We start from the raw sequence: 268,230 nt of genomic DNA on the forward strand, positions 1-268,230 counted from the left end.
CCGTTCGCTTACGCGTTGTCTGTGACGGCTTTCAGTACACTGGCAGAGCACCTGAGTAGTTGTGACTTAGACCACAAACCCTTAAACCTCGAATATTTACTATCTGGGCCCTTTAACAAAAAGTTTGCACACTCCTGCTCTGAGGAATTGTCCCAAGCTGCTGCCCGCACTTCCTCAACTCCCATCTCTTCAATCGTCTTGAAGCCCCTGGAACTGCCTCCACTGTGCCAAATTGGACCTGCCTCTCAGTAGTGTCAGAAGACCCCGACTCCCCTTCTTGAAGCCATTCTTGGCTTCAGAGATGCCTCACTCCTGTGGCTTTCCTCCTACCTCAGGGGCGGGCTGCTGCTTCTCCGACTCCCCTGCCGGAGCCCCTGCCTCTACTCTGCCCCACATGGTGGGCACCCTGCGGTTCACTGCTCCAGCTCCATTCCCTCCCTAGGTGGGAGGTGCAGGGTTAAAAGCGTGGACTCTGGAGTCAAGCTGTTTGAGTCCCAGCTCTGCCATTTATCAGACACGTAACCTTGGGCAACGTGCCTAATACCTCTGTGCCTCAGTTTCCTCATCTGTAAAATGGAGATAACAGAGCCTTCCTCATAGGTGTTGCTGGGAGGATTAAGTGAATCAACACACAAAGCACGTCAGCAGCACCGGGCACACCTGAGTGCCCCACGTGGGGCAGCGACAACCCCAGTGACCTCTCCACTGCAGCTCACACCACCATGCCCTCACTCCGCTCCAGCCTACCCAGTCCTCAAGCATTCTAAGGTCATTTCCCCAAAGGACATCTGCTGTCCCCACAGCCGCCACTCTCCTCAGTCCGTCCGCCCCACCCCCAGCTCTCTGCAAGGCTGGCTCCTTTGTTATTTAAGTCTCAGCACGAAAGTCACCCCCTGAAAGGTCGGCCCTGAACACCCAGTCTGGGACACAACCCTCCACTTACTCTCTCGTCATTCTGGTCTGTCTGCCCAGCTCTAATCACCATCCGAAATTACCCTGTTTGCTCGCGTGTTCACAGTTCACTGCTGTTCCCCGCCCCTCCTCCAGAAAGGCAGCTCCACAAGCACAGGGCCGCTTGGCTGACCTATTCACAGTGACCCCCTAGCCCTAGGATAATGCCATATTCACAGGAGGCAGGCGACAGACATACACAGAAAGGAAGAAAGGAGAGAGCCAGCTTACATGAAAACACTGCAGAAATCTAGAAATCTACTAAGAACGTGGTATTAAGCAAAAGAGAAAATCCAAATCGGAACGCAGGTGCTGCATCCAATGGCACACTGACACACGTGCTCATAAGGACAGGTCCCCACAGACACCCCTGTCACCGAAGGCCCCAGCCCTGCGGAGGCCAGCGCCCACCTGTGCCCAGCCTCCAGAGCGCTCACCTTCTCCCCGCTGTCTCGCAGCTGCTGTAGCTGCTGCAGCTGCCGCAGCCGGCGCCCCTTCTCCAGCTGCTTCTGCAGCTCCAGCTCCGCCTCATCCTCCTCCAGCACCTCTGGGGACCCAGATCGCGGTGCTCCGGCCTCCTCTGCGGGAAACACACAGGATGCCTGCTCAGGTCATCTCCTTGGACCCTGGGCACTTTCCCTGCCTTTTCTGCCCACTCCCAGGGGCCGGGCCCCTCACCCTCATCACTGATGTCCATGTTCTCCACTCGGGTGTCATCTGACTGCGGGGGCTGAGGCACAGGCTCCTTCTCCTCCTCCTCCGGGGCCTCCTCGTCTGCCTCGGGCACTCGGCGCCGACCCCGGCCCCGCAGTCTGCAGGAAGAGGCCTCGCCAGTGAGCATCAGCCGCTCGGCCAGCCCAGCCCCCACATCCCACGGGTGTCCAAGCCCACCTGGAACCAAAGTCCCCATCTTGACTCTGGTCCCCAAGAGGCAGCAAGTCATCAGCCCGCACAACCACCTCCTTCTCCTTCTTGCGGATCTTCTTCACCCTCCGCTTGGTCTTTTTAAAGGTCACCTGAAGACAGGAGAGGAGAGAAGGGATCAGGAGGGCAGGAGGGGAAGGACAGCCAGAAGCCCATGAGAATGAACGACTCTCTAGCGTTATTCTGTGCCAGCCACTGTCCTGAGCACGTCACATACACAAACAAGACGTGAGGCACATCGATTGTCATCCCACCTGTGAGATGAGGAAAACTGAGGCACAGAGAGGTTAAGTACCTTGTCCAAGGTCACTCAGCTCCTAAGTGGGAGAGCGGGGATTGTGAATCTTGCTCGCCTGGCTCCAGAGTCCTGCTCTTAGCCACTTAGCCAACCAATCCACTGAGCCAGCTGTCTACCTCTGCGTTGACACAGTCATCTCAAATACAAGATCCACATCGAGCTATAAAATAACCACTCACCCACATTATTGCTAATCCTCGTAAGAGCCCTCAAGAGGCTGCCATCCCCATTTCAGATGGGGTGCCTCAGGCTCATAGTTGAATGACTCACCCAAGGTACAAGCTGGCTACGTGGCAGAGGCATTTTCAGGACCATCTGGCTCACAGTCCCTGTTCTGTCTACACCCACTGCCTCCCCATAGCACCTCCCAGGATTGCCGTTTACTGCTCATCAACACGGGCCAAGCACCACAGGAACACTCAATCTCTCTCCATAGCTCATTCCGACAGTACGAGACCCGAGGGGAAGGACTCACTACCCCAGATACAAGCACAGGTGGAGGCCAGGGGGCTCACCATCTCCTCGGGCGTGAGGTACTCGGAGGCAAGTCGGGGTCCCACCGTGCTCAGGGACTGGGCCTGCAGCCGCAGCTTGGCCCGGATCTCCTCCAGCTCCCGTTCCCGGAGGCCATCGGCCGTGCCACCCTGGTCCAGACGGAAGGACTGTGGCCGCTCGCCCTCGAGCTCCTCGTCGTACTTGGACAATATAGAGCGGGGTTTTTGCTACAAGGCAAAAAGTACAGATTGGGACCCAGCCTGGCTCCTGAAAAGCCAGAGCCAGCATCTCGTGAGAGCCCCGCTGCTGCCCGCCTGCCTGTGCCAAGTCGTCCACGCTCTCGTCCTCTGCGTAGGGCAGGTAGTCGGGCTTCTTCTTCCGCAGCTCCACGTTTTTCTCTGCCCGCTCCTTATCCACCAGGCTCACATTCACCAGCACATCCTCCTCCTCCTGCAGCACGCCTGCGGACAGGGCAGGGGTGGCGGCCATTCGCGCTTGCCCTCAACTCAGCAGGGCCCGTGCCCCAACGAGAGCACCCCAGCTCCACTCACCTTTGTCCTTGAGGGTGAGGATCACAGTCTCTCCTTCTCGGAAGGAATCGATGGCGTGCTCCACGGTGAGGCCCTGCAGGTCCCGGGCGCTGTACAGGTCCTAGAAGGGAGGGGAAGGTCCAGCTGAGTCCGGAGCCCCCACCCCCCAGCACGGACGACAGCAGTGCCCCGCCAGCCGCCACAGCAGCCTCACCTGTCGCCTCTGCCCGAACTCCTCCTCCACCAGAGTGCTCACGCCGAACTCTTGGTCCATCTCCTCCAGCAGCTTGGCCTACAGGATGGGCACAGGGGAGGTGACCTATGACCTCAGGCCATTCAGGATCACCAGAAGACACGCAGACCTTTACCAAGCAGGAGTGCAAAAAGAGCAGGCTTTGCAGGCAAGCCACTGAGAGTCCACAGCAGACGCCGCCGACCACGGGTCTCCTGCCTCTGCACCCAGCCTCACCTCCCAAGGGCCAGTCTCCTGCCTCAGCAGCCGCTCAGACCACCGGAGGCACAGAGCAACCACCCCAGCCACCCAGGTCCTCACTCTCTTCTCTGCCAAGTCCTTCTCCTTCTGAAGCTGCCGGCTCCTCTCGATCCAGGCTGCAGTGTCATCCAGCCAGGGGTCATCCTCGCCCAGTGTCTTTATCTTCCTGAAGAGGGGAGAAAGTGACCCTCTGGGAGCCCAGCTTCTGCTCCCCCACCCTAACTCAAGAGCTCCCTGGTGGCCTCCTCAGGCCCTTCCCCTGCCCGCCCTGGCTGGGACCCCCTCACCCCAGCTTTTGGTTCAGGAGGCGCTTTTCTTTGGCAGCCGCCAGCTTCTCTCGTAGCTCCTCTCGCTGTCGCAAAGCCATAGGGTTGATGACCTCGGCTGCCACGGGCTCCTCCTTGGTGCCCGCCTCTGGAAGGGGGGCCCAGACGTGAGGCTATGCCTGCCCATGGCTGGTGGGGAGAGGAGGGAGGCACTCACCCTGCCCCCTTCCAGCTCAGGGGGCCAGAAGGGGCCAGGAGATGGGGGAGGAACCCTGCACCTCCCTACTCCCACTTCATCCCCACACCCTACACGGTGATTCCTGTGTCACCCCACACGGCATGACAAGACCCTCCATATCTTCCAAAGCCCCTCATATCATGTGTAAAATGTGTAAAAGAAATCCTCAGCTACACAGCCCAGATCAGTTCACAGCAACTGCGCACATCCCTTAGTCCACCTAATGCTGCCTCACAGCCAGAGTGAGGATGCTGCGTCAACTATTCAAACTCACAGGATAAGCTGAGCCCCAGATCCCCATTACAACAGCAAAGAGGGGCCTCACGCCTGTCAGCAAGTACACACGCACACCCCCATGACCACTAACTGGGGCTGAACCTGTACTCTAACCCCACTTTCTTCAAAGACCCCTTCGGATGGCCTTTTTCTGCCCCCGCCAATGCCCTCCCTTACTCCCATCCTCAGCCCCACACTCACCCTTCTTGACAGCATTGACCTCCAATGGCTTCAACCCCAACTTGGCCCGGAGTTTACTGAAAACGAGAGTACAAGTGTTAGAAGCTTTCAAAGAAATGGGGGCACCCAACGCATTTCTGGACAGACAGGGTGAAAACAGGATGGAAGTAGGTGGTCCTAAGGGTCCCACACACAGGGCCTGACCTAGGCAGCCTAGGGCCAGCGGCCTCCAAATCAGGGAATGTGGGCACTAGGCCTGGCCTGCCCCTAACCAGTAGAATGCCATCATTCCTCTTGGGATTAGTGTCCTCTTCCATAACTCAAATGGTCAGCTAAGATGATTTCTATGGCACCTCCAATTCCAACCAGAATGATTAGTGTGTGAGAGCTTCCCCGAGCAGCTGCCCCTGGAGCCACTTGTCTCGGAAGAAAAGAGCAGAAACATACAGGAGACAGTGCTTACTTGGTCTCCTCGATGCTGAGAGACGAGGCATCTCCTGAGCTAGTTTTGGAGCTGGCAGCTGGAACGACAAGAAGCACGGCTCAGGAGCTGAAGACAGGGCCCAGAAGCCACATCCTCGGCTCCGGCTGCAGGGCCAAAGCTGAAGGCCCCTCACCAGCACGTGAGCCTTGCTGAGACTCCAGAAAACAGCAGCCTTTTTCCACCCCAGGAAGTCCTTCCGGCTCCCAGTTTCTGAGAACCCTGCCTTTTCTACATACCTTCCTTTGCTGACCCCAAAGATCCAACTTTCTGCATCTCTCACTTTGCCACCTCTCCACTTTCGTATATTCTGTGTCCACCCTGCACTGTCCTCCCTGGCCTCACTCTGGCTGACAAACCCTATCCAAACGCAAAGATCGAATGCCCCCTCCTTCATAAGGTCCTGCTGAACTACTGATCAGAATGAACTGCTCTCCCCTGAACTCCACAGCATATCAGTGGCTTATGGGCCTGTTTCTCTCCACGGCGCAGGGACCAGGCTGGCAGCATGACTGTGTCCTCCGTGCAATTCACACAGTCAAGAAACACTTGCTGGTGCCTGCTCTGTGCTGGATGCTGGGGACACAGAGATAAAAAAACATTTTGGAGCTTCTCCACCCCCCTCACAAACAGCAAGAAACTTCACTTAACACCACAGACAGAAGCTAGACACCCACAGAGGAGCTCCCCAACCAACTGCCACCACATGCTCATCCTTCCTGCATCCCCTCCTGACAACCCACCTCCTCCCCTTCTATCCCACCTGGACCCTGGATCCCAAGCCCTCCAGGCTCTCTCCAAGGTCATCAGCCTCCTAATTTCTAAATCCAATGGATTCTTTTCAGCTCTGGTTTTGCTTCATCTCCTGCAGTGTCTGACACTGCTCATCACTCACTTCTAACAATGCTCCGTTCCCATAGATCTCGTGACACCAGATCCTATGGCTTTCCCACCTTTTTGGTTATCCTACCTCCCTATTTTGTAGTACCTTGCTCCACCTACTGCTAAAACATGGCATTTCACAGGTTCTACTTCTGACCTGGCTTCTCGTTCCTCACTCTCTAAGGCAACTTCATTTGCCGGCTAAATACTCGTGACTCCCAAATTGCTCTATCCAGCCCAAACCCTGGGTTTCTCCATGCACATCAAACACAACACTCTCCAAAACTGAATTCATTACCTTCCCCCAAAAAGTCTGCTTCTCTCCCAAACCCAATTTTAGTAAATGACACCACCACCCACTTAGTTGCTCACGCCAAAATGCAAGGAGCTATCCTTGACTCCTTCTCCTTGCCACGCTCATCCAAGTATGTTAATTCCTCCTCCAAAACACATCTTCAATCTGTCTGCGTCTCTCCCTCCCACTGCAGCTGCCTTGGTGCAGGCCACCATCAGCCCTCACCCGGCCTCCAGTCTTGTCTACCCTTGATCCAGATCTCAATGCAGTGATCTTTGAAAAATATGATTAACTCACTCTTCAACTCAAATCCATGGCTCTCTACTACCCTCAGGACAAAGTTCAAATTTCTGAACAGGGCTTCCAGGGCCCTTCGTGTTCCGACCCCAGCCGATGTTACAGCCTCCTGTCTCTATTGTGAACTCTACACGATTTGCCCAATACCAGGTTTTCTCTTGCCTATGCACAGGCTGGTACCACTTCATTCATTCAATCAACACATTTATTGAGGGCCTGTGATGTGCCAACTGAGGAAAACAGAAAATCTCTGTCCCCACAAAGCTTAGTAGAGGAAGACAATCTTTAATCCCAAACAACCATAAGAAGACCCTTCAATAAGCGCTGACGAAGAGAGCCTGGGGTGGCTGGGCCAGCCCACCCGCGCCCCTCGCCCCCCCGCCCCCCCCCCCCCCGCAGGCCCCGCCCCCCACCGGCCTCGTAGCCGTCATCGCGCTTCTCCCGCTTCACGCGCCTCTCGGAGGGCTCGGCCTGGCTGCGCTCCCGCCCGTGCGCGCCGCTGCGGGCCTCGGCTTCGGCCCCGCGCCGCCCGCCCCCGCGCTCGCCCCCACGCTCCCGGCTCCGCTTCCGTCGCTCGCCGCCGCTGCTGCTGCCGCCGCCGCCGCCGCTCCGGTGCTTGTGTTTTTTGTGCTCCCGGTGCCGCGGCGGCTGCTCGGTGGCGCCCCCGGTGCTGGCCGCCGCCGTCGTCCCGGTCGCCTCCTTCTCCCCGCGGTGCTTCTTTGACGACCCCATGGTGGTACGTCCGCCCCGAGCCCGGCCGCCGCCGAGCCCCGACGACGCAAAATGGGAACACTTCCGGGTCGCCCGGCGGCCGCTGTCGTGTTGCCGGAAACCAAGAGCGGCTGCTTCCGTTGTTCGCCTTGGGGTCCGCCCCAAAGGCTCATGGGATGGCCGGGATCGGAACCTACTGCGCATTCGCGGCTGGCTTGGGCTGGGGGGCGGTCCTAGAGCTAGTGGTCTGACGGCGCATGCGTTCTTAAAGGTTCGCGGACGCGGTCTGGGGGAGACTGGATCCCAAACATGTAAGGACCTAGAGGCCGTCTCAGCCAGCGTCCCCGGAACTGGAAGCCCCTCCCTGGCCTCCCTCAGAGACTTTCCGTGGACAGAGTCTGCCGCTCCAGGAGGCGTCCTCCTAGTGGATTCCCTGGGGTCGTGGCTCCATCCTTTGTTGGACGACGTAGCCTGTTCTCCTGAGACCCGCAGCTCCACAGCCCGGTCTCCGAGCCCCTACAACCAGTATTGTCAGCAGACGCCTGCCTTCCCACGTTCCCTCGACTGGGTCTTACCTGTGCCCTGTGAACTGCTGAGGAGCTGCATATGAGCTTGTGTGTCTGTGAACCCCTTGAAATTGAGTGCAAAATTTGGCACATCTGTGTGTGTGTGTTTGTTTCTTGAGAGGGACTCTAACTTGAAGTTACTTAACATTAAAAGCCCAGTTCACACAATCCCTCCTGACACCACCACCCCACAGTTGCTAGATCTGGCGGCCCCTGTGCAGTCCATCTGTTATGGTGTGATGTCTGTGCCCCTTTAAAGGTCTGCCTCCCACCCCCACCAGATTGGAAGTCGTCAAAGGCAGAGGCCATTCTGTCCTACTCGTTCTCGAATTTCTGGGACCCAGCATATGTGCTGGGGACTAGGGGTGGAGGCGTCCCAGCTGTTGCTCTCTGAGATGCCCCACCCCTCAGGAGCAGAGGCGGGGCTGTGTCTGCTGGGTGGGGGCAGCCAGAACAGCCGGAGCTCCTGGGGGATGTGGGAACAAGCTAAGTGAGCTGCCTGCCCACCTGCCACCTCCTCCTCCCAACGCGCAGCCTCTTCTCACCACGACCAGAAATCCCACACTATATTTTCCATAAAACATTTAATTTTTATCTCAGGGACTGGACTCCTGGTCTGGGCTTGGGATGGAGTGCCTGTCAGGCTGGCTCCCCGTGGGTTCTGTCCTTGGGGAGCTCTGAGAAGAGTGCTCCATTCTCATCCCTGTTGACCTGTGGCTCCTTAAAGACGAAGACACAGATAGAGGCCACTGGGCCCTGCAGCTCCCCACCCTCATGCCCAAGGTGACCTGGGCTGTAGGAGGGGAAAGGCTGTTGTCACTGATGATGTGGGTTCAAATCTGGCTCCTCTGCTGTGTGGCCCTGAGCCAGTGACTTCCCCTCCTTGAGCCTCAGTTTGCTTATTGTGATTGGGCTTCATAATCCCTGCTCTGCCCCCAGGTTGTTCTAAAGAATAAGGGACAGTATACCTGAGGTGACTGGCGTGGGTACCAGCCCATAATGGGGGCTTGGTGTGTGGCCACTCGGATGGCCACGGATTCCCAGACTGGCTCTGTTGCTTATTTGCTTCTGTAACCCTGGGCAAGACCCTGCCCCTTAGGCCCCTAGCTTCCTCATTGGGAAGTAGGGGAAATAACCCTGGCCCTGCCTTCCTCAGGTGACATGCAGAACAGGGCCTGGGGAAGGCCCTGCTGACAGCTAGAGCTAGTCCCCCACGCCCGGGGGGTGGCGGGGGCAGGACCGAAGTGTAGATGGAGGGTGGATCAATGTGGCTGCCCACGGAGTCCCGCCTCCTTTGCCCAGGGCAGGGACACAGTTGGGGGAGACTGCAGAGCTCGGAGGGCTGATGATGTGCCCCTTCTCCCTGCAGCTGGGCAGGGCCGGTTCCTTGGTCTGCTAGACGGCCTCACCTGGGCTTCCTGGAGGTGCCCTCCATGTCCCCCTTTCCTGCCTCCGCCAGCAGCTGCTCCTCATCCACTCCCAGTGCCGACAGCACCTGGGAGAAGCGCCGGGTCACGCTGAGCCGGGCGTTGACCTGAGAAGAGAGAGGAGGGGTTCCCGCTCTGCACCAGGGCTGCCGGGGACACCGTGGGGCTCTGATTACTGAGGGGGTCCCAGGGTTTCCAGATGGGCAGCAGCCAGGGGTCCCATCTAAGAGGGCCCACTCCCACCTCGCTTCCCTACCCACTCGGCCAGGGTGGAACCCTGTTCTCAGGGAGGCCACCTGCCTGCCCAGGTGCCGGCCCTCACCTGCATGGCCTGCTGGAACAGGTAGGGCCGGGCCTGCACCCTGTGCTGGATGTCCTGCAACTCGGCCTGGTACTCAACAAAGCGCTGTCGCTGCTGGCGCCTGTGGGGAGACGGGCCTCTGGGCAGCGAACTGTGGACACAGCCATCCCCACTCCTGAGCCCACTCGGCCTCACTAAGGATTTGATGTTTCTGTCTTTCTGCCCTGGCTTATGCAAAGCCATTTCATTCCCATCCTCGCCCTGGATTCCTCCTGAGGTCAGTGGGGTGGGAATTATTTGCCCCATTTTACCCAGGATGTGCCTGAGGCTCAGAAGAGTTGAGGGACCTGTCCAAGGTTGCACAGCTGGGAAGTGAAGGACTAAGCTCTGAGCCCAGTCTGTAGGCCGTGCAGCCAGGGCTCCCCCAGCTTCCTGGCCATCCCCAAGGGAGAGGGGCCAGCACTGGTTTCTGAGCAACTGGGCATCTGCTTGCAAGTCTCCCCTCTCCTGGCGTCCACACCCCTGCACCCTCTCACAGTGCACCTGTGAGGGGGAAGCTGAGGCCATGGGCAAGGCCCCACTCTGGGCTCTGGGCTCAGTTTTCTTCTCTGTGCCACAGCACGGATTGGGCAAGCTTGTCAGCATCCTCTATGGTTCTGGTAAACAGATAGCTTAGAAAATGGGACAGAAGAACCAAAGAAATGTGTTGCAAATGAAAGAACACATCCCAAAAAGATCAGGGGTCCACTGAGGAAGCACAAATCCATTTACAAAAGCCCAATTTGTTTGGCTGGCCCCGTGGCCAAGTGGTTAAGTTCGCATGCTCTGCTTCCACGGCCCAGGGTTTTGCCGATTCGGATCCTGGGTGCGGACATGGCACCGCTCATCAAGCCACGCTGAGGTGGCATCCCACACAGCACAACCAGAAGGACCTACAACTAGAATATGCAACTATTACTGGGGGGCTTTGGGGAGAAGAAAAAGGGGGGAAGAAAAGAAGATTGGCAACAGATGTTAGCTCAGGTGCCAATCTTTAAAAAAAAAACCCAAAAACAAAAAAACAAAACCAGTTTGTGAAAGTGTCTGCTCAAGAATGTGAGCATCCTGGCAGCAAGAGGGGCTCTCTGGCCAGACCACACACAGGACCAGGCATCCTTTGTAAAGCACGTAAGAGAAGCCACATGGCTGGTGGCAGCAGCCACACTTAGGACAGGAGGGGAGAAGCAGGCAAGATTCTGAGACCTGTGCTGGGACCTCCGGCAAGTGTGCTGGGCTCTGTGGAGAAACACTGCCTTGCCGGGCTTGTGGGCCAGGACCCTTGGCTATGTGCCAGGAAGGAACATTCTTCCATTTGAGAAAAAGGGATGGGTTTGAAAACCATGGTCAGGAACAGAAGTTGCTGCACCAAGAGATCTTCACCATTGGAGAGGGAATTCACAGCAGTTACAAGGGGTGAGGGCTGGGGGACACGTGAGCTGCCATTCAGTTTCTGTCTTGCCCGTGATGTCATAGGCATTTTTCCTGCTTGGTTCTTGATGCTATTTCTGCTAGAACTGAGAGGAAGCCCATGTCTTGGAGCCCCAAGCAAGAAGGGAAGTGGTTTCAGTGGACGCCAGTCCTGTCTGTCATCTCCGAATAAAAGGAAGTCACTTTGCCTGCCTACCACAGGGCGACCTCTTTTGTGCCTGCCCTTCTGGGCAGGACAGGAGACTCCAGAGCAGTTCAGACAGAGCAAAGTCCCCAGGCTGTAAGGGCTGAGAGACCCCATGGAAAACATCTGTTCACAAGGAGAAAATAAAAGGGGTGTGTTTACGACATTCCTCTCACTGACGTCCGTCCCTCAGAATTCTGAACCTTACGCTTCCTGCCTTATTAAAAAAAACAATGAACTTGAAGTCTGGCAAGAAGGCATCTCCCCGATCATTGGCCAAGAATTCCCTTAACACACACTTGATCTCTCAAGGGCTCTGCTTTCCTCATCTGAGAAGTTGGCGGTGATAAGGCTGAGCCTCAAAGAGCAGGTGGTCAGGGCCCCACTGAGTCCTTGGTAGCCCCCCGCAGGGCAGGAACGCTCCTGTCTCTCTGCAGCAGCCCACTTGCCATGACCTCATGCTTCTCCCAGGGCGAAAGGAGATGAGGTGTGGAAAGGGCTGCCCCGGTGCCAGCTGCACCCAGTAGGTGCTCAAGGTCAATGGCATTGATGATCATTTTTATTTGTGTTACCTGTTCTGCTAGGTTGGACTTTAGGGGAAGATCCTGGGGCACATTATTTAAAGTTGGGGTATTCGGCGCTCCGAGGCAGTGTAGCTGGTGGCTAAATGGCTGCGTGCCTTGGAATCCCAGCCTCGCTGCTCACTTGGGACCTTTGGCAAATTATGGAAGGTCTCAGAGCCTCGGTTTCCTCCTCTGCAGAATTATGGGAGTGGTGATAACACCTACTTCATGGGCCTGTTACGAATCTAAAAAACATTTGCTTTTAAGGATGCATTCGCCTTTTTTTTAACGGTCGAACTATAGGAAGAGAAGAACACTGATGACTCTTCGCCTGACCATGAACAGAGGTTGTCTCCAGCAGTGGGATCATAGGCGCTCTTCCAGTTCTACAAGAATGATTTTGGTAATATTTGATTTTTTATAGTAAGCATGCCTGGCACTTGAAATTGGAAAACCAAGATTTGAAAGTGTAATAATGCAGGTAGAACATTTTAACCTGAGCGTTCCACAGCTGTAGGGCTTATTATTAACTGGGTGACCGTGGCCCAGCCCCTTGTCCTCCCATGGCTTAGTGTCAAGTGCTGCCAGCCTGCTGGGGCGGGAGGATGGCCAGGGAGTTTCAGCCCTGAGGGCAGGCGAGCGCTGGCTCTCCTTGGTCCCTGTCTGACACCTCGCATTGCCTCCCTGGCTCTCCCCACCAGGCCCTCCGCAGCCCCGGCCTCCTACCTCAGCTCCTCCAGCTTGCGCTGGGAAGCCCCTGGCCCCCGGCTCCCTCTGGGTGCGTAGGCCGCCAGGCAGCGAGACACCTGCTGCTGCACCCGCTGCTCCCGGGCCCTCCGCCGCTCAGCCAGCTGCCGCTCCTCCTGCTGCTGTTGCTCCCAGGCCTGGAGCAGGCTTCTGGGGAGAGGGAAAGAAGAGGCGTGGGAGAAGTCTGAGGGAGCAGGAACCTCATGGAGGGTCGGGCGGGGAGGGGAGGACGGGGCCTGGAGGGAGGGATGGCAGGAGCCCAGAGAGCCAAGGGCCTGGGGGATGCGCTTTGTCGTGGAAGTGCTCGGCCCTCAGGCCCAGCTCAAGGCCGTTCTCCACTCTTCCTGGAAGCCTCCTACCCACTCCAGCCAGCGGTGTGTCCCAACTCTGAACGTCCTGCGCCCTGTGGAGCTCAATGCCCACACCTGTGACCTCACCTGTATTACTAACTTTCACTTGCAAAGCAGCTCTTCTGGAGGGCGGGGGCCAGATCTCGTTCTTCCCTCTCACCCCCATATCTGGTAGGAACTAGGTGAATGCCTTTTGGTTTGAGGGACAGACCAATGGATGAATGGATGAGAAAGAGAAACAAAATGGTGATGGGATCAATGGGCGGATGAAGGGATGAATGAATGGTGTGGATGGTGGAACAGACAGCACCTAGCTGGACCTGGGACATTCTCCTCCCAGATCTCATTGCCAGTTCCTTCTTGTCAACCAGGTCTTTGCTGAAATGTCAAGTAAAGCGAGAATTCCTGACCACCCCATCTACCTCCCAGGGATTTTCAGTCTCTAGCTATACATTTTGGTCATTTCTTTACTAATTATCCTTCTTCCCAAGTAGAAGGTAAGCCTCATGAGAGGAGGGTTCCTTGTCTGTCCTGTTCACCACCAATGTATCTCCAGCACCTAGGACAGTGCCTATCACAGCCAGAAACTCAACATTGGCGAATCCATGCATAATTGAATTGTGGTCCCATAGGAAGATGGACTGACAGGCAAATAAAGGCATAGATGCAGTCATTCAGTCAGCACATATTTATTGAGCACCAACTATGTGCCAGGTCCTGTGTAGGGCACCAGAGAGGCCATGATCAATAAGATCTGGCATCTGCCCTCAGGGAGCCCTCAACCCATAGAAGGGATGGACGGACAGCCCGGCACTCCAGTGCAATGCAGGGTGGCAAAAGCCACGATGGAGGCGAGCACAGAGGAGGGCTTCCTGGAGGGGCACCTGACTTGGGAGTTGAAAGATGCACCTGAGTTAGCCGGGTGAATGAGGGAGAGGGGCAGTCCCAGGACAAGAGGGAGGGAGAGCATGGGGCACAGCCGCTCTGACCAGCTGTCATGGGAGACAGGAGCCTCCTTGCTAAGGTATCTGGGCTTTGTCCCAAGGGCACTAGGAAGCATGGGAGGGTTTCAAGCAGGGAATGATGGGGTAAGAACCGAGGGTCCCACTGAGCCAGCCTCCAAATATCTCTTAAATGGATCCCCCTCTTTCCTTTCACACGGCCACCTGGTTCAGGCCCTTACCATCCCTCAGTGTCTGTTGCATTAATCACTTAGTTCACAGATTAATGCATGGATAGAAGATGAGAATTGCATGAAAAGCGGCTGTGTCAATAGACAGCTGGCCAAGCAGACAGACAGGTGGACGGGTGGCTGGCTGGCTGGCTAAATAGATGATTGGGTGATCAGAAAGACTGGGTGAACGGGTAAGTGGAGGAATGGATGAGAGGATGAATGACAGTGTCTCTTGGAGAACTGGCCCCTTCTCTGCTCCCTGCTCGTGGATTCCCCCCTCTTTCTTCTTCCACTTACCTGGTGGCCTCCTGTCGTTTGTGGAAGGTGCGGTTAGGGAAGTTGGCAAACAGGAAAGTCTCGTCATTTCCCAAGGCACGGGTCTTCCCACTCAGGTGGGAAGCCTGGACGGCAGCCTGCAGCACCTTCCAGGGCTGCTTTGCGGGGCCTATCCACAGGAGAGAGGTCAAGGACTACCCTCTCTCCCAGCCCACTGGGCAATCCCACCCAGCCCTGTCTGAGCTTCTGGTCCAGGCCACCGGCTCCCCGACCTCTCTGCCCACACTCTGAAGCTTCCTAGGGAGCTTAGGCGCTGAGCCCCACACTCACCACTGTCAAAGTCTGGCTGTAACGGCTTCTGTAGCTTCTCCAGGTCCCACGGCCCCTCCAGCTCCTTGGCCCTTGACCTCCTCCTCCGCGGCCTTCGGAGGATGTTGGAGCTGGCGCTGCTGCTCCACTGGCCTTGCGGTTCACCCTCATCTGAGGCCTCCTTGCCAGAATTCCGCCCCTTTCTCTGAGAACTGGCCCTCCTTCTGTGGGGGGTGCTCTGTTCCCCCTCCTCAGCCTCCTCTATGGCCTCTGCAAACTGCTCCTCCAAGATCAAGCCCCTGCTGGCAAGCTGGGGCAGCTCCCTAGGGCTCAGACCCCTCTCAGCCTCCTCAGCACCAGGGGCTTCCAGCTCAGCGGCCTCCTCAGATTCTGATCCTGATCCTGGCCTCTTCTCGGGAAGCTGGAGGCCACATTCGCTGGGCGGCTCCAGCTCTTGGCTCTCTCCTTTGCCAGGCGGGATGGAGATGCAGCCCCCGGACCTCAGTTGCTGTCTCTTCTCCAGGTTTAGAACCTCCGTCTTCCAGCAGAAACCAGGGGCCTCTAGGAGGTTGGCTGTGGCCTTGCACTTGGATTTGTGCTGGGGGACCACTGGGGGCAAGGGCAGGTCTTGGTGGCCAGGAGCCGAGGAGGAGCCAGACTGAAGCAGAGCCCGGCCATCTGCACTGAAGCTCTCCCAGGCCCACTGGAAGGGGAAGGAGGGTTTCCGAGGAGGAGAGGGGAAGAGACTGAGGAGGGAGAGGGCAGGGGGCAGAGTCAGGGCGCCGGCCCCCAGCAGGGCCTGACACTCAGCATCCCTCCCAGCCCCTCCCGCAGTTGCTTACTCCTCAGCCTCAGCACAGCCATGCCCTTTCTTGTTCTGGCCCCTAGGCCTCCGGTCCTTCTGGTCCTTCTTTGAGGTCTGCTCTGCGCTCTGAGACCTCTGCTGCTGGCCCTGAATTACACCATCACTGCTCCCAAGACTCCCCTGGGGGAAGACAGGAGAGGAGGTCCAGCTCCGAGAAGCCTCCTGGACCACCTCACACCTCCCCCAGGGACCCTCTTCTTCTATGCACCCTGGCTGGCCCCTCTGCCCTCATTACCCCTGAAACTGATCACGACCTCAATTCTTCATACTAAAATAGCTATTTACTCAGCACCTGCTGGGTGCTCAGGACTTTCACGCATTAACGCATTAACTCAAGGACCCTATGACCCCATCATGGGGATGAGAACCCTGAGGCTCAGAGAGGTGAAATCACTTGACTAAGGTCACACAGCCGGTAAGTAGAGCCAGGACCTGAACACGTTGTGTCTGTCCCCAGGGCCTGGATTAGTTACCAGTGCATTGCGCTGCCTCTGGGCCCTGGATGGCTCTTCTGAATGCCCCACAGGGCCCTGGACTTACTAAGCCAAGGTGGAAGGAACTCATTATCTTTCCCGAAACCCTGCTCCTCTGCAGTGTTCCCTAAATTGCTCCACCGGAAGTCTGGGAGTCATCCCCGGGCATCATCCTTGTCTTCGCCCCACACCCTTTAGGCCTCCCCAAGGTTCCTGCCCCCCTTGGGCCCCCCTAACTCTTACCTGGGCCTCAGCTCCAGTCTCATGGCTTCTCAAGGGCCTGCCTCAGCCCTGGCCTCCCCTAACCCAGAGAGCCAGCCTGCCTCTAGGCAGTTGGAAGTCCCCCCACGGAGCCTCCCTCACCTGCTCAGTCTGGGAGATGCCGGCCAGAAGCTTGAGCAGCCCTGTGGGTGTCCCTGGATCCTGGAGCCGTGTGTCCTGCCCTGGTCTCCCCAGTGTGGTCCTGACCGACTGTTGGTGGGTGTATAGCATACTGACATCCTGCCCCATCCCCCACCCCCATATGCCAGCCTTGGAACTGCCCTCCCTACCATCTCTATGGCGACCAGTCCTCAGCCAGGCTCCAGGGCTCTGGCAAAAAGCTGGCCAGGAAGCGTCAGCCAAGGTATATGAAGCCAAATTCCTCAGAGGGAAGAGAGTTCAGCAGAATACTGAGGAATAGTCTAGGCCTAGGAGTCCAGAGACCCAGGGCCAAGTCCTGCCTCTGCTCTTGACTCTGCAGGACTCCCCGTTGACCTGGTGTAAGATCCTTGACCTCGCTTGGCCTGTGTCCCCCATCTATCTATAAATGGGAGCTCAGGACTCAGCCATCTGGAAGGGTCCTCACACCCTATGAACTGGGCCAGATGCCCCTGAGGCGGGCCCTCTCCCTCCACCCGCCCCTGGGCTGCCCCCCAGCCCCGGCTGAGGCCCCATGGGAGCCACACTGAACTCTCACAAGACACTGTTCAAACCACGTGCCCTCCCAGGCCCTGACAGGGTGGGAAAGGCCAGGAAGTTGAATGCCATGCCCAGGAAAAAGGCAGCTGGCAAACCAGAGCCTGGAGGAGGCTCTGGAGGGAGTCAGAGCCTTTCAATCTTACTCTGAACCTCTAAGCATCTTGAAAAATGCTTGACTTGGTAAATCCCCGCGGGACGCCCAGCACTGACCACTACTGTTACCAACACTACGACCAGCAGCATAGGGACATGGTGCTGAGCTGAAGCCCTGCAGATGGAACGGCCGGCCAGGGCTGGAGGCCCAGCTTGGGCTCTCACCGTCTCTGTGACCTTGGGCAAGTCATTTCTCCCTCTGCAAACCTGGAATCACGGGCGCATCCTGTAGGTTTGTTGCCAGGTTTAAATGAAATCACAAAGACAACGCACTCGGTAAACGTTTGTTATTATTACTGCTAATAATAACTGCTCATTATCGGGAGGCAACAGAGCGTGATGGTCAGAGCACAGAGGGAGCGCTGGGGCCTGCATCCCAGCTCCTCCACTCATCACGTACCTTCTCGGGGCCTCTGTTTCCTCACGGGCAACGTGGGGCTGGTGACAGTCGTGTCTACCTCCCAGGGCCGCGGTGAGGGCTAAATCAGTTAATATATACAGATGCACACAGAACATTCCACGGCTCGTAACGGCTATGTAAGAGTTGTTATTAATTAGCCAATGGTGCGGCCCCAGCGAGGCAGGTCACGGAAGTAAATCCCAGAAAAAAAAAAAGATGTCCGACAGGCATGATTTTCTCAGAGCTTTGTTCCTGTGGACACTCGTCTGCCCTCAGACTCCCTCCCAGGGACACCTCTGCAGGGAGCGCATCCCATTTAACTGTCTAAATAACGCTCCAGGTGAAGCTCTCTCGCCACTCAAAATAGGGCAACTCTGTTCTTTCTGGTGGACTGCCATCCCTACCCATCCGAACCTCACCCCCAGGGCCCCAGGTGAAAGGTACATGTGTAGGCTGGTCCATTTTCAGAGAGCAAGCCCCTCCAGGTCCCGGACCAGTTGATTTCCTGGACAAACTCTGGGCCACTTCCTTCCTTCCTCGGGCCGCTATTTTCACGAGGCGCATGCGGCCCTCTTTCCTTCTCCAGCCACGCTCACTTCTCAAGCAAGCTCATCCTGTCTGACAGCCTTGAGGGACATCTGCTGCCTTCCAACTACCCCGGGTTTACGTATCTCAGCCCCGACTTCCCCCACAAAGTCCAGGCTCATATCCGACGGCCACTGGACATCTCCACTGGGATGATGAGTAAACCTTTGAATTCGACCTGTTGAAAGTCAGCCTCTCTGTGTGCCCTGCCTCAGTCAAGGCCACATCCATCCTTCCTGTTGCTCAGACCAAAACCCTGGCGTCACCCTGGACTCCTCTCTCTCATCCTCCGCACCCCGTGCGCTAGCACACCCTGCTGGCGCCACCTGCAGAATTCAGGCAGAATCCGGCCACTTCTCCCCACCTCCACCATGAACAGGCTTCCCCAAACCACCACCGTCTCTTGTCAGGATCACTGCAGTAGCCCCTTCACCTGGCTTCTGCTCTTGCCCTGATTTTGTTCTCTACTTAGCAGCTGGAGAGGTCCTGTTAAGACCAGAGCCTGTCATGCTTTTGTTCAAAACTCTCAAGTGTATCCCATATCTCATAGAGTAAAAGGCCATCTTACCATGGCCCACTAGGTCTTGCCTGACCGTCTGCCCTATCTACTGCAGGTCCCATCACTAACGCCGTCACTAACTCTGATCCAACCACACTGTTCCTTCTGTATACCAGTCAGTCCTGCCTCAGGGCCTTTGCACTTGCTGCTGCTGCTTCCTGAAACGTTCTCTCCCTGGAATCCATATGGCTCACTCTCTCACTTCCTTCAGGTTTCTGCTAAAACGTCACCTGTCAAAGACTACCTAAGTAGCACTGTGCCCTCACTCTACTTTACTTCTCAACACTTTATATATATTCATTTGTTTATTGCCTGCTCAAGGATGTGGCTCCAGCAATTGGCCCCTCTCTCCTCAGCAACTTGTTATGCTCTTTGGAATCATTTCCACCAGCACAAATGTGCTGTCATTTCTCTCTTGATCCCACTTCTCCATCCTCAATACTGCCCCATTTTGCTGTTCCCCTTTGCAGCAAAACCTCCTGAGAGTTTACTTTATTTGCCAACGTCAATTCCCCCCTCCCATTTTCTCTTGGATCCGCTCCCATCGCCCCTGCTGCCCCAGCTGCCCAGTGAGACTGCTCCTGCCTTGATCACCAATGGCCCCCCCATTACTCACCCCAAGGTGCCGTGGGCCCTCCCCCACCAGCTGTTCCTTCCCAGGAGAAACTTCGGCCCACAGTCCTCTCTGCCTATGCTCACCTCCTGGTGGCCTCCTCTAGGCTCATGTTTAAGGGCTATTTGCAAATGAGTCTCAAATTTGTCAGTAGTCCAGACATCTCTCTCAAACTGGGAACTCAATTCCTCTCTCCCAAACTCTGCCTGCCTTCTCCGCTGCTCCTTCTGGATGTCCCATAGGCATCTCAAATGTAACGCATCCAAGACTGACCTCTTGATCGTCCCCACAGCCCCCATCATCTTGGCCTAATGGCTAGTCTATGCTTCCAGTTTCTTGAGCCAACACCCGGACTCCTCATTCTCTTCCTTGCCGCATCGTCTCCAGCAGTCGATCCTCATGTCGAAGTGTATTCCGAGCCTGAACACCTCCTACCACCCCAGTTCAGACCACACTCCACTCTCCCCTGAATCTCCATAGTCTCCTGTATCCTGCTCTGTACAGCCAGCTCTCAAACCGGCAACCTGAACCATTCTTTCAAAAGCTCTGCTTAAAACCCTGCAATGGTGTTTTTATTTTAATTGTGGTAAAATAGACATAACATGAAAATTTACCATTTTAACCATTTTTAAGATTACAATTCAGTAGCATTAAGTAAGTGCACAAAATGCTGTGCAACCATCACCACTATCAATCTCCAGAGCTTTTTATCACCCCAAATGGAAACTCTCCACTCATTAAACACTAACCCCCGTTTCCCCAGCCCCTGGTAACTACCCATCTCCTTCCCATCTCTCTGAATTTGACTATTCTAGGAACCTCCTGTAAGTGGGACCACACAATAGTTGTCCTTTTGTGTCTGCCTTATTTCACTTAGCGTAACGTCTTTAAGCTTCATCCATGTTGTAGCGTGTGTCAGAATCTCCTTCCTTTTGAAGAATGAAGACTATCCCATTGTATGTCTATCCCACATTCTGTTTACCCATCCATCCGTTGATGGGCATTTGGAGTGTTTCCAGCTTTTGGCTACTGTGAATGATGCTGCCGTGAACATGGGTGTACAGATGTCTGTTCAAGTCCCTGCTTTCCATTCTCTTGGGTACATACCCAGAAGTGGAATTGCTGGCTTATATGGTAAATTCTATGTTTAATTTTTTGAGGAATCATCATATTGTTTTCCACAGTGGTTGTATCATTTTACATTCCCACCAGCAATGCACTATTTTATATTCCCCCCAGCAATGCACAAAGGTTCCCATTTTTTGACATCCTTGCCAACACTTGTTCTGTTCTGTTTTTTTGATAGCAGCCTCCTTGGGGATGTGACCTGCAGTGGTTTTGAAAACGCAAACCCAAAGTCCTACGGTGACCTGCAGGGCCCATGTAATCTGGCTCCCCACCCCACCGCCTCTCCGACTTCATCCTCTGCTGCCCGCCGGCCCTGCCCCCAGCCGTCCTTTGGGATCCATCAGGCCAGGTCTCCCCTCTTCCTGGCCGTTCCCTCTGCCCGGAATGCTCTTCCTGCAGAGATCTGTGTGGCTCAGTCCTTCAGCTGCTTCAAGCTTGTGCTCAAATGTTGACTTTTCAGAGACCCCACGCTGACCACCCTACTTAGAACTGCAACCTGCCCCAAAGACACACACACTCGACCCCTCTCTCTCTGCTCTTTTCTCTTTTCTTCCATTGGACTTGTCACTTTCTACCCTTCGCCTTCTGGTATGGGCTGAATTCCTCCTCCCCCAAATTCATATGTTGAAGTTCCAACCCCAGGACATCAGAATGTGACTGTACTTGGAGACAGTCTTTAAAGAGATGATTAAGTTAAAATGAGGTCATGTGGGTGGGCCCTAACCCACTGCGTCCTATGTCCAGGGTCTTTGCAAGAAGAGGAGATCAGGACTCAGACACACACGGCGGAAGCCCGTGGAACACCCTGGAGGAAGACGGCCATCTGCCAGCCAAGAAGAGAGGCCTTAGAAGAAACCAGCTCTGCTGACATCTTCGCCTGTGGACTTCTGGCCTCCAGATTCCGTTGGTTAAATTTCTATTGCCCGTGGTACTTTGTTATGGCAGCCCTAGCAGACGAATACATCTTCTGTTAAATTCATGTATTTGTTATGATCACTGTTTGTCCTTCCCGGCTAGCTCTAAGTTCCGTGAGAGCAGAGTCTGAATTTTTGTTCACAGCTGTACCCCTAGCACCTAGCACAGAGCCTGCCCATAATGGACCCTCAGTAACGATGTTTTGAGTGAATGAATGGACAAAAATACACAGCAGAGTCCTAGCATCTCATGGAGAAACCTGTTGGGAATAACTTACGGACGTTTGCAGTTGCTGCCTCTCAGGACCTTTTCTTTGGCTTCCAGATTAGGACCCAACAGTGTGTTACTAAAGTGATGTGGACTCAACACGACCTTGCAATAAGTGCTGGACACACACACCAGCATCGTTTGAAATATGTAAACACACACATGGGTATAAAATATATGTCCTCTGAGGCAGGGAAAGGGAGGAGTAGCCGAGGGGCAGGAAGGCACCCTGGGGACCGGCAGGACCCATGCTGAGGCTTTCTCTTTGGGGTACCTTATGGGTGCCCCAGAGACCCCTCTGGGAACTTTCAACCAAAGCTCCTCTGGCAGGAAGGGGGCAAGCCTCTCCTGGGGTGGGCCTCCAGCTTCCAGCTTCAGCCGCAGCCCCTGGCACCGGGAGCTGCCCTGCACCCACAACACGCCTTACCCTGCGTGGCCCCCATCACACCCGCCATCACCAGGGGCTCGCTTGGACAAACTTCCTGTTAAGCTGGCCCTGGCCTGGCTCGCTACCCCTCAGCTCTTCTGGCCCTGGCGTCACCAGGAGGACAGTGGCTGCCCAAGTCTGTCACCTTTCCATTTCCCTGGGTCCAATCTGACTCCAGCCATTGGGTCCTTCCAAATTTCCAAGAACAAAGAAATTTCTAACTTCTGAGCCCCTCTCAAAGCCTGAGGAGAGAGGGAAGCACAGCTCCCCACCACAGACTCCTCTCCTTTGGCCCTCTACCCTACTTTCTTTTACGTCTTCCGGGTAGGGTGGGTGCCGGGGCTGGCAGTGCCCTCTCTCAGTTCCCCCCTGTTCTGCCTACAAGGGGGTCTGGACGTGGGGGCCCTTGACTATTGCTTTATGCTTAGCCTTTGATGCAAAAACTGAGACCTGAGACAGTGGACTATTTTAATATCTTGTGATTTTATACGTGTGTGTGTGTATATATATATACACAATTTCTCAACAAAAATGAGATCATACTTTTTTGCTTATCGTGCTTACTAGTATGTTGCGCTCATCTTTCCATGTCAGTACATGCAGAGCCACCTCAGTCTTTACCATCTTCACTGGGTGTCACACTATGACCGAAATAATTACTAAACCCGTCTCCTCCTGTCAAACACGCCCGTGACTTCCGCTAGCTTCCCTGCTCACAGACACGGCAGCAGCGGACGTCCTTGTAAATGCGCCATTGCATGTTGGGTATTTCTGCAAGGTAAGTTCCTGTAAGCAAACTTGCTGGCTCTGAGCAGTTTACATTTTGATAGTGCCCAATTACTGCCCCCAAATGCTCAGTCAATGTAGATTTCCATCAACAGTGTTTACACCCTCACCAGCAAAGCATCTTAGAATTTTTTTAAATCATTGTTAATCTGATAGATGAAAAAATATCTCATTTGTTGCTATAACTTGCATTCCCTTCGTTATGTGTGAGATTTGTGTCTTTTCATATGTTGATGGGCCATTCGTGCTCCTCTGTGAATTGCCCATTTGTGTCCTGTGCATGAGTCTCTTCTTCTGGTCCTCTGGAGCAGAGAGCTGAGTTCACTGGAACCCTTATTTTGCAGTGTATGAGAATCATCAATGGATAAGGGCCACTCTCTTGTTTTGGTTTAGTTTTTTTCTCCTTTATCTTCGATCCCCACTCTCACCCCACTTAAATATGACTGGATCCTTGTGAAACAGCTAGTATCATCTTTGTGCATTTGTGGTTTTAGTTCACATAAATGGTAGCAGGCTATCGATCTCATTTTTATTCATTCTTTTCTTCGAACACAATGTTTTTAAAAGCTGTTGATGCTGTCACTTGGCGTTCCACAGGTGGCCTCTATTACACGTTACTCAGCCATTCTCCTGAAGACGGATGCCAAGGTCACTCCCAACTTCTGTTTCTGCAAAGGACACTACAGTGAACACATGTGAACTTATTTACCAAGGATTGAGAGTGTGGGGTCTTGGAACAAACGTATACCTCATTTCAGATTGTTCCGGAGGGAGAGGCTGTACCAGTTTATATGGCTACAGAAAAGACCAAGGATTTCTATCGGCCCACACCCTCACCGGACATTGGTTTTATTCACCCTACGAATTTTTACTAACCGCTGGTTATAAAATGGTATCTCGTAATTTTAATTGAAGTGCCTTCATTACTTCTGTGACCCCATCCTCGTTCATTTTCTGCCATTTGGGCCAAACTTTCTGTGAGTTGGTTGTTGATGTTTGTTGCCCGTTTCTCTGTTGTGTATCTTGTCTTTTCCTTATTGACTTTCAGGACTTCTTTATTCACTAGATCGCAACCAGCTGTCTGTTAACATTCTCTGTGACCGGAGATCCTTAATATTGATAAAGCCAGATCCATAAGTGTTCCGAATCAGAGTCTGTATTTTGAATGTCTTAAGCAGTCCTTTCCCCGTCCCAAGAGGGGACATTCTCCTATCTATTATTCTGCTAGATTATAGTTTAACATCTGTGCTACGAGCGAAGTGCGCTATACTTTCCTTTTCTGATGCTGTCCTTTTCGGCTTGGGAGTCACGTGAGGAAACAGGCAGCGATCTCTCATTCTCTGTCTTCTGGAACAACTCGTAGAAGATAAGGACCATCTGTTCCTCGAAAGGCTGGTGGAACTTCCCTGTAAAAGTGTCCCCTTCAGGGCTCTTTCACATTAGAGTCTTGGATAATTATTTTCTTTACTTGTTATTGATCTATTGAAGTTTTCGATATTTTTGTGCCAGTTTTGGCATTTCATATTTTTCTAGAAAGACATTTGCTTTGTTACATTTACTGACATACAATTATTTGTAATATTCTTCGATCTTTCAAACTTCTGTGGGGACTGAGGGGTCAGAGCATGTGGGGCCTGGTGGCCACGGGAAAGACTCTGGATTCGTCCTAAACATGATGGACAGGATATTGGAGGTTGTGACTGAGGCTCCAGGATAGAAAGGATACGAAACTCTAAAGTGAGCTGCTCCTGGGTAAGAGCTAGGTTTTAAAGAACAGAGAAAGAACTTATTTTGCCACTCTTGAAACTGCTGGACCACCTCAAGAGTATAAAGGGATGGAGAGTGGATTCTGAAAGGAGAATTTCATGATGAGATGGATTTAGAAAGAGCTGCTGTCACGCTGGGTTCCAACACCTCCCTCAGAGGATGGGGCTGGGGCCTGCCTTCCAATCCTGAATCTGGGGAGAAGTGGTTCAAGGAGGCACCTGGAGAGCTCGAGATGGGCTCCCTGACGTCACGGCAGTCCAGGGGTTGGGGGCGGGGGTGGGCAGCGGTACATGAGACCTCCAGACAGGCTGCGGAGCTGCAGTGGGAACTGGCCAGTGGCAAGGTAGCAGGTGGGCCTGCCCAGGGGCTCTCTGTTATCTGGCACAGGGCATCCAACATCATGGGTCTGTGTGTGCCAGTCAAAAGGCTACCAGAGCCAGCTCTAAGGGAGGTCCTTCCCGCTTCCCAGGAATTGCGGTCAAGGGGGTGGCCCATAAAGGAGCCATAAAAGCCCCACAGGGGCCCACTTTCATCAAGGCCAATCAAGGAAGAACTTTCTGCACCCACTTCCCTTCCTTCCTCGCTGCACTCCAAGAGCAGGGGGCTCCCGAGCTGGGGGAGCAGGAGGGGAGGGGGAAGGCGCAGACCTGACTTCGCTCCCCATCAGCCGGGGCCAAAATGCCTGGGGCAGTGGAGACTGCTTCATCCAGTTTAGAGATTTGTCTACACCACAAAACTGGGCATTCTAATAGAACCTGTTTCATGACGTCAGATGACCATAGCGCTGTGAGAAAGCAGGACTGGAAAGTCAGGACTTCACATGGGGGCAGAGAGAGAAGTTCCATGTGAATCTTAGAGGGACGTTGGGAGACAAAAATAATCTTTCACTATACCTCCTGAGTCTTCTTTGGTCAAAGCAGCCCTCACAGTAGAGGGTTTTAAGAGGGGGAGTGATGTGAGCTGATTTACGTTTTTTTGTTTGTTGAGGAAGATCAGCCCTGAGCTAACATCTGTTGCTAATCTTCCTCTTTTTGCTAGAGAAAGATTGTCGCTGAGCTAACATCTGTGCCAGTCTTCCTCTATTTTGTATGTGGGACACCTCCAAAGTGTGGCTTGATGAGCAGTATGTAGGTCTGTGCCCGGGATCGGAAACCACGAAGCCCGGCCTCTGAAGCGGAATGTGTGAACTCAACCACCACGCCACTGGGCTAGCCCCTGATTTATGTTTTTCGAAGATCCCTCTGGCTGCTGTGTAGAGATTAGACTGGAGGGCCAGGGTGGGAAGAGGGACTGTCATCCAGGGAAGGGTGGACCGGAGGACTTGGGCCAGGGAGGCAGAGAGAGGAAAGAAGAGGAGAGGTCTGGAGATCGAGCCTGCCACCATGTAGAGGTAAGGAGAGGTCAGGGAGACATGGCCATGGAGACTAGACAAGAGAGGCCAGTGGGGAAGACGTGAGCCAAGAGCACGAGGCTCCCACCCAAGTGAAGAGTGTGTTTCAAAGAGGAGGGAGTGGCCAACTGTGACAAGAGCCACTAAGAGGTCAAGGCAAGGCCAGCAGAGTTAACCAAGTTTGACAACCTCACTTGTTTCCTAGGCTCAGACCCCAAGGACCAGATGTAGAAGGCTCATTACAGACTTTGTCTTTTGGGATGTGGCTGGGGTCGGCTTCCACCACATCAGTCAGCACCTCTTCACAGAGCCCCATCTGAAACTCTTCCTTTGGAGCTAAAGTCTAGGTAAAATTTTCTTTCCCTTGAGGAACTTGCAGGCTCTGTCTTCTTTTGGGGCAAGGCCAGGTGGGAGGAGCTAAGTTACTACATCTCCCTTTTCGCTTTGGCTGCCAGGATGCTCAGAGCCAAATTTGACGTTCAATCAACAGAGTGCTTTATGGACTGCGTATTTATATATTTATGTTCTTGCTCCTGATCGTCATGTTCTTGTTTTCATTAATATTTTCACATTCTTGAGTCTCCATTCCTATTTATCTTCCTTGTTCTTGTTGGAAGCTACCTCAGGTGCATTGCAAATGAGGCAGGTATGCAAATTAATTCCATCATTCAGCAAATATACACAGATGCCTTATACTAGTTAGGTCTCTTTGGTTTGCAACTGAAGGAACTAAATTAAACCAAAAAAGATAAAATAAGTGATTGGCTTATTTTACTAAATCATAAAAAGGGCCTGACCTCAATTTATCCCTCCCTGGATAGAGGCACTTGAGTCCCTTTGCCTGTGTGTGTGTGTCTTCCTTTCTTCCTCCTTTGCTCTCCATTTCTCTCTCTCTGTTGGATTCATTCTCTCTGACAGGGATGTTGGCTGCAGGCAGCCCCAGGTTGCTGTCCTTGTACCTTTAGTACCAGAGTAGAGGCCTCTTCTCACAAACACAGACTTTGTCTGTGACAGGTAGAAAAAGCCCAGGGAAGGCCTCCAACATGTCCTGCCTTGAGCCTCACGGCCATCCCTGGATCAATCACAGGGACCCAGCGGGGAGGGGACTTTGCCCAGCATTTCTGATGGTACCACCTCATTGGAGTGGGGGCAGCAGTTCTCTAAAGATGGGGATGTGATTTTCAGTGGCCTGAAGAACTAAGGGCAGGGCAGAGCAAAGCACAAAACGAGCCCGCCATACGCCTACCACGTGCCAGGCCCTGTGAGACACACTGGAGATGCAGACGTGAATAGACAAGCCCCCCGCCCTTGAGAGGGTCACAGTCCAGTGGGGGAAGTCAAACACGCACACATCACTATAATCCACATCAGAGAATGGGAAGATCCTTGGAAGAGGGACAGGCAAAGGACTTGGGGAGCTCAAAGGAGTGAGAAAGACTTCTCCTTCTGGTCATGAGGAATTAAGAAACAACTACTCTCAGATGTTAGAAAACTGATAGCACAGGCCTGTCATCCCTGAGGAAAGGGAAGCAAACGAGGTGGGCTCAGCCATCGTCCAGGCATCTACGCCTGCCATCTGTCTAGAGGAAACTCACGTACTGCGGTGCAGGGAGGGAACCAAGTAGGGTCTATCAGCCTCACTGAGTTAAGGAGACAGAGACTAGAGTTTGGAGGGGCAAAGGGCAGCTAGAATTTGTGGGGCAGAATATCTAAGAGGAGGGATGGACATAGAGAAAGAGCTTCAAACCCTATAGAGGGGCCCCCTGCAGCTTTGGGAGGCATACTAACCTGTGCATGGCAGAGGGTGGAACCCCACAGGCTGGACAAGAACACCCTTCAAGAGAAGAACATTTACTGCAGAGCTGTAAAACAAGTAACTTCCAGAGCTCAACTCACGCAGCACTAGAAATCTGTGGAAGAAGATCCTCTCCAGTCAGAGTAGAGACATCTCACTGAATACACAGAAAAGTCAGTAGAGGACCCCAAAGGGCCGTGTCTTAGAAGTTGGCCTAATTCAGCCCTTAGTGAAGGCTCCTCTCGACCCACCTTAAAAGAGCTTGAAACAAATCTTCAAATAGTCACACTAACCCACAAGTAACAACCAAATTGCCAGGAAAAGTTCAACACTCTTTAAAGGACTTCAATAAAATTCAGATCAATAATGCAAAATTCACAATGTTTGGCATTTGATAAAAAATTACTATATAGTCATGTGCTACATAACAACATGCTGGTCAACAATGGACTGCATATATAACGGTGGTCCCATAAGGTTAGTACCATGTAGCCTAGGTGTGTTGTAGGCCATACCATCTAGGTTTGTGCAAGCGCACTCTGTGATGTTCGCACAACAACGAAATCGCCTAACGACTCATTTCTCAGAACGCATCCCCATCGTTAAGCGACACGTGACTGTACACGCAAAGAAGAAGGAAAATGTGATTCATAACCAGGAGAAAATATCTGTCAATAAAAACAAACTGAGAAGATGGCAATATTCTCCAAATTGACTCAACTCAATCCCTATCAAAATCTCAGCTGCCTCTTGCAGGAATTGACAAGCTGATCCTAAAATTTATATGGAAAGTCAAGGGACCCAGAATAGCCAAACAATCTTGAAAAAGAAGAACCAAGTTGGAAGACTCATATCTCCCAATTTCAAAACTCAGTACGAGGCTACTATAATCAAGACAGTGTGTTACTAGCATTAGGATAGACATAGAGATCAGTAGAATAGAACTGAGAATCCAGAAATAAAAGCTCTTACATTTATGGCCAATTGATTTTAGACAAGGGCGCCAAGACCATTCAGTGGGAAAAGAATAGTCTTTTCAACAGATGATGCTGGAACAGCTGTATTTGCTCACACAAACGAATGAATTTGGACCCTTACCTCACACCATACACCAAAATTGACTCAAAATGAATCGCAGACTTAAATATGAGTTAAAACTATAAAACTCTTAGGTAAACAGCATAACAGTGACCTTGGATTAGGCAATGGTTCATTAGATACAACATCAAAAACACAAGTAACATGGGGCTGGCCCCATAGTCGAGTGGTTAAGTTGGCGCGCTCTGCTTCGGTGGCCCAGGGTTTCACCAGTTCAGATCCTGAGCACAGACACGGCACCACTCATCAGGCCATGCTGAGGCAGCGTCCCACATAGCACAGCCAGAGGGACCTACAACTAGAATAAACGACTATGTACTGGGGCGTTTTAGGGGGAAGAAGAAGAAAAAAAAAAAAGATTGGCAACAGATGTTAGATCAGGCACCAATCTTCAAAAAAACTCCACAACTAACAAAAAGAAAAAAACCATAAATTAGATTTCATCAAAATTAAAAACTCTTGTGTTTCAAAGGACCGGATCAGGAAAGTGAAAAGACAACCCACAAAATGGGAGAAAATATTTGCAAATTATATATCTGATAAAGGACTTATATCCAAAATATATAAAGAACTCTTACAATTCAACAATAAAAAGGCAAATAACCCAATTTATAATTTAATAAATTATTATTTATAAATGGGCAAAGGATTTGAATTGATATTTCTCCAAAGAATATATACAAGTAGCCAATAAGCACATGAAAAGATGCTCAGGATCATTAGCTTTCAGGGAAATGCAAAAAACAAAAACAAAAATCATGAGTGTTGATGAGGATTTGAAGAAATTGGCACCCTCGTGTATCACTGGTGGGAACGTAAATGGTGTGGCTGCCATGGAAGACACTACGCTGGTTCCTCAAAATCTTAAACACAGAATTACCATACGATCCAGCAATTCCACTTCTGTGTTTATACCCAAAAGAATTAAAAGGACTGGGGCGCCGGCTCCGTGGCCGAGTTCACGCGCTCTGCTATGGCAGCCCAGGTTTCGGATCCTGGGCGCGGACATGGCACCGCTCGTCAGGCCACGTTGAGGCGGCGTCCCACATCCCACAACTAGAAGGACCTGCAACTAAGATATACAACTGTGTACGGGGTGGGAGGGGCGGTTGGGGAGATAAAGCAGAAAAAAAAAAAGATTGGCAACAGTTGTTAGCCCAGGTGCCAATCCTTAAAAAAAAAAAAAGAATTAAAAGGACTGGAATAGATATTTGTACACCCATGTTCATAGCAGCATTATTCACAGGAGCCAAAAGCTGGAAACAACCTAAGTGTTTCTTGACAGATGAATGGATAAAGAAAATGTGGTATATATATTGATGAAATATTATTCAGCCTTAAAAAGAAAGGAAATTCTGACACATGCTACAACATGGATGAACCTTGAAGACATTATGCTTAAGTGAAATAAGCTAAACACATAAGGATAAATAGTGTATGATTCCACTCACTCAAGGCTCCTAGAATAGTCAAAGACACAGACACAGAAAGTAGAATAATGGGCAACAGGGGCTGGGGGAACGGCAGGAACGGATGGGGAGGTAGTGTCTGATGGGGACAGAGTTTCAATTTAGGATGATGCAAAAGTTCTGGAGGTGGATGGTGGTGATGGTTGCAAAACAACGTGAAAGAACATAATGCCACTGAACTGGACACTTAAAAATAGCAAAAGTGGTAAATTTTATGTGTATTTTGCTAGAATAAAGAAAAAATGTAAATGGCGTAAACACACCAATTATTGGAAGAGATTGTCAGATTGCGTTAAAAAAGCAAGAGCCAATCATATTCTGGCCACAAGAACCCCACTCTAAGTGTAAAGACACAGATGGGTTTAAATGTAAAAGGATGGGAAAGGGTATACGATGCCAACACGCCCCAAGATTGAAAGGAAGGAGAGAACACTTTCAGCCAGACCTCCAGAAAGCCTTCCTGGAGGAGGTGACATTTGAGCTGAGCTTTAAAGGCTGTGTAGTATTTGGGACTATGAAGACCGGGAAAGCGCGCAGTGGGCAAAGACATTGAGTCAGAACGGGTGTGTGTGTGTGTGGTGAGTGCATTCAAGGAGTTAATTATCACCCTGGCGGTGGGGTATAAGTGGGGTTTGGCAGTAGTTGTGGTTAGATAACTACTTTGGGGTGAGATGAGGAGTTTTCTGTCATGAGAGCAACGGAATTCCAACTCAAGGAGACAGGGGCAGACCCAAGATTAAATGGGATCAAATCTGAGCTTACAAAGAGGATCTGGCCCCGCAGTGGAGAAAGACCCAGCAGTGGGGACCCTGACGGCAGGGCAGCTGGTGAGGAGTCTGTTGGGGTAATTCAGGCAAGAGATGATGGTGGTACGGGAAACAGAACAGCCTCGTCTCCTGAAGGCTTAGGAGCAACGTACCGCTCGCTCCAAGTGGCTTTGTGAATTATCTCAGCCTGGTGGTCCTCAACCCTGGCTGCACAGTAGAAGCACCCGGGGAGCTTCCAGAACCTACCAAGGCCCGGGCCTCCCAGCCGGTTAGATCAGAATCTCTGGAGACGGGTCCTGGGCATCAGTCACCTTCAAGGCTCTCCAGTGACTCCAGTGCGCGGTCGGGTTGAGAACTCCCGCCCTCCCCAAAGGTCAGGTATGTGGGGCCAGGGGCGGGGTTTGTTCACAGCCGAATGCCAGTGCCTAGAACTGAGCCTGGCACGAAATAGGTGGTCAGCAGATCTCTGTAAACAGCAGTTAATCCTTACAACAACGCTATGAAGTAGGGAAAACCATGATGCCCATTTTATAATAAGGAAGCTGAGGAACAGAGAGGTCAAGTTATCTGCTGAAAGTCACAAGGCTGATAAGGGGTGGTGCTAGAACTAAAATACAACGAGTAGCACCCCAAACTCTTCCCGGGGTGCTCTCCCCTCTCAAGTGTGGTAGGGAGGTGGATCCCGAGGGGAGACTGGACCAGACGAGCGAGGAAGCAGGGCCTTCTGAGGAGGAACAGAGGGCTCAGGCCCCTACCCCATCCTCGGCCCCCCCTAGCCTGAAACTGCCTGCCTTCCCTGTGACGTTCGAGGTGACTCCAGACAAAGGTGGTGGCGGGGGCAGGGAACCCACAGGCAGAAACAAAACTCAAAGACTCAGGGGAAGAGGAAAGTGAAACCTCCCCTGGGCACCAGGGCAGGGGATGGGTCAGAGTCTGCGGCTGGAAACAGAGGCAGCCCTCCATCCGGAACAAGGAAGAGGGCGGAACTCAAGAAATATTTGTTGAGTGAGCAAAGAAAACACATACGACCCCATGAACGCTGTGGCGCCACTGTTTACCTGACACTGTCTAGGAGGATAAATTGGTTTAGCCCATTCTGGAAGAAGACAGTTGGCAATATCTTTTGTCTTTTCTTTTAACATGGGGTGCACAGACGAGCAGTCCATGTTCCTTGGGTTGGGGCACTCCATGCATCACCAGGGTCACCAAAATCCTCCCTTTAAATGGACTTTCCCCTTCAATTCGTCCCCAATCCTATTCCCCATGGCCCCCCAATCTTACATGTTTAACACATGTCCTTCCAATCTGCTTTCCAGGCATTTGTTTCCACGCACGTCAGTAACAGGAGGCACCACCTACTGTGTGCGAGGCAATGTGCTAAGTACTTTATGTGTCATTATCTCATCTAATCGTTACATGTCCCTGAAGGACGAGCTGTTGTTGTCCCCACTTTACAGATCAGGAAACCAAAGCACAGAGAGTCTAAGTCACTTGCCAAGGTCTCAGAGTAGATGGCAGAGACAACGGGACTGTTGTGCTTGTCTGTTTTTCGTTTCTGTAAACACCGCTGTGCTGTAGATCTTGTTCTGTTTTTCTGTTTTTCACTCAACACTATGGGTTTAAGCTTTGTCCACATGGCTATCTGCCATGCAGTTCCCCAGTGACAGACACCCAGGCAGCCTCTGCCTCTCTGCCACCTCAAAGCACCCCTGGGACACGTCTTTCTATTTGTGAGAGGGTTTACCCAGGAGTGGAACTGCCAGGGGGCACTTAGCTGCCAAACTGCCCTTTCAAACATCCCACCGAAAGCACCAGACTTCATTTACCCGCCGCCCCTGCAGCGAGCGGTCTCATCTGTCTTCCTATTCTCTCTGAGTAATCTGATGGGTGTCGTGCGGGATCTTGTGTTTTGCTCTGGAGCTCTCTGATTACTGGGGTGGGTGCAGAAATCTTAGCCCTTATTCTATTCTTTCACATGACATGTGAATACACACACACACACACACACATACACACACACACACAAAATAAGAAGGACAAGATTTCAGAATAAGGCAGCTCACTCCAACGACAGGAAGGGAGGCTCACATGGCCCCTGCCCCACCCCCAGCTATGAGGAGCCTCCAGAGTCCAGAGCCTCCAGCCACTCTCACCAAAGGTCCTGTCCTGTGAAGGAGGGACCAAACCCAAAGCACCTGGGTCATGGGTGCCACTCCCCTGCTGCGGTGCCCAGAGCCCAGAAGAATGAGAACGTGGTCCCGTCTATGTCCTAGCTTATGCCACCTGAGAGGGACGGGGGACCTCAGGTGGAAGGAGGTTGTTAACAGGTCTGTGTACAAGCCCCGGCCCGCCTACCTCTGTGCCAATGTGCAAACTCAGGCCACTCATCTTACTTCCTGAGCCTCAGTCTCCTCATCTGCAAAATGGGGGTGATGAGGACAGCTCTCCTAGAGGGCTCAGGATGCAGGGGACCCTAATATGGACTCAGCTGTAACAGCACAGGGCAATGAGCTGCTGCAACATGTTGGGGCCCCTCTCAAGCTCGAGGGGCAGTATCAACAGCCCCATTTGGCGGAAGTGGAAGGCGAGGCCTGGAGAGGTGAAGTCACGTGGGTCCAACAGCATGTCAGACCTCCAGGCCAGTGGGTAATGGGCAAGGTCATTCCCACGCCTCAACTCTCTTTCCCCTCCCCAACTCTCCCAGCCCCTGGGGCCACCAGGTCAAGCGGCATCTGGGGCAGGTGTGAGGGAGGAGTGCCTCCTGTGCCCACACGCTACCTTCTCCCCCTCCACGAAGCTTCTGGGGCCCTGAGGGGCTGCCAGTGTCACAAGGACACTGCTCAGCCAAGGAAGGCCAAGCACAGATAGCTCCCGAGTCTGGCCCCTGGGGTGGCTGAGGAAGTGGGAGCCAGGCAAGACTACAGGGAAACCTGGCAGACTCAAATCCAACCCTCCTGGCCTTTGCCCTCATGTCCCCTCTGCCTGGAGCCCTCTCCCAACAGAGAGCTGTGTGGCCCCCAACTCCTCGCTTAATGCGGTTTTCTACTCAAATCTCCCCTTATCAGAGCCTCCCCTGAACCCCATATAGAATGTCTGGGGCCGCCCTCTGCCCTGGGACTCCCCACTCCTCCCTAATCGTCCTTTCTTCTCCCCGAGCACGCATCACCATCCAACATACCATTTATCTTCTTTATTGTCTGTCTCTCCGCGTTAGAAACAAACTCCAGGAACATTTTGTTCATGTAATCACCACTACCTGGAATAGTGTTTGGTGTGCAATAGGTTCTCAATAGATAGATGGATAAAATAAATACAATTTTTATGAGGCTATCATAACAGTGCATGCATCTTAAGTGCACAGCTTAATATATTTTTATATAGAACCCCCACCCAGTTCAAGCTGTGGAACACTTCCAGAAGACAGCCCTCACCCCCTGAGGGAACCACTAGAAAGACTTCCAGCACTATCAATCAGTTTCACCTATCCCTGAACTTGATTTAGATGAATTACGTCATAGTGCGCACTCTGTGTTTGGTTTCTTTTGCTCAACACAATGTCTACAAGATTCACCCGTGATGCTGCACGTAACCGTGGTTTGTGCTTTTTTATTCTTCTATTTTACGATATCTTACCATTTATTCGTGCTCTCGTTGATAGGAGTTCGGAGGGTTTCCCATTGGAGGCTGTGGACATTCTTGGACGTGTCTTCTGGTGGACGGACGCCTAGGAGGCGCACTGCTGGGTCACAGGGCAGTACGTGTTCACAGACTCAGTGAGAAACGGCCACGCTGCTTTCTAGGGTGGTGCACCAACCGACATTCCCCCAGCACTGAGCGAGGTCTGGCGTTGCCACCTCCTCCCCAGCACTTGACAGTACCAGACTTTTTTGTTTCAGGCTTCTGGAGGATGACTGCAACTCATTTCCCTGGTGAGCGGCAATGCCGGCTGCTCAAGAAGAGTTTGCTGAAGGAATCCTTAGGTGGGCTGTGGAGGGACACTCTTCACTTGGCAGGGATGGGTGGGCCCATACCCTTCACCCGAGGGTCTCGGTCTCTGGCTGCTATGCTGGTTTCAGAAGCTGCTTCCCATTCCACCCACTGGTCACACTAACACCCCAGGGTACAACTGAGGCATTCAGATAGGACCTGGCCCAAGGCTCAAGGCTCCCCAATGGATAGAGAAGAAAGAAAACCATCTGGTGCCCAGGTAGAGCTCTGAAGATGGGGTGCCCGCAGGCAGGGCAGAGCCATCTTTCCTGACTCCTAGGAGGCACCCAGTGGCCTGGCCCAGCAAGGAGCACTGTCTCCCCAGGGCCCCTGCCCTCTGACTCAGGAGGCTGCACCCTTACCACTCATCAGATGCTGCATCAGGCCCTTCCTAACAGGCTGTGAGGTCCCATGGCTGAAACTGGCTGGTCGGTCCTCCAGGTTGGCTAGGCCACCTTCCCCAGCATCCCTCAGGGGGAACCTGTGACGGTTCCAGTAGGAGGTGAACAAAGACAATGGGGCCACTTGCAGTCCTGGCCCAGAAAAACCTCCACATGCTCTGAGCTTTCCCCCTCCTCAGTGACCTTGAAAGTCATGGGCTGAGGATAGTGGGGCCACAAGATGCAAGGAGCCTGGCGCCTGAGGTCCCTCTTGTAGAAGCGCCACCCACTGATCAGATGAGTCCCATTATAAACTTTTTGTGAGCAAGAAAGAAACTTCCATTGTACTTGAGCCTACACAATTTGAGTTTTACATCAGCCCTTTGCCCTAAGGTACAACTAGTACATACAGCGTAGCATGTATAACTAACACGAGTAATAACTAGCCCTATTTACAGATGAAGAAACTGAGACACAGAGAAGCTACAGAACTTGTCTGAGGTCCATACGTGCAGAAGCTAGGATTTGAACCCGGGGTCTGGCTCCAGAGGTTCCACTTGTAAGCACTCTGCCGAGGCTGAACCAGTGGGCCAAGAGTGCAGAGGCTCCGGCCAGGGCCTCCAGGGCATGTCCCACCCCCACCTCTGCCTCGCGAGCCTCTGCCTAGCTGAAGGGGACTGCTCCCTGCACCCCAGCCTCCTGGCCTTCCCCAGTCGTCACCCAGCTTTGTCTCTCTGAACCCTCCCAGTTCAGGATGTCACCCTTTGGACAGACCCCAGCCACTGGCTCCCAGGGCCTCTCCCTCTCCCACTCCTCACCCCCACTCAGCACACCCTCAGCTCCGTGGAGCCAGGTGGCCCCCTTCCCTGGGACTGTGCCCAACTTGCTGCTAAAGAAAACCGCTCTCACTCCTGGGCCGACAGGAAGCCCTCCCATTCACGGTCCCTGTCAGCCAGAGCTCCTCAGTGACCAGTGACAGAAACCCAACTGGCTTCTTGGGGAAAGGTGTTTATTGGCTCACATGACCAAGAAGTCCAAGGCGTACAGGCTTCTGGTAAGACCAGGTCCAGGTGTTCCGATGTCACCAGAAATCTGGGCCTCTGAGGCCCCCGGCTCTGCTGTGCTGGCTTTGTTCGCCATCAGGATCACGCCTCGGGGCGGGATGTGGCCTCCACTGCACCTGGCCAAGATCCCGCCAGCTTTGCTACCCCAGCGTGGCCACCATCATCCTCACTTGGACTCCTGAGAGGTCCTCTGCTGCTGCCCAGGCCACGGGAAAGCCAGGGATCTTGTCAAAACCCCTCCCCAGAGATCGCACCTGAAGTCCCAGGGCTCAGCCGGGTTGGCCCATTGGTCAGCTAGGGTGACCACAGCGGGCAGTGCTGTGACTGGCCAGGCTGATACCATGTTCTGGCCCATCAACCCCAGGGAGTGGGGTCAGCTGCCCACGCCACAGGTTGAGCAGAGGAGACATGATTCCCCAAAAGGCAGGGGCACCACAGCCAGAGGGGGCATGGAGGGGAGGCAGATAGGACCCACGTGCTCCAGGCTCCAGGGCCCACCCATGCCTGCCAGCCCACCTCCTAGTTCACAGAGAAGCCAGACCCCATCAAAGGAAAACTGAGTACCTGAATCTCCCCCAGGAAAACCCACTCGCGGCCCTCAGGGTGGGGCTGGCTTCAGGCAACCTCACCTCACTCCATCAGTTGCCCACTTCTGTCCCTCCTTCGTTACAAGCTTTGATTCCTGCCATCTTAAAAAACAAACACGAAGCCTTCCTTCATCCTCACTCTGAGCCACTCTGAGCCGCTGCTCCCTCGCCTCCACTTCGCGGCTCTGAGCGCACTTCCGCTCACCTCAGGGTTTCTCACCTCCGCCCTCCCCGCCTGTCAATAGCCACCACCTGAAGCTGTTCTGGCGAAGGCTGCCCTAAAGCCCACGAGGTGCCACACGTTCCACAGCTGAACTCTCTCGTCCCAGACACCCCGGGGGGCACCACCAGTGGCCCTGGGGCCCTGGGTCTGGCCGTTCTTCAGTCTCCTTTATGGTCCACGGCAGTCCCCTGCTCTCTCCCCTGGGCAAGGTCACCTACTCTCAAGGTTCACACATCTGTCTCTACACGCAAGTGCCCACTCCACACCTCTCCTGAAATTCACCACAGCCAGACCTGTGACCTTCTCAGTCCTGCCCTTCCGCCTGTGTCCCCCCAGCCGGAAAAGGGCCCCCACCTCTGCCCAAGGAGCTGCAGAAAGAAACCCGGGAGTCCTTGAGGATTCCCTCCCTCTCGGCCCCGCATCCCGTCAGTCAGCAGCACTCTTGAGCCTACTGCCAACAGACTCAAGTCTGGCCCCTGCTGTCCGTGTTGCCTGCCCAGCCTCACCGCCACTGCTCCCTGAAGACACGTCTGCCTTGTGGACACCGCAGCTCTGGGGTCTGCTCAGAAATGGGTGTGGAGTGACCAGCTGTGTCACTGCCCTCTCACAAGCTGGCTTTTGAGGCCCTCTACAATCCCGCCTACCTCTGCTTCCAATGCCCCTTCGCACATGCCCTTCATGGCACCTGGCCCGAGTTCTAGTCTTCAAGATCTGTTCCTGTTACCTGTCCCATCTGTCCCTTTGCATCAGCCCAACGTGGGCAGAATGGTCTTCATCAGAAAGACAAGAGGAGGCTGCTCAGAGAAGGCTAGGAACCTGCCCACGGTCACAGAACACAATGACACAGGTTGTCTCCCAGCATAACCGGGACCTGCTGGCTCAGGCCCTCCACCACTCTGCCCACCTTCCTTCTATCAGCACCCCTGGTCCTGCCCTGGCAGAACTGTGGCCTCCAGCCCCTCCCTTCACTCAGTGGCTGCTTGGCCCACCACCACTCCTGGCCCCAGCTCAGTGTGGGGAAGGCAGGTAGATACATGGCAAGGTGGCCACAAAGCCCTGGACAGAGGCTGGGACAGACACTGGCATTCCCTTTTATTATTATTTTTTTAATAAATTTAAGAACAATTCTATTTTCTCTCCTCCCCCCAGAGCAACTAAAACCAACTAAAAGGGGGTGTGGCCTGGGGGGCAGAGGGCGCTAGGAGTCATAATCTTCTTCATCCTCTGCATCAGGTGCTGAGGGGCCCGGGGGCGCTGGGGGCAGAGGCAGAGTTGAGGCAAAGGGAATGAAGGGTGTCGGGGGGCTGCAGGGCAGAAGGCAGGAGAGGAAGGTCAGGCCACTGCCCATTCCTGCCCACTGAGCCACCCCCCCCACCCCCATAGGCAGCATGGAGCCCACAGCCCTCGGTACCAACAGGAAGCCAAGCCCAGAGAATGGAAGGGCCCAGAGCAGGTCACACAGCCCCTGCCCAGGCCGCATCCATTGCCCCACCCAGGGGTAGAAGGGACCTTCTGAGAACACAGTCTTCTGTCTTTAAGCCCTCCCCAGTTTCTCCCATCCCATGCCCCAAATCCGCCACAACCAACAGAACCCAGAGGCCATGGAGGCCGGGAGGGACAAGTCAGCCTTGGGGAGTCTGCTGGCCCTTTCCTGGCACCACCAAGCTGCTTACCTCTGAAAGTGGGCAGGGGGGTGGCTGGCCTGGGGTGCAGCCTGCGGTGTCTCCTCTTCCCCGTCGGTGTCTGTGTCCTCAGACTCATCCTAGGAGCAAGGTAGGGGTCAGAGGTGACAAGAAAGGCACGGGCCCATCAGTGAAAAGCCTAGACCTCTGGGAATAGCAGAGGCAGGATGAAGACCTCCATCACCCCAATTCACAAACAACGAAAGCGAGGTACAAAGACATCACAGGTGAGGATGGGACCAAGGCTGCAGCCAGCTTGGCCTGACACAAGCCTGCCCTCTGCACCCCACAGGACAGAACCGAGGGCTAGGGGCCTCACTAACCTCCTGCTCCGAGTCTGTCCCTGACAGCTTCTTGTCCTTGCCTTTGCTTCCCATCCCACCGTTCTTCCGACCACCGCTGCCAGACTTCCGGCCCCTTCGGGAAGGTAGAGTCCATCTGTCCAGAGGTCACTCCCCTCCTTCGCCACCCCCCAGCCACCCCCAACCCCAGTGGCCTTGGCCTTCTCCACCTGGACACTGGCCCTGGTGCCCCACCTGCGGGCACCCTTGTCCCCATCCACGTGGTTGTCTTCCCCATCCCCCTGCATGTCAGGGACGGAAGCCACCAAATCCTTCAAGAAGTCAAACTGCTGCTCCAGCTCAATGCACTGCTTCCTGGAAGAGATGGGGAGGGGACGGCACTCAGGTGGGGCCCAGATGTCTGGGCCCTCAGCAAGGGACAGTAAGAGGCTCTGGATGTCAGGAGAATGGAGCCTGGAAAACCTCCACGCCACCTCTGGCACCCAACCTCCTCGCTTTGCTGGAACACCCACCCCCTCCTCCCCGAGTTCAAACCCACCAGTTTCTGAGGCCTTGCTGGTCTCCCAGCAGCCTCCTGCCCCCCTCACTATCAGGACACTGCCTCCTCTAAGTGTGTGAACTTCTGGGGCGGGGCCTCACCCAGCCCTCCCAGCCCTCCCAGCTCGGCAAACACTCACAGGTGGGATGTGGTCATGGTCTTAGCATTTCGGGACTGGGTCACCTGGCAGGCCTTCTTCAATAGCGACTCCAGGAATAGCTCGAGCGCCCGGGCTGAGAGGTGTCAAGGAGAACGCAGGTAGGGGGTCCCCAGCCCACACAAGCGACCCCAGGCTGCCTCCCTCCTCCACGGCCCTCAACCTGACCAGCCCCCGACAGGATACAGATGATGACAGGCACAGCCGCCGCCACCTTCCCAATCTCTTCGTCCGTCTGCATGATCTTCTTGATCCGCGCCTGGGAATGGGGCAGAGAGCTCGGACCCCGTGGCCTCCATCCCAGAAAGGGGCGCTGGGGGAGAACAAGGCGGGTATCCCGGGGGGAAGGGGGCGGGGGGCACGGACGCCGAGAGGGCACGGAAGGGGGCGGGGCGTCCGGGCCCCCGAACACCGCGAAGCGCCCGCCCCCCCAGCGGGGCCTGGGCCCCAGCCTCCCGTAGGGCCGGGCGGCTCCTCCCGGGCCCGGCCACGTGCTCACCGGCGGGAACCGGGCGTTGTACTTCTTCTTCTTGCTCGGCATCTCGGGGACCCTTTCGCCGCGCCGGGCCCAGCGCCGCCGCCCGCAGCCTCCCGGCCCCCGGGCCTGCTCGCCGCCCGCCCGCCGCGGTTCCCCCGGGTCCTGGCGCCGCCCGCTCCGCCCCCGCCGCTCCCCACGGGGTCCTAGCGCCGCCAGTCAGGACGCCGCCCGCACGGCCCGAGTGCCCTCCCCTTCGAGCCTCCCGGGCGGTGCGCGTCGGCCCGGGACAGGACCGCCACTCCCGCCCGCCCCCAAGGCCCGAGGAGCGGACGTTAGCCCCGCCCCCGCAGGCCCGCCCCTCCCCGAGTTCCCCAAAGGCCCCGCCCCGGGGTCAGCCCCGCCCTGCCCCGCCCCTTCCCTCGCCGGCCCCGCCCCGCGGCGCGGCCGATCCGGCCCGGGGGCCCCGCCCCGCGCTGCGCTTGTCTATAAAGTTGTTGTTGAGGCGGCGAGGCGCTAAGATGGCGGCGGCGGCGGCAGCCGTGGCGGGGGCGGGGCGCGGCGGCGGCGGCGCGGAGCCCCGGCAGGAGCGGAGCCGGGCCCGGGGCTGGGCTGGCGCCGAGCGCAGCGAAGGCCGGAGGTGACGGCTGGGCGGCGGGAGCGGGCAGGGCCGGGCGGGGGCGCCGCTCGGGCCGTGGGCGCTAATGGCGGCGGGCGCGGCGGGCCGGAGGCTGGCCCTCCCGCAGGCTCCCACGAGCCCGGGTTCGAGTCCGGGCACCGCCCCACTGGCCCCGGACCCGTCACAGCCCTCTCTGGGCCTCAGTGTCCTGGGTTTTGAGTGGGCCCGATGACGCCCGCCCGGGAGGCCGGGCCCTGCAGGGCCTGCCCCAGTGCTGCGCGACCGTGCGCCTCGTTGCCTCCCTCCATTAAATGCCGACGCTTGCGGACCCAGTGACTGGCAGGGCCGGGAGGTGTGGCTGGGCCGGCGGCTCCCGCACCTGAATGCACGTTACGGCCCTGTCACTCACTGCAGGTGTGACCTTGGGTAAGTCCCATCTCTGTGAGCTTCAGTTTCCTGTCTGTAAGTCAGGGAGAGTAGGAATAACGTTAGCAACGACCCTTACGTAGCACCTGTTCCACCTCAGGCATTTAATTGTCAACGGCGCTACGAGGCAGGAACAGCTGCTAGCCATTTTAAAGATGAAGCAACAGAGGAATGGCAACATTCCGTCTTGCCCACTGCCACACAGATTAGTTTAGTGCCCGGCACCCGCTAGGGCCCAGCAAGCTGTGGATGTGCCTTGGACCTGCCCTAATTCGGTTCCCTCATAGCAGGATGGAGCCAGGTGAGGAGCTGGAGGAGGAGGACTCCCCAGGCGGCCGCGAGGATGGCTTCACTGCTGAGCACCTGGCCGCGGAGGCCATGGCAGCTGACATGGACCCCTGGTTGGTGTTTGATGCCCGCACTACACCTGCCTCGGAGCTGGATGCCTGGTTGGCCAAGTACCCGCCATCCCAAGTTACCCGCTATGGCGACCCCGGCTCGCCCAACTCGGAGCCCGTGGGCTGGATTGCAGCATATGGGCAGGGCTATATCCCCAACTCGGGCGACGTGCAGGGCCTGCAGGCAGCTTGGGAAGCTCTGCAGACCAGCGGGCGGCCTGTCACACCGGGTACCCTGCGCCAGCTGGCCATCACCCACCACGTGCTCTCGGGCAAGTGGCTGATGCACCTGACACCTGGCTTCAAGCTGGACCACGCCTGGGCTGGCATTGCTCGGGCCGTGGTTGAGGGCCGGCTGCAGGTGGCCAAGGTGAGCCCACGGGCCAGGGAGGGTGGGCGCCAGGTCATCTGTGTTTACACAGATGACTTCACGGACCGCTTGGGTGTACTGGAGGCCGATGCAGCCATCCGTGCAGCGGGCATTAAGTGCCTGCTCACCTACAAGCCTGACGTCTACACCTACCTGGGCATCTACCGGGCCAACCGCTGGCACCTCTGCCCCACGCTCTATGAGAGCCGTTTCCAGCTAGGGGGCAGTGCCCGCGGCTCTCGTGTGCTGGACCGTGCCAACAATGTGGAACTGACCTAGTGGGGCCAAGTGAGGGAGACCACTCTCTGCCCTTCCTGCCAGGGATGGATCCTCCCGTCTTCCTTGTCCCAAGGAGGCCAAGTCCCCCACCTTTGGGGCCCAGGTCACTCGGGAACTGCCTGCATCTTCAATCCCCTTGAACTTCTGCCCTCTGTTCAGGGCTGACTCAAGTCCCCACCGGCTGGAGGCGCTGGCTCCCTGAGGGCCGGACCCTCAGCCTCTGTCTTCGCTGCTGCTCCCCTCTGCCATCCAGGACCACAGGCTGGGTGCAGACAGCCAGGAGGAGAGCCTCCCTTGGCCGCCCTCATCCCTGGCTGTACCTCCCCCCTTCTGCATCCTCCCCTTCTCTTCCTCCCTCACAAGAGAGAAAACTTAGTGCTTCCAGTCCCTCTGCTTGGAGCCTTCGCAGTCCAGGGGCAGAGGCCCTGCGGGCCTGAGCATGCCATTTTCCTGAGGGCATGATTGTGCTCACTCAGCCCCTGGCAAAGAGAGAGGATGCCAGGGCCATGGACATGGGGCCTGTCCCTCCCTGCCCCCTCACAGCCTGAACCACCTTCCTCCCTTCCTTCACTCCCTTGTCATGTGCCTGTTCCTGGCATTTCAATAAAACCCAGCTTGGGTCTGTGTCTTGAGTGTTTTTTAAACTACTGTCTTGATGGTCACTTGCTTTGGTTGCTGGAGAGAGGCAGGGCCAGGAGAGACGGCCCCTCTGCTCTGACTGGGCCCCCGCTAACTGCCCCCGGTGATAAGATACTCCTCCCTGCCAAGACTGGGAACTTAGCTGAGAGCCTCTGCGAAGCCAGCCCTGTTTCCCTCCCTCTCAAGAATCAGAATCCGTTTCTCAGTGATTTCCCATAAATCCAGGAGCTTGGCCCAGCAACATCCAAGGGGTCACTACTAACCCACCGGGTGTGTTGGTGCCCATTAGAGAAAAATACCCGCTTGGTCCTGGCGATTCTATGCCAGGGCACGTGGTCTGGGTGTGCAGAGGATGGGCTGGATCTCAGCAACCTAGGCTGGACATCCTTGTGCAGTGAACAACCTGCACAACCATAAGTGGCCCTGGAAGCCCTCCTGTTTTTACTCACCTTTCCTACCACCCTGACCATCACAGGGGACACAGGACAGTTTGCAAAGCACTTACATATGCACTATTTAATCACAACCTGTTTAGAAGGAGATGTTGGTCCCATTCTGTGGTCCAGGAGATTGAGGCCAAGAGGGGAAGGGAATTCTCTCAGGGTCGTGCAGTGAGTCAGGCAGAGCTGGGACTTGCCCCCGGTCCCTGCCTCCTCAGGCAGAGTGTGGTCCTTGGCCTCACCCACAGGGAGCTCTTTACAACCCACCAGGCACGTTCCCTCACGTGATCTCACTGGGTCACCCTGCTCTGCTGAGGCTACTGCAGCCTCAGAGCCTGGCTCGGCACCCCCTGACCCCGCGGCTGGCCCTGGCCTTGATTGGAGGCCAGGGTGTCTGGCAGGGAGCCCCTTGGGATGCTGCTCTCGTGCCGCGCTGGAGCTGACTCATCCTCCAGCAGCCTCACCAAATTGGAATTTGGAGCAGGGGAGCGGAGATGCCAATGGGCTGACTGGGTGGAAGTGGGTGAGTCATGAGATGCTGCCTCAGCCCCCTCCCCAGCTTCCTCCCCACCCCAAGCTTCCCCAGGACTGAGTCCCCCTAGGCCCAGCCCTGGGAAGTCCCCAGAGATGGGTGGTCTCCTCCTGGAGCCTGGTGCCCTGCCTCCCTCACCTCTGCTCTGCGCTTGACCATAGTGGACCAAGGCTTGGGGGGGGCCATGGCCAGGCCCTCATGGGTCCCCCAAAGATGTCCAAGTGCTATCAACACCACCTGGTGCTTCCATAGCTAAACATTTCACACGCTCATCCCTTCTCCAGCCTCAGGGCCCTGCTTTAGCCCGTTCACTGTCTCTCTCCTAGACCATTGCCCTTGCGTGCCCTGCGCCGTTCCGTTCCCACTTCCTCCCCCTACCCTCGTCCCCCCACAGTCAGCTCTCCTGTGGAGCTGCCTGTGCCCCTCTCCTACTCAAAGCCTTCTGTGGCTCCCCACAGCCTGCCATAGAGTCCACACTCCTGAGCTGGCCACCACCCAGCCCACCCCCCTAACTGCCCCGGCTTCCCGCAGGCGCCCCTTTCTGCCCATGATCGCCCCAAGGGAGGCAACTGGCACTTCCTTCACCCCCTGGCACGCAGCCCTGGGCCTCAGGCCATTCCTTCTGCCTGAACACCTGCTGTGCAGCAAGGATGGGAGATTACTTACGTGAATGTTTGATCCATGTCTGTCTCCCGCTGGCCCCTGAGCCACATGCCCATGTGGGCTCAGTGAAGACAGGAACAATGTCTGGATCTCAGCCCTGTCGCCAGAGCCCGGCACAGTGCTTGGCTGGAGCCACTTCTCCGTACGCTATTAAATGAATGAACGAATGAATGAATGCTCAAATCCAGGCCCTGCCAGTCCTTCGGGCCCCATCTCCTCCACTCCCTGCTTCACACTTCTTGTTCCAGAATCAGGACCTGCCTGTGGTTTTCTTGCACGCATGCTGGCCTTTGTCACTTTCGTGCCTTTGCTCATGCTGTTGCCTCTGCTTGGTGTGCCTGACCCTCACCCGGCTGACTCCACGTCTCAGACGCACCGGCTCAGGTGTCATCCTCTCAGAGGTTCCTCCCCATCCATCCTCCCCCTAGGCTCCCGTAACACCCACCCACCTATGGCTCTCATCTGTGTATCTGGGGCCCCTCAAGGACAGGGCTGTGCTTTATCCTCCAGGTGTCCTCAGCTTCCAGCAAAGGACCTGGCCTAGCATGAGTGATAAATCAATGTTATTGAAGAAACGAGTGACTGAATGAAAGTCACTCTGTCCCTGGGCCTCACTCTCCTCCTTCTGTTCATGACCAGAGCCAGGCACTGCGCTAGGTGCTCACCTACATTATCTCAGCTAAGCCTCACCTGACTCTGTTATTGCCACTTGCAGAAGACAAAACTGAGGCCTAAAGAAGCTTAGTAATTGGTTTAAGAGTACAAAGCTATAAGTGGCAGAGCCAAAATTTAAATCCAGGTTCTCTGACTCCAGAGTACCTGATGCCTTATTGAGCTCACCCTGCATGAAGGTGTTGTTGGGGTGGGGAGCTGCAAAGATAGGTGAGACCCAGCAAGGACTTAGGATCTGATCTGTAAAGCACACAGGTTGGGTCCAACTGCCTACGAGAGAGGCTGGGCCAAGACTAAGATTCCCATTTTACTGATGGAGAAACTGAGGCTCAGAGAGTACAGTGACTAAGCCTACCTGGACTGGAAGGATCTCCCAGGCCTATGGGGGGGACTGCTCCCCCGCCAGGCCAAAGGCTCCCCAAGACCCACCCCCTCCCCCGGCTAGCAGGGGATTCTCCCCTGTCTGGCTGGGCCCTTCTCACACGGGAGTAAGGATGCAGCCCTGGCGCAGGGTGGGCTGGGCTGGGTAGTCTGGACAAGCCCCTGTGCTCTGCTCCCTTTTGTAAAACCACAGGAAGGGTGACTGAGGCTGGGGAAAGGAGACGGGAGACACCCCCTCCAACACCTCCTCCCACTTGTGTGCGCTGCAAACCCCCAAACCGGGGGGGGGGGGGCTCGGCAGGGGCTTCCTGGGGAGTCTGGAGAGTCTCTGCCTGACGACCCCTGATTCCAGCTGGGGCTCGGGGCTGAACAGGGAGGGCAGGAAACAGCGAAGTCAGGAGAAAGCTTTGGCCGGCTGGCGGGGCTTTGGCGAGCTTTTGGGGATTTTCCCAGCAGGGCAACTGCACCCTACTCCCGCCAGATGGGAGGGGCCCTGGCAGGGACGAGCCTTGGGTCACACGGCTGATTCATCCTCGGAGGGAAACTCCCCACTGCTCTGACGTGCGTCCCCCAGACACCGAGGAGTAACCTGAAGGCACCGGCCCAGAAAAACCACCAAATCTTCCCCCGATTCCCAGCCTCCTGGCAGGGCATGAAACCCCCAAGGCTGGACAGAGGCATCGAGTCGGGCAGGGTGGCAGGACATCGAGGGCAGCTTCCCAGGGAACAACTCCGGAGACTGGAACCAGAGACCGCTGGACACGGGGCACCTCAGGCGTGCTCCCATCACCCAATTTTTAGATGAGAAAACTGAATTCAGTAAGAGCAAACCTGTACACAGACCTACTCCGCGCCAGGCTCTACTCTAAGCAGTTCATATGCATTAACTCATTTTGGTCCTCACAGCACTCATGTTCCTGAGGAGGCAATGGCAGCAGAAAGAGGTTAAGTTGGCCACGGTCAAGGCTAGAACTGCTCCAGCAGCCTCCACAACTCCCAAGACCGCTTGCATGCACTGCTGTGGCAGGGAGCTCATCCCTGGTCCCTGAGCAGCTCTGGCCCCTGGCGGCAGAGGCCTCCCTGGGGTGAAGTCTAAATTGGTTTGGGGAGGAGGGGGTGGAAGTGGAATCCTTGGAACCCACAGAGGCCAGGAGAGGGCAGTGAAGCATTCCCGCCAAAATCTTCCTCTCCAGGGCTTTGACTTCCTTCCAAACCCCAATCCTTTCCTCCCTCCCGAGTCAGAGCTTCTCTTTCCTGTCTGCCAACCCCCCTCCCAACACTGCACACACACTCGCGCACGCACACACAGGCACACGCATGCACACTGGGAGTCCAGCCTCCACGCCCCTGCCCCTCAGCAAGCCTGGGCCGGCCCTGCTCCCTCTGCCCTGGCCAGGGGCCTGCCTGGGGTTGGAGGGGAGCTGAGAGTTGTGGCTCCGTGAGGCATAGCCAAGGGCCCCACACAGGCCAGCTCTGCCGCATCTGGCTCCCACTCACAGGCTCCATGACTCACCCCCTCGCCCCCCATGACTCAGTTTACACGGTGCCCGGAGGTCCTCCCAGCGAGGGTGGGGTTGTTTATTGGCCCAGCCCAGGCCCGCCAGCCTTTCATCCCAGGATGAACACTTCATCGCCCTCCTGGCCCAGAGCAGGAGCTGGCACCTAGAAGCCCGGGGGTGGGGGTAAGCCTCAGGTCTAGGACAGTGACAGGCCCCAACTGCCCTGGGCCTGGGTCTGCTCCAAGAAACTTAAGGGTCTGGGCTGAGCTGACAGAGCCATCCTGGGTACCAATAGCAGAGTCCTTGATGCCCTCCATTCAGAGGAAATGGTCCACATGGCACAAAACGTAATGGCAAGAAAATTCTACTACATTTATGAATCTCTTACTGTGCCAGTCCCTGTGCTGAGTACCATACACACCTTATCTCATTTATTTCCCCAACAATCCTGAAAAGAAAGTACAGCCAGTCACATCCCTTTCACAAATGGGGGCATGAAGAAGTTACAGGAATGGCCCAGGTCACACAGCCGGGAAGTGGCTGAGCTGGGACGTAAATCCAGACCATGGGACTCCAGAACTCATGTTGTTCTCCAGACTGCCTCCTCCAGCTGTGCTGGTTGGAGCAGGGGTGGGCGGCCCAATGGTCTCCCCGCCCCTCCCCCCGGTAGATCTTCACTGAAACCTCTGCTTTTAGGGATTCCAGCATGTAATCTGCAAGAAAGGGAAACTGATGCTCCCAGAGAGAAACGGACTGGCCTGAGGTCACATAACAAATCAAAGATGCAGCCAGGGCTGGGACCATGTCTTTGATCCTCTCCTGGATGCCCTGGGCTGGAGAGGACACTGGCTGGGGGTAGGGGAGGGGATACCCAGAGAGGGAGCCTCAGGGTCCTCATCTGCCTCATGGGGACAGGACTGCCATCAGAGGAGGGTGCTGTGAGGCTCAAAGGACAGCAGACAGAGAAGCGTGCGGGGTGGGGTGCTCAGTGGCATCTGGGGAGTGGAGAGGGTGATACGCAGGCCCTGGGAGCAGCAGCCCAGCCCCCCTCTCACCCCATCCCCTTCGCAGCCCAAACTTCTCCCTCTGCCCCCAGGGCCTGATTGGCCAGCCCCAGAAGACCTGCCCAAAGGGACTCCAGCTCCCTCCTCCTCAGACTCCGGCCTCAGTAAACTGAGCACAGGTCACTTCCCTGTTCAAACACCACTCAGGGGTCCCCTTGGCCCCCAGCCCAAGTCAAGCTCCTCAGCCTGGCATTCAAGGGCCCTGGCTTAGGCTTCACTCAGCCCACCCTTCCAGCGCCCGCTGCCAACCCACTTTCCACCACGTGCCCTGGACCACAGGGACTGAGGTCCCCCCACCCCCAGGCTTTGTGCCCACTGACTCCAACCCCAGAAACGTCTCCCCCAACCTCAAATACTCCTCTGCCTGGAAGCTCCCCGCCCATCCCAGTGGAAAAGAATCCTTCCTTCCCAGGGGCTCCTATAACACCCCCGGGTGCTCTCCAGCTCCTGCCCCCAGCACCCTCTACCTATCACTGGCGCTGTTTTCCTCAGTGTCTGGTCATCTCTCTGGGCTGTAAGCGCCTTAGGGCCAAGACGAAGTCTTTAATTGTCCCTAGTCCCCCACAGCTGGCTCCATTCAACTGTTAATTCAGTTAATTCAGAAGAATTGATAAAGAAACTTGTCCATCACACAAGGGGACTCAACTCACAATCAAAAAGAGTGCACTACTGCTACACACAACCTGGGTGACTCTCACGGGCGTAATGGTGAGAGATAGAAGCCAGACGCAAAAGGGGACATACTGTATGATTGCGCTGAGGTGAGATCCCAGAAGAGACGAAATTGATCGGTGGCAATAGAGCTGAGATAAGTGACGTCCTCGGGTAGGGGGGTTGACTGCAAAGGGGTGGGAGAGGACTTTCTGGCGGATGGAAGTGTCCTGTATCTTGATTGGAACGTGCTTATGTGGGTGTACATAATGGTCAAACACATGACCACTACGTTGAAAAAATGTGAAGTTTTTTGAACGTAAAATATACCTCCACGCAGTAGATTTTTAAAGAAATGGGACAAATCTCCATCTACTCAGTGAAACGTTTGCCAAGATATAAGAAAACAGAAAAGGAAGGAGCAAAACAGGATGTGGAGCAGGCTCCTCTGGGTAAGAAGATACATAAGAAACCGCTTACAATAGAGAGACGGGCTTTTCACTGCATGCCCTTACGAAACTTCTAGATCTTGAGGCAAAATACTACCTAGTCAAAAAAGAAATGCAATGGCAATTTTTAAAATATAAGGCAAAGCAAAAAATAAAAATCAAGTTTCAAAATAATTTCTTCTCCACACTATACATATGTATAAAATTTCCCCCAAACTCAAAATCTTTAAAAATTATTCTGAGCAGGTTTTTAAAAAACCGTAATACCCTGCATAGTGTTATGGGACTGCATTGCATGAGGGGTTTGACCCAGGTTAGGGACTCACTGAAGGCCTCCTGAGGAAGCAGGGGAAAACTGAGACCTGCAGGATGAGGGTGAGCTGGCCAGGTGAGGGGATGAGGAAGGGCATCCTGGACAGAGGGAACAGCCTGTGCGAAGGTGAGAAGTTCAGTCCAGCAGTGAGCCTGGAGCAGAGACAGTAACTGGGTGCTGATGAGGGAGGAGCCTGAGCAGGTGGCCCAGGTCTGGAAGGACCTTGAATGCCTTGTTAAGGCCACTTTTGAGGGACAGACTAACAAGGCAGTGAGGAGCCAGGCTCTGGAGACTGACTGCTTAGGTTCAAATCCTGGCTCCACTATTTCCTTGCTGTGTGGCTTTTAGCATCTTGCTTAATTTCTCTGTGCCTCTATTCCCCAATCTGTAAAATGTGTATAATACTATTGTCTATCTCTACAGGATTGTTGTGAGGACTAACAAATTACTTTGAACCATGGCTGGTTCATAAGAGTCAATAAGGATGAGCCACTATTTGCCCTCTTGGCCCTCCAAGCCCCACAATTGACATGCAACCTAAAAGAACATAGGGTACATCAAGCATCCCCCTTCCCAGGCCTCACGCCCTCCGCTGTAGTAATTCAAAAGGTGCCACAGATCAGAAGGGTCCAAGTCTGAGGGTGAAACGGTGAGAATTTTTAAAGATTCCTCTGTGAACATTGTCAGGATTTTTTAAACCCCTCAGGCTGCTGGGTGGGAATGGAGAGGAGGGGGCTGAACTGGAGGCTGTGGAGAAGGTCCAGGAGAGAGAGATGGGGCCAGGACCAAGGGAAAGAAAGGCTTGTGGATGTGAACCAAAAGGTCACCTCCAGGTGTGGGGTGATCGGAACTCTCACCCATTGCTGGTAGGATGCGAAGTGCCACAACCACTTTGGAGGACTATTGGAGAGAATGAATTAAAGTTAAACCTGTGTGTACCCCATGGCCCAACGATTCCATCCCTGGGCACACAGCCCAGAGAAATGAATGCTCACTAAGCCCTATTCAGAATAGCCCCAAACTGGAAGAGTCCCCGGTGTCACCAGCAGGAGAATGGAGCCAGTGACTGTGGAATATTCATGCAATGGAATGCTACTCAGCCATAGGAAAGACCAAGTTACTGCTTCACCCAACAATGCAGACAAATTCCTCAGACATGTTGAGTAAAAGAAGCCAGACCCAAAAGAGTACAAATTACATGGTCGCATAGTCCCATTTACATGAAGTTCAAGAACAGGCCAGACGGATCTTTGATGCCAGAAGTCAGAACAGTGGCTACCTATGGGTAGGGAGTAGTGACTGGGAGGGGGCGCAAGGAGGCTTCTGAGCTGCTGGAAATGTCCCCTGTCTTGATCCGGGCGGGAGGCTGGAGCATGGGTTTACACACATGTAAACAGTCATTGAGCCGAACATTCTGGATGAATGCATTTTATTGTATGTACATTAAACTTCAGTTTAGTCAATAACCTAAATATAAGAATGACACTGATAAAACTATTAGAAGAAAACACAGGGGTAAATGTTCATGACTTTGAATTTGGCAGTGCATTCTTACATTTGACACTGGAAGCATGAGCAACAAAAGAAAAAATAGATAAATTGGACTTCGTAAAAATTTTTAAAAACTTTGTGCATCAAAGGACATTATAACCTACAGAAGGAGAAAACATCTGCAAATTATATATCTGATAACAGTTTGGGATCCAGAATATATACAGATCTCATATAATTCAACAACAACAACAAAAACCAAACAGCCCAATGGCAAATGGGTAAAGGACTTGACCAGACAATTGTCAAAAAAAAAACCATATATATATAAATGGCCAACAAGCATATGAAAAGATGTTCATTGATCATTAGGAACATGATCGGTTATTAAGGAAATGCAAATCAAAACACAATGAGATACCACTTCACACCCAGGATGTCTTTCATTTGAAAAATGGAAAATAGAGGCCGGCCCAGTGGTGCAGCGGTTAAATTCGCATGTTCCGCTTCTGTGACCTGGGGTTTGCCGGATGGGATCCCGGGTGCAGTCTTCCTCAGCAAAAAGAGGAGTATTGGCAGTAGATGTTAGCTCAGAGCTAATCTTCCTCAAAAAAAAAAGAAGAAACCAATTATGAAAAGAACCTTAAAATAAAGAAATAAAGAAATAATGGAAACTAGGGGCCGGCCCAGTGGTGCAGTGGTTAAGTTCACATGTTCTGCTTTGGTGGCCCGGGGTTTGTCAGGATTCCGGGTGTGGACCTACGCACGACTCATCAAGCTATGCTGTGGTAGGCATCCCACATATAAAGTAGAGGAAGATGGGCACGGATGTCAGCTCAGGGCCAGTCTTCCTCAGCAAAAAGAGGAGGACTGGCGGCAGACATCAGCTCAGGACTAATCTTCCTCAAAAAAATAAAATTAAAATTAAAAATGGAAAATAATGTGCTGGCGAAGATGTGAAGAAATCAGAACCCTCATCCACTCATACGCTGCTGGCAGGAATGTAAAATGGTACAATACTTTATAAAACAGCCTGGCAGTTCCTCACAAGGTCAAACAGAGTGACCATGTGACCTAGGCATTCTACTCTTCTGTACATACACAAGAAAAATGGAAACACACGTCCACACAAAAACTTGTTCACAAATGTCCATAGCAGCATTATTCACAATAGCCAAAAAGTGGAAACATCACAAACCCCATCAACTCACGGATAAATAATTGAATTGTGGTGTATACATATAACTGAACATTATTCAGCTCTAAAAAGCAACAAAGCATTGATACCTGCTACAACGTGGATGAGCCTGGAAAACATTGTGCTAAGTGAAAGAAACCAGACACAAAAAATCACGTAATGCTGATTCCATTTCTATGAAACGCCCAGAAGAGGCGAGTCCATAGAGACAGAAAGCAGATTAGCGGTTATCAGGGGAAAGGAGGAGGGAAGAGCTGGGAGTGATTACTTAATGGGTATGGGGTGTTCTTCTGGGATGATAAAAAAGTTTTAAAACCAGAGAGAAGTGGTGGTTGCACACATCATGAATGCACAAAATTCCACAGAAGTGTATGCTTTAAAATGGTTAATTGCATGTTATGTGAATTTCACTTCAATTTTAAAAATATGTCAACTTCAATTAAAAAGTGAATGGGAACTGAAAAATGTAAACATCACCTCCAACGCTCTGGGGGCACTGACAGCACCTACTGGGTGCCAAGCACACTCTTCTATGGCCTCCTTTTGCCTCCCTGCAGCCCCAGGAGGTGGGGATTCTCTAGGGCTCAGAAAGGGAAAGTGACTGAGCTAGGCTCACACAGCTGCCAAGCGACAGAGCCAGGGTCTCTCAGACATCCGGGCCCCCAGACTCCCGCAAGCAATCGCTGTGGTCTCCTGGCCTCCCAGGGCGGGAGCCGGTGAGGTCAGGGGCCAGGAACGTTTCTGTAGCCACGAGGCGGGAGTCAGTGACTGAGGAGCTTGGAATGTGCTGCCTCTGAAAGGACCTCCTTGTGGCTCCAGCGACGGTTAGAGTGGGAAGGGACTTTCAGAGTCTTGTAATCACACACACACACACACACACACACACACACACTGAGACCTGAGCCCCCGCTCAGTCACTGCCCAGGCTGCTTAGGGAGTCGGGCAGGGTTGTGTTTCTGGAACAGGCAGATGATGCAGTCAAGGCTGACCTATGTCAGGCCTCACATGTGCCACCACCTGGTCCCCTGTGTCCCTCTGACCTATCCAGCTTAGGCTCAGCCAGAGTTCACATACCAGTTAGTGTGTGTGTGTGCATGCTTGTGTGCGTGTGTACTACATGAGGGCCTTAGCATGTGACCAGAGCCTCAAGGGCCCCCACCCCGAGGCTTTTTATTAACATGTGTATTTATTTTCTCTTTGTCAAGTTCTTATTACATGCTGTGCTAAGCATGTGCGATGATCTTATTTCTGTTCCCCAACAACCCTGAGATGTTGTTAACATTATGTCTCCATTTTGCAGATGAGAAAACAGAGGCTCCAGGAGATTTTCTGCTTCATCTAGGTCACACAGCTGGTGAGCAGCCTAACCAGAATTCAAACCCAGAACCCAGAGTTGTCTGATTCCAGCACACACGTTATTTTCCACATGTCACACTGTCACCAGAAATCTCTCTCCCACACACACCCTCCCCTCTATTTCTCATTCTGGTAAACTGCTGTTGGTTTCTTTCCTTTTTAGAGAAAGACAAGCATTATGGAGAACAAAGGCAAGGGAGAGGCATGGGGCTGTAACCACCTCTGAGTGCACAGCACTTTACAGCTTACAAAGCACTTTCACATTTGTGACCTCATTCCATGCAGCCCCATGAGGTCAGCGGGCGGCTCAATTATTCCCATTGAGCCTGGGACTCAGAGGGAAGGTGACCCGCCCAGGCAACAGAGACAGAAATGGTAGCTCTGGGACTGGAAGCCCAGAGCCAAGGTGGCCTGCATTTCAACACCTCTCAGCCTCAGTTTCCCCATCTGTAAAATAAGGATGATGATAGCACCTACCTTCCGGGCTTCTTGGCCTTTGGTTGTTGACCTTTGGCCCTGGCCTCACAGTCACACAGACCTTTGACATAATCTCCAAACAAAGCTGGTGACCATATAGTCCCCGAAGGGCAGTGACAGTATTTAAAGACGATGGCGTTTATCAGACCACAGGACAAGTGTGTCCCACTGCAGGCGCTCACTGCTTATCCAGGCTCTGAATTAAAACTCGTTATGGCTCCTCAAATTATCCTGTGAGCAGCACGATTACATTGAGTGGTATTTGCGCGCACCTCAAAGCACTAACTTGTTCGTTGTAAACATTTAAAATATACCACCATTTTTGTAACCCTGGCATCATTTATTCACTTTTTAGAATATCTGAATCCTAATGCCAGCGGAAGGGCCTCACCCTGGATGGCAGTAGCACCGTTCCTGGCATGAAATAAGCACCCAGTAAATAATAATAGTAATATCAATCACATTTATGATCCACTTTACAGTTTCCAGACCCCTTTCACATTCTTCACTCCAACTTCCCACGTGCGGCAGGGTGGCTACGTGATTATTTCGTCCCATTTGACTGATGCAGAAACTGAGGCCAGACCAGGCGGTGAGAGGGCTCCAGGGTGCTGGCCGGGAGCGGGGCTGCCGGCTCGCAGTCTGCAGTCGGCGGCTGGGCGGGACCGGACAGAGCGAGACCGGGCGGGGCGGCCAGCGGCTCACAGGTGCGTAAAGACGCAGGGGAATCCTCGGCTCCACCTGGGCGCGGCGAGGAAATTGCACCATGTATGGGCAGCTACGTCAGAGGGGGCAGGCCCGCCTGCCGCTGGCGGACGCCAAATCCGTCCCTCTCCCCCCACGAAAAGGCCGCAAAAGGACTGTAGGAGGCGTCGAACAGTTCGGGGCGGACTGTCGAAAGGCGGCGCGTCTGGAGAGGTGGAGCCCCGAGGTGACCGGCGCCACTGCGAAACGCCCGCGCCACCCCCCAAATCGAAGTGGTTCAGCCCGAGAACTTTTCATTCATAAAAAGAAAAGACTCCGCAAGGAGCGAGTGAGTCAGAACCGAAGCCGCCGACGCGGACCCCACGAAGCAGCCAGCCCAGGGCATGTACCGAGACTTCGGGGAACCCGGACCGAGCTCCGGGGCCGGCGGTGCGTACGGCGGCCCAGTGCAGCCCCCGGGGACAGGCCAGCAGGTGAGAGAGATCCGAAGCCTGGGGTGCGCGAGTGGACAGCGCCTGGCACGCTGTCGTCCCCCGCGGCACGCTCCGAGACTGGGCCGGGAACCGGAGTAGGGATCGGGTGTGGAGGCTGTGGCGGGAGATCCTGCCGATTCTCCGCTTTCCGGGGGCACTTTCCCCCCACAGCCCAGGGAAACGCGCGCGGCGGGCAGAACAAGGATCTGCGAACGTCCCCTCTCTCCCTCGCCCCCTTGTCCCTCACTGTGTGCTGTCTACTGTCCCTCTGTTTCTGTTACCTCCTTTCTTTCCTCCTGCCACCGCTAATCATTTTGTCCCATCTGCGTCAGAAGGGGGCCCCTTAGTTCGGGATTCATCCTAGCTCTAACATCCATCTCGGGTCTGATCCATCTCGGACTAAATTCCCGGGACCTGAGTCTGAGCTGCGGCCGAGAAGTCCCCACGCAGGAGGGAGGCGGGATCCTCGGCAGGCTGGCCCCGACTAACTGGGAATCCTCGGCGCTGTCTGTGATCATCTGGATGTCTGTCTGTGTGTCTGTCCCTCTCTACCCTATCGCCAAGTCCGTATCCCCTTCTCGGCGCAGTGGAGCCTGGTGGGCTCCGGGGGACTGGTTCTTGATCCTTGACGGGATGGAGCCAATAGAGACCGCGAGGTGCGGGGACGTGCAGCGGGCAACTCCCGCGTTTCCCCGACTCTCGGCATCGAACGGCGCCCGCTGCCGGCTGGGGGTACCCGGGAGGCTGCAGGTGCCCATTTCCTGCGGAGGGGCCGCGAGCACGTGTCGCTAGGAGCGGCGTCCGTTCCGCCGAGTCACGGCGGCCGAGTCACGGTGGCTGACTCACCCGGAGCGCCCCTCCCTTCCTGGCCCGGAGCGGCCCGGGCCCGACAACCTCGGGAGTGGGAGATGCCGCCGGCGGTTCCTCGGGCCCGGAACTGGGGTCACTGGGCCACTGGGCCCACAGCGCTGTGCCCGGGACACCGCTGTCTGGACTCGCCTGGGCTTGTGAGGCGCTTCCCGGAGGACTGGGCGCCCACACCCAGGGCCCAGCCCCAGGGCTCGAACCCAGGGGCAGGTAATCCCGGGAGCGCAAGCAGGGCAGCCAGACATCGCGCTGGGAGGTTTCCACCTCATTTACTGAATTTCCCGGAATCTAAGACCTCATTGATTGAAAAACCCACCTTTATTTTGTACCACTAAATCTTTTTCAAGTTGCCAATTAACCTATGATTTCAGAGCTACCCAAGGGTACTTTTTAGTATCAACGAAGTGATGTGATCCTCATCTATGATCATATTAAAAACGAGGAAACTGAGGCACGCTGATGTTAAATAATGCCCAAAGTCACAGCCAGTAAGTGGCTGAGCTAAAATGAGAATAGGGATAGCTTGAACCCAGAGCAATGGCTCTTGCCCACCACAGCCCCTGTGCATAGGGCATCTGCCACTTACCTGGCTCTGTCACACACATTCTCTCACCTGATTCTCACAGCCACCCTCGGGGTTGGGAGCTGTAATGCTCCTCTTTGCACAGATGGGACTCAGAAGGGTGCCGGAGTGGGTAAGAGCCTGGCTGCTTGTGGCGCAAACCCCGCTTTCCACTTACTGGCTATGTGTCCATGGACAACTGTTTTCCTGTCTGAAAATGATGATACTGTTGTGCAAATTATATGAGTCAGTATTTGTAAAGTGGTTAGGACAGTGCCTGGAATTCACATTCTATAAGTATTAGCTCTGATGGGGAAATGGAGACACAGAGAGGTTATGTGACCTGCCCAAAGTCACACAGCTCATGAGCAGGGATTTGTCACCCAGTCAGGCTCTCTGACTGCCCAACGGGGCTCTTTTTGGTCTCTCAGAACCAGCATTTGCCTTGAGGGTGGACGGCGGTGTGGCTTCTGTTCACTGGAAGCCCCTCCATCCACACAGACCTCATCCTTGGCCCTCCATTTCTTATCCCTCAGAAGTTCCACCTCGTGCCAAGTATCAACGCTGTGAGCGGCAGCCAGGAGCTCCAGTGGATGGTGCAGCCTCACTTCCTGGGACCCAGCAGCTACCCCAGGCCTCTGGCATACCCCCAGTACAGCCCCCCACAGCCCCGGCCAGGAGTCATTCGGGCCCTGGGGCCACCTCCAGGGGTGCGTCGCCGGCCCTCTGAACAGGTAGGGAGCGGAGATGTGGCTGATTCTGATGCCCACAGGGGTGCGGAGGAGAAGCTGTTGCCCAAAAGGAGAACACAGGCTTCGGGGAGGAGGGGTAAAGTGCGGCCACTGTGACTGCTGGCCAAGGAAGAAAGTGATTGGAGCCCCTGGGGAGATGCAGGGGCAAAGAGGTCACTTCTGGATCAGGGAAAGCTTCCTGGAGGTGGAGGCATATTAGCCTAGAAGGATGGGTAGGATTTGCATAGATAGAGAGGAAGGAAACGGCAGTCTGGTGGAGGGGATACCAGGAGGAAGAATGGAGGTGGAGGTGAGAACGTGTAAGGTGTACATGTGAAAAGGTGTGTGGAGAGTAGAGGGTCTGACATGTATGGAGACGGTGGGCTTATGCTGTCTGAGTAGCTGGGGAGAACAGAAAGGAGAGACTTCCCTTCGGCTGCTCTCTAGGTCTCAGTTTCCCCATATCATTTAATCCTCACAAAAACCCTCTGGGGAATGTACTCTGGTTCTCCCCATTTTACAGCCAAGGAAATGAAGGCACAGAGAGGTAGTCATTTGCCCAAGATCACACAGGTAGTGAGTAATGAGACAGGTCTGTCCAATTCTAAAGTCAGATCCTAACCAGCAAGCCACACTGTCTCACCGGGAGCTAAGAGAAGGCTTGAAGTAGAGTGAGCTGAAACTCATGCCTCCGCAACCAGCATTCCCACCCGCGCACTGCTAATAAAGTCCTTACCAAAATAAATACATGGGAGATACCGTCTTTAAGGGAGTGCCTCCTCTTTCCTCTCCCTGGGGCTTTTTGGTATATGGGACTGGGTGAGGTGTGCATAGTAAAGAGCTCACTCTGACAGCAGGGTGGGGGATGGGGAGGGAGGTTGGGGTCCTGGGGAAACTGTGCCATCAGCCAGGGGAAGTGTTCCCACAAACAGAATGACTGGCCTTTGTGACCAACTGGAAGGGGACCGTGGTGCGAGCCGCAGAGGCAGGCTCCTGGACTTCCTTCCTTCAGCCCTGTCCTGAGGGTGGTCTTTTGTTCCTGGGTACTCCTAGACAGGGGCTGCGAGCTGTGAGCCAGGTCCTTGTGGGGGAGGCGGTCTCCATCAGCTGGTCTCTCACTCAGGGTTGAATAGAGTGAGTGGATTTTAATTTCTGCTCTGGGGCCATAAACGAGTTATTCATCCTCCCTGGGCTTCAGTTCCTTACATGGACAGTTGGGTTAAGAATCTATGTAAAGCGCTGAGCTGGCACATAATACGTTCCTGATAAATAACGACATACTCAGCAGCACTCATTGGCCCCTTCTAGTGCTTACAGTCCCTGGGAAAGAGGAGACTAGGTTATCAAGAGATTGAAAAGAATGAGTGAGGGTCCTTGGAAAAGAGTGGCCAAGTCCCAGAGGCTCAGAGGAAGAAAGGCCACTTCTTGCTGGGGAACGAGAGAAAGCTTACCAGAGGCTGGGGCATCTTAGTTGAGTCCTGGGAGATGAGGAGGGTTAAGGTTTGTGGCGTAGGGGTGGGCATTCCGAGGGAGGAATCATAGGAGGCAAAAGCTGGGTGCGGGGAAGAGCTGACTAATCCAAGCTTACTAAAGCGTGAGTGCGGGGAGCCGGTCGGGGTGCGGTGGTCCCTAAACCGCAGGCTGAGGGCGCCCTCGCGCTGCCATGCCCCTTGCCAGGGTCTTGCCACTGGGCCAGCGCAGGAGGCGAGTGTCGGGCAGCCAGTGGCTCTGGGTCCACCTCACTGCTCCCTCTACCCCCAGATCAGCCCGGAGGAGGAGGAGCGCCGTCGAGTGAGGCGCGAGCGGAACAAGCTGGCGGCGGCCAAGTGCAGGAACCGGAGGAAGGAACTGACCGACTTCCTGCAGGCGGTGAGCACCGGCCACTGCGGAGGGTTCCCAGGGTCCGACCCACCGAACCTCAGGGGGGGGATCCCGGCTCCCATGAGCCGCGGGACTCCAGGGGGCGCCGGTATATGAAGTCCCCTCTCCCCAGCGCCCTGTTGGAGGGGCAGTCCTTCAGAGAAAAGGACAAGAAAAAAGCGATTAAAAATTAGTTGCAGCGCGTCCTACTCCGAGCACAGTAGAGCTGAGCTTAAGCTTCGGCAGACCATCTCCTTCTGAGATACCCCTAGGACTGATGGGAGTCATGCCCATTTTCTCCCAGGGGCTCATGGGAGTTGTAGTCCAGACTTGCTGGAGACTCCCTGGCCCTCCCCTTTTCCCTCCACCCCCCCCTTGAATCACCACCATCGCGGGAGGCTACGCAGTATTCAGGCCTCATCTTCTTTTTTTTTTTTAAGATTTTATTTTTTCCTTTTTCTCCCCAAAGCCGCTCGGTACATAGTTGTGTATCTTTAGTTGTGGGTCCTTCCAGATGTGGCATGTGGGATGCCGCCTCAGCATGGTTCCATGAGCGGTGCCATATCCCCGCCCAGGATTCCAACCGACCAAACCCTGGGCCGCTGAAGCGGAGCTCGGGAACTTAACCACTTGACCACAGGGCAGGCCCCCTGCCCTCATCTTCTTGACTCCTCTCCTAACCCTCTGCAGGAGACTGACAAACTGGAGGATGAGAAATCCGGGCTGCAGCGAGAGATTGAGGAGCTGCAGAAGCAGAAGGAGCGCCTGGAACTGGTGCTGGAAGCCCACCGCCCCATCTGCAAAATCCCAGAAGGGGCCAAGGAGAGTGACACTGGCGGCACAAGCGGCACCAGCAGCCCACCAGCCCCCTCTTGCCCTGTGCCTTGTATCTCCCTTTCCCCGGGGCCTGTGCTTGAACCTGAAGCATTGCACACCCCCACGCTCATGACTACACCCTCCCTGACTCCTTTCACCCCCAGTCTGGTCTTCACCTACCCCAGCACCCCTGAGCCCTGTGCCTCAGCCCATCGCAAGAGCAGCAGCAGCAGTGGAGACCCGTCCTCTGACCCGCTTGGCTCCCCCACCCTCCTGGCCTTATGAGGCACCCCAGCCCCACTCCCTGCTGGTGCCACCCTAGCCAACATATCCAGCCCACATTGGTCCAGCTGGCCTGGACCATATCCCGTGCCCAGCCTCAGCAGGTTCTCCTCCGTTCCTCCAGGTGAGACTGAGCATATTTTGCTTCCTGGTAGAGCCAGCCTGGGGCCAGTGAAGCTGCCTGCTGTTTCTCTAGAGCTGGCCTCTCTTGAACAATTTGCACAGAATCAGAGACAAAATATTTCCCATTTGTGCTAGAGAACTCCTGGCAGCCCCAAAGGACTTTGCAGATCCCTAGAGGTCCTCTGGAGCCCTAACCCCCTCCAAACTACCCCTAGAGTTTTCATCACCCTCTTCCTATGATCCACCCAACTCTGACAGAAAGTGATACTCTGCCAGCCTAGAACACTAACTCCCCCAGCCCCACTGCCAGCAGCACCAGGTGACTGAACCAGGGCATCCTGCCGGCCCTCCTGAATGGCACAGCTCAGGAGGGTGCCAGAGGCTTCTGTGATGAGCTGACTGGCAGCCCCCAGCTCTGAGAAGCTTTTAGCTCCAGGGAATGAAGCCTTCACAGCGAGGGCAGCTGCTATTTATTTTCCTAAAGAGAGTATTTTTATACAAACCTGCCAAAACAGAATAAAAGGCTTGAAGCTCTGGCCTGGTCTTATTGGACCCAGAGGCTAAAGGGAGAACATTTGGAGCCAGAAGCTCTAGGCTCTGGTCTCCGCTTCACCAACTCACGGCATGACCTTAGACAAATTCTTTGATATTTTTGGACCTGGACTGTCTTATCTGACAAACGAGGCTACATCTGCTCTGCCTCATCGCTAGCACTAAGAGAAGGAAGAGAGTGCTGTGGGGTGCAAGCCAAGAGGCTTAACATCCTCCTCCTGGTGGGGGCCCACAGTGCTCCTGCGTGTGCCACTGGAGGGCGCTGTTATGTCCCTTCCAGCCTCAGGGGAGGCGGCTAGTGGGTTCTAGGCCCCCAACACCTGCTTCCTGCCCCATTGTCTTGGACAGGAAGGAGCCGGGAAGGGAGCTGGAGCCACTTCAGGGGCCGGATCACGGCCTGTCCCTGGGCCAGACGGGGGAAGTCAGTGGCTTACTATGGTCCCACATCCCACCCCAGACTTGGGGTAACGGGAGAGTCAGCCACCTTAGTTCTGCAGTCCCTCTGGATAGGAATGGAACCCCGTCTCAATGTCCTCGCCCTCGTCCCAACCCTGGCGAGTCTCAAACAGACGCTGCCCAAGCCACAGGCTCTGCTTCCGTCCCAGTTTATTAGCCCCCACCCAGCCCCCAGCAAGTCCCTCCGCTCCAGCCTTTCAGTCCCCCTGCTGCCCCGCCAGCGAGAGCGAGGGGCCCTCCTCAGTGCTAGGGTTTCTAAGTCCATGCCAGAGGCCCCACGTGCGCAGCCAGGGTGGCGTCCAGGTCCTGAGGTCCACCTCTATCCCGGCGCTTGGGAAGCACTCCGGGCGGGCGTCGGCACGAAGGAAGCCGTGTCTTCAGTCATCTGGGGAGCAGGCCAGGGGCAACTGATCGGGACTGCCCACGCTGCCAGTACTGGAGCTTCCATCGCCCAGGTCGCGGGGTCCGCAGGGGGGCAAGGCGAGCTCGGGCGTCGGCCCGGCGCCTGAGCCCCCCGCGCCGCCGGGGCCACCGCGGGGGCCCCACTCCTCGCCCAGCGCCAGGCAGAGCTCCTTAAGCGCCAGGTTCTCCCGCAGCAGCTCCTCCTGGCGGCCCTCCAGCTCGGCCAGCTTCTGCCAACAACCGCCCAGGTCCTCGCGCACGGCCCGGGATGCTTGGGTCCCGAAGAGCTGCCACTGGCGTGCGGCGCGCCGCCCGCGCTGGCGCTCCGAGTCTAGGAAGCAGCAAAGGTCGCGCAGCTCGCGGTTCTCGGCCTGTAGGCGCCGGTTGAGCTGCTTGAGCTCGCGGATCTCGCCCAGGTGACCCTGCAGCTGCCGATTCACCTCCTGCATGAGGCGGCCGCGCTGCACCAGAGCCGCCAGGCGCGCCGCCTCCTCCCGCCGCAGGCGCCGCACCAGCTCCTCCTTGCCCAGTGCCGCCATCTCCTCGTCCGTCAGCTCCTCCAGGCCGCCTGCCTCGGCCTCCATGGCTGCTCAGGCCTCTGGAGCATCGCCTGCCCGCCGCCGCAGCCCAGGAGCCCCACGTCGAGCCCGTCGCCGCTCGGGGTCGGGCTCCGGCTCCGCGGGCGGCAGGCTGCGGTCGAGGTAGTGTAGGCTGCAGCAGCCGCCCGGGGGTGGGCACGCGGCTGGGCGCGCGCCGGGGCGGGGCCGCATGACGTCAGGGAAGGACAGCCAATCCGGGAAAGCCTCCCCGGAGAGGGGCGGAGTCTGGACGCAGAGGGAGCTACCCTTCTCCGCCCACTCCGAACCACGGTGCCCGAGACCCCCGCGGACACGGATTCAGTCCCGACATCACCGTCTTTAACAAGCCAACCCTGAACTAGGTGCTTCTACCTCTCAATTCCAAACCTCCTCAAGCTCGAGCCTAAGCCCCTCCGCTGCTTCTGAGAACCAAGACGCAGGCGTTGGCCTCTGACTCTCCTGCCCACCTTCTGACAGAACACAGACGGATTGTCTTTCCATGCTTTCTAGCTTAGCTCGAACTCGGCTCACTGGGCATCGGTCCCAGCTCCTTGGAACCCTGAGTCCAAACGTTCGGGCTCACCATCAGCCTACACTCCCTCTCAGAGTGTTTCCTGCCTGGGGGGAGAAGCATACGTGGGATTCATTTGTTCAATAAACCTTTATTGTGTGCAAGGCCTACGCAGAAATAAACTTCACCAAGATCCTAATCCTGTCCTCAAAGAGGTAGTAATCTGGCAGGGGAAACAGGCTATGTTAAACAAGCAACAAATGGAGGAGGGGCACGGTCTGAGGGACTTCCCAAAAAAGGTTTCCCAAAAGAGGTAATAGCTGATGGGCCCTGAAAGATGTATGGACTTTGCCAAATAAAGAGAGAGCTGTTTCGGGAAAAGGGAATATCCTGGTGAAAGACACTGATGCTCGAAATGGCCTAGCCGTTTTAGGAACTAAAGTGAGAGTAGCTCGATGTTTTTGAAAAGCAGACATGTGGAGAAAGTGGTAAGAGAGGGAGGGAGGCAACAAAGGTAGACGGAGGCCAGATTCTCAAGGGCTTTCAATGCTAGCTTGGAACATTTCCACAGGCCAGTAAGTATTGTAAGCAGGGGAGTAACATTTTAAAATATGCATTTAAAAAAAGATTGTTCGGGCTGCTCTGTGTGGGATGGACCATGGGAGGGGACGTAGGCAGGGACATTAGTAAGAACACTGTGTCGATGGGCAAGGAGAGCGATGCAGAAGGACTGGTCTGGGACAGTGCCAGTGGGGGTGGAGAGGACAAAGATAGTGGAAATATTCAGGAGGCTAATCAGCAGAACTGAATGTGGGAAGAGAGGAGTCTGGGAAATAGCCCAGGTTTCTGGTATGAGAACTGGGTGGATGTTGGGGCTGTCATTGAGACAGGAACACAGGAAAAGAAACAGACTGGGGAGAAGGAGAGGTCTGCCTTGCTTCTGAGAGGCCTCAGAAGGAGTGGGGAGACAGCGCGGACAGACTCAAAGATACGCGGCCCTCCGGATGTGGACTTCCAGGCAGAGCTCTGAGCTGCACAATAGGGGAGGCCATTAGTTAGTGGTGAGAGGGTGGTTCAAACCACGGCAGCAGGTGCCCCATGCTCAGGAGACGTGCTCATCCGCAGGATGGACTGAGGGGCTCCCAGCAAGTGTCCTTGGACATCGGGCCAGACATCTTTTTAGCAGAGAAAAGATTTAGCATTGAGGATACAGGTCAAAGTAGGGAGGCCCCGAAAAGAGCAGAGAATGTGGGAGAAAAACCAAGAGGAAGTGAGGGCAGGAGGTTGCAGGGGTAGGGGAGACTGGCGGGAAGCCTTGCCTCCGGACACTCTCCCGCACACGGGGCCAAAGGAGCCCGGGAGTCCCCCTTCCGCCGGGAGGAGGGGCTCCTCCACCGCCGCTGCCTCCGCCCCGTCGCGCGCCGCTCCCGACCCCACCCGCTGTGTCCCGGAAGTGGTCCTTCTCTGGCTCCGGGTGCCCGGAGCCGAATCTCCGCACTCCCGGAAGTGGCCCGGCGGCGTGCCGGGCCCGGGCAGTGCTCGCTCCTGCTGGGGCGCCGCGGCCGCGCCCGGGTCCGGGCGTGACCATGACTAGTGAGCTGGATATCTTCGTGGGGAACACGACCCTCATCGACGAGGACGTGTATCGCCTCTGGCTGGATGGTTACTCGGGTCTGTGGGGGCCGTCTGGGAAGCCCGACGGGCGGAGCAGTTGTTTTGGATGGAAAAGGGGGCGGGGCCAGGGCTTGAGCATCCTATAGGGAAGTGGGCAGCGGGAGTAAGGGATGGATAGGGGTCGGGGCGGGAATCCCTGGAGGGCCTCCTGAGTCGGCAGGGCCTGATGCTAATGCCCACTACCCAGTGAGCGACGCAGTGGCCCTGAGGGTGCGCTCAGGAATCCTGGAGCAGACGGGTGCCACGGCCGCGGTGCTGCAGAGCGACACTATGGACCACTACCGTACTTTCCACATGCTCGAGCGCCTGCTGCACGCACCGCCCAAGCTGCTGCACCAGCTGATCTACCAGATCCCGCCCTCCCGACAGGCGCTGCTCATCGAGAGGTGGGGACGCCAACCAGTCTGACTGTATACCGATTTTGCAGGCTGAAACTGAGGCCCAGGGAGGGGCGGGACTTACCCAGGCCTTGAGAAAGTTGAGAGCAGAGGGGCCAAACCCAGGCCCTGCCAGGCCCCCTTTCCTTTATGGGAAGTCAGTGGTGTCCTTTACCTCCACGCAGGTACTACGCCTTTGATGAGGCCTTTGTGCGGGAGGTCCTGGGCAAGAAGCTGTCCAAGGGCACCAAGAAAGACCTGGACGACATCAGCACCAAAACAGGCATCACCCTCAAGAGCTGTCGGAGACAGGTGGGCACCATACCCCACCAACACAACTTCCCACCTACAGTCCCCCCTTCACTCCATCCTTTTGGCCACTGCCCCAGCTCCAGCCTCCTCCCCAACCTCCGACTGTGGCAGCTGCTTCATTCCCAGTCTCCTCTCCCTTCTTTTTGTCCCTTCCAAACCATCCTCTACTCTTCAGCCAGAGTGACCTTTCAAAAGCCCAGATCTGACCACAGCTTCCCCCCGCTCATGAACTTTCATTGGTTCCCACTCCCTCTTGGATAGTAGCCACACCTCTGGCCTTGCCCTGCATACTCTCCTGTGACCTGGTCCCTGCCAAGCTCGCTAGACTGACATCTCCCCATCCCCTGGCTTTCCTTTGCTTATGCTGCTCCTCCCTGGAAGGTATTGGTTTTGGCCATTTCTACCCCTTGAAACCAAGGCAGGGGTTCAGATGCCACCTTCTCCACAAGCCTTTCTGGTGATGCCAGGGAGAAGCAACCCTTCTCCTGGGCCTTTAGTGTCTAATCCCTCATTTCTTGTGAGCCCCCTGCATACGGCTTAGCATTTGCTCATTGTTGACTTCCTGGGCCTTAGTCAGGAGGGTGAGCTCCGGCACAAGCTCACGATGCTAAAATAGGGGTGAATGGAGAGGTAGGAGTGAGTAAACATTTATCCGAGGCTCCGTGGTAGAAGTTGGTAGATATTTATTGAACTGATAACAGGTATTAATAATCAGTAGTTTGTGGAAGGAATAACAGATGCTAAGTTAGCAGATGTTGACCGGATAGGTGGGTAGATGAGAGAGGGATTTCAATAAACAGCTTACTAGGGGAGCGACCTCTCACCAGTCCTCTCTCCCCCCTTAACTGCCCTGCAGTTTGACAATTTCAAGCGAGTCTTCAAGGTGGTGGAGGAAATGCGGGGCTCCCTGGTTGATAACATCCAGCAACACTTCCTCCTCTCCGACCGGCTGGCCAGGTGAGGGGCCAAGAGAGGAGTCAGCCATCTTCCCCTCCTGCGCACTCCTTTCCAGGGCCCTGAGGCTGGCCCACCTTTCCCGCCGCAAACCCCTTGACGTCTGGCTGTGTTGGGGGGATGGTTGTCCTACCCTTGGTCCGTGCTTTGGATCAGACTGGCCTGGGTTCAAATCCTAGCCTGGCCCCTTGCCAGCTGGGCTGTGTGAGGTGCCACATGTAGAGCCCATGGCGCAGCCCCTGGGCTTAGGAAGAGCTCAGTACGTGGTGACCGTTACGCTTGTGGTCTCCCGCTGTATCCCTTAGGAGACCTGGGCTGAAACCTTCTCTTTGCACAGATGAGGAGGCCCAGACAGAAGTGACTTGAAAGACGTCACACAGTGAGTTAGGGCAGAGAGAGGCCAGAACTTGGGTGCCCAGCCAGTGTTGGAATTTCAAGCCCTGACAAGCCCACTGTCCCCTCCCTGCAGGGACTATGCAGCCATTGTCTTCTTTGCCAACAACCGCTTTGAGACAGGGAAGAAAAAACTGCAGTACCTGAGCTTTGGCGACTTTGCCTTCTGTGCTGAGCTCATGATCCAGAACTGGACCCTCGGAGCCGTCGGTGAGGCCCCCACTGACCCAGGTGCCCGGACGCCTCCCCTCTTTCTGGGCCTGGTTCCCCAGCAGCAGTTTCTCCTGCAGGCCCCAGCATCCTTTCTTCTTCAGCGCCCTCCCCTCAGCCACCTCTGCTCCTAGTCCAGTGTCAGTGTCCCCACACACACCTGGCCTGCAGACAGAGGGCCCACTGCTTCTCTATGGCCTGGGGCAAGTCACTGCACCTCTCTGACACTCCGCTTCCTCCTCTGTCTCGTGGGGTGCAGTGAGGTGGTGGGGGGAGGCTCAGGATATCACAGGAGGGGTTTTATCCCCCACCCCAACTCCCTTCACGGGCCTCACTCAGACTCCCAGGTGGATGACATGGACATGGACTTAGACAAGGAGTTTCTTCAGGACTTGAAGGAGCTCAAGGTGCTTGTAGCTGACAAGGACCTTCTGGACCTGCACAAGAGGTGAACCTAGGGGCTCCATGGGGTAGGGCCTGAAGTGGGGGCCCAGGTGGCTCTAATCTCGACCCTGTTTCCCCGCAGCCTGGTGTGCACCGCCCTTCGAGGAAAGCTCGGTGTCTTCTCTGAAATGGAAGCCAACTTCAAGGTCTGTGGCCTAATCCAGCTTCTGTCCCTTGGGCCTCTTCAGCCTCCAGTGCACTGTCCCACTGGGCAACTCTGCTCATGCCCGGGATTGACCAGCAGGTGGCGCTGCTGCCCCCCCTTTGCCCGCCTCACAGGCGGGAGCCTGCTCCTAAACACTGGGGAGTTATTCAATTGAGGGAGGTGGATAGATGTGCGGAGGGGCCTGCTCCTCCTCCGGCCTCTGGGCTCAGCCCCCAGCTTCTGGGACAGAAGGCAGAACTCCCAGGCCCCCTGCCCCACAGAACCTGTCCCGGGGGCTGGTGAATGTGGCCACCAAGCTGACTCACAATAAGGACGTCAGAGACCTATTTGTGGACCTCGTGGAAAAGGTGAGCTGTCCTGCCTGCCGCCCTCTGATCCCCACCCTGGCCGTCCCTGAGCTGTACCAGTGCTGCATGTTCCCTTGGGCCCACAGTTCGTGGAACCCTGCCGCTCTGACCACTGGCCATTGAGTGACGTGCGGCTCTTCTTGAATCAGTATTCGGCGTCGGTCCACTCCCTGGATGGCTTCCGGTGAGAGATCCCAGCCCTCCCGTCCAGCTTGGCCTGGCCCCAGCCAGCCTCCCGCCAGGGCCTAGGCTTCCTGCAGACTCATGGGTCCCTGTTCTGCCGCCCTGTGGGTGGGGGTCTCCCCTTGGACCAGAGTCCTGGCTCCACCTCTTAGAAGTGGTGACCTGACCTTGAGCAGGTCCTTCACCTCTCCATGCCTCAATGTCCTCACATAGAAACTGGGGAGAACGATGATAAGGATTCTAAGAATATTGTGAGGATTAAACAGGTGACAGTATAGAGAGCGTGTATAGCAGTTGTCACAACACGGTGAGGAGGCAGTGAATGTCAGCCATTAGTGTTCCCATTGTCATTGCAGGCACCAGGCCCTCTGGGACCGCTACATGGGCACCCTCCGTGGCTGCCTCCTGCGCCTCTATCATGACTGAGGCCCCCTTCTGCCGCAGGGCCCACACTGACAATAAAGTTGCCATGACTTTGGAGGAGCCTGTGTGTGGGTACACATATCGTCCGTGTGTGGGAGCGTGCGCAGGTGTGCGTGCGTATGTCATGGTGTACGTCTATAAGGACGTGTGGGTACGTCAACCCCACAGGGACTAGGATGTATCTGGGAATGGTAGGTAAGTTCTCCCCATTTCCCCACTCCAGCTGAGTCCACTTGGAAGACAGGGCTCTTGTCTTGGTTTATTCAATCTGTAGCAAGAAGATTGGGAGCACAGGCCGAGACCTTGGGATGGGGCTAGCAAGGAGGTAGCTGGCACAGCAGGAAAGAGCTGAGGGGCAGCCAGGCGAGCTCAGGGAGGGCAGGAGACTGGCCGCCTCTTACGTGGTTGGTCCACTAGGGCAGTGAGCGCGTACTTGGTGATGCCACATGTATTGCTCCCTCGATGTAGCCGGAAATAGCCCTAGGAAATTAGGGGGCCTCAGGGCCAGAAGGATGGCAGATGCCTGTCCTGCCCTGTCCCCCGCAGTAGATCACACTCACCTCCTCGCCCCAGTTGGCCCCCCAGGAGTTCTTCAGGATCCAGTATGAGGAGGAGCGGCGAGGACGAGACTGGGATGAGACTGCCCCTGGTCGCCTCCCCTCCACTGACTTGCCTCCACCGAAACCCACCAGCAAGACAGAATGATCCAAATGCTGGGGGTCACAGGTGGTGGGCGTGGCCTTGATCACACCCTTTTGGTATTGCTGCAGAGGCAGGGCAGACGGGCTGAGTCTGGGGCCGCCTCCCCTGTACGCCCCTCCCCTCCTTTCCTCCCCTCTCCCACCTGCAGTAGCTTCATGTTGATGGTCACTGTGATGGGGCCATGGGTGGCCAGGTACTCGGCGATTTCTGGGGGTAGAAGGTGCCATCAGGCCCTGCGTGCCCTGTCCCCCCTGCTCTCAGCTCATGGGTGTCTCTCTCTCTCTCCCCCTTCCACATCCTCACCCCCTCCATCCCTCCATCTCTTTCTATAGCCTGGTCTGTCCATCCCTGTCATTCTCCCCCCACTCCCGCCCATGTCTCCAGCCTGCCCGCACTCTGCTCGTCCTCCGGCAGCCTGATGAAATCCTGGATCCAGGCCACCTTGGGCTTCTTGGCCTGGCACCTGTGGGGTTTGGCATCCCCCCGGAATGGGTAGTCCTTTTCACTGGCCAGGCCACCTGGAGATAAGCAAGACCAGGATGGAGCCACGGCTCCTGCACGTCCCCCAGCCCACAGCTGCCTGGAGAGGCAGGGCACTCACTGTTGTTGAGAACAGTCAGGAACGCATCCCAGACGAAGCCACCCTTGCAGCCATTCCCACAGCGGTCACAGTCGAGCAGCTCTGGTGGAAGAAGGGACAGTGTGGGTGACCAGGCCCCCCTCCTCTCCCTCGTCACACATCCCCACCCCACCCCCCTGCCCCCGGCCCGAGCCCTCTCCCAGCCGTACGCTGTACGGAGACTTCCACAGACTGATGGTATGTGATGGCCCACAGGGCCTCAATGTTGCCCGCAGCCGCCATGGCCCAGCAGCAGTTACACATTTCCTGGGTGAGAGGGTGAGGCTGGGGTAAGGTGTCCAGGCTTGCCCTTCTCCTTCCCACGCACCACTGGGGCTGGATTGGACCAGACAGGGTAGGGGCAGATACCTGGTTCTTGACGGATGAGATGACACCGGCTGCCTTCCGCCAGTCACAGGTCTGGGGCACTGTCTTCTCCCACTCTTCAGACTCTACCTTTCTGCCCACATGGGGGGCCCCTGCAGCCGCCCTCCGATGCCCATAGAGCTGGCCAAACTCCTCCTCTGGGGGACAGATGGGGCCACCGAGACCACAGTTTTGACCCCTTCTGCCTCTCCTACTCCAGCTATCCACTTCCTCAGCCATTTGAGTCCCCATAACACCCTGGGAGACAAAGGCAAGGATGCTGAGGTCTAGAGAGAGGCTGGCTTCCTTGCTGGGTGCATTTCCCTGCACCTGCTGCCTCGCCCCTGAGCTGGGCTGGGCCACAGGCCTCCAGAGTTCCTGCCCCTGCCCTCTGTGATTTGGGACTAGCAGCCAGGCCCCTGGTCCTCAGCATCCCTCTCTGGGAAATGAAAACCGAAGGGCTGCCCTGTCCATCTGCCATTATCCCTGGAGAAGGCTCTACTTCCCCACCTACCACCTAGGGGCCAGGAGGGGTCCCAGTACCTGTGAGGTCACTGAATGGGGACACCCCAAACTCAGCCGTGCCCAAGTCGTCCTCCTGCAGCCGCTGAGCCTGAGCCAGGTTGCGGGCAAAGATGTCCAGGCGGTGAGCATACTCTAGACCAAAAGGGGGTTGTCCTAGGCTGGTTCTTGAGCCCACAGGGACAGGAAGTGGCCGCTGGCTGAGCATCCTCCCACCCACACTCACCCAGGTGAGCCCTGACTCCTTTCCTGTGGCTCCTGCAGACCCCGCTGCAGACGCCCAGGCTAAGGAAACGGCTCCCCAGCCCACCTAGGGTTGGGTTTTCCCAGGAGGCAGGAAGGGGGACCTCTGCCCACCCCAGCGGGAAGCCAAGTAAGGGGTCTGAAGGCAGAGTGACTCAGAAGAGAAAGTAGATAGTTGGAACCCAGCTTCCTGCCAGGTCACCTCTTCCACCCTCACTTCACACTTCAGACCACAGTTTCAGAGGTGGAACATGGTGGGGGGGGTGGGGATGGGGTACAGGGCCATGGCCCAAGCAGCTTGGGCTGAAGGGCAACCCTAGACCATGCCCCTAGGGGAGATGAGACACAGAGGGAGAAGGAGCAGTGCTGGCAACTCCTGGGGGTGGTGAGGGAGTCCCCAGCTTGGGGACAAAATGGGTAGGTATCCTTGGGTGTCTGCTGCATGAAGTCATGACTAGATGGTGGTCTGCCTGCTGCCCGGCTCACAGGAAAGTGGCTATGGAGGGAAGAATCCTCTAGGACTGGGCAGACCCCCAACAGCTGCCACCTCCTTCCAGGTTCATAGCAAAGAAATCCTGTCCCCAGTTCTGCATTTGGGAACCAGGGAGTACACCCCAGTCCTGCCACTGTCCTGCGCACTCCCCACCATGAGCCTTGATTTTCTCCTCTGTTAAATGGGAGAAGGGGGATTGGACTGGAGATACGCATGTCTGGTGATACCTGCTGGGCTCGAGTAACTCCGGTTGTACTGGATCTGGAATAACATGAAGACCTCTTTCAGCTCCAGCGGCCAGGGCCCTGGGTCCTGGAAGGAACCAAGGGTGGTGTGGGGGAGGTAGGCGAGGAGTCATTGCCAGAACCACACCTCAGCTCCCAGCCAGGCAGACTGGGCTAGGGGATCAGCCCGTTAATCCCGCTCTGTCTCCCTGGGTGAGCGTGGACTCATCACCTCTCTAGTCTCAGTCTCTCCCTCTGGGAAATGGGAACAAGGCAGTTTCCTGAAGGGGTGAGCCCGAGGCATGGAGCCTGCAGAGGGAAGGGGATGGGGTGCAGGTTGGGGGTACTTACCTGGCCCCCGGGGGAGCCATTGAAGCCTTCAGCCAGACCTGCCACCAACAGGGCCAGGAGGCAGGAGAGGTGGACAGTTTGGGCCATGGCGCCGCAGACCAGAGTGCCAGGGGCAGGAAGCTGTGCAGACCAAGCTGGAGGGGCTGAGAGGGCGGAGCTGGAGAAACCACCACACAGGGGAAACTAGGCTGGGAGGGGTTGGACCCCTCAAGCACAAGAGGCTTTCAGGTGGTTGTCCTTGCCTGGCCCTTGGCCTGCTGGCTCTCCACTCCACCTCTCTCTATTCAACAGAGGCTCTCTGCCCACCCTGTTCTGGGCAATTGTAGGGATGCAGAGATGGGTCTGTCCTTAAGGAGACAGATCCTAAGTGGGCAGTGACAATATAGGGCCATCAGTGCCATGAGCAGGAAGCCCAGGGGGCTACGGGAACCACATGCCCCTAATGACTGGGCAAGGATGGAAGGTGCTCACTGCCCCCTGGGGAAGCACTCTTGCTCATCCTGCGAAGCTCAGTCAGCTCAAGGGTCACCTCCAAGAAGCCTTCCCTGCTCCCCATCCTCTGCTGTCACCTGCAGCCCCTTGAGTCCCTGCTGTGCCTGTGCCAGCTGGGCATCTGCCTCCCACCCACAGCAGAGGCGTCTGATGCCCTGTGTCCTCAGTGCCCAGGACGGAGCCAGCACAGAGCAGGCTCGATGAATGTTTGTTGACTGAACAATTGGTCATCACGGGTTTTAAACAGGAAAGTGCAGGGCCCAAGGGACAGCAAGTGGCAGCTACTGCCTCCTGTTCCTTCTTCCTGTCACAGTCTGGGAGTGTGGATGAGGGGTCTAGGTGGGCCTGAGGGGGCAGAAAGATAGCAGGGTTGGCATCTCAGGCAGAGCAAGGCCAAAGCCCGTGAGGCCAAGGGCTGGGCAGGGGTGTTAACACCCATTACTGCTGCCTTGGTTCTAATGGGTCCTTGGGCTGGGGATCTCCCTTATGTGCCTCCAGGCTGGGAGCTAGGCCCCCCAGGCTGGGAACTAGCACCCAAGGCCAGAGATGAATGAGAAGAAGCTGGCTTTCTAGGGGTTCCTTGGGGATGGGAGAGGGGAAGGGAGGAGGGCTCTGATCCTGGGGTTCATTCATTCATGTACTCACTACCTCATTTCTTCATTCATCAGGAATCTTCCCAAAGCTGTGAGGCCCCATCTTGCTGCGCCCCCTCCGTTACCCCAGAGGGTAAGCCCGTGTGGGCACCAAAGGGGGTGTCATAAAACCTGACTCTTGTGGTGGGGGAGTTGTGGAAATTTGGGGGAGGAGGGACTGAGGTGTGGGGCTGGGTGGCCTTCTTTGATCATTTCCTTCCCTCCCTTGAATGTGAGCTCCACGAGGCCAGGAGATCTGGGTGTTTTTTCAATTAGTGCTGTGTCCCCGGTGCCTAGCACAGAGCCTGGTCAATGGTGGCCACTCAGTAAACATTTGTTGAATGACTGCATGAATTTCCCCACTCGCTCACTCATTTGTTCATTCATTTGCTCATCTGAAGCTCCTGGCTGGCGCCCAGTGAAGGCTGGGCTGTGGACTGAAAGGAGCTCACGACCGGGTAGGAGAGGGACACCAAGCAAGATAAGGCCTTGTGACCCGGTGCAGAGGGGATGAGGGCAGCGAAAGTCGTTAGGGTCCCAGAGGTCAGAAGAGGCATTCCAAGGAGGCAACTCCGAGTGGCAGGCACGCCCAGGCCTAATAGTGCAAAGATGAGGCTCGGGTCCAAGTCCGAGTTGCCAACTGCGCACCCAGTCATTCCCCTCTGGGCCTCCCGTCCTCATCTCTGAGTGGCAGTGACAATTCCTTTGAGTGGAACGACACTTTGTGGAGCACCTACGACCCTGGCTGGCACAGAGTAGGTGTTCAAATGGGGGGTCCTTAATGCTCTACTGTGGGGACAAAGAACCCAGAGAGTCTTGGAGGCAGAGAGACTTGAGTTCAAATCCTGTCCTTCCCACTCTGCCTCTGCCTGGACAAATCTCAGCTTCTGTCATCTGTGAAATGGGGTGTTCACGGCACCCCTTCCCGCACTTGGCAGGAGGATTGCGTGAGGTGCACACCGGTGCCTGGAATGGTTAGATCCTGATAATCAAGAGCTAATATTTTTATTATCATTTTTTTCTTTTTTTGTGAGGAAGATTAGCCCTGAGCTAACATCTGTGCCAATCTTCCTCTATTTTTTTGTTTGTAGGATGCCTCCATAGGATGGCTGATGAGCAGAGTAGGTTTGCACCCAGGATCCGAACTCACGAACCCCGGCCACCGAAGCCGAGCAGGCGGAACTTTAACCACTCGGCCACGGGGCCAGCCCCTTATTTTTTTGATAGCGGCTTTATTGAGGTGTAATTCACAAACCATAAAATTTACCCTTTTAGAATGTACAATTCGGTGGTTTTTAGTGTATTTGCATAATTGTGCAACCATTGCCACTATCTAATTTCAGAACATTTTCGTGAAACCGCCAAAAGAAACCCCACACCCATTAGCAGTCACTCCGTGGTGCCCCTTCGCCCTGCAATCACTGATCTGGGTTGTCCCTCAGATTCACCTATTCTGGATGTGTCACATAAGTGGAATATGTGGCCTTTTGTGTCTGGCTTCTTTCACCTAGTGTTATATTTTCAAGATTCATCCATACTGTAGGACATAGCAGTACTTCGTTCTTTTTTACAGCTGAATAATACTCCAGTGTATTCCCACATTTTGTTTATCCATTCATCATGCCGGACATTAGATTGTCTCTACATTTTGGTTTTTATGAATAGTGTTGCTATGAACATTGTGTCCAGATATTTTGTGTGGACATATGTTTTCAATTCCCCTGGGTACATACCTAGGCGTGAAATTGCTGCGTCATGTGGTAACATTTGAGGACCTGCCAGACTATTTGCCAAAGCGGGCTGCACCATCTTACATTGCCACCCACAGTGTATGAGGGTTCCAATTTCTCCATATCCTCGCCAACACTTGTTATTGTCTGTCTTTTTGACTATAAAGAGTTATTATTTTTAGCCTCCTAGCCCCTGTGGCTGGAAAGGATTCGGGGGTGGAGGAGGCGCTCTCCAGTTCACCCTGAACCCGGAGGGCTCACCTCGGGACCCATCCCACGTCCCGTCCTTGGCATTCCCCAGCCCCGGGCGGGGCTGCGTTGGGGTTGATCTTGAGGGTAAACACGGGTGGAAAGGGAAGGGAGGGCTCGGCAGTTCCCGCACGCCATCTGCCCCCAGACTGAGAGCCCTGGACACGCGGCCCTTTCCCGTCTGGCCCCGCCCTGAGACGTGGGCAGGGAGAGGCCCCGCCCCTTCCTGGGAGCCAGCTCCGCCCAAACTCCTCCCCAAAGGGCGCGCCCTCCGCTTGCGGGAGGAGGCAGAAACCCCGGGGGAGGAGGGGGGCCGCGGGTGGCAGGAGCGCCGGGAAAGTGCTGGCGTCGGACCCTGGCGTCCTGCACGCCCGAGCCCCATCAGCCCTGTCCGCCTTCTCAGGGGCTTCCATTCATTCTGGGCCAAAAGGGGCCTGCCGCCCCCGCCCCCAAACTGTTGTAATCTCGCAATCGGAGAGCTCGAGGGAGGCTGTCCTGGAGTGAAGGGACCACCTGGCTGAAGACAGCTCTGGGGATGGAGGGGAGAAGGACAGAGATGGACAGTTCTGGGCCAGGGAGCGTCTCGTCCTCAGGCGAGGGTCTGGGGACCCCGGATGAAGTTTTGGTATTTCCAGAGTGACTTTCTCGGTGCACAAAATAAAATTCTGGAGGGCGTCATAGTGAGGATCTGGAAGCCCCGAATTAGGTGGGGTCTGGGTGTCCAGGATAACATTTTGGGAGGCGCAGAAAGAGTCTGGGGGCCCCAGCATGAAGATGTGGGTGCATAGCATGAGATTCTGGGGATTCAGACTAATAGGGTCTAGGTGTGCAGGATGACATTCTGGGGTGCTCAAAGTGAGGGCCTGGGGGCTCCCAGGTGAGTCTGCGGGCCTGGCATCAGGACCAATGCCCCCAGGATCGAGCGCTGGAGGACCCTGGCCCGGCGCCGGGAGGCGGCTCCGGGCGGCGCCGCGGGGGACCGGGTGGGGGCCTGCGGCCGGCCGGGGGCGGAGAAGCGGGGGGTCGGGGTCCCTCCCCCTGGCGCGGGCTCAGGAATCCGCCGAGGGGCGGGCGGAGGCGCCGGGGTGGGCCGCGCCGCGGCGGGCGGGCGGGCGGGGGGCGCTTCCTGGGGCCGCGCGTCCAGGGAGCTGCGCCGTCCGCCCGTCCGTCTGCCCGCAGGCACTGCCCGAACCAGCCGAGCCGCCGGAGCCGCGGGCCGCGGGGGCGTCGCGGGCTCAAGTGAGTGGCCGTCCGTGGGGGAGGGCGCGAGCCGGAGTCTCGGCCGAGTCGGCGTCAGCGAGGAGCCGAGAGGCCCGCGCTCCTGGGCCCGCGGCGCTGGGGGACCGGGCGGGGGCGGGGCGGCCCCGGGCGGGTGGGCCCCGGACCCCGGCCCCCGGCCTGCGCAAGGAGTCGGCCTTCGGCCCTGGGAGGCTCCGGAGCCCCAGGCACGGGCCCAAGGGGGAGGCGGCTGGGGCCAGGGCTCCCGGTCCTGGGACAGGGGATGGGGGGTGCCGTGGCAGAGGCGCCCTGACCCCTGCCCACCACCTCCCAGCCCCAGGATGCTCCCCTTCGCCTCGTGCCTTCCCGGGTCTCTACTGCTCTGGGCACTGCTGCTGTTGCTCTTGGGGGCAGCGTCTCCCCAGGATTCCGAGGAGCCTGACAGCTACACGGTGGGGACGGGACGGGGCCACTGGCCTGGGCTGGGCTGGGTAGGGACACAGAGATCAGGATCCTGGGGTGGCTGCTGCTGGGGAAGAGTCTCCCCTCCCCTGGTTGGTGGAGCAGCTGGGGCCATTGTTTGGAGCAGGCCGGGAGGGTGGCCAGGCTCGGGCCCTGGTCTTGGCCTGGTCAGCTGGAGGGGACGAGGGTGACCACGGCACCTCTGGTCCCCTTGTAGGAATGCACAGATGGTTATGAGTGGGACCCGGACAGCCAGCACTGCCGGGGTGAGTGTGCCTGGGGGACTGACCCACCCCCAGAAACCAGGAAGGGGACTGCAACCCCAGCTCCAGGAGCTGCAGTAGGAGCCCAATGGCCTGTCCTCTGAGCAGCTCTGCTTGGCTGAGGCCAGCTCTGGTTCTCTGGGGACCAGCTCAGCTAGGGGTGGAGGAGCCATCCGGGCCCCTCCCTCTCAGAGAAACCCAGGACACCCTGCCCCCACCCCTCAGTAGGCAAGAGAGCAACAGGGCACTGCCCAAGGAAGCTGGGTCCTGGACACCTTCTCTAACCACTCTCCTATCCAGCTTTGTCCCATCTTGTCCCTGGAGGGCAGTGTCCTGGGGGGTGTGGGTAAGGAGGCCTGCGCTTCACTCAAGAGCCAGGCTGAGCCAGGGCCAGGGGTTTGGGGAGGGATAGAGATCTTCTTGGGGGCAAGAGAATGGGGGTGACTGTGGGAACACCTGTTCCACCATCAGCCCTGGCAGGCCCTGGGGAGGGGTCCTGGGCAGGCAGCCTTAGCTGTTGAGTAGAGAAAGCAGGCCCTGCTGAGGTCACACAGCTTAGAGAAGGCCAAGCCGAGCTCCTGCCTCCCACCCCCTCCATAGCCGGCCCAGGAGGCTGGCTGTACCCAGCAGGCCTCTCTCTGCAGATGTCAACGAGTGCCTGACCATCCCCGAGGCCTGCAAAGGGGAGATGAAATGCATCAACCACTATGGGGGCTACTTGTGCCTGCCCCGCTCGGCCGCCGTCATCAACGACCTGCATGGCGAGGGACCCCCACCACCAGTGCCCCCTGCTCAACACCCCAACCCCTGCCTAGCAGGCTATGAGCCTGATGATCAAGAGAGCTGTGTGGGTGAGTGAGGGTCCTCCTGGTGCCAAGCTTCCGGTCCTCCTGCCAAGTGTCTATCGCTGTGTCTTAAAAACTCAGACGTCACATTCCTCCCTTGCTCGAAAGCCTCATCAGGGCCACTAGGATGATGTCCAGACCCTCATCCAGATACTCACTTGGTGTGAGGCCTGTCACAGGTGGCCCCAAGCTCCTGTTCCCCTGCCCCAGCCAGCCCCTGGGACCCTCCCCTCGACAGCTGCAGACACACTGCCAGAGCTCTGCCTCTCAGCCTCTGCCTCCTGCCCGCTTCGTGATCTGGACCCCGCTCCTGGGAGCCATGGGCCTTGGAGAAGGCCCTGGAATCAGTGCTCCTGGGCATATGGGCAGGGCCTTATTTCCCATGCTTCTCTGGCGTGGGGTCTCACAGTTTAGGGGGTGCCTTTCCCGTTGGCTCCCAGGCTGGTGGACTGTTACGTGTGCTGTTGGGAGGGTCCACTCCATGTGTTCCCAATTTGGGGCTGCCAGTCACCCACATGCCCACATGAGTGGTACCTGACCTGTGTCCTCCCAGTTGAGGTGTCTGTTATGTTGGGTGGTGCACAGGCTCCCAGGCGGGGGCTGAGTGGTGTCTCCTGCAGACGTGGACGAATGTGCACAGGACCTGCATGACTGCCGTCCCAGCCAGGAGTGCCATAACCTACCTGGCTCCTACCAGTGCACCTGCCCTGATGGCTACCGCAAGATTGGGCCCGAATGTGTGGGTGAGTCTGGGGGACAGCCTCTCTAGTCCCTGCTCTGTGCCCCTGGCACCCGACCCCCATTCTAGCCCATCCCAGGCTTCACCTCAGTGCCCTGCCACCCCTGCCTTCCAATCCCCAGACACAGGACTGTGTGGGCGTATGTGTGAGTCCTGGCTGACCTGGCCCAGGCCCTCAGACACAGACAAGTTTATGTGTGTTGAGGCCTTGAGTCCCGGCCGGCCTGAGCCCCACCTGACCTCTTCCCTCTGCCCTCCTTCCCTGCCTCCATCCCAGATATAGACGAGTGCCGCTACCGCTACTGCCAGCACCGCTGCGTGAACCTGCCTGGCTCCTTTCGCTGCCAGTGCGAGCCGGGCTTCCAGCTGGGGCCTAACAACCGCTCCTGTGTGGGTGAGGCTGGGCCGGGCCAGGCTCCTGGGTCCTGGGCAGGGTGGCGTGGGGTGGAGGAGCTCCCTTCCCGAGCAGCCCAGGTGAAGCAGGGGCTCTGGGCTGCTCCTTGGCTTTCACCCCTCCCCTGTTTTTCCTGGCACTCCTAGATGTGAACGAATGTGACATGGGGGCTCCATGTGAGCAGCGCTGCTTCAACTCCTATGGGACCTTCCTGTGTCGCTGTCACCAGGGCTATGAGCTGCATCGGGATGGCTTCTCCTGCAGTGGTGAGAGCTCCACCCCTGCCACGTGTTCCTCCATTGGTCCCCCAGGCCCTGTGTCATACTGTGCCTCCTGCCACATAGGACTCCATTTGATGGCTCCACGTCCCATCCAGTCTGCACCCATGTACCTCTTGTGTACTCCACCCCCAGCTGGTTGCAGGGCACCTGCAGACCTGCCCACCAGAACTCCCAGCCTGGTGGGGAAGGCACAGAGGGGAGAAGTTAGGTCCCCACTGAGCTTTAGTGGGGAGACTGAGCAAGGATGTGGGTGCCCTGACCTGCATTCGAATCCTGGACTAGGGCAAGTCACTCTTCTCTCTGAACCTATTTCTTCTGTAAAATGAGTTGTCTTGAGGATTAAGTGGGAAAATGATAATAGACAGCCTTCATCAAGTCCCAAGCAGCAAATCTTTCAAGTGAACTTCCATCTCCCGAGCACGTGCCCTGTGTAGGGCGCTGCCCTTACCTACTTGGCTTCATTTAATCCTACCAACCATCCTGTGAGGCGAGTATCATTTTTTTCCTTCCTCTGCAAAATGAGGACATTAATAGCTTCTTCAAGGTTTGTTGGGAGGATTACAAAAAAATAATAGCATAAAGTCCTTCAACAAAGAGAGGTCAAGTGACTTGCCCAAGGTCACACACCTAGGGTGAGATGGCGCCAGGGTTCTATCCCAGACTTCTCACTCCATGTCAACTGGCCACGTAGCCTGCTTTGCTGCCGAGTGAGGCCTCATTGGTCCCTGGCTCGGTGCTAGGCAGAATGGGGGGAACCAGAGAAGAAAGCCTGGCTCCTGCCTGTGTAGCTCACAGTTGGCAGGAGGGGTCTGTGTGCTTGGGCTGATTGTGGGTTGCAGGAATTGGGCAAGTTATTGAAAACCAAAGCATGTTGGGCCCTCAAAGCTCATCTCGTCTAACTCACTCATTTTATTGACAGGGAACTGAGGTTCCCGAAACTCAGTCAGTAGGATTTAAGCCAAGCCTCTAGATTCCCAGCGCTCTCACTTACCGTCGTCTTACAGACCTGAGGCAAAAGAGGTCTGTGAGCTGGGCAGAGCTTTCTTTGAATCCTCTGTCCCCCTACTGAGCTTTGCAGGGCTTGTCACATCCCCCTCTGTCTTTCCACATTGAGCCTAACATAGGGCTGGGCTCTCCGTAAACGTTTTTGGGACTGAAGAGAGAGGACTGCCCTTGGCCCAGAGTCCTCATCCCCACTCTCCCTCAGATATCGATGAGTGCAGCTACTCCAGTTACCTCTGCCAGTACCGCTGTGTCAACGAGCCAGGTCGCTTCTCCTGCCATTGTCCCCAGGGCTACCAGCTGCTGGCCACGCGCCTCTGCCAAGGTACAGGTTGCCCAGGTGGAGCGGGCAGGGTGGTGTCAGGGGCTGGTGATCTGACGTCCCGGTTCCAGCCCCTCTCCCTTGGCAGACATTGACGAGTGCGAGTCTGGTGCGCACCAGTGCTCCGAGGCCCAAACCTGTGTCAACTTCCATGGGGGCTACCGCTGCGTGGACACCAACCGCTGCGTGGAGCCCTACGTCCAAGTGTCCGACAAGTGAGTCAACTCGACGCCGGGCCCTCGCAGAGACTACAACTCCCAGAGGGCTCTGCGGCTGACTGACGCCTATTTGGACTGGCGAGTGTCCCGAAGGCTGATGGGAGTTGTAGTCCTTCCTGACTAAGTCACGCGAGCTGTTAGAGCGGGAGTGGGAGGATCCTTCTGGGATCCCAAATTTGGGGGTGGGTCAAATTAGGGGGATGGGCTAGGACCTCACTCATGTCCACATTTCGGGATCTCTAGTCGCTGCCTCTGTCCGGCCTCCAACCCCCTGTGCCGGGAGCAGCCCTCGTCCATCGTGCACCGCTACATGAGCATCACCTCCGAACGGAGCGTGCCCGCCGACGTGTTCCAGATCCAAGCGACCTCCGTCTACCCCGGCGCCTACAATGCCTTTCAGATCCGTGCCGGAAACTCGCAGGGGGACTTCTACATTAGGGTAAGACTTTCCCCTAACCCCACCCCTCAACTGACATGCATAATCCAAAATTGAATTCCAGGAAACCTTAAATGGGAGACACGGCTATGCCACCATGCCCGCCTCTTCTCTCAAAGCCCCGCCCCCGGGAGGCGGAATTTCTGTAGAAAGGTAGGGTAAATCCCCTTGGTTCAGACTACAGATTGTTAAATGCAATTCTAAGGAGGCACTTGGACACTGGGGTTGGAGCCCCTGTACTGATTTGCGTATCTGGCCTCAATTTCTTTATTCGTAGAACAAGGGACTGGCATGAGAGGCCTTGCGAGGTAACAGACACAGCTGAGTCCCGGAAAGGCGAGCAAATGGAGTCGGGCCTTGGAGAGAGAGGCAGAGGGGTTGGTGCAGGGGCGGGGATCTGAGAGTCCAGCTCCCTGTAGGTGGAGGTGTTAGGGGGGAGGGTTCCAGGTGTGCCTCACGGGGACAGGGGTGCAAGGGTTTGTCTGGGATCAGGGCTTGTTTTCTCCTTCTGAACTGGGAGTCCTCCTGCTCCAGGTGGCCAAAGGCCCCCCCCACTTCTGAGTCTCACACCTGGCCCTGAATCATCAGTTGACCCCGGTTAGACAAAAGAACTAGCTGGAAGGAGTGGGAAGAGCACCAGTGGGAGATTTCTGAGGGCAGGAGCCTGGGTGCAGGAGAGAAGAGATGTCAAGGGTGTCACAGAGCTGGATGAGAGCCTTGGGTCACAGCCTGGCCAGGGCTCTCTCTCCACTTCACGGCCAACTGGTTGTGAGTGTGAGACGTGGGGCAGGGAGGTGATGCTGGGGTAGGATCCTGGTGGGTAGGTTGATGCAATCTACATGCCTCCCCACTGTGTCCTGCAGCAAATCAACAATGTCAGCGCCATGCTGGTCCTCGCCCGGCCCGTGACGGGCCCCCGGGAGTACGTGCTGGACCTCGAGATGGTCACCATGAACTCCCTCATGAGCTACCGAGCCAGCTCTGTACTGAGACTCACCGTCTTCGTGGGGGCCTACACCTTCTGAGGAGTCGGGGGCAGCCCTCAGGGAGGGGGAGGTTCCCTGTAGCCGAGGAGCTGGGGCTCAGGGATGACTGTGTTCTGCTAAAAGGGAAGATGCTGTTGTGAAGGATAGAGAGAGAAAGGCAATAAAGGGAGAAAGAAGGAGTCCTGGTGGCTGAGGTGGGTGGGTGACACTGTAGTGAACCCTAGACTGGGGAAGGGGTCAGGCTTGTGGGAAGCAGGCCAGGTCCCCCTAACGGGGGGGGTGGTCTCTGCTCAGGCTGAGGGGCCCCACTGACAGGAGCTGGGAGCTGCATCCCCACGGCTGGGACTGGTCTAGCTGCCACGGGCATCAGAATCTCCTGGAGAAGGGAGGGGGTGTTGAGACTGCGGACTCCAGGTCCCAGCCCAGAAATCTGGGCTTGGCTGGTTTGCAGGGGCCTGAGACACCCCACTTAGTCAGTGCCAGGAGGCCCTGGGTTTCAATCCTAACTACGCCTCAAACTATCAATTTAGACCAACGCTAGTAGCTGCCTGGGCCTTAGTTTTCCAATCCATAAAATGAAGCAACTGGACTGTTGGTGCTTTTCACACTTTTCTTTTCCAAGCTACAGAACCTCTCATCAAAGGAAATTGTGTTTGATCAGGGACCTTCTGATGACATAAACTGGACTCAAAGTTGCAATGCTTCACGGATGCCATCTCCATGGCAGTCTCAGAGCTCCACCAGGGAACCCCAGGGTCCTGAGGAGCTCAGTTTAAAAACCAAGGGAACCAATGGTCTCCCCAGTTTCTGCGTGGATATTTTACAGGCCCCTGGGGCCTACCATCTCCTCCATAATACAGAAGGCTGCAGACACTGAGATTTTTATTGTAGCCCGAAAGATTCTGGTTAAAAGGCTAGCGAGCCGGGGAAGGTGAGGGTCTGTCTCATGGCACAGCTCAGGTTAGGGGGCCGTAGGTGCAGTAGAGCTGGGACAAGGTCCTGCTCAGGGAGGGCCCCAGATTCCTGCATGAAGGGAGAGGCAGGTGAGGGTCAGGCCCTGGGCCACGACAGCCCTGGCCCTGGCCACACCCTCTGGGTTCTGCCTCTTGCCCTCACCTCTGCAGACGGCCACACTTGATGGTGCTCAGCAGCATCTCCTGTTCCTTGGGGGTGGCACAGGTGTCATAGGCGGCCAGTAGGCTGGGGGTGGGGTGGGGTGTTTGAGTTTCTAAGGCTTCACAATGGCTGACTGCTGGCCCACCTGAGCAACTGGGGCCAGCGTCATAGGAGACAGGCAGGAAGGGGTCAGCACGGGTTAGAGGAGTCAGGACCACTGCCGCACTTCCTGAGCCTGGCATTCGAGGCCCTGTTCCATCCCACTCGCCCTCCCTTCCTGCACAAGCGCTTGGGCAGAGCCGGCAAAGCCTCCAAAAGCTTCCTGCATACAAGGTTCTCCAAGTCTGGCACTTCTTGGCCCAGTGTTCATGGCCCAACCCTCTCCTCCAGGAAGCCTGCTCTGCTGCACCAGGTGGAATGTCTCCCTCCCTCCTGAGGGCTCCCCCAATGCCCGAGATACTGTCTGGGGCTGGCTGGCTCTGTCTTGCTCACCACCCGACTTCCACAAATTCCCTGGGGTTCAGCTGGGTCTGTCCATCTCTCGGTCTGCACAGCCCTCACAGAGCCAGACGCCTCCACAAAGCACTGGTTGAGCTGAATTCCATGCAGGGAGGGCAGGGGCAAAGGACCCCTAAGGGGCCCTGGGGGGGCCTACCTGGCGGGGGTGCTGTACCGATCCACCAGGGCTGCTGCCTTCTCCCCACTCACTCCGCGCACCTGCATCAGCTGCCGGGCGAACACCTCGCGCACCGACTGGGCCTGGGGTCGGGGGAGGACTGTATCAGGAGGGGTCTGGGGCCAGGCCACGTAAGAAGGAGCTGGGCAGAGGCAGTACCTTGTTCTTGATGGCTCCCGCGTTGAAGTCATTGAAGGTGAGGAGCGAGCAGAGAGGGTTTGGGGAGGGCCCAGCCCCTGATTCAGGGTCCCCTGGGGTTCCCCAGGGGCGACTGCGTAACGTGTGGCCCTAAGGGAAGAGGGGGCTGAGGCCAGGCCAGAGCTCTACGGGACAACCCCCAGCCAGTCCTTGCCCAATCCAAGGCGTCAGTGATCCGGCCTGAGAAATCCAGACCTCACTCACCTTGCCTTCCTTGGGGGAACACAGGGCCGAGGTGAGAGGCCAGTGCCCAATAGGTACACCTACTCACCTGGTACAGTCTCTGAAGGCCCCGCGTGAAGAGGGCCAGGTAGGCAGCTGACTCCTTAATGTCCGCTGTGCGCTTCACAAAGAAGCCATCAATGACCTGGGGAAGAGGACCCAAGACAGGGAAGGTGGCTCCTGGGCAGAGCCACAGACCACAGGGTCCCTGCCAGCCTGGCCCTGCCCTCTCGGCTCACCTGAGTGTTGGTGACAGCCTGCAGCAGTGTGCTCTCGGGAAGGCTGAGGTTGTGCACTGAGCCATGCTTCTCCACCAGGTATACTCGGCGTCCCAGGCCACAGCGCTTCAACCGGAACTGCGGAGGGGCGAGGCGGGGTCAGTCTGGATGCCCATATGCTGGGCTGTCCATCATGTCACACTCAAAATCGTCCTGGGATCCTGGTCCCACTCATTCACCGCCTCGTCCTCCCAGCCTCTCCACCTGTCTCAGGGCGGCTTCCACGCCTTTGCTCATGCTGCTACTCTTCCTTGGAAAGCCCTTCCACCATCTCTGAATGATGCCCATTCTTCAAGCCTCCCTTGGCCTGTAGGTGGCCCCTCTGACTATGGGGTCGGCCCAGCAGCCAGGACCAAGATACAGCGCTTTGGTCCTGCTCCCAGACGTTTGGGCCTTGTACCCTAGACTGCAGGGGCTGGACTCCCAAGGAGTCTTTAAGATGCTCCTGGGCCCAGCCCAGACACCCTGTGCAGCTACTGTGTACCTGGAGGGGCCTCAGGGGGTCTGATCTCGACGCAGCCCTGGAGCGGCCCTAATGGGGGTGTGGCTGGAGTCCCTGGAACTCTGCCTCAAGGCCACCCAGAAGTGCCCCTGGACTCCTCTGGGCTGAGAAGGAGGCCCCCAGAGCAGGCAGGGGGCAGGGAGTGTGGTGAGGCAGTAAGGAACCTTCTGCTCCCGGAAGCGACCATCGATGATGCTGCTACACAAGTCATCCAGCCGCTTGCGCTCCACAATGTGGTCTAGGACTAGTTCCTTCGGTCTCGCTGCCAAGAGGCCAAGAAGGCTCCTGTTGGCCCGTGTCCCCCGACCCAACAGGTCCTGCCTCTGACACCCACCTGCCTGTCCACGCCCCTTACCTGGATCGCTGGGCCTGGTCTCCTGTGCCACCCACACAAAGTCCCCAACGTGCAGCTTGCGCACCGTGTGGGTCACGTGCAGCCGCTGCAGCTCCCGGAGCAGCTCTGGCCTGTGCCCTGCCCTGGAGTTGCAAGGCAGGAGGCCTGGCTCAGGGCAGGCCGTGCCAACCCCCCCAGCACCCTCTCCCTCACTTCCCCCCACCTCACTCACCCCTTGGTCTCGCCAACATCCACACACAACAGCACCCTGTATTCTCCAGGCCCCAGCTCCAGTGGCGGTTGCTGGACGCTCCCTTCGCTGGCATCACTATGGGGAGTGGGGGGGTTGGTATGTGTGAGGCCAGAATCCCAGTGCCAGGGCAGTTCCCCCCCAACCCACAGGAAGTGGGGCAGCCACAGCTCAGCTGTAGGTGATGGAGATAGGGGTGGGGTGCTGGCCTCATTTCCAGGACCCCTCCCGCTCCCCTGTTCTCCTCCTCCCCCTCCTCCTCACAGCTCGGCTGAGGCTGCTCCTGGCACTTCAGGCTCCTCCCCAGGGGGCTCCTCTGGCCCGATGCCCACATTCAGCCAAGTCGGGCCCTCTGACTCGGCCAGCTTCTGGGCCAGCTCCAGACCCTCCGGGGTCAGTGAGTACCTGGTAGGCAGAGGAGAGAAACACAGATCTCCCTTCTTCATTCATACCTGGCAAGCTCTCCTGCCTGCCCTCAGCCAGGCTGGCCTCACCACCCCCTTGGCGACCCTGCACAAACAAGCCCAGCGACTCCTCCACACCCCTGCCGCGTTCCTGCCCCTCACATCAGCTTCCTCTAGACCTGCCCAGGGCCGTTCCTCAGGTCTGCAGCAAATACACATCACACAAACTTCCCCTCCTCCTTGGAAAGCCTTTCTACATCTCTACTCACTGAATTCTAAGATGTGCCAAATGCCATGTCCTCAGCAAAGCCTCTCTCTTCCTCTATTAACCTGTGGCACCCCCTTCTCCCTCCCACCCACTGCTCAGTCTCTCAGACCCTCCTGGGACTCCGTCAGTGTGGGCTCCTGGGGGCAAGACCTCCCTTCCCCAACCTCAACAGCATGAGGCCTGGGATTTGCTGGGTGACTGCAGGGCCCCACTCAGAATGGCACACATGTTCTCTCTCCCTGCTTCCTGTGCCGCTTGTAGTTGGCCCCACCTGGCTGGTTGGTGTGTCCTGAGGACCAGATTCCTGTGGAGGAGGGAGCGGAGGGCTGGCCAGGGTCGAGTACTCCCAGGGGCCACCTGTCCATAGGGGAGAAGACCCTTAGAGAGCTCCTGGTACTACCACGTGTCCAACTCCCTGTGCCCCATGGCACTCCTTGCTCCCAAGAAAGGCAGTCTCTGGTGGCCAGTCTCAGGGTCAGATCCAGAGCCACTCAGCCCCATCGTCTCCTCCTCGGCACTCACCCTGGGAGCCTTCTGCGCACACCTCTGCAGCAGCTCCTCCTTCGTTAAGAAACTGTGGCCACTAGGATTCTGTAACCAAGGCAGAAATGTAACCAGGATAGTTTCGGTGCCCAGCCGGCCTCCTCCTGCCCCCCTGCCTCGGCTCCCCTTACTCCCAGTGCAGCCGCGCACTCACCAGGTGCTCCCTGTAGAGCAGCAGCAGTATTGCTCGTGCTCCTGAGTGCCGAGCTGGCCAGTAGCTGCCAGAACCTCCTGCTTTGGGCTGTGCAGGAACCTGAAAGGTACAGAGGGGCCGTCAGCCGTTATAGACTGCATCCCCGGCAGGGCTGAGGTTAAGGTTCTATCTCAGCAGGCCACAGGGGCCTGGGCAAGTCACTCAGCTGCCTCTCAGTTTCCTTATCTGTAAAATGGGCCAGATGGTGGGATGATCTCCTGCAAAGCTGGGATGAGACCTGGACAGTTGCAGGGGGTGGAGTGGGGGTGTGAGTGTAATCTGCCAGGCCCAGCCTCAGTTCTACCATCCACTGCAGGATAGAACTGGATAACAGCAACCCCTACAACTTACTAGGTTTGGCCCCCTAAATAGCTTGATAATGGAACTCTCCCCACTGATTGATAATACCAATCAATAGCCCCATCTACAGATAAGAAGACTGAGTATCAAACAGATAAGTCATTTGCCCAGGGCCAGGCATCATGGTGGGCAGATGTGGACCCAGGCCGGCCAAGGCCCTCAAGCCCGAAGATCTTACTCCTGGAGCTCCTGCCCACTCCCCTTGCCCCCTCCTCACTGGCATGGAAGGGTCCTGGACTTCTTCAGCAGGTGGCCCTTCCGGAGCTGGACTCTTCGCTCCAGATGGTGATCCCAGGGCATGATCACCTGTGAGAGCAGAAGAGAGTCAACCCCGGACCCCAGGGAATCCAGGAGGCGGGAGGGTCTGGGACGCTGCCAGCCTATATGGCAGACAAGAGCGGTGAGGCTCTGAGAGCGCCAGCCACGAGCTGGAGGTGAAACAGCAACTTGGGGACAGGAGTGCGGAGCCTGAAGCCAGGGGATCCCAGGTAGTTACGGAGGCTGCACCTGGGGGAAGCTCAGGTGACTACCGACCGCTGCCCGCAGCGCTCACCGCCCGATGCTCGGTGCTGCTGCAGCCGGTGGTCCAGCATCCGGCAAAGCCCGTCTCCGAAGTGCTGGAGGATCTTAGCTTCCTTGCCGCTGCGCAGGGGCAGTGGGTACCGCCGGAGGGAGCGCAGCGCCTGGCGAGGGTAGCGGGTAGGAAACTGGGTCAGGGCGGGCCTGGTCGTCTGACTTGGCCAGCACCTGTCCCCATCAGGCCGGGCCGGGACCCACCTTCTGAAACACGAACTGCGTGCGGCGACCCCTGCTGGCTGCCTCGTCCCGCCACTCGGTCAGCCAGCGTACGAAGAGCGGGTTGGGGCAAGCCGGCAGCGGGCGTTTCCGGCCCAGGCGGACCGGCGCCGCCATGAGCCCCAGGGCGGGTCCTTTGGCGCCTCACACCGGCGGGTCTGAGACGCCGCCAGTTTCGGAGACGGGATTCGAACACCTGGCTCGGGAGGTGAGGGCGGGACCTCTCCAACCACGTGGTCCTACGCTTGGCACTAACTAGAGGATAGCCTCCTGCTGCCCTCCCCGCCCCTGCGCTACTCTAAGTGGTTGGTGCCGACAGCCGTCTCTACGGCCCTTCGCCTCCCCCCGCCCCTCCCGGCCAGACAAGTTTTTTGGGCGCGCCCCACCCAGGCCCCCGGAGCCTTGACCCGCCTCTTCCTCCCACCCCAGATTCGAGAGCGGGGGTCCTCTTTGTGCAGGCGAGAGGAGGGCGGACAGCGCCCCCTGTGGTTGGGAGGGCTGGCTGGGGCGGTGCTTAGCCAAGTAACCTGAGGCTGTCAGTTTCTGCCTCACCCTTGCGGAGAAGGCTAGAGGAAGACTGGGGTTGTGAAGAGCCTGAGAGGTGGGGGGTGGGAGGAAAGTGGCTGCAGGTACCTGTGCAGGAGGGACATCTAGGATAGGGTACAGGGGATAAAGACACAAAGGTAACACAGGAGGAGCTGGAGGACCCTCCGAGGAAATGGTGTCCCGAGCTGGGTGGGGAAGGGTGGGGCGGGGCACCACTGGGCACTGGGGGAGGGGCGCAAAGTCGGGGACGTGCAGGGAAGACCGAAGCTAGGAGGACGGCGAGGGGGGAGGGGGAGGGAGGGACAGAAGACAAGTAGAAGGGGGTACAAATAGGTGCTGGGCATCAGGGCAGGTGGGGGGAGGCTGAGATGGGCACGTGGTTGGATTCGGGGGAGCAGGCTGGGTGTAAGAAGCCCAGACAAGAGTGGAAGGGGAGAACACTTCGCCGTTTTTGTAGCTCATTGGGGGTGAGGGACCCTCTGGGACATTTAAAATGGAAACTATGCAAAGGGGTCTCAGGTTGAGGGACACGAGGGTCTCAAGGGCGTTGGAGCAACCCCCAGCTGTTATACGAGAAGTCGCGAGGTGCTTGTCTGGGGCCTTCGAGAAGCGGAGAGGCGGGCGCCGGAGCTCCAGGCCCGCCCCTTCAGACTCCACCTAGCCGCGATCCCGCACCCCCCAGCCAGCTCCGAACTCCCGCCTCCCGCCCGACGCTGCCTTATAAGGAGCCTCCAGCCGGCGTTTGGGCTGGCCCCGCCCCCTCTAGTCTCTTGTCCTAATAAGGACATCTAGGGCATCCCGCGGCTAGGGGCGGGCGAGAGCGCGTCTCCAGGGTAACTGCGAAGTCCTCCTCCCCTTCTCGTTGCTCTTGGAAACCCCGAGGCTCGAAAACGGTGGAGCCAGCCTCTTCTGTCAGGGTCGCTTGCGGGAAGCGGGGGTCGAGCTGCGGCCTCCACCTGGGGCTCTTGGGAGCTCTGTTGGTGGGCGGTGCGGCGGCATGTCCCCAACTACAACCCCCAGCATGCTCTGCGAGGTGCCCTACTCCCGGGGATCGCTCCCCAGGTGGTGAAGACCCGGCTTTCAGCTCTTCATTTGTACCCTTTATTCCGCTTATGGGATCAATGCCCCCGGTTCCCTTGTTTGCGACCCTGTCTTCTCTTCCTGCGGGGTGTGAGGCCATGGTCATTGTTCGAGGTCAACGAAATCTTCCCGGAGTCCCCCACCTCAGCTTATTTTTTTGAAGCTTATCCTCCCACATAGCTTGTGTCTCACTTTGTGAGGGTATTAAATTTAACACGTGCCTGGCTATGAACTAGAGAACGAGATTTAAGTCTGGTTTAATATCTATTTCCTCTTCTCACTGTCAAGTAAAAAGCGTATAATCCTTGAACTGAATGCACAAACCTCTGCCCTTCCTCATTGTCTCGTGAATATGCCAAACATCTTTAAAACAAGGGCAAAGCTCTATTTTCAAAGATTTCCTCGTAGCCCTTCCCTTGTGCTTTTTTCTCTTATTCTTATTTTATTGACGTTGCATATGGCTTTTTCTCAGGAGACAAGAGTGGCTTTGCACATGGAGGGTGCTCGGTGAATATTGGATTGAAGGGGCATTATACTTGCGATTCTCCTTGTTCTAGGACTGGATTCCAGGCCAATGAATAGTTGCTTGAATTCAGAAAAACAAAATATTAACTCATTCGACATTTTCAGACCCAGGGAACCAGAAACTGCCAAGATAGATCTTAGGAAAACTCTTTCGCTATGGGGTAAAGAGCCGTGAAGTCAGGGCTCATTTTCGGGTCACACTATCCAGCTCGGCGGCCTTTGCTCAGCTCAGAGCGTTTCCTGGAAAATTCGACCAATGGGTGCGCTCTTCATGCCATAGCCCCGCCCCTCTCGGCTGATGCGGACTACATTTCCCGGCACGCAATGTGGCGCTCAGAGGCCCGCTAACTAAAAAGACTCTATTACCCAGCGAGCCTGAGGACGGCGCAGGACCCTCGGACTTCAGTTCCCGTCGGCCCACGCGGGGAGCGCCGGAAGCCCGCCCCGCCCCTCATTGTGCGGCTCATACTAAACGGAAGGGGCCGGGAGAGGCCGCGTTCAGTCGGATTCCGGCAGCAGCTGCAGCCGCTCTCGTCCTTTCTGCCTGTCCGTGCTATCTCCTTTTCGCTTCCGGAAACATGGTGAGCGGCAGGTCGCGGCACCTGAAGGGAGGCGGCTGCGAGTCGGTCGTCTGCACGCGCGGGAGGGAGCAGGCGAGCGACGTCGGCACCCCCTCCCCCAGCGCCCCGGGCGGGATGAGGGTCTCGTGCTGAGGGGCGGGCGGTGCCAGGACGCGCGTGCGCGCCCGCGGGCGCCGTGAGGTCCGGCTCGGACGTCGCTCGCGCGCCCCCTGGACTCCCTTCCCCTCCCCCACTCGCTGGTGCGCCCGCGCGGTCACGGGCCGTGGGGGAGGGGTCCGAGGCGCGCGCGCGCCTGCCCCTCGCGGTGCTGCCTGTGTCGCGCGCCGCGGCGGGGCCGAAGCGAGTTGGTTCACGGGGGCGCGCGCTCGACGGGAGCACGCGGCATCCAAACCGGGCCCGGGGGCGGCGAAGGAAAAGCGCGCGATTGGTCTTGTCGCGCGCGCCCCACCCAAGGGCTGTTCCTGTCTCCGCGTCACCCTCCCTCGGCAGGCGGCTCTGTGTCGAGAGCAGGTGGCAGAGATGTCTGCGCCCGGGAAGGGCGGGGGCGGCGGGGTCCGAGCGCAGGCGCCTGGGATTAGGAGTTTGCACCGCGCGGCACGGAGCGGACACCGCCGAGGCCACGGCCCCCACGAAGCAAGCTGCCTTCTCCGCCTTCTGCCCCCGGCGCGGGCCGGAACGGCGCCGTCGGCCGGCGCGTGCGCACCACTCCGGTCTGGCCGCTGGGCCCGAAGCCCTGGCCGAGCGGGGTCGGCGGCTTTCCCGGATGGGGTCTGAGGGTGGAGCCGAGTTTAGGGAAGTGACCCAGGCGGGCACCGCCCGGAAACCACCCCGCCTTCTGTGTCGGGCCCGAGGGCTGCGAGAGGCGAAGGTTGTGTAACTTGCCCAGGCTCCGGCCCGCAGCCGAGGGGCCAAAAAGCCGGTCGGGGAAGGCTATTCTTTGGAGTTGAGGCCTTGGAGGTGCCGCTGCCTCCGGGTACGAGTTTCTTTCGCCCAGGGGGCCAGGCCTAGCAGATCGCCTTTCCCCGCCCACTCCGGAAGCGGCGGTGTCACGTGGCCGGCTTCCTCTGCAGTTCCGGGAGGGGGGACGCGGCCGCTGTTTTCGTGGATGGTCGCTCCCTCTCCTGGCTAGGTGTCCCCCAACACGACCCAGGGTAGAAGTTTAAAGAACTCTCAAGGGACCCGCCCGGTGGTGCAGCGGTTAAGTTCGCACGTTCTGCTTCGGCGGCCCGGCGTTCACCGGTTCCGATCCCGGGTGTGGACATGGCACCAATTCGCAAGCCATGCTGTGGTAGGCGTCCCACGTATAAAGAAGGGAAAGATGGGCACGGATGTTAGCTCAGGGCCTGTCTTCCTCAGCAAAAAGAGGAGGATTGGCAGCAGTTAGCTCAGAGCTAATCTTCCTCAAATAAGAAAAAAAAAAGAACTCTCAAGGACTGTGGGCACTTGAGTTTGGTCTGATAACGTGTGTCAGCCACTTTTGGGGCCTGCACTTTTCCCGGAGGACAGGGAGTTGTCTAGTCGAGCCTTAATTAGGGGTTATGGTTCCTTGGTTGAGGAAGACCCCAGCGGAGAAGAGGATAGTTTCTGTAATAACTGCATTGAGCGGTCGTGATGGACTTGCTAGAACTGTTGAGCATATTGGTGTCCCATCCAGCACTGTTGGGTCCCGGTTGTCTCTTTCCAGGAGAGATGACTATGATTTGGGTGTATGGGTTTTGATTTAATGTCTGTAAAGTTCTGGGTCAGTATTTTTATCCAAAAAGTTAAGATTGACTTTTATTTTATTTTTTTAAAGATTTTATTTTTTTTCCTTTTTTCTCCCCAAAGCCCCCCAGTACATAGTTGTATATTCTTCGTTGTGGGTCCTTCTAGTTGTGGCATGTGGGACGCTGCCTCAGCGTGGCTTGATGAGCAGTGCCATGTCCGCGCCCAGGATTCGAACCAACGAAACACTGGGCCGCCTGCCTGCAGCAGAGCGCAAGAACTTAACCACTCGGCCACAGGGCCAGCCTCCAAGATTGATTTTTATCCACAAAGTTAAGGGAATGAGTCTGGTACCCTGTGGATTCTTTTAATTCTGGGATCACATGTGAGGCAAGGGTCTGCTTCTCACAAGTGTTCCATTTCTAGCCTGTAAAATGGGGTGGGCAGGAATGGTGTTGAGTTAGATCACCGGAGGTCTCTTCTGTGGCTGCCACTCTAGGGTCATGTCCTAGGTGGTCCTTTGACACCTTGGTTTGCTTGGGAAAATAGTGATTCTTGCCTTGGAAAGGGGATTAATGATCTCTTGGAGCTGTGGACTGTGCGTGTTGGCATCCAGATGGATCTCCTAAGATAGCAAAGGAGGGACTATCAGGCAGAGTCCCAGAAACCTTTTCCTTATGAGGTGTGTCTGTGTGTGGCTTGTCCCCCAGGCCTCTGGTGTGGCTGTCTCTGATGGCGTCATCAAAGTGTTCAATGACATGAAGGTGCGTAAGTCGTCAACACCAGAGGAGGTAAAGAAGCGCAAGAAGGCAGTGCTCTTCTGCCTGAGCGAGGACAAGAAGAACATCATCCTCGAGGAGGGCAAGGAGATCCTGGTAGGTGATGTGGGCCAGACCGTAGACGACCCCTACGCCACCTTTGTCAAGATGCTGCCAGACAAGGACTGCCGCTACGCCCTCTATGACGCAACCTACGAGACCAAGGAGAGCAAGAAGGAGGACCTGGTGTTTATCTTCTGGTGAGTTCCTGTGCAGGCATTTCTTCTGTCACCTGCCTTAGCTCTGCCCCACCCCCCTTTCTCAGGATGAGAACATCTGTGGCTCCTGGTTACCCAGAGCTGTGTTTGGGGGGGGCGGGGAGGGTGTTGTAACAAAACACTTGTCAATGAGGAACTTGATAGAAACTTGAATGCTAGAGGCCAGCTCAGGAGTTTCTGGAAGGCATCTCTTGCCTGAGGGCACGTGCTAGACTTGGAGGAGGGGGCTTTGCTGCAAGTTGTCTGCCTGTGTTTTCCTCCAGGGCCCCTGAATCTGCACCCCTTAAGAGCAAAATGATCTACGCCAGCTCCAAGGACGCCATCAAGAAGAAGCTGACGGGTAAGGGCCAGCATTGGTGGTGCCACATGTCTTTTTGCTTAGGCCTTGGCTGCAGGGTGGGGTGAATGGCCTGGCAGAGGAGGCCCCCTCCCTCTTCTTCCTTGCCTGCTGGAAGGTAACCTTGTCCCTTCCATCTGTTCTGATTGGCTCCTTCCCAGCCACAGACTCCCCCCCCACCCCCCCGACCCCAGTGCTTCCTGCTCACAGATGCCCCCTCTTTTTCCCCACAGGGATCAAGCATGAATTACAAGCAAACTGCTACGAGGAGGTCAAGGACCGTTGCACTCTGGCAGAGAAGCTGGGGGGCAGCGCCGTCATCTCCCTGGAGGGCAAGCCTTTGTGAGCCCCCTCCAGCCCCCTGCCTGGAGCATCTGGCAGCCCCAGACCTGCCCACAGGGGTTGCAGGCTGCCCCCTTCCTGCCAGACCGGAGGGGCTTGGGGGATCCCAGCAGGGGGAGGGCAATCCCTTCACCCCAGTTGCCAAACAGCCCCCCCGCCCCCTGGACCTTCTTCCTCCTCCATTCCTGACGGTTCTGGCCTTCCCAAACTGCTTTTGATCTTCTGATTCCTCTTGGGTTGAAGCAGACCAAGTTCCCCCTGGGCACCCCAGTTTGGGGGGGGCCTGTATTTTTTTTAACGACACCCCAGTTTCCCACCTGTTCCTCCCCATTCCCATGCTGCCAACTTCTAACCGCAATAGTGACTCTGTGCTTGTCTGTTTAGTTCTGTGTATAAATGGAATGTTGTGGAGATGACCCCTCCCTGCGCCGCCTGGTTCCCCTCCCCTTTTCCCCTGGTCGTGGCCGCTCGTGGAAGCAGGACCAGTAAGGGACCTTCAATTAAAAAAAAGAAAAACACACACAACCATAAAAAGGCTCACTAATGAGACGTTTGTTTCAGGGTTGGGGACCTTGCAGGGGAGGTAGGCTGGGAGAATGAGCAGCATCTTTTCTGTACCCTGCCTCCAGCCAGCCCTACACCCTCATCTGGCCCCAGGGACTGGTCGAGCCTCCCTTCTGACAGCTGCCACTCTTAGATTCTACAGGTGGTGCCACAGTTGGCCCCAGACTGGCTGTATAGGAGGTGGCTGAGCCGGGGCATCTGCTGCTGGCTTCAGGGGGCCTGCGAGCAGAAGGGACTTCCTGGCTGAACTGCTTTCTTCTGTAGCCTTGACCCAAGTGGGCAGCACGGCAGTGAGGCCCATTTTCTGATTCCCTGCTCAGTCCTGCCCAATGTGGGCTGTGAGGTTGCAAGTCACAGATTGCGCCCTGAGCTACTTTTTCCACCTTCCAGGTTCTCTGTGGTCTTTTCTGCCTTTTTTCCTGGATGGCTGACTCATTTATGAGGGCCAGGTCCAGTGGCTGCTGTGAATCAGAAGCTAAGTTGAGCCTTTGGCCTTCTGCACATGTGGCTGGAGTCCAGGGTGGGGCCAACCAGGTGGAGCCCAGGACTTCAGACCCAGGTGTCTTGGCCTCCACCTCCCTGTGTTTAACCAAGAGGGTGTTGGCTGGGGCCTGAGCCTTTTGCCAGCACTGCTTTGGACACTCCAGTTAGTACTTTGGGCTTTCAGCTGCCGAGCAGCTGCCTAGAAGTCTCATTCTAGGGTAGGCAGGATTTATTAACCCCCCCCCCCACCCCCCCCAGTCAACTGAACTACAAAAGCCTTCTGGAATTAGAGCTGGTTCCTTAGTTCCTTGGAGCTTGGCAGTATCTGAGAGGGAGGCAGGACAGGGTAGTTCCATTTTACTGGTTAGGAAATGGGTGTAGAGGATTTGTGATCAGCCTTGTGTGGGGTCTGTACCAGGGTTTATGGGGGTTGTGGCACGCCTTGAAGACTGCTCCTGGGTTCCAAGTTCTGGGTCTTGCACCTTCCCATGGAGAGCCTGCTGGCACTGGAAAATGGCCAAGGATGCTGCAAGGGTGCCTCCTTTGTTGCCCCAGGATCTGGTCTCCATAGCACCCTGACAGGGTGTGCCTGGTGGACCTTGGAGCTGTGGGAAGTAAGGACAAGCAGACTTACTCGCTATAAAATCAGGTGCTTTATTTGTGAACAGGCTGGGGACAAATGAACTCAGGGACCAGAGGGCCGCCCCTCAGCCTCGTGGGGAGGGAGGTCAGGGCCCCTGGGCTCCCCCATTGGGGCTCTGTTTACATGTGGCCAAGTATGGTGCCCATGCTGCCCTATCTCCCTCTTGCAGGGCCTGGCACCTTTGGGTGGGGCTGGGGCTTGGGCTTGGGCTTGCCCTGGGGGGTCACGGGGCATGGACAGTGGCTGCTGTGGTGGGGAAGGAGGCATCTTGTTAGGGTGGGAGGTCTGGGGGACTTTGTCACTAGAGGTCCCAGCGCAGGCTCTGGCTGCTCTAAGGCTCCCCCTTGAGGGCAACAAGGGTGTTCCGGAGAAGCAGTGTGCTGGCCTGTAGAGGAGAGAAGTCCTTGATGTCCCCTGCTCCCTGAGACAGGGTGCTGCTCTTCCTGTACCTCAGAACTCGGGTCTCTTCCCCACGCACATCCCTGTCCTCAGCAATAACAGTTGCCATCTGAGGGCTTACTGCTGATGGGGAAAAGGGAAGGGTTCTGGCCGAGACGGGGAAACGCGGCCCTGAACTTCAGCTGGGGCTGCTCACAGCTGCCTTTCCCCTTACCCCCAACACACAGTAGCTAAGAATCTGCAGGCCTGGGGGTCGGGGGCAGCAAGAGGGCTCAGTGAGGCGGGAGGGCTCACCTTGGCATGTTTGAGCTCCAGCTCCGCCAACTCGATGAGGTTCTTGCGGAAAGAGGAGACACGGCGGGACTTGAAGTCCATGAGCTCTGGAGAGGAGAGGGGAGAGGAGTGGGAGCCTTGGGAGCCTTGGCAGGGTAGGTAGCCCAGTGGCAGGGGCTCCAGGGCTGTAGGGCTTACCCTGCTTGGCTGAATCGGAGAGGCGTTCAAAGCGCTGGCAGCACAGTTGCTGGTGGCTCTCGGCGGTCCGCACCTCCCGGTTCCTGGTGCGCGCCTTGTCCAGCGCCTTGTTGGCGTTCTCATAGTCAGCCAGTGCCCGCAGCCGCCGGTACAGCAGGTCCTGGGGCCAGCAGGGGCACAAGATCACTTAGCAGCAGCCCTCGCCAGCCTGCCCTCGCCAGTTGCTCCAGTCCCACTGGCGTCTAGCCTTGAGATCTTGGGGCCACCTCTCACCTTGGCTGCCTGCGAGTCTCGCATGTAGTACCTTAGCATGTCCGACAGCTTCAGGTCCTCGTCAGAGGCCATGCGGCCCTCCAGCTTCTGAATCAGGAAAGGGGGGAGGTCTGAGGAGGGAGCTTGCAGAGGGGAAGCTAGGGGCTGGGGGGCTGCTGCTCACCCAGCAGAGTCACTTGGTAACTACTCTAGGTGAAGCCTGATTTTCAGGGGAGCAGGTCAGAGAAGGCTTCAGAGGAGGTGGCGTCTGATGTGGATCTTGGGGGTTGAATAGGAGTCAGACAATAGACAAAGGTTTTCAGGTTTGCAAGCCTGGTGTGTGTTCAGGGAACCCTAAGTTCAGTGGGGGCACTTGGACAGCAGTAGCCAGATTACAAAAGGCCTAAAATGTAAGCTGAGGACTTTGGGCTTTGTGTCTTGGACACTTTCTGGAAGGGGCGGGTCACAGAGGGGCCTTGAGCAGAGATGAGATGTGGTTCAACAGACGTTTTAGGAAGATTGACACACTCCGCTGACTTTATTGGAGAAGAGTTGAGGAAGTGTGCATCTGGGGCAGGAGGCTGGCAGCACAGTTTAGCTGCCAGAGGCACGTGGCACATCCTTGTAAGTGCCTCTCCAAGCCCGGTTCCTACCCACTCCCACATCACCACACACACACATAAGGCTGGATCCCTGTCTCTGCTCCACCTCTTTTAAACTAGTCTGGAGGGTGAGTCCAGGGTGTCACTGGGCCCAAATTATCACTGAACATTCCAAAATGGTCCTGGAGCTACGCCCTCTCCCAAGACTCTTCCCTGTGAAGGATCATTGGGTGGCCTTTCAACACAGAAGGTAATACTCACCCTTAGTCGTTCAAAGAGCTCTGCCAATTTGAGGAAGCTCCTAGGAGGCAGCAGGAAGAGTTAGGGCAGGGGGCTTAGGGGGGTGCTTGAAGCCTGCCTCCCATTAGCCCCCAGCTTGGGGAAATCACCCACTCGTCTCTCTCTCCCAAATCCCAGAAGGAGCTTCTGCACCTCCCATCTAGAGCTGATAGCAGGCTTCTACAGTGATCCCTCATGGGCAGATATGGTATTACAGGCATAGATGGCAGGAGGGGCAAGTGGGAGTCCTCACGTCTTTAGTTGGTTGACTTCCTGTGTTCCCAGACTGCTCAGTGCAGCCGAGATCGGGATATAGTCATCTGCCAGGCCTGTTGGGGAACAGCCCTCCATCAGAGCCCCTTGGTTTGCAGGTCAAGCCCCACCCCTGGTGTTTGTGGCCATGGACAGACACAGGGCAGTCCCTGCTCTCTTCTCTCCCATGGGGAGTAGGACCGCTGGGGAGAGGGGGCAGGGAATCCAGGGCCCCTGGGACTCTGCATACACTTGTGGGAGTGCATGACTCGGTCTGCCCGCAGGCAGGCATCCCTGATGCGGGTGTGGTACTCCAGCAGGAAGGTCCTCTCATGCTCAAAGAAGTCATCCACCTCCTAAGGGAGCCAGACAGGACCCACTTATGCCCAGTCACCAGGAGCATGGCAGCCACGAACGCCCATGGGTGGCACAATCTCCCTCGAGGCCAGGCCCCCCCAGGGGCTTCCCTCCCGCAGCCATCCTGGGCCTCAATCTTTGCTGTGAACTTGAGACCCTGGGTTGAATCCAGAGAGGGACCTCAAGGCTCACCTTGAGCCCTGACATGCCAGTGATGAGGGCTTCATCTGCAGACTTCACGATATTCCTCAGAAAGCCCCCAAGGAGCTCCTTCCGGTTCTTTCCTCGGACACTCAGCTGAGACACAGGTGGGGAGGGTGTGATGTTGGGTAGGCATGTGCACCGCCTACCCCAGGCACATGCCACTCGACAAGCTGATGAGACAGAGGCTTGAGCCCATCTAGAGCCCTGCCCCCACCCCCGGGGTTGACCCCAGCCCTGGTCCAGCTCACATCCTGGCCATATTCCAAAAAGACAAAGAAATTGTGGTCTCGACGCAGGGTGGGGTGGGCTGCCAGGCGCTGCAGAAAGACTTCGTGCATCGCAACTGTCTTCTTAAAGATAGCCAGGTACTCCCTGCATAGAATGGCAGGCAGCTCGAGGGCCCTCCTTGGCTCTGATCATCCAGCCCCCTTTCCTGTGGCAGCCCTGGGGTCAGAGGTCAGAGTCCCTAAAATCCATAGGGGATAATGAGAGAAATCTTGGGGCTCACAGGAGAGGCTGGGGCTTTGTCATAGACAAGGAAAGGAGGTGGCACTCACGCTTCTAGCTCCTGCTTCATTTTGGCAAACTCTTCCCGTGTGATGGAGCTGTCCCCCTCACCCAGCTTCTGCAGCTTTTCTCTCGAAGCTTCAAAGTCTGGCCTTGGAGGGGCTGGGGGGATCTGCTCAAAGGAGGACAGAGCTGAGAAGCCTCTCATTGCTGAGAAGGCCATCACCTGCACCTGGAAGCCTGGCCCGGCCTTCCGTCCTCACCCAAGCACCCAGGCCTGCCCCTTGCAGCCCCAGCCCGCCCGGCCCCTCCTCACGATGAGGCCGGCGTACTCCTCCTTTTCCACGTAGGCATCATGTAGCCAAATGAACTCCTCGTGCTGCCGCACGACTGAGAACTCGGTCTGGGCGAAGTGAGGGAGGCAGCTCTGGAAGCGGGAAGCCCATCTCAGGTCTCTCCTCCCCTCCACAAACCCTGCACCCATCAAGCTTCCCAGGCACCCACTTTTAGGCCTCCCCAATCCATATGCCAGGTCAGGTCCAAGTTGGGACTCCAGTGTCCATGATGTCACTCAGGATGGGGGCCAGGGGATGGTTAGGACACGGGGCCTTAGGCAAAGGCGATCAGAGACAAGATGCCTGCTTTCTCAGAGGGGCAGGGGGCAGGAGCCAAGTTGGGGAACAGGGCCCAAAGGCTACGCGGGCATCTGCCCACCACCCCCAGGTGAGCAGAGGCTGAGGGAAGCTCTTGAAACCTGCAGCGGCAGCCCTCCAAACCGCCCTGTGCCCCCTGCAGCCTCACCTTGGTTTGAACGGTGAATTTCACCTTGTCACGCTCGCTCACGGCGTCAGAGATCTCCACCTGTAAGGAGCCGTCCCCGTGCAGGTCCACTGCTGTGGAGGAGGGCTGTGGGGGAGGGGATGTCCCTGACATGATTGACCATGGCCCCCGGGCCCATCCTCGCCGGAGGCTTCTGGTCCTCCTGCAGAGCCCACCTCAGCAGCATTGCTTCCCCGCTGCCCCGGCATCACCGGCTGGCCCCAGAAGGATCCTGGTAAGTCACTGCTCAGGGCTTTACAATTAGCACAACACTTTCCCACCCTCCCATCCTCTGAAGCAGGCAGAATTCTCCCCATCTTACGGGGTGGAAGCTGAGCCCACCTGAGAGGCAAAATAAAGTGTCCGAGATCACACAGCTGCAAAGTGGCAGGGCCAGATTTGAACCCAGTTTCTGGATTCCAAACACCACGCACTTTCTCAGCTACCTGCCCACCCCTTCCCCAGCTCGGGTACCCTTTCGTCAGGGCCTAGAGTGAGGTGGATAAGTTTCCACCTCCTGAGAACATTCCATTCACTACTTTCAGTGCCAAGAGGCACTGGCTTGTAGTAAAGGCTGTGTATTTCTCTAAGTGAAAAGATCCGTGGGGCACCAGGCTACCAGTCTGTTCTTGCATTGAGCTATTTGACAAGCATTTACTAAACACCCACTATGTCCCCGCTATCGTGCCTAAGAAGGGAAGAGGCTTAAAAGCCACTCTACCTTCAAGCATTGCTCACCAGTATTTAAAGTGTCCCCTGCCCACCTGCCACACCCAGAGGCCTCACTCTCTCCTCTCACAGGTTGTGGCACACATTTGGCACATGTTGGGGACCCCTATTCTGACTTCTATCACATTGATTAATTTTACCTGGTCTTGAACTTCATATAATGCAACTATACACTCTATACTCTTTTGTGTCTGTGTTCCTTAGTGAGATCCATCTCTGTTGCTGAGTGCAGCACTAGTCCTTTTTCATCGCTGTGTAGTAGTCCATGACATGAATATATATATATATAGAGAGAGAGAGAGAGAGCTTATGTATCCATTCCACTGTTGGTGGTCATTTGGATTATTTCAAGTTTGGGGCTATTATGAATAAAGCTGCCATGAATATATATATATATATATATATTTTTTTTTTGAGGAAGATTAAGTCTGAGCTAACATCTGCTGCCAATCCTCCTCTTTTTGCTGAGGAAGACTGGCCCTGAGCTAACATCCATGCCCATCTTCCTCTACTTTATATGTGGGACGCCTGTCACAGCGTGGCTTACCAAGTGGTGCCATGTCCACACCTGGGATCCAAACTGGTGAATCCCTGGGCTGCTGAAGCGGAACATGCGAACTTAACCTCTGTGCCACCGGGCCAGCCCCTGCCATGAATATTTTTGCATATGTCTTTTGAGGGACCTAAGTACTCAGTTCTGTTGGGCATGAGAAATGCTTGGTCATAAGGTGGGCTTGTGTTTAAAATGCTTTCATAGATATTGCCAAACAGTTTTCCAAGGTGGTTGGACCAATTTATACTCCTCCTAGCATTGTATGCAAGTTCCAGTTGCACTGCATCCTTGTCAATACTTAGAATTGTCAGTCCTTTTTATTTTAGCCATACTGGTGGAGGTATGGTAATAGCACATTGTGGCTTCAACTCGTATTCCCTGGTGAGGAATGATGTTGAACACCATTTGATGTACCTATTGGCCATTTGGATATCTTCTTTTGTAAAGCACCTCTTCAGTCTTTTGCTCCTCCTCTGCTCTCCTCTTTTTAAAATCAGACTATCTTTTTCTTATTGATTTGTAGGAACTCTTTATATACCCTGGAGACAAGCCCCTTGTTGGTTATGTGTGTTGCCAATATCTCCTACTCTATGGGTTGCTGTTCACTCTCTTATTGGCTTATTTTTTTTTTAAGATTCTTTTTTTTTTTTTAAAGATTTTATTTTCCCTTTTTCTCCCAAAGCCCCTGGTACATAGTTGTATATTTTTAGTTGTGGGTCCTTCTAGTTGTGGCATGTTGGATGCCGCCTCAGCATGGCTTGAGGAGCAGTACCATGTCCACACCCAGGATTCCAACCGGCGAAACCCTGGGCCACCGAAGCAGAGCGTGGGAACTTAAGCATTCCGCCACGGGGTGGGCCCAATGGCTTATAATTTTACAAGCTCAATATATCAGTCTTGTCTTTTATGGTTAAGGATTTTTGTGTAGTCTTGGAGAAACTTTTGCCTACCTCAGGGTCATGAAGATATTATCTTTGTTCTTCTTCTAGAAATTAATAGTTTTAGCTTTTATATTTAGGTCTATTATACATTTTCAATTCATTTTGTATACAGTATATGGCATGGGTTATAATTCATTTTTTGCCATATAAATAGCCAGTTATTTTAGCACTATTTGTTAAAAAAAAAGACTATCTTTTCACTATTGATTTGTTTGGGGCACACCTTGGTAGAAAATCAATTGACCCCATAAGTGTGATCAGTTCTTTACTCTCTATTCTGTTCCACTGATCTATATGGCCATACCTTTGATAATATCACCCTGTCTTGATTACTGTAATTAATAAGTAACCTTGAAATCAGATGGAATTAACTTTGTTTTTCTTTTTCAAAATCATTTTGGCTATTATAGGTCCTTTTGCATTTCTGCATAAATTTTCAAATCAGATTGTTTCCACCCAAAAAAACGCGCTGGGATTTTGATTGAGATTACACTGAGTCTATAAATCAATTTGGGAAGGATAGATATTTTTACAATATTGAATCTTCCATCCCATAAACATGGAATATCTTTCCAATTATTTAGGTCTTCTTTAATTCTTTTCAGTAACGTTTTGTAGTTTTCTCTGTAGAGATTTTGCACATCTTTTGTTAGATTTAGTCCTAGGTATTTGATGATTTTTGTTGTTCTTGTTCCTATTTTAAATAATATTTTAAAAAATTTCATCTTTGGGGCCGGCCCGGTGGTGCAGCAGTTAAGTTTGCACGTTCTGCTCCTTGGCGGCCCGGGGTTCACCGGTTCAGATCCGGGTGCAGACATGGCACTGCCTGGCAAAAGCCATGCTGTGGTAGGCGTCCTACATATAGAGTAGAGGAAGATGGGCATGGATGTTAGCTCAGGGCCGGTCTTCCTCAGCAAAAAGAGGAGGATTGGCAGTAGTTAGCTCAGGTCTAATCTTCCTCAAAAAAATAAATAAAAGTAAAATTAAAAAAAAATTTCACCTTCTAATTGTTTGTTGCTAGTATACAGAAACACACAATCAATTTTTATATATTTACTTTGTGTCCAGGAAACTTGCTAAATTTACTTACTACTTGTAACAGTTTATAGATCTTCCGATTTCCTACATATACAATCCTATAATCTAAAATAATGACATTTTTAGTTCTTCCTTTCCAAACTTTACACCTTTTATCTCTTTTTCTTGCCTTATTGCACTCACTAGGACCTCCAGTACAATGCAGAAGTGGTGATATAAAGGAAATACTTGACTTGTTCCTGATCTCAGAGGGAACGCATTCAACATTTAATCCTGAAGGTGTTTTTTAGGTACTCTATCAGATTAATGAAGTTCCCTTCCATGCCTAGTTTGACAAGAGTGTTGATTTTTATCATTTTTTTCTCCCTTTATTGAGATATCAGATGGATTTTCCTGTTATTCCGCATATGTGCTGAATTTCTTTGATTGATTTTCAAATGTTAAACCACCTTGCATTCCTGTAAGAAGGCCGTCACCATGAAATACTATCTTTTTATATATTGCTTATTCAACTTAATCTTTTGTTTGTGATTTTTGCATCTGGGTTCACAAGACATTTTAAACTGCACTTTCCTTTTCTTGTAATGTTCTTGACTGTTTTTTTGTGGTAAAATATATATAACATAAAACTTACCATCGTAACCACTTCTAAGTGTACAGTTAAGTGGCATTACGTATATTCACTTGTGCAACCATCGCATCATCCATCTCCTCTTGACAGGGTTTTGTATCAAGGTGATGTTGTCCTCCTACAATAAGTGGGAATTTTGCCCTCTGTTTCTGGTGTTGGAATAATTTATGTAAGAATGATTCTAGTTTTCCTTTAATGCTTCAAAGAATTCACATGTGAAGTTATCTGTGCTTAGAGAGGTATTTTTGGAAAAGTTTCTAATTACAGCTTTAGTTCCTATAATAGGCATAGACAACTCAGATTTTCTACTTCTTTCTGTTTCAGGTTTGGTAAGTTGCATTTTTCAAGGAGTTTGTCCATTTCATCTAAATTCTCTAATTTGTTGGCATATACTCGTTCTTAAATACTCTTATCTTTTTAATGACTGAAACATCTCTAGAGATGGCCCCTTTATCATTCCTGATATTGGGAATATTTCCTGCCTTCCTCCCTCTTAGTCTCCCTTCTGCTCTCTCTCTCTTTTATCAGTCTTGCTAGAGGTTTATCAATTTTATTAGTATTTTCAAAAAACTATTTTTGGCATTATTGATTTTCTCTATTTGTATATTTATCTTGTATTTATTGATTTCTGTTCTATATTATTTCCTTCCTTTATTTTCTTGGGGTTTAATTTGCTCTTCTTTTTTTAGCTTCTTGAGATTGAAATTTAGATCATTGATTTTCAGCCTTTCTTCTTTTCTAAAATATGCATTTGGAGGTATAAATTTCCCTCTGGACACTGCTTTAGCTGCATCTCATGAGTTTTGATATGTCATATTTCCAAAATAATTTTTTTTTCAAGGAATATTAGCCCTGAGCTAACATCTGCTGCCAATCCTCTTTTTTTTGCTGAGGAAGACTGGCCCTGAGCTAACATCCGTGCCCATCTTCCTCTACTTTATATGTGAGATGCCTGCCACAGCATGGCTTGACAAGCAGTGCATAGGTCCGTACCTGGGATCCAAACCGACGAACCACGGGCTGCCTAAGCAGAACATGCAAACTTAACCACTGTGCCACCAGGCGGGCCCAGACTTCAATATTTTAAAATTTGTTGATACTTGTTTTATAGCCCAACATATAATGTATTTTGGTAAATGTTTCATGTGCACTTGAAAAGAATGTGTTTTCTACAGTTTTGGGGTATAGAGCTCTACATAAATCAATTAGATCAAGTTGATTAATCATGTTATTTTAAATCTTCCAAATCCTTACTGATTTTTTTGTCTGCTTGTACTAACACTTATTGAGAGAGTTGTGTTAAACCTCTAACTGTAATTGTGGGTTTGTCTGTTTCTCCTTTTAATTCTGTGATCTTTTGCTTTGCTTATTTTGAAGCTGCGTTATTAGGCGCATATAAATTTAGGGCTTTTATCTTCCTGTTGGATTGACTCTTTAATCATTGTAAGACGTCCCTCTTTATTTCTAGTAATGCTTCTTGTCTTACAGTCTACTCTGTCTGAAATTAATAGAGCAACACCAGCTTTCTTTTGGTTGGTGTGTTCATGATGTATATTTTTCCATCCTTTTTTCCCAATCTTTCTGTGTCATTATATTTAAAGCATGTCTCTTTTAACAGAATAGTTGTCTTTTGAAAGTCCAATCCGGAAATGTTTGTTTTTTAATTGGAGTCTTTTGTCCATTCATAATATTGTAATCACTGATATCGTAGGCTATAAACCTGCCATCTTGATTTTTGTTTTCTCTTTGACCCATCTGTTTCTTGTTCCTTTATTCTTTCTTTCTTGCCTTCTGTTAGATTAGTCAAGTATTTTATATCATTTCATTTTCTCCTCTATTATATTTTTACTTACATATTCACTTATTAGTATTATTTTTCTAAAGATTTTATTTTTCCTTTTTCTCCCCAAAGCCTCCCATTACCTAGTTGTGTATATTTTAGCTGTGGGTCCTTCCAGCTGTGGCACATGGGACGCTGCCTCAGCATAGCCTGATGAGTGGTACCATGTCCGAGCCCAGGATTCGATCTGGTGAAACCCTGGGCCACCGAAGCGGAGCGTGTGAACTTAACCACTCCGCCACAGGGCCAGCCCCACTTATTATTCTTTTCATTTCTCTATATTTGAGGGGGACTCTTAGAGAAGGCAATGCTTACTCTAGGGAGCAAGGTCTAATAGTGGACTTTCAGAGAGTCTGGCACCTACAAAGGTTGGGGATGCACCCATCAGTTTGATAACCCAGTACATCTTCAGAACACATAGCATCCCATATGATAACAGTAATAGTAACAATAACAACAACAATAATATAATAGCTAACACTTATATTTGCTCTTCCTATATGCCAGGCACTGCCCTAAGTATTTTATATATGTTAACTAATTTAATCATGAATATGAACATAGATAAATATTGAAAGTTCTTACTTTGTGTCTCTCAGCCCCTCTCACCTCTCCAAACTCCACTTGAACCCCATTCCTCACTTCTTGGTTTCTCTGACACCCCAGGGCAGGCTTTGCCTCTGTCCAACTGTCTCCCCCACCCCCAAGAAAACGCAATCTGGCTCATTGGTGCAGTAGGCCCCCAAATGTCCTGTCTCCTTCCTGCTGCCTTAGTATCTCTGCTCTGACCTGCGCCACTTGCTAACTGCTTGAGAGAGGTGTTACTTCAAGGTTGGAGTACAGCTCCTCCATCCTTATCCTCAGCCAAGACCACTATGCACATGCCTCCGACCCCCCAAAAGTGAGCACCTCTGTGTGCCCAGCCCCTAACCATCCTTGGGGCAAGGATGCTCAATAACTATTTGTTGAATGAAATCAAAAGGAAAGAATGAAGAATGAATGCTCTCATGATTAGATGAACCCAGATACACAAGTGAAGCCATTAGTGCTGAGCAGGATTCCCCCCACCTTGGGAAAGGTGAAGTCAATCCCTAACATCCTTCCCACTTCTACTTCCCCTTCAAGCCAGCATGAGTCGGTCCTGGGGAGCGGAGGAGTGACAGTGACTGGTTCCTTTCCATCTGTCAGGGCAAAAAATGTAAACCCTACCTCCTTTGGCATCCTCACCAGTCCCCATGCAGGTGCCACCCCCTCGTTCAGGTCTCTCCTCTCTCTAGCTCACGCGTGTGCGCGAACACACACTTTACTGCCCGATTGGGCATCACTGGGTATCATGGAGTGAGGTGGAGGTTGGGAGAGCGTTTGCATCCTTTCTTTACCTTCCCCTCCTTCCCAGCCTCTTGATGCTCCTCCATCACTCTCCTTCTCGGCTGCAGCACACAAGGATTCCGCAGCTGGCCACTGCCCGCGCGCTCCCGCAGCTTCGTCCCCGTTAACTCGCCCGGATGAGCAGACCGGGTGGGGATCTTATCAGGTGACGGAGACACCTTCCCCTCCCTGCCAAGGAGTCACCTGGAGTCGGGCGTGGTTCCCACCCGGCTCCCTCGCAGCCGCGCCTTTTGATTGGGTACCAGGTTTATCGTGCGCGACGCCATTGGCTGCAACGCCTGTCAGTCCTGTGCCCAGGCTCCAGCTTTTAAGGGGCAGCGAGTAACCGAAAGGGCCAGGAACAGCGGACAGCGTGGGGCAGGGGTCGGGGGCTCTGGGGTCGCAGAGGTCTCGCGCCGAGTCAGCCTCCGCCCGCAAGTTGGCTGCTCCCGCCCACCGCCGCTCCGGGTCGCGCCTTCCAACGGCCTCGCGAGGTCTGCGCGTGCGCACCAGCCCAGTTTGGAACCTCCAAGCGGTGGGCGGGGCTGCCGGCAGAGTGGGAGGGTGGGGTGGGGTGAGGTGAGGTGGGGTGGGAGTAGGCTGGGGGGGAATGGGGAGCAGGGGTGGGGGTGGTGGATTAGGGGCGAGGGCAGGGGGTAATATCTGTGGAGAAAGGGGTTCCGTTTGGACTTCCGCTCTGCGGCATGAGGGAGCGGCGGGGTCACCGGCGCAGGGGGGTAAGGGGGCGCCACAAAGCCCGCGGCCAGGGCGCCCAAGGCCAGGCCGGGGTCCGCGGGTGGCCGCAACTGGAGCCGGCAAGCAGAGGGACACAGCTGCTGCGAGAAAAACTATGGGTGCCCTGGAACGGGCTCATTGTGATCGGGAAGAAAATGGAGCTCCTGGGTAGAAACACGCAAAAGCCTAGGATGTGGGACCAGAAGCTTGAGTCTGAGTCCTGGAGACTGGAAGATGTGGAAAAGACGGTGTTGAAAGGGAAGTCAGGCCGGAGTCGGGAAAGGATGGATGTGAAGCTGCTGCACAGTGTAGCAAATGCATTACAGGCTTCAGAAGGTTTGGGGAAAGACAGCCCAAAGGAGGTGTGGGGAAAGCAGCAAGTCAGACGCCAAATAGGGGCTGAATCAGAGAGGGCAGAGACTACAGCAGAGGCTGGGAGGGGGTCTGGGTTGAAAGAGAGTTTGAAGTTTACTGGGGTAGGGACCAGTGGAGAGGACTTGAGAGCCAGAGGATATAAACCAGGGCAGAATGAGGAGGAGCGGAGGTCGAGTGGAGAGAAACTGAGGTCGAGTGCAGAGAAGCTGAGTGGAGAGAAACTGAGGTCAAGTGGACAAAAGCTGAGGGCAAGTGGAGAGAAGCTGAGGTCCAGTGCAGAGAAGCTGAGTTCCAGTGCAGAGAAGCTGAGTGAAGAGAAACGGAGGTTGAGTGCAGAGAAGCTGAGGTCGAGTAAAGAGAAGCTGAGTGAAGAGAAACCGAGGTTGAGTGCAGAGAAGCTGAGGTCGAGTAAAGAGAAGCTGAGGTCAAGTAGAGAGAAGCTGGGGTCAAGTAGAGAGAAGCTGGGGACCAGTGGAGAGGATTTGAGATCCACTGGAGATAAACTGCAGTCAAGTGCAGAGAAACTGGGATCCAGTGGGGAGAAGCTGGGCACCAGTGGAGAGGAGCTGGAGACTAGTGGAGAGAAGTTGGAGGGTTCAAGAATGGAAAGCATAAATGAAGAGAATGTTGAAAGAATGGTAGAAGTTACTGGTGGTGAAAGATTGTTAGAAGTTACTGATGCTGAGATGGAAATTCCTTTTGGAAGAGTGGAAGGGAGTGATGAAGAGCTGGAAGGGACTGAGAAAGGGGTAGCAGGTGAGGAAGATGTCTTGAGTGGGGCGAATGCCATTACTGATGAATCTGTTTCTATGGAGGAGAAAGAGGTTATAGATGAAGAACCCAGTGATGGAGGCAGATGAAGGATTGAAGCTAAAGAAGGAAAGAGAAGCAGATAGGGGAAGTCCTGCAAGTCAACCAGGAGAAATTAGGACCAAGCAGAACGTTGTTGACCCTGAAGGGGTAAATGTGAAAGAGGAAAGGAGAGCGCCTGAGCCTAAGAGAGGGAGAGAGTGGGAATGAAATGCTGCTGGGGATGGAGGCGGAGATCAGGACAAAGGAAGTGAAGAAGAGTGAGAATGAGGGACATGAGAACATTTTGAGAGAAGGAAAAGGTTTGATAATGTGTTGATAGGTAGAGGAAAAGTGGATATTCGTTTCTTGGAGAAGAGCTATTACCAAGGAGCTTGTAGGGGAATGTTTGAGAAATGGATTTGAGATGGGTTAGAAGGATTTAATTTAACACATGATTGGGTTTATGAGTTGTGAGAGAAGGCAGAAGGAGCAAAATGGAAAATTACAGCAAGAGAAAGGAGAGATAATGAAAGTTCTGGAAGAAGATGCAGGCTGGAGCAAGGATCCTGGAGAAGAATGTGGAGCTCCAGAGTGACAAAAGCAAGAGAAGAGATCAGAAAATAAAGAAGTGGAGAAAAAAAGTAAGAAGCCAAATCTCATAATAGTGATTATGTTTGTTGGGTTTTAAAGTTATTTCCTTCGCTACGTCTCTACTCTCCTCTCCCATGTAGCCAACTTTACAGTCTAATGGGACAGGCCTCTCACAGGGCCCTGTATGTCTGGACCAAGCCGGTCCTCACTGATCTTCCCTCTAACTAGCCCCAAAACCATATTCAGAATAATTGCTGGGCCCCACTATTTTAATCACTTTACCATGATCACCATTTCCATGGGTTCCCCTCACCTCCACATCAAATTTGAATTGCTCATGTTTCATTTGAATTCATCTCAATTATTTGTATTATTATTGTGTCCATCTTTGACTTTTAATTATTCGTCTGATCACATGGACTTTTTCCCTTGTGTCTGTCTCCTTTGGGGCTTTCTTTTATGTCTTCCACATGCCATCCACCATCCACTGTCATCCCAGGGAAGAGAGGGGACACCCTGTGGGCCTAGCATCAAGACTTCAGTGTCAAGACTTCGGCTCTTAGATCCTGTTTGTTTCTTGGATAGGAATGTAAGAGGTGGCGAAAAGCATCATGGATCATTGGGATGACAGGAATACTTTTCAAAGTCTGTAAAATTTCTAAGGAGTAGAAACTTCATCATATCATAACATAACGCAAGTATCCTAACAAATTTATGATAGCCTCATGGGTTTTTTTTAATTTTGTTTTGTTTTTTTAAAGATTGGCACCTGAGCTAACAACTGTTGCCAATCTTCTTTTTTTTTTTTTTCTGCTGTTTCTCCCCGACTCCCCCCAGTACATAGTTGTATATTTTTTTTAGTTGTGGGTCCTTCTAGTTGTGGCATGTGGGATGCCGCCTCAGCATGGCCTGGTGAGCGGTGACATATCTCGCCCAGGATCCGAACCAGCGAAACCCTGGGCCGCCAAAGCAGAGTGCGTGAACTTAACCACTCGGCCAAGGGGCTGGCCCCCCTCATGTTTTTTAATTACGTTTTCTACATACCCTTTGCTAGTTTTCCCCCAAAGGCTCCAAGGGATCTGTAAATCCCATATTTTTGTTCATATGGTCAAACCTAGCAGAGAATCTATCAACTCCATTTTTCCCCTAGAAATTTCCTTCTTGGAGTCCTTCGTCCTCTGGGTCTGATGTCGAGTGGCTGTGTTCTAGGCTGGCTCCATAGCTGCCGTCCTGGGCTTCTTACCGCCTCTCTTGGTTCTTCTGAGTTGGGTCTCCGTCTGTCTGGATCTTAGATCTTCTTCCTCTTTCTTGTTTTACAGCCTCATTTCGGTCAACCACGTCATCTAATAGCTTCCAGATAAAGTGACCCTGGGAGGTAAACTTGTGACACCTTATCTGTCTGAAAATATTGATTCTTCTCTCATATCTGACTGAGAGTTCAGCTGGGTATAGGATCCTAGGTTGGAAATATTTTCCCCTTAGAATTTTAAAGGTAAGGACCCAGTATCTTCTAACTTCCAAGTGTTGCTGTTTATGAGTGCAGTTTTGTTCTTTTTTTTTTTTTATTCTATAGATATGACCTGCTTTTTTTCCCTATGTACATTACATGTTTCCCACCACTCCGTGGCTCAGCCTGCACACTCATCCCATTTTCTGTGGTCCTTCATCAGGATGGTGGATCCTGAATTATAGCTCTTATCTTTTTTCTACTTTTGGCCCTCTCTTTTTGTTCTACTCTCTGGACAATTTCATTAACTTTATCTTCTTATCCTTCTATTAAATTTTTTTTATTTTAACTCTCTTGTTCACTGATTGCTTCTTTTTTTTAATATATGGCATTCCTGTTTTTGTTTGATTTACATATTCTCTTAGCCCTCCAAGGAATTTTCCTCTTTGTAATTTTTCTTCTGCTCTTCACATTGTTGCCTCTGAATTCCCCTCCCCCTTTTCTGTTGTGTGTGTGTGTTCACGCATGTGTGCGTGTGTATGTGTTGGAAGTTTTCCTCAAGTGTTTGATCTTTGACTGTCTATTCATATTTAAGAATCAGACACTAAGCAGAGCGAATTGGAAACTCTGTGCACAAATGGGGCTTGTTAATTGATGGCCTTCATCCTCAGGTGACCGGAACAGGCAGATTTTTTATTTGGTACCCTCAAATGTCAGAATCTGTAGATCACGTTGCTGGGACAATTCATCTCCAGAGAAGAATTCTCTAGCTTCCTGTCTGGGAAGTATTTTCATGGCCACCACTCTTGAGGTTCTGGCAGCAGGGCAGGGGGGAAGGAGTGGGGTAGGGACGTGGCTCCCGCATTCAGCATGCGTGTTTTCACCCACTTCTTTGATCTTCAGCTCAGTGCTCATCCCTACCCTCATCTGTGCCTCGTGTCCCCAAGTCAGGGGCACCCCAGCTTTCGACTGTTTGCAGATTCCATTTCTCCAGAGAATAAACCCTCTGTATCCTGTGGGGAGTTGTTGCTAGGCCAAAAAGGGTTAGAGAGAGGATTTGTGAGTTTAACTGCTTTATGTACAGAGTTCTAAGCAATTTGCGTGTTTTGGCCCTATGGCTTCTCCTTCCACCTGAGGTATCTGGTCCCTCCAGGTCCTGAGCTTTTAGGGCATGAGTGGAGTGAACTGTTACTCTTGTTTATATTCACGTCTTTGAACATAAAAGTCCCAGCGTCCTGCTCTCTGCTATCCCGCTCCATCTCCAGAAGTTGCTTCACCTCTCTGATCCACTGTTGTCTGCTCTCCTGTTCTCTTCGTCTTTAGGGTTTTATACCATATTTATTCCTTTGTTTTCATCTTGGTGGGGTTTGGAGATAAACATATGTTCAATCTGCCATGTTTGATAGAAAGTCTCCTCCATGACATTTTGAGTGTTCTTAATTGAATTCTCAAAGAGTAACCCTAATTTTCATCTTGCAGGGGCGCTTGCTATTTTCCTTGTGGGCTCTGCCATGTGAAAGTGCTAACACGATGAACCAGTAAACAGTCCTACTGTGCTACTGCAGTGTACAGTAAACCACTAAATGATTATAAACATGCTGTAATTTCCCTCATCTTAAGAAAAACAAAACCTCTCTTGACTCTGCTTTCCCCTCCAGCTACTTCACCTTTTTCTTGGTCCCTGTGGTAGGCACAAAGGCAGCCCCAAAGATCATTCCCTTCCTAATCCCAGGAGCCTGCGAATATTACCCCATATGGCAGCAGAGTGAATATCACCTTATATGGCAAAAGATATGATTAAGTTAAAGATCTTGAGAGGAGGAGCTTATTCTGGGTAATCCGGGCAAACCCTAAATGTTACCACAAGTGTGCTTGTAAGAGAGAGACAAGGAGGTCAGACACACACAGAAGAGGAGGAGGGGATGTGGCCCCAAGACAGAGACTGGAGTGACACAGCCGCAAGTCAAGAAGTGCTGATAGCCACCAGAAGTTGGAAGGGCAGGGAATGAATTCTTCCCTAGAGCCTCTGTAGGGAGGATGGCCTCTACCAATGCCTTGATTTTGGACTTTTGGCCTCCAGAACTGTGAGAAAATAAATTTCTGTCCTTTTAAGCTGTCCAGTCTGTGGTAATTTGTTACAGCAGCTCTAGGAAATGAATATACTCTACAGGAGAATTCCTCCAAAGTGTTGTTTATGCTTACTTTTTCTAAGTCTTCTCCTCCATTCCATTTTTTATTATTTTTTTTTTTTTTGGTGAGGAAGAGTGGCCTTGAGCTAACATCTGTTGCCAATCTTCCTCTTTTTGCTTGAGGAAGATTTGCTTGAGGAAGATTGCTGAGCTAACATCTGTGCCAGTCTTCCTCTATTTTATGTGGGCTGCTGCCACAGTGAGGCTTGATGAGTGGTGCTAGGTCCACGCCTCGATTCAAGCCTGCAAACCCCAGGCCACCAAAGCAGAGCATGTGACCTTAACCACTATGCCACCGTGCCGGCCCCTCCTCCATTCCTTTTTATTTGACTTTTTATATTGGACATTTTAATATATACAGAAAAGTTGAATGATTAGAGCAACGAGCAACTAAATATTCTCTACCTGGATTCAAAGTTGATAACAGTTTGCCCTAATTGCTTTATCTCTGTATACTTCAGAATAAAGAAATTCTCCTACATATCCATAATACCTAAATGAATTAAAAAATGTTTTAATTTAATGAATTAAAAATTAAGAATAATTTCCTAATACCGTCTAATATTCAATCAGTATTTAAATGTCCTTCCTTATCCCAAAAATTATCTTTTGTACCTTTTTTGCCTTGGCCCAGGATCCAATCAGGGCTTGTACGTTGAATGTGATTGTTGACTCTTTTTAATCTACAGTAATCTCCCTCTTATTTTGTTTTTAACAACTTTGATCTTTTAAAGAATTCAGGCCTATTTTCTTATAGATGTCCAACAGTCTGGATTTATCTGGTTATTCCAGATGGTATCATTTAGTCTGTTCCTCTATCCCTGTAGTCTATGTTCTGGAAGTGTGGGCTGGAGGCCCTGGTCTCTTTCTCCGCAGTCCTCGTCACCTCTGACGCAGAGTTTTCCTTCTGTAGTCGCTCTCTTTCTCTCCCCACTCGCATGGAAGCTCCAGAACAGAATCAGTGGGTGACTGTTGTGTTACCTGTTCTAGTCTGCCGTCTAACCAACACAGAGTGGGCCCTCAGTGTGTACTCGTGGTATGAATCAATCCGTCACATTCAGTGACTTTAGCTGTCTCGATACTATTTAACGTCTATTGAGGAATTGCTGTAGTAATTTCCCCTGTTCCTTAGAACATCTCACGTTTTTTGAAGCCTCAAATGCCTGAAAATGTCTTTATTCCATACTTGAGTTTGTCCAGGGCTAGAATGTTCCCTCAGCAGTGTGAAGGCCTGCCCCTTTGTTTTCTCCCTTCAAGCGTGGCCGTGGAGAGTCCAGATCTCTTTTATGCTTGAGCCATGGCACAGACCAGGTGGTCTATGTATGTGACCTGTTTCTTCTCCTCTCTCTGCTATTTCTACTTATTTATTGTTCAGGATTTTATAGCCTGCTCTTTCTTCCACTCTCTAAGAACTCTGATCCCGTAGGTAGGCAGTAAAGGAGAGATATTGGCTGTGGACAGAGTTGTAAAGATAAGCTGCAGAAGGCTCAAGCCTGGTAGTAGGAGCTTTTTGACAAATGTTGGTAGCTAACATTTACTGAATTCTTATAAGAAGAAGAATAATTGCACAGGCATCAAGCTAAGCCCTTTACATGTTCTCTATCATTTGATCCTTCCAACAATTCTTTGAGATGGGAACAATTAGTCTATCAATTCTACCAACTGGAAACTGCCAGGGTCAGGCCTGCGCCCAGGTAGCCTGTTCCCAGAGCCACACTGGAAACTGTTCTGCTGAGTTGCCTTCTTCGTTGTCACTAGCCAAGCCCTGCAGCTCGGTTTCCTAGCCTGCAGAAGCCAGGTCTGTGATCCCGCCTCAGGGGCTGGGAATGAGGCTGTGGACAACCCTTCCATTCATTCAGTGAATGCTTGTTGAATGAGCGCTTCAGTGGCAAGCTTTTAAGAACATAAAGGAGCAAAACAATGATGTTTATTTTCCTTCCCAGATCTCTGCCTTCCTAAGATCGTCCTCTCCTAGACTCCTCTGGTGATTCTCTGAGCGCCGAGAAATTGTTGCCTCTCTCTAAGAGGCCTGCGTGGGCACGAGGTCAAGACGGGCCGTTTTCAGCTGTGTGGGTCTCCAAGATTGCACTGCACTGTATATAAATTATGACCCAAATACTCAGACTTGTTCTTTGGCTGGATTACATTTTGTCCCGGACATCAGACACATCCTACTGGAGCCACAGAAAGAAAAAGTGAAGATCGAGACACTGTGACAAATGGCAGCCACCTTGTAAGTGCAGATATTTTCAATCATCTAGGAAGCTAGAACTTTATATAGAATATCCTTTTTTACTAAAATTAACCAAAATGCACACCTTTCAGGGAATTGAGGGCTCCAGAGTGATTTTATATATTTTTATGATCCTACTCTTTCTTTGCGTTTTCCCAAAGATCCATGTTTCTTGCAGCAGAATGCGTTAAAAGTGACATTATGTTTTGGCTTTTGTTGAAATCCCTTCCTGGTCGGTGCCATTACTTCATTCAGCAAACACTGAACCCTCACTTCGTGCCAGTTGGGAATGCAAAAAATGTGTAGGACCAGATTCTTGCCCTTGGCCTCCTGTCTCGTGTTGAGACAGATGTCTCGACAAGTAGATGGCCAGATTGTGAGATTGGCTAGAAGGTTGCTACATGCTAAGTGCCGTGGGAAACGCAGAGAAGGGAGGGCCTGACCATGGGGGCTGCTTAGGGGAGTGATCAGAGAAGGCTTCATGGTGGAGGTGGCCTTTTTGGCTTGGACTTAGAAGGATGAGAAGCGGTCAACATTGGGTGAGAAAAGGACAAGTAAACATTCTAAGCAGAAAGAGTAGTGTTGCCGAGGTGCGATGACCGGGAACCACATGGCTGGTTCAGGAAAAGGCAAGAGCAGTAATTGGGTGTGGCTGGAGCAGAGGGAGTATGATAGAGACCAGTAGGAGGTGATGTAGGGGAGACCACGGGGCCAGCCTTGATGGCAGGCTTAAGGAAGTTAGCCTTGTTCTGTAGGTGACAGGGAGAACGACACCATCAGACCTTTGCTTTACGTAATTTACCCAGCAGAGAGGTCAAATCAACTAGGCACAGCGTGAGAGTGGGTCACTGTGGGGCACTGAGTAGGTGCTCAGTAAAGCAGGAGGCACGATTAGTAGATGGTTATAATGAGTAGTTCAGGGTAGAGAGGACGAGGCTGTGAACTAAGGCAGGGAAAGTGGGGATGAAAACGAGGATAGATTGGAGAGGGTTTGAAAAGTCCTATTTAACAGGATTTGCTGATTAATTGTGAATGGATGGCGAGGAGCGAGGCACCAGCTGATAGATAATAGCTGATACGTGTCATCAAATGTGCTGACTCGGCAGTTAGGCGCTTTGCAAGCAGTGTCTCATTTAATCCTCTGAGAGGGCTGTAGTATTATCTGCATTTTATAGATGACGAAGTTGGAGCCCAGAGTGGCCAGTGAGAGTGACAGGGCAGCATGTGGTGGTAGTAGGTAGGAGGAATCAGCGCCTTAGCCACCACGCGGTAGCTTCAGCAGCTGACTGGATTTCAGTGCCTGGTGATTGGCAGGTGAAGTGACCGCCCTGGGAAGCAGTTCGTGAGTGGCAGATTCGGGCCTGGAACCCACTGGAACCACCTTTCTCTCCAGAGCTCACCAACAGGCTACCTGGGCGCCACATCAGGCCATAGACACGTTGTGTTTGGCCCATAGCATACTTTTAAAACAGTTTTTCGTGCTAATTGCTAGCATTTAAAAATCTAGAGATTCACATTAAAACCTGGGTTTCTGGCTTTTCTTGAAAAGTGAGACGCACTCGTCACACTGGGCCCATCCAGCAACCCTTGCTGCCTACTCGCGTTCCCTTCAGCTGGGGCCTGCGCTCCCCAGTTGGCCGCAGCCTGCCAGCCTGCCTGGGGTCCCTGACCCCTCCACAGGTGCCCGAGTTTGCATCTCTCGACCACGAGCTGGTCCAGTTTGATGCCAGCCTGTGCCTGTGCATTTAATCTCGAGTCAAGCCCAGGCCTCCACTTAGGGAATATAAGATAAAAACAACATGTTTTGCTTTGGTTTTTTCCTTCATGCTGTGGGATTGAGAAAAACTAAATACCCACCTATGCTTGAGTGCCCATGGGGAGGAGGGTTACGTCCAGGTAGTGCAGGGCAAAGGTGACTGGTCGTGGTTCCTGAAACGTGCGCCAATTACACTGAAACACCAGTCGTGCAATGGGAGACGGCGAGAGTAACGGCTGCTGTATGAATCATGCTGTGATTTTTTTCTGTTTAATTTGTTTTGTAATTAATAATTTGCTCGAATTTTGAGCTGTGTACTTTGGACGTATTATAAGGAAGCTTTTGAGGAAAATACATGTTTGTGTGTATGCATAGGGTAGGGTGGACCGTAGCTTACACAGGTTGGAATTCTCTGCAGAAATTCGGTTTCAGAACATTTTTTTAAAGTTTTATGCTTTATTTAAGGTTGAAAACATGGTTCAGTACCATTAAGTTAAAATGTGAGGGACAGGACGGCAAACAGGTATTTGTATTAAATATTTTGTTACATCAAAAATGTAACAATCCCAGTGCAGTGGTCAGGTTGGACAAATGGTGGATTTTATGATTGTGTGAGTTTCTCTGCAATTTGTAAACAGCACTCAGAGACACGGGTTCACACAGGTGAGAGAGAGAGAACTGACACCAGAGCTTCAGGAGTTTGACTCCTAATCTGCATTCTTTGTGCAACGCCAGACGATTTTCCATCATACCTGGCCGCCTGATTCAGGAACTGGAGGCAGGTGCTGCTGCTGCTGGGCACGAATTTCTCAGAGGCCACCAGGCACTATTCTGGGATAGCCACTGGGTCTGAGGTTCGCTGTCCATCTTGCAAGAGTCATTCGTCCTGTCAGACCACACTGACCTCGCTCTAAAGAGGCCAGCCCTGCAAGCTTTGCCCTGGGAGCTGGAATTAATCGTACAAGTTTCACACTGCAGATCAGTTTGGTCTCGGGAGCCATTTCTACACAGATTGTAATCTGTGTAGATTACACAGTGCGTAGATTACACAGCGTGGCTTGCGAGGTCACACTCTGCTGCTCTTGGACTCTGGCCCTTGCGCAGCACGTCCTCCCTGTTCCTCTCCTCAGAGACTCCCCGCCCCCCATGTGCACGCGTAGGGTGGGACCTGGATGTGTGTTGCGGCCGGCTCTTCCGTTCTTGTCTGTACCATCAGAATCCATTGTTTCTTACTGATATCATACAGACAAGTGCCTAATACTGGCTACTTAGCACCAGGGAGACAACAGACAGGTGCCCTGCCCTTGGGGACAAGAGGAGCAGGCAGGGACTCATTCGTGAACAAGGTGGCACTCTGTCACAGTGCTCTAACAATGGCTATTTTATCTCAGTCATGTTATAGTTTCATTTTTGTGGTGGAGCCTAAAAAGCCTAGGCTCCTCAGAAGATCCAGCCAAGTACATGGTAAAATTCTACTACTTATCCAATTGTTTAACAGATATTTCTAAAGCACCTATTATTTGCGAGGTACCATTCCGATGTCAGGATTATAACAGAGAACTGTTCTCTTGGCGCTTACGCTGTCGTGGAAGGAGACAGAAAAATTGTCGTCAGTATGTACTATGAGCTAAGAATTTTGAAGAACAACCAAGCCAGCTAAGGGAGAGAGAATGCTGGAGGGGGTGGGCTGCTCTTTCAGATGGGGCGCCTGGGGAAGGCCTTTCTGGTGAGGTGACGCTTGAAGCAGGGCCAGAGAGAGGCGAGGGAGAAGCGGCTGTTTGGAGGAAGTCCCTTCTGGGCAGCAGGCAGCAAGGCTGGAGCCTCTGAGGGGGCAGCGTGCCCGGCCTCTTTGAGGGACAGGGTCACTAACCGAACGTCTGGGTTCCTCAGTTTCCGCATCTGCAAGGCCCTGGGCTTGTGGGGAGGAACCAATGAAATCATTTATGTGGAAATATTTGTGTAAACCATCAAGCGCTGTATAAAGGTTGTTCTCTTTATGTTGACTTCATCAAGTATTTGCGGAGTGTCTAAATCACCATGGATCATAATTATTATATTACACTTCTACCCTTTCATTTTTTTTATTATTGAGATGAAAATCACATGACATCCAATTAACCATTTTAAAGTGTACAATTCAGTGGCATTTAGCGCATTCACACTGTCTTGTAACCATGACCTCTTTTGAGTTCCAAAACTTTTTCATCACTCTGTCTTTTCATTTTTAATATTAGTTCATGTTACTACTCTGTTTTGTTTTGTTTTTTTTTGAGGAAGAGTTAGGCCTGAGCTAACTGCTGCCAATCCCCCTCTTTTTGCTGAGGAAGACTGGCCCTGAGCGAACATCCATGCCCATCTTCCTCTGCTTTATATGTGGGACGCCTACCACAGCATGACTTGCCAAGGGTTGCCATGTCCACACCCGGGATCCAAACTGGTGAACCCCAGGCCCCCAAAGCGGAACGTGCGAACTTAACCGCTGTGCCACCTGGCTGGCCCCTGTTACTACTTTTGGAAAAGGATTTTTTCCACGTATCTGACTTTGCTCTTTCTATTTCTGGCTGGCCTTCACTAATTTCTGTGATTCATCCATGTACTTATTCAACAGATATTTATCAAGGATCTACCGTGCAGTAGGCACTATGCTAGGTAGGTACTGGGGATCCAATGGTGACAAAGGACACACAGGTCCCTAAATTTAGGGGACTCAGAATCTAGTCGAGGATTTAGACCCCAAACATGTAATTACCAGAAAATTAATTTAAATTATGGTAAACGCTTGTGAGAAAAAAAATGCTTTGAAAATTGTGTTTGAAACATATGTGAAGTTATTAAAGCCACTAAAAGTGAGATGCCACTAGCTATTACAGTTTAAAATTAGTTCAGAGACGCTGGAGAGAAAGGTCACCTCAGGGAAGTGACCTGGAGTGTGTTAGGGCAGAGAAGAAGGCAGGCAAAAGTAAAAACTGGTACTTCAGTCATTTCCACCTAATCACAACCCTGTGAAGGAGGCAAGGACAGATAGTGTTACCATCGCTCCCATTTTAGAGATGTGGAAACTGAGACTTAGACGGTTGTGCCTTGCCCTGTGCCAGCTGGTGGGACGTCCGTCCGTTATTTCGCTTTAGCCGGCTAGTAAAGCTGAAAAGCATTTTGTCCAATAGAGGGCAGTGGCGCACGTGGCTGGAAGGAGACCTGTGCGCAGGCGCAGGTTGGTCCCTACGCACCCTGCACACATGGTGTGCTCCCAGCCTTCCAGGAGAGGGCGCTGCTAGGCTGGCCTCAGCGTCACCTCACTGGACCTCCCGGGTCCTGCCCTCCTGCCCCCTCCCCGCCCCCACCGCCACCCCCCGCCGGAGACTCATGACCCAGCAAGCTCGCTGCTCCCTCCGGCCTTTTCTTGCACGCTGTTGTGTGCATCTCTGTTTTCCTAGATGATTGTTTCTTAATCACACTGTGGAATAACAAATCAGGGCTAGTAACCAAGTCACCCCGAGTGATGAGGTAGTGATCACCCGCCCCGGGCGGGGAGCCACAAAAACTGCTAGCGTGGTCCTTGCGGCCGCGTGGTGCGGCGGTGCCACCGCGGTGCCACTGCGGCACGTCCCTCATGTAAGCGCAATCTTTGGGTTTCTCTCGGCAGGATGACCTGGCAGCATTTCCACCCCACCCACAGCTAGTTTCGCTTTCCTAATGTTGTTAAAAAGCGCCTTCTAACTGAAGCAGGGTGGTTGAACAGGTTCCAACATTTTACTTAATTTTTTTATATGATCATTTGTTTAAGATTTCTTCTTTCTAGTGGATCTCTTTCCTTTTTTCTCAGGAAGATGCCCAGAACTGTCCTCTTTGGCATTCGCCCAAAGTCCAGCTTCTAATAGCTTTTCAACTGTGGTTTAATTTTTACCATAAAAGCTTCTTTTGGAACAATTACTTTTTAATCTGAAAAGAGCCCGTTTGAGACAGGGCAATAACACCTCCTGCCTGGAATCAGTAGGCGAAGTTATGTTCATTTACTGCTGACATATCGCTTTTTAAAAGGGGAGACTGATTTGGTGGGAAAATATTAAAAATGAAAATCGTGGCTAGGTCAGTTTGGAAGACTGTTTGAAAACTGCTTCAATCAATGTGGAAAACCCCGGGTGTCTGCGCAGAGTGGGCTGGGGAGAGAATTGAGGGACAAAACGGTTGAGAGACCCCTGAGTTCAGCCCACTAAGCTAAACGCAGCGGAGAATGGCTTCTTTTTAGAGCTGTCCTGTGGGCAGCCATGTGGCATCCATTTTCTGGGACAATCTCAATTTCTGAGACAGAGGACACACTGGCGCTTTGCCAGGCCGTGCATCAGACTGCCACCAATTCTCAATTCTGAAAATGTGGTCCCCAGAGAGGCCTTTTGGCAGCAACAGGCGTTATCTCCTTAGGAATGACCTAAGCTGGGCCGTGAAACCTGGGATGTCCAGCGCTCCGTGCGCTCGTCAGAATATGGCCAATTCCTCTTCTTCCCTTCTAATGCAAGCCGTTTGGTAATAATTACTTGCATTTGTAGGACCTTAAAGAACTTTTGATACAGCAAGACAGAAATCGATTACCTACCTTTTTGCAGTTTAGATGGCAGACTTCTTCTTTGGTAGTTAAAAAAAAAATCAAAGATGAAAAGAATATGGAATATGGAATGGAGACTAATCCTAGAAAAAATGATTTATGCCAGCCCCAGCTGAGGCAAATGAATTTGGAAAGCGTTATTCATTTTACAGAAATAGTCTTCACTTTACAGAGGTTAGTGCTTGGACCTATTTAAATATGAAGCTCTTCTGGGGCATTTAAATAGGAGGGAGGACAGAAAAACCAGAGGCCAACTATCAAAAGCTGTTACCAGTGGAAGGTGAGTCTTAAATGAAAATAAAGGGTCTGATTACCCAGCGAGTCAGTGGGGGCTGAGGCTTCCATTTAGAAAAATCTGACCCTGTGCAGACTCATCTAAGGGCAGGTGCATAAAGCCAGGTATAGCCACACTGGCTTGATCAGTCCTGCAAAAGCTCTTAAAGGCAGGGACTGTGTCTTCCACAGCTCCTCAAAGCTGTGGTTCCTTGTTCAAGACACTCAGTGAATGTCAGAGCAACATGTTTATCGGCTATATTTGATGTGCGTATGGAGAAGGGTCCATCCACTCGTGACCTCATCTGGCACAGAATCAGAACCCGGTTTCTCACTTCTCTTGCCTCTGGAAGAGGACTAAAGAAGGCAGAAAGCGAAAGTTTCACATGCCCGGAGGAAAACAGGCTACAGAGATGAGTTTAAAAAAAGAAAGAAAAAGAAAAAGAAAGCTGAGCTAATCTGGCAGTTTGATCACCACTAAGAATGCGTTTCTGCCTCATCGTTCAGCTGCCAGCTCAGCCTTCCAGCTCAGACCTGTGCAGCAGCATCTCAGGCAGCTCCTTGTTTCTCAGGCCTTCTCCTTGCCCCCCGGGCACAGTTCCTCATTCAGATGTGGGCTGCTACATCCCTGGACCCCCTCTTTCCTGAGTCCTCCCTATGTACCAACCAAAGGCAGAGGGATTGGGGTGGCACTCTCAGGGTGAGGCTAGGCTCCCCAAAGGGTGCTGTCACCCCCTAGAAAGGACCTCTACTGGGTGATGTCTCCGAGGAGCCCTGGGAGGTAACCAGTTGGGCTCTGATTCAGGTGGGAGAGAGAGAGAGCAGACAGGAGATGCCTATCTCGTCGAGCTAAATCGGCCTGGGGAAGGGTATGTCTGTGTGTCTGACTGGTTTGGGGGTGGGAGAGTGGCTTCGGGAGCTTTTACGTCATGAATTCTTAGGATGTCATGATGGTTTTCCAAGATTCCCTTGTCTTGAGGTTTTTATCCATTCCTCCAGCATACACAGGATTGGGACGTCTCCTTTGTCTTGGTTATATCCTCAGAAGCACGGGAAAACCCATGAGAATGACAGGGTCTAAAAGACAAAAGCTCACATAGGAGGCTCAGGCTGTTGGGGCAGATGCCAGCGTTGTGTGGTATTTGAGGGTGACTGTAGACTGACGAGTCCACTGTGAGGGCTGAGGAGAACATTTCCATGTTATTGCTCAGGGAGAAGGTCCCTCTAAATGCTCTAATCTTGGAGAGGAAGAACTGGAACCAAAGGCTTAAGCTGGACAGTGTAGTTGCAATAGTTATAAAGTTGTCTGTCTGTTTAATTAATAGATAGTTCCCTGGTGTGGGACAGCAGGGGCACAGACAGCCCTGAATATTAGCAGTGCTGTCCTGGGGCTCTGGAAAAAGTGATAACAAAGTATTCAGCTGCGGGCTTGTTCTTAGCCTCCAGGCTGGCATGGATGAGAAAGAGGAAAATATTGAAGGGGCATCCCAGATATTAGTTCTAAAGAAGGAACCACCCGGAAAGGGAGAGCACCTTTAGATCCAGCCAGGGGAGCAAGGCCCCAGGTGAGTGACGTCACCCACATGTGCCTCGCAGGCGCCCTGCGGCTGTTTGGGATTTGCAGTCAGATGTGGGCCAATACCGCTGACAGTGGTGTTTCCTGAGTTAGATTTACTCTGTCAGCAAGACACTGTTTATGTTATTTGTTTGCCAAATTGTGGCACATTATGCACAATATCTTTTAAGTTCAATTAAATTAGTGTTTAGAAATACTGTAGATGGAAAAGGCTAGAAAAGCACCATGCAAACAATGATTACTGAGATTAGAGTGCTTTGAACTTGAGCGTTAGACAACCCTGCGAATTTGTAGGAATTTAACCAGGACAAGTATAAGAAGCATGTAAGTTTCGAAAGGATGTCAGCGCTGTTGTAAGAGGTATCGCGGCTACCTCTGGGCAGGCGAAGGAGAGAAGGAGAGAGAAAAAACATTGGAAGGCATCTTTGAATACCAAGAGTTATCTCCCCCTGCAAAACACTGGGGCTTGAATTGTCTGGGTCAGTCCCCTGGCTGGAAGGATAAACTGTGAGGAAGAAATCCTCGGAGCGACTCTGGAGGAACTGTTTGGGAATGAATACCCCTAGCACCCTCTTGGATTTCAGAGGTGGAATAGTTGAACCTAGCCCTCGCCACAATATGTAAAAGAGTCACTCCACATTTACAAGCTCATTAAACTTGTATTTTTGACTGTCAACACGTCCGGCTTTAGAGAAAACACACAGAATGCTTCCAGCCACACCTTCTCAAACCACTTAGCTGACGGTTTTTTCTTGTAATTACTCTAGTGAGCGTCTCTGTTATTTACAAAGTTTGGGGAAGGCAGGGCGGGGGGGCTTTGGGCTTTGGTACCTTCCCAGCACAGAGGGTCAAGTTCAGCCCATCTTTTGAAATTGTCTGAACTGACAGATTACCAGAGACTGCCTAATAGAGGACGTCACACACACACAAAGTCAGCTGTCTGTCTGATTTGCTATGGCTCTCGGGCCAGGGGCAGGGGTTTTGGTTCATTTTACTTCTTCTTTGACTTTCTGGGTGAGTACTAGCTAGTTCACCTGAAAGCTCCCCCTCCTCAGTCACTTTTTTTTTTTTTAAAGATTGCTGCCTGAGCTGACAACTGTTACCAATCTTTTTTTTTCTCCCCAAATCCCCTCAGTATATAGTTGTATATATATATATTTTTTAGTTGTGGGTCCTTCTGGTTGTGGCATGTGGGATGCCGCCTCAGCATGGCTTGATGAGCAGTGCCGTGTCCATGCCCAGGACGCGAACCAGCGAAACCCTGGGCCGCTGAAGCAGAGTGAACTTAACCACTCGGCCATGGGGCCGGCCCCCTCAGTCGCTTGTGTTTTGGTGAAATGAGAAGTCTTCTTCCCTTTGCCTCCTTTCTTTCCTTCCTTGGATAGTGGTAAGATCAATGGGATGATGGTCATAAAGTACTGTAAAGTGCTTCAAGAGGAGTGCAGCCCGACACACTGTTACACTTGGGTCAGTTCACAAACCCCCACAGTGCAGGGCTTGCATCTACTGCCCTGGGGATGCTGCCCCAGAGGAAGGAGGAGATGCTACGGACACAACCCCGCATGGTTCTGCTGGTTGGAGTAGCTTCTTCTTGACCTTGGCGTCAACACTCTCATCTCCAGAAATAGGATGAATGGTCGTTCGGCTGCTGCGCCTCCTCATCACGCGAGCCCTCAGTCATCTCCAGCGTGGCTTCCCAGGCTGCATAGTTCCGGCCCCTGTTCCAGGAACTAATAAGAGGTAGAATGAAAAGGTTGTTCTTCTGATGCACTTTTTCAAGATGTTTTCAAAGATGAGGCAGCAGCGAAATTGGGAACGCTGCTCCCTTGTGGGAGAAGGCGTCGGAATTCTGCCGGGGACGCCCAGGGAAGCCCCAGCTTCCCGGAGAGCTCTTGCTCAGGACAGCCAGTTAGACAGCTGGGGATCAGGGAACATCAAGGTAACCACAAGCCTTGTAAGCAGACATTGTTGTGCTTTGTAGGCTGATGATGGTGTGACCTGCAACAGCTGGGAGTGTGGTTGAAGGACAGCTGTGGCTTTCACGGGGAGCCCTTTCCACACGAGCTCTTCTTGGGTAATGGCTCTTCATAAGTCTGTGCTATTTCGGGACTGTCAGACTTCTCCTTCCTTCCCTCGTGGTGGTGAAGGAGTTGGATTTCTTAGGAGAAGAATATTAGGTCTCTGTGCCCCAGAGAAGGAACCACTGTATCCATGAGGGTTGTTCACCCCTAGGAGAGCCTCAAGGACAAAGGAATTTTCTAGAAACAATGTGGGAGGTGTTCAGAAGGAGACTCGAGTGAGCCCAGCATCGAGTGGGTGCTCATTAAATCCTGTTGAGAGGAGGGTGGTAGTGGTTTTAGTGAGGAAAGGGAAGCAGAACAGAGGCTGAGAGAGGTTGTGAAGGTGGAGCAATGGCTATGGAGCATGACAGGAGAAGTTTAATTATGTATTAATTATACTGACGAAAAAAGAGTATAACACTTATTTGGTCGCCAAAAGGTGTTCATAGCTGAAAAAAATCACTGACTCTGCACTGGGGATTGACAAAGCCTTGGTAGCCACCACATTGAAGGAGAGAGACAGCGAGCCTCACAGCTATAAATAGATAGTTTCTGTGTTTCTGCCATCCAGATTTGCCAGTTTGATGTCAAATGCGTCTTAGGGTTTGTGTGCAGATGTTTGTGCTGTTAGACTGTCTTCTGAGCAATTCTGAGTTTTAAGAAAATGCTGGCAAAGTCAACAACAACAATTCCAGAGTCTGGGTTCCACCCAGGCCTTGCTCAGGGAAGTGAGGCCCTTCCTCCGGCCATTTACTGTGTGGCACATCTGTCATCCTTCTGGCTAGACACTTGCCCTGTCTCCAGGACAGCCAGGCTCCCAGGCTCCTGCCCTGGTGTGTGTGTGTGTGAGTGTGGTGTGTGCAGGGTGGGGGCGGGAGGGGGGAGAGAGAGTTCTGCTTCTCTGGTGATTGCCACCAGTCAGTTGAAGGCTTTGAGCTGAGCCAGGGTGAAGCAAGAGTGACACCAAGTGCCAAGAGCAGGAGCTGGCTGTGGCATCAGATGTTTTCTCTCCTCAAATTATAAGAGCAGAGAGAAAGGCTGAGTTCCGGTCGGCAGCATCACCTCGATGGGAGGGTGACCAGCCCCCAGAGGCTGGCTTGACATCCTGTGTTCTGCTCTGCCTGTTTGGACGAAGGGATCGGCTCTCTGTGAATGAGATGGAGAACTGGGGCTTTGAATAGATTTTTAAAATAAAAATCAAGGTGAAACGTCTTGGTGGCTAGAAGGCGATGCAGAGACCCAGGTTGCCATTTCAACCCTACAACTGCCCTTCAGCTTCCTCTGGAGAATAAGCGTACCCCATGGCCGTGGTCTAGACTGCTGGTGACCCTCCTTGCTAGTAACAGTGCTCAGGTTACCAGGCGGTGGTGGGTCACCTTTGTACGCAGAGAACAACCCATTTTCACTTGTTTGAAAAAACACTGACCCACTACTCTGTGTTTGTTCTAGAGGCTGCTCCTGGCTCAGGGTCCCTATGGCCAGAAATCTATGCCATTAAGCCATGGGTGGAGAACTAAGATGCGTATTCCTGTGGAATGGCCCCCTGGGGGAGCCTGGGCACTTTTGGGGGCAGAGAATTTTGCATGCTGCCTGGAGAGGACTGCCCCCGGTGCAGGCTGGGCCTGCAGTTGTGGCACCCCTCACACATCTCCCCGGGAGGAGTATGCCGGGTTGGTAGCTGCCGTCTGGCCAGTCCTTGTTCTCAGCTTGGAGCCTACTTGGTTTCTTCCTTCACAGGAGTTAAGGAGGGAATAGATTTGTTTATCCAGGTGCCACCAGTCCAGTGACTGTCTCGGGCACAGGAGTGTCTTCAGGGCGTGTATCAGACCTGGTCCCCGCGACATCTCTATTCCTGATCTGGGTGTGCTGTAATCAGCAGGTTGATTCAAAACTAGGAGGCATTGGGAAAGCCCTTGGGCAGGAGATTTCGAAATGAGATTGAGATTAGAGAAAACATAGTGGGGTGATGTTCTAAGGAATGAAGGAGACAGAAAAAACTGCCATCCTGGCACTCAGTTGGATAGCGGGGATAAACAGAAGAGCCTAGAAGAGCCTAAAATGGGAGGGAGGCAGCCGAGGCAGCCAAGCCGGAGTGCAAGGCTGTCCTCGACTGCTTCTCCCCATCGCCACACACAAGGAGGTGCGCTGTCTCTCTGTTCACCGGGCGAAACCACACCGGGAAGGCGCTTTCAGTCTAGGGCATGTCAGCACCAGCAAGGAGTAGATAAATCAGAGAGCTCCCGCAGAAGAGGGAGGGGCGGGGGGTGGGCAGGGGAATAGAGTTGGCAGGAATATTAGGAGAAAAACTTAGTTACCAGAAGATTTTGAAAGGCTTGTTGGATAATTGAGGAAGGAACTAGTGAGGAATAAAGCTCAGGAGCCCACAGACGTGGTGGCCCCGATGGGAAGGGGCAGCCCCACGCTGCTGCCCAGTGGCTGTCTTGCTGTCCGTGCTTCCTCACCACACAGTCCTCCGAGCATTAGCTCAGGACCTGCTGGCCTTGGTTGGCTCGGAGTGGCAGGTGCCTGTGACGTGAAGAGCACAGAGGAAGATGCTGGCTAGATCCAGAACCAGGGAGAGGTGGGCACGAGGAGAAGGAGAAAGAAACTGAGGAACAAGGAGGGAAAGCAATTAAAATGATTCCAAAGAAGAAAAGGAGGTAAACAGAAGGAAAGATGGGGAGGGGCATCCTGGAAGGAGCAAAACAGGAAGAAGAGGAGAGTGAAGATTATGCATCTCATTTGAGGGACTTGGAGTGGTGCCGTCAAGAATGAGTCTCCAAACTAGGTCAATGCTTAGAAAGCTTGTCGTCTGATCAATAAATCCCCTTCATCTGGTGGAATGAAGAAAGTGGTACTCTTTGAGGATGTTTGGGGCCACACTGTGTGAAAACCATGCGTGGCCCTGTAAGAACCAGCTAACCGGTTATGAACGAGAGGACCTTGTGATTCCTGAGCGTGCCTACCACCTCCGCCCAGAAGCCATGACTTCCCCGTCTTGTGAAGGGTGGGGACCCATCCAACTGGAACCACTACTCAGCCACTCCCAGTCTCCTTAGATGACAAGCTGTGGCATCCTTGGTCCACCCAACTCAGCCCCCAAGCATTTTGCCAAAACATCAGTAAACAAGTACAGTCATGCGCCGTTTAACGACAGAAATATGTTCTAAGAAATGCATCGTTAGGTGCATTGTCGTGTGGTCATCATAGAGTGCATGTACACAAACCTAGATGGCATAGCCTACTACATACCTGGGCTGTGTGGTACCACTATCGTATATGCGGTCTGTCGTTGACCGAAACATCATTATATGGCCCGTGACTGTATAGGCGAGGGAGCTCTCAGACCTCTGCATTTTGCTGTTTTCTCCTCCTTCCCAGTGCCCAGCACATGACTCACCAGGATTTCTCATCATGGGCTATATATTCTTTCCTCGGAGAGTAGTCAGAGGGTCTCCAGACACCTTCTGAGCTCGGAGTAAGTTTATTTTATTCTTATTTTTATATTATGTAACTATGGACCAGGAAATCCAAGAGTTTGCCTGAGCCATATGGGAAAGTTGTCCCTCACCTCCGGCATATCCAGCCTTCTCAACCGGCAGCGCAAACTTGACCTCAGCAGCTGGCTACCTTTCTTGCTGAAGTTGAACCAGAGATGAATGTTATTAACGACAACATCTGACATTTGCTTAGGGCCTTATACCTTGCCAAGCAAATAATTATCTTATTTAATCCTCACAATAATCCAGTGTTACTGTTACTTCCACTTTATGGACAGTGACTTTCAGAAAGAAAAAGTGTCTTCCTCAGTGTCAACTAATGGACCTCGGCTTCACTCATGGCCTCTTGACCCCAAATCGTCTGTGCTTTCTCTCCAAGGTCGTGGGCCTCCTGTAGATTCCAGGGGAACCTCAGAGGTGAGATTCCTGGATCTCTTTCCTGACGCCCATCTCTGTTCCACAGGTGACCTCAGATCTCAGCCTTCCTCCCACCCATTCCCACCCCACCCCCACTTCTCTGACCAGCAATTGGGAGAAGAATCGCCGCTTCTTGGTGACAAGTGTACATGAGGCAAAATGATTCTTAGATTTCCTCTGCCAAGGACTCCTTCAATGTCACCAAGAAGGTTTCTTTTCATTACAAAAGCAATATGGGATCATGGTAGAAAGAGTGCAAAAGATAGACAAACAAACGGAAGAAAATAAAAATCATAATTCCACCACTGAGAAATAACTTAGATTTGTGAACATTGTGGTTTTTTGTCTGCCGTAACTTTTATGACATACACGTGGATTTACTTGTGTTTACAAAAATGGAAAACGTGCCTACCCCATTACACTGTTTTGGAACCTGCTTTTTAAACTTAATAGATTGTAAACATTTTCCTGTTAGTATATATTTTTATAATATCATATTGAATGGATACATAATATTTCAATATAGTTTTTAACAGTAGCCTAGAGTTAAATATTTAGATTGTTCCTGTGTTTTCATTCTTATAACCAGTTTTCTGGTAGACTTCTATATCTGATTTTAATTTTCATTTCTTTGATTATGAATGAAGTTGAGTTTTTTCATATGATTTTTATCATTTGAAGCTCTTTGGTGAATAGCTCATCCATACTATTTGCCAGTTTTCAATGATGTGTATTTCCTTTTGTTTATTGATATGTGAGAACTCTTTATATTAAGGTTAAAATTTTATCTGCCAAAAACTCATTTTCACATCACATTTTAATGCGCCATTTGGAATTTGGGTACATATTGATTTCCACTGACTCTCCCAACCAGACACGGATGCTTTGTGCTTTTTCCTCTATTTTCTCTTTAACAAATTCCCCCCCCAAGCAAAGCAAACTTTGTAGAGGGCTCCTCCTCCAGTGCTCACCCCCAGAAGCACCCTGGCCTCCTTAGGGAATGCCAGTCCTCCCCAGCTGGGCACCAAGCCCAGAAGGGTGGCTCCCATCCCTTCCGCCCTGACTTCCAGAACCTCATTGTCTCCTCTCCTTACACCCACCTCTGCCTGGTGGGTGATGGAAGACCCCAGAGGTTCCCACATGATGCTTCAGAAACCCTGTCATGAACCTCTCAGAACTCCTGGGAGAATGGTGGGAGAGGACGTGGGGGGAGCATTGTCTAAGAGGGGAATCATCTTGTTGCGGGGGAGGAAGTACTAGTCAGGTCTGTCACGGCAGGATCACAGGGAACCCCACTCTTCAAGGGCCCCTCTGGCTTCTAAGCAAGGCCCTAATGGCAGGGGTGCCCTGGCATGGGGCTGCTGGCGGCAGGCCTGCCCTCCTCTTCCTGAGTCTCAGGTGGGTCCGCTCTTTGCCCTGTTATTACCGCTGGCAGGTTCGTTTGTGCCTCTGGCAAAAGGGACACAAGTCCTACCAGTTCTCCTGGAGTCCTTCAGCAACTCACCCGCTGTGCGTGGGGAGGGGGAGACGCCCAGGCCTGTTACCTGGATTCCCCCCCAGAGGCAGGGGAGGCCGGGAGGGGGCCCGGCAGAGCCAGCTGGCCTGGATGAGCCGAGGTGGTGAGGACAGGATGAATTTCTTACCAACCAAGATCACTCCTTGGAAAACTGGGGCTGTAGGGAGAAGGTCAGGGTACACACGGGGCGTTCGTTTCGGAGCTCCTGTGGGGCTGGCACGTCCTGACCCATTCTCCATCCCCTGGGCGTCTCTTCCCACCCTTCTCAGAGTTAACAGGAATGTTTAAGACAGCAGTGGCCGCGACTTTAACAGACACAAGCACACCTGGCGTTTCTGTGGCAAGAGCTAGGCCCCGATACCCTTGGTCCCCTTGTCTCCCTCTGAGGACTTTGGCTTTTCCCCTGCAGTTGAGCTTAGGAGTTTCTAGAACTCTCTTTTCTTATATTTCCACACATTTCCTGGGAAGATGGCGTGATGCCCTAGAGAGAGCTGATTGGCTCTGCCGGGTGGCTGCGGTGACCTTGGTGGTTTGTTAACCTCGAGGCTTCACTTTCCTCATCTGCAGAGACAATAATAGCCCCGACCTCGGGGCTGGTGCACAGTGCCCCAGACAGATGGTAGGTGGGGACTCAATGGTGTCAGGCATTCTCCCTCTTTTCCCTTTTCGCAGCTCTGCTGACATGTGTGACATTTGGGAGCTTCAGAGATCTTGGCTCGAGGGCAGAGCCCAGGGGCAGCCTGGCCCCCTTCCATGTCCTCAGTTCCCACCCACGAGGGTGCCCAGCCCTTCCACCGCACGCACTGGGCCATGTCTGTCTCCCCCCGGGAGGGTGAAATCCAGGGCACAGGGACTGTGCCTTGTTCATCTTTGCGTCCCCGATGTCTCAGCACAGCGCTTGGCCAGAGCTGGTGCTCAGTGTCCAGAGAGTAAAGGAAGAACCGAAAGGAAAGGGGTTCCCGTTTCACAAGCATTGAGAATCTGAGATGCAAGAGCCCAACCTTAGGGTCCAGCTGACTTTACGCCAGAGCCTGGCTTCATCACTTACTAGTCGTGTGACCTTGAGCAAGATATTTAATTTCCCTGAGCCTCAGTTTCTTTAGCCAAAAATAGTAACAATAATAGCTACCTCCTAGGGTTGTTGTGGGGATCAGTGATGATGTCAGAGAGAAGCTGCCGCCCAGCACGCAGTGGAAGCTCCAGAAATGGCAGTCGTGATTGGCTGCTGTAATTGGACTGTTGACGCGTGTGCCTGAAGCAGAACACCTGCTCCAGGAGCTTTGTGTTTAGCAGTGAGTGAGACGCGTCATCTCTCGGGGCCCCAGGAGCCTCTCCTGGGTTGATCTCTCACCCCGAATACCATCCCTCTGCTCTGGGGAATGAGACATGCTGCTGTGACCCTAATGGGCAGTGTGGCCTGGCGCACAGAGCAGCTGACCCTGTGGCACTCGGTCACTTTCTGCCATGGGCAGCTCTGCTCAGGTGTCCTCTCTTGGGGGTGGGGGAGTGCGGGGCATGTTAGCTGCCCCTCAAAGTCAGAGTTGAGGTCTGAGGACAGGTGGGGTGCTCCTGTTTGAGATTTAGGCAGTTACACGGGACAGCTGGCTCCCACCCCTCACATCTCTGAGCACAGTCTTAGATACCGGGTTTGGTTTTATTGTAAAAGATTGATTGGGGTCAAATTATTCGCACCCATTTATGTAGAGAGAACAAGGGAGGAACAGATGAAATCCGTCCCTTGATACCCAGCTCTTACATTCAGGAAACAGAACCCGGAAGATGTAATTCTCAATGCACCACCCTTGCCCAGAACTGGAATCTCCACACTTGACTCAACCTCCCCTCCAGCACTGGCCCCGCAGTGGCACAGGCCTGAGCCCCCAGTGTCAGCGAGCCTGCTGCCCTGGAGGAGAGCTGCCAGGCGGGGAGGGCAACTTCAGAGGGAGAACTGAGAGGAACTGACTGGTTGGTCACAGGAACTAGAAAGGCGGGGAGGTATTAGCCTGGGGGATGGGGGATGGAGGTCAAAACAGGCTCTAGAAACTTGGGAAGGGGACCGGCATGAGGAGTGAATGAGGGCACGTTGGTCTTGGACGTGAAGAGGGTGAGACAGCCTGGGTCAGGTGGCTGCCATCACTTGAGGGAGTGGACTGGCCCTGGGGGGCCCAGAGGATGGGCAGAGCCAGCGGCGGTGAGCGGTGAGCCCCTTTCCGTAACCTTGGGGTCTCATCACCCCAAGCCCAGAGGACAGGAACAGCCTCGCAGCTGGTCTCACTCACCAGTGTTTTCTTTTCCCTTCCATTCTGTTCACTAGCATTTTCTCCCTGGCTCTGCCTTCTTGGGAATGGTGATTAGGCCTGGAAGTCATGACCACTGAACTTTGGTCTGACCTTTTAGAATTTCGTGGAAAGAACCTCGAAGATGATTTTGTCCAGCCTTCAGTCCTAAGATGGAGTCTCTTTAGAAATTCCTGACAAATGGCTTCCCCGCCCCGGCCAGCAGCCCTCCAGTGACAGCGCCTGGTGTTCCTGCTTCCCCAGCAGCCACTCCACGGTTAAGCCGTGCCAGGGCTTCCTGCACCGGGGTCTGCTCCCCTCTAGCTCTCACCTGTCAGCCCAGGTTCTGTCCACTGGACCCACCTGGAATAAATCTTTTCCATCTCCTTCGAGCCAGCAGCCATATAATTGGTTTTCCCCACTCACAGAGCAACTTCTCAGCCTTGGACACCTCCTCAGGAGTTTCTTCAAGGGTTTTATGGAGATGGGGGCCTGGAGACATAAAGTCGTTATAACAGAAAGGGACTTTCGAACTGAGGAACCCACCTCATTTTATAGATGAGGAAACTGAGAGGGTAGGTCAATTGCCCAAGGCCACACAGACAGCACGAGATAGGGCTGGTCTCCTGATTCCAGGCCACTGCTCTTTCCCTGCCACCCACTGACTGGTGCCTAGCCTAACACGGAGGGAAGTGATCTTGGTTATTGACGCCACACTTCTGTTATTGGCCAGGATCACGTTAGCTTTTTGGGGAGGGCAGCTCCATCTCCCTGTTGACGTGTTGAACTTCAAGTTGACTAAAACTCCTATATTGCTTTATAACTTAATTTTCTTCTGATTGTAAAAAATAATATATGCTCATTGTAAAAAAATTAGAAAATACATAAAAATATAAAGTATAAACGGTCATAGAACTTCCTGTTGTAAAGGCGTCCCCACCCTGCACTTGGTTGCATTGTTTTTAGGCATAAAAGATAGGACTCTACCTTCGTTTTCCATCAGGCTGTCTTGCTAGGTCCCAGCCAGCTCTCCTGTCTCTCAGAATCTTATTTTGTTATCAGTTCTTCTGATTGACACCTGGGCAGGGCTCAGAAAATGCCCAGGGTGTGGCCGAATGAATGCCACCCCAGCCAGATTGCTTATGGAAATAGTGGGCCCCTCTGCCCACTGCATTACCCACACCTCCTCTCTTCTAGGTCTGATCCCACCCTTGCTCTCCCTGAAACACCTTTCCTCCTTTTTCTTTTCAGATCCTCCCATGTTACCAGCCCAGCTGGACCCCACCTCTTCCAAGATGTCTTTATTCTTTCAGATGCCCAAAACTCCTTTTTGGGTTCCATAGCTTTTGTAGTCTGGCCACACCATTTGTCCTTGGTTATGTATTGACTTACATTAGTCTCTTCTCTTACTTGTCTGGGGCCTGCTTCCCAGTCAGTGGACGGTCCCCATACTTTGCTTGTTTCAGTCCTCAAAGCACCCATCCTACAGTCTGGAGATTATATGCCCTTGATATGTGACTCTCTTGCCTGAATCTGCTAGGGAAGGGCTCCCCTGAGTGGGGTCCCACCCTTAAGCTCTTCTAAGGAATGGGCAAGAGAGAGCAGAGGCTCAGAAGGAGCCCCAGGAACCCTCCCCCACCCTCATCCCAGGCTTCCTGGAAGCTTGTCCCCGGCTCCTCCTGGAGTTTACATAGCAGTTAATCATCTGGGTTCCCAACAATGGGCTCTGCTCACCTTGGGACATGTGAAAATAGGATGTGGTTGGCCTTTCACATTGGGAGGCTTCTAGAGATAAAGAGAAATCCTCTGTGCCTGGCTGTTTAAAGAGACCTAAGGAGGGTTAGGCCCCTTTCCAATCTCATGGGCTTCTCACAGGGAGCCCTGGAGGTCAGATCAGTGTTCTCCTTTCTCCTCCCAGCACCAGGGCAGCAACCCTCCTGAGCCTCCTGGAACATCACGCCAAGGGCCAGGCCTGGCAGCGCCCCCCACCTCCTCCTCCTCCATCTGGCAGGGGTGTGATGGAAGAACACTGAGCTGGGACTTGGGGACCAGGGTCCCTAGGGTGATGAGGTCTCCCTGAGTGATCCTGGGTAGGTGATGGGGAAGGCCAGGTAATCTCCAAATGTCCTTGTACTTTGAATTGCTAGAGGTGCCCTGCTGTCTCCTAGTCTCTACGTCGGCTTTGTGCGCAGACCTCGAGCCAGGCTGTCTGGTTTGGATCCTAGCTCCACTACTAGCTAGTGGTGAGACTTTGGGCCAGCTGCCTAACTTCTCTCTGCCAGGTGGTGATAACAGCCCCTTCCTCAGACGGTGGCTGGAAGATCAACCAGCTAATATGCTTAAACACTTACGAGTGTGCCTGGCACAGAACAAGCACTGTGCAAGTGTGGCCGTCCTTATAGCCAGGAGTCTAACGTGGAAGTGATGTGAACTCTGTGCCCTATTATTTGGGAATGCGGCTCTTCCTCCTGTGGTCCTGGCTGGGTGCTGGGAAGAAAAGCCAGGACTGGATGCTGAGTGAATGCACCAGCTCGGTGGAGAGCCAGGAGTCAGGGTGTGGGAGCATCAGGCAGGTGAAGAGAGCCCCGGGGGAGGCCCTGTGGCCGCTGCCAAGAGCAAAGGGTGGCCCAGGGGTCATCGGGCACTGACTGCCCAGACCATTGGCAGGCCACTCCATCCATCTGCATCAGGTTCTTGTCTTGACTTGAGGCCCACTGGTAACCATAAAAGGGCAAAGCTTTGAATAGAATGCATCGATTGTTTTGATTAATTTCCCGACGGGGGGGGGGGGGGGGGGGGGGGGGGGGGGGGGGGCGGAAGCCCTTTAAGACAAAAAAAGCAAAAGTGCAAAAAATGATAGTTCTTTGATTTTAATAGTTGCGGGGAAAGTTATAAAATAAAACAGACAACACAGAGCCTTGTGACTCCCTCAGATCAGCAAAGAACACAGGGATACGGAAATGTAAACAAAACAGAGTTTCCAGATAGTGTTATTTTATACTATATAACTTCCAGAATACAGCAGCTCCCCCACACTCTAAAGTAAAATGAACAAGAGTCTTCCAGAACAATCTGTCCACATTCAGGGAAGTCAGAGAGGCGCCTTCCCCTCAGCCCAGGGCTGTGCGGACGCTGCTCCTTCCAAGCACGAGAGGCCAAGGCCGGTTCTGCTGGGGTTTGGCTTCAGCCCACTGGGTCATGGACCTCTTTCGAGTTTGCCTTCTCATTTTTCAGCAGGCTGGCTCCAACCCCTGCCCGTGTCTCCCTGTGACCCACACCTGTTATTAGCAGGAAACCCAGCCATGCCAAGGGAGCCTGGCCAAGTCCCTCAGATGGAGCCTTAGGTGCTCGAGACCCAGCCTACTCATTTGAAAAACAGTCAGAAAAAAGGCTACAAATAGAACTTGTTAATCATCTAACACTGTCCTCCCTCTCGAGGTTTCTGATGTGTCTGGTTATTATTCTGTTCCAATTTTTTGCTGCAGTCCCAGGGTTTCTGACTCCACCAGGAAGAGAGCAGTCCTGCAGCCTGGCCCGGCTCTTCCCAGCATTTCAGGCCGTGGACTCGGTGTGTCAGACTCATCATCCCACCTGGCTCACCCCTGAAGCCGCAGCTGGACAAACCCTCGACTTCCGGAAGGGTGAGTTATTCCACAAAAGGTCCGTTATCAGGAGACAAGGAGGCTCCCGGTAACCCTGAGAAGCTTGCCTTGGAAGGATGTGGGAGGGAGGCAGAGCCACAGGGGAGGGAAGAACAGAAGACAGGAGGTGCTGTCCCAGCAGACGGGGAAGGACAGAAAGCACAGTGCATCCTCCAGGCCGGGCCGGAGGAAGGTCTTAGGTTAAACATCTCAGGAGGTACAAAGGATGGCGGGGGCCAGCGCAGCCACCGCAGAACCAAGGCACAGAGGAGGTGTGAAATGTCCAGGATAAATAGAATTGCATGGGAGGGAGAAAAGCCAGCTCCATCCTCGCTTAAAAATACTTATGCCATCGGCACCAAAAATATATTAATATCTGTACATTTGTTATCGTTAAAAAAAGGAAATAAAACCTTGTTGGCACCTTGTAGTGATTTCTTAAGAATGAGATGATACGTGGAAAGGCCTCCTGTGTGTGTGTGTGTGTGTGTGCACACGTCTACAGCTGTGCATCTCCCTGTCTGAAAGGCAGAGCCCCCCGCAGCCCTGGGCATTAGAAACACTGCCAGGCAGGCAGCCACCAGCTCCCCCACCGCTGTTGTTTGCAGGGTGCTCTCTGCAGTACTCCTGACTCTGCCGGCCACAGCCACGGGGACCTGCAGCCTCCAGCCCTGCGCTCCAGAGGCGGCAGGCAACAGGGTCACCCTCACATACCTCCTCTGGTAAGATGTCCTGTCTCGTCGGTATGCTGCTTCAAATGGAAGGCAGCCTGGGCTCCCCTCCGCCACACCCTCGCACACGCCTGCCCAGGCTCTAAGCGGCCTCTGCTCATAGGACAAAAACGCCAATGTGAGCAGAGGTCAGGGCAGGGCCGGAGCAAGCACATGCACCCGGGGACTCCAGTCCTGATCACCAGTGTGCCGGCAGGAGGCAGAGGAGGGTGGACTGGCCAGGCAGCCGGCAGGTGACCCCCAGCCGGCTCGGGGCCTGCACAGGCCGGGTGGGGCCACTCAGAGGTGGTGGTTGCTCTGTAGCAGGGAGGTGACGGTGTTCTGCAGGGCCACGGCCACCTTCTTAGAGGTCTTGCGCAGCAGCGGGCTGTCGGGGTGGTGCTCCTTCAGGTGCAGGACGTGGCCCTCCTGGCTCTCAGACGTGCAGCCACACTCCTCGCACACGTATAGCTTGGCCCGCCGCTCCTTGTATGCGTACTTCTGCTGCACGCCGTGGATCTTCTTGAGATGAGACTCCAGAGAGCAGCGCTGCGTGAAGGCCTTGTCACACAGGCTGCATTTGTAGGGCCGCACGCCTGCGGGGAGGACAGGGCCAGGTGTCAGAGACCTGATGGGGGCCTGTTGGCAGCTTCCTAGACAAAGAAAGGCTGGGCCACCTAACTCCGGGGAAGAGGAACAGACGGAGCCCTGCCCAGCTCCGGCTGCTCCAGTGACATGACCGATGAGCTGGGAGGACTCTGCCCTGAGCTCCGCAACGCCCCTCCCAGGCCCCCGCTGCCAGGGAGCAGGCTTGCTGCAGCTCCCACGTGGCCCCGGCCAGGCGGGGTCGAGTCATGTCTGCCTCTAACCACGGGCTCCTCTTACCCGTGTGGGTGCGGACGTGTCTCTTCAGGTCGAAGGTGTCATTGAAGCCCTTCCCACAGTAGGTGCAGAGGTGCCTCTTGACATCATTGTGACACTTCATGTGGCGATTCAGCATTCGCTGGTAGGTGAATGCCTTCTGGCAGATGTGGCAGGTGAAGAGGTCTCCACTGGGACTGTCCCCCAGGGTCACCTGTGGGTGAGGCCAGTGTTTGTGACAGATACCCAGGAGTTGGGGCCGCAGGTTGGCACACTGGGAGGAACAAACACTAGCCCCCAGGCCCTCCTGGAAAGCCATGCCCACCCTCCAGAGGCCACACCTCTGTGCCATTTGCTCACAGAGATATGAAGTGGTGAGGCTGGAAAGAACCTCTGGGTCAATGGTCCAGGTCCCCATTCAGGGCCACCACCCAGCCCCTTCTTTACTAGCTAGAGATGGACAGCCAGCTCACTACAGAAACAGCCCAATTCATCGTCAGCAACCGTCCCTGGGAGAAAGTTCCCTGAGCCCAAATCTTTCTCTGTAGTTTCTGCTCTCTGTTCTCGTTCTCCGCCTAACGACAGGGGAAAATGTCCACGACATGGTCTCTGTGGCAGCCTTCCAAGGCTGAGGCCACCGCGGTGAGCCTGGGATCCCCTCGCAGCCCAGCCCAGCTGCCCGGTTTACTTGACATGGTATGGTTTGAGTCTCTTTGCCACCCTGGTAACTCTCTTGCTGATAAATATTTTTCACTTCTTTTGTAATTACGGAAAATCTCACATCTATTCAGAAGTGGAGACGTGGCCTTGATGCCTCACCTCTGTTAATGTTCGGAGGTTGCTGTCCTTTGTGGGTGGCCCTGTCGCTGGCAACTCCTCCTGAGCTCCCTGGGCATGGGGTGCGCCCTGTTGCACCACACCTCCTTGTTCTGTACTGCTTCTGAAACCTGGTAAATGCCCCTCGTTGCTAGCTAGGCAAGAGCTTTAGGTCAGGACTCCTCCTCTGGCACATCTGCTGTCTTTGCTCACAGAGATCTGAAGTGGTGGGGCTGGAAGAGAGCCTCTGCTCTCTCCCCACGCCCTCCCTTCCCACTGGGGTCCAAGGGCTGGGAAGAAGGGCCTGTGGGGGATCAGGGGCACTGTACTGGCTCTCTGGCCAATTGCCCAGCAGGTGTCTCGGTGGTTCGCCTCCCGTTACAACACCCACTTGGCCTCCACAGGTAAGAGAGGAAGGAACAGCAGTTCGCTGCCAGCTTTCTCCAGTCTTTTGGCACATAGGATAGCGCTGCAAGAACCCTTCTGCTAGCTCCCTGATGGCAAGTGCTTCCAGATCCTGGAGCTTTCCAGAATGTAGGTGCAGCCAGGGGTAGCCCCGCTATTTGCACTCTTCTTGAAAGCAGGGGCACCCCCACTGCCTCATGCACTCCTTACTGCTTCTGCGGCTGAGCGCAGTGGGGCTGCTCAGCAGGCCCGCCCTGGGTGCACGGCCTTGAGAGCCAATGGGCTGGAAGGAGCACACTTACGACGAGGCGGACACCGCCAGGGACACACCTTGGGGACAGTTAACCACCGAGCAGACTCCAGGCCTCACTCCCAATGCAGCCCAGGAGAAGGTGCTGAGCGGCCTCACGTGTCCCCGCTTTTCCTAGGACTTCTGTGTAAAGAAGTGGCTCCCCGTAAGGCCAGAAATGAAACTCGCCAACCCAAGAATGGACTCCAAAGGGTCAAATGTCTTGTGAATCCCACCACTTCTTCCTCATGCAAGACATTCTCACTTTAGATCGACTCCTCTCCTTTTCCGCCCCCTGTCTGCGCCCCAGCCAGGTTCACTTCTCTGCAGAAACCCCAACCCAGATCCAAGGCCAGCCTCTGCCTAGGTCTCATTTGTGCCACATCTTGTGGGCCAGACACAGGTCTCCACATGTCTCTGGTCCTCAGAGACAGCGTGAGGGTCAGTACCTTCATTTTGGTGCGCAGGAAGCCATGGTCTCTGCTCTGGGGGTCTGCCAAGCGGCCCATGTCTTCAGAGGGAAGCTGGGCCACCACGCAGGGCCCAGGGACCACACTGTAGCTGGAGTCCCGAAGGCTCATGTCCAAAGCCAGGGGGCAAGAAGGGGGTTCAGCCACCGATGGCTCTGGCTCCTGGTAGGGCTGTGGTGGGCAGAAGCCCAGGCTGACTGTAGAGAGAAGAACAGCCAGGTGAGGGGCTTGGTGGGGAAAAGAGGATTCAGTCAGATTTCAGGAAGCTTCCCTGGCCATGAGCTGGCTGGAACCCCGAGCCTCCAGCCGGCCTCTTGTAGGCATGTGGCAGAGCAGGGCTGCCCCCGCCCACGGCCGCCTGCACTTCCCTCCCTCCCCATCAAGGTAATCACAGGTGACGCCAGCCAAGTGCCATGGCCCACAGGCCTGCCCACTGAGTAATTTGTGTCTTAGCGGAACTGGGAGGACCGAACCTGCCCTGCCAATTATCCCGCCAGAGTTGTCTGCCGGCCCCACCTGGGCCAGTCCCTCTAGATTCCAGGCCTCCTTCACGCTCCTGCAAGGACAAAGGGCGCCACTGGAGGCCCTCAGCCCAAGGACTCATCCCTGCCCCAGAAGGGGCCCTGGTGGTCTGGGTCACTCTGGGCCTCTATTCCAGGCGGATTTAGTTTCTGGCCTTGGGGGATTGGCTGGTCCCAGCCCCTTCTCCCCAGGGTGGGCCCGTCCCTGCTGTTGCAGCCCTTCAGGGCTCCAGGCTCCCACTCCTTCTGGCCCAGCTTGGCAGGCAAACAGGCCAGGCAGGGTGGAGCAGGGAGGAGGTCAGGGAGCAGCAGGTGGATGCGGTGTAACAGTCTCCTGGGCAGCCTGCCCGGCGGTTACGCAAGCCTCGCCCACAGCCGGGACCGCTCGCTGTGGCCCCGAGAGGGCTGGCAGCCGCCCCCCGCGCAGCACCGATACCTGGCAGCCCTTTGATGGGCCGCTCCCCACAACAGACACCTCACACTGGATGGGGCCGGGGAGGCCTGGCCCTGGGCCTGACCGGAGAGGAACAGGAAGAATTCTGAGTGACACAGAGGAGACAAGTCTTGAGACTCTTGAGGCAAGTCTCAAGAGCTGGGGCAAACAATCCAAGGTTTCAATGCCATCAGGATTTTTCTTCCAAAAAGGCTAAGCGCTCTACTTAAAACCCATCCACTAGGAACATTTTCCAAGCCTCCGGAGGAAAAACCAAGAAGGGCCTAGAAGAGAAAGGATGAGTGGGCTTCAGAGTTAGAGTCTCAGACCCCTGAACAAGGAAGACCCTGCTGCAGCTGCTGCCCCCGAGCTGGGGACACGGAGCCGACAGCCCCCGGGAGGGCAGCTGCCCTCCCCTCCTCTCCCAGGACACAAGGTCTGAGCAGAGGACAGGATGGGGGCCAGCAGAGGAATGGACTAATGGAGGAGGGAGAGTATGAAAGCACCGAAGTTTCGGGAGAGGCCCCGGCTCTCGCCCCCTCAAAACACAACAAAGGTCTGATGGAAAGAACGCGCCTGCCCGCCGCCCAGAACTCGTTCTGCTGGCACTGGCGTCCGTCTGTCCAGGGACTTTAATGAGCCACCTCATTCTGGGAGTTGATTCACCAGCGCCTGGCCCTGGCCTGGCCTCTGAGCTGGTGTGGACGTGAGGCCCAGGCCCTCCAGGCCTTGGGGTCCCTCTTGTCTTCCTGCAGTGGCGGCTGTCTATGCTCGTGGGATGGGGCCGGGGGAGGACAGGGGCGCGTCACTGTTGGCGGCTTCTGATGCCAGTTTCCCAGCTATTGGAGATCTTGGCAGAGAATTCTAAGCTGAATGACAATTGTCATTTCTCACTCCAGAGACAGACAGGAACCTCTACCCTCTTCTGTCTTTCAGTACCGGAGAGCGTGAGGAAGACTCCCGAAAGCTGGAGCGGGGCTGTGCCGCCTGCCTGCACACAGAGCAGCAGAGGGAGGAGTGACAGCCGGTGAGGACTAACGGGTTTGCGCTCAAAACGAGTGGTCGCTCTGGGCCCCGTTGCTCCACTGGAGGGGGTTCATGGTTAGGGTTCTGGGGATCCACGCCAGCTTGGGAGGAGGCCTGTTTCCCGGGCCTGCCTCTCCCCTCTCACAGAAACCTGGAAGTGATGGTGCTGGGGAACCGGGCGCAGGGAGAGGGCCTGCCTCGTCTGGCCTCTGTGCCGCCTCTACCCCGAGCCGGGGCAGGTGAGGCTGGATGGGCAGCCACATGGCTGCCAGGGAGGGGATGTTGGCCTCATCCCACCCACCCCACCAAACCTGTCTTCCTGCCACCCCCGTGAGCACGTCCCTGCTGCTGCCGCACGCATAGGGAGTGCTCGTTGGTGTGCCGCTCCTGTGGGTGTCACTGAGTGACAAGAGGCAGGAAGCAGAACTGGTTGGGCCCTGCTTGCGCTGCTCTCTGTCCCCTAATTAGATGTTTCCGGCAAGGCGGTGGCCGTTGTGGCCTCTCATTGCCCACCCACAGCTGGGGAATGTGGTAAGGCCAAACCAGCCTGGCCCTCTCCCTCCTCCCTCAGGGGTTCAAGGGTTCCCCTGCTGTTGACCCAACTTGCCTCCACCTGATGACGTTGAGGACATGGGCCTGGAGCAGCTTCCCCACTGAGGGCCTCTCCTCCCTCACTCTCAGCAAGTCCCCTCTCTCTTGGATTGAAAGCTGCTGGCCCGAATACTGGACAGAGTGCCAGGTCCTGCCCCATCCACAGCCTCAGACCAGGGCTGGGCACGAGGCCTGGCCCCCGGCTCTGCGGGGACGGCAGGTGAAGCGGACATGAGCACACCTAGCCTCTGACCACAGCAGGCTGGGGCTGGGGCTGACCTGGGGGAGGTTAACTCAGCTCTGAATGGGGGACCCAGTATGTCAGCACAGCCCAGGTTGGTGTTAGGTGGCCCTGCATCCTTATCAGGAAGGGTGGGGGTCCCCTGTGCCCGTCTCCTCCAGTCCCAGCAGGTCAGCTAGCAGTGCCGGAAAGCAAGCCAGTGCCAGCCAACTGGCAGAGGCGGGCAGCCCTGGAAATATAACGGCGACCTGTTGTTTCCATTCTGTGAATGCCAAGTTTGTCTCTCAGGCAGTATCTTTTCCCCCTTGCCCAGCCGCTTTTCATCCCCTGCCACAATGAAGTCAAAACGGTGTACCTCAGCCCTCACACCGGGGACGACGGCCCTGGCCAGCTGGGAACTATGCTTCTGCTCCCACCCTCCTGTCCCGTGAGGGGCTGGGCACCCCTCTGGGGCTCAACCGACACTTGGTAAAAGTGAACGGCATTAAAAAGGAACCCTGACATCAATAACAGCCACACCTGGCGCCCGTCCTCCCCATGCCCAGAGGACTCGCCCACACCTGCTTGCTTTCTGGGACAAATGGCCTGGCAGGATGCTGCCTCGGGTCACGAAGGCTTGGGACAAACAGCTTGGCAGCTTGGATGACGGCACCCATGGGCCAGGTAGGAGTCCCATAGAGCCCACTGCCTGGGCCGAGTTGCTCTTCTGTCCCCATCCACTGTCTACTCTCCCAGCCTTGCTCCCTGGAGAGCACGACAGACATGTCCTCCACTGCCAACACTTCCGGGGATTCTAAAAATCGTCATCATCAGAGGCCCGGTCTCACCCGGTCCCCCACTCCTCCCGCCCCCAGATGTGTACTCTGGGGTCCACAGCTGACTTTCTCAGCCTTTCGAACTCGGCCTGGAAAGAGAGCTGCCCAGGTTCCCACACTGCCTCATCAGAGCCAGGCTGAGCCTCCAGTCTCCTCCACCTCGGCCGGCTTCCTCCCTGGGAGGGGCGTGTGCTGTTGACCAGGCAGAAGAGACTGCAGAGGCTCCCAGGCAGGGAAGTGGGTTCTGGGGGCCTGAACGGGGCCCTGGGGTGCTCACGGCCTGTCTGGGAGCACATCATCAGTCTACCTGCAAGTGCTTTCCTGGCCTTGTGAGATTTCACTCAGCACGAGCTTGGCGGGCCCAGCTTCATCCTTGCTCCTCAAGCTTCCCCTTCAGACCAAAGAAAGGAATGTAGCCCCTGGGTACAGGTGCCTGGTTCATCCTCAAGAAACCAGCGTTACTCCCTCACTCCAGTCAATATTGACACAACAAAGGAGGGACGCCAGGGCCGCAGCAGTGAAGGGCTCAGGTGTGCGCTCCTGGGCCTCGAGGGCCCCAATAGTGACCACCAAGCCTTTCGATGCTCCTAGTGTGAGTGGAGCCACCTCCCACCCCGTGAGGCCTTCAGCCCCGAATGCCCACTTCTGGGCTTTTCCCTCTGCTTTGGGAGGAGAGTGAGGCCCAGGGGAGAGGTCCTGCACCAGGGGGTGGGCCCTCTAGGATTGTGCCTCAGGGAGAGATGCCAGAGTGCTGGTCAGACTGGGGCCCTCAGTCAGAGCTGCCAGGCTGGGGCCCCGGGCCAGTACAAGCTTCTCCTTCCAGGTGCTCTCTGATGCTTTAAGGGTCTTAGAGGGCCCTGGAGGGAAGGGCAGACCTCAAACCCTTCCCCGTTCCCCGCCCTCCCAGCACTTTCCCAGTGAGAGCGGATGGGGTCAATGCTTAGCTGGTCACAACGTGCGGAGTTTGGGAGGTGGAGTGAAAGAAACGTGCCCAGCCGGCTCCTGGGGTCACGCTTGACTGGTGATGGAATGGCCCAGCCAGGGGACAGGCCACCACAAAACACTCCCCCCACTCTCCAGCCATCTGAGGCACCCGAGCGTAGCCCGAGAACGTTCCCTTTCTCATTTCCAAAAACTGTGGGAAAACTCTCCAGTGGGCCCCACGGCTTTTGAAGCAAAATTAAGTTCTTTAACTTCTACCCTTTACTCCACCCCACAGGACTCTCCCTCGCCAGAGCAATGAGGGCCGATTCTGACCTGCGCCCTCCAGCTTAGACCCCCACCCAACATCCAGGACGATCCTGCAGAGTGAGCGACCTCTCCCCTCACCCGGACGACAGCAGCAGGTGACACAGACCAGCAGAGCCCTCCCCTGCACTTGATGGGACAGCCCCTGGGGTGTAGGTCTCCCCCGCCACTCCCACCACGGCCACCAGAACTGTGGTGGGGAAAATCACTGGGACACAAGGAAGTCAAGGATTTGAACCAACGGAATTTCTCTGTCCTTTGAAAGAGTCAACACATGATCTGTTACTGATTGGGATGTGAAATAAAACTAAAAATAACAGCACACTGAGTCTCGAGCAGGCTCAGCTCACCTTTAACACAGTCCAAGTTCAGTTTATCAGATCCCAAGGAGCAGCTAAGCAGCAAGTCACACACAGGTGAGGGAGGAGGCAGGAGGGAGGAGGCAGGAGCGAGGAAGGGGCTGGCGGCCCACGGGCGGCCCCTCTGGAGGCGGAACCCCAGTCATCTTGCCGGGGAGCTCGGCAAAGCAAGAAACTATAAACAGAATTCTGGGTCCACACCCTAATCCACCTCAGGGGAGGTTGGCAACTCACTTCCCTTTTTGTCTCAGTTTCCCCACCGGGGTCATCAGGGACCTCTGGCACACTCCTTTGTTTTAAGGAGCCTGTAGAAAAGGGGCCGAGGCGCTTGAGATAAGGTTAAGCTGTGAAACATCCGGGCAGCCTCATAGGCGATTGGATCCTGGTGGATCAGGCCACAGAGACCTCACCACTGCACCCATTGTTGCCAACAATTTACGCAGGAGAGAAACTGAGGCAAGAGCCCTCACAGGGCCCCTCACCGCCCTCATTTTTCCACTTTCCTACAAGGCCTGGGGCGGTGCCAGGGAGCCTCCAGATCAAGGGTCAAAGTCGGTTGGTTAATTACAACCTCTCCCCCCTTGGAGGCGCTGGGAGGGAGCTCAGCGCATCCCCCGCCCCACCCCCAGGCCTGGGGAGGGGGAGTTCCGAAGGAAACCGGCTTTCTCCTGAGCAAAGATTTTGTTGGGGGTGGGGGAGGACAGAAGGAGCAGAAAGGTTCTCAGGGCTAACAGAGGAAGATGCACTGGAGGAAGAAACAACTCGGGTTACTCATTCAAAGGTGACGCCGACGCTGTCGAGGCGTCTTCCAAAAATAAACTGGGTGCACCAGCTTCCCCGGGCCCGGGGCCCCTGGCTGTGGAGTGGGCTCCTTAAAACCACCTTCGGCTCAACTGTGTCCTCTCCAAGGTTGGAGGAGGCGCCTTTCTCACAGACAGGAGACCTAATCCCACCTCTGTCTTCAGGGCAAGCGGGGTGCAGCTTCCCCACGGTCTCCGCGCACCCTGTGGGGCCGCCGGCTGGGACCCCCACCGGCCCGAGCCTCGCCGCGAACTTTTATGGCCACCAGTGGTGGGGGCTAGAACCAGCGATCTATGAAGGCGGCTTCAACTCTTGAGTCTTCTCTCACATTTTGCACAAATCTCGGCCGAAAGTCCAGCTCGCTCCCTGCCCCCCAAAGTGGCATCGCTCCAGTGCCCTCCTCCCGCTTCATAAAAGTCCCGGCTTTCTGGATTTACGACGTGAGAGTGGAGGGTCGCCTGAGCGGTGACACACCCCGTTGCCTCCCCTGCGCCGCGGCTCGGGCCGGTGGAGGGGAGGGCGGCACCGCGCGGACCCGCGCGCTCGGACCAGCCTGCCCCCGGCCCGCCGCGGGACATGGGAACGGCTCTCACCCCCGCCCCCGACGGCCCGGCCCTGCCCTCCCCTCCCCCCGCGCCCGAAGGCGGCCGCGCCTCGGGCTAACGGGGCCGCGGCCGCTTAAACATTAAATCGGGAGCCTCCACTGCGCCGGCCGCCGGGCTCCGCGTTCTTGCGCCCTGCACGCCCGCCGCCTCGACGGGCCCCGCTGCCCGCTGGGGCGCCGCAGGCTCCATCCAGGGTGGCGGGGGCCTCGGGGCTTGCGGGCGGGCGCCTCACCTGGCACGTAGATCTCGCCGCGCTCCTCGTCTGGGAGCTCGCTCCAGTTCCTCTTGCACGTGGAGACGCACGGCTTCTTCACGAGAAACGCGCGGGGCATTTTCGAACCCTCCTCGGCTGGCACCGTCTGCTTCTGTCCCTAGAGCCGGGAGCCGTCCCACTTTCCCGGGCCGGGCTGGAGGCGGGCGGGGGCAACTCAGGGAAGGAGCCTCCAAAGCGCCCCCACGTTCCGCAGAGAGACCGTGCCCGGGACGGCGTGCGCCGTTTCCAACTCCGCGGCGCTGTCGCCGTCCTCCGTCCGGACGAGGTCCCTCGCAGCCAGGTGCAGCGGGCGGCGGGCGAAGCGGCAGGTAAGCGTTTCCGGGCTCGACTGGCGTCCCCCGCGGCCGCTCGGGAAGTCTTAAAGTGCGAGCCGGACGGACGGGTTCACGCTTTATTGGCTCGCGGCGGTGTGTGTTGGTGGCTGGGGCGGGGAGGGGGGTGATCTGAGCTAATTAGCTTGGAGTGGCCCGGGGAGCGACGGCGCATGCGTTGGGAAATAACGGTGACAACCCACCTATTTGTTACCTGTCGAACCGGTTTCCATTCCGCTGCCGGTGAGGTGGCCTCGCGGCCTGGGCGGGGTGGCCGGGTGGGGGCGGGGGGCGGGCGCAGGGCACCAGCACTGGCTGCCCAGCCTGTCGGGCCGCCGCCCGCCTGGGACCTCCCTGCCGGGAGTGCTAGCGTTCGCAAACGGGAGTTTCGGAGGGAGCGGAGGGGAGGGGAGGGAGGGGGCAACGTTATTTGCACCCGCGCTCGCACGCTCTGCAGGTGATGAAATGAAACTCGCCCCACTGGGCCCGGCCCGGCGCGTCCCGGGCGCCTGGGGAGGCGCGAGTCGTCGGGCGGGAACGGACGGCCTGGCCCACACTTGTTGAACCAGGTGTGGGCCAAGGCGGCCCCGGATCCCAAAGGCCTGGCTGAGCAATTCGTGGTTCCGCCCAAAGGTGTTTCTGGGCGCCGGCTTGGTGCGGGAAGGCACGCGGGCAGCGGGAGCCCGCCGGCCGGTGGGCGGCGGGCGGGGACGCACGCGACCGCGATACCAAGCGGAGAGCTCCCGCTGGGTGCGAGCGCTGAGCCCTGCCGAGATCCCGCCTTCTGGTCGGGGAAGCGCGGACGGCTTCGCGTAGGAAGAGGCGTTTAAACCGCTCTGAGTCCACTGAGATCCTGCAGAACTCCAGAGCCTTAGTCATTGGGGCTTACACATGCGCAAAACCCCTCCGTCATCCTTGTCCCAAATGGCCAGATTTCAGGTGCAGCAAGGCCAGCGGGGAGCTGAGGCCCGAGGACCTCTGGAGAAGTCAGGCCCAACCTATTTTGTCTGGCTACAGCCACCGCAGAGGCTCGTGTCCGCTTCCCCCATAGCCCACCCTTGGGTGCGGTTCAGCCTGGAATGCCCCCTCCAGCCATTCCTCCTGCTCTGCCCAGTCCCCAGGCCCGGCCGGGGGGATCCCCACCCTCCTCAGAAGCTGGGGATGCTTGGTGGCTTCCAGGAGGCATGTTTAGTGTGGCACTTTGGCCGCTGGCCTGGCTGGGCTTTTCTCACCAGCTGACCTAGTCAAGGCAGGGATAGGACCCTCTTCCTCTTTTTAGCTCCCCTGTCCCCCAGTATAAAATAATCTAACGTCCCAGAATCCCTACCACACAGATACCTTTCTCACGTATTAAATGTTTGCTGGGACAGATTCGGAGGAAGTGAGTCTGGTAAATGAATTCACACAGTTCAAAAGTCAGGAGTCAAAGAGGAGCAGCCGGCCCTGGTGGACTTGCAGGCATCTAGTGAGAGAGGATGGTTTTTCAAAGGGGGAGACTTGCAGAGGCCCGGCAGGACTTCTGTGGAGCGCCCCTGGGTGGGTGGGGGGAGCGTGGACTGTGGGGGCAGATGGCCTCCTCCTCTGCTCCTTCCTGGAGCCTGAGTTTGGCCAAGGAGCTTTCCTTTCCAGCCTGTTACTTTGTCTGTCACCGCAGAATCTCAGCTACCTCCCAGGTCACTGTGAGGGGTGATGTGAGCTCTGGCAGGGGCGGTAATGTGTGCCCCCTTCCCCAGGGCTCTGCCTTCCCGCTGCCCACCCTCCATTCTGACCCTGGACCCTGTCAGTCAACTGACATTAAGTGAGCACCTGTTTCACACTTGTCTTTTGAGCAAATCCTGGAGAAACAACATTGACTAACACAGTCTGTCTAGGAGAGAGGTGAATTTAGTTCATTCATTCAACAAATATTTCTTGAGCACGTGGGTTGTGCCAGACTCTGGCCCGGGCTGGCACACAGGAGGTGCTTAGTAAATGCTGCGGGCAAGTCTTCAGGGATGACCCTGGACACAAGGGACAGCCTTTCTCATCGGGGAAACAACGCAAATGTCTCCCCTTGTGGAAAGCAGGTTAATCATTTTTTTTTTTTTTGAGGAAGATTAGCCCTGAGCTAACTGCTGCCAATCCTCCTGTTTTTGCTGAGGAAGACTGGCCCTGAGCTAACATCTGTGCCCATCTTCCTCTACTTTATATCTGGGACACCTACCACAGCATGGCTTGCCAAGCGGTGCCATGTCCACACCCAGGATCCGAACCAGTGAACCCCTGGCCGCAGAGGCGGAATGTGCTCTCTTAACTGCTGCGCCACCGGGCCGGCCCCCAAGAAAGTTACACAGTGTATGGAATGAGGCCCCAGGAGGGAGGGGTATTCGTCCACGCTGTCCACTGCTCTCTCTCTGATATCTGCAACTGTGCCTGGCGTGTAGCGGGTTATCAATAAATATTTGTTGAATGAAAGAATATCCTATTTCTCTTTTTTCCCCAATTATTTTATTGAGAGCATAATGGTTTATAACATTGTGTGATTTGAGGTGTACATTATTATTTATCAGTTTCTGTATAGACTTCATTGTGCTTATTTCTCTCGACTCATGTGACCCATTCAGCCTTTCGTGTTCCAATTTTTGGTAGAAGCATAGAAAACAGAGCATATTTCTTTATTATAAGGAAAATAATAGTGCAAGTTCAGTGATGAAAGGCAGCTGACCCTGGCTGTCAGGGAGAGATTAGAGAGTGGTGGGGTCTGTGGAGAATGTCCCTGGTGAAAGGGGCAGTGACAATCACGTCATTCGAGCACAGAAACCCAACATGGGCACATCTATTTTCCAAGAGAAGCTGGAAATCCAGATTTGTATGTGAAATCGGCTGTTTTTAAATGTTGACTCAAATTTTTTTGAAACATGGAATGAGTCAAACAAAATCCCTTTGTGGGTCAGATTCGACCCACAGGTTTGACCATAGGCTGCTGGTGTGTGGTCTGTGGTTTGTGGGCAGCTCTGGGACCAGACAATGTGTGTGAACTTGGGTAAACACCCAGCTGAACTGTGAGCTTCACGAGGGCAGGCACCCTCTGGGCTGCTCACACGGTGCCAGTGAGATGTCATTCGTTCATTCCTTAGTTCAGTCCACAAATATTGATTGAATACCCGCCACGTGCTAGGCACTGGGGATTCTGAGATGCAAGGCAAACCGACAAGCAAGGCAACTATTAGTGCGATGTAGGACGTTTAACTAGAAGCAGGATAGTGACAGGTGGGGAGTGCTGAGATCTGAATGAGAGGTAGGAGCCAGCTGGGCAGCACAGGGAAAGGCCTGATCCGAGGAAGGAACAGCTGGTGCAAAAGCGCCTGAGTGGGACTGAGCCGTGTGTGTGCGTGTGATGAACCGAAAGGCAAGGTGGCTGGTCCGTGAGGGGCTGGGAGGGTAGGAACTGAGGTTGGAGAGGCAGGTCAGCCACGTCATGTGAGGCTGAGTGTGGTGGGAAGCCTTAGGGTCTGCCAAGGGGAGAATGGAGTGTGGGGGTCGGGGGGAGGGGTGGTGAGGGTAGCAGTAGGGAGACCACTGAGGCTACTGCAGTGGTCCAAGCAGGAGGTGATGGTGGCCTGGGCCAGCTGCAAACAGAGCCCGGAGGGCTGATTCCAGGTCTTCCGAGTGGACGTCTCTCTGGTACAGCAGACAGAGGGGTGAAGGAGGGTTGAACCCCAGCAGGCAAGTAAGGACTACACTCCCCGAAGAGTGGTGGCCGGCACCCGCCTTCAGTGCTCGGCTCCCATCCCGAGCAGCCTGGGAGAGATAGGGCAGGAGTTGGATGGAGAAAGTTTGGAAAAACCCCTTCCTGTTCTCAGAGAAGGCTTCCCAGTGGGGCCAGGGTGGGGTGGGGGTGCGGCGGGGGCTGGGAAGCGTGGAGGCCAAAGGCAGAAGGGCTTCTGGGAAATGAGCTGTGAGGACAAGCAGGAAAGAACACTGGGCCTGGAGTCACGCTGCCCCAGACTCAGTCCCAGGGACTTGAGCCAAGCTACCTAAGCTCTCAGGACCTCAGTTTACACATCTGTGGGGTGGGGCTCCTAGTTCCAGCTCTGCTACCCAGAGCTGTCAAGAAATGCTGTCAGTTTGTTTTTGCCCAGAAGCCTAGCAGGCCCTTGAAATTGGACTCAGCCTTAAAGCAGGCCATTGGTGCCCCCAGCCACCAAGACCTCTGCTTGGCTCAAAGGGTGGCCTTTCCAGCCCTGTTTGACAGTAGTCCCATGGAGGCTGCAAAGGCCTGACAAACTGTGAAGTGCCGTGGGTGACACTGACTGCTCCATCTCTTGCTGAGTTTCTGCCCACGGGCCTCCCCATCCACTGCCAGGGTGGGCCAGGGCCCCTTAAGGCCTGGCAGGGAGCAGGAGGCTGCCACGTGGGCAGAAAGCTCCTGAGGAGGAGCTGGGGGCGTGGGCAGAGGAGGAGGCTCCCTGGGCCTCTGGAGCAGTGCTGGGGGCGTGAGTTCCTGCTGGAGGGGGCGGAGGAACCGCGTTAGGTTCACCACCGTGGCCGTGGGTCTGGTCTGCCAGACTTGATTTCATCCTCACAGTTCCCACAGCCTTCTCGGTCTCCGATACTGGAAGCATCAGCCCCCCAAGTACTCAGGGCCAAAGCCCAGAGTCATCCACCTCCCTCTTCCCTCACCCCACACAGCCACCCACCAGCAAGTCCTGTCAGCTCCAGGTGCATCTGGCATCCATCCACACCTCCATCTCCATGGTTACCAGCCTGGTCCAAACCCCGGCCCATCTCACCTGGACCACAGAACAGCCTCTTGGCCAGCCTCCCCCCCCCCCCCCCAGCTGTCTCCCCTCAGCTCAAACCCTTCAGTGGTTCCCATCACAACTGGAATAGGGTCCTTGAGGCCTGGTGCACCCCGGCCCCTGCTGGCCTCCTGACCCCGTGCCTCTCCCTTCCCGCTGGCTCTGTATGGACCAGCCACACTGCTTGCCCTCTGTCCACTGAACAGGCCAGAGCCTGTCCCCACTCAGGCCTCTCCTCTGCTGCTCCTTTGGCCTGGAACGCTTTCCCCACTTGATGACTGGCTACCTCTCGTCACTCAGGTTTCTTCCCAGAGGCCTCTCCAGCCCCCCTAGCTAAATCCTCGTTCCCCGAGTCACCTCTGTCCCATTAGCCTATTCTGGGCCTTTTGCAGCATCTTTTACTCCATGCAGTTTTGGTCTGTCTTGTTTCTTGTCCGTTCCCTTCTCCCCCAGTGTGAGTTCTGCACATGAGAGACTTCTTTTAACACCGTTTTCAGTAGTTTTATTTAGATATGATTCATATACCATAAAATCCACCCTTTTAAAGTGTACAATTCAGTGGATTTTAGTACCTTCACAAAGTTGTGCAACACTCACCCCCGAAAGACACCCTGAACTCATTAGCAGTCACTCCCCATTCCTCCCAACCCCCAGCCCCTGGCACCCACTGCTCTGCTTTCTCTCTAGGGATCTGACTGTTGATGGGTTCTTTTGAAAGCCTCTCTGTATCCCCAGCGCCCAGTGCAGTGAGGACGGGTGAGTCACATCCCCCATTTTACAGATGAGAAAACGAAGGCTCAGGACCCCCAGGAAACTGACTTCCACTTTTCCAAGCCTTTCGTCTAGTGTCTCCCCAGAACTGGGCTGCGCTGGGGAACGTGGAAACTCAGCAGGAAGAGAAGGAATGAGGTGTGGGCACGGAGTGGGGAGTTCCCTGCTCAGCTCTCACCTCGGCCCCGTCACTTGGGAAGTCAGTCTCCAGGGCTGGCCTGCTGACAGTGGACTCAGGGAACATTCATGCCCTCAGTGCCGGTGGGCTGAGCTCAACTCTATGCCCAGCCTGTGCCAGGGACAGAAGCAGCCCCACCCTCCCATCGGGTAGCAGACATCCAAGCAGGCAGGTGCGAGCTGCGGGTAGCCAGTGTGGGAGGAGGGCCAGTCAGGGCCAGCAAGGGGCCGTTTGCTGAAGTCCAGGCTCCACCTTTTCGGAGCTCTGTGATTTGGGGCAAGTGACTGCACCTCTCTGGGCCTCCCTTGCCTCCTCGGTGAATGGTACCCATCCTCAGGTACCTCGGGGTTGCTGTGAGCCTCGGTGAGTCCATGTGGATGCTCCCACCACAGCAGCAGGAACCACACATGGATTCCCTCCCTGCAGACCCCGGGCCCCAGGGAGCCAAGGCTCAGAAAGGCTGGCGGCCGTGAGAGGCTGAGCAGGGGCCAGAGCCAGCATCGGATTTCCTAACCCTTTGAAGCCTGTTTCCTCAACTGTAAAAAGGGTTTAATAATCATTTCGCCCTCCCTGCGACTGGGGAGGGCCGGGGCGGTGCAGTTATCAGGACCCTCTGGGCCTCAGACAGGGCAACCAGACAGGCTCCTTGTTACTCCCAAGCTGCCTTCCCTCCCCAGGCTGCTGTCATCCTGGCCTCTTTCATCTGAGGTCTAATTAGCCAGGCTGCCCCACCCCACCGCCTCTTGGGCGGGAGTCAGCACTCCCATTTTATAGATGGGGAAACTGAGGCACCTAGAGGGAAGTAGTTTGGGGCTGCCGCCTGTGAGTCAACTGTGGAGCCAGGGCCCAGAGGAGCTGGGACTGGGCTTTCCAGCTGGACCTGTCCCTGGGGGTGGATCCCTGTCTCCAGCCCCCTGGTGCCCCTGGCACCCTGGGCACCCACACAGCCTCTTCTCCAGCCCTCTCCCCCCCACCACTCTACCACCTCCCATCTGAAGGGCAGCAGGATGGGGTAGGGAAGGGCCTTTGAAGCCTGAGGGAAGGAGAGCAACTAGTTGGCAGCAGCAAGCATGGGGGCTCAGGCCTGTTTCATCTTCAAAGCGGGCTAATTAGAGCCAGAGGCGTTAGTCAGGCTGCGGGCTGTGGGGTCTGGATGCCGGCGGTTCCGTGCCCAGGAAACCAGTGGTCAATGGGGCATCTGCTGCCTGAGTCCCCGGCCAGAGGCTGCTCAGAGCGCGCCAGGCCCAGCCCCCTAAAGCCCCCAGACAGCCCTGATCCAGCCTCTGGAGGTCAAGAGTGCTGGTTTGGGCCGGCCCCGTGGCCGAGTGGTTAAGTTCCCGCGCTCCGCTTCAGCGGCCCAGGGTTTGGTCTGTTGGGATCCTGGGCGCGGAGATGGCACCGCTCATCAGGCCATGCTGAGGTGGCATCCCACATGCCACAACTATAAGGACCCAACTAAAAGTATACAACTATCTACTGGGGGGATTTGGGGAGAAAAAGCAAAAAAAAAAAAAAAAGTGCTGTTTCGGGCACTGGTTGGCCCCAGGTCTTTGGCGGCTAGGCCTCGGTTTCCCGGTCGGTGCTAGGCGTGCGTGCCATGAGCCCCGTCATCCGCCGGGCCCTGCCAGTCCGCACGTCTGCAACCCGTTGTTTTCCGGCTTCATCCCGGCTTGTCCTCGCCCCGCCAGCTTCACCTCGGCCGGCAGGATTGCGCGACGCGTGCCGACCAGCGGCGGGGCCGAAGGCAAAGGTCAGCAGCTTCCGCCCGCCGCGACCCCGGCGCCAGCTCCGCGCCCCCAAGCCGAGCGGGTGGGGGCCGGGGCCGGCGTCGGAGAAGCGAAGCCAAGCCCCGAGGCGCCCGCCTGACCGGTTCAGCCGGGGCCGCGGCGCGCACTTCCTGCGGGCGCCCTGGGACCGCACCTTGCACACGCCCCAGCGGCCACCCTGGGAGCCCGAGGACCGGCACCCTACGCTACCCCCAGGGGCCGCGCGCGGTGGCGCCGGGTGCGGTGCGCCCGGGCGCCCTCCTCTCCAGCCCAGCGGGCGCTGTCCAGCGGAGGCCCCGGGATGGCGGCCCGCGCGCGGGGGACCCCGGCCTCCGGGAGCCGGGACCCACCCCCCTCCGCCGCCCCTGCCCGGGCCTGCGGCGGTTTCGGGGAAGGGGGGCTGCGCGCAGCGGGACAGTTACTCAGCCCCAGCGAAACCTGCAGGTCGGCACCTGCCGGCCGGGCGGGAGGGGGAGGCGGCGGCCCCGTTACGGCCCCGCCCCGTCTCGGCCGCCCACGCGCCGCCCCGCCCCGCGCCGCCCGCCCGGAAGGAGCCGGCCGGCCCGAGCGCCCGCGGCGGCTGAGTCAGGCGGGGTGAGAGCGGCCGGCCCGTTACCACGGGCGCCGGGGGCCGGGGCGGCGCTGTGGTTTCGGTGCCGGCCGCGGGCGGGCGGCCTAATGAGCTCTCGGCACGCACCCCGCGCTCGCGGCCCGCCCGGCGCCCCGCCTCTGCTCGCCCGCGCTCCTGCCCCGCGGGGACCCTGGCGGCCCGCCCCGGCGTCACCCCCGAAACCTCTGGGTTTCATCTCGAGACCGATACGCGGGGTCCCCGCTGGCGTCTGCGCGTGGCCGCGGAAGGCTGGGATCTGCGGGGCGGCCCTGGGTGACCGCAGCCCCCTCGGGCTTGGCGCAGGGGCTCGGGCGCCCTCTGGTGGCCTCGGGACCCAGCGCGTCCCTCGGCCAGCGGCCCGATCTTGCTTCGCTCCTCCCTGCAGGGACCGGCGTGCCTGACCATGGGGCCCCCGAGCCGGGAAGCCTGGGCCCAGCGCCTGAGCGCCTTCCGGGCCAGCCCGTCCGCCTTCATGGCAGGTCCCGAGGGTGAGGATCTCGGTCGTGACCTGCTGAGCGACCTGAGGAGTGAGAAGCTGAACGAACAGACCAAGGTAGGCCCGGCACGCGCCCCTTGCCCTGGCCCCTATGGTGACCTCAGTCCTCTGCGCCCTGAACCTCGTCCTCGTGATTCTCACCCAAGTCCCCCATCCCCAGGTTTCCTTGCTGGCCCTGAGCTTGGAGTACCCAGCCCAGCTGTGGCCGGACGCCCCTGCGGCCGAGGCAGCCGCCTCCTCCCTGTTGGACACCCTGGTCCTTTTACCCCCGCGGCCTTCAGCGCTGCGGAAGCCCCTACTGCTGGCGGCCACCACAGCCTTGGTGGCAGGAGGCGCGCTGGGCCCCACCTCGGGAGCCTCCCTCCGGCTCCTGCCCCTACTGCTCGGCTTGGCCTCCGGCCGAGATCTGGGGCGAGGCTTCGGCCCCGCCTCGGAGCAGCGCCCCCTGCAGGCCACGGCGTGCGAGTGCCTTCGGGAGCTGGAGAGCTGCCAGCCCGGCCTGCTGGGGGGCTGCCTGGGGCTGCTGCGGGGCCTGCTGGGGCAGGAGGGCGCCGTGGGCCCGGTCCAGCCACTCAGCCTGCTGCTGGCGCTTGCTCTGCGGAACACCTTGGTGATACAGGCCAGGGCGGGCGCTGGCCTGCAGGGCCTGCTCGTAGCCGGGAGCTCTGGCACCGGAGGCAGTCCCTGGACCTGGACACTAGCCAAAGAGGGCGCTGCCCACCTTCAGCCCCAGGCCCCCAGCTGGCTGGCAGCTGAGGAAGGGGAGTGTGGCCTTGCAGCACTAGAGCCCAATCCTGAGGAGGCCCGGGAGCTGCGGGCCGCCGTGGCCCAGCTTCTGGACACCTCCTACCTGCTCGCTCCTGTGGCCCAGGCCCAGCTGCTGTGGCTGCTGGGCTGGGCCCTGCGGGGTCTTCGGGGACAGCTGCCAGTGCTCTTCAAGACGCAGTTGGTCCGGCTGCTGGGCACAGCACAGCTGACGCTGCTGCACGCCGTGCTGGCACTCAAGGCGGCCTTCGGGGAGGCGCTGTTCACGGCCCAGGATGAGGACCTGCTGCTCCGTCGTCTCACCGCGGCTGCCCAGCACCCAGCCGTGCCCCCGCCTGCCCATCTCTTCTACCTGCACTGCCTCCTGCACTTCCCTGAGAACTGCCCGCTGGGCCCCACGGGCGAGGAGGCTGCCCCGCTGCTGCTGGGGCCCCAGCTGTGCCGCGGCCTTCTGCCCAGTCTCCTGCACGACCCCATGGCTCTCCTGGCCCGCCTGCATCTGCTGTGTTTGCTCTGTGCTGAAGATGAAGAAAAGGAAGAGAAAGGCCAGGGTCAGAGCCCCCAGCTCTACTTAGAGGACCTGCTGGCCGGCCTGCGACAGAGGGCTGCCCTGGATGGGGCCCCCCGGGCCTTGGCCACTCTCTGCTTCCAGGCCTCATACCTGGTTGCTCAGTGCCTGGCGGGGCAACCGACGGTGATGACAGCCTTGACCCACGGATTGGTCCAGCTGTACCGAGACCGGCCTGTGCTGGCTCCCCATTTTGTGGACCTCTTGGATCAGGTGGGCCCTGAGCTGGGAGAGCCCCTAAGGGTGGCCCTGCAGCAGGAGGTGGTGGCCAGGCCAGGCAAGGATGAGGCCCTTCGTTGGCACCTGCAGATGCTGGCAAAGGTGGCAGACGGGGATGCCCAGAGTGGCACCCTCAGCTTCCTGCAGGCCGCAGCTGCCCACTGCAAAGACTGGGGCCTCCAGCAGGCCCTGCTGCAGGTCTGCCGGGCTCTGCTGCGGGCGGGCGTCGGGGGAGGCCTCGCGGACTTGCTGCAGGCGCTGGCATGGCAGCTGGAGGACCCTGATGGGCGGGACCATGCCCGCCTCTACTACGTTCTCCTAGCCCACCTGGCAACGCCGAAGCTGCAGGTGGCCCTGGGCCCCTCACTCGTGGCACCTGCACTGCCCTCTTCACTGGTGGCTGAGAACCAGGGCTTTGTCGCGGCACTGATGGTGCAGGAGGCCCCGGCCCCGATTCAGCTGAGCGTGGGGCCCCGCAGAGCTGAGGGCCCCATCCCCGTGCTCCAGCTCCAGGTGGAGGTGCTGGAGCCGGTGTACTCTTTGGAGCTGCGCTTCCGCGTGGAAGGACAGCTCTACGCGCCGCTGGGGGCTGTCCACGTGCCCTGCCTGTGCCCCGGCCGCCCCGCCCGCCCTTTGCTCCTGCCCCTGCAACCCCGCCGCCCAGCCCCCACGAGGCTGGATGTGCGAGCCCTGTACACCACACCCACTGGCCTCACGTGCCATGCCCACCTGCCGCCCCTGCCCGTGACCTTCGCTGACCTCTTTCTGCCTTTCCCGCAGCCCCCTGAAGGGACAGAACTGGGCTTCTTTGAGGAGCTCTGGGACTCCTGCCTGCCAAAGGGCACTGAGAGTCGCCTGTGGTGCCCTCTTGGGCCAGAGGGGCTGGAGGCCTTAGTGTCCCGCCACCTGGAGCCCTTTGTGATGGTGGCCCAGCCCCCCAGTAGCTACCACATAGCCATCCGCCTACCCCCAGACTCGAGGCTGCTGCTGCGCCTGGAGGCAGCCCAGGCCGATGGAGTGCCTGTGGCCCTGCGGACCGATGACTGGGCTGTGTTGCCCTTGGCGGGGGACTACCTCCGTGGGCTGTCGGCTGCTGCCTGAGCCCCAGGGCCGTGCCAGGCGGGGGCAGGACTGTGGCCCTCGTAGGGCCTTGTCTAGAAGGGCTTGTTGAGGACCAGGACATGATCCTGTGGCTCCTTTCTAAAAAAATGTACATTCACCGTCTTTTGCTGGTTGGTTTTCTTTTGGTTGGGGGCAGAACCACTGGGGTGGGGGTCAGAGGTCCCAAGAAAGTTTCTAGATGAGGAACTGCCAGAGAGCAGGTCTCTGAAGTTCCTTCCTGCACAAATAGAATTCTCCAGAGTCCCTGCCCAGGAGGCAGAAGAAAAAACATAGTCATCTCTGCTTCCCAGAGAGGGTCTGGCCTGCCCAAAGCCACTCAGCAATTTGGGAACGAGGCTGGAGCTGGACTGGGGCCTCCTGACCTGTGGGCCAGAGCTTTTCAATTCCCGAGGTTTGCAGGGGCTGCCCCAGGGGGCTCAGGCCAAATGGGACCACGGAAGGATGACCAGAAACAGTGAGAGGAGGCTGCAGCTGCCAGCGGCCCCTTCCTTGGAGAGGGAGGCCCCGGGCCGTCGTGACTGGAGCCTCTAGGAAGGGCCGGCTGGTATGTTTCAGGGCTCAGAGGGCCACGTGATCTGGGCTAAAACTGAGCTGGCCTTTCCTCACCCCAGCCCCTCAGAAGCCTCGCCTGTGGACCTAGGAATCTTCCCAGTTCGGAAGAACTAGCTCTCCCACTTCTTTTTCCAAATATGTGAGTTACTTAGGCTTCCAGCGTATTGAGGCCAACTCTGCTGCCAGTCACCCAGTCAGTGTTTTCCACGGACGCTGCCTTGTTTCATCCTTGCAGCAGCTGGGCAGGGCCCCATGGATGAGGAAATGTGGGCCAGAGGGTTTGAGTGATTTTCCTGCGGTCATCTAGCTAGTTGGCAATCGGGTTTTGTCACCCTGGAGCAGGTTTCCATTACCACACCGTCAAGCAGAGCTCTGCACGGGCTGCAAGGCACAGAGTCCCCAGCCCTCTCTGCCCTGGGCCAGCCCCCGGGAGGCTGCAGGAGCAGCGGTCAGCAGTGCTGGGTGGAGAAGGACCGGAGGCTCGGGTCCTGCTGTTCCGGGGAGGGCCCCTCCAGCGGCCCTGCCTCTCGGGCTCCAGCCCACAGGTTCCGATGGGCCAGACCTGCCCCTCCTAAGTGCGGCAGGCTAGGGGAGGAGAGATGGGCCCGGGACAAGGAAGGCTGTTACAGGGCAGGTCGGGAGCTCAGTCCCAAGCTCAGGTCCGGCAGTGACTTGCTGTGTGAGCTGAGCAGGCCATTGCCAATCAGGAAGGGTTTGGTTCCAGGAAACAGAAACTTCTCCAGCTCTTTTCAGCAGAAAGGGATGTAAGACAGGTACTTACAAACTCACGGGGAAGGCTGGAGAAGGGAGCCTCCAGGAGGCCACCGCGGGAACTGCTGAGTTCCAGAACGTGCTGCCCTGCCTGCAGTGCAGCTCTTCTCAGTACCCAGAAGCTGGGCCCCGACCCTGGCACATGGGGTGGGGCTGCCACCACTGCCTCTTGACACCAAAGCCAGAGAGCTGACACTGTTGCGGCATAACCGAACCTTCCACAGCCAGCAAACGGCCTCCTCTCCGTCCACATCGTGCAGAGGCATCTTATCAGTGGAATATATTTCTCACGCAGACCTCTAGTGGCAAGGGAGGCCAGAAGACGTACTTGTTTTCTTTCTGACCTCAGATGCAGAAGGTGGTGGTAATCCTTTGACTAAGATGAAGATAATTGGCCCCTGGAAGGACTCACTTGCTATCCTTTTGTCTGTCTGTCTCACCATTCACACATCCATCCCGTTTTACCCACCCACTCCCCCAGTGCTGGGTACCAGATGACCTCCAGCTCCCCCCACCCACCACAAGTTTGCCGCTGTGGACATTCTTCTCTGTCCTTATGGACTTATGTGACAATCTCCCTGGGATGCGTATCAGGGGCAGAATTGCTGAATTGTAGGGCATGCACACGCATAATGTGACTAAGCGATGTCAGAGTAATTAAAGTTTTAGCTTTGCATCCTCGGTATGCTCAGGAAGGCATGCCAGGAGGTAGGCATGGACACCACCGTCCACCTCTTTGCATCCTCCGTATCCACATACTTCTGCTCATACTTTACCTTCTCAAAGATCATAGCAGCAACAACAGGCGCCCGCCTAACCACCCCTCCTGCAACCAAAACGGGACGCCCAAAGTCCCATCAGCCTCTGTCCACCTGTGTGGGTGTTACCAGTGTTCACCAGTCCTGGCTCTCCACTTCCAGGCACGCTTGTACCCTTCCCCACTTTCTCGAGGCTAGGCCTGGCCGTGAGACCAGCTTTGGCTCAGGAAATGCGGAGAATGTCAGTTCTAAGGCAAAACATCTGATGGCCAGTGTGAAGCCATCCCCGCCGCCGTGGCAGGCGTGGAAGCGCACGTCGATGGGACATGCGGAACAGTTTATCTCACCGTGATATCCCACAGCAAATGCAGCGGAGTGCAAAGTCAGTCATCAAGAACACGTTGTACGAAACAAGAGGAAGACGTGGGGAAGGATATTGGTTAATCTGTCCTTTACTCTCAAGGAAGAAATGATTGTGCAATGAATTACAAGGCCATAATTAGAGCCTCCAGCTTTAGCAAATAAAAATAGTGTAGAGGATGCCCCGTTACATTTGCACTTCAGAGAAAGAACAAATAATTTTGTAGTTTAAGTATGTCCCAAACATTAGGACATACTTACACTGGAAAAAATTAGTTGTTTCTCTGAAATTCAGATAAAACTGGGCATCCTGAATTTTATCTGTCAACCCTAGAGTGGCATTTATAACTTACTTTTTCCACTACCTCTCTTATGTTCCTTATGCCCTCAGGAACCTTTGTCCCATGAGGTGACCTTCATTCCTGAAGCATCGGAGTCCATGGGAATTCTGCCTGATGGAGTCCAGTCTTTGATGAACGTTATCCCCGGACCTGCCAGTCCTGTGTCCCCGGGAATCTCCTGGGTACCACCCTCCCCCGTCCCTCCGATGTGTGGCAGCAACAATTTCTTCCTTGATAATCAGGATCATCCACCTTTTAGAGCTGTTGGTTCTGAGGCATGAAGAGGACAAAATGACAAAGGAACTGGAAACTTCACTTCCAGTTCAAAAGAACCACTGCTGCGTCCATTAGTGGGAGCATTCTCTCTTGGGAACTGAGGATTCGAAGCCAGCAAAGCCCAAAGCTTTGGAGGGATGGGGAGCAAATGTTTTGTGAGAGATTTCCAGGAAGACCGGGGCCGCAGCGTAGGTCCCCGGCTCCCCTTGAAAAACAACATAGGACAAAGAGAAGAGAAAGATTACGAAAACCAAGCCCTCGGTATAACTTGAGGACGGAGAATGCTCAGAGTTAAAAATAACTGTGAGTAGAAACAAACAAACAGCAAATGAGAGCCACAGTCCTGGTCGCGGCCCCACGCCGCATGGGCTCCGGGCAAGCAAAGGCGAGCTGAGAAAAACCGCGGGGAGAAAGGGAGAGTGGAGTTAGCAGTGGGGCCCATGCTTGATCTAAGACCGTGCCAGCAAGACCTCCCTAAGTCTGAGAATGAGAGTCTGGGGCAGGTTAGAGCTCGGACTACAGGGAAGGGACAGCTTTGAAACACATAGATTGGGGGCAAAAAGGAAGGGAAGTGCCTTTTGGCATCAGAGTGTGAAAGGGGAAGCAGAGGAGAAACTCATGGTTCTGCAGGTCAGAGAACAAAATCAGAGGACTGGGCTCCTCCCCGCTCTCTAAACAAACAAACAAACAAGCTGACACATCCAGGAAAGTGTCTGGACTTCGCATCGTTGACAGAAGAGGGAACATCAAGCCAGAGATCTATGAAACACCCAACACCACAAAAACGAACAAGAAAAAGGCTCCCAGGTTCATACGGAGTGATTGCAAAATATCAGAAAATGAATTTCATCCATACCAACCAAGGAAAATTCACACGCACCCCTGAAAAAACAGCCGCGAAGCAGGAGAAAGCTGTGCTACGACACGCTGAACAGAACTAAATATGCTCAAAACCAGCATCTGAAGATGCGTGAGACGACCTTGGGCGAGAAACTTAAAAACAAAGAACAGAAAGAGACAAAACCTAGGAAGAAATGAAAAGAGAACTGATTGAACTCAGGGTAGAAATGGAAGAAGCAGACAAAATTATCTAGAAATAAAGATTAAGGGGCCGGCCCGGTGGCACAGCGGTTAAGTGTGCACGTTCCGCTTTGGCAGCCCGGGGTTCGCTGGTTCGGATCCCAGGTGCTGACACAGCACCGCTTGGCAAGCCATGCTGTGGTAGGCGTCCCACATGTAAAGTAGAGGAAGATGAGCATGGATGTTAGCTCAGGGCCAGTCTTCCTCAGCAAAAAGAGGAGGATTGGCAGCATTAGCTCAGAGCTAATCTTCCTCAAAAAAAAAAAAAAAAAGATTAAATTACAAGATGCCCAAGGGAGAACAGACTGAAATAAAAATTTAATAAGGGGCCTTGAAGAAAGAAAGAATATCAATCAAGAGAGTGAAAATGAGATAAAGAAGGAGAAGGGTCAGAAGAAAGTAACAGAACCAAGATAGAGAAGGAATCAGATGTGTATTATTGGAGTTCTGACAAAAACCTAAACAATGAACCAGAACTGATATTTAATATTATAATCCAAGAAAACTGTCCATAAATCTGCACTTTGAAAGGGCCCTCTGGGAACCTTGGAAAATTAACCCAGAACAATCCACTTTTAGACATATTCTTGCAAAACTCTTAGGTTTCAAAGATTTTTCTTTTTTTTTAAATCCTCAAGATCTCCAGGCAGAAGGATCAAATAACTTACAAAGGCAAAAGAATTAGGATGGCATCAGGCTTTAAAAAATGAACATACAAAGCAAGACAACAAGGGAGCGGCATTTTGGAAACATTCTACTCTTGAAAGCTCGAACCAAGGATTGTATATTCAAACAAGCTGTCCAAGCGTCAAGGCTACAGGAAAGAGTTGTCTGCCTTTCAACAAGTACTGATGGAATTCTGCACCTGTGCGCCAATCTGAACGAGAACGCACTTCATCCAACCAAGACACGACAGGTATGTATGTAGGATCTGAGGCTAAATCAAGGTGGGCATGAGGGTAAATAACTAAGTAAAAATGTCATATATCGTGATAAAGTAAAAATAATGGAACTCAAAGCATGAGACAAGAAGGGAGAGAAAATGAGGAAAATAGGATAATTTCACTGATGGCGGTATAGGAGCCTCTCAGGTCCAAATTCACTCTTCATTGCCTGCTCCATAAAAATGGATCTGGGCCCTTTAAATATCTTTCTTTGCTAGCTGGCTCATTGTTGGTTTTGTTTTTTTGTTTGTTTTTGTAGATGGTGGAGACCAAATTTGGGCTCAGTTGGCCTCTTTTTTTTTTTTTTAGATTGGCCCTGAGCTAACATCCGTTGTCGATCTTTTTTCTTTCTCTTCTTCTTCTTCTCCCCAGAGCCCCCCAGTACATAGTTGTATATTCTAGTTGTGGGTCCTTCTAGTTCTGTTATGTGGGACGCCACCTCAGCATGGCCTGATGAGCGGTGCCATGTCTGCGCCCAGGATCCGAACCGGCAAAACCTTGGGCCGCCGAAGCGGAGCATGCGAACTTAACCTCTCGGCCATGGGGCCAGCCCCTTTCCTGCATCTGATATGCTCACTAGACAACCTCCAGAAGCTTCTCTGGTACCCAAGGCTCCTCCAGCATCAAGCTACTGCAGGGCTCGTGGCCTCTTCAGCACCAAGCTCCTGCCGCACATGGCAGCCCACAGTGGCCAGCAGCACCCATCGGTCAGCAGCTTCCCCCAGCAGCTGCCATGGTCAGGGTTGCAGCCGAGTGTCTCCAGTGAGACAACTCTCCATGATCGGCTTTCCCTCGCCCCTAGAGGATGGCTTTCCAGCATGTTCACAGCACTGCAGTGACTTCTCTGCGACCCTGGGAGCCACAGGCATGCTCTGTCCAACCAGGTCTGGAGCTCAGACCTGCAGGTGGGAAGGGGCGTGCTCTCCCTCGGGTGCTCCGTCTCAGCCCCAGGGATGGGGGCTGCTCCTTACAATCGGTTTTTCCTCTATTCTTTGCAGTTCTTTTGCCTCTTACTGGCCAAGGACTTCAGTCCCCTGTTAATAGTTCTTTACATTAAACTTCCACTCAGGTTACTGTGTGGTTTCTGCCCTGATTGGACCCTCACTGATACACGAGGCAGCAGGTGGGGGTTAAAGGTACCAGTACAAAGGGATAAGCCAGACAGAGTTTTGAAACTGAGAGTGTTTTTTAAAAGGTATAAGTACAAAGGTAAAGACAAGAACAAAATACAAACCTTCCTAAATACCAATTTATTTTGTAAATTAAAGATCAAAGAATACACAGCTCATAGAGAAATACAGCAAAATACACATAATTACAAAATATTATGATAGAGAGTTGAGACCAACCACATCAATTGCATTGATAAACATAAATGGGCATAACTCACCTATTTAAAGAAAAAAGTTTTTAATTTGGCTCGAATGGCAAGTCTCAACTCTCTGCTATATACAAGAGAAACACTAAAGGAACCTGATTCAGAGAGGCTAAAGATGAAGGGCCGGACAAAGGGATACCAGGCAAACGGAGACAATGACAGGGCAGAGGCAGTGATCCTGATATCAGACAGTGTATAATCCAAGCTGCAAGGCACTAAACATGACAAAGAAGGGCACTTTTAAATGCTAAAAACCAGAATTTACAGCAAAGCTGTAACACTTATGAATATTTATGCACCAAATAGCATAGCAACCGCTTTTAAGATATAAAAACTACAGACGATGCAAGGAAATATAGACAGACATACATGAATCATAGGAGATTTTAATATATTGCTCTCAATATAAGACAGATGAAGAGGACCAGAGATAAGTAAGCAGATAGAAGACACAAACAATGTCATCAATACAGTCGATCAGGTATCGGCCCCATGGCCGAGTGGTTAAGTTCACGTGCTCTGCTGCGGTGGGCCAGGGTTTCACTGGTTTGGATCCTGGGTGTGGACATGGCACCACTCGTCAGGCCATGCTGAGGTGGCATCCCACAGGCCACAACTAGCAGGACCCACAACTAAAATATACAATTATGTACTGGGGGGACTTGGGGAGAAAAAGCAGAAAAATAACATATAGTCAATCTCAAGGATATTTATTGAACTCTATACAATAGCAATAAACAATCCAAAAAGGAAATTAAGGGAAAAATCCATTTATAATAGCATCAAAAAGAATAAAATACTTTGGAATAAATTTAATCAAGGAAATGCAAGACTTGTACGCTGAAAACTATAAAACGTTTCTGAAAGAAATTAAGATGTAAATGTAGTCATGCCTCACTTAACTACAGGGACACATTCTGAGAAAGATGCATCATTAGGCAACTTCGTCGTTGTGAGAACATCCTCGAGTGCATTTACACAAACCTAGATGGTATAACCTTGTAGGGGAGGAACACATTTCCTCTACACACTCTGGGTCCTTCTGGCCAGAAAACAGATTAAATTCACATGAGACAGCATAACAGGAGAAGATTAAACAAAGCTTTACAACATGTATACATGGGAGAGGCTCAGGAAAACTGAACAACTCCCCAAATGGCAGAAGCTCTCACCTTAAATACCACCCTAAGGTAAAGACAAAGGAGGATGTTGGGGATGGGGGGAGTCAATCATGGGAGGTCACCAAAAAAGGACAGTAAACAAGGGTAAGGTTATTATGCAGATTTGAGTCCTTGCCTTCCTCAGTGATTAAGAGTTTCTAGAGATAAGGTCATCCCCCCTTCTTCCTGGTACAGAGAGGGAGACACCTTTACAGATGGAGATTTCCTTTACAAATGTAAATGTCTCTTAACAAAGGGTAAATCAATTCTACTTTTCAGAGTTTCTTTCCTGTCTGCAGTTTTTAAAAGTATCCAGCCCAAAATAATCCTCATGCCAAAGAGACATATCTTGGGGTGGCCAATTCCAGTCCCCCACAACCTACTACACACCTAGGCTGTATGGTACTAATCTTATGGGACCACCATCGTATATTTGGTCTGTCATTGACTGAAATGTCGTTACGCAGCACATGGCTATAATGGGAAGGCATCCATGTTCATGGATCAAGAAACTTAATATTGTTAAGATAGCAAGACTCCCCAAATTGACCCATAGATTCAATGTAACCCCTATCACAGTCTGAGTCGTCTTTTTTGCAGAAATGGAAAAGGTGATCCTAAAATTCATATGGAATTGCAAGGGCAAAAATTAGCTGAAAATGGATCAAAGACCTAAATGTTCTTGCTAAAGCTATAAAACAGAAGGGAACATAGGGGTAAATTTTCACGACCTTGGATTTGGCAATGGTTTCTTAGATACGACACCAAAAGCAAAAGCAACAAAAGAACAAATAGGTAAACTGGACTTCATCAAAATATTCAGAATTTGTGCCTCAATGGCCACTATCAAGGGAGTGAACAGACAGCCCACAGAATGCAAGACAATATTTACAAATCATATATCTGAGAAAGGTATAGTATCCACAACATATCAAGAATTCTTACAATTCAACCTCCAAAAGACAACCCGATCAAAAAATAGGCAAAGAACTAGATTAGCTGTTTCTCCAAGGAAGAGATATAAAGGGCCAATAAGCACATGAAAAGATGCTCAGCATCCTTAGTCATTAGGGAAATACAAGTCAAATGCAAGACAGAGTGAGGCCACGTGGGAATCAGTGCAAAGACGGCCACCTAGAAGCCAGGAGGAGAGGTCTCACCCAAAACTGACCCTGGCGGCACCTCGATCTTGAACGTGTGCACTCCAGAACGGTGACACAGACAGACTTCTGTCGTTTAATCCACACAGTCTGTAGCATTTGGTTACGGCTCATCGTAGCATCATTCACAAGGACCCCAAAGTGGAAACAACCCAATGTCCATCGAAAGATGAAGAGAGAAACAGAATACGGGGTATCCACACAATGGAATATTATTCAACCATAAAAAGGAATGACCAACTGATCCATGCTATGACATGGATGAACCTTGAAAACGTTCTGCTCAGTGAAAGCAGCAGACACAAAGGGCCACATACTGTATGAGATCATTTTAATGAAATTTCAAGAACAGGCAAATCCATAAAAACAGAAAGTAAATTAGTGGTCGCCAGGGGCTAGAGGAAGTGGGAGATGGAATGTGACTGCAAATGGATACGGCATTTCCCTTTGGGCAATGAAAATATCCTGGAATTAGGTAGTTGTGATGGTTTCACAATCTTGTGAATGTACTAAAATGACTAAACTTTATACTTTAAAAGGGTAAATTTTATGGCACGTAAATTATATATGAGCAACGTTTTTTTTTAACGATGGGGACTTGGTGAATGTACGAAGGCAGGGAATCTGAAGGAGCTCTCCATGGCCAAAGCTGGAACGAGTTAAGCAACAAAATAAATAATGATATTAATGGATTAAAACCTACTGAATTGAATAAATAGATGAGAGAGAAGGGACAGCTCTGGAATTCCAATTAATAAATGTCTACACTTGCTAACGTAGGAACGATGGAAACAGAACATTCCACTAGGCGAGCGCCACTGTAACTGTGTCAGGCGAGAACCATCGATGAGTGCTAACAGTCGGCAAAAGCATCATGCAGATCAGATTGTTGGCATGGTCTCAAAACATCTCCCTACAAGACACGTACTCATTCTAAAATGAAATCCGCTAACTTTACAGGGGGTAACGCTCACAGCCGCCCTCCCCACGCGCTCAGAGCTCACAGCCCAGCCAGCAGCGCCGCGGCGGCCCTGAGACGCGCACAGAGCACTTCTGCCGCAGACTCCCAAGTTTCTCCTGGGAGGAAACACCAGGTAAATCCAGACTAAGAGACACTCTACAAAATACGTGGCCGGCAGTCTTCAAAAGTGTCACAGTCACAGAAGAAATAGAATGACTGGGGAACTGCCGCACACAGCTGAAGACTAGAAGTCATGACAGCTAGGTGCAATATGGGATCTTAGATGGGATCCTGGACCAGAAAAAGGGCATTGATGGGAACACTGGCAAAATTCTGATATCTTCTACAGATCCGTTAATAGGATTCTATTTATGCTAATTTCCTGGGTTTGATCATTGAACTCTGGCTACATAAGACGTGACCATTAGGGGAAGCTGAGTGAAGGGTATCTGGGAACTCTTTCAAGTTCTCTGTTGGGGCGGGCCTGGTGGCACAGCGGTTAAGTACACACATGCCGCTTCTCGGCGCCCCAGGGTTCATGGGTTCGGATCCCGGGTGTGGACATGGCACCGCTTGGCACACCATGCTGTGGTAGGCATCCCACGTATAAAGGAGAGGAAGATGGGCACGGATGTTAGCTCAGGGCCAGTCTTCCTCAGCAAAAAGAGGGGGATTGGCAGCAGACGTTAGCTCAGGGCTAATCTCTCTCAAAAAAAAGAAAAGAAAAGAAAAGAAAAGTGAGAAAACAGCACATAATATAGGTCATTGATTCAGAGCACTGTTCTTTTTTTGGGGGGGAGCTTGATTAACTAATTAATTTTTTAAAATGTCATAAATTTGACATGTTACAACTTGTAAATTTAAGATGTACAGCATGTTACTTTGATACATTTCTATATTGTAGTATGATTGCCACTGAAGCAGAATTTGTCACATTACATCATTATATACAGTATCATTGCCCATGTTAATTACACTGTGCATTAGATCTCTATGGCTTATTTACTGCTCGTTGTAAGTTTTTACCCTTAAACACCATCAATCTTATCCCCCCACCCGTGGTAACCACCATTTTCTTCACATGTTCTGTTTTTTGTTTTTTTTTTTGAGGAAGATTAGCCCTGAGCTAACTGCTGCCAATCCTCCTCTTTTTTGCTGAGGAAGACTGGCCCTGAGCTAACATCCGTGCCCATCTTCCTCCACTTTATATGTGGGATGCCTACCACAGCATTGCTTGACAAGCAGTGCCATGTCCACACCAGGGATTCAAACCAGTGAACCCCGGGCTGCCGAAGCAGAAGGTGCGAATTTAATGGCTGTGCCACTGGGCCGGCCCCTGTTCTATGTTTTCTTAGATTCCATATTTGTCTGTTCAGCATCCACTAATTACAGGACTAAACTAACAGCGAACGTTGTTTTCCTGTGCTGTGTGCTCCGGAGCCTATGCTCTGAGCTACTTCCTCTACCCACCTCTCAAACACCAAGCCACTGCCCTCTGCCCTAAATCAACCCAGGGCCAGGTACCAGACAGCCAGGGACAGTCCCTACGCCACAGTCCACCAGCATTATTCAGACTAGCCAGTCCTGAGCTGCTCACCCTGCCCTGCTTTGCCTTTGCCCCAGAAGCCCAGATAAAGGCTGTGGTCTTTGCCGTCCCCTGGCTCCTTTCTGCCTCCTGACCAGCTCTGGTGCTTCCCCATGTGGCCCTGAGAGGCATGTGGCACCTCTTGTTTCTAGGGGAACTGTAAGTAACACTGAGCTTTTCTTTCAATGGCATTGACCTCACTGTGTCATCACTCGGTCACCTCTATAAATTAAAATCCATGGGTACAATTAGCACAAGACACACCACATCCTATAAGACAGCTGCCTGAAGCTAGCAAGATACTGTCCCCCAGTGGACAGCATAACTGAGTTTTCAACAAGCACGCCACCGTCCTATCTGCCCGCTGTTCTGAGACAGGCTCATGGTGAGACCAGTGATGCCCAGGGTTCTGGTCCCATTGTCTCACTTCTTTTGTAACCAAAAGAGATTCCACACTTGGACGCAGTGCTGTGGGGGATACCGCCATGAAAATACTGGTCAAGGCCCCATGGTCAGGGAAGGCAAAGCCATCTCCAGAATAAGCAACTTGTAGTAAGGGATTTCGGCCACCTCCATAATGGGAGGGATCCAGCGTAATCAACCTGAAACTGAGTGTCTGGCTGGTCTCTTGGGATTCATTCTGTTATACCAAATGCCCCTCTACAGGACAAAAGATCCAGTTTCCCCCACCAAATTGTATTAAAAAAAACACAGAAGGAACCTAAAAATTAAAATGGACTTTAAAAATCTACACCTAGGCATATCATATTCAAACTGCAGAAAACCAAAGATGAAGAAAGAATCTTGAAAGAAGCCAGAGGGGGCATAAGTCTTACTATAGAGGAATGAGGATAAGAATCAGACTTCTCATCAGAAGCCACACAGGCAAGAAGAGAGCAGAGTGAAATATTTCAAGTGTTGAAGGAAAAAAAATAAAACAGCAACCCGGAATTCTGTATCCAGTGAAACTATCCTTCGAAAGTGAAGAAGACTTTCTCAGACAAACGAAAACTGAGGGTATTTGTCACTAGTACCTGCCTTGCAAGAAATGTTTAAAGTTCTTCAGAGAGAAGGAAAATTATATAGGTCAGAAATTCAGATCTATATAAAGAAGACAGAGAAGGAATAATTAAGGTAAAAACAAACCTATTTTATTTTTATTATTCTTAATTGATCTAATAATTATTTATTAAAGGTAATAACAGGGCTGGCCCCATGGCCTACTGGTTAAGTTTGGTGCTCTCCACTTCAGCAGCCCAGGTTTGGTTCCTCTTGGTGGTGGCCATGCTATGATGGCATCCCACATACAAAACAGAGGAAGACTGGCACAGATGTTAGCTCAGGGTGAATCTTCCTCAAGCAAAAAAAAAAAGAGGAAGATTGGCAACAGATGTTAGCTCAGGGTGAATCTTCCTCAGCAAAAAAAAAAAAAAAAGTAATAATATCAACAATCAAAATATATTGGACAATTATAGCATAGGGATAAGTAAAATGAATGAGAGCAATGTGATAAGGGACAGGAAGCGGAAACTGGGAACACTCTGTTATTAGGTATCTGCCGCTACCATGAAGTGGAGCATTGCTATTTGAAAGTGGACTTAAATTATAAATGTATATGGCAAACTCTAGGGCAACTACTAAAAATGTTTTTTAAAGCATAATTGATATGCTAAGAGAGGAGAGAAAATGAATCATATAAAATGCCAATCAAAGCCAGAGAAGGCAGAAAAAGAGGCGAAGATTTCAAAAAAGAAACAAAAGTGCAATGAAAACAGTTAAACATGGCACATATTAATCCAACTATATCAATAATCATCTTAAATGTAAACATACTAATTAAAAGAGACTGTCATGGGTGTGGATAGAAAAAAAAAACCCAAGTCTATGTTGTCTACAAGAAACCCACGTTAAGTACAAAGACACAGAAAGATTAAAAGTAAAGGATGGAGAAAAATCCACCAGGGTAACACTCATCAAGTGAAAGCTGGAGTAGTTATATTAATTTCAGACAAAGCAGACTTCAGAACAAGGAAGATTATCAGGGATAAAGAGGGGCATTGGATAATGATAAAGGGGTTGGTTCTCCAAGAGGATATAACAATATTTAATGTATATGCACCCAACAACAGAGCATCAAAACACGTGACGCAAAAGCTTGCTAGAACTGCAAGGAGAAACAGTCAAATCTACTCCAGAGATGGAGACTTCACCACCCTTCTATCAGCAACTGACAGAGGCAGCAGGCAGAAGTGCCGCAAGAGTGTAGTTGATCTAAACAGAACCCGGATCAACAGGATTTCATTACAGAATACTTGTATAAATTATAGAATATTCGTAGATTATAGAATATTGCATCCAGCAATACATGTTAGATCAGCAGAATACAGCCTGAAGAACAGCAGAATACATCTTCTTCTCAAGTGCATATGGAACAGTCACCCAGAGAGACCACATTTTGGGCCATAGAACACACTTTAACAACTGAAAAGAACAGAAATCATACAATGTCTGCTTCTGGACCACAATGGAATTAAATGAGAAATCAAGAACAAAGGTAGAAGCCGGCCCCGTGGCCAAGTGGTTAAGTCCGCACACTCCACTTCGGCGGCCCAGGGTTTCACGGTTTCAGATCCTGGGCGCAGACCTGGCACCACCCACCAGGCCATGCTGAGGCGGCGTCCCACATGCCACAACCAGAAGGACCTACCACTAGAATATACAACTATGTACTGGGGGTTCTTTGGGGAGAAGAAGATGAAAAAAAAATGATTGGCAACAGATGTTAGCTCAGGTGCCAATCTTTAAAAAGAAAAAAAGAGCAAAGATAGCTGAAAAATTCCCAAATACTTGGAGGTTAAACGACACACTTCTAAATAACACACGGGTCAAAGAAATCCCAAGAGAAAATTTAAAATATCAAACTAGATAAAAATGAAACTATGACATCAAAATCTGTGGGATTCAGTGAAAGCAATACTTAGAGTGAAGTTTATGGCATTGGATGCATATGTCAGAAAAGAAGACCTAAAATCAATAATCTAAGCTTCCACTTTAGGAAACTAGAGAAAGAAGAATATAACCCCAAATAACGAAAATTAGAGCAGAAATCAATGACATTGAAAACCGGAAATCAAATCACCGAAACCAAAAGCTGGTTCAATGAAAAGATAGTAAAGTTGATGAACCTCTAGCCGAGCTAACTAAGAAAAAAAGAGAAGACACAAATTGCTAATATCAAGAATGAAAGAGGGGTCATTGCTGCTGATCCCAGGGACATTAAAATGATATTAAAGAAATATTATGGGGGCCGGCTCCGTGGCCGAGTGGTTAAGTTCGCGCGCTCCGCTGCGGTGGCCCAGGGTTCAGATCCTGGGCGCGGACATGGCACCGCTCATCAGACCACGTTGAGGCGGCGTCCCACATCCCACAACTAGAAGGACCTGCAACTGAGATATACAACTACGTACCGGGGCGGGGGTGGGGGCGGGGGGGGGGTGGGGAAATAAAGCAGAAAAAAAAAAGATTGGCAACAGTTGTTAGCCTAGGTGCCAATCTTTAAAAAGAAAAAAGAAATATTATGAACAACTCTGTGCCCACAGTCTGATAATTTAAATGAAATGGACCAATTCCTTGAATGACACAAAGTACCAAAACTTACACAAGGAAAAATAGATAATCTGAATAGACCTGTATCTATTAAAGAGATGGAATAGTTACTAATTATATAGCATATGATCATTAATATTACATATTATTAATATATAGTCTAATAATAAATCTGTGAGGCGATGGCTGTGTCAATGAACTGGACGGGTGGACCCCTCTCACGACATCTACATGGATCAAATCATCATGATGTCCACTGAATATCTGACAGCTTTGTCAATATGCCTCAGTAAAGCCAAAAGAAATAAAAGTCTCTTTTAAAATGAACAACAAAAAATAATTAATAACCTTGCAAAAAAGAAAGTAGGCCCAGATGGTTCCCCTGGTGGCGGAAAAAAACATCTAAGAAAGAACAACAATTCTCTACATTCTCTTCCAGAAAATAGAAGCAGAGGGAACGCTTCATAACTCATTCCATGTGACCAGCATCACCCTGACACCAAAACCAGCCAAAGACATCACAGAAAGGGAAAACTACAGACCAGTGTCTCTCACGAACATAGGCACAAACATCCTCAACAAAATATTAGGAAGTTGGATTCAATATACATAAATTTCTGCTAATATTTTAAAAGAGTAAACAATGGAAAGATAAACTAAAATATTTTAAAATGTTACCTAGAGAGGGCAGGAGAGAAGAGTTGAAGGGGACGGGGGAGAGAGATATATTTCTCTAAAAATATCTTTGTAGGTTTGGCCTTTGGAGGTCTGGTGGTTAAGATTCAGCTGCTCTCATCGCCTCCACTCGGGTTCGTTTCCCAGTCAGGGAACCACACGTTGTCAGCTGTCATACTGTGGTGGCTGGGTGTTGCTGTGATGCTGAAAGCTGTGCCACCAGTATTTCAAATACTAGCAGGGTCACCCATGGTGGACAGGTTTCAGCGGAGCTTCCAGACCAAGACAGACTAGGAAAAAGGACCCAACTACCCACTTCCAAAAAATTGGCCATGAAAACCCAGGGAATGGCAGCGGAGCCGCGTCTGATACAGCGCCTGAAGGTGCGAGCGAGGATGGCGCCAAAAGACCAGGCTGGGTTCCCTCTGCTGTACACAGGGTCACTAGGAGTCGGAACCATGAACAGAAGATCTGGAAACATGTAAATAATCACATACTTACAAAGCAAAAGTAAATTTTTTAAAAGCTATCTCAAAATGTTAAAAGCAAAAGGAAACGACTGATCCTAACCATGTATCCAGGTGGTGGCCTAACCACAGGGAGAACGATTTCAAGCGACTTTGAAGAACAGCAATGGGATTGCACATCCCTAGTGGAATATACCTGAAGGTAAAAAAGAACGACAAGAGAAATTCTTAAACTGTGATCATCACATCCTTGGTTGCAGCGTTGTCATTTTTCTTCTGAGATTGTTGTGTATGTAGTATGGAGAAAAAAGATACAAATGTAAGAGCAATGAGGTCAGAAAAAACGCTGTAGTCCTAGAAGTAACAGTATGAACTCATGATGTATTTTCCCTTTAAAAGAGTGAAATACATACTTCCTGGCTTCGTCCACTGAAAACACCTAGAAACAATAGCCAACTGAGTAGCAGTGAGCAAGTCTGATGTCAGGCTGGAGTAGCAAATATCATTTCCTAGCAAAAGGCACCAGGGAGAAACAGAGGATTCCACGTCTGGAGCAGGAACCGCAGTAGATGAGCCAGGGACATCCTGTGGTTCCAGAAAACAAGTCAACCTCTAAGAGACTACTAGGGTCACATCAAAAGACTCAGGAGCTAACTGGAAGAGGCTGCTAGTGGCAAAAGGGGCAATAGTGCCCCATAATATGGGACAATTTGAGCATTAAGAAGAAGAATAAGCACAATTAACTGAAACGTATCAAAATGTTAAAAATTCATTATTTAATAATGATACTTTTCTTGAAAGGTTACCACTGGAGCACGCTCAGGAAACAACTTATTTTAAAAACTGGGACATAAAAGGAAAAATTCAAGCAATTATTTTGCCTTTCTCATACTCACTATACCAATGGGCAACCAAATAGTTAATGAGGGGGCGTCTTCCTTCCAGAAGTAGCCCAGCTGGTAAATGAGGACGAAATGGTGGACTTAACGACATCAGTGTTGTCACCCCTGATGAATTAAAGGATCCAGACCCCGATCACCTATGGCTGCTAACCTCACAAAAAGGACAGACAGGAGGTTTTACGTCCCTCCTGATGGAAAGACACACCGCTCCCCTTGAAGAAGTCTTGCCCCCCGCCCCCCACCACCAAAAGAATCTGATGAAGCTTCTAGATCTAATTACTAGTTCACAGGAAGTGTAGGGCAGATGAACACACTATAGGAATTCAATCACTAAAATCTAGGCTATGAGAAACTTACACGATCAAATATATAAAAATAAAATCCCACATCTACTCCTGAGTTAAAAACCCCTTCGAAGTACAGTTTTAAGGAGAGACAAGTAACAAATTGAAAGGCAGCTTCCTGATTATCGGGGAAACAGCAAAAGCATCCTCATGAACGTTTCAGAAAGAAGGAAAGGACGTCCGTGGATACTAGGAAGACTTGAGATTGTTCTGAAAGTGCTAGAAAACAAAACAAATTACACAATGTAATGAAGAGGCAAAATTATCATTATTCGGAAGTGAGATGACTAATTCTGGGAGGACCAAGAAAATAAAATGAAAACTATTAGGAATAACAAAAGAATTCAGCAGATATCTGGTTAAAAAATTAGTATGTAAGAATCAACAGCTTTCCCAAAAACTATGGCCTGTTTGTGGGCAGGCCAATCCAGCCCGCTGCCTGTTTTTGCAAATAAAGTTTTATTGGAACACAGCCACGTTTATTCACTTACATATTGTCTGTGGTTTGTTTTTTTTCACCCCAAAGCCCTAGTACCTAGTTGTAATCCTAGTTGTAGGTCATTCTAGTTCTTCTACGTGGACACTGCCACAGCATGGCCTGATGAGCGGTGTGCAGGTCCGCACTCAGGATCCCCAGGCGCTGAAGCAGAGGGCGCAAACTTGACCGCTCGGCCCCGGGCCCGCCCCTCCATGGTTGTTTTCATGATACAATGACAAAGTTGAGGAAGTGTGACAGAGACTATATGTGAGCTCTGCAAACCTCTGCTATAAATAAAAATCAGAAAATAAAACGAAAGAAAAGATCTAATTTGTAATTGAAACAAATATAAGCCATCAGGAATAAACTTTAAAATATAAAAATAAACTTTAACTATTATAAATGAAGAAAACCTCACAAGTGTACTGAGAGACATAAAAGGAGACATGAATAAACAGTATTACGTATTTTATTCTTGATAGAAAACTAAAGCAAGACTCTCTAGATTAAACTGTCAATACCCTCCAGGCAAAGAGCACCGAACACATCTATGGCTGAACAAACGGGTGTATTACTCTTGCGCTGTGGGGCATCTCAGTAAGCGGGTGTTAGGAAGGATTTATAGGATTTGGGCTTGTGTTAGGTGATTTGGGGAGGTTTAAGGAAGTGTGGCTTTTCTCTGGCCGGGAGGCTGTCAGGAAGTGGGAGTATTTCTAAGATGGGATATGTTAAATCCTAACTAGACGGAGGCTAAAGCTGTAATTCATACAGAAGCCAGAGTCATATTATCCAAGATAGAGGGATGTTTCCTCTTTCCTGTGGTTTGGACAATGTTCGTGTCTTTGTCAGTGTTCACGTCATTTCAGGGGACCTTGTTTTTGTCCCGATCCCTCATGTCACAGAAGGATTTCGTCTGAAGTCAATAATCTTTGAAATTGTTCATGTTCAACAGAGCACCAAGGCCAGCTCCTGGATGTTGGGGATGTTTTTCTCTTTCTCAAATCTAAATTAAGTGCAAATTTAATCTTAATCACCAGTTTTGTATGTTTTATGAGAGAACGTGACAACACATATGTTAGGTACCTGAACAAATAAACAATAGGGAAGAGTTAAACCAAAAAAGAGAGCATTGAGAAAACTAAGAGATATCAAACGAAACGGTTGATAAGTTTGACTACGAAAAATAAGTGTCTTGCATGATAAAAATCACCTATACACGGGTTTGGAAGACAAATCACAAACTCGGATAAAATATCCTCAACAATTTGAGAAAGAACTAACTCCCTACAAATCTATATAAAAAGTATACTCGGAATCGTTTTAAATTTTTTTTACAGGAAGAATGTGCATCTGAAAATTTTTCAAGGAAAAAAGCTGGGGACTTGAACACAGAGAGGCGGGGCTTGCAAAGGATCTTCAGGGACGGACTACGCTTCCCCGGAGGCTCTGCGCTGACTGCCCCTGACCTCCCGACAAGCTCCGCGCGCTTTCCGCGCCAGCTTTGGCCATAGCTAGTGAGCGATCAAACCGCGGCGGAGGATGGAGAGCAGCGACGAGGTAGCCGTCCACAAACACCGCATCCACTTACGCACCGCCACGCTCCGCGACGCCGCCCCCGTCACGCTGCACCTTCTGCCCTGCGAGGTCCCGGTTAACCAGCCCGCCCCCGTGGGGCGCTTCTTCACCCCGGCCATCCGCCAGGGTCTCGGTGGTGAGCGCTCGTGGCCGGACTACGGCTCCCGGCAGTCCCCGCGCCGGCACCGCGGTCTTCTTGGCGAGGACCGGCGCGAGGGCTCCTGGGGATCGTAGTCCACCGGAGGTGGCGGGGAGGCCTCCACCGGGCTTGCCCCGCAAGGCCTGTATCAGGCCCTCAGTGAGGCCCTCCGCCTGCCTCCTCCAGGACTCGAAGTGTCGTTTCGGGGCCGCAAACTACGGGGCGAGGAAGTGTCGGTGCCACCCGGCCTGGTGGGATACGTGATGGTGATGGAAGACAAGCATGACTTCTCGGAGGGTTCGGAGAATAACGAAGAGCAAGGGGAACAAGAGCTGGTGGAATCCCCGGAGGCGCTGGAGCGGGACTTCGTGAGCAAAGGGGGGACAGGGTTGGAAGGGGGTGCGGGCGAGCGCGCGGCCCCGTGCTGAGCCGAGTCCCTTCCCCAGGACTGCTTTATCGGAGCCACTGCCAGTTTCAGCCGCTTCACCCTGTGGGGCCTGGAGACCATCCCTGGCCCGGATGCCAAAGTGCGCGGTGCCCTAACCTGGCCCAGCCTGGCCGCAGCGGTGAGTACATGGATGGGTCCTCTTCCTTCCAAGCCCCATCCATTCCCCCTCTCTGACTTCAAGGTTATTTCCCGGGTTGTCTAGAACCTTGCTCCTGAGCGGATATGGGGCTTTGGGGCTGGGCAGCACAGGGGGCAGATGGAGTCCCGTCTGCTGGAGCCTCAGACTGGGTAAGGGCAGGGTAGCTTCCCCACCACTCTTCTCTGGCCTGTCTAGAAGGGGCTATCATCCTGACCAGTTGGGGCCCTCCCCGAGTACGCGGGCCACTCAGCCACTCTCTCAGAAATCCAACAGCAGTGGTGACTCCTGTTGCAGATTCACGCACAGGTGCCTGAAGACTGAGAACCAGAGCTTGAAACTGAAAGCCACTGACCCCTTCACCCCAATAAACCAGCTCTTCACTTTGAACCCACTGATCCCATCACCTCAATAAACACGCTCTTCACAGCACCTGTGAGTTTTCGGGCACCATGAGCCCCTAAGCCAGCCATGCCCTGACTCCCACAAGAACCTTCCATGGCTCTGGCCTACAGAAACAATTTATTGCCGGGGGGGGGGCAAGAGAGGGGCCAGAATTTTAGCAGCCAGTACCCACCCCAGTCCCAACTCCTACTTTACAAAAGAAATTTTTACAGCCACCAGCTCTCTGTACAGAGCGCTCCCACCCCCCATCTCACTGTACACAGCTGCCTGGCTCTCTCACGTCCCTGGTTCACAGCAGGCCTGGGCCTTCAGCGAGCTGACCTTGGAGTTGACCTGAACCCTGAGCTCGCCTTGGTGCTGGGTACCAGCTGGCTCCTACCAGGCCTGTCCTCTCCTCGTGGAGCTGTCCTCAGCCCCGTCTCCCTTGGTGTGCCTCTTGCGGGCCCCAGTGGGGGCGGGATCAGCTGTCAGCCCCGCTTCTGCCGACTTTGTTGACACGGCCACAGGCAGTGCCCCGTCACCACTTTCCCCTCTTGCTCCAGTCCTTGGGAGTGAAGTGGAGACACTTGGAGTCGATCCGAAGGAGCCGCTTGAGCATAGCCCGTTCATGCCCATCCACGATGTCCTCCGACAGTGTGAGAATGTACTGGCCCTGGATGGGAGACGGGGCCAGGCAGGTCAGCCCATATGGGGCCTGCAGCGTGCACCCCTACACACACCTGTCTCCCCCTACCCGCCTCCCTACCTTGTAGTAGTTGATGAGGTTGAGGTACTGTAGAGTGGAGATGACATCCTCCTTCTTGATGCTGGTGATTTCACTGATCTCGCTGTGAGAAAGCAAAGATCAGGTCCGGTGGGGGCCATCACCTCTGCCCCAGGCCCCCGGGAGCCCCAGGGGTGAGAAAGCCCCGGAAGAGACAGGGGATGCACCCCCCGGTACATGGGGCCAGGCTCACTTGATGGTGATCTGTGGCCTCTCCCCGCTCTCCGACTTCAGCCCCATCAGGATCTCCAGGATGGTCTGGGACCAGTAGCTTCGGTAGGATAGGAGGCCAAGATCTGAGAGGGGCTTCTCAGGGGTCCCCGTTTTCCCTTCCACTTTGGAGAGTTCATAGCCTAAAACAATGAAGCAGGAGTGGGTGGGGAAGCGGTCACAGCTTCATGCAACCAACGTTCAAGAGCACAAGTTGCAGAGACAGACTGCCTGGCTCCCATCCTGGGAACCGTGCCTCAGTTTCCTCCTAAAGGACTGATGAGCATTCACTCTTCACCTGGGTGCTGAGCACAGTGGAGGGTGATAAGGGCACTGCGAAGAGTAGCTGCAATCACCTGGGAGGGGTGCTCAGGAGCCAGTGAAGGCTTATGAATAGGGTAGGGGAGTGCAGAGAAAATGGTTTATGAAAAGAAAGTGCCTCGGATTTTCCTGTCATCCCACACACTCTGCGCCTGGGCACGTGAGGAGGGAAGTGGGGCAGACGCCACCTCTGGTCCAGGCCTGAGGGTGCTTGGCTTCTCACATGAAAGTCCACTGAGCTTGACCTAAGGAGCACTAGCGGCTCGAAGACCAGGCTGGCCTGACCCGGTGGCTGTGAGGATGCCAGGAGAGGAGCACCAGTCAGAGGCAGGCCCTTCCTCAGCAGGTAACGGACCTCCCGTGGCTCCACCCCTCCCACTCTGCTCTGCCCTCCTCCACCGGCTGACTCCTGGGCACTGGCGGCCAGTTGCTGGTGAGACCCTCAGGCCCTGCAAAACCCTGAGTGGCTTGGTGTCTTTGGGTAGAGTCTTCATTCTCCCTGTCAGGCTCTGCGATGTCGCCACTACTTCCAGAAGCCCTTCGCACCCTCAGTCATAACCAGCCTCATGTTGGACCATCGCCCTTTCTGTTTTCCCCGCCTTGATACATCTCTATCAGCCAGTCTTACCCTCTTGCCCAACTTCCTGTGACTTCCACCAAGCAGCCCAGTGGGAGAGGAACAGAGGCTAGTGCTTTAGAGAAAGGAAGCACAGAGGAGGAAGCCAGTCGGACACCTGGGGTCCGACTCAGCTTTGCTGGGTCCAGTGTATGTGGAATCCTGACAGATCAACTGGAGGCCACACTTGCCTCCTCCGTGGTAGGGAACTCCTGTCCCCTCCCCAGTGAACACCCGCTCACCCTGTGAACTGTCCGCCCAACTGAGCACGCCTCCTTGGTGGCCCCGCCCATGGCCTGTCTCCACTGAGGTCTGAGCTGCAAGGCTTGAGCTGAGTTTAAGCACCTGCCTGCTCCACCAGGCTGAGAGTTTCCTGACGATATAATCCCATCTTGGTATCATTCTACCAACAAAATTTCTCACATGGACCGTGACCTTGATCGAGTCAAGCCTCCGTGTCTTCCCCAGACAGACAGCTAAGGCTCCCTCCCTGTCTCCCAGGTCAGAGCCTGATGACCTCAAGGGTTCAGTGAGTGGTGAGTTGAATGGGACGGGGGAAGAGGCCTGGAAGCAGAGGGTGCTTGGGGTGACACTGACAAGTTCATGAATGACAAGGAGCAGAGTTCCTTCTGGGCTTTAAGAGACTGACCTGACTGAATGCAAGGAACAGGGGCCAAGTTCATGCAAGTCACTGCTTACATCGTCTGCTGAGCTGACAGCATTTTGAACATCTATCGGCAAGGCTCAGGGATACCTGTGGGCCTGAACCACTGGTCCTTGCCCAGGAGCTTGTATGATGACACAGTACCAGACGGATGAGCAACAGTGGCTCACTCGGCTTCTGCCCACGGCCCTGGGCAGGAGCAGATGAGTCAGACTGGGGAAAAGTTGGGTGGTGCTTAGAAGCTTGGCCGAGGCACAGTGAGGGGCTGAGAACCTAGCCCAGATGAGCAGGGCAGCCAGCCTGCGGACGGAGAGAGCCTCGGGAGAGTCCCATCTCTATTTCTGGCCAGCTTCCCTGTGGCTGGGCCGCACAGCCAGAGCTGAGGATCATGGCAGCCCTGCTCGTGTGCGTGAGGCCGTGGTGGGAGCACCCCCGCAGCCCCTGGCCGGGAGCACGGGTACTTACTGAACTCTATCAGCAGCTTGCCGTAGCCCCGGCGCTGGTAGGGAGGCAGGGTCAGGATGCAGGCCACGTTGTAGTCTTCCGTCGACTCCTTCTCCTGGGAAAGAGGGGCGGTGAGTGTGAGGGAAGGGATGTGGCGCAGGGCAGGGCTGCGGGCAGCTAGCCCAGCACTGACCTTGGAGAAGTAACCCACGATGTGGAAGCCCTTGCAGTCATACTCCGTCATGACGTAGAAGAGGAAGGGGTCTGTGTCATAGTACAACGTCTTGTGGTCGAGGAAACACTTTGCCAGGAGACACAGGTTCTGCGAGTAACTCTGCAGAGGAAAAGGCCTGTCACCACTCTGAGTACCCACTCTGAGGGTGGCCGAGGGGCCAGCGTCAGCCAGGAGCTTCTCTGTACCCCAAGGTGACAGGTGATGAGCCTTCCTCCCTGGGGCCCACCTAGTCCATCGGCCAGGCTGTCCCTGCTGCTCAGACAGGGCCACTTCTCAGTGTCGAAGAGCCCGTGAACCAGCTGTTTGACAGCCTGCCTCCCCGGTGAGCTGGGCAGGCTTCCCCCGGCTCCCTGGACCCCCACGGTCTGGCCTGGGGCCCTCCACTGCCTTCCACTGTTATAGTTAACAGTCAACAAACGGACATATTCCCAGGAAGAAAGACTGACCAAAGCTTAGGAGGGAAGCTCTGCCTGTGTGACTGTCTTAGGAGTCTGGCTGTCAAAAACATAACTCTCCCGCCTACGGTCACACCTCCTGGGAACTGATCCATTCCACGACAGAGGTAAGGAACTCTGAAATTGAACCAACAGTAGCCTGAGGAATTCCTGAGCAAAGTTACTAATCTTGCTCCTTTATTTTTCCGTGCTTTCTCCTGCATTCAGAGCTGGCTTTTTGCCACCTGCTGGGCACTGTCATTTGGATGCCCAAGTCCACAGTGAGGAATACAGAACAGTCGTTACAGCAGCATCTTCCTCTCATGCTCCCCCAGCACCCGAGCCAGAGCTCTCCCCACCAGTCACGGTGCCTGCCTCTCCCTCCCCTCCTCCTGCCCCCGGAGTGGGGGAGTCACTTTCAACGGTCCCTCCAGGTTACTCCCTCCTCCCTCCCCACAGCCACAGACTGAAGCAGTTTTGAAGCCCCAAACCTGGGAGTGTCCTCTACCCCGCCCTGACTGATCTCATTCCCACCACCTGTGCTCTGTCCCTTGTAACAGCCTGGCCTCGTCCTCTCTGCCCTTCAGCCAGAAGCTCCTCGCCTTTCTCACTCGGTCTCTGTGCCCCCAAGCCTGCCCTGCAGGATTCCCTTACCCACCTCACCCTCCATGTCAAGGCTCTAAGGTCACCTCCTCTGGGAAGCTTTGCTGACCACCTCCCCTGGGTCCTGATAACCCACCCTGTGTTTCATGACACTTGTCAGAATGGGATCTAAGTGGCTGTTGGCACGTCTGTTTTCCCCACGGACTGTGAGCTCCCAGAGAGGAGAGATTCTGTCGAATCCCTGGTTGTCTTTGTACCTCCCAGCACGTGCCCTACAGCAGGAACTCAGTAAAGATGGGAGTGTTGGCCAGACTGGTTAGTGTGTTCCTGGGCAGGAAGAAGCTGCTCATTTATTTCCCCCAGTGCCCCTCAGCCACCCACCTTGTTCTTACGTCCATCGATCTCAAAGAAGGATATGGTGCCCTTGCGGTAAATCTCGTTGCCTGGAGGATGTCGCAGGTCACACTTGGTCTGAGAAAGAGAGGAGGATCAGGGGTGGGGGCAAGGAGGGGAGTGCTAGGAGGGCAGCCCCCTGGGACCCCTCGTACCAAGTGGCGCTGCAGACACTTGAGGCTCCGGCCGTACTTGAGGCAGAACTCGCAGAGGTAGAGGACGGGCAGCGTGGTGAGCTCCTGCGGGTACGGGGAGAAGTACCACGGCTTGAGGCGGTGCCGGCCCAGCTCGATGCACTCGATGTTCTTCATCCGGGTGACGATGTCGTCGTGGCTCCGGTCGGACACCAGGCTCCCAGTCATGCGTGGAGCCGACGGTATTCCATCTGAGCTGTCCTGGGAGTCCTGCCCAGGGCCAGTGGAAGATACCAGATTACAGAAGCAGGACACTACCGCCTACACACCCCTTCCCGAGGTTTCCTTATGCAGGTCTAACAGCAACCCTAGGTAATATCATCCCCTTTCCAGATAAAGAAACCAAGACTTGGGAAGTTTTCATTCAAAACTTGGAAAAGAGCTCATCTGAATGAGCTCTGCCTGGTTCCTAATCCCACCAACACCACAGCTGCCCACCCCTCCTTCTTTATTTTCAAACCAGTCACTAAATGCTCCACCCTGCCGGTGTCCCCTGCTTTTCACCCAGCCTCCCCCATCCCCAGACCCACCTCATCAGTGCCCAAACAATTCGATTTGCGCTTCCGTCCAGGCTGAGCTGCCACTGCCCTACGGGCTGATCCATTCTGCAAGTAAGATGGAAGGAACAGAAGGGGGGCTGTGAAATGAGCCTCAGAGGGGCCGCCAGGAGGTAGAAGGAAGGAAGGGAAGAAGAGATGGTTTAGGGGACTCACCTGGGGGAAAACTGAGGTCGGGGCTGTCTCGCTGGGCACGGGAGTTGCCGGTGAAACCACCTCCACCTTCCGTTTCTGTAGAGAGAAACCAAGAAAGGTGGGTCAGAAGGTAGAGAAGGTGGGACCTGAGAGGAAAGCAAGGTCCCTGGAATTGCTGAGGGTACCGTTGAGCGGTGGTTGGGCTGCAGGCAGGAGCTGGAGGAGAGCGGCTGGTCGGGCTCGCCACCGGGAATGGCCTCCCGCTCCTTGGGCAGGTTGAAGCGGAGTGTGATCTGGACCGGGATTGGCAAGGTCTTCCCGCTGGCCTGGGCGGAGGCCGGCTGTAGAGATAGGTCCAGGGTCTTCCTCTGGGGTGGGCTTGGTGGTGGGATGGGAAAGGGAGTAGGGGCCCCTCAGCATAGAGTGATTAAACCCCACCCTCTGCCCTCTCAAGGACACAGGAATAGCCACTGGACTCTGAAAGCTACATCTGCAATTTGGCCCCCATCCTTTGTGAGCTGAAGCCAGGGTGGGAGGGCACTGCCTCCTGCCCATCCAGGAGCCACTGAGGCCTAGAGATGAGAGAAGTAGGAGGCAGGAGAGAAGACGTGAAGCAGGGGACCTACTCACCACCTCTCTCTCTGGAGAGCCGGGGCGGGACCCAGGAAGTCCGTTCTTGGTGGGGGTCTTGGCCTCCTTCTTGGGGAACTGGATCTTCTTTAGGTCCAGCCGCTCGTGGGTCACCCATTCATCCAGGCGTTTATTGACTGCAGCAGGGGGGATGGCTCAGGAGGGAATGCCAGAGGCTGTCCCCCAACCCTGCCCTGCAGCCCCACCTCACCGCAGCCCAGAACTCACAGTCAATGTAATGGACGTAGAAAAGCTTCCGGCCACTGATGTCCTTCACGCTCAGGATCTCGGCCAGGGCTGTGGGAACAGCACAGACGGGGGCCTTAGATAGGCCTGGCCATGAGGCTCCACCCTCCCACGACCTAAACTCCACCCCCGGCCGAATCCCTAAGCCCCAGCACTTGGAAGCTCTCGCCCAAGCCCCCGTTAGTCACCAAGTGCCGCCCTCTCTCCAAGCCCCGCCCTGTCCGTCTCGGAGCTAAAAGCCACGCCCCTGCTGAGTGTCTGCGTCCCGCCCGCCCAGGATTCTAGAGGCCCCTCCCCCTCCCGAGGGTTCGGTTGACTCTCTCCCGCCCCTCGCCCTTAGGTTCCTTAGCCCCGCCCCCCCGACGTCACTCACGCCACTCATCTTCGTTGTCCTGGTTCCGCCGCAGCACGGGCAGGCGGCAGCCTTCGATTATCTCCCCCTGGGGAGACAGCGCGGCGCCAGGGTCGGCTACTGGGGGGCCTCGGGCTCTACCCACCTCCCCTGGTTCCCTCCGCCCCGCCCCGGGCACCGGACTCACCACCTCCGCCATCTTCCCTCCCTCCACTGCCACTTCCGGCCCCTCTGGGAGAGGTCACTTCCGGGACTGAGCGCGCTGTAGGCCTCGGCCTCAAGAAGCCGTTTTGGAAGAGGCCCCCAGAGAGACACCGCCGCCCAGCTGGAAGCAAGGAACCAGCCCGCCTGGGCGCCGGGAGCATGGGGTGTTTTAAGTCTCGGGCCTGGTTCTGGGTGGAATCCCCACAACGTGCACAGCGATTGGAGGAAAGCTGAGTCCGTCACGTGACGCCCACCGAGTGCGACGCCGGTCACGTGGATGCGGCGCAGGTCACGTGCGACTGGTGTTTGCGCTTTGCAGGCTGTCGAGCACGGGCGCCTCCTAGTGGCGGCGAGAGGTGTCGCCGGGGGTGAACTGCGCGTCCGGGGCGGGGGGCGGGTCTGGGGGGGTTTGGGAGGCTGGAGAGGTGGGCGGGACCGTGAGGGGACTTCAATGCCTGGCCAAGTTTGTGGACTTCCTTCCTTAGGGATGGGGACTCACGGGAGATGTCTGGGTTTTTTGTTTTGTATATTGGGTTTCTAATTTTAAAAGTAATATGACATTCATTCATATATTCAGCAAATGTTTAGTGATCCTCTACCGTGTGCCTAGCACTGTTGTAGGAGCCTGGAATACATCAGTGAACACAGAACCCTGCCCTCCTGGAGCTTACGTTCTTGAGGGTTGGGAAGAAAAAGACGGGTATAGATAATAAACAAGTATATTAAAAAGTAAATGATTTAGTCTATTAAAGAGTGATAAGTGTTATGGGAAACCAAAAACAATGAGCAAAGTAAAGGAGATGGGTAGATAGATTGCAGTTTTGAATAGGTTGCTCAGGGCAGACCTGGATGGAAGTGTGTTAGTTGAGCAAAGGTTTCACATTAAAACAATAATCGTGCCTGAGATGTGGCTCTCAAAGCCTAAAATATTTACTGTCTGGCCCTTACAGGAAATGTTTGTCAACCCCTGCTTTATAGACTCTTGTGCTGTTTAATACAAAAATAAGGTCTCACTGTGTATACTGTTCTGTGCCCAGTCGCTAAATATTCCAGAGCACTCTTTTAACGGCTGCATAGTATTCTGTTTAGATGCATCCTGGCTGCCATAACCAATTTCCTGTTGTTGAAGTCTCATGTTATTTCCAATATTCTCCTATTACAAAGAGTACCACAAAGTACACAACTTTCCACATATTCATCCCAGCGTGATTTGCATTTAAGATATAAGTGGAGAGTGATCCTATATGTGTTTTAGAAAGATCCCTTTGTGGCAGCGTCCTTGGATTGAAGGAGGGAAGACCAGAACAGGGCCATTCGGAAGGCTGTTGAAATCGGCTATTCACCAATAACAGTCAATAAGTGTTTGTTCAGGGCCTGCTATGTATGGCAGTTAGCAAAGTTTCAGTCCCTGCCCTCTTGTCAAAGTACCAGTGACCCCCACAGTGTTACTCCACTGGTGCTTCTCAGTCCTCTTATCAGTAGGATTTGGCCTGGCTGGTCCCACCCTCTTCCGTGAAATGCTGTTGCCTGGCTTCCAGGATACTGGCCCCTCCTTCCAACTTCCTTCCAACTTCCCTGGCTGCTCTTTATCTCCTTTGCTGGTTCCTCTTCCTGTCCACGACCTCAAAAACATTCAGAAATCCCATGTTCAGTCCTAGACTTCATCTCTGTATCCACGCTCACGCCTTTCATGATCCCCTGTGGGCTCCTGGCTTTAAATATCATCCATATGCTGAGGTTTCTCAAATTTGTGTCTGCAGCTTAGATCTCTGCCCTGAACTCAGCTCTCACCGCCCGCTCAGCATCTCCATTTGGATGTCTGGGGGCATGTCCAAAACCAAACTCCTAATTTCCCTTCCTTACCTGCTCCTCCCACTATCTTTCTTGTCCCCATCAGTGATCTTCATCTGTCCAGTTTCTCAGACCAAAACCTTGAAGTCCTCTGACTTCTCTGCTTCTCTCACATTCTACCAGCCAGCGAATACTCTAGGCTCTGTCACTTCTTCGGCCTTCACCACTGCTGCTCCCCAGGACTGTTGCAGTAGCCTCAGACACAGAAGCAAGAGGAATTGTTTAAAAATACACTTCAGACCATGTCACTCTGATGATCAGAATCCACCAAGGGTTTGTCCTTTACTCTCAGTAAAACCCCAAATCCCTGTATAAGTCCCGCCCCCGTTACCACTTGGCCCCACCTCCTCCTGCTGTTCTCCCCGCTCACTACATTCTAGCCCCACTGGCCTCCCCGTGTTTCTAGCACATGGCAGGCGTGTTCCTCTCTCTGGTCCTTTCCTGTTTCCTGCCTGCAGTGTTTCTCTCCATGGATCCACTTGGCTGACTCCCTCAGCTCATTCAAGTCTTTGCTCAAATGCCACCTTCCCAATGAGGCCACCTCTAAGCTCCCTAGTTACATCTGCTCATCCCCCACCCACCTCATCTCCCTCCTCCTCCGCTTCACTTTCCTGCACAGCATTTATCCCCAGTTGTCAACTCGCCTGTTTTCCTCATTCACTTGTTAACTATCTGTCTTTCCCTCACTAGAAGGTAAGATCCATGAATGCGGTATTTATATTGTTTGGTCCAGTGCTGTTTTCCCAGCTTCTAGAATAGTGCCTGACTCATAGTAGGTGTTCAGTTAAAAACTGTCAAATGGATGAAGCACATGGTCTCGCTGGGGAGCGAGACATTCCAGGATGTGAGGACGGCAACAGCAAAAAAAGAAAAAAAAGGAGAAAAGAAACAGCTGGCGCACAGGGCATCAGTCATGCACCAGCATCAATTGAGCACCAACTGTGTGCCACATCCTGCAGGAGCCACTTCAGTGAAAACAGACGAGGCCCCTGCTGTATGGATGGACAGGAACAGTTAACAAAACAAAGCAAAAATAGTCCCTTTCGATGGTGGTGTAAGAGCAGTGACGATGATGAACCAGCGCGATCTGGCGAGGGGTGGGGAGCGGGGCTTCTCTAAGGGCTGTCAATCAGGTTCCTCCTGCCCACCAAGAGTCTCGCCATGCCCTGCTCCCCCGGCTGGCTTAATGAGGGACCAGCTGGCTTAATGAGGGACCGTCTTGGTCCATGTGGCCCAAAGGCATGCGGGGCTTCAAGATGGCTTCGCCTGGGGACTCAACAATGTCATGGGTGACACACTTTCCACTCTGGCCTCCTCAGGCTTACCTTCCTCCTCGTTAAGGTGGACTCCTCTTACAGTTGCAGGACAACTGCCCACTGTCCTAGGGCCCACGTGTGTCTGAGGCCACGTCTGAGGAGAAAATCTCTTCCCCAGCTGTGGGAGTAAAGTCCTGGGCTTCCCTCCGATTGAACCATCTTAGGGCACGTGCTTCTGCCTCAGCCAATCCCTGTGGCCAGGGGGATGGAATTCCACCGGTTTAGACAAACTGGGGCGCACCCGGCAGCTGAGCCAAGGCAGCCCCATCCAAGCAGCACAGCGGCTGCAGCTGGGAGAGGAGGGAACAGCTGTTGGGAGGCAGCCGGTGTGGCCCTGCAGGCGATGACCTGTGACCTAAGACCTGAAGGATGAGGAGGGACAGTCTTAGAAGATGTGAGGGAGGCGTTTTCCAAGCAAAGGGAATGGCAGAATCAGAGGTCAAGTTCAGTGTATTCCAGGAAGGCGAAGCCAGTGTGGATGGAAGGGTTGACCAGCCAGGAGGCAGAGAGCTGGCAGGGCCCCATCACGAGGCTTTTCTTGGCTTTTTTGTAAGGAAGTCACATTTTGCCATAAGTGCCACGGGAAGCCATTGGAGAATTTGAAGCAAGAAAATAATGTGTCTGATTAAAGCTTTAAAAGCTGATTGAGGGCATGAGGGTTGTTGGAGACACTACAAGAGTAACAGCCTGAGTACAGCTAGAAGGTTCTCGCTGCCGTGAAAGCAAGGATTGAAGGGGGCTGGAGATTGAGGTGTGACCAAAAGCGTGGTGAGAGGAAAGGGCCTGGTAGGGACGAGAAGACAGAGGCCGTGATACGGTTGGGGGCCAGCGGTTCTCCAGCCAGGCCCCAGATCTCCGGGGGTCTCAGATCCTGCAGGAGGAGAATCCGTCCTGCAAGAACTTATTATCTCCTCGGGAAAAGTAAACATGGACTTCTCTTTTCCAAATGCATGTGCTTTGGCTGTGCTTAATAACCTCCAAATTCATTGAAATGCTTGCTGAGTTCAATGTAAGGCTAAAGGCTCCTTGGCTGAAGGCTTGGTCTGGGAATGCTCAGCATGGACAGCCACAAGGCCAGGAGAGTGCCCATTGGCCTGGGTAACTGAGTGGTCATCACAGACGTTGGGGGGTGCTGTTTGCAGAGAAGAGGGGAGGAGAAAGCCAGATTATGTAGGGGTGAGGAAATGGAAACAGCACAGATAGACACTCCTTTAGGGCAGTTCGAGTTTGAATGAAAAGTTAGAGAAGCTTAAATGAAAAATAGGAGACAAATTGCAAAAAATTATGAACTTTTTTTTTTTGGAAGGAGGGGAGCAATTGGAGGGGAACCAGAGGGGGCTGCAAGGAGGAGGAAGCAAGTTTCTTTAGGACATGGAGCACTTGGACACTCTTGGTTGTAAATAACAGAAAACCAAGAATAAACTGGTTCAATGAATTGGAGTTCTTACCTCCCTGGAGCTCCAAGGCTCTTGACCCACTGCCTCACCCACCTAGGTTTCTTCCATCTCTCCATGCCACCAACTTGGTAGGTTGGCTTTATTCTCAAGGGGATTCCTTTTAAGATGCCTGCAGCAGCCACTGGGTCACATGCTTCTGCTTTCGTGTTTCCAAGCGGGAATGACTTCTCAACATTTCTCAGGAAATTTGTGTCTTTCTGAATCCTGAGCAGGGCTGATTTCATGGGCATGAGACCTGTGCAACTGTGCAGGGCCCAGAGCTTAGAAAGATCCTGCACTTCGTTTAATGCTCCGTCATTGCCATCTTGAAAATTCTTAATAATTTTTGATCAAGGAGCCCGCGTGGGCCCCACAAATTATGTGGCTGGTCCTGATCCTGAAAGAAATCAGTCAAAAAAGTCAGGTAAAAATATTATAATTTTCCTGCCACAGTTAAAGCTTAACAAGCAATATGGAGGCATTATGGCTTCAGAAGAACCCACCGATGTTAAGAGGAAATGCGGAAACAGGAGAGAAAGTCATCATCATGGACTCAGTCTTGCTGTGGCTGATCCAGCAGCTGTCTCTGCTAACAGTGAGTCATTGGTTTTTTTTAAATTGTGGTAAAATATACATATCATAAAATTTACCACTTTAACCATTTTTACGTGTACAATGCAGTGGCCTTAAGTACATTCACATTGTTGTGCAACCATCACCGCCATCGATCTGCAGAATCTTTTCATCATCCCCAACATAAACACTGTCCCCATGAAACACTAACTGACTCCCCATTCCCCCCTCCCCAGCCCGTGGTAACCACTATTCTGCTTTCTCCCTCTAAAAGTTTAGGGGCCAGCCCGGTGGCGCAGCAGTTAAGTGTGCACATTCCGCTTTTGCGGCCCAGGGTTCGCTGGTTTGGATCCTGGGTGCAGATGTGGCACCGATTATCAAACCATGCTGTGGCAGGCATCCCACATATAAAGTAGAGGAGGATGGGCACGGATGTTAGCTCAGGGCCAGTCTTCCTCAGCAAAAAGAGGAGGATTGGCAGCAGATGTTAGCTCAGGGCTGATCTTCCTCACAAAAAAAATAAATAAATAAAAATTTAACTCCTCTAGGTACTTTGTATAATATAAGTGGGATCATAGAATGTCTGTCTTTTTGCATCTGGCTTACTTCACCTAGAATAATGTTTTCTTTTTTTTTTAAGATTTTGTTTTTCTTTTTTCTCCCAAAGCCCCCCAGTACATAGTTGTGTATTTTTAGTTGTGGGTCCTTCCAGTTGCAGCATGTGGGACGCCACCTGAGCATGGCTTGATGAGCGGTGCCATGTCCACACCCAGGATTCGAACTGGCGAAACCCTGGGCCGCTGAAGTGGAGTGCACGAACTTAACCACTCGGCCATGGGGCTGGCCCCTAGAGTAATGTTTTCAAGGCTCATCCATGTTGTAGCATGTGTCAGAATTTCATTCCTTTCTAAGGCTGAATAATATTCCATTGTGTGGATAGACCACATCAGTGAGTCATTCCTGCAACTAAAATAAATATTAAGTTTATATGCAGAGTATCCTTTATACAAATCCTGTGAATGGTATTCTGAGAAATAAAGGCGTTTAGAAGTAAAATAAGTCTTAAATTGGTTATTTCGATGTGGGCTTCTGTGTAGTACTGCTAATCTTGCTAGGAGATTCTGAAGTTACATTATTCAAATACTGCTCAGTAATGTTCACTGGAGTACTCCAGTATTTAAGTATTTGCTATAGGCTACGGTTCTTCGTGAATACTTTAAGAGGAGAAATGCAAAGAGATGAAGATGTGAGTGTTGCGAACTGTCTCAGCAGGGAACCAGAATCCGATCTGAAATCTGAATTAACAATATCGATTCCAACAGCAGAACCAAAATTAGGACAAGCAGACAAAATGTCTTCCTCATTAAAAAAGGAAATGAGCTTCTGTGAAGGGACATGTAGACCCAAGCTGAAGATGCTGGTGGACGCCCTCTCGACAATTTGACCAGGGTCACTGCAAAATGAAAGAAAGGTTTTTACATCTGGAATATTTGTTATGAAACAACTGTCAAGACTATCGGATAGGGCAATCAATGCTTTGTATATTTTAAATTTTCATTTTAAGAGTAGTAACTTCTAAATATTAAAGATTTAATTAGTATTATTTCTCAATAATTGGCTTTTAGTTGACATTTGTGTTCATTTCCGTTATTTTGATCTTTTCTATTATCAAATGTCTGAATCAAGCAGAGATTATTTTTACTTGTCATTGACATATGTAGATGTGTTGTGATACATTGATTTATAATAATAAATCTTTCAATTATTGTATCTTGTTTTTACAGAAACCTCTGAAACTTTGAGTGCAAACGTATTATAGGAAATGATTCAGTGTTTATGTTCATTTTTTTAAAACATACAAAGTATTGTGAGAAGTACACAATAACCTAGGGTTTTGGCAGGATCATCCATAGAAAGGGGTAGGAGACAGAGAGAGGGAGGGGCCCCCTAGAGGCTGCAGACAGGCAGGGGCCGATGCCTCTCACCCGGTGTCCAGGACTCATTTCCTTCCACCCACGTGCCTTCTCTCCGACCTCACTGCTCTTCCTGTCTGCCCCTCCTAACTCTTTCTCAGCTCAGATGTCTCTTCCTCCAGGAAGGCCTCTGGACCTCACTGCCTGGATTGCTTGAGATCCAATGATGTGTATGTTTCCACCCTCCCTCCCTGGACTCAGGCTCCATGGGGCTGTGTCTGCGTCGTCCATTCCGATTTCCCCAGCGCCAACATGGCGCCTTCACAAGGGAGGCTCTGAGTGAACAGTGGCTGGAGGAGTGAATCTGACCCCACAGTCACCCTGTGAAGGGGTTAGCTGCTGTACCCAACCCACTGGACAGGTGAACCACGAAGGCTCAGAGCTGTGGGAACTTAAACCAAGTCATGGAGGCGAGCATTAGCAGAGATGTCATTCGAACACAGACCCTAGCTTCCAATCCACTATTCAGCCTACTGCCAGGCCGGCTCCTGGAAGCCCAGAGCCAGAAGGTCAGGGACCTCAGAAGCACAGACCCACCTCAGCAGGGAAGCGAATGTCTGTTGCCAATCTTCTTTTTCTTCTGCTTTTTTTCTCTTGTTCTCCCCAAAGCCCCCCAGTACGTAGTCGTCTATTCTAGCTGTGGGTCCTTCTGGTTGTGGCATGTGGGATGCCACCTCAGCGTGGCCTGATGGGCAGTGCCATGTCCATACCCAGGATCCGAAGCTGCCCTCACAGAGGGCGCGAACTTAACCACTCGGCCGGCCCCTCAAAATTTTTATTTCACCCCTAATGTACTTTTTTTGCTCTCAAACATTTCTATTCTCTGATTATCCACTACTGTATATCCTCCCATATTTTACCCATACATTTTATTATAATTAAGAATGAACCTGTATATATTCGTAAGTATGTGCAAATGTATGTACACAAGATGTGTTTTTCATTTGGTTTTTTTAGTCATTATAAGGGCTTTTACCAAATGCATTTTTCTTTTTTTTTTTTTAAGGAGCATTAGCCCTGAGCTAACTGCTGCCAAGCCTCCTCTTTTTGCTGAGGAAGACTGGCCCTGAGCTCACATCCGTGCCCATCTTCCTCTACTTTATATGTGGGACGCCTGCCACAGCATGGCTTGCCAATTGGTGCCATGTCCGCACCCGGGATCCGAACCCAAGAACCCCGGGCCGCGGAAGCGGAACATGCAAACTTAACCGCTGCGCCACCGGGCCGGTCCCTCTTTTCTAGTTCAACAATACCTTGTTGGACTCTTCAAATCAACTGTGATAGCCCTGAGTCACTGTTTTTAATGGCTATAATATTCCACAATGTGGAATTCAGCTACCCGCGTGCTTCTGCCTTGTTCGCGGTTTTGTGCCAACATGAACATTGTACCATAAATCCCTCACGGAGTCCAAGGGATGGAGTCCCATGAGTTGGATTGCTGAGTTGAAAGCTATAAGAATTTCAATTTTACTGAATATTAGTTAAATGGGTTTTTTTTAAAGCAGCATATCCCATTTCCATGAAAAATGTATGAAAATCTCTGTTTTCACATAGCTCCATCACCCACAGATGTTAAAGCCCTTTTTAATTTTTGCCAGACTGATCAGTAAGTTGGCAGAGTAGTATAACTTTAGTTTGCATTTCCCAACCTTTTAGGCAGTCTGAGCATCTTTCCCTTTGTTTGTTGGCCGTAGGACATTTCCTTCTGTTAGTTGCCTCTTTGTATGCTTGGCCCATTTTTCTGTTGTGTTGTTTGTCTCATCCTAAGTTCTGGAAACCTTTCTATACAGTGATATTAAGTTGCTGTTGTCTTCTGCTTTGCAAATTTTTTTTTTGTTTTTTTTTTTTTAGGAAGATTAGCCCTGAGCTAACATCTGCTGCCAATCCTCTTTTTGCTGAGGAAGACTGGCCCTGAGCTAACATCCATGCCCATCCTCCTCTACTTTATATGTGGGATGCCTGCCACAGCATGGCTTGCCAAGCAGTGCTGTGTCCACACCCGGGATCCAAACCTGCGAACTCCGGGCCGCCAAAGTGGAGTGTGCACACTTAACCGCTGCGCCACCAGGCCGGCCCCCTGCAAATATTTTTTCTAAAACTATTCTTTGTCTCTTTGTCTCTACCATCTTTTGCCATGTGTACATTTAATTTTTATTTTTTTTGGTGAGAAAGATTGGCCCTGAGCTAATACCTGTTGCAAATCTTCCTCTTTTTGCTTGAGGAAGAATGGCCCTGAGCTAACATCTGTGCCCATCTTCCTTTACTATATATGTGGGACGCTGCCACAGCATGGCTTGAAGAGTGGTGTAGGTCTGCACCTGGGATCCGAACTTGGGATCTGGGCCACCAAAGCAGAGTGCACGGAACTTAACTGCTACGCCACTGGGCCAGCCCCCGTTTAAATTTTTTGTTTAGTCAAATACGCGTCTCCTTCCCATCATAATTTCTGGGTTTCCAGTCTTGGTTAGGAAGGTCTTCTCATCTTTTCAACTTTCTCACAAGGTTTTTATTATGTTATTTTTAACATTTAAGAGTTTGATCCTTCTGGAATTTATTTTGGCGTAAGAGTTCAGCCCAATTGTATTTTCTTCCAGATGAGTAGTGAGCTGCGTGCCGGCACCTCTCAGTACGTAATTCAGTCCTTTGTGTTGAATCAAAATGTCACATGTGTCATATATTAAATCCTAAAATGAACTAGGACTCAGTTCTATATTCCTAATTTGGCTCCATGAATCTTTTTGTCTAGTTCTTTGCCAGTATCATATTGATTTGATTATAATGTCCTTATAGTGGTTACTTTCTGGTAAGGCAAGGCCCCTTCACTGTTCTTTTTCATATCTTTGACTATTTCCAGGCTTGTATTCAAGATAAGCATTAGGATCATTTAAACCAATTAAAAGAGAAGACTTGTTAGAATTTGAATTTAAATTGCATTAAATGTATCTATTAATTGTGGGACAAGTGATAATTTTACGCCGCTATATCCAACCGTCGCTAAACCTGAGATATCTTTCTGTTTTTCCCTTTTTTAAAGTGTCTTTCAATATGATATAGTTTTGTTCGTATGGGTGGGTCTGCACTTTTCTTGAGAAATTTACATTTATCTTTGACCCATTTTGAGTTAATTTTTGTATATAGTGTAAGGTAAGGGTCCAACTTCATTCTTTTACGGGTGAATATCCACTTTTCCCAACACTGTTTGTTGAAAAGACTGTCTTTTCCCTATTGAATGGTCTTGGCACTCTTGTCAAAAATCCATGGACCATAGACATGAGGGTTTATTTCTGGGGTCTTGATTCTATTCCACTAGTCCATATGTCTGTTTTTATGCCAGTATCAGACTGTTTTTGGCAGGTTTGGTTTTTTAACCTTATCTGGCAGTTTACGTTTTATTGCAAGCATTCAGTCCCTGACATTTAATGTAATGAAGGATATACTTGTAATGATTATATTCTTTCAATATTACTTTATGATTAGAATTTACGTTATTATTTCTTTTGCTTTTCTTTATTCTTTTAATTTAAAATAAATCTTGTCTATCTTAAAAATGTTTTAACAGACTATTGAGTAAAACTGATGCTCTGGAAGGAATCCCTGCTCTGCCACTTATTAGCTATATGGTTAGACAAGTAATTCAACTTCTCTGAGCCTCAACTTCGTAATCTATAAAATGTGCATAAAAACACCTCTTTCAATTGGTAGCTGTGAGAAATAAATAACTATTGAATATAAAAGGCCTAGAGATGGGGGCCGGCCCCGTGCCGAGTGGTTAAATTCGCACGCTCCACTTCAGTGGCCCAGGGTTTTGCTCGTTTGAATCCTGGGCGTGGACATGGCACCACTCATCAAGCCATGCTGAGGCAGCATCCCACATGCCGCAACTGGAAGGACCCACAACTAAAAATACACGACTATGTACTGGAGGGCTTTGGGGGAAAAAGGAAAAATAAAAAAATAAAATCTTTAAAAGGCCTAGAGAATAAGTCCACAATAAATAGTAACTAAAATAATTTTTTGAAGAAGAAGAAGATTAGCCCTGAGCTAACATCTGCTGCCAATCCTCCTCTTTTTGCTGAGGAAGACTGGCCCTGAGCTAACATCCGTGCCCATCTTCCTCTACTTTATACATGGGACGCCTACCACAGCATGGCTTGACAAGTGGTGCCATGTCCGCATCTGGATCCGAACCGGTGAACACCGGGCCGCCGAAGCGGAACGTGCTCACTTAAGCACTGCGCCACTGGGCCAGCCCCTAAAATAAAATTTATGGAACAAAGACTGCATGTTTATCTTGTGATGTCATGGGGTTTGGCGCTGCTGAAGTCTCCCGAGGTTTGAGAACCTCTCCCTCCATCTCTGATTTCGAGGAGCAGGAGACCAGGTGGTCTATTGAGAGCACGCATGGGTGTAGAACGAAAAAGAGGTTCAGGTGTGGAATAGTTGAGACTGGGGATTGCAGAAAGAGCTGCCAAGGCATGGGCTGAGATCAGGATGCAAAGTGTCTTCTTTGTGACAGTCAGGGGGCTTCTGGTAGCCTCAGAAGATGGAAGGATCAAGGAGAGAGTAGGGACTTTGCTGGGCAGAGCATGTAGGACCCGGCTGGAAGAGGACGTGCAAGAGAGCCTGGGAGAGTGGCTGATAAGAGTGGTTTAGAAGTCAAGAAAGAAGGAGCTGCTGTGGGGCAGGCTGACAAACAGGGAGCGCGGGAAGAATAGAGTGGGGTCTGTCTGTGACATTAAAGAGCAGCCAGCCAGCCAGCCAGCCATGCAGCAGTCACATGTTGTGAGAGCAGAGAGCCTTTATTTTCTCCATAATTCAGCTTAGTCTCATCTTTGGGATCTATCATGCCTAGGGAGTGGGGAACTCAATCTCAGTAGTTTTTAAGATATAGACCTACCATCTAAGGTAGAGATGGAGCAAAAGGAGGGGCTTGGTGGGGCCGTGGTGTTGGTCGTTTGACCTGGTGGTTGCATGCCATAGCTCTCTTTGGAACAAGAAATATTGCCAGGGATAAAGAGAGGCATTGTGTAATTATAAAGGGGTTATTTCATCCAGAAAACATAAAAGTCCTAGCTATGCATTCAATTAAGTGTTTCTAAATGCATGAAGCAAAAACCGCCAGACTAAAAGGAGAAATAGAAAAATCCACTGTTATAGTTGGAGACTTCCACACTCCTCTCTCAGTAATGATGGAGCAAGTACGGAGAATATCAGAAGTATATAGAAGTCCTGAACAAGACTGTTGACGAACTTGACCTAATTGACATTTACAGGCCAAAGATCGTGTCTGTTCCCGCCGGTCAGAATGGAAGACTTCATAACCTTTGAGGCGTGGGTCTTAGAAGGGTCTTGCCTCGGTAGGGAGGAATAATTAGCCCAGACTAAATGCTTCTCTGGCCCCACCTATCAGATCTCTGTTATAATAAAAAAATGTATTCAGTCTTTGTCCTGGTTCCTGGCACAGAGCTCCTAAAGCCCTTGGAATTTTCTGAGTGATGGGAATGTCTTTTGTTATTCATAATAAGGCCCTTTCGACCCTACACAAATGTGTGCTAATGAGGTCACTATTGATGGGCTCTGGAGTGGCTTCAGGACTGGAGCTTGTAGCCAGAGGAGCCAACCATGGGAACAGAGGGTTGGAGCTTTCAGCCCCACCCTCAACCTGGAAGGAGAGGATAGGAACTAGATGTTGAGTTTGATTACCAGTTGCCAGTGATTTGATCAATCCCGTGTACATAATGAAACCTCCAGGAAAACTCTTAAACAACAGGGTGCAGAGTGTTTCCAGGTGATGAACACCCGGTGCGGGCAGTGTGGTGTGCCCAGAAAGGGCATGGAAGCTCTGCACCCACCATACCTTGCCCTACGCATCTTTTCCATTTGGCTGTTCCCAAGTTATATCCTTTACAATAAACCAGTAACTGTAAGTAAAGCGCTTTCCTGAGCTCTGTGAGTTCTACTGAATTATTGAACCTGAGGGAAGGGGCTCATGGGAACTGCGAAATTTGTAGAAGGTCAGGCAGAAATCTGGGTAGCTTAGGCATCCCATTTGCAACTGGCATCTGAAGTGGGGGCAGTCTTGTGGGACTAAGCCCTTAACCTGTGACGTTCGTGCTAACTACAAATAGTGTCGGAACTGAAATGAATAGTGGACACCCAGTTGGTGTCAGAGAATTGGTGGAGGTAGGAAAAAAATCCTCAAAATCTTAAAAACATGACCGCAAAGCATCAAACTATTTCAAGTAATTTAACTGTGTCCCAGAACACAGCTCAAGAATATTTATAGGAATACAAAAATATCTTAGCACCCAAAAAAGTAAAATTCGTAATGCCTGGCATCCTACAGAGGATTACAAACATGCAGAAATGTAGGTATATATGACTCATAATGAAAAGAAAAATCAATCAATTAAAACTCATCCAGAGCTAATGATGTTAGAACTAGCAAATAAGGACACTCAAAAAAAATATTATAAAGGCTGGCCCCGTGGCCAAGTAGTTAAGTTCGCGCGTTCTGCTGCAGGCGGCCCAGTGTTTTGTTGGTTCCAATCCCGGGCGCGGACATGGCACTGCTCATCAAACCACGCTGAGGCAGCGTCCCACATGCCACAACTAGAGGGACCCACAACGAAGAATATACAACTATGTACCGGGGAGCTTTGGGGAGAAAAAGGAAAACAAATAAAATATTTAAAAAAAAAAAAAATATATATATATATTATAGGGCCAGCCCCGGTGGCCTGGTGGTTAAGTTTGGCACACTCAGCCTTGGTGGCCCAGGTTCGGCTCCCAGGCGTGGGCCTACATCACTTATCTGTCAGTGGCATGTGGTGGTGGTGGCTCACATACAAAAAAGAGGAATTTGGCAGTGGATGTTAACTCAGGGCGAATCTTCCTCAGCAAAAAAATTATATATATATAATATACAATATATAAAATAATAAAATATATAAAAATATATAAAATAATAAATATAACTGTATTCTATATGTTCAAAAAGCTAAGTAGAGACACAGAAGATATAAAAACCCCCAAAATCAAACTTCCTGGGATGAAAACTACAATGTCTGAGATGAAAAATATACTGAATGGAATTAATGGCAGATTAGACATTAAAGAAGAAAAGATTAATGAATTTGAAGATATATCAGAGGAACTATCTAAAATGAAACATAATGGGAAAAAAGAATACAGAAATTGAAAAGTGCATGAGTGAGCTATGGGACAACCTCAAGTGGCCTAATATGTGTGTAGTGGGGGTGGGACAAAAAAATATTTGTAGAAATACTAAGCAAAGATTTTCTAAATTTGGTGAAAACTGTAAACCCACAGATGCAAGAAGTTCAACTTACTTCAAGCACAAGAAACATGAAAAAAGAAAAAAAAATCAAGGCACATCATACTCAAAGTGTTCAAAACTAGTGATAAAAAAATAACCATGTTACTTACAGAGAAATAAAGATAAGGATGACACTAGATTTCTTTTCTTTTCTTTTTTTGAGGAAGATTAACCCTGCGCTAACATCTGCTGCCAATCCTCCTCTTTTTGCCGAGGAAGGCTGACCTTGAGCTAACATCTGTGCCTGTCTTCCTGTACTTTATATACAGGACGCCTACCACAGCATGGCTTGCCAAGCGGTGCCATGTCCGCACCCAGGATCCCAACCAGCGAACCCCAGGCCACCAAAGCAGAACATCCGCCCTTAACCACTGCACCACCGGGCCAGCCCCCCGACAACAGATTTCTTGTTGGTAACAATGTAAGCAAGAAGTGAAGCAACATCTTTAAAAAAGAAAGAACAAAGCTGTCAGCATAGTAGAGTCTTATACCCAGCAAAAATATTTTTCAAAGATGTTGACAAAATAAAGACTTTTTAAGATATAAAATCCACACTATAAGAAATATTATGAAAAACTTGTTAAGTCCTTCAGGGAGAAGGAAAATGATATCAGGTGGAAATATGGATCTACAAAAAGCAATGAAGTGCACTAGAAATGAGAATGACATTGGTGAATATATAAGATTTTTTCTTTTTTTTTTAGGAAGATTATCTCTGAGCTAACATCTGCTGCCAATCCTCCTCTTTTTGCTGAGGAAGACTGGCCCTGAGCTAACATCCGTGCCCATCTTCCTCTACTTTGTATGTGGGACGCCTGCCACAGCATGGCTTGCCAAGTAGTGCCATGTCTGCGCCTGGGATCCGAACCAGCGAACCCCGGGCTGCCAAAGTGGAACGTGTGCACTTAACCGCTGCGCCACCAGGACGGCCCCAAGATTTTTTCTTATTTAAATCTTTTTAAAGATTTTATTTTTTTTCCTTTTTCTCCCCAAAGCCCCCCGGTACATAGTTGTATATTCTTCATTGTGGGTCCTTCTAGTTGTGGCATGTGGGACGCTGCCTCAGCGTGGTTTGATGAGCAGTGCCATGTCCACACCCAGGATTCGAACCAGCGAAACACTGGGCCACCTGCAGCGGAGCGCGCGAACTTAACCACTCAGCCACGGGGCCAGCCCCAGGTGATTTTTTTTTTTCTTCTGTGTTCTTTTTCCATGCACATCCTCTGTTTTGAGATTTGGAGAAGCCAGACGGGGCAGGCCAGCCCCTAAATCTTTTTAAAAGATAAAAAACGATAATAAGAAAATATTATGAACACTTTATGCCAATATATTCAATGATCTATGTGAAATGGACAAATTCTTTAAAAAATACAAATTACCAGAATTGACTCAAGAAGAAATAGAAAATAGAAACAGAATAGTCCTATGTCTATTGAAGAAATTGAGTTCATAAATTAAAACCTTCCTACAAAGGAAATGCCAGGTCGAGATGGTTGAATGATGAATTCTATCACAGTTAAGGAAGAAACAATACAAATCCTACACAAATTCTTTCAGAAAACAGAAAAGGGTACACTTCCCACCTCATTTTATAAGGCCAGCATTACTCTGAAACCGAAACTATAGCTACCACAGGGAAAGAATTCAGGGACCAACATCTCATGTGAACATAGATAAATATTCTTTAACAAAATATTATCAAATAATTCCTTTTCTTCATCAAATTTAACTCTACTTGATATGTTGCCTATGCTTGTGTTTATTACCTGTAGCTTCCGAGTATAAGTTCCCTGAGTGCAAGGACTTTATTTGTTTTGTTCATGGCTGTCCTCTCCACATCACCATCCCAGGGTCTGGACCAGTGCTTGACCAACACTACATGCTCAATAAATATTTGTTGAGTGCTTGAGTGAGAGATGGACCCCCAGTTGGTTTCAGGAGACACATTGTTGCTCAGTAAGTCCACGTATAGTCAAAGATAACGGGGCACATTTTAAAAACAGATTAAAATGAAGATCCCAGTCTTGGCTACCCTCCTACTATTCTATTTTAAAATGCAGCTAGATATATGCCATGAGTTTATTAATAAAGTTTTGATTCTTTTGTTTTTTTGGGGGAAGATTAGCCCTGAGCTAACATCTGCTGCCAATCCTCCTCTTTTTTGCTGAGGCAGACTGGCCCTGAGCTAACATCTGTGCCCATCTTCCTCTACTTGATATGTGAGACGCATTTCAACATACACTCTGTACTGTGAACAATAATTCCCTATTTGTGCCTCCCCAACCCCTGGCGACCTCTATTCTGCTTTCAGTTTCCATGAATTTGCTTTTCTAGGTCCCTCATACGAGTGGAATCATACAATATTTGTCCTTTTGTGTCTGGCTTATGTCACTTAGCGTAATGTCTTCAAGGTTCATCCGTGTAAAGCATGTGTCAAAATTTCATTCTGTTTTACGGTTGAATAAAATTCCATTGTATGTATATACCACATTTTGTGTACCCATTCATCTGTTGATGGACATTTGGGTTGTTTCCACCTTTTGGCTGTTGTGAATAATGCTGCTATGAACATTGGTGTACACATATCTGTTTGAGTCTCTGCTTTCAATGTTTTTGGATATCTACCTAGAAGTGGAATTGCTTGGTCATATTTTGTTCTATATTTAACTTTTTGAGGAATCACCAAACCGTTTTCCACAGTGCATGCACCATTCTACATTCCACCGGCAATGCAATTTCTCCACATCCTTGCCAGTACTTATATTTTTTAATTAAAGATTTAACTGTAATAATTATTCAGATTGCATCAAGTTTGGTTGCCCCATGGCTACAGTGAATAATGATATATTTTAGAAATTTGATTGAAATGGATACTGTTTCTAAGCAGCTTTTCTCCTTTTGAGAATGAGATTCAATTTTATAGATTCCAAAAAGAGTACCAACCAAAATCTCAGCAGGCTTTGCTGGTAGAAATTGACAAGCTGATTCTAGAATGTGTACAGAAATTCAAAGGACAGAGAATAGCCAAGGCAATTTTGAAAAAGAAGGATGTGATTGGAGGACTTTCGAGACAGTGTAATATTAGCGTAAGAACAGAAACATATGCCAAAATGTAGAAGTGTGGAACAGAATAGAGTCCAGAAATAGATCTGGACGCGTATAGTCGATCGATTTGCAACAAAAGAGTCAGGAGAATTCAATGAGGAAAAAATAGTCTTCTTTAAAAAACTTTGTATTGCCATTATGATAGTTTAGAACCTTGTGAAATTTCAGTTGTAATTATTGTCTGTCAGTCGTGTTGTAGGTGCACCACTTCACCCTTTGTGCCCACCCCCTACCCCCCCTTTCCCCTGGCAGCCACTGATGTGTTCTCTTTGTCTCTATGTTTAACTTCCTCCTATGAGTGGAGTCATACAGAGATTGTCTTTCTCTGTCTGGCTTATTTCACTTAACATAATTCCCTCAAGGTCCATTCATGTTGTTGTGAATGGGACGATTGTATCCTTTTTTATGGCTGAGTAGTATTCCATTGTGTGTGTGTGTGTGTGTGTGTGTGTGTGTGTGTGTGTGTGTGTGTGTATACACCATATCTTCTTTATCCAATCATCATTCACTGGGCACTTAAGTGGTTTCCACGTCTTGGCTATTGTGAATAATGCTGCGATGAACATAGGGGTGCGTGGGACTTTTGGAATTGCTGATTTCACGTTCTTTGGATGGATACCCAGTAGCGAGATGGCTGTGTCATATGGTATTTCTATTTTTAATTTTTTGAGGAATCTCCATACTGTTTGCCATAGTGGCTGCACCAGTTTGCGTTCCCACCAGCAGTGTGTGAGATTCCTTTGTTTCCACAACCTCTCCAACATTTGTCACTTTTTGTTTTGGTTATTTTTGCCATTCTAACGGGTGTAAGGTGCTATCTTAGTGTAGTTTTGATTTGCATTTCCCTGATCATCAGTGATGATGAGCATCTTTTCATGTGCCTATTGGCCATCCGTTTATCTTCTTTGGAGAAATGTCTGTTTGTGTCCCCTGCCCATTTTTTTGATCACGTTGTTTGATTTTTTTGTTGTTGAGTTGTGTGAGTTCTTTATATAGTATGGCGATTAACCCTTTGTTGGATATATCACTTGCAAATATTTTTTCCCAATGGATGGGTTGTTTTTTTGTTTCAATCCTGTTTTCCCTTGGCTTCAAGAAGCTCTTTAGTCTGATGAAGTCCATTTGTTTGTTCTTTCTCTTGTTTCCCTTGTCTGAGAAGACATGTGTCTGAAAAGATCCTTTTGATACTGATGTCAAAGAGTGTCCTGCCTGTAGAAACAATAGGCTTTTTAACTAATGAAGCTGCAGCAGCTGGATATCGATTGGAACAAAAAAATGAGCTTTGATCCTTACCTCACACCCTATACAAAAACTAATTCAAATGGGTTGCAGACCTAGATGTGAAACTAAAGCTGTTAAACTATAACTACAAAGCTAAAAGTATGCTTCTAGAAGAAAACACTGGAGAAAGTTTTTGTGACTTTAGGGTGAGCAAAGATTTCTTTAGTAGGACATAACAAGCATGGACCATAAAAGAAAAAAATCCATGAAATAAATACAAATCTACTCTTAAAAGACATTGTTTGCTAAATGAAAAGGCAAGCCACAGACTGGGAGAACCTATTTGCAATACACACATTGCAAATTCAAAAGACTCGTATCCAGATGTATAAAGAACTCTAAAAACTCAATAACAAAACAAAAAACAAAACGCAAGAGCCAGTAATTTGAATAGAGACTTCACAATAGATGACATATAAAGCTAGACACAAAAGAGTACATATTGTATGATTCCATTTTTATGAAATCCTAGGAAAGACTAATAAAATTAATAGCGGCAGAAAGCAGGTCACTGATTATTGCTTGGGGCACGGGGTGGGTGTGGGGATTGACTGGGAAGACGCACAGGGAGCATTTGGGGCAACGGAAATGTTCTTTATATTGAATGTGGTGATGGATGTATGGATGTATATGTCTGTCAAAACTCAGTGGACTGGGGCCGGCCCCGTGGCCGAGTGGTTAAGTTCATGCGCTCCGCTTCGGCAGCCCGGGGTTTCACTGGTTCGGATCCTGAGTGCGGACATGGCACCGCTCATCAGGCCATGCTGAGGTGGCGTCCCACATGCCATAACTAGAAGGACCCACAACTAAAAATATATATACAACTATGTACCAGGGGACTTTGGGGAGAAAAAGGGAAAAAAAAATCTTTAACAAAAAAAAGAAAAAAACCTCATTGGACTGTATACACAAATCATATGAATTATTGTATGCAAATATATCTTAATAAAATTGATTTAAAGAAACAAGTGAAAATATCTGCCTTGCCACTTCTGTACTGTCTCCTTGACTGGGTGTCTTCACTTCATGCATCTGTAAAATGGGAATAATAGTACCTGACTAGGTTGTTTTGAGAGGTAGATGAGCTTCATTCATGTGAGAAGTTGTGTTGTGAGCACTCCATAAAGGGGAGATAACATCATCATTGGGGGAGGGGCATCCAGCCCCTGCTGGCGCCCATGGAAAGTTACTTGGTCCCTTCTATGGCATCTTGGCCCTCCCCACCCTGAGGGCAGGGCCAGTCCAGGTCTGCCAGCACCTGATGCCAAGATCACACAACTCTTGGTGGCCGAGAGAACCCTTTTCCTGGGCCCCGATCCCTCCCGATGCCCAGGGGCTCTGTGAAGCCCCTCAGATTGACTCCCAGGCTCCCATTGGCCATCATCCTTGTGGATGCCCTTGACCTTGGCTCCCGCCCAGAAACACAGCGCAGACATCAGGGTTGTCAGCAACCCATCTCTCTGAGTTCTCTTTTCATTTCTACACCTCAGCCAGGATGGGGGCCCATGGAGACGGGGACATAAGCTCTTCCTGGGGACACCCCAACTTCTCCACTCCTTTCTAAAACCTCTGCTGTTCCTCTGTTCTCCCCTCTTTGTCCTTTTATTAGCTCCCTCGGTGGGGGGTGGTAAGTTGATCCACTCAATATCTGAGCATTCATTTTTCTGAATCTGTTGTTTATGATGCTGAAACCAGCACCGTGACTTCTTTGTTCCACTGTGTCCTGAGTCAGTGATTAGAGACAGAGGGTCACAGGATAAAAGGAAGTGTGTGTGTGTTTGACTTGTGATACTATCTCAAAATGTTCTCCTGTTCCAAATCTCTGTGACGGCAGCGTTGGGAGCTGGGGAGGAAGCGTGTAAGTCTGAGGGAACAGCACTGACATTTGATCTTGGCCTATGGCTGGACTGGAGAGAGATTTTAGAGGCAGAAGAGGCCAGAAGACGGGGGAGGGCCTGAGACAGGGGCGGCACGGGGACAACATGGTGCAGTGAGAATAGGCAAGCAAGCTTTGGGCTGGAGACGGGCAGAATGCGGATTTAGTCAGAAGTGCCCTGGGGATCCGGCTGTGTGTGGGGTGGGGTGGCAGGTGGTGGTTGCGGTGTGGGAGGGCTCCAGAGTTTGGGAGAGGGTAGGGGGGCTAGTGAATTGGGCCTGTCTGGCTATTTGCTCCTTTGGTGTATGGCAATGGAGAGGCTGGATTTTCTTTCCTTCTTTGCCAGGATTTGGCCAGACTGAAGCTCCGGGATTGCCCTGGACTTGTGGCCACTCCAAGCTCCAGGAACAAACCAGGGCGTCGTGCAGGGAGTCATCCCAACCAGCCCTGTGGCCCTGTTCTTTGTGCGGTTACCTCATCTGGGACCACATTTCCAAGGGGTCTTAAATCTGGAATGATCCAGAAAGGTAGAAGGGGGTGGGGAGGGTGTGTGTCACTGTCAACATGGAACTTATGGTCTGTCTCCCCCTTTGAAGTGTCAACTCCCCCAGGGCTTCAACTTTGTCCTCTCACTGCCCTGCCCCAGGCACATTGTGGGCCCCCGGTAAACAGCTGTTGAATGAGTGAGTCAGGGTCCGAGGGCGTTCCCTAGGGTGCGGAGCAGCCTTCTGTCTTCTAGAAGGCCCCATAGGAAGCCAAAGGGAGACAGATTTTGACCCTACATCAGAAAGGACCTTGAAAAGCCAGAGCCGCTGTGCGCATCCTGTTGCCTGGGCTGACCATGTGGGAGCCAGAGGCAGACCTGAAGGGCCCCTGAAGGTCCTTCTAGCCACTACATGTGGGACTTGGCTCTGGGGTCACATTGTGGTAGGTAACTACAATGACATGTCAGTTCTTGAGTGAGACAGAACTGGTTTTAAATCCTGGCTCCTCCGTTAAGCTGTGTGACCTTAGGCATGTTACCCAATGTCTCTGAACTTGTTACCTTGTCTGTAATGTGGAGAGACTATTGGTCCAACACCTACCTCAGAGGCTGGCTGCACGCATTGGATTCAAATGCTCACCCCTGAACAGCACTTAGCTCCACGTCCGGCTCGCAGCCAGCACTCAGCCGACATTAGCTATTGTTACAGCGCTGGAGACGGGCCAAAGGGGCTGGGTCCCAGGGTTCAGTGAACTAGGACAAATCACATGTCGTGTAAGCCAACTGGATGACAGCCAGGAAGGGGCATGGCAGTGCTCTCTTTAAATATCCAAGTCTTGGACATTAGTTTGATACAATTTTGATTCATGCGCTCCCAGATGACCACTGGGAGGACGAGACCCAGAGATGGGAAAGGCGTCATTTCCAGGAGAGTCACAGAAACAGATATTAAATCCATAACTGGCGCAGCTATTCCTCACGTGTGTCGGGAAAAAAAAGGACGGATAACTTGGTTCCAAGTTTCTCACCTAAACAGGGAGGTTGGGGACTGGATTTCTCTTCTCTATTAGAACAACCAGCTCCAACAACAAAACTATTTTGATGGTTTTATGGACAATATTTACACTGTTTCATTCAACTCGGTGTTAATATAAAGTGAATCATTTATAGAAACGGCCATTTTATCAATAATGACAATAAAATTGCAAGTTTGTAATATTTTGAGTGTTTAGCAAACATAATTAACATTAGGCCGACATTTTCAAATTCTCAGAACAAGATCAAGGATAAAGCGCTGACTTTGAGACTCCCACTTGGAGCTAAACCCACAAGAGAGGCTGAATTAGTCCTAAAATGGATTCAGCGTTCCCAGGGCTCCCACGCCCACCGGAGCGACCAGCAGAAGCAGATGGTCCACGAAACAAAGCTTGCCCGAGTTAAGCCTGTGACTGTGGCCTGCTCTCACAAACCACCGCCAAACACAGGAAAGTAAACTGCCACGGGTAAATATCAGCAGAAACAAGAAGCCACTTATGACACTATTATGAAAAAGCTATAAACATCCTTGTACTTTTTGTAAATGTATTTTTAAAAATTTATATTGGGAAAATGCGTAAGAGTAAAATTGCTGGTCACAGGGCAAACACAGACTCAACTTTATAAGCGCTAAACAGTCCCCCAAGGTGGTTGGACCATTTTACATTCTCACCAGCAAGAGTTCCAGCTGCTCCACAACTTCTCCATCATTTGATGTTTTCGTCTTTTTTCTTCTAGTATATGTGAGGTGGTATCTTACCATAGTTTTTTGTTTTTTTTTTCTCAAGGAAGATTGGCCCTGAGCTAACATCCATGCCCCTCTTCCTCTATTTTTCATATGTGGGACGCCTGCCACAGCATGATTTGATAAGCGGTGTGTAGGTCCAGACCCGGGAGTCGAACCTGCGAACACCTGGCTGCAGAAGCAGAAAGGGTGAACTTAACTGGGGTGCCACCGGCCGGCCCCTTATGGTAGTTTTAATTTGCATTTCTTTGATGACTACCTTTTCATGTGTTTATTGATCATTTATTTGTGTATCTTCTTTTTCTTTTTTTTAAGATTTTTTTTTCCTTTTTCTCCCCAAAGCCCCCTAGTACATAGTTGTATATTCTTCGTTGTGGGTCCTTCTAGTTGTGGCATGTGGGACGCTGCCTCAGCGTGGTCTGATGAGCAGTGCCATGTCTGCGCCCGGGACTCGAACCAACGAAACACTGGGCCGCCTGCAGTGGAGCACACGAACTTAACCACTCGGCCACGGGGCCAGCCCCGATTTGTGTATCTTCTTTTGTGAAGTTTCTGTTCAATTCTTTTGCCAATTTTTACTGCTTGTATTTTTATCGTTGATTTGTAGGAGTTCTTTATATACCCTGGATACAAGTACTTTCTCAGATACAGGCATACGTCAGAGATATCGTGGACTCAGTTCCAGGCCACTGCAGTAAAGCGAATATCACACTAAAGCAAGTCAATGGATTTTTGGTTTCCCAGTGCATACAAAAGTTATGTTTATGATATACTGTAGTCAGTTAAGTGTGCAATAACATTATGTCTAAAAAAAACAAGGTACATACCTTATTCAAAAAATACTTTATTGCTAAAAAATACTAACCATCATCTGAGCCTTCCACAAGTCATGATCTTTTTGCTGGTGGAGGGTCTTGTAAAAAATACAATATCTGCAAAGCACAATAAAGCAAAGTGTGATAAAATGAGATATATTTGTATATGTGTTGAAAATATTTTTTTTTCCTGTGGCATATCTAGTAATTTTATTAGTCAGTCCCAGAGAGAAAATATGGAAAGCATGGAGGAGAGGTAATATATTAAGAGATACCGGATATGAATTTTTCACAACTGATGAAAAACATTAATCCACAGATCCAGGAAACAGAATTTATCCCAAAGAAGTTAAGTAGAAAGAAATCTATGCCTAGACAGATTCTAGTGGAACGGAAGAATATCAAAGACAAAGAGGAGATCTTAGAATCAGCCAGAAAGAAAGGACAGGTTTCTAGCAAAGGAGTAACAGCAAGCTTCTTGGCACAACAAAAGAAGCCACAAGATAAAGGAGTGAGATCTGTAAAGTGTGGAGAGAAAATAACCAAGTTAGAATTGTGTAGTTACCAAAATTCTCTTTCAAGAATGAGGGTGGGATAAACCCATTTTCAGATAATCAAGAACTGAGAGTTTCATAGCCGGAAATCTGCTCAAGAACATTTTAAAGGATGTATTTCAAGAGGAAAGGAGGGGCCGGCCCAGTGGCACAGCAGTTAAGTTCGCACGTTCCACTTCGGCAGCTTGGGGTTCACCGGTTGGGATCCCGGGTGCAGACATGGCACCACTTGGCAAGCCATGCTGTGGTAGGCGTCCCACATATAAAGTGGAGGAAGATGGGCAAGGATGTTAGCTCAGGGCCAGTCTTCCTCAGCAAAAAGAGGAGGATTGGCAGCAGATGTTAGCTCAGGGCTGATCTTCCTCAAAAAAAAAAAGAGGGAAGGAAATTATCCTACAAGGATGGTTCAGGTTATAAGAAGGAATGATGAACTAAAAAAGTGACAAATATGTAGTTAAATCTGAATACACACGGTTGGTTAAAGCAAGGATAATAGTGTGGGGCCGGCCCTTTGGCCGAGTGGTTAAGTTCTCTCGCTCCCCTTTGGCGGCCCAGGGTTTCGCCAGTTCAGATCCTGGGCGCAGACACGGCACCGCTCGTCAGGCCATGTTCACGTGGCATCACATGCCACAACTAGAAGGACCCATAGCTAAGATATACAACTATGTACTGGGGGGATTTGCAGGGAAGAAGAAGAAGAAAAAGAAAAAACGGAAGATTGGCAACAGATGTTAGCTCAGGTGCCAATCTTTGGGGGGAAAAAAAGAACTTTAAAGAATAATAGTGTCTAATTTATGTAATTAAAACAAAAAGTGAAACTGAGATATTCAGCGACGCCTCTCTACAGATCATGGTGGGTAAGATAAAAACCAAAGAGATTTTTTAAGGTGCTTTCATTGTACGGAAGTGAGTGGGGCAGTTAAGACAGTGTTTTACATTAAGAATTTATTAGGTTAAATACATATGTTCAACATGATCATCTCAACGGACGTAGAAAAAGCATTTGACAAAATCCAACAATCACGACAAAAACTCTCAGCAAAGTAGGACTAGAAAGGAACTTCTTGAACCTGATTAAAGGCATCTATAAAAAAACCCTGCAGCAAACATCTTAATGGTGAAGAGAATGCTTTCCTCCTAACATCTGGAAGAGGCAAAGATTTCCGTTGTCACCATCACCATTTTTTTTTTTTTTTGAGGAAGATTAGCCCTGAGCTAACATCTGCTGCCAAGCCTCCTCTTTTTGCTGAGGAAGACTGGCCCTGAGCTAACATCCTTGCCCATCTTCCTCTACTTTATATGTGGGACGCCTGCCACAGCGTGGCTGGACAAGTGCTGCATATGTCCGCACCCAGGATCTGAACCGGCGAAGCCCAGGCCAGTGAAGTGGAACGTGCACACTTAACCGCTGTGCCACCAGGCTGGCTCCAATCCACCCTCTTTTATTCAGAGTCGTGGTGGAGGTTCTAGCCAGTCCAATAAAATAAAAAATAAAAAATAAAAAAAAGAAAGAAGTTAAAAGACATCTGCATTGGAAAGGAAACAGCAAAGCTGCCTTTATTTGCAGACAAAATGGTCATCTATGTAGAAAATCCTAAGGAACTTACAACAAAAAAGCTACAATAACTAAAATGTCAGTGCAGCAAAGGTGCAGGATGCAATATCCAAAAATAAATCCTATTTCTATATACAATAGCAACAAACAATCAGAAATTGAAAAATATTTAAAATACCATAAAATAGTGGCCGAGTGGTTAAGTTCGCACGCTCTGCTGCAGGGCCCAGTGTTTCATTGGTTCGAATCCTGGGTGCGGACATGGCATTGCTCATCAAACCACGCTGAGGCAGCGTCCCACATGCCACAACTAGAAGGACTCACAACTAAGAATATGCAACTATGTACCTGGGGGCTTTGGGGAGAAAAAAGAAAAAAATAAAATCTTTAAAAAAAAAAAAAGGGGGATTGCCCTGTGGCCGAGGGGTTAAGTTAGCGCGCTCCGCTGCAGGCAGCCCAGTGTTTCGTTGGTTCGAATCCTGGGCGCGGACATGGCACTGCTCATCAGACCATGCTGAGGCAGCGTCCCACATGCCACAACTAGAAGGACGCACAACGAAGAATATACAACTGTGTACTGGGGGGCTTTGGGGAGAAAAAGGAAAAAATAAAATCTTAAAAAAAAAAAAACCCATAAAATATTGAATATTTAGGGATAAATTTGACAAAAGATATGCAAGACCTGTACACAGAGAACACAAAACATTGCATAAAGGAATTAAATGAGTGTAGAGATATACCTGAGATCATGGCTGAGAGACTGGATATTAACATGTCAGCGTTCCCCAGATTGATCCGTAGATTCAGTGCCGTGTTGTAGAAATTAACAAGCTGATGCTAACATTTATAAGGAAGTGGAAAGGACTGGAAAAAAAATAAGAGGAAAGTTGGAGGATTTACACTACCTGATTTCAAGATATATGATAATGCTACAGTAATCAACAGTCTGTGATATTGGCATATAAAGATAAATAAACGCAAGAGGATAGAGAATCCAAAAATGTACCCACACCTGTATGGTCAACTGGTTTTCAACTCAGGTGCCAAAGTGATTCAAGGGAGAAAGGATAAGTTTTTCAACAAATGGCGCTGAAACAATTGGATAGTTGTATGCAAAAAAGGGAAAAAAAGAAAAAGAAGGAAGCGTGCCGTTTCCTCACACCATGTTACATACATAATACAAAAGATAACGCAAAATGGATCATAGGCCTAAATGTAAGAGCTAAAACTGTAAGACTTCTAGACTTCTAGAAAAAAACAATGGAGAAAATCATATTGACTTTGGGTATGGCAAAGATTTCTTAAATATGACCCAAAAAGCATGAAATACAAAAGAAAAAAATCAACAAATTGAACTTCAGCCAAATTGAAAGTTTTTATTCTGCAAACTGTTTTGAAAATGGAAAGGCAAGACACAGACTGGGAGAAAATGTTTGCAAAACACACATTCAGTGAAGGACTTGTGCTTAGAATACATAAAGACACTTGTAATTCTAAAAGGTCCACCCAATTTTCTTCTAAAGGCAAACATTTGAATAAACACTTCACTAAAGAAGACATATGGATGTATGGCGATGTATAAAAACTAGACTATGGGTGGGGAACACGATGCAGTCCACACAGAAACTGAAATATAATAATGTACACCTGACATTTACACAATGTTATAAGCCAACATGACCTCAGTAAAATAATTTTTAAAAAGAAGATAAATGGATAGCAAATAAGCATAGGAAAAGACTCTCAAAAAACCTCTGGCAAGACTTACACAGAAAAACACAAAGTACAACTCCATAGTGTAATGAATGAAAAGAGAAACATAGCTATGGTTTCGGCAGGTATTAAAAAGATAATAAGAGAATTGTCGTCAACTTAATGCCAATAGATTTGCACACTTAGATAAAAGAAATTCCTAGAAAAATACAACTTTTCAAAATTGACTCAAGAAAATAGAATAGTCCAATAAATACTAAATATTCCTATATCTTGAAGAAACTGAAGTAGTAGTTGAAAATTTCCCCACAGAGAGGTTGTTTTTTCAAGAAATCCTTATATGTAGATATACATAATTCTGTATTTACCAGTTAATATAATGGCTACTTTAACATACTCTAGGGGGCCAGCCCAGTGGCGCAGCGGTTGGTTAAGTTCGCACGTTCTGCTTCTTGGCAGCCCGGGGTTCGCTGGTTCGGATCCCGGGTGCGGACATGGCACCGCTTGGCAAAAGCCATGCTGTGGCAGGCGTCCCACATATAAAGGAGAGGAAGATGAGCACGATGTTAGCTCAGGGCCAGTCTTCCTCAGCAAAAAGAGGAGGACTGGCAGTAGTTAGCTCAGGGCTAATCTTCCTCAAAAAAAAAAAAAATCAAAACTCCATAATGAAAAGGTAAAAATAAATAAATAAAATAAAATCTATCTATAGAAAAATCAGCAGCTCCAGTCAGTTTTACTGGTGAGTTTTACCAATCTTTCAAGGAATAAATCATTCGAAACTTACCTAGACTCCTCCAGAGAACAGAAAGGGAGGGATTTTTCCTCAAATCATCCTATGAGGCTGCTACAACTTTTTTTTTTTTAAAGACTTTATTTTTTTCCTTTTTCTCCCCAAAGTCCCCCCGGTACATAGTTGTATATTCTTGGTTGTGGGTCCTTCTAGTTGTGGTATGTGGGACGCCGCCTCAGCGTGGTTTGATGAGCAGTGCCATGTCCGCGCCCAGGATTCGAACCAATGAAACACTGGGCCGCCTGCAGCGGAGCGCGCGAACTTAACCACTCGGCCACAGGGCCAGCCCTGAGGCTGCTACAACTTTTATACCAAAATAAAAAAAGACCCCCCCCCCCAAAAGGAAAATGACAGCCATTTTATTTGCAAATACAGTTGCAAAATCCCCTCCTAAAATATCAGTGAATCAAATCCAACCATATAACACACCATGAGCAAGCTGGGTTTATCCCAAGAATATAGGATGGTTTCCTCCTGGGAAATCTGTGTTGTAATCTACGCTAACAGATACAGGAGGAAAATCCTATGATATGCTCCCTAGATGGCGGAAAAGCACTGGATAAAAATCAACGCCTATTTATCACAAACATTCTTAGGAAACTAGAAACTAGAACCCGATGATGGATATATACCAAAAAATTGTATATAACCTAAGGACAAGAACTGTAAAAATATACCCTTTTGGGTAATCACATTATTGGCGGTAGGGTTGGTATTGTTCTTCTGAGAGTGTTTTGTGTATAGTGTGAGATAGACCAAATGAGTAATTGGTTGGTGTCATTGAGAACTGAATCTTTTTATTGTGGTAAAATATACATAACAAAATTTACCATTTTAGCCATTTTTGAGTGTACAGTTCAGTGGCATTACGTACGTTCACATTGTTGTGCAACCATCACCACCATCGATCTCCGGAATCTTTTCATCATCCCCAATATAAACTCTGTCCCCATGAAACACTAACTCCCCCTTCCCCCTCTCCCCAGCCACGGGGACCGTTATTCTACTTTCTGTCTCTACGAATTTGACTACTCTAAGTATCTCATATAAGTGGAATCATACAATATTTGTCCTTTTGTGTCTGCCTATGTCACTTAGCATAACATCTTCAAGGTTCATCCATGTTGTCGCATGTACCAGAATTTCATTCCTTTTTAAGGCTGAATGATGCCATTGTATGGATATACCATATTTTGTTTACCGATTCATCCGACCATGGACATTTGAGTTGTTTCTACATTTTGGCCATTGTGAATAACGCTGCTATGAACATTGGTGTACGAAATCTGAGTTCCTTCTTTCACTTGTTTTGTGTATATGCATACCCAGAAGTGGAATTGCTGGATCATAAGGTAACTGTGTTTAATTTTTTGAGGAACCGCCATACTGTTTTCCACAGCAGCTGCACCAGTGATGCACCAGGGATCCAATTTCTCTACATCCTTGCCAACATTTCTTTTGTTTTTCTGACAATAGCCTTCCTAATGGGTGTGAAGTGGTATCTCATTGTACTATTTTTTTTAATTTTATTTTTTATTTTTTCCTTTTTTGCCCCAAAGCCCCCTGGTACATAGTTGTGTATTTTCAGTTGTGAGTCCTTCTAGTTGTGGCATGTGGGATGCCACCTCAGCATGGCCTGATGAACGGTGCCATGTCCATGCCCAGGATCTGAACCAGTGAAACCCTAAGCCGCCGAAGCGGAGCACGCGAGCTTAACCGCTCGGCCACGGGGCCGGCCCTCATTGTACTTTTTGTTTGCATTTCCTTGGTAGCTGTTGTGTCGAGCGTTTTTTCATGTGCTTATTGGCTACTTGATATCTTCTTTGGAGAAATGTCTACTCAAGTCCATTGCCCATTTTTGAATTGGGTTGTTCGGGTTTTTTTGTTGTTGAATTGTAGGAATTATTTATATATTCGGGATATTAATCCTTATCAGACATGATCTGCGAACATTTCTTCCCATTCTTTAGGTCACATTTTTACTCTGTTGAGGGTATTCTTTGGTGCAAAAAAGTTAATTTTGATGAAGTCCAATTTGTCTATTTTTCTTTTGTTGCCTGGGCTTTTGTGACATAGCCAAGAAATTACTGCCAAATTCAATGCCACGAAGCCTTCCCCCTATGTTTCTTCAAAGAGTTTTATAGTTTCAGCTCTTTAATTTAGGTCTTCAATCCAATTTGGATTAATTTGTATACGGTGTATATGGTGTTAGGTAAGCGTCCAACTTCATTCTTTTGCATGTGGATGTCCAGGTTTCCCAACACGATTTGTTGAAAGACTGTCCTTTGCTCATTGAATGGTCTTGGTACTCTTCAAAAGTCATTTGACCATTATAGGGGCCGCCCGGTGGTGCAGTGGTTAAGTTGGGGCCCGGGGTTCGCAGGCCCAGATCCCAGGTGCGGACCTACCACCACTTGTCAAGCCACCCTGTGGCGGCATCCCACATAAAATAGAGGAATATCGGCACAGATGTTAGCTCAGTGACAATCTTCCCCAAGCAAAAAGAGGAAGATTGGCAATAGATGTTAGCTCAGGGCCAATCTTCCTCACCAAAAAAAAAAAAAAGATCCAACCATTATATGCGAGAGTTTATTTCTCCAGGCTCTCTATTCTATTCTCTTTTGTTGGTCTACCCATCTCTCTTTATGCCGGCACCACATCGTTTTGATTACTATAGCTTTGTAGGTTTTGAAATCAGAAAGTGTTGCTCTTCCAACTTTGTTCTTCTTTTTCCAGGTTGTTTTGGCGAATAAGGTTTTCCTGATAGTCCATATGAACTTAAGGATAGATTTTTTAAATTTTTGTAAAAAGAGAATCGAGATTTTTTTGACATGAGAGAAATATGTAAGATAATTGAATTGAAACACTGTAATCCTAAATTTGAAAAGGAGATATCAGTATGAACTCCTGATGCAAGTCATATAAAAATATATACAGGGGCAAGCTGGTGCTGTAGTGGTTAAGTTCGGGTGCTCTGCTTCTGCGGCCTAGGGCTCACGGGTTCCCATCCCGGTGCTAATGTACACACCACTCAACCAGCCACGCTCTGGCAGTATCCCACATACGAAAAATAGAGGAAGATAGGCCCAGATGTTAGCTCAGGGCCAATCTTCCTCACCAAAAAAATAAAAAATAAAAAAATATATATATATATCTATATATATGTATATGTATATACAGCCTAACTGTTCGCTGAAAAGGACTACAATGACTGATCCAGTAGCAATAAGTATCGCTAGCACGCAGACTGTGGTCATTTCCCATTAAGAGAAGAACCAGGACTCCTTAGAAAGCCGTCTGATTCCAGATCTCAGACACTACTGGAACTGTGTCAAAAGGACTAAAGAGCTGCTGGCCCCATGGCTGAGTGGCTAAGTTCGTATGCTCTGCTTCGGTGGTCCAGGGTTTCGCCAGTTCGGATCCTGGGTGGGGACACGGCACTGCTCATCAAGCCATGCTGAGGCAGCGTCCCACGTGTCACAACTAGAAGGACCCACAACCAGAAATATGCAACTACGTACCGGGGGACTTTGGGAAGAAAAAGCAAAAATAAAATCTTTTTTTAAAAAAAGGACTAAAGAATCAACTTGAAAAGGTTCCCACAGCCAAAGATGGAACAATCTGAACTTCAATAAGAATAATAGTTGCAATAGATTAAAGCATATCAAATATGTTTAAATCTATGCATTCACTGACAATTTTTTTAAATGCTTATTGATCAACTTTGGAGGATGCTAGAGAAGGAAAGAATTATTTTGAAAACAGATGAAGGGAAATTCTTTGCCCGAATAAGTCACTTTTAGGTATATACCTAAGAAAACTCCTGGATACATGTCCAGCAGGAGACATTCACAGGAATGTTCTTAACCACACTATTTAAAATAGCGAAAACCTGGAAACCCAAATGGTCATCCTCAGGATGAATAAATAAATAAATGGTGTGCGGCATATTTACACAGCAGGATAGTATACAGCAGCAAAAAGTGAATCAACTGTGAAATGGATGACCCTTGGTAATTGTTGAATGAAAAAAGGAAATAAAGTACAAAAAAATATGATACGCTCTTCATAAAAGTTCAAAACTAAGCAAAACCAAACAACATATTGTGTAGGCACATATATGTGAGTAAATTTTTTTTCTTTAAAAGTCAAGGGAGTAACAAACGTAGAATTCTGGATGGGGGTGTCCTGCCCACGGGATAAGGAAGGGATGAACAGATTAGAGGCAGGAGGGTAGATGTGAGTCTTGCTGGGGTTCTATCCAGCCCCTGGAGTTTTGCAGTGGGTACACCGGAACTCAATATATTAATTTAAAACTTATAAATACATATGAATTTTTAAAAAGAGGATCATGCAAGGATCAACGACGATTGTGTGTCCCTAACCAGATTATAATTAATCCATCCTGTTCACCCGAAGTAGGCCTCCTCAAAAAAGTTAGCTTACTTTTCTAATGGGCTGAGCCACGTGAGAAACTGAAATGAGTGGGAGGGGTGGTAACTATTTTCACTTTTCTCTTCCTGTTTTTTCAGAGCCTGGGAAAGCAAGTCAGAATTTCCAATCTTTTCCAATTCCCACATGATTCCCTAATTTAGAACGAATTTAGAGAAGATAAAAATGTCTCCATCTGGGGACGACTCCGCCGCCTGCCTTGGAGCATCCTTATTCTCGGATGAGGAAACTGCCTAGGGTCGGGGCGGGGGGGGGGGCGGGGGGGGGGGGGGTGCTCCGGACCCTCCCTCGCTCTGCACTAATGCGACTTGGGCTTGGCCTTAGACACGATACTCCCGCCGAGGGGTCGCCTGACAGTTACTTAGTGGAAATGCTTTGGCCAACGATTGGACCCTAGCAGGAGGACCTGTGGAGGCGGGTGGGGGGCGTGACCCACAGGGTTCAAGCGGCTCCTCGGGTCTCGGACCTTCTGGGTCACAGGCGTCAGGCTGCGCAGACGAGGCCTCGGACATTTACTCCTGGGCGCCTCCTGCCCACCCACTGCCCCCGATGGCCAGCAGGGTGGATGCATCTTAAACCGACGAGCCCGCGGCCCCACTCGCTGGCGGGAGCGGACGCGGCACGGAGCCTCGGTCGCCCCTTGCGTGCAGCAGGCTCCGCGAAGCCCCCGATCCAAGCACAGCCAGGTGGAGAGGTCCGGGCGCTTCCCTTTTCCCCGCTGCATCTCGATTGGGGGGAACGGGAAATTAAAAAGTGCTTCTGCGGCGACAGCCACCAAGAGCACCTTCAGCGATTAAGAAACCGTGCGGAGGTCAGCCACCGGCCTTTGCGGGCGGAGCAGGCCCGGGCCTTTCCCTGCGCAGGGCGGGCGGCCACAGCCCAGCAGCCCTGGCTCTGCTCCAGACCCGGCCAGGGGTGACATCACCAAACTCCTCCGATCCGCGGGAGGGGGCCCCGAAATCCCCTAAAAACATTGTGAGTAATCGTTGGGCCCGCCCTCCAGACGAGGCTCAGCCCCGGGAGCAGCCGAGCCGCCCCGCCAGCCCCGGGAGCAGCCTCCGGGCGGGCAGCCTCTTCGTCTCCCGCGCGGCGCACACTTGTCACTGGCCCCCGGCGGCGCGGCGCGCGCGGCCTCTTCGTCCTCCGTGCGGCACGCACTTGGCCTCGGCCCCCCGCGGGGCGGCGGCAGCGGCGGCGGCGCAGCGCGCAGGCGCGGTCGGATTCCCGGCAGTGACGCGGCGGCGGGCGCGCGCAGCGCATTTCCGCCTCTGGCGAATGGCTCTGCTGTAGCGCGCGCCGCGGGCCCAGCTGCGACCCCGGCCCCGCCCCCGGGACCCCGGCCATGGAAGGTGAGGGCACCCTCCTACCCCGCGGGTGGCGGCGCCCGGGCGGCCGGGCCCGCAGCGGGAGCCCCGCGCCGCCTTCCGCCCCTTCCTGCGCCGATGGGCGCTGCGCAGGGAGCGGCCGGCCGGATGGTGGCGTGGGGCGGGGCAGGCGTTAGGGGTCTGACTCAGTTTCCCCTCTGGGTGGAGGGGGCCTTGACTCAGTATCTTCCTGGGGTGGGGATGTGGGGTGAACTTTGACTCAGTTTCCCCACGAGGCCCGTGGAGGTGATTCTGACTTAGTTTCCTTTTTAGGGGGAGAATGTGTCTGACTCAGTTTCCTCTCGGGATGGAGGGTGGGGAGTGCCCTTCCTTAGTTTTCCTTATGAAAGTACAAAAGGCCCTGACTCAGTTTCCCCCAGTAAAGGGAGGACGCTATTCCCAGTTTTCCCTGTGGAAACAGATGTTTCTGGTTCCTTTACCCCCGCCCCTGAGTTTCACTGCAGGCTCCAGGTAGCAGGCTCTGACTCAGTTTCCCTCGGAGGGAGCCTGGCTCTCTCTCCTCTCCGTGAGGATGGGAAGTGGGCTTGTGCTGACCCTTGTCTCCCTCCCCTTTCAGACCTGTTCCCCCTCATCTTCCCTTCGGGTAAGTGGACCATCCTTTCTCTGCTTCGGGAGGAGCTCCCCAGGGTTAGGGGCCATGGGGTCGGCCGCCTGATGGGGGCTGGCCGGTGTCTCCCCCACAGAGCCAGCCCAGGCTTCTGGCCCCTATGTGGAGATCATTGAGCAGCCCAAGCAGCGGGGCATGCGCTTCCGCTACAAGTGCGAGGGGCGCTCAGCGGGCAGCATCCCGGGCGAGAGGAGCACGGATACCACCAAGACCCACCCCACCATCAAGGTCAGCCCTGGCTCCACGGGTGGCGGGGGAGGCACAGAGTCAGCCAGGGTGGGACTGTGGACTGCCAGTGGGCTTGCTTCCAGGCCCCCGTGCAATCTGTGTCTGGAAGTTGGGTCTGGAATTCCAGAGTCTCTAGGATGCTCTCTGTACTTTGGACAGATCAATGGCTACACGGGGCCAGGGACAGTTCGCATCTCCCTGGTCACCAAGGACCCTCCTCACCGGCCTCACCCCCACGAGCTTGTGGGGAAAGACTGCCGGGATGGCTTCTATGAGGCTGAGCTCTGCCCTGACCGCTGCATCCACAGGTGAGCTGCCCACAGACAGGCGGAGCGGGGAGGGGGTGGGGGGAGCACCAGGCGGGGCAGTCGTGTAGCTGTTACAGTGTTGTTCCTTTCTGGTCAGAGGGTGGAATTCCTCCCCAGCTCTGCAAGCAGATTCCCTTTGTCTTTTTTTTTTTTTTTTTTTGAGGAAGATTAGCCCTGAGCTAACTTCTGCCAGTCCTCCTCTTTTTGCTGAGGAAGACTGGCTCTGAGCTAACATCGTGCCCATCTTCCTCTATTTTATATGTGGGACGCCTGCCACAGCATGGCGTGCCAACTGGTGCCATGTCCGCACCCGGGATCCGGGCCGGCGAACCCCGGGCCGCCGAGAAGCGGAACGTGCGTGCTTAACTGCTGCGCCACCGAGCCGGCCCCCCTTTGTCTTGAAATTACCTGTTTGTGTGTCCACTCCCTCAAGCAGGTGTGAGCTCCACGGGATACGGGTGGGTCCCTAGTCATCTCTGAACCCCTAAATCCTGTGGCTGGCAGGGCCAGTCCCTCAGTATCACATCTCTTGTAGTGAGAAAGAAAACCAGTGAACCAGCAGTCTCCCCTGGAGCTTACATACAAGTTGACAGAGACAGGCCATAAATAAATAGACAAATAAATAAACGAGATACCATAAGAGTAATAATTTTAATGCTGAAAATAGAAGAGTGGTAGGTTGGAAGAATAGCAGGGGAGTTGGTCTTGTTTTACTCTGGATCTGGAGGTCAGAGGGCCTCTCTCAGGCAAGATCTGAGTGGTGAGGGGCCGGCCCGGTGGCACAGCGGTTAAGAGAGCACATTCTGCTTTGGCGGCCCTGGGTTCGCCGATTTGTATCCGTTTGGCAAGCCATGCTGTGGCAGGCGTCCCACATATAAAGTAGAGGAAGACGGGCACGGATGTTAGCTCCGGGCCAGCCTTCCTCAGCAAAAAGAGGAGGATTGGCGGCAGTTAGCTCAGGGCTAATCTTCCTTGGGGGGAAAAAAAAAAGACCTGAGTGGTGAGAAAGCAGAGAAGCACAGAAAGAACATTCCAGGCAGAATGAACAAGTGCAGAGGCCTTGAAGTCGGAGTCAGTTCATTGTGTTTGGCGAACGGAAAAGAAGCCCCTGCGGCTGAGGGCAGGGAGCCGGCAGGCACTATGTTTAGAGTGGGTGGCAGGGCACAGGGGCTTGTCAGCCAGAATGAGGAGTGAGTTTCACTGCGGCACACTGGAAAGCCATTGGAGGGCTGAGCATCTGGTGAGTGGGTGGGGAGGAAGGGGTAGACTGGGCGAGGCAGTAGGGCCCAGACTCTGCTGGAGACAGTGGCGACTGACGCCGGGGGGGACCTCAGCTTCCAGAACCTGGGGATCCAGTGTGTAAAGAAGCGAGACCTGGAGCAGGCCATCAGTCAGCGCATCCAGACCAACAACAACCCCTTCCAAGGTGAGGGGTGAGGGGGTGAAGGCCTGGGCCTGCCTAGAGCACCCCTACCCTCTGTCGCCCTTCTGAGGCCACCTTCCCTTCCTCTCTCCCCCATTGGCCAAGACTCACAGTATGGATGAAATCTTGATGCCCATTCAGTACACACTCCCATTTTACCATTGGGGAAGCTGAGACCCAGAGAGGGGATATGACATGCAGGGTCACAGGTGGAGTCAGTGATGGGTCTAGAACCTTCTCTTCCTCCTCCTCTAGGACTCCTGCTGTTTCACAAGCCTTCAAATGGCTCTCTCAGCCCAGAGCTCCCTGCCCATTGTTCCCTGTCTCTCCCACCCCCGGCCCCCGCTCTCCTGACCCGCTCTTCTTCTGGCAGTTCCCATAGAAGAGCAGCGTGGGGACTACGACCTGAATGCGGTGCGGCTATGCTTCCAGGTGACAGTGCGGGACCCGGCAGGCAGGCCCCTCCGCCTGTCGCCTGTCCTTTCTCATCCCATCTTTGACAACCGTGAGTGGCCAGGGAGTGCAGGAAGGGGAGAGGGACGGGCCTGGGAGGAGGAAGGGTGAGACGGGTGTGGCCTGCGAGAGGAGCTCTGGCTGCCTTCGGTAAGCAGGCGTATTTGTCTTCTCTCCTGTGCCAGCTCTGCTGGCTGGGAGACAAGGCGGAGGAGAGCCAGAGCTGCCCTCGAGGTGTAGCTTCCGGGCTGACAGGGAGGCAGAGGGGAGACAGGCATTTCCAGTATGTGCTGAGAGGATCGTGTGGCCAGAACTGTGCTAAGGACTCCAGGAAATGAGCTCCCAGGCACAAGATAATATTCGAGAGGAGTAATTCAGTGGTGAAAGCTCACAGGAAGTTCACAGCTGGATTGGGCAGACATTGATCAACGTGCAGTCTCTAAAGTAACCAGCGGGATGAATGAAAACGAAAGGGCCCTGGAGCCCCAAGGACGGGAAACCAGGATGAACGGGGGCTCAGGAGGGAAGGGTTCCTGGCCAAGGTGGGTATGAACTGGGCCTTGAAGATTGCTTGGTCAAGTGGACAAGGAGGAGGTGTGACCACATCGGGTCCCACTAGACTGTGAGCTCCGTGGGCGCAGAGCGGTGTGGGTTTTGTGCGTTGTCGTGTTCTCCGTGCTGTGAGCAGTGCTGGGCGTACAGCCGGTGCCAGCAGGTCAATAGTTGGTGAATTGGTTGGGGAGAGGAGCTAATGAGCATGGGCGAGCCTTCACTGCAAGGTGCAGTCAGCAAGCTCTGGATGCCCCTGACTCTGGGCGGGGCAGGGGCCTCGCGTCTCCTGCAGGCCAGCCTCGGAGACCTCTGGCGGTTCAGGGCTTCCCTTGTATCCCCACACCCTCAGGCGCCCCCAACACTGCTGAGCTCAAGATCTGCCGAGTGAACCGGAACTCCGGGAGCTGCCTCGGGGGCGATGAGATCTTCCTGCTTTGTGACAAGGTGCAGAAAGGTACTCACTGGGAAGCAGGGCTGGCCTTTGGAGCAGGAGTGAGGGGCAGGGCTGAGCAGTGATGGCGAGTGTCAGGGAACTGGCTTTAAACACTGCCCCCAATGCCTCATGGACAAGTATCGGCAATTGGGGAATGTGCTGGGCTGTGGGTGGGTTGGGCACACTGACCCACACTGCCACCCCATCTCCTGCAGAGGACATCGAGGTGTATTTCACGGGACCAGGCTGGGAGGCCCGAGGCTCCTTTTCACAAGCCGATGTTCACCGACAAGTGGCCATTGTGTTCCGGACACCTCCCTATGCGGACCCCAGCCTGCAGGCCCCCGTGCGTGTCTCCATGCAGCTGCGGCGGCCTTCGGATCGGGAGCTCAGCGAGCCCATGGAGTTCCAGTATTTGCCAGACACAGGTGCACAGCTGGGGAAGGTGGCAGCAGGGCCCTGGGCTCCAGCCAGTGAGAGCGAGGCCAGGGCCGGATGTCTGGGGCTGCAGTTGGGTGTCCAAAGCTGGAGTCAGGCAGGGAGTTACACAGCAATGAGATTCTCTTTCTTGCTGAATTTAGTAATAATGATACCCCAGGCTTATTGGGTTCTTTCTTATTACACGCTTGGCCCTATCTAAGTATGTCAGTGAATTAGGTGATTTTATTCTCTCACGAACCTTTTGAGGTAGGAGATAGCATCTGACTTGCCTCAGGTCACATAGCTAGTGAGCTATCTGGCTCCAGGGTCCCCTGGCCACGCTGTGTGTCTCTTGTCACTGCCACACAAACATAGTTTGGTCATGGCTTTCAGGCATCTGACCACAGTAGGAACAGCCAGAATGATCCTTTTTCCGAAGCCCAGCATCTCGCCTAAGAGTGTTTTCTCCCTGGGAGCAGTCTCTTAGGGCTCAGAAAGCAACCGCAAAACAGCCGTCAGTTCCTTCCACAAATAATGATTGAATTCCCACTTGGTGCCAGGGCCGGTGCCAGGTATTGTGAGTACAAAGATGAGTAAGACGTGTTCCCTACCCTTCGGAAGCTCAGTCACATGAGGAAGACACATGCAAAACAGATCCTTAAGTCACAGAATGACATGTGAAAGAGGGAGGTGTGTCAGAGTGCCGGGATGCTGCAGACAGCTGCGTGGAGGAGGTGGCATTTAAGTTGGAGAAAGACAGAAGCGCATTCTCCAGGCGGGTGGACCAGCACCTGGAAGGGCAGGGGTGTTGGAGGGTGCATGGCACGTTAGAGGGCAGCTTTGTGGTGGGAGCTGACGTTGGGCAGCGAGCAGGCCCAGGCAGGAGGGCCTTAAATGTTATGCTCAAGGCATTCATCCAGGGTTTCATCCTGAAGGCAGTGGGGAGCCACTGAAGGTTTATAAGCAGAGAAATGACAGCAGATCGGGAGGCTCGTTCTGGCGGCAGTGGGTAGAGGATCAGAGAGGGAGACACTCGAGGCGGATGGGGGGTCCATTTTGGAAGATGTCATGGTTCAGGAAGAGAAGACGCAGGGTGAACGTTGTAGAGGGAATGACAAAACGAGACGATTTCATCTCCCGCCGTCCTCCTTGGGTATCCTTCAGCCCCACGAGCCCTTTTGTGTCCAACACACACCAGGCTCAGTGCCGCCTCTGGACCTGGGTTCTAGCTGTCGCCTCTGCTTGGAAGGCTTGGCCGTCAGATCTTCTGTGACACGCTCACACCAGTGCTTCCCTCACCACCTCTAAACTAGCCTCCCTGACCTCACTTCCGGTGCTGTTACATCACCCTGTGTCTCTTCCTCAAAGTTCCTGTCACTTGTACATGGTTGTGTCCTTGCTCCTCGGACACCAGGATGTCACCTTTGGGGAGCAGAAACCTTGTCTGCTTCCTCAGAGCGGTATCCGCAGTGGCTAGAGTGGAGCCTAGCGTATAGTGGATCCTTGGTAAATAGGTGTCGAGTTAGTGAATGGTGGGGAGGGAGAGAAAGGAAGATGCTGAGGATGATTCCAAGGTTTCTAGCTTTGGTGACTGGGCAGACGGGTGGTGAGGGAACACGGGAGGAGAAAGAACCAAGTTTTTGGGGAGAGGTGATGAGGCTGGCTTTGGGTGGTGGTGAGTACTTGAGTTAGCTGAGTGCTGCGGTAGTTAGACAGTTTTGAAAGCTCTAGACTGAACTCTCGAACCATCGGAGACAAGAATAAGAGGGTCTGTTGCAGTCATAAGCAAGTGTGTGGTGCCTCAGCTGCCCCAGAGTGCCAGGAGATCATCGCCAGGCCTGGGTCAAGGCTGGAGAGGAGCTAGGACGTGAGCAACGCAGGGAAGCGAAGAGGCTGGAGACTAGGGCCCCAGGAGGGCTCCTGTCCCCCAGATAGCATGGCCCCTTTACGTGGAGGCACCCATGTGGCCTTCAGAGGGGCACATTCAGCCAACAGAGGCCTTCTCCGAAAGCTGTGGGACTCAGAATTGTTGAGAGGCACGGTGTCACGCAGCCCTTCTCATTGGCTGGAAAGCTTTGGAGAAAGGGTCTCAGGAAAGCTTGGCTCATCACCTTCCTCCTGAGGGTCTTTTGAGACCTTTGGGGGTCCAGCTGAGGAGAGTGAGACCCACTTCTCCCCGTTATTTTTCCAGATGATCGTCACCGAATTGAGGAGAAACGCAAAAGGACATATGAGACCTTCAAGAGCATCATGAAAAAGAGTCCTTTCAATGGTGAGAGGGGCAGTGGGGAGATTGAGAAGGCAGTAGGCAGGGGAGGGGAGACCCTGGGGACCGGGAACTGACCCAGCCTTGCCCTGCAGGACCCACCGACCCCCGGCCCCCGCCCCGGCGCATTGCTGTGCCTGCCCGCAGCTCAGCCTCCGTCCCCAAGCCAGGTAAGGTTTTCTGTTGTTCCGGCACTGCAGGCGCAGATCTCTTCAGCCCGTGGTTTAGACACCTTCTTGGGGGAGACGAGCAGGCAGCCTGGCCAGCAGGTGTCTGAAGCCTGCTCTCTGTTGGGGTGTTTCTCAGGGTGTGAGGCCTAGTTCCCCATGTCAGGGCCACCTTGAGGGGGTTGGTGAAGATTCTGATTCCTGGGCCCCATTACAGACCAGCGGAATCAGATGCTTCGGAAATGTGGCCCAGGAACCAGCAACTTCCTGGGGACACTAACGCATGCTGAAATCTGAGAACTGCTGTGCCCATTAAACCCCATATTGGATACCTTGGGATATAGAAATTAAAAAACGCACAGTCTCTGCCCTCAGTTGAATTAGGGGAAGAAAAGAATCAGCTCCAAAGTAACAGAATGTATGTGCTGGGGTGGGCCTCAAAAAAGAGTGACAAAGTCACAAAAGTGTGACGAGTGCCCTGCTTCAGGCCACTACTCACTGGTTGCGCCTTGGGCCCAGGCCCTCTGGAGGCTTGGTTTTTTGGCTGTAAGGAGAGGTTTTACCAGCTGATAGCTTCCTCTGAAAGACTGGGAGAGCTTTGTGGGCTGGAGTAGACAAGGAGGGCTCCACAGAGGAGGTGAGGCGAGAAGTAGACCCTACAGGCCAGGTCAGATTGGGTGCTAGGAGGAGGGAGCTCGGGTGCTGGCAGTGACTCCATAGCACTGTTGACAGGGGCTGGGGTACAGAGGACAGGGTGGGTCTCTGAGGCTTTCTCTGACCCCTGCCTCTCTGTCTCTCCTCCAGCTCCCCAGCCCTATCCCTTTACGCCATCCCTCAGCACCATCAACTTTGAGGAATTTTCCCCCATGGTCTTTCCTTCTGGGACGATCCCAAGCCAGACCTCGGCCTTGGCACCAGCCCCTGCCCCAGTCCTGGCGCAGGCCCCAGCCCCTGCCCCAGCCATGGCATCAGCTCTGGCCCAGGCCCCAGCTCCCGTCCCTGTCCTAGCCGCAGGCCTTGCTCAGGCCGTGGCCCCGCCTGCCCCCAGGACCACCCAAGCTGGGGAAGGGACACTGACGGAGGCCCTGCTGCAGCTGCAGTTTGATGCTGATGAAGACCTGGGGGCCCTGCTCGGCAATAACACTGACCCGGCCGTGTTCACGGACCTGGCATCTGTCGACAACTCTGAGTTTCAGCAGCTGCTGAACCAGGGTGTCTCTATGGCCCCCCACACAGCTGAGCCCATGCTGATGGAGTACCCTGAGGCTATAACTCGCCTGATGTCAGGGTCCCAGCGGCCCCCTGACCCAGCTCCCGCTCCCCTGGGGGCCTCCGGGCTCCCCAACGGTCTCCTCTCAGGGGACGAAGACTTCTCCTCCATTTCGGACATGGACTTCTCAGCCCTTCTGAGTCAGATCAGCTCCTAGGGAGGTGACACCTGCCCTGCCCGGAGCACTGGGTCACAGGGGATTGAAGCCCTCCAAAGCAGGCACTTACGGATTCTGAGGGTGTGTGCTCCAACTGCCCCCAACTTCTTTGGGTGACATTTTCCTGGGGAGGGGGGCTGCATTTTATTCTTTTATTGGCAGTATCTATATCCTTTTGGAGGTGCTTTAGCAGAAGCATTAACTTCTCTAGAAAGGGGGAACCTCAGAGGACTCACACACTTCTCTCATCCTGATGTTTAGCTCCCTTGTCTCTAGAGGGAACTCTGGGGGCTCCTGTCCCCACCCTCCAGCTTCTAATACTCTCCTAGAGAGAAGCACAGGCTGGAGCTATGGCCTTTGAGGCTGCAAAGCCTTATTACCAAGTGTTCTCAAATCATGGATGTACACCTTGAGCCAAAATAATGCCCTGTTACCAGCCCCTGTGGTGCTGGTATTGTCCTTGTGCCTAACACCAGCGTTTGAGGGGCCAGCCTGCCTGCCCTGCAGAGGTCTCTGCCAGTTCTTTCCTTGCTCATCTGGCTGAAAGGAACTGGTGGGACAGCACTGGCCCTCTCCAGACTCTGGGGAGGTTTGGTCTGCGACTTCTCGGTTCCCCCTTTTCTCAAGTGCCTTAATAGTAGAGTTTGGAGAGTGGGGGGAGGGCAGGCTGGCAGCTCTCCAGTCAAGAGGCTCAGTTTTTACAGAAGATTCAAAGCAGCTGGACTCTTGCTCTTTCTACTGTCAACTAATAAATTCATTGCCAAGCTGGCCAGAGATTTGCCTTCTTTCAGCATTCTGCACGCTCTTTGCTAGTCATGTCAGGCTGGACATTGTTGATACAGAGTTGGATGAATATTTATACTGTCATCTGGGGGTTTGCAGTCGAGAATGCCCTTGGAAACCCCTGGTTACGATCCCATGGATGAAAGCAGGCTGGTATGGTGGGTGGGGACCTGCGGAGTGAGAGGGCCCAGGGCTGTGGGGATGGAGCATTTTCCGGAAGGGCTTCACGGAGGCTACGTTCGCCTCGGGTCTTAGGTTAACAGAGGAGGGTGGGTCTCGCAGAGGGGCTGGCCAGCGTTTGGAAGTGAGCGGGCTCAGAGAGACGATGTTGGGAAAGTTCGATGGGGCCAGGCTGTAAAAGATCAAGAACGCTGGGCCACGCGTGCATCTCTTGGTGGTCAAGGGAAGATTTGCATCTGTTCGATGCCAGGTAAAGGTCTATGGTTTGATACTCTCTTCTGCTTCTGGGAGGACCGAAGAAATCTTAAATGTGTTAGCTCCAGGAGGCCTAAACAAAAGTCACGTAACAGCCAGAAGGCTGGAGCTGGAAGTACTTCCGGCTTGGCCTGACGCACGCGCAGTAAAGCAGGGTCGGCGACAGGCCGCGGCGGGCTGGGCCCAGCCTTCTCAAGTGCGCATGCGCAGATGTTATTCTGCACGGTGAGGCCAGGTAACGCGCTGCCGAAAAAGTCGTGTGCTGAGGGCAACGGGGCCTCTGTTCCGGGCTTCGCACTGTTGCGGGAGGGTGAGGGCAGGGGCAAACGGGTTATCAGTGGGACGTGATGCGGAAGCTGCCGAGTCCCCTGGGAACACAGGAGGCCCTGGGTGCAGACTCGGATGGACCGTGCCTACGAGGGAAGATGCCAGCGGGCGGCGGAACGTTGGGGAACCTGAACGCGTCTAGAGTCGAGCTCGCGCTCCAGCCCCTAGGCCACGGGGCGGGGCTGAAACTGGGAGGGCCACTCAGGGACCAGGCCCAGCCGCACTTCCGCGCGAGGGGCGGCACCCGAGCGTGTTGGCCGGGTCGGGACCCGGGCGAACCTGCTGGGGAGCGCCCGCGGAGGGAGCCCGGGCGCTGGGGGCGGGGTCGGGGCGAGTGCGAGGACCTGGCGGCTGCGAAGGCTCCTAGGCCCAGGAAGCGGATGGCGGAGCTGCCCGCAGTGGGGCCCACCTGAGGCCCAGAGGGGAACGAGTGAGCCCAGGTCCTCCAGCCCCGGCCGTGGCTCGCTCTTGGCTTTCTCAGTGTCCTGCGGTGCCCTCCGGTGACCCCCGGAAGCCCGCTCATGGCCCTTCCCACACTCCGTGAGTGACCTCATCGTGCTCTTGGTTCCCCCGTCCGAAATCCTTGTCTCCGGCCCAGACCTTTCTCTCCTGCGCGCCAGCTTAATGGACATCTCACACTGACATCCTTCAAGCTTCAAACGCACCCTGTTTCAAAAGATCGGGGCCATACCCAGCCTGCCCCAGCCCTCCCTGTCTCGGCCTGGGCCCTGGCATCCTCCAGGGACTCCAACCAGAAACCTGGCCACGGCAGTAGATGCCGCATCTTCTCCCCTAGTGACCCCAGTCCACTCCCTTGCCAGGTCCTGGTAAGTCTGCCCACTTCTCCCGATCTTCAGCACTATCACCTCGTTTGAGACACTATGACCTCCCACTGGGGCTTCTGCTACAGCCTCCTCCTGGCCCTGCCTTCATTGCAGCAAAGGGCCCTGACACCCAAACTTTACCTCATCACTCTCCCTCTGAACATCTATCAAGCACGGGACCCGATCCGAGTTTTCTGCAGACACACCCAGAGAGTGACCAGAGCCTTCCACACTGCCCCGTGAGGGCTCCTCACTGTAGTTCACAGCAGCTAAAAGCTGGGACACAGTGTCGGGAACTGCTAGTCCAGGATCCCCAGTGCACCTTTCACAGCCCTTTGACTGAGCTCCAGCTCCTTTGCCCTTGGATCCCTGTCCTCTAGGCCCCAAACTGGTCCTACCCAGGATGGCTTTGACTTCTCTGCCTGGTCAACTCCTACACAACCTTCAAAACCCAGCCCTCACATTACCTCCTTCGTGAAGGCAGATTCCCCCAAAACTTGCTCAGAACCTAGCTCATCCTACCAAAGCCTAGTGGGCCCAGGGCCTGGGTCTCAGCCAGCCTGGGGAAGGGGCTGGACTAGGCATGGGATGCTGGACAAGTCAGTACCCTGTCTGGCCTCAGATCCAGAAAGCAAAGGGTTTAGACAAAATCCACGTTTGGACCTGCTGATGCCACTCACGGGAAAGGGCCTGGCCTGGTGAGAAGAGAAGTGGGTCAAGGACTAATTTCCCCCGGGACATGAAAACATCTCCCAAGCAACTAAGGCAGAGAAGCTAGCCCCACTGGAACTGGGCCCTGCAAGGTCTGGCCAGGTGGTCAAGGGCGTGCCAGGCTTGGGGGCTCAGTGATTACAGAGAGAGGTGGGGCCTGCACTGGGGCCAGGGCCTTGCAGGGTGATAGGGCCTTTATAAGGGGGCATGGTCAGGCTGTCACTGACCCCTGAGCTCTGTCTCTCCCTGTCCTGCAGGTCCACCTTCTGCCCCTGATCTCAGCCCCTCAGTTTGGGTTCCATGGCAGGGGCCTGCCTGGGCCTGGCTCAGACGATGAAGCGGAATAGGTGTGGGGTGCGGCCACCTGCTTCCCAACAGACCAAATCAGTGTTTGCGAGAGAAGCGAAGGGGTGGCTTAGCCTCAGAGAACCCCTCTGTGAGTGCCATCCCAACCCTGAGCCAGTGTCACCAGGGCCTGCTCATCTAACTGGTCCCAGGAACTTGGCTGGAGCCGCTGGGGCAAAAGCCCTTCCCCTGTCATGTCATGAAGGCCCAACCAGACACAAATAGCAGTGGCTTCTTTACTCCCTGAAGTCCTGGTTTCTGCACAGAATATTTACAGATGGGATGTGGCAAGGGCAACTTCGCCACCACATAATGGGCCGGGCAGTGGGGGCAGTGCTAAGATGCGCCTAAGCGCAGGGACAGTTCCTGAGGAAGGCCCAGGGCCCCGTGGGAGCCGGTGCCCTGAAGGTCCTGGGCGGTTCTGAGCAGGCCCGCGGGCAGGCCAAGGCTGGACAAGATGGCTCAGGCCAGGTCGGGGCTGGGAGGGCCCAGCTGCTTGGAGGCCAGCAGCAGGCGGGTGGCCGCACTCTCGGATTCGGCCTGCAGCCGCCGGTTGTTGTGCCGCAGACTCCGCACCTCCTCCTCCAGGGCTGCCTTGTCCGCCTTCTCCTAGGGGGTCGGGGGAGCGGGAGTCAGAGGGGCCCGCCCCTGTCCTGGGGTAGCCCTGTAGTCCCTGCCGACCCCAGCCCACGCCGTCACCTTCTGCAGGTCGTCCTGCAGCTTCCTGAGCATGGACTCCAGGTGAGAGACCTTCTCTGACAGGCTGCCGGGTTCTGGCCTGAGGACATGAGGTCAGGACTCAGTGGGACCAGGGCAGGGGGCAGCACCGTGGGCTGGCTCCCAGACCCACCTGAATGAGAGGGGCCCAACCCCAGTCTTCTCAAACTTAGGGGTCCGTGAAGGCAGAGCCCCAGGACAATGCTTAACTCCAATGGGTGGGCACAGACAGTGGGCACCTAGGTACAGTGAGGGGGCTAGATGGGGCGTGGAGCCTTACTCAGCATCAGACTTTGGCGTTCCCTTGGCATCTCCACTCTCTGGGATGGGCTGTCCTGTGGGGACAGAGGGACCGTTTGGACAGGCAGGTAAAGGGAATTAAGAGCCCCATCCTGGCTCCTACCCCCAGCGCCCTGGTAGCCTCACCCTCCCGGGACAGCGACTCCAGGATGGTGTTACAAGTGGAGGCGATCTCTGAGATGGACTGCCACTCGTCTTCCAGGGTCTCACTGCCTGCCTCTGACATGACTGTGGGCATGAGGTGGCTCAGCCGGGGAAACCCAGGCCAGCCTCCCCCCGCCTGCCTCCTATCCCTCACCTTGCTCCAGACTCACTTTTGCTGATGGAGTTGCGCAGAGACAAGGTGCGTGGCAGGAAGGAGGCCCTCAGCTCCGGGGCCGGGTTGCCCCTGTCCTCATCACCAGTGGGGCTGCCTGGCCCATCCTGGGGGGCAGAAGTGGGTATGAATGCAGTGATGCCCACCATCACCACTGTGCTCTCACCCCTTGTTGGGCTCCGGAGCGTCGCTTGTGCTCACCTGGGTGGGGGGAGTCTCCCTGCCAGTGCTAGGTGTGGCTGGCTTGGCGGTGGTGGCCAGGAGGAGGTCCGGGGTGGTGTTGGGCAGGACTGGGACCTCGTCTGACAGGGAGCTGGAGAGAGCGGGGACAGCTCAGCACTAGACGCTGCGGCCCGTGGCGCCTGCTTTCAGAGGCCTGCCTGTCCAGCCTCACCGGGCTGGAAGAGAGGGAAGGCCAAGAAGGCGGACCTGCGGGGTGATGGTGAGTTCTGGCTGTGCAGGAACTCAGTCCTCTCCTCGGCCAGGTCCCCAGGCCCTGGAGGACCGCTGCCATTATTCAGGCAGAAATGTAGCAGCTGCTTCGTGGCGGGCAGCAGGACCAACCCCGGGGCCTCATCCTGCACAGGCTCTGGGGCCCCCCGTCGGCTGGGCTCCTGCAGAGACAGTGTGTACAGCTCCGAAAAGCTCCTGGGGGGAGGAAGGGGCAGCGTCAGGCAGGAACACCCCGCCCCCAGCAGCCCACATGGCCAGCCCCTCTCCCAGCTGCGCCTGAGGCTCACTTCCAGGAGGAGGAGAGCTCTCCAAACTCCCTGACAACAAGGAAAAATGTTTGCCTGGCTACTGGCCATTTTTCCAGATGTAGGTTCAAATCACAGTGCTGTCCCTGTGTATCCTGGGCAAAGCGCTCTGAACATCAGTTTCGCCATCTGTGAGATGGGGATGATGGTGCCGGCCTCACAGCTTGCCGTAAGCATTTAAATAATAACCCAGGCGGGTCTCTTAGCATAGAGACCCAAAAACTACTGCCTGGGGACCAAATCGAGCCCGCCAGGCCTTTTTCTTTTCTGTTTTAGATGTGCCTGTTTTTGTACTCCTGCAAGCTAAGCATTGTCTTTACATTTTAAAATAGTTGAAAGAAACCAAAAGAATATTTCACGACACGTGAAAATCATATAAAACTCAAATGTCCGTGTCCATAAATAAAGTTTGAGTGGAACACGGCCACACTCGCTCATTTACATTGTCTCTGGATGCTTTCGTGCAACAAGTCGGGTTGCTGCAGCAGAGACCAGATGGACTCTAGAGCGCACGCTAATGCCAGCACCGAGCCCCGCGCGGTGGCCGGCCGCCCGCTCCTCCCACCTCCCCGCGCCCGGCGCCCTGACCTGCGCGGCCGGCCGCTCTCGTCGGGGGGCAGCACGGTGACGCAGACCTTGGGCGCCGAGCGCAGCAGCTGTCCGGCGGCCTCGGGGCCGAGGCTGGGCAGCGTCTGGCCGCACACGCGCAGCAGGCGCGCCCCGGGCCGCAGTCCCGCCGTCTCGGCGAACGTGAAGCGCTCCACTTGCGTGACGAAGCCCTCGGCGTCCGCCTCGAAGCCCAGGCGGCCTTGGCCGTCGCGGGGCAGCGCCAGCTCGCGGGTCTCGCAGCCGCGGCTCACCAGCTGGGGCGGGGCGGGGCGTGAGAGGACTGCGCGAGGAGGGGCCGCCCCCGCGCCAGCCCCGGAGACCCCGTCCCAGGCCGCCCAGCCGTTTGCACACTCTGGAGAGCATCAGCAACCAGCCGGCCGATGAGGGCGTGAGGCTCAGAGACCAGGGGCTCCAGTTCCAGCCCTGCCAGGCTCCCGGGCTGGGGCCGCACCCTTGACTTTCCCCTAGGCAGGAGGCAGCAGGAGCGAGCGGTTCCAAAGCCGGCTCCATCCCTACTCCGGGCCTCACCTGCAGCCGCGCCACGACCTCACCCACGGCTTGGCCGGGGGGCCCGTCGAGCCGCAGCGTGATCGCCTCCCCGCGGCCGTGGTACAGGTCGAGCTGCTGCTCGGAGAAGGTCCAGGCCAGCACGTCGCGACAGGCGCAATTGAAGACTACGCGGCCGTCACGCGGCGCCACCAGCACCAGCGCTTCCGCCGAGATGCCCAGCAGGCAGGGTACCTCGGCGCCGTCGGGGCTGCCCGTCTGGGCCCCGGCCGCGCCCCGCGCCCCGGGCGCCGCGCGCACACCCCACACCAGCGCGCCCGCCGCCTGCAGCTCGGCGCCGGGGCCCCGAGGGGGCGCCCGCCGCCTCCCACCCAGGGAGGGCAGGCCGAAGCGCGAAGCCGAGTCCAGCGACGTAGTGGTCACCTCGTTGGTGGCCAAGTCCTGCAGGTACTGCTGGCGCGTGCGCGTGGCCATGGCGTGGAACTGGCCCGCTTGGCTCGCCGCCTGCTCGCCGTTGAGCGCCTTGGCCAGCAGCAAGGCCCGGAAGTCGGCGTTGGCCTGGAAGGGGCCTCCGCCAGGGGGCAGAGCTGGCCCAAAGGCCGGGGTGTCCTGGGTGCGGCTCACGGCCACCCTGCGGGGAGGGAGGCGGTAGTCAGGGGCAACAGGGAGGGTCCAGGAAGCCAGACCCCGTGGCAGAGCGGGCAGCACGCAGGCGCCCACCTGTAGGAGGTGTGCGGAGTGCAGGGTGCGTGTGCCCGCACCACTAGGAACACGTGCTGGAAGTGTGAGCGGATGGTGGTGGGGCAGAAGGGCTTGCTGCCAGGTTCCTGGAACACGATGGTCACAATGTCGTTGCCGATGTGGCGCTTCCGCAGGAGCTGGGGGTTAGATGGTAAGGGATGTGAGCGGGCCCCCCAAGTCCCTCCTCATTCAGGCAGGGCAGAGCCTGGGCACCAGTGGCTCCCCCACCCGCCCCTGGACAAGGCCTGGGGTGCTAAGTCTTGGGAGAGACACCAGCAGGGAGAGTTGTTGGGGGTCAACAGACCTGAGAGGAAGGCTCAAATACTGCCACCCACACAGCAACCCTCCCTGCTTCCCCAGAAAGCCCTGGCCCCCCCCCCCCCCCCGGACCCCCAGCCCCCTCACACCTGCTGCTGGTTATTGGGGGTGTAAGGCAGCATCGTGGACACGTGGAACATGATCTCGTGGTCCTGGTATGTGGTATAGAGGGAGTGCGTGCCCGTGGAATCCGCTGTGGCCAGGGAGTTGGGGACACAGAGGGAGACCAAGGGGAATCAGGGTGGCTTGAACTTGCCATCCTTGCCGGCAGTCTGGAGCCTCTGTGTCCCCAACCAGCAAGTGGACAACCCCTTCCTGACAGGAGGTCCAAGGGCAGCCTCGCGGTTCCCCTCCCCCTCCCCCCACAGGCTCCAGCCTCCAGCCTTGGGGTTGGGGGGCATTGAGACAGAATGACGACAGAAATGAGAAATGGCCTAAGAGGGAGGTGGGGGCAGTGTCCTAGGAGAGGACAGATATTGGCCCCGGCACCAGCATGTGTGGAGCAGCTGAAGGAGTGGAAGGCAGGTAGGTGCTCCATGAAACACCTCCCAGGGGCCCTTCCACCCAGGGCGGCAGGGGCGCTCCCCAGGAGGCCGGGCTGGTGGAATATGCGTGTTGTATGGAGGGGGTGGCGTCCCCAAACCCTCCTGGCCCCAGCTCAGCCAGTAGGGGACCGGGCCCTTGGGGGACAGTCCCAGCCCCTCTCCCCAGCCCACGGCTTGGCATTTCCTCCCCTGACCCGCATCCTCAGCCTCCCCAAAGAACTCTCTACCCTTTCCACCCCCAGCCCCAGGACAACACGGGACAGAGAAGTGACAAGGCAGTTGGTTCTCATCAAGGCAGCCTGCCCCCGCCCCCAGCCCCCTGGGCCTCACTTTTGGTGTCCAGCTGAGCCCGGTAGCTGTCGAAGCCTTTGAGCCGCACCACGTCGCCCAGCAGGGTGAGGAACTGCGTGAAGGCCGGCCCTGCCTCCTGGTTGTTGTACATCTCCTCCTCCGAGCCCTGGCCCTCCCGGCAGTACAGGATGCCCACCTTGCGCTGGAAGCTCAGCTGAGAGGCAGGGTACAGGCAGAAGGCACAGGCCTCAGTCCCCCAGCCCCACCCCCACTGGGCCTTCTGGAATGGATGGGACACTGGCCTCGGGGCTGGACTGCCTTGATGTGTAGCTCTGAGCACCGCCCTTTCCAAGCCGCCTCTGTCCTCACCTATCGGGTAGGTTCAGTCTGTCCTGCTCCCAGGGCCCAGGAGGGAAGATGGGGTCACAGGTGGGACGGGACCAAGAGGGGGGTGGTTCTCATGTGACCACAGAGGAGCAGATTCACAGAGAGGACCCTACACATGGTGTGCTCAATCCCAATCAATGTTCCCATTGTCATCTTCTTTATCTCAAGGTTAGCCTGTCCTCCCCTCCCTCGGATCCCGGGCGCCCCGCCCCAGCCGGCTCCCACTCTGCTCCTGTCCCCTTTGGCTCATTCCCATCGAGGTTAACCGTGCACAGCTCCGGGTGCTCTGAGCTGGTGCACACGAGCCCAGCGCCCCTGCAGCTCTGGCCTCCCTTCTTCCTTCCAGCCTCAGTCCCCACCTTCCTCCCCGCTTCCAGCCCAGCCCTGAAGCCCTGGCTCCCTCTTGAGGAGCACATGGCCTCGTACTTGCACCCTCTCACCATAGTTGGCTCTTAGGACAACGGGAACCTCACTCTGCCTGAAAGCCAGGGACCCCACCATCTCGTGCCTGGGCCTTTTCTCCACCCGTGCTGTTTGTCTTTAGTGGCTGCAGTAGCTGTCTCCATGGGATGACACTCAGGTCTCTGCCTCCAGCCCAGGCCCTTCTCCAGAGCTCCAGACCCAGCTGCTTGGATGTCCTTCCAGCACTTCAGCACCCTCACTTCCTGTGACTCTTCCATCCCGCCCATCCTCCAGGGTTCCAGACTCCATAAAAATACCACTCCCAGGGGCCAAGAAGCTGGGGAATCTCACAACACCTCCACCTTTCAGTTAGTGACAAAGGCTACCTACTACCCCAGGACTGCCACCTCCTCTTCACCTCTGCCATCATTGCCACCAGGTCTGGCTTGCACAACTGCAACAGCCCTCAGGCCTGGCCTCCCTGCCCCTTCCGTCTAGCACCTACTCTCAGATCTTCCATGGCTCCCCAGTGCCCTCAGGACTAAATGCAAGCCTTTCCCACCCCTTCCCCCCCAGCTCCACTCCAGCCACACTGAACTGCCTGCAGGACCCCAGTGTGACCTGCTTTCAGTCTCTAGACCTTTGCACAAGTCGTTCCTTCTACCCAGAATACACCTGCTCTTCCTGGCTCAAGCTCTTGCCTTTCCTCCATGATGCTAACCCCTTCACCAAAGAAGGGCTGTCAGCACTCCCTTGGTGCCCCACAGAGCCCTCAGCATTCCCCTTTCACTGTTATCCTGCTCCACGATTCTCTGTGGGTCTCTCTCCCCGACCTGGCTGTGAGCTCAAGGACAGCACCTGGTCTGGACATGTCCCCAGCAGCCAGTCTGGGGCCTGGCACCAAGACAGTGTGAGGAATGTTTGTCGAATGACTGATGTTGAATGACACAGGAAGAGAATCAGGGCCAGTGGGCAGCTTTCCGCACAGGGGAGGGAAGGACTTGCATTTCTAACAAGCTCCCAGAAGATGTGGATGCTGCTGGCCTACAGACCTTCCTTTGAGAGGCAAGGCTCCAGATGACCTCTGATGCCCTCTCTCTGAAAAACATGCGCTCCTGGGGTCATCGTCCAGCCCAGGATCAGGGTCAGGGCTGGGCAGCTGGGAGCTGGGCAGGCTGGGTTCACACCAGGTCGAACTGTAGGGCTGGGGACGCCCCGGCCACTCACCACTTGCTCGTCCAGCGTGAGCAGCGTGCGTGGCACCTTCGGTGAAGCTGAGCCCAGGCGCAGGCAGGTCGGGCTCAGCCGCGGCGCCACGTGCTCCAGAAGCTTCCTTGGGGACAGGCCCCGCGGGGGCCCCGGCGGCAGCGCGTCCTCTGAGATGGTGCCGCGGAGGGTCCGGAGCTGAGGAGGGATGTAAGAGCTCTCGGGATCCGTACAGGTTGGCTGCCGAGGAGGCAATCCGCGTTCTGACCCCACGATCTCGGCTCACCTGCGTGGTCCGCACGATGATGCGGTAGCTGTGCAGAGTGCCCCCTCCGCTGCTCTCCTTCTCCTCCCGCCGCAGGCTCACTGCCACCGGGCCCAGCGCCTCGTCCAGTCCGAAGAAGTTCTGGTGTTCTGGGGGGCCGGGTCGTCGATGACCGGTCCTGTCCCCACAGGCAGTCCCACCCTTGCTCGACCACGTCCATCACTAAGTCCCGCCCCGGGTCGCATCTCCTCACCTTGCGCAGATCCTAGACTAAGTACCGCCCCCTCCGCAGCCCCGCCCACATCCCACCAAGGCGAATCCTGACTGGTGCCTGCTCCCATACACTCGGCCCTATGCCCCGCCCCCCTGCGGCCCCGCCCCTATCACACCTGGCCCTGGCCCTGGCCCCAGATGGCGTCGTGCCCGCCCCCCATGCCCTCGTTCTTCTCCAGGATGTCTGCCCCCTCCATCTGGGCACTGATGAGAGCAAGGTTCCCGGAGGCAGGGGTTTTCAGGCCTCAGTTTTCACCTCACGGAAATGTAGATGGGAAATCTCTCCCCAGCCCAGAGCAGGAGGAGGATGAACCAGAGGAGGCAGAGGGTGTGCCTGGCTGTGGATGGAGGCTGGGGCTGGCCTCCAGGAGGTGGTGAAAGCTGGGCCCAGCGAGGCAGCTGTGGCCTGGAGGCAGAGCCTGACTCTTCATACGGCCCGGGACTTGATGGGGACAGTAGCCATGAGCCCTCCTGTGAGCACTGCGGGTGACAGAGCCCTCCCCTCACCTTTGCCGTAGAAGTACTTGCGGTAGTAGCCAGCGCCCAGGTCTGCGTGCTCCAGGCTGTAGGCCAAGCTTCGGTTCTGTGGTTCCTCCAGGACGGACACAGCCGCGTTGGGCAGCGCAGGGGGCACAGGTGGGGACACTGGTCCGCCCAGGCCCAGCTCGCCCTCGCCGCCGAGCTCACTCACGAAGCCAGGCGCCTCGAGCAGCAGGTCCGAGCTGCCCGTCTGGTCCTCAGCCGGGGCGGGGGTTCCAGAACGGGCGTCTGCGCGGCCCCCCGGCCCCCGCGGCCTCGGAGCCCAGTCGAAGAGCAAGCTCTGCACGTCGTAGTGGGCGAACCAGCGGGGCTCGGGCACCGGCGGGAAGGCGGGCTCGGGCTCCTCGGCCGGCAGCCCGAGCAGGGCCAACGGGTCGGTGAAGAGCCGGGTGGCGGCGGCGGGCCGGCTGGCGTCCTCGTGGCTGTGCGCCCGGGCGCGCGGGCTGGCGGGCGTGGGGGGCCGGGCCTCGCCGGCATCGCTGCCGCTGCGCAGGAGCGGGCCCCTGGCCGGCCTCGGCTCGAAGGTGTGCGGCGTCAGCGGCGGCCGCGCGGGCTGGCGCAGCTTGCGGGCGAAGAGGTCATCGGTGGGCGCGGGGGCGGCGCCCCGCCGCGGGCTCCCCACGCCGCCGGCCCACATAGGCGTGCCGCGGGCCTGGCGTGGGCGCCGGGCCGCATCGGCGGGCACGGGTGCTCGGTGCCCGGCGGCAGGCCGGCTCCTGCCCTGGCGGAGGAGGGGGCTGCTCAGAGGGGCCTGAGAAAACAGGAACCCGGCCCGCGCCCCGTCCTCCACCTCGCCGGTTGGCTTCCGGCCCCCTCCGTGACCATCAAAGCCGCTTCCGCTTTCCTGGCCACTTCCTCGTCTGCCTGGGGCTGAGGTTTCCAGCCCCCTCCTCCAGCTTAGCGCTGGGCTGGGCCCGGGGCACGCTGTCGGGGCCTTGACCCTGAGGCTTGTGAGCCTGGGCAGCCTGGGGCTGACAGGGGCCTCCAGGTCTCACTCCACACCTTGGCTTTGTCCTGGACCCAGAGTGAGGGTCCCCTCCAAAGCCTGGCCCAACCGGACAGATGATTTGTCTCATCTGGGAGGGAAAACCCGTGGGGCCACTGGTGTCTGGGTCCTGCTCACTTGACAAAGGGAGGACGTCCTGTCCCCAGAGACCTTCCTCCCTGCCCCTCCCACTTCCTCCAGGATCCCTCAGGAGCTGAGCACCCAGAGCCTGGGTCTCAAGGCCCTGGCCCTCACAGCCTCAATACCTCAAGGACACAGGGGATCCAAGGGCCACTGGCAGGGCAGCAGGCACAGCAAGAAGCCTTCCTTCAGCACAGGAAGTGGCCCCAACTCTGGGCCCAGCCCCCTGCCCAACCCCACATCCTGAGGAAGGTGCTGGGGTCACACCAGCTCAGTAATAGGACCCAAGTCACCCTGGCCTGAAGGACAGGCCTGGGCTCACCCTCTGGCAGGGTACTGTGGCCATGCCTGGGGGCAGGGGAGAGAGTCATGCTGACCCGGCCCCTTTGCTGGAACTGAGACCCATGGGGACCTCTGCCTACCTGGCCTCACTGATGCTGACAAGGAGGTCTGAACCCCATGTGACAGATGGTGAAAGTGAGGTCCAGATAAGGAGATGCTTTTGCCTAAAGCAATTCTGTCACAGCAAGAATTTGAACATGGGTCTGTCGATCTCCCGGGCTTACACAGTGCTGTACCTCCCCCTCCTATGCTGTGTGTAGCTGTGGTGTGAGTTGGGGGTTGGGTTGAGGCTCAAGGTCTCACAGGATGTAAAACTGAGACACGCAAGGCCCCAGAGACCTGTGAAGTCCGGAAATGTGTCGAGGCCAGGGGCAAGTGCAAAAGGTGGTGTGAGAACCTGAGGGAAGCCACCCCCAGGTGAACCCAGGATGGAGTGGGCAGCTGCGGGAGGGATGTGGGGACCCTCCACTAGGGGTGCAGACACCTGCTGGTGGGTGTTCGTGTGTCACCCAGTGACACTGTGTGAGGCTGGGTGAGGAGGAGGTGGGGGCAGGGGCTCTGTGCACCCCTCAACTAATGCTCCAGAACGAAACAAGGATAGGCCTGCAAAGCTCAGACTGCCTTGTTCCTAAGTTTCTCCTAGGACAAGCTCTGACACTGACCCTGAGGCTAGGTTCTCTCATCTCTAAAATGAAGTTAACCATCCCTGTCCTCTCCCAAAACTGCCGGGAGATTGAAAGGTGGGGGAAGCGAATGAAGCTGGCCATGTGTTAAGTGTGTGGTGGCAGATGCAGGCCTGGCTCCATGTGCCAAGCTCTTGGGCCGCGGCTGTGGTGTGTGTGATGGGGGTTAGAGGGGACCCGAGAGAGGGGTCTGTGCTAGCTCCTGCTCTGTGTGGGCTGAGCTCTGTGTGTGTGTGCGCGCACAGCCCACGGGCTGCCTCTTGTTCTGGCCCGGTGCCGGGCTCTGGCCCTGCCTTGAGGGGTGTTCTTGAGCTCTGCCCCCCACCCAGCAGCTTCACACAGGGTCCATTGAGGCCAGGACATTCCTCGCGGCCTGTGTCACTCGGGGGGGAGGGGGCCGGCCCCGCCCCCACGGATCCGGAAGGCCTGGCTGCCCCAGGAGGAGGCGCTGGACGCTTCCCAGCACATCTGGAGGTCATGACCCCATTTCTACTGCCAGGGGGCGCGACAGATGTTTCCTCCCAAGCCAGGCCCGGGATGGGGGGCAATGTGCAAAGGCTGGGTAAGAGAGCGCCCAGGGAGAAGGGGAGCCCCAGAACGGGGGGGGGTCCCGCACACAGCTGGCAGCAGGGACGGTCGCCAGTGCCGCCGAGGGGAGCTGGGGGCCGCCGCATCCACTCTCCCGTACACCGGCCGGGCCGGGCCGTCACGCAGAGGAGAGAGTGGGGGCCGCCAACCGGAGCCAGGGGACCGGACATGCTGACTCGGGACCGGAGCTGGCGCCAGCAGGGAGGTGGGGAGGGCGTCGGCGACGGACGCGGCGAGGACCCCCCTCCCATACACACACACCACGAGGGCCCACGCCAGGCCGCCACCTCCCCCGTCCGGCCCGACTGCGGCGCCTCCGCTTCCCCTCTCCCACCGGTACCTTTGGGGCTCCCGCCGGCGGCCGCCTCCCGCGCTGGGGTCCCGCTGCCTGTTCTCCCGCTACCGCTCCGGGCGCCGGCTCCGCCTGGGGGCGGGGCCCTGCCGGGGGCGGGGCCGCGGCGGAGGGGGCGGGGCCAGCCCGGCAGCCGGCTGCGGCGGGAAGCGCAGCGGGCGGGGACTTCGGGCCACCCCGGAGCCCAAAACGAGCCAGGCCCAGCCCAGCCCTTGGCTGGGAACCGCAAACAAGTGTGCCTGCCTTCCAGACCAACCGGAGGGCTAGAGCGGGACACCTAGTGTCCAGCTCCTGCCGGTCGCACTGCAGGTGCTAGGACCTGCGCCCGTTCATGCGCTCTTGCTAAGCACTTGGGCCCTCCTCTACACACTTTCTCATTTATTCTTAAAACACCGTAGACAGGTGTGTCTCTTTATAGAGAAACTGAGGCTCAGGGAAAGGCTTTGGCCAAGGTCAAAGCTGCTAATTGTAGGAACCAGCCATTGAAGCTGGAAGTCTTGGAATATATGGGGTGAGAAATTGAACAAAATGAACTTCAGATCAAGGCTTGAAAAGGGATGAGGCTTGTGAGGAAGGGGACCCATACCTACCTGAACCCCACCGTGGTCTGACCTTGATCTCCATCATGATCCAGGCCCATATCCTTTGTCCCCTTCTCCATCCTCATCCACCCTGACCTGGCCACCTCCTCTAGCCTCCACCCAAACGTTCCCAAATAGAAGAAACCACCAACCAAAATCAAAAATAGTGTTATTAATTCTGGTGTCTCCGAAGCACGGAAAAAAAAAAAAAAGACAAAAAAAAGACAAAGAAACCACCCTTCCCACATTTCAGCCCCAAGTCCGGGCCAAGGGGCTGCCCCTGCAGGCAGTGCAGGCCCAGAGGCCAAGTTAGTCCTGGCCACGGGCTTCAAGTGGGACCAGCCCATGGGTTTGGCTCTTAGGGCCTGGCTGGGAGGCTGCCTGCCTCAGTTTGGGGAGCCTAGGCCCTAGACTAGGGATGAGAGATCAGGGGTCAAGGTCAGAGGTCTGGGCCACTCAGTTCTGGTGCTCTGGCTAAAGCAGCCAGAGGTCAGGGTTCAGATGCGGAGGCCAAAGCCACTCAGTTCTGTGGTCCAGCAGAGAGGGCCAGAGGCCAAGGGTCCAAGTTACTGAATCCTGGGCTGGGATCCAGGGTAACAGGCCACTCAGTACTGATGCTCCAGCAGGGGCTGGGCGGCCGGGCTCTCGCGTTCCTCAGCAGGGACAGGCCAGTCACCCAGGGCCCCAGTGGGTGTGCCGCTCTCGGGAGCACTGCTGTCCAAGCAAGGAACGTCCTGGGCCGCTCTGGGGGGCGAGGTGTTGGTACTGATATCCGGGCTGAGGCTGAGGTCTAGGGGCGCCTAGGGGAGGGGAAATAGGTTGGTGGGAGAGCACACCTAAGCTGCCTGTGACTCAACCTTCCCATAAGACCCTTACCTGAGATTTGGGGGTGCCTCCTTTGGGACTCCCTGAGGCCGGCTCCCCTTCGGATGCCCCCAGGCCCTTCCGACCCCCAAGGCTCCACTTCCCACTGGGACCCTCAGAACTGAGGGGACCAGGGCCAGGGGGCCTTGAGGGCCGGGGACCCTCGGTGGGGGTGGGCGAAGCAGGGGGCGGCCCAGGCAGCCGAGGGGGAGGCCACTGCAGCAGAGGAGGGGGGCGTCCATCACCAGAGCCACTCAGGGAGGGCCGCGGGCCCCAGCCAGGGCCTGGTGGGAGGGATTGGTCGCCACTGCCTGTGGGAGACAGATAAGAGGGCAGAGACCTCAGCCAGGCTGTCCTCCTCACCCACTGGTTCAGCCTGGACTCGCCAGCTCACCTGCTGTGTTCTCAGGTGTGGTGTGTGCCAAGGGGGGGTTATTGCTGAGGGAGGTCAAGCCACCACCTCCGCCACAGTCCGAGTCATCCACGTTGCCACCGCTATTGCAGCCAGCACCACAGCCCTTATGAAGCCTGGGGAGGTGGGGCAGCAGTGGAGAAGAGTTGGCGGGGGTAGGGCCAGAGAACTCACGAACATAAGCCCCCAGCCCTAGGACAAGTCACCTAACATCTCTGAGCTCTAGGGTCCTGTCTCTAAGAGATTTTCCCATCAACTTTGTGGGCTCTTTTAAGGAAGACATTATCAACGGCTGTTAAGGACAAAGGTCACCTTCAGCTCTGTGGGGGGAGAGGGGGCGGTGGAGTCAGGTCAGCTCTGGGAGGGGGTCAGCTCTCAGGCTCAGTCCTGGCTCCAGCACTTCCTCACGCTGAGAGCAAGGAGGGAGCGGCTTCGTCTCTCTCAGCCTCAGTTTCCTGCTCCATGAACCTGGCTTCACGGGCTAGGGGCCGCATTCAGGGCTCACCTCTCCCAGCTGTGCAGAAGCCAGCGGGCGATGGCACCCAGGCTGACGGGGCCCCCCCACAGCGCCCGCAGCTGGGGGTGGCTGCCAGCCAGCGAGGTGGTGAGGGGCGACACGTAGATGGGGTAGCCCAGCGGCTGGTCGCAGGAGGAGTTGATCATGTTGCGCAGCGCCTGTTTAGCGTTCTGGATGCTGCCCCGCTCTGGGTTCCGGTTTCGCAGGAACACCAGCTCCTGCTGCTGCCCGGCCCACAGGCCTCGCACACACTCGCGGTTCACCTGCGGGCAGCCACACGCAAGGGTCAGGAGGCTGGCACCAGGGAGGGGCCCGGGTCAGGTGGGTGGGCCATCCCCACCTTGATGACTCGGAAGCTAAGGTGGCGCCGGTTGAGCATGATGATCTTGTACTCATCAGAGGCGTCATCCAGGACGTGGCGCAGTGCCAGCAGCGAGGGCGTGTTGCTGAGGATGGCGCTGCGCCAGGCCGGGTCGCCCTCGTGTGAGATGACCAGCCGCTCCTCGTTGGCTGCGATGGCATCATACAGGGCAGCTGGCTCCTCATACTCATCTGGGGATGTGAAGTGGTCCTACGGGCAGGACGTGGGGGCCAGGGTCAGTGGTCCCCTGCCATCAGGAGGGGCTTCATCCTCTACTCGCCCACCCTGCCCAGGCACACCTCTCCCCACCTGGTGAAGCTTGAGGGCCATGCGAACCCCAGGCGCCACCACTCGATGAAGCAGGTCCATGTCGGCAAAGACCCACTCGTCTCGTGGGGAGGTGATGCGGAAGTCCCCCTTGAACAGGGCGTGCAGGCCATAGAGGAAGGGCTCCAGGCTGGGGAAGAAAGGCAGGGAGTGAGCGCGAAGGTTCAGAGCTCTGGCTCTACGTGCAGTGGTCTGAGCCAAGCCCTGTCTTCATGCTGGGCCTCAGTTTCCCCATCTTGACAAGGAGGTCAGTCTCTGCCCAGCTCCCTCACAAGGTGGCAAGGAGCAGGCAAGGTCACAAGTGGGAGATTCCCTTGCCCACAGAAAAGAATCACATGGAAGGAAGGACTGATGTGGTTCCTGGGGGCCTCTGGCCCGGAGCTCTTCACAGAGTGGGTGGAGGGGAGAGCAGCAGGCCCAGCTGGACCTGTGCGCACTCACCTGGCAGACATGCTGTGTGAGGCTGTCCCCAGGGCCCGGCGGCCCAGCACACACAGACCAAAACACAGTGTAACCAGCGGGGAGTTCCAATCCTGGTCCACGGGCTGTGGCACAAAGACCCCATCCCCAAGAGCCCAGCTCAGACCTGGGTCAGGTAACTTGGGGTGGGGGCCAAGGGAGGCCGAGGGTGAGAGGAACCCACACAGGGAGGGGAGAAGCAGAGTGGGGAGAAGGCAGCCCCAGCGTAGGGTGACCTGACCTGGCTGCGCCGAGAGGCGCAGTACTGGATCCACTCGAGGTGCACCGCGCAGAAGGAGGGCAGCGAGAGGCCGGAAAGGCGAAGGTCATAGTCCTCATCCACGCTCAGTGAGAAGGTGGGGTCCGAGTCCGCATAGCCAGGCGCCCGCACAGGCCGCAGGGCTGCTGCAATGCCTTCGTGGCTTAGCCACGCCTCCAGCTTTGGTGAGCGGCTCACATAGTAGATGATGCTCTGGAAGGAGAGGGGAGGCGTCAGGGTTGGGACCAGAGACAGGGGCAGTACCCTAGCCCCGCAAATGGAGCAGAGAGCGTCAGGGTGAAGAGGCTTCCCCTTTGACTGAGCTGAAGTCTGCTTCCTAGGATGCCTATCCTGTGTCCATCTCAGCTCCCTGAAGCCACAGGGGCAAGGCTGTGCTGCTCCACCAGGCCAGGGAGGAGGAGCGAGGAAGCCAACAGAAGCAGTCCTCCTCACAGAGTGGCCCCTGGAGGGTCCTTCACTGCGCCAAGGGCTTGCATGCTTGCCTCAGAAGATGCCCCATTTGTGAGGGAAACTGAGGCTCAAAGACAGGGCAGGCTTGCCTGAGGATACAGAGCAGGGCAGACTGAGCTGGGATCGGAACCCTGGGACCCTGGACACCACGAGGCTGTGGGATCCAGATCTCAGAGGCCTTGGAAGGTCAGGCTGAGATGGTGGGGCTGCCTGCAGGCCAGGGAGTCTAAGTGCCCCTGGGTCACAGGTCCCTCTAGGCAGCTGAAGTGTGACAGCCACAAGGGTTCCCCTCAGAAAAAAGATAGAGGCACAGTGTCCTGTGTCCAGTTGGGGCTCCTGGACCCGTTAAGAGACTGCAGGTTTCTAACCAGGGGTTTGGGCAAAGGGAGAGGAGCTTGAGGAGGGCAGGCAGTTGGCAGAGCCAGGACAGATGGGCAGTGCAAGGCTGGCAGCTGGCAGCCAGTGGTTACTGAAATGCCACGTACCGCCCTGGGATGGAGCCGATGGGGCTGGCCCTCTGCCTGGGTAAGGGGTAGGGAGTCCAGGGCTGGGGAGGGTAGTGCAGCTGGCCACAAACAGAGGGCATGCAGGAGTAGAAGCATCCAGCAGTGTGGCTCTAGGGGGCCGGGAGAGGCCAAGAGCCTGCGCAAAAGGACCACAGTACAAGCTGGGAAGAACCCAGGGCCTCAAAGAGCTCCCTGGGGGGGCACCTGGAGGCCACGGCTACGGGGGGGCTTGCCTGGCAGCTGGGAGCCTGGCCCCAGCATCAGCTTGGCTGTGGGCAGGTGGGTGGGCAGTCTGGGGAGGGCTGGGCTGTCCCTTTAACCAGAGGAAGGAGGACCAGGAGCTGAGTGGGGTGAGTAGGGGCAGAATGGCTGTGGGGAAGCTTCCAGCTCCAGGAAGACCAGCTCTGGACTGACCTTGTTGCCCAGAGGGCGTCTCAATAGTCCCACCAGAGGCCCCAAGAAGAACCAGAAAGGAAAACCCTCAGGGGTGGAGGGAGGAGCCTGTCTGACAAAGAGTAAGTGCTCCCTTAACTTCTGCCGCTGCCACTCTTCTGTGACACCCCAGCTGTCCTGGGACCCAGCCCTGGCGTGGCTCTAGCTGTAACAGCTCACACCTGTGAGCGTTCGCTGGCGACTGCTCAGTGAAACCGCGCAGGCCTCACGACTGGGGTGCCTTTCCTGCTCTCAGCCCCACCTAAGTGCAGAAGCAGGTGTGTGGCCTCAGTTTCCTCAGCTGTAAAAGGGGCCAAGCGTATGGGCCCTGCCTCTTCTAAGGGTTGCTAAAAAGATCAAACAGGATAACTAACAGGCCTGGGCTTGGAAATGTTGCGAGGACCCCGAGGCGTGGCTGCGGGCGGATGTGGGGGCCGGTATCTCCACAGCTGCGGGGGCTGCACTGAGTTTCTCACTTAACTGCACTTCATGACTCCAGGGGAGGGGCGAGGTGGAGAGGGGACAGTGAGGGGGCTGAAGCCACACAGGAGGGGCTCTGGCTGCTCTGCCAGCCCCGAGGGCTAGACCAGACACATCCTTGCACTCCCCCAGGCTGGAGGAGCTGTCCTGCACACCTTCCCCCCCAGGCCCTGCCCACAGCAGCCCCTACTCTTCCTTCCAAACTTCACCCCACACTCCGTTTCTGGTCCTCCAGGCACTTCTCCCCGGCTGATTCTGCCCAGCCCTGGCAGCAGCTCTAGCCGTGGCAAGTTGGCTTCCCTGTGGGACTATACACTTGGCAGGGGTGGAGCTCATCTCAGCCTGCCAGCCCGGGCCTGGCCGGGCACCTGGGGCCCAGCTGTGAGAAGGCTGCATGGGCCTGGAGCGGGGCTTTTGGGAGGCAGCCGGGTGACCTGGGAAGAGCACCTCTCTCGAAATGGGAGAGGAAGGTGGGCAGGCCCATGACCCCTGGGTGCCCCTGGGCTGGGAATGTCCCTGTCTGGACCACAGCCTCTTTTTTGGTGAAAGCGAGGGGTGGGGGGCTGACAAAGCCTTCCCTAAGAGTGGATGGGTAGACGGAAAAAACGACAGAGAGATTATAGCTTCCCGGACGTATGGCACAGATGGGCTATCCGCTGGAGGCAAAAGGACAGCTGAGGGATACATAGGACCGCCCTCGAGAGAACTTCAAGGAGCAGGTGCAGGCTCACCTGGGCCCCAGAGGAGGCCCCTCCAGGCCCCTGACAGGGAGCCCCAGAACAGATGCTAAGAGGGCACAAGGGGACCCGGACTGTGACCACCAACACACCCGACTCCCACAGTGGGGGCCACAAAGCCTCATCATTCCTGCCATCTCACAGAACTACAATAATCCCCACATCTCAAGGGGGTAAACTGAGGCAAAGCAATGGAGGTGACATCCCAGGTTTCTCAGAACTCAGTCCAGGGCTCCTTCTGGACCCCACACTGTGCCTCACGATCCCCACCTCCCTCAAGAGGTCTTGAGACCCCCAGGCACAGCTTGGAGCACCCAGGCTGAGGGAGGGAGGCCCAGGCCTGGGTCTGGGTCTATGCCTGGCTCTGCCACCTTCTCTTGATTCTGGAGCCTCAGGCAAATCGCTTTCCCTCTGCAAGCCACTTCCACATCTGAGACAGTGGGACCTCTCCTGGAGGGTGTGGTGGGCCTCACCCAGCTCAGGAGAGGTGCTTGCCACACAGCCTGACCCGGGGGAAGCACCACTGCTTGGCAGCTGCTCCTAAACTGTCACTAACATCACCAGTATTAGCATTATCGCCATTCTACACTGATGGGACATGCGGCAGGGGGCCTGGTGGTCTAGAAGGTTGGCTTCACAACTGCCCCTCCTGAGACCAGCAGCCCTGAGAGGGAATCCATGCACGTGCTGCCCACCTGCCCCCAACACTTCCTGCCCAAGGTGAGCCTTCTGGAAGAGGGTGACAAGGAGCCCCGTCCCAGGCACCCCACTGTTAAGAGCCACACAGGCCGCGAGGCCCCCGAGGCCAGTTGTGCAGTGGTGGCACCCTGGGGGATGCTTATACTCTCAAAAGCCTCAGCTTCCCCTGAGCAAAAGAAGTTCTCAGTGATCCAGAAGCTGGCGCTCAGGACACTCCTGGTTAGTGCGTGGTCGCCGGCAGGGACCCCGCTGCCCAGCCGCCCGCCTGCCACCGTACCTTGACGTAGTAGGTGATGAGGATCTTGCGGAGGTCGAAGACCTGAAGCATGGAGGCAGCGTTGTTGTCGCTGATGCTATAGCCCTCCAGCACGTACTTGCTGGCTGTCACCTCCCAGGCCAGCCAGCGCTGCCCGAAGGCGGCATTGAAGGACAGGACCCGCGGCAGGTGGCCAGGCTCACAGCAGCAGCAGCCCTCGTCCTCCTCCACGCCCTCCGTGATGGCCTCCACCTCGCGCTGCTGGCAGTACGTACCTGCGGGGGAGGGGCGACCAGTGAGGGGGGCCTCCTCGCAGGCGAGGGCCCAGGCGTGGTGCCGGAGGCCCGCGCCATTCATCCTCCCGCCTGGGGTGCCGTGTGAGGAAGTGTTACTGAATGAAACAAGAAATAAGTCTCTTTCTCTTCCTGACTCCCCGCAGCCACAGTGGGTGGGGAACAGGGCTCTGGTCCCTCATTTAGAGAGGCAAAAACTGAAGCTCAAAGACAGGTGACTTGTTCAGGTTCATGTGCTCATCAGCTGTGCTTGGAGCCCCTGTGCACGCTCAGGGGCCTCTTCTGATGCTGGCGTCAACATGTACGTCCTCCTGAGGGCAAGGAGCTGGCTCACTTACCAGGGGTTATGTGTGGCACCCAACCAGGGCCATGCCCGAGACCACAGAGCAGGCCAGTGGGAGCTGGCAGGAGAACCCAGAGCTCCATACCCAGGCATTCACCACAGCAACAGTTCAGTCACCAAGGACCCAAAGTTAGGGCAGGGACAGGGTTGGCCCAAGGAGGCCCTGCCACGTCACTGCTCAGACTGGGAAACCCAGGCCCAGGGAGGAGGAGGCCTTGCTCAGGGTCACCCAGCAAACCAAGGCAGAGCTGGACTCGGATCCAGCCCTCACGCACTAGGAAACACAGTGCCCCACGTCAGGCCCAGGCCCTGCGGCTCACCCCGGAACTCAAGGCCACGCAGCTGGAAGGTGACGAGGCCATTGCCAACCTCGATGAGGTGCACCAGGGCGTTGAGGTAGTCGGAGGCCAGGACGAAGCAGTCGCCAGGGCCGTAGTTGCCCCAGCGGCCCAGCACCAGGTCCCCACACAGCGTGTGCTGCAGCGAGCGCGTCAAGTGCTCGTAGAAGATGGAGTTGAGGTTGTTGTCGTCAGCGCCTGGGACCCAGGACAGACAGAGACATGGACAAGGTGACAAGTAAGCAAGGCTCCCTCCCCCAGGAAGCTCCACCCTAAAGCCCCTGGATGGCTGCATACACACCAGGGTTCCGGTCCAGCTGCGTGACTAGGCGGGTGTTAGAATGATCCACACGTTTAGTGCTGTTCAGAGACAGAGCAACAACACAGTTGGCTGGGAGGGTGAGGCTGCCGGGGGTTCCGATGACGATTCCCCGCTGGCCCACCATCGAGTCCTCTCCAAGCCCACACGCCTGCGCTCTGGGAGGACGCCATGACAGCGCCATCACACAGGAGGAGACTGAGGCTCAGGGACAGGAGCACATAGCCAGGGAGCCCAGGGTGGGAGCCCGAGGCCTTGGTGTGGCTTGGGTTTCACCCTCATCAAACCAGCCACCTGAAGCCCACCGTGCCGAGCTCTCAGGTCCGCGCTGTGGGACCCTCTCTGTGCCCCATCCAGCCTTGGGTCCAAACTCACCCTCCCTCCCAGCAACCTTCCCCACCCGCAAGGCCCACTCCTCCCGGGGTCCCCCTGAGTGACGCGCCTGTCTGCCACGAGACTCACTTGTAGTCGCGCTCCCAGAACTTGAGGGGCCTCGCATAGGACATGATGAAGACGGCGCTGCCCAGCAGGGGGTTGAGTGGCGTGGAGAAGAGTGCAGAGAGGAGAGCCTGAACGAACAGCATGGCCGAGTCTGGGCCCGAGTCAAGGAGACGGCAGGCACACAGGACCCTCCCCAGCCTCCCTCGCCACCCCTCAGCTCCCCGCTAGCCCACCCCGCGCCCCTCATCCCTGGCCATGGCCCTCCCTGCACCCCCCACCCAGGCAGCGGGTGGCAGGCCGGGTACGTGGCACGGCGAAGGGCTGGGCAAAAGCGTGGAAAGCCGAGCCCCAGGTGATCTGCCAGGGCGCGATGTAGGTCAGCACAAAACGCAGCTTGTACAGCAGGTCCCAGAGCTGGCAGGCCGGAGAGGGGAGGAGGTGAAAGACACGCAGGTCACTCACAGAGGTGGGGCCTACCAAGTATGCATTCAAGGCTTGGGGGCCACCCCACCAGCTGCCCACATGGGAGGCTACCTCCAGATCACTCCCAGCTCTTTCTCTCTGGACCTGGCTCAAAGCCCCTGTGACCACCATTAGCAACTCCCAGCAAAGCAACCACTCGAAGGGGCATGAGCCATTTAATTCCCGCGATCACCCTGGGAGCTTCCCACTGCTGTCCCACTTCACAGATGGGAAAGTTGAGGTTTGGAGAAAGCAGAGCAGATAAACGACTTGCTCAGGCCACGCCACTCAGTCAGTGATGAGGCTGGGCTTTGACTAGGGGACTGAAAGTCAAGAGACAGTCCCGGTCCTGCCCTCAGAGAGGGACAGTTTGGATCTTCCCTATCCTGAGCCAGACCAGAAAACCAGACTAGAATGCCCGAGTAAGGAAAAGGCTCCAGCCTGTGCTGGAACCCCACTGAAGGCCCCCAGTACAGTGCCAGGGGACAGTCCTTTGTTCACAGTGACCTCCCAGCCCTGGCTCAGGGAATCCTGCAGTGTGGCGGAGCAGTTCACAGACACCCAGGCCCCAGGGCTTTCTGAAGCTTGGCTCTGAACTGCTCTCGAGGGCTGTGGCTGACACAGCGGCAGAGCCCAGAGGACAAAGGCCAAGTCCTAACTACATGAACTGCTTATGAGAAAGGTGGTCAAGTACAGTGACTCAGAGAAAGGGCTGTGAAGTCAGACAGGCCTAGAGTCAAATCCTGACTCGCCAGCAATTCTCTGGGGGACCTGAGGCGAGTCACTTAAACCACAACTTCCTGTGAAGGCCCACGGTGGGGCTAATACGCAGCAGCAGCTACAGAGGCTGAGGGCCCTGAGCAAGTCCCCCCTGACCAAGGCAGAGGAGGTCTGCTCCTGCCGCATGGCCTGGAGGCTACCCCACGGCTGCCAGCTCACCTTGCTGCAGAGCAGGGACATGAGGAAGTAGTCAAGCAGAAAGCCCTGGGAGAGGCGCGGGTAGTCGAAGTGGAAGAGCAGGACGGTGAAGGCCAAGGTCAGGTACTGCTGGGGCGGGCAGCAAAAGGCCGAGCGCAGCAGCTTCAGCCCAGCCACAGTCATCAGCAGCGCCCGGCAGCTACGGGCAAGGAGGGCGGTGTTAGGGGCCGGGCAGGGGTTCCGGGGGCAGTGTGTGTGGGTGCCCATCACTTGCCCGCCCTGGCCTGGGCTCTGCTGGGCTGTACCCTGCTCTTTTGGGCCAATGACTCTTAGCGTCCTCCTCTTTAGGGTCACCCCGTTTAGACACGTTTGGGTGATACATCTGCTTTCAGAAGCAACTGCTTCAATGGAAAGTGTGTCAGGAGCTGGAGTCCTCCTTTAGCTCACTGGGCAACTGAGGCAAGTCTCATTCCCTCTCTGGGCCTCAGTGTCCCCACTGTCACTTGGGAATATAGACGGTGGGATGGTAGGGAGTGGGTGGCCCTCACTAGAGGCAGAACTTGTCCGGGTGGCTGACAACAGCGTGGGCATCCACCGTGAGGGCGTTGAGCACCACGGCAGGGTAGATGAGATACTTCTCAACGCACTGCAGGCCGGCGTACAGCTTCTCAAACCACATCACCTGGGCAGCGCCTACAACAGAAGGTGGGCCTGTTGGCTGCACCTGGCCCTCCACACTCCCCTTCCAGTGCACGGCCGGGACAGGTGCGCTCTCAGAGGGAACCCTGAGAGAGGGCAAACCACAGGATGTGGTGTTCTGGGTCCCTAGAGACTTCGTGGGGGAGGCTGATCTTCAGCAGCCCAAACACAGGCGACGAGGCCCCGACAAGGCATGTCAGGGGCTTGGGGCAGGTGTTCTGCCCGTTCTGCTGTCTGCGAAAATGAGGCTGACAAGGACATCGCAGATGCCCACCAGAGCCAGGGCAGGCTGGGTGAAGTCCAAGTACATGGTGACCTGAAAATGTAGGCCCCTTCTGGGCTCAAGCTGACTGGGGCCACATGCTATAATGTGGCACAGATGCTGGCCCAGTGGGCAGAATCTTTTATTGTTTAAGAACAAGAAGACATGTGGGTTTTCATGTAACAAATCCAGGTTGGGTTTTTTTTTTTTTTTTGAGGAAGATTAGCCCTGAGCTAACATCTGCTGCCAATCCTTCTCTTTTTGCTGAGGAAGACTGGCCCTGAGCTAACATCCGTGCCCATCTTCTTCTACTTTATATGTGGGACGCCTGCCACAGCATGGTTTGACAAGCAGTGCCATGTCTGCACCCAGGATCCAAACCGGTGAACCCCAGGCTGCCGAACAGGAATGTGTGAACTTAACTGCTGTGCCACTGGGCCGGCCCCAAATGCAGAGGTTTAAACATCACCTCAAGGGTGACTCTGTGGCACAACCCAGGTGAAAATGTGAGCCAGGCAGATCCAGTCCCTTGGCAACCAGGCTGTAACTCTGGACAAGAGATCCCATTAGGGCCCTGGAATTCTACTTTCTCCAACTCCTCAGAGAAAGCAAGGCGGGCAGAGCAGACTGGGTGAGAACAAAGCAGGGCCGAGCTGGGGCACAGCCGGCAGGAGAGGGCACACAGGGCAGTGAAGGGCCACAGGGACAGCGAGGGCCAGGGCCGGCACAGACAGGGCAGTGTGGGCAGAGGCTGCCCCCTGCTGGCCCTCTGAGCGGAGGACCCGCTCCCATCAGGCTGGAGGTGAGCCAGGAAATGAGGGTGGCAGGGGAAGAGGGGTCCCAGCCCAGGGCGCACACTCACCGCGCACTTCGTACTGGCTGTACTCCAGCGGCTTCAGCACGGGCTGCGACAGGCAGAACCAGGGCAGCTGTTTGCGGAGCTGTGGCAGCAGGTAATGTGTGAAGAAGCCCACGGCCCCAGCCAGCGCATACAACACGAAACCCAGCACTGACTGCAAGAGGGAGAGGCCAGAGCTCAGCCAAGGGGAGTGGGCCAACGGGCAGGAGGGGCGAAGGACACGAGGCCGGAGCTGCCCAGGACCCTCAGATCAGACTGGCTCCTGCAAAGACTAAGGGGGCGTGGGGGGGCCTGTACCACACAAACCTTCAGGGCAATGAAGACGGTGCTGGCGCTGATGGCAAAGGTGAGCACAGTGATGACAACACACATCACTAGGTCGGAGTGCAGGACCTCACGCTGCAGGGCCAGGAAACACCAGCTGAGGCGCCCGCCGCCAGTGGCTGACCATACCCCCTCTCTCAGCCCCGGACCCCAAGGCTAGAACCCCACCCCCGGGCCCCTCACCACCGACTGGCGCATCTTGTCCGGCAGTGGGTCTGGGGGCTCAGCCCGAGCTGTCTCCAAGCTCCGCTCCTCCAGCTCAGGGAACAGCTTGCTCCGGATCAGAGACCTAGCGTGGGTGAGGAGAGTCAGGGGCCCAGGTCTGGGGAGGCCGCCCCCTTCTCCCACAGGCTTCAGGGTCAGTGGGTGGCAGGCACATGCACAGACCCACAGACCCCCCCCCCCCCCCCCCCCCCCCAAGCCCCTGCCATGCACAGACACACACACACACGCGTGTGTGCATACGGACAGGCACATGCAGGCACCCACCAGAGCACAGTGGGGTCACTGCTCTGCCGGCTCAGGTGGTAGGACAGCGCCACCAGGAGGCCACAGAAGACGGAGAAGAGGACAGGGACGTGCTGCTCCGGCCAAGGAGTCTGGGGAGAGAACCCATGCTGGTCAGGGGAGGTGAGGGTAAGCACGGGGGGGTGCCCCCCACGGGAAAAGCCACTGCTGAGGCCGATTCACAGCCCTATCCCAACGACCCCCCCCCCGGGCCTCAGCATGCCCCCCACCCACAGGTCACCCCTACCTTGATGGCCCCAAGGCAGAAGCCATAGAGCAGAGCAGCAGCCAGCAGGCTGCGGGAGAGGCTGAAGACAGCTGTGAGCGGGCTGGTGGCGGCTGTGAGGGGAGGAACAGCAGGTGAAGCCCAGCTCCCCCCTTCTGGCACCCGACTCCCCACCAACTGCCCCTCAACTCCCAGAGGCTAGTCTCCCCGGGACCCCGGCCCCAGGCCATTGTTCTCTGCCTCCCCCAGCCCTGAGAGGCCCTCAGAGTTTCTGGCGCTCTCTGGTTTAAAGGACTTGCCTGGGGAGAAAGGGGAAAGGATGGGTGAGGAGTCCACAGTACAGATGGTGGAAAAGCTCAGCTAAGGGCTGGAACCACAGACCTAATCCACGGCCCCTCCTGGCCCCACACTGCCCCGACTCCCAAGCCCTCTGTGGGTCCCATACCTGTGCCCCCAAAGCCGTGCATATCTATCTGCTCCAGCAGGTACATGAGGCAGGTGTTGACCTGCGGCAGGAGGCCCAGGAGGAAGACGAACGGGAAGCAGAGGGTGAACACTGGCAGAGAGGGGAAGTGAAGGCCTGGTCAGCCCGCCGGCCACCCCTTGGCCCACCCTTGGGGCCTCACTTCCTCCAGCCACCTCAGCCCTGTCCAGACTCACCAGTGGCCACGTCACGGGCACAGAAGAAGAAGGAGGCGGAGAAAAGGGTCAGGCCGTAGAGGGAGACGGGCGGGAAGGGCTGAGCTGAGCCCAGAGCGTCCAGCAGCCAGATGAGCAGACAGCAGATGCAGAAGTAGACAGGCCGGCTGTACGCGATCACCCAGTTGTGGCCCTGGGGAATGGGGCCGTGAGGAGCTGGGCCTCCCCCACTGACCACTTCACATGCATGTGCACACACTCATGAACACGCTCCTGCACGCTCACATGCCCCAGTCCAGCCCTGGATCAAAGGCTGAAAGCCTGGTGGGGTTGGGGCAGCTGGACCGAGGTTCTGGGGTAATAGGGGTGCTGTGGAGCCCTGCCCCTCTCCCACTCGACTCCCTCCCCACCTGGCCTCAGGCCCCCCACCCAGGGTCCAGGCCCGAGCCTCCTGGGGAGGGACGCTGAAACTCACGTGCATGGGAGATGCCGCATCAGGCTGGACGCTCTGGAAGAGACAGGAGCTACACTGGCAACAAGAGCCAGAGCCCACGGGAGGGTCAGAGGCCCCAGGACCTGCTCAGTTCCACCACTGGGCCATTATGAGCGACCAGGGCAGGCTCTGGTTACGGGGGATCTTAGGCATCTTATCTGCTTTCCAGCTCATACTCCTCAAAATGAGTCATGGGAAGGTGTGGTCTGGGAAGAGGTGGGTGGGGCAAGGAGACCCAGGGAGCCGGGCCTAACCTTCAGCAGGGAATACTGGCAGGAGGCAATGACCAGGCAGAACTGGAAGACCCAGATGTCAGTGAAGAAGCCCTTGAGCAGCAACAGGTAGCCCAGGAAGGCAACAAGGCTGCTCAGGCCGACGCCGAGAATGTTCTCCACCAGCCCTCGCGTCCTGGAGAGACAGCAGGGTCAGGGCACACCCACCTCCTCGCCCACGAGTGGGGTGAAGGGTGGGCACTGGGGAGACAGGACCTGGTCTCAAAGGCTCATGTCTGGGCGTATGGCCCTGCCAGTCCTCACCGTCTGAACATCCGAACTTCTGACCTCTCGGGGACGAGGCCAGGTTGCACCTGCCCCACGTTGCTCCTCCTGCATCCCAGTCTTTGCCCTCCTAGACCCCAAGGGCTCTAGGCACCACCAGTCCAGGACTTGCCCACCTGCGGCTCCCGCATGCTGCATCAGTCACCCCACACTACGCCATGGGCAGTGCCTAACCCACCCCCACCAGGAGAAAGCCAGACCCTGGGAAGCCAGGACAAGGGTCTAGGCCCAAGGGGTCCACAGACAACAAAAGTCATGCGACTTCTCTACCTGACTTTCTGGGCCTCAGTTTCCCCTGAGAAATGGGAAAGCTGAGACAAATGGTTTGTGAGCTTTTTTAGACTACAGGACTCAATTTAAATCTAACACAGAAGCACAACAAAAACAACAGACCGAACAGGAATACTTTGTTGCGAGGAGAACTTTGGGACATAGGGAGTGACTATAGCACCACCCATGGGGCCACCCCTTTGCTCCCAAGAAGAACCTGAAGAAAGCCCACTGCAGACCCCAGACCCCGAGGCACCCTCAGCAACCCCCAGCGTCAGGTTCTCTGATGCCATGAGGCCTCCACATGTTCCCAGGATCTGAAAGGCCAAGGGCCAGGGGCGATCCAGGGATTAGGGGCCGAGGCGGCGGGCTCTCACCGGTCTAGCAGGGCCAGCAGGGCGAGCCGCTCGTAGCGCACGGAGGTCCAGCGGCCAGGAAGGAGCCAGTACTTGTAGCTGTGCTGGGCACGCGGCGGCGCCTCCTCCATCAGCGTCTGCTCCTGGGATTCGTGCAGGGAGTCCTGGTCCAGCAGGTCAAACTGCGGTCCCCACAGCCGCAGCCATCAGCCCCTCGCCCCCCACATGGTCGATCACCACAGCCCCCCACCCAGCACACACTCGCTGGTTGGCCATTTCCTCTAACACAAAGTCCACACCATCTAGCGGCCCTGTGGCCTGCCCTGACCTTCCATCACAAGGGCCTGTTCCTTTCTCCAGGTTCCCAGGACACGACTCAATGGCTGCTGGGGACTGCTGGGGATGCTGGCAGCCAGAGTTACAAGATCCGATGTCTGTTTTCCCCACTCAGGCAGCATCTCCTGCCTCTTCCTGGGCTCAATGAAATCCACCATGTCCTTTGGGACTTGGCGCAATCACTACTTTTCTCCTGGACAGAGCCATCAGGGTCACTCTGACCACATTACCCTGGAGCACACAGAGCACCAGCCCTGAGGACAGGCCCAGGTGCCAATGCCAGTGCTGCGAGGCTCTGGGTGAACTACTTGATCTCTCTGGGTTTCTTGTGTCCTTCACTCAACAAGCACTTACAGGGTACAACTATGGGCCTGGCCCTGTGCTGGGCCGTAGGGAGACAGTGGAGAGGCAGACACACGGCCCCGCCTCTGGAGGTGGCCGTCAGCTGTGTTAGAACAATGCCCACCCCATAGGATGGTAAAGGAGAATCAATGCATCGGGCAGGGGCGCGTGGGGCTTCTAGGCGTCGCTCCTGGGGCTGTCTGCAGCGCTGGGTGATAAATGCAGCAGTGCTCCTTATATGACTGTTCTTTACACTCTCGAGTCTGTGTTTTGCACATTCTCAGTACTTTTGCTATTACTAAGCTGACAGCATAAATTATGTCCAAATCAGGATACTTTCAGAAGCGCAAAGGGGCACTATGAATAACTGCTGAGACGACGATCGTGAACAGAGGGCCCCAGGCTAACCTGTGTCAGGTGCCCAGCACAGGGAAAAGCATAGTCACGTTGGGTAAGTTTTACTGCCCCTTCTGCAGGTATCATTGTTAACACCCATCGTCCTCACTAACTGTGGGCCCTCCAAAATAAAGAAAATACTCCAGATAGGTTTGCTAAGTAAGCAAATAAGTGATCCCTTGGGTCACTCAGATCCAGAGCCTGCACACCCTGTGCCAGGCATCAAAGGTCAGGACAGGCACCTTCGGGCCCTGAGAGCCCACACTCAGAGCGGCCTGCCCCTTGGTACCTGGGCGGGTGTTCAATGATCTGCCCCCCCATCACTGCCCGCCTCCTGCAGGTCCTTCCCCAACAGCTGGCTCCTCACCTCTGGGATCTCCAGGGGCACTCGGCGCACCTGCATGCCCTGCAGAACCACAGGCCTTGGCTGTAGCAGGTTCAGGCCACCTGTTGCCTCTGGGACATCAGCTGAGTGGAAGCTGGAGGAATGCGAGTGGCGGTCCCTATGGGAACGACAGCCGTGAGGGTGAGGGCCATTGACATACCCTGGAATGGGGTGGTGTTGAGCCTGAGGCATGGCCATGACTGGGGGCCCAAGGGGACTTGGATACACCAGAAGCAGCACAGGGGGTCCAGAAAAGGCAGGTGGCAGAGGCACCTCCATCCCAGGTCCTGGGCTTCTGAGAAGGCCCTGAAAGCCTTCTGCTTGAAGTGCCATATCCCTACAGTATCAAGGGATCCCTGTAGGCCTGCCCCTCACTGCTCTTCACCCTTCCCTACTCCTAGAGGTTCTGAGCTGCCCCTGCCCCAGCCCAGTGAAGGGAGAAACAATCCCCAGAAATGGCAGCCTCCCAGGCCACCGGTCCAGGAGAGCCCACCTGGGAGACTCACCAGGCTCCGTTGGCTGCCTGCTCCCCCTGCTGCCCTACTGGGTTCTCGTAGCCGCCTCCAGCCAGGCCAAAGGTGTAGGAGCGCCGCACACCTGGGGCAGGGGTGTGGGACACGAGGTAGCACGTCAGGAACAGGAACATCAAGGCCCAACCCACATGGGCACCAGTGCCATCAAGTGGGCAAGAAGCCTGTGCTGTGTCCCCCTAAATGGCAGCCCAGTCCCTGGGGACCAAGAGCTGGAGAGGAGCGGGACTGCAGGTCAAGGGCCAGGCCCTGAACTCAGCCTGCCCTGGGTTTGGATCCCTGTTCTACCACTCACTCAGCCTGTGACTTCAGGCTGTGCCTCAGTTTCCTCATGAGCAGAACAGGAATGATGAGGCTACCCACGCCTCAGAAAGGCTGCAAGTTTGGCGTCAGGCAGTGCAGGTAAAGTAGTCACCACGGGGCTGAGGTATGTATCCAAAAGAGTGAACACTGCTGCTAGGATGACGAAGACCCCCAACAGAAGAGAAACGGGGTGTTGGGCCAGCCAAGGTCAGAGGCTTGGCCCCCGGACTCCGGAGGGGCTCACCACTCTCATCGTAGAAGTAGTGCACGGCACCCTCAGAGGTGTCGTCAAAGGTGCAGGCCTCGTGCACGTTGGCTCCGGCCCGGGTAAGCAACAGCGACGAGGCGAAGTGCAAGGCAGAAGGCAGCGTCAGCGCCCGGGAGTGGGAGGCGGCCCGGCCGCGCTGAGCCTCCTGCAGGCTGCTGGGGAGGGGTCAGCCCACAGGTCAGCACCACTGAGAGCCAGCTGGCCCCCACCGTGCCTCTGACCAGCCAGCAGGTGCTCACCTGGGGGGCGAGCCCATGACGGAGGCTGGAGGAGTGGGGTTGCTGCCTGCATTGTGGCGCCTCCGGATCGCCTGGGTCCGCCTCACATTGCTCGAGCGGTCCTGTTTGCCAGTCTCCTCGGCCGCTGCCCAGAGAGAGACCCCCGACCGTAAGTGACAGAGGTTTAAACAGAGCCTGGGAGCAGGCAGCAAATGCTCCTTCATGGAGCCAAAGGTCAGGTCTGCCCATAGAACAACCGTGTCCTGCCTCTGGAGCCCAGCCAGGTCACCTAACCACTTGTGCCTCAGTTTCCACACTTGGAAATAAGGACAATGTGACCCGCCTTGCCCCACTGGTGGCCCAGAATAAACATGGAAGCTGAAAGTCCTCAAACAGCAGCAGCTTTGCACTAACTGCAGGACCTGGAGCCAGGTGTCTGAGGGCTCTGTGCCTCAGTCTCCCCATTGTTGGAGCCCTGCTTATCCGAGGGGTTTGGCAGGCATCACTCAATCGCTGAGTCCACATCCATCTACTGCTTGAGACACAAGCTGAGACAACTCTGACCAGGTCCCCTCCAGCCTGTCCCTTGCCTAAAGCCAAGCCCCTACCTGGCTTGCTTCCCCCACCCCAGCCCTGGAGCCGGCACTCACCTCCTCCCACAGCACCTTCCTCCTGCAGCTCCCCCCGCCAGCCGGGCTGGTTGGCAGCAGGTCCCCTCCGGGCCTCAGTGGGCAGCACAGCAGGCTCACCAGCAGCCAGCTCCACCCCTGCCTGGGCCTCCAGCTCAGCCTTGGAACCAGCCAGCGGGGCCCTCAGGACATCACCCCCTGCCCCATCCATGCTCAGCACACGGGCATGTGTTTTGGCGCTGGCGGTACTAGGCGTCCGCTGGGTCCCATAGGGCCGCTTGGGGGGCACAGCAGTCCCCTCCTCAGCCCCATGGGGGGCCCGTCGCTTCCGGGGTCCCCCTGCTGCACCCCGGGAGCTCTCGGGGGAGTAGCAGGAAGTAGAAGAGGAGCTTTCAGTACTGTAGCGGCGCTGAGATCGGAGACTGGAGGCTGGGCTCAGTTCGCTGCCCTCGCTGGTGTCTTCGTCCTCAAAGAAGCCCCCGCCTTCAAGCAGGGGCCGCCGAGGGGCATGGCCGGGTGGGGAGTGTCTTCGCACGGGTGGCCGCCGTTTGCCAGGCCGCAGCAGGGCCAAGTCCTTGGGCCGGACAACCAAGAGCGGCTCAGCTGGGCCCGGCGGCGTCCCTGCTCCTATGACTGTGTCAAAGGAACGCAGCGTGTCGTCAGAGGGGACTCCAGCATCTGGTGAGGCAGGCAGCTCAGCCTCAGAAGGTGGGTCTGTGTCGCTGCCCTCAGGGGCCTGCCCACCAGGGGGGCTGTCCAGGTGGGTGGAGTTGGTCTTCTCACTCTTGAAGCTGCTCAGTGTCTCCCGGTCAGTGCCACTGAAGCAGGAATCGGAGGAGCCGGCTTTCTGGGGCAGGGGCTCACCTGAGCCCCGCCGGTCCAGGGGCTGGTAGCCGCCCGCTCCCCGGCGTTGTTCCCGTCGACTGCTGGTCCTCACCAGGGCCCGGTCAGGCCGCGTCAGGGTCAGGAAGCTCTTGCTCAGCTCCTGGCTGAGGCTCCCCTTCAGCAGGGGGCTCATGGGAGTGTCAGCCATACTGCTCCCACTCCAGGGAGCTCCATCTCCAGCCAGGGGAGAACGTTCTGAAGAATCCGTGCTCGGGAGAGAGGGATCTGGGGCAGCTCCCGGGGGCGTCTGGGGAAGGTCTCCAACTATCAGAAGAAACGAAGACAGAAAATGAGATAACGGCATGCTCCAAGAACTGGTGGTCCTATGACCTCCTCTCTCCAAGAGCCCAGCTGGGACAGGACACTGAGGAGGCCCCATCCAGAAGGACAAAGAGAGCCCCAGGGGAGCAAAAGTTGGGGTGACAAAGACAACATGGCTAGTCTTCCCCCAAGCCCCTGCTACACCATACCCACTCACTCAGTTTCTCCTGCGAGTTTAGCTTCAGCATCTCTCGATCAGCTGAGGTCACGATCACGTTGTTGCTGCCCTGCTCTCGCACTAGCTCCTTGATGTCTGCAACCATGGCCCCAGAGGTGTCAGCAGGACCTCGAGGCATCTGCATGCCATCCCCTCTTCCACCACCACCTTCACCCCTGAGCAGGAGCCACCTACCTCTGAGGGGCCCGGAGTCCTCCATCCGGGGCAGCAACTCCTGAGCAGACAAAGAGAAGCAAGAAGGTGCAAACAAGGCCAGAAGTAGGCTCAGGACATACCCACAGTGGGGACGAGCTCCCAGAAGAGGTAAGGGAGAGGCTGAGGGCTGACACCACTCACCGAGACCTGGTTGAAGCCAAACACGGAATGCTGGGAGCTACAGCGCACTGGGGGTGTGGAACTCACTTTCCGAAACACTGTCATCTCCACTCCAGGGTCCCTAGCAGTGAAAAAGAGCACCAACTTTGAACTAACCTTTCCTCTTTATACAGTACTTCTTCTGCCACCCCCATCACTCCTCCATTCTCAACGGTGCCCTTACAAGTCCAGGGCCGACCACAGAACAAGTGTGCACCAGCTCATAGAGCCAAGCTTCCCTAACCCCCTTCTCCATCCTCCAATGCTCAGGCCCAGACACTAAGAACCCTCAAGTCCCAACACAGCTGCTGCGCCACCCACCTGGGCAGACTGCTGTCCCCCTGGGCGGGCGCTTCCTCTGGCTCTCCTATGGTAGAGTTGCGCTTCTCCACAATCTCGCCCTGGTCGAACATGGCATGCAGCCGATAGTTCACAGTCTTGATGGTAGCGAAGATGACAGCCACCACAAGGCAGTACACACCAGCCACCATCAAGCTGGGGGGCAGGACCTGGGGGTGACAGCCAGTCCGGTCCTTCCTCACACAGCCTGGCGCCCTGGGATGGACCTACCACCAATCGTGGCTAGGATTCACAAGTTCACAAGGTTTCCTCACCCTTCTTTGCAACTAGAACAAAGACCCTGCCAGGGAGCTCTGCCTTTTAACTGGAAAGAGAGACTAAGCGAGGGGCTCAAGGTCACCCAGCCCAGGAAGGGAAGAATCTGGTCTCTCCTCTACACACCCCAAACTCTAGATTCCTCTTTCCACACGCCAGTCCCCGAGACACAGCCCTGAATCCCTACCAGGCTGCCACCCCTCCGTGACATCTGCCCTCCCTTTTCCAGGAGGGAGTTACAGGTGGCGGCAGCATCTCACCATGTACAGCAAGAAGGGAAAGGTGAGCAGGAAGATCCACACATAGAGATGGAAGCAGTTGGAGAAGGTGCTCTGGTGCGGGTCGAAGAACCAACCGCCGGTGAGCGAGGCCCACACCCCCTGGCGCAGGATCTGCAATACCTGCGACCCCATGGCCTCGCCGCTGCTGCGCGCGCCCCCCTCCCGGGACCCTCATGGGGGCGGCCCCCGGCCCATGCCCCGCCTGGCGCCCGAGGGCCCCGGGGCCCGGCCTCGCGCTCACGCCATGGCCTCCCCCAGCGGGGGAGAGGGGTCGGCCAGGCGAAGGTGCGGGCAGGGGGCGGGGCCGGCCGAGGCGGTCAACGGCGCGAAGCTCGGGCGCGGGGGTGGAGCCGCATCAGGGGCGGGGTCTGGGCCCCCACCCCCGGCCCAGAACTGCTCCGAGGGGCCGAGCCGGCAGGCAGGCGCGGGGCACGGGCCGGGTACCCGTCGGCGGCATCCAGAAGTGGGCGTGGGGTGGGTGCTCCGGGGGTACAGGTGACGGCTCTCTCGGCTCCGGCCCGGGAGAGCCCGGGGACACTGAGGTCCACTTCCGGGGTCACAGGTCACTCGCTTCGGCCTCCGCGTTCGCCCCGCTTCTGCGGGAGCCGGCCCAAGGGGGAGGCCGGAAGCAGGAGCCGCGAGCCGCCAGCCTGCAGTGGCGCATGCGCCCGACGGGCCCAGTTGGGACCCGGAAAAGGAAAACCTTACGACATGAATGCGCAAGCGCAGGGAGGTGATGGAGCGATAAAAAGCGGCGGAGCCCTGTGGGCGTGCGCAGAATCTAGGTGCAAGGGAAAAGATCCAAAAGTAGAAGCGCTTGAGCGCATGCGCACACCTAGGCAGCGCCAAGCTCGCGGAGACCCCCGGGCGGAACCGAAGGGATAGTTGGGTGGCCATTGGGTAACGGCGGCGTTAACTGGCGTAAAGCTCTCCCAGTGAGTTACAGGAGGCGGGGAAAAGGATGGAGGCGTGGACTCCCCAGGGGTAGGGCGAGAGCTCTCCGCCGCCGAAGCACGCCCCTCTTGGTCCGCCCTTTTAGTGCTGGACCTCAAACGTCATGACCGTCTCTCTGCCCAAGCGGCCTCTACTTCCGGGTCAGAGCTCAGACCTAGCGTGTAGAGGAAGACCCTCGAGAACAGGCAGGAATAGTCGAAATAGGAAAGCGTCGTCTTTCTTAAAGTGACAGGCTCAAGGCGATTGGGGGCAACCCAGCGGTTGTAAGGGACGCTTAGCTATTCTGAACCCTATCACGGGGCAGATTTCGGGACAACAGTCTCAGGTTTCTGCCCACTGGGGAAGGGGCGTGAAGAAGTGGATTGTTTCCCAGGTGAGGAGAGCCTTAGACGACCCCTTCCAAGAGCTTGAGGTGCAGCCAATTCCGTCTTCCTCCAGTCTTCGCCACCCCCATCCCAGCAGCTGTGGAAAGCGGAGCTTCTGGCCCCTACTTCAGATATGAAGAAAATGAGGCACAAAGAGGATGGGTCACACAGCCCTGCAACTTCGTAGCCAAGAGCAGGCTCCGGTTCGCCCCACTCCCAAGCCAAGTTCTTCACCCCATTTTGCTGATGCGTATGCAGAGGGCGGGGATGGCCCGTCCTTAGCAGAGACCAACTTTGACCCTAAACCTGCTGTGATGGGGCGTCGGGCCTACCTTTCCCCTCCTTCTGCCCCTCCTCGCCTGCCTACCCTGGAACTCCCCGGCCCAGCCGCCTGCAGCCTCTGGGAGGGGAGCGGTGCTACCCGCTCGCGTCATCTGATGCTGTTTCCTGCAGGAGGGAGAAGAGCGGAAAAAAGTGAAACTCCACCCTCCACCTCTGCCTCCCGCCCCCGGGGCCAAAGTACAAAGGGAGGAGGAAGAAGAGAACGGGGTTGGAGCCGTCGGGCTGAGGGAGCCGGGCCGGGAACAGGCAGCTCGG

General features: G+C 54.1%; 21 protein-coding genes across 55 annotated transcripts in view; 10 read left to right on the forward strand and 11 right to left on the reverse strand.

Annotated features, from left to right (window-relative positions):
* SART1 (spliceosome associated factor 1, recruiter of U4/U6.U5 tri-snRNP) overlaps positions 1-7,536 on the reverse strand; it is a 16,418-nt gene extending 8,882 nt beyond the window's left edge. The window contains exons 1-12 of the mRNA XM_046644647.1: positions 7,020-7,536; positions 5,115-5,172; positions 4,673-4,728; positions 3,979-4,105; positions 3,752-3,857; positions 3,413-3,490; positions 3,220-3,319; positions 2,987-3,129; positions 2,689-2,895; positions 1,843-1,967; positions 1,630-1,763; positions 1,389-1,531 (exon numbers count right to left, since the gene is read on the reverse strand). Of these exons, the coding sequence (XP_046500603.1) occupies positions 1,389-1,531; positions 1,630-1,763; positions 1,843-1,967; positions 2,689-2,895; positions 2,987-3,129; positions 3,220-3,319; positions 3,413-3,490; positions 3,752-3,857; positions 3,979-4,105; positions 4,673-4,728; positions 5,115-5,172; positions 7,020-7,521 (1,779 nt within the window). The 5' untranslated portion in view covers positions 7,522-7,536. The remainder of the gene's footprint in view (positions 1-1,388; positions 1,532-1,629; positions 1,764-1,842; positions 1,968-2,688; positions 2,896-2,986; positions 3,130-3,219; positions 3,320-3,412; positions 3,491-3,751; positions 3,858-3,978; positions 4,106-4,672; positions 4,729-5,114; positions 5,173-7,019) is intronic.
* A 943-nt stretch (positions 7,537-8,479) lies between these two features.
* TSGA10IP (testis specific 10 interacting protein) lies at positions 8,480-16,529 on the reverse strand. The gene is made up of 8 exons (XM_046642814.1): positions 16,383-16,529; positions 15,524-15,666; positions 14,703-15,427; positions 14,394-14,541; positions 12,552-12,722; positions 9,633-9,732; positions 9,293-9,417; positions 8,480-8,603 (listed from the first exon to the last, which is right to left on the reverse strand). The coding sequence occupies exons 1-8, from the start codon at positions 16,527-16,529 to the stop codon at positions 8,480-8,482; spliced, it is 1,683 nt and encodes a 560-aa protein (XP_046498770.1).
* Positions 16,530-36,467: 19,938 nt separating this feature from the next.
* Positions 36,468-40,804, reverse strand: DRAP1 (DR1 associated protein 1). 4 transcript variants are annotated; one of them, XM_046644006.1, is made up of 7 exons: positions 40,518-40,804; positions 40,205-40,277; positions 40,001-40,094; positions 39,558-39,677; positions 39,345-39,459; positions 39,013-39,101; positions 36,468-36,645 (listed from the first exon to the last, which is right to left on the reverse strand). In XM_046644006.1, exons 1-7 carry the CDS (start codon positions 40,557-40,559, stop codon positions 36,483-36,485), a joined length of 696 nt encoding a protein of 231 aa, XP_046499962.1. In that variant the 5' UTR covers positions 40,560-40,804; the 3' UTR covers positions 36,468-36,482. The 4 variants fall into 4 exon arrangements, with proteins under 4 accessions (XP_046499962.1, XP_046499963.1, XP_046499964.1 ...); XM_046644007.1 differs by having other exon boundaries at positions 39,345-39,438; positions 40,518-40,801; XM_046644008.1 differs by lacking the exon at positions 36,468-36,645 and adding an exon at positions 38,408-38,643 and having other exon boundaries at positions 40,518-40,797.
* C17H11orf68 (chromosome 17 C11orf68 homolog) lies at positions 40,219-43,229 on the forward strand. Of its 4 annotated transcripts, none has more exons than XM_046644002.1 (2): positions 40,219-40,346; positions 41,829-43,229. In XM_046644002.1, the coding sequence occupies exons 1-2, from the start codon at positions 40,258-40,260 to the stop codon at positions 42,583-42,585; spliced, it is 846 nt and encodes a 281-aa protein (XP_046499958.1). In that variant the 5' UTR covers positions 40,219-40,257; the 3' UTR covers positions 42,586-43,229. The 4 variants fall into 4 exon arrangements, with proteins under 4 accessions (XP_046499958.1, XP_046499957.1, XP_046499959.1 ...); XM_046644001.1 differs by lacking the exon at positions 40,219-40,346 and adding an exon at positions 41,004-41,133; XM_046644003.1 differs by lacking the exon at positions 40,219-40,346 and adding an exon at positions 41,406-41,538 and having other exon boundaries at positions 41,826-43,229.
* A 12,062-nt stretch (positions 43,230-55,291) lies between these two features.
* FOSL1 (FOS like 1, AP-1 transcription factor subunit) lies at positions 55,292-61,363 on the forward strand. The gene is made up of 4 exons (XM_046644005.1): positions 55,292-55,588; positions 57,554-57,751; positions 59,510-59,617; positions 60,299-61,363. The coding sequence occupies exons 1-4, from the start codon at positions 55,499-55,501 to the stop codon at positions 60,707-60,709; spliced, it is 807 nt and encodes a 268-aa protein (XP_046499961.1). The 5' UTR covers positions 55,292-55,498; the 3' UTR covers positions 60,710-61,363.
* A 607-nt stretch (positions 61,364-61,970) lies between these two features.
* CCDC85B (coiled-coil domain containing 85B) lies at positions 61,971-63,514 on the reverse strand. The gene has a single exon (XM_046644010.1). The coding sequence runs from the start codon at positions 62,821-62,823 to the stop codon at positions 62,215-62,217; it is 609 nt and encodes a 202-aa protein (XP_046499966.1). The 5' UTR covers positions 62,824-63,514; the 3' UTR covers positions 61,971-62,214.
* A 1,314-nt stretch (positions 63,515-64,828) lies between these two features.
* On the forward strand, positions 64,829-68,866 carry FIBP (FGF1 intracellular binding protein). Of its 2 annotated transcripts, none has more exons than XM_046644970.1 (10): positions 64,829-64,999; positions 65,190-65,388; positions 65,565-65,691; positions 66,548-66,648; positions 67,115-67,269; positions 67,588-67,696; positions 67,775-67,838; positions 68,119-68,205; positions 68,292-68,389; positions 68,745-68,866. In XM_046644970.1, exons 1-10 carry the CDS (start codon positions 64,915-64,917, stop codon positions 68,812-68,814), a joined length of 1,095 nt encoding a protein of 364 aa, XP_046500926.1. In that variant the 5' UTR covers positions 64,829-64,914; the 3' UTR covers positions 68,815-68,866. The 2 variants fall into 2 exon arrangements, with proteins under 2 accessions (XP_046500926.1, XP_046500927.1); XM_046644971.1 differs by having other exon boundaries at positions 64,831-64,999; positions 67,115-67,248.
* Positions 68,867-69,050: 184 nt separating this feature from the next.
* Positions 69,051-72,829, reverse strand: CTSW (cathepsin W). Of its 3 annotated transcripts, none has more exons than XM_046644967.1 (10): positions 72,332-72,829; positions 71,984-72,068; positions 71,042-71,155; positions 70,502-70,656; positions 70,303-70,399; positions 70,115-70,195; positions 69,909-70,031; positions 69,656-69,720; positions 69,372-69,575; positions 69,051-69,291 (listed from the first exon to the last, which is right to left on the reverse strand). In XM_046644967.1, exons 1-10 carry the CDS (start codon positions 72,416-72,418, stop codon positions 69,181-69,183), a joined length of 1,122 nt encoding a protein of 373 aa, XP_046500923.1. In that variant the 5' UTR covers positions 72,419-72,829; the 3' UTR covers positions 69,051-69,180. The 3 variants fall into 3 exon arrangements, with proteins under 3 accessions (XP_046500923.1, XP_046500924.1, XP_046500925.1); XM_046644968.1 differs by having other exon boundaries at positions 71,984-72,017; positions 72,332-72,824; XM_046644969.1 differs by having other exon boundaries at positions 71,984-72,235; positions 72,332-72,393.
* Positions 72,830-76,468: 3,639 nt separating this feature from the next.
* Positions 76,469-83,189, forward strand: EFEMP2 (EGF containing fibulin extracellular matrix protein 2). Its single transcript, XM_046644365.1, has 11 exons — positions 76,469-76,673; positions 76,987-77,104; positions 77,332-77,380; positions 78,022-78,228; positions 78,843-78,965; positions 79,239-79,355; positions 79,502-79,621; positions 80,844-80,963; positions 81,049-81,175; positions 81,422-81,617; positions 82,478-83,189. The coding sequence occupies exons 2-11, from the start codon at positions 76,994-76,996 to the stop codon at positions 82,637-82,639; spliced, it is 1,332 nt and encodes a 443-aa protein (XP_046500321.1). The 5' UTR covers positions 76,469-76,673; positions 76,987-76,993; the 3' UTR covers positions 82,640-83,189.
* Positions 83,190-83,465: 276 nt separating this feature from the next.
* MUS81 (MUS81 structure-specific endonuclease subunit) lies at positions 83,466-89,126 on the reverse strand. The gene is made up of 16 exons (XM_046644364.1): positions 88,722-89,126; positions 88,498-88,627; positions 88,162-88,250; positions 87,546-87,644; positions 87,371-87,439; positions 87,120-87,205; positions 86,441-86,581; positions 86,159-86,254; positions 85,948-86,069; positions 85,757-85,854; positions 85,052-85,168; positions 84,862-84,957; positions 84,552-84,680; positions 84,372-84,475; positions 83,717-83,800; positions 83,466-83,623 (listed from the first exon to the last, which is right to left on the reverse strand). Exons 1-16 carry the CDS (start codon positions 88,854-88,856, stop codon positions 83,557-83,559), a joined length of 1,662 nt encoding a protein of 553 aa, XP_046500320.1. The 5' UTR covers positions 88,857-89,126; the 3' UTR covers positions 83,466-83,556.
* Positions 89,127-91,314: 2,188 nt separating this feature from the next.
* On the forward strand, positions 91,315-95,301 carry CFL1 (cofilin 1). Its single transcript, XM_046644894.1, has 4 exons — positions 91,315-91,471; positions 93,886-94,193; positions 94,475-94,551; positions 94,782-95,301. Exons 1-4 carry the CDS (start codon positions 91,469-91,471, stop codon positions 94,892-94,894), a joined length of 501 nt encoding a protein of 166 aa, XP_046500850.1. The 5' UTR covers positions 91,315-91,468; the 3' UTR covers positions 94,895-95,301.
* A 904-nt stretch (positions 95,302-96,205) lies between these two features.
* On the reverse strand, positions 96,206-108,290 carry SNX32 (sorting nexin 32). Of its 3 annotated transcripts, none has more exons than XM_046642976.1 (13): positions 107,834-108,290; positions 100,705-100,809; positions 100,220-100,330; positions 99,954-100,075; positions 99,645-99,768; positions 99,385-99,489; positions 99,086-99,191; positions 98,837-98,912; positions 98,566-98,605; positions 97,724-97,810; positions 97,451-97,610; positions 97,274-97,359; positions 96,206-96,542 (listed from the first exon to the last, which is right to left on the reverse strand). In XM_046642976.1, exons 1-13 carry the CDS (start codon positions 107,867-107,869, stop codon positions 96,330-96,332), a joined length of 1,371 nt encoding a protein of 456 aa, XP_046498932.1. In that variant the 5' UTR covers positions 107,870-108,290; the 3' UTR covers positions 96,206-96,329. The 3 variants fall into 3 exon arrangements, with proteins under 3 accessions (XP_046498932.1, XP_046498934.1, XP_046498933.1); XM_046642977.1 differs by lacking the exon at positions 96,206-96,542 and adding an exon at positions 96,562-96,965; XM_046642978.1 differs by lacking the exon at positions 107,834-108,290 and having other exon boundaries at positions 100,236-100,330; positions 100,705-100,722.
* A 133-nt stretch (positions 108,291-108,423) lies between these two features.
* On the forward strand, positions 108,424-146,585 carry LOC124228452 (protein Ycf2). Of its 18 annotated transcripts, none has more exons than XM_046642980.1 (7): positions 108,424-110,365; positions 111,635-111,807; positions 115,895-116,184; positions 137,644-138,521; positions 143,241-143,331; positions 144,476-144,825; positions 146,197-146,585. In XM_046642980.1, the coding sequence occupies exon 1, from the start codon at positions 108,527-108,529 to the stop codon at positions 109,790-109,792; it is 1,266 nt and encodes a 421-aa protein (XP_046498936.1). In that variant the 5' UTR covers positions 108,424-108,526; the 3' UTR covers positions 109,793-110,365; positions 111,635-111,807; positions 115,895-116,184; positions 137,644-138,521; positions 143,241-143,331; positions 144,476-144,825; positions 146,197-146,585. The 18 variants fall into 18 exon arrangements, 15 of the variants coding, with proteins under 15 accessions (XP_046498936.1, XP_046498938.1, XP_046498940.1 ...); XM_046642982.1 differs by having other exon boundaries at positions 111,635-111,690; XM_046642984.1 differs by lacking the exon at positions 111,635-111,807 and adding an exon at positions 113,028-113,029.
* On the reverse strand, positions 137,013-148,572 carry OVOL1 (ovo like transcriptional repressor 1). Its single transcript, XM_046642996.1, has 4 exons — positions 148,223-148,572; positions 141,330-141,547; positions 139,395-139,584; positions 137,013-139,105 (listed from the first exon to the last, which is right to left on the reverse strand). The coding sequence occupies exons 1-4, from the start codon at positions 148,320-148,322 to the stop codon at positions 138,810-138,812; spliced, it is 804 nt and encodes a 267-aa protein (XP_046498952.1). The 5' UTR covers positions 148,323-148,572; the 3' UTR covers positions 137,013-138,809.
* Positions 148,573-156,605: 8,033 nt separating this feature from the next.
* Positions 156,606-159,966, forward strand: AP5B1 (adaptor related protein complex 5 subunit beta 1). Its single transcript, XM_046642975.1, has 3 exons — positions 156,606-156,665; positions 157,067-157,234; positions 157,338-159,966. Exons 2-3 carry the CDS (start codon positions 157,085-157,087, stop codon positions 159,828-159,830), a joined length of 2,643 nt encoding a protein of 880 aa, XP_046498931.1. The 5' UTR covers positions 156,606-156,665; positions 157,067-157,084; the 3' UTR covers positions 159,831-159,966.
* Positions 159,967-178,708: 18,742 nt separating this feature from the next.
* On the forward strand, positions 178,709-180,379 carry RNASEH2C (ribonuclease H2 subunit C). Its single transcript, XM_046644331.1, has 4 exons — positions 178,709-179,360; positions 179,550-179,731; positions 179,810-179,929; positions 180,245-180,379. The coding sequence occupies exons 1-4, from the start codon at positions 179,189-179,191 to the stop codon at positions 180,269-180,271; spliced, it is 501 nt and encodes a 166-aa protein (XP_046500287.1). The 5' UTR covers positions 178,709-179,188; the 3' UTR covers positions 180,272-180,379.
* Positions 180,380-180,457: 78 nt separating this feature from the next.
* Positions 180,458-187,370, reverse strand: KAT5 (lysine acetyltransferase 5). Of its 2 annotated transcripts, XM_046644329.1 has the most exons (13): positions 187,171-187,370; positions 186,780-186,848; positions 186,552-186,688; positions 186,107-186,262; positions 185,943-186,017; positions 185,760-185,834; positions 185,191-185,439; positions 185,024-185,113; positions 183,564-183,704; positions 183,392-183,485; positions 181,309-181,468; positions 181,098-181,179; positions 180,458-181,004 (listed from the first exon to the last, which is right to left on the reverse strand). In XM_046644329.1, the coding sequence occupies exons 1-13, from the start codon at positions 187,346-187,348 to the stop codon at positions 180,870-180,872; spliced, it is 1,641 nt and encodes a 546-aa protein (XP_046500285.1). In that variant the 5' UTR covers positions 187,349-187,370; the 3' UTR covers positions 180,458-180,869. The 2 variants fall into 2 exon arrangements, with proteins under 2 accessions (XP_046500285.1, XP_046500286.1); XM_046644330.1 differs by lacking the exon at positions 186,107-186,262 and having other exon boundaries at positions 187,171-187,368.
* A 33,875-nt stretch (positions 187,371-221,245) lies between these two features.
* On the forward strand, positions 221,246-230,687 carry RELA (RELA proto-oncogene, NF-kB subunit). The gene is made up of 11 exons (XM_046644288.1): positions 221,246-221,595; positions 222,188-222,214; positions 222,315-222,466; positions 222,626-222,774; positions 224,109-224,200; positions 224,571-224,702; positions 225,552-225,656; positions 225,851-226,063; positions 228,247-228,327; positions 228,417-228,491; positions 229,293-230,687. The coding sequence occupies exons 1-11, from the start codon at positions 221,589-221,591 to the stop codon at positions 229,913-229,915; spliced, it is 1,656 nt and encodes a 551-aa protein (XP_046500244.1). The 5' UTR covers positions 221,246-221,588; the 3' UTR covers positions 229,916-230,687.
* Positions 230,688-233,562: 2,875 nt separating this feature from the next.
* SIPA1 (signal-induced proliferation-associated 1) lies at positions 233,563-244,686 on the reverse strand. 2 transcript variants are annotated; one of them, XM_046644890.1, is made up of 16 exons: positions 244,595-244,686; positions 241,483-242,236; positions 240,724-240,851; positions 240,459-240,635; positions 238,482-238,656; positions 237,696-237,799; positions 237,268-237,425; positions 236,569-237,178; positions 236,020-236,294; positions 235,103-235,321; positions 234,875-234,986; positions 234,672-234,780; positions 234,484-234,585; positions 234,338-234,392; positions 234,040-234,118; positions 233,563-233,949 (listed from the first exon to the last, which is right to left on the reverse strand). In XM_046644890.1, the coding sequence occupies exons 2-16, from the start codon at positions 242,150-242,152 to the stop codon at positions 233,803-233,805; spliced, it is 3,120 nt and encodes a 1,039-aa protein (XP_046500846.1). In that variant the 5' UTR covers positions 242,153-242,236; positions 244,595-244,686; the 3' UTR covers positions 233,563-233,802. The 2 variants fall into 2 exon arrangements, with proteins under 2 accessions (XP_046500846.1, XP_046500847.1); XM_046644891.1 differs by having other exon boundaries at positions 241,483-242,231; positions 244,595-244,681.
* Positions 244,687-245,339: 653 nt separating this feature from the next.
* Positions 245,340-267,310, reverse strand: PCNX3 (pecanex 3). 3 transcript variants are annotated; one of them, XM_046643389.1, is made up of 35 exons: positions 266,294-267,310; positions 265,740-265,927; positions 265,401-265,500; positions 265,239-265,278; positions 265,044-265,139; positions 263,702-264,829; positions 263,073-263,196; positions 262,810-262,985; positions 262,239-262,329; positions 261,715-261,850; positions 260,295-260,455; positions 259,345-259,498; positions 259,073-259,105; positions 258,619-258,790; positions 258,404-258,514; positions 257,980-258,071; positions 257,715-257,824; positions 257,409-257,514; positions 257,208-257,300; positions 256,905-257,055; positions 255,630-255,774; positions 255,103-255,280; positions 254,007-254,115; positions 253,723-253,852; positions 253,243-253,301; positions 252,924-253,139; positions 251,989-252,242; positions 248,369-248,599; positions 248,110-248,213; positions 247,651-247,798; positions 247,321-247,551; positions 246,969-247,243; positions 246,446-246,579; positions 246,064-246,362; positions 245,340-245,987 (listed from the first exon to the last, which is right to left on the reverse strand). In XM_046643389.1, the coding sequence occupies exons 1-35, from the start codon at positions 266,444-266,446 to the stop codon at positions 245,793-245,795; spliced, it is 6,123 nt and encodes a 2,040-aa protein (XP_046499345.1). In that variant the 5' UTR covers positions 266,447-267,310; the 3' UTR covers positions 245,340-245,792. The 3 variants fall into 3 exon arrangements, with proteins under 3 accessions (XP_046499345.1, XP_046499346.1, XP_046499344.1); XM_046643390.1 differs by having other exon boundaries at positions 260,295-260,416; positions 262,810-262,988; XM_046643388.1 differs by having other exon boundaries at positions 262,810-262,988; positions 266,294-267,307.
* Positions 267,311-268,088: 778 nt separating this feature from the next.
* Positions 268,089-268,230, forward strand: part of MAP3K11 (mitogen-activated protein kinase kinase kinase 11) — a 15,231-nt gene continuing 15,089 nt past the window's right edge. Inside the window, exon 1 of one of the 3 annotated variants that reach the window (XM_046643408.1) lies at positions 268,089-268,230. This exon is cut by the window's right edge and continues 1,158 nt beyond it. The gene's annotated coding sequence lies outside the window, so the exon portion shown is untranslated. The other 2 variants (XM_046643407.1, XM_046643409.1) reach the window with 2 other exon arrangements.

Source organism: Equus quagga, chromosome 17, assembly GCF_021613505.1.
Source record: "Equus quagga isolate Etosha38 chromosome 17, UCLA_HA_Equagga_1.0, whole genome shotgun sequence".
In the NCBI taxonomy this organism is placed as follows: Eukaryota; Metazoa; Chordata; class Mammalia; order Perissodactyla; family Equidae; genus Equus; species Equus quagga.

What these genes read in the sequence shown, in the direction of transcription:
- PCNX3 (XM_046643388.1), bottom strand. Translation starts at nt 266,446, where the DNA reads ATGGGGTCGCAGGTATTGCAGATCCTGCGCCAGGGGGTGTGGGCCTCG. An exon ending in CCGGACAAGTTCTGCCTCTA is followed by an intron (nt 255,281 to 255,629) that starts GTGAGGGCCACC and finishes CCTTGCCCGTAG; the next exon opens with CTGCCGGGCGCTGCTGATGA. An exon ending in CCAGCCCTTCGCCGTGCCAC is followed by an intron (nt 253,853 to 254,006) that starts GTACCCGGCCTG and finishes ACTCGGGCCCAG; the next exon opens with ACTCGGCCATGCTGTTCGTT.
- MUS81 (XM_046644364.1), bottom strand. Translation starts at nt 88,856, where the DNA reads ATGGCGGCGCCGGTCCGCCTGGGCCGGAAACGCCCGCTGCCGGCTTGC. An exon ending in AGGACACACCAACCAGCCAG is followed by an intron (nt 86,582 to 87,119) that starts GTGGGGCCAACT and finishes TCTGCCTACCAG; the next exon opens with GTACTCACTGACCCCGGAGG. An exon ending in AGGCTGTCACCAACACTCAG is followed by an intron (nt 84,958 to 85,051) that starts GTGAGCCGAGAG and finishes CCTCTTCCCCAG; the next exon opens with GTCATTGATGGCTTCTTTGT.
- CFL1 (XM_046644894.1), top strand. An exon ending in GACCTGGTGTTTATCTTCTG is followed by an intron (nt 94,194 to 94,474) that starts GTGAGTTCCTGT and finishes GTTTTCCTCCAG; the next exon opens with GGCCCCTGAATCTGCACCCC. An exon ending in CATCAAGAAGAAGCTGACGG is followed by an intron (nt 94,552 to 94,781) that starts GTAAGGGCCAGC and finishes TTTTCCCCACAG; the next exon opens with GGATCAAGCATGAATTACAA.
- LOC124228452 (XM_046642980.1), top strand. Translation starts at nt 108,527, where the DNA reads ATGAGGGAGCGGCGGGGTCACCGGCGCAGGGGGGTAAGGGGGCGCCAC.
- OVOL1 (XM_046642996.1), bottom strand. Translation starts at nt 148,322, where the DNA reads ATGCCCCGCGCGTTTCTCGTGAAGAAGCCGTGCGTCTCCACGTGCAAG. An exon ending in CGGCGAGATCTACGTGCCAG is followed by an intron (nt 141,548 to 148,222) that starts GTGAGGCGCCCG and finishes TTCTCTCTACAG; the next exon opens with TCAGCCTGGGCTTCTGCCCA. An exon ending in ACACGTCCGCACCCACACGG is followed by an intron (nt 139,106 to 139,394) that starts GTAAGAGGAGCC and finishes TCCTCCCCGCAG; the next exon opens with GCGTGCGGCCCTACAAATGC.
- AP5B1 (XM_046642975.1), top strand. Translation starts at nt 157,085, where the DNA reads ATGGGGCCCCCGAGCCGGGAAGCCTGGGCCCAGCGCCTGAGCGCCTTC. An exon ending in AGCTGAACGAACAGACCAAG is followed by an intron (nt 157,235 to 157,337) that starts GTAGGCCCGGCA and finishes CCCCATCCCCAG; the next exon opens with GTTTCCTTGCTGGCCCTGAG.
- RNASEH2C (XM_046644331.1), top strand. Translation starts at nt 179,189, where the DNA reads ATGGAGAGCAGCGACGAGGTAGCCGTCCACAAACACCGCATCCACTTA. An exon ending in CATCCGCCAGGGTCTCGGTG is followed by an intron (nt 179,361 to 179,549) that starts GTGAGCGCTCGT and finishes TGCCTCCTCCAG; the next exon opens with GACTCGAAGTGTCGTTTCGG. An exon ending in AGGCGCTGGAGCGGGACTTC is followed by an intron (nt 179,732 to 179,809) that starts GTGAGCAAAGGG and finishes TCCCTTCCCCAG; the next exon opens with GACTGCTTTATCGGAGCCAC.
- TSGA10IP (XM_046642814.1), bottom strand. Translation starts at nt 16,529, where the DNA reads ATGGGGCAGGATGTCAGTATGCTATACACCCACCAACAGTCGGTCAGG. An exon ending in GGCTGTGCTGAGGCTGAGGA is followed by an intron (nt 15,428 to 15,523) that starts GTAAGCAACTGC and finishes CTCCCTCCTCAG; the next exon opens with TCTCTTCCCCTCTCCTCCTC. An exon ending in GGCACCTCCAGGAAGCCCAG is followed by an intron (nt 8,604 to 9,292) that starts GTGAGGCCGTCT and finishes TTCGTCTTTAAG; the next exon opens with GAGCCACAGGTCAACAGGGA.
- SNX32 (XM_046642976.1), bottom strand. Translation starts at nt 107,869, where the DNA reads ATGGAGGAGCATCAAGAGGCTGGGAAGGAGGGGAAG. An exon ending in ATGAAGCAGGAGCTAGAAGC is followed by an intron (nt 99,769 to 99,953) that starts GTGAGTGCCACC and finishes CATTCTATGCAG; the next exon opens with GGAGTACCTGGCTATCTTTA. An exon ending in GAAGTCAACCAACTAAAGAC is followed by an intron (nt 98,606 to 98,836) that starts GTGAGGACTCCC and finishes GCTGCCTCCTAG; the next exon opens with GAGCTTCCTCAAATTGGCAG.
- CCDC85B (XM_046644010.1), bottom strand. Translation starts at nt 62,823, where the DNA reads ATGGAGGCCGAGGCAGGCGGCCTGGAGGAGCTGACGGACGAGGAGATG.
- C17H11orf68 (XM_046644001.1), top strand. Translation starts at nt 41,015, where the DNA reads ATGGCGGCGGCGGCGGCAGCCGTGGCGGGGGCGGGGCGCGGCGGCGGC. An exon ending in GAGCGCAGCGAAGGCCGGAG is followed by an intron (nt 41,134 to 41,828) that starts GTGACGGCTGGG and finishes CCCTCATAGCAG; the next exon opens with GATGGAGCCAGGTGAGGAGC.
- KAT5 (XM_046644329.1), bottom strand. Translation starts at nt 187,348, where the DNA reads ATGGCGGAGGTGGTGAGTCCGGTGCCCGGGGCGGGGCGGAGGGAACCA. An exon ending in ATTGTTTGGGCACTGATGAG is followed by an intron (nt 185,440 to 185,759) that starts GTGGGTCTGGGG and finishes GGCCCTGGGCAG; the next exon opens with GACTCCCAGGACAGCTCAGA. An exon ending in ACCTCATCAACTACTACAAG is followed by an intron (nt 181,005 to 181,097) that starts GTAGGGAGGCGG and finishes TCTCCCATCCAG; the next exon opens with GGCCAGTACATTCTCACACT.
- DRAP1 (XM_046644006.1), bottom strand. Translation starts at nt 40,559, where the DNA reads ATGCCGAGCAAGAAGAAGAAGTACAACGCCCGGTTCCCGCCG. An exon ending in ACAACGCCCGGTTCCCGCCG is followed by an intron (nt 40,278 to 40,517) that starts GTGAGCACGTGG and finishes CCCCATTCCCAG; the next exon opens with GCGCGGATCAAGAAGATCAT. An exon ending in GGGGACAAGGGTGCCCGCAG is followed by an intron (nt 39,460 to 39,557) that starts GTGGGGCACCAG and finishes ACCTCTGGACAG; the next exon opens with ATGGACTCTACCTTCCCGAA.
- RELA (XM_046644288.1), top strand. An exon ending in TCATCCCATCTTTGACAACC is followed by an intron (nt 224,703 to 225,551) that starts GTGAGTGGCCAG and finishes CCACACCCTCAG; the next exon opens with GCGCCCCCAACACTGCTGAG. An exon ending in AGCCTCCGTCCCCAAGCCAG is followed by an intron (nt 228,492 to 229,292) that starts GTAAGGTTTTCT and finishes TCTCTCCTCCAG; the next exon opens with CTCCCCAGCCCTATCCCTTT.
- FOSL1 (XM_046644005.1), top strand. Translation starts at nt 55,499, where the DNA reads ATGTACCGAGACTTCGGGGAACCCGGACCGAGCTCCGGGGCCGGCGGT. An exon ending in CCCCGGGGACAGGCCAGCAG is followed by an intron (nt 55,589 to 57,553) that starts GTGAGAGAGATC and finishes CTTATCCCTCAG; the next exon opens with AAGTTCCACCTCGTGCCAAG. An exon ending in TGACCGACTTCCTGCAGGCG is followed by an intron (nt 59,618 to 60,298) that starts GTGAGCACCGGC and finishes AACCCTCTGCAG; the next exon opens with GAGACTGACAAACTGGAGGA.
- CTSW (XM_046644967.1), bottom strand. Translation starts at nt 72,418, where the DNA reads ATGGCCCAAACTGTCCACCTCTCCTGCCTCCTGGCCCTGTTGGTGGCA. An exon ending in TCTCATCCGTCAAGAACCAG is followed by an intron (nt 70,400 to 70,501) that starts GTATCTGCCCCT and finishes CCTCTCACCCAG; the next exon opens with GAAATGTGTAACTGCTGCTG. An exon ending in CCTGACTGTTCTCAACAACA is followed by an intron (nt 70,032 to 70,114) that starts GTGAGTGCCCTG and finishes GCTTATCTCCAG; the next exon opens with GTGGCCTGGCCAGTGAAAAG.
- EFEMP2 (XM_046644365.1), top strand. Translation starts at nt 76,994, where the DNA reads ATGCTCCCCTTCGCCTCGTGCCTTCCCGGGTCTCTACTGCTCTGGGCA. An exon ending in GATTGGGCCCGAATGTGTGG is followed by an intron (nt 78,966 to 79,238) that starts GTGAGTCTGGGG and finishes CCTCCATCCCAG; the next exon opens with ATATAGACGAGTGCCGCTAC. An exon ending in TACGTCCAAGTGTCCGACAA is followed by an intron (nt 81,176 to 81,421) that starts GTGAGTCAACTC and finishes CGGGATCTCTAG; the next exon opens with TCGCTGCCTCTGTCCGGCCT.
- SIPA1 (XM_046644890.1), bottom strand. Translation starts at nt 242,152, where the DNA reads ATGTGGGCCGGCGGCGTGGGGAGCCCGCGGCGGGGCGCCGCCCCCGCG. An exon ending in CCCCCAATAACCAGCAGCAG is followed by an intron (nt 237,426 to 237,695) that starts GTGTGAGGGGGC and finishes TCTAACCCCCAG; the next exon opens with CTCCTGCGGAAGCGCCACAT. An exon ending in GGAGTCGCTGTCCCGGGAGG is followed by an intron (nt 234,393 to 234,483) that starts GTGAGGCTACCA and finishes CTGTCCCCACAG; the next exon opens with GACAGCCCATCCCAGAGAGT.
- FIBP (XM_046644970.1), top strand. Translation starts at nt 64,915, where the DNA reads ATGACTAGTGAGCTGGATATCTTCGTGGGGAACACGACCCTCATCGAC. An exon ending in TCAAGAGCTGTCGGAGACAG is followed by an intron (nt 65,692 to 66,547) that starts GTGGGCACCATA and finishes ACTGCCCTGCAG; the next exon opens with TTTGACAATTTCAAGCGAGT. An exon ending in CACTCCCTGGATGGCTTCCG is followed by an intron (nt 68,390 to 68,744) that starts GTGAGAGATCCC and finishes TTGTCATTGCAG; the next exon opens with GCACCAGGCCCTCTGGGACC.